The sequence below is a fragment of the Perca fluviatilis genome, chromosome 13 (assembly GCF_010015445.1).
Source record: "Perca fluviatilis chromosome 13, GENO_Pfluv_1.0, whole genome shotgun sequence".
NCBI classification, from domain to species: Eukaryota; Metazoa; Chordata; class Actinopteri; order Perciformes; family Percidae; genus Perca; species Perca fluviatilis.
The window spans coordinates 5,320,920-5,591,288 of NC_053124.1; the positions used below are offsets into that span (position 1 = coordinate 5,320,920).

At 41.5% G+C, this 270,369-nt stretch overlaps 11 protein-coding genes, 3 long non-coding RNA genes and 1 other non-coding gene across 29 annotated transcripts in view; 5 read left to right on the top strand and 10 right to left on the bottom strand.

Annotated features, from left to right (window-relative positions):
• Nucleotides 1–12,575, bottom strand: part of sh3bp5lb (SH3-binding domain protein 5-like, b) — a 20,978-nt gene extending 8,403 nt beyond the window's left edge. The window contains exons 1-3 of the mRNA XM_039821064.1: nucleotides 11,953–12,575; nucleotides 11,600–11,662; nucleotides 11,220–11,348 (exon numbers count right to left, since the gene is read on the bottom strand). Of these exons, the coding sequence (XP_039676998.1) occupies nucleotides 11,220–11,348; nucleotides 11,600–11,662; nucleotides 11,953–12,210 (450 nt within the window). The 5' untranslated portion in view covers nucleotides 12,211–12,575. The remainder of the gene's footprint in view (nucleotides 1–11,219; nucleotides 11,349–11,599; nucleotides 11,663–11,952) is intronic.
• A 3,565-nt stretch (nucleotides 12,576–16,140) lies between these two features.
• On the bottom strand, nucleotides 16,141–41,083 carry gtf2h4 (general transcription factor IIH, polypeptide 4). Its single transcript, XM_039820717.1, has 14 exons — nucleotides 40,940–41,083; nucleotides 40,428–40,546; nucleotides 40,209–40,313; nucleotides 33,441–33,572; nucleotides 32,554–32,739; nucleotides 30,322–30,430; nucleotides 27,410–27,478; nucleotides 27,214–27,297; nucleotides 22,886–23,051; nucleotides 21,282–21,412; nucleotides 19,430–19,477; nucleotides 19,250–19,328; nucleotides 16,952–17,013; nucleotides 16,141–16,402 (listed from the first exon to the last, which is right to left on the bottom strand). Exons 2-14 carry the CDS (start codon nucleotides 40,541–40,543, stop codon nucleotides 16,292–16,294), a joined length of 1,398 nt encoding a protein of 465 aa, XP_039676651.1. The 5' UTR covers nucleotides 40,544–40,546; nucleotides 40,940–41,083; the 3' UTR covers nucleotides 16,141–16,291.
• A 976-nt stretch (nucleotides 41,084–42,059) lies between these two features.
• Nucleotides 42,060–48,585, bottom strand: polr1h (RNA polymerase I subunit H). Of its 4 annotated transcripts, XM_039820720.1 has the most exons (6): nucleotides 48,447–48,558; nucleotides 48,259–48,280; nucleotides 47,455–47,580; nucleotides 43,026–43,129; nucleotides 42,351–42,460; nucleotides 42,060–42,272 (listed from the first exon to the last, which is right to left on the bottom strand). In XM_039820720.1, exons 3-6 carry the CDS (start codon nucleotides 47,576–47,578, stop codon nucleotides 42,248–42,250), a joined length of 363 nt encoding a protein of 120 aa, XP_039676654.1. In that variant the 5' UTR covers nucleotides 47,579–47,580; nucleotides 48,259–48,280; nucleotides 48,447–48,558; the 3' UTR covers nucleotides 42,060–42,247. The 4 variants fall into 4 exon arrangements, with proteins under 4 accessions (XP_039676654.1, XP_039676655.1, XP_039676652.1 ...); XM_039820721.1 differs by lacking the exons at nucleotides 48,259–48,280; nucleotides 48,447–48,558 and adding an exon at nucleotides 48,566–48,585; XM_039820718.1 differs by lacking the exon at nucleotides 48,259–48,280 and having other exon boundaries at nucleotides 48,447–48,559.
• Nucleotides 48,586–52,625: 4,040 nt separating this feature from the next.
• Nucleotides 52,626–78,066, bottom strand: mgat1b (alpha-1,3-mannosyl-glycoprotein 2-beta-N-acetylglucosaminyltransferase b). 5 transcript variants are annotated; one of them, XM_039821053.1, is made up of 3 exons: nucleotides 77,649–78,066; nucleotides 65,858–67,134; nucleotides 52,626–56,074 (listed from the first exon to the last, which is right to left on the bottom strand). In XM_039821053.1, exons 2-3 carry the CDS (start codon nucleotides 66,725–66,727, stop codon nucleotides 55,373–55,375), a joined length of 1,572 nt encoding a protein of 523 aa, XP_039676987.1. In that variant the 5' UTR covers nucleotides 66,728–67,134; nucleotides 77,649–78,066; the 3' UTR covers nucleotides 52,626–55,372. The 5 variants fall into 5 exon arrangements, with proteins under 5 accessions (XP_039676987.1, XP_039676989.1, XP_039676990.1 ...); XM_039821055.1 differs by lacking the exon at nucleotides 77,649–78,066 and adding an exon at nucleotides 76,893–77,542; XM_039821056.1 differs by lacking the exon at nucleotides 77,649–78,066 and adding an exon at nucleotides 76,333–76,399.
• An 831-nt stretch (nucleotides 78,067–78,897) lies between these two features.
• LOC120571912 lies at nucleotides 78,898–79,375 on the bottom strand. Its single transcript, XR_005641319.1, has 2 exons — nucleotides 79,326–79,375; nucleotides 78,898–79,282 (listed from the first exon to the last, which is right to left on the bottom strand). It is a non-coding gene; the product is annotated as an uncharacterized LOC120571912 (long non-coding RNA).
• Nucleotides 79,376–79,420: 45 nt separating this feature from the next.
• On the bottom strand, nucleotides 79,421–106,452 carry vars2 (valyl-tRNA synthetase 2, mitochondrial). Of its 2 annotated transcripts, none has more exons than XM_039821060.1 (30): nucleotides 106,298–106,452; nucleotides 104,899–105,086; nucleotides 102,559–102,640; nucleotides 102,355–102,455; nucleotides 99,731–99,852; nucleotides 99,578–99,644; nucleotides 97,940–98,037; nucleotides 97,630–97,711; nucleotides 96,085–96,204; nucleotides 94,621–94,729; nucleotides 94,429–94,517; nucleotides 93,834–93,924; nucleotides 93,571–93,698; nucleotides 93,235–93,338; nucleotides 92,226–92,307; nucleotides 91,962–92,038; nucleotides 91,680–91,767; nucleotides 91,395–91,488; nucleotides 90,591–90,661; nucleotides 90,382–90,507; nucleotides 90,167–90,271; nucleotides 88,446–88,514; nucleotides 88,272–88,350; nucleotides 86,754–86,884; nucleotides 84,918–85,070; nucleotides 84,385–84,642; nucleotides 83,417–83,528; nucleotides 83,046–83,245; nucleotides 81,124–81,273; nucleotides 79,421–79,637 (listed from the first exon to the last, which is right to left on the bottom strand). In XM_039821060.1, exons 2-30 carry the CDS (start codon nucleotides 105,082–105,084, stop codon nucleotides 79,560–79,562), a joined length of 3,252 nt encoding a protein of 1,083 aa, XP_039676994.1. In that variant the 5' UTR covers nucleotides 105,085–105,086; nucleotides 106,298–106,452; the 3' UTR covers nucleotides 79,421–79,559. The 2 variants fall into 2 exon arrangements, with proteins under 2 accessions (XP_039676994.1, XP_039676993.1); XM_039821059.1 differs by lacking the exon at nucleotides 106,298–106,452 and adding an exon at nucleotides 105,275–105,845.
• ppp1r11 (protein phosphatase 1, regulatory (inhibitor) subunit 11) lies at nucleotides 105,858–114,688 on the top strand. The gene is made up of 3 exons (XM_039821061.1): nucleotides 105,858–106,155; nucleotides 107,312–107,420; nucleotides 109,989–114,688. The coding sequence occupies exons 1-3, from the start codon at nucleotides 106,078–106,080 to the stop codon at nucleotides 110,171–110,173; spliced, it is 372 nt and encodes a 123-aa protein (XP_039676995.1). The 5' UTR covers nucleotides 105,858–106,077; the 3' UTR covers nucleotides 110,174–114,688.
• An 884-nt stretch (nucleotides 114,689–115,572) lies between these two features.
• Nucleotides 115,573–122,945, bottom strand: c13h6orf47 (chromosome 13 C6orf47 homolog). The gene is made up of 3 exons (XM_039820696.1): nucleotides 122,691–122,945; nucleotides 120,991–122,396; nucleotides 115,573–119,075 (listed from the first exon to the last, which is right to left on the bottom strand). The coding sequence occupies exon 2, from the start codon at nucleotides 121,883–121,885 to the stop codon at nucleotides 120,998–121,000; it is 888 nt and encodes a 295-aa protein (XP_039676630.1). The 5' UTR covers nucleotides 121,886–122,396; nucleotides 122,691–122,945; the 3' UTR covers nucleotides 115,573–119,075; nucleotides 120,991–120,997.
• A 1,849-nt stretch (nucleotides 122,946–124,794) lies between these two features.
• On the bottom strand, nucleotides 124,795–127,946 carry LOC120571262. Of its 2 annotated transcripts, none has more exons than XR_005641209.1 (6): nucleotides 127,818–127,946; nucleotides 127,562–127,628; nucleotides 126,269–126,370; nucleotides 126,048–126,077; nucleotides 125,296–125,371; nucleotides 124,795–125,051 (listed from the first exon to the last, which is right to left on the bottom strand). It is a non-coding gene; the product is annotated as an uncharacterized LOC120571262 (long non-coding RNA). The 2 variants fall into 2 exon arrangements; XR_005641208.1 differs by having other exon boundaries at nucleotides 125,291–125,371.
• On the bottom strand, nucleotides 125,930–125,997 carry LOC120572118. The gene has a single exon (XR_005641373.1). It is a non-coding gene; the product is annotated as a small nucleolar RNA SNORD52 (small nucleolar RNA).
• A 580-nt stretch (nucleotides 127,947–128,526) lies between the features above and the next one.
• Nucleotides 128,527–152,962, top strand: sacm1la (SAC1 like phosphatidylinositide phosphatase a). The gene is made up of 20 exons (XM_039820119.1): nucleotides 128,527–128,555; nucleotides 133,424–133,521; nucleotides 135,139–135,213; nucleotides 135,289–135,416; nucleotides 139,493–139,642; nucleotides 141,529–141,588; nucleotides 141,684–141,717; nucleotides 141,813–141,914; nucleotides 142,120–142,205; nucleotides 142,840–142,926; nucleotides 143,015–143,083; nucleotides 143,163–143,242; nucleotides 144,568–144,666; nucleotides 144,749–144,887; nucleotides 146,331–146,400; nucleotides 146,508–146,580; nucleotides 146,679–146,772; nucleotides 147,279–147,371; nucleotides 147,456–147,513; nucleotides 151,266–152,962. The coding sequence occupies exons 1-20, from the start codon at nucleotides 128,527–128,529 to the stop codon at nucleotides 151,400–151,402; spliced, it is 1,761 nt and encodes a 586-aa protein (XP_039676053.1). The 3' UTR covers nucleotides 151,403–152,962.
• A 7,062-nt stretch (nucleotides 152,963–160,024) lies between these two features.
• On the top strand, nucleotides 160,025–166,567 carry LOC120571943 (tRNA selenocysteine 1-associated protein 1-like). 4 transcript variants are annotated; one of them, XM_039821101.1, is made up of 9 exons: nucleotides 160,025–160,189; nucleotides 162,218–162,315; nucleotides 162,378–162,492; nucleotides 162,596–162,645; nucleotides 162,764–162,895; nucleotides 164,795–164,911; nucleotides 165,026–165,230; nucleotides 165,321–165,357; nucleotides 166,096–166,567. In XM_039821101.1, the coding sequence occupies exons 1-9, from the start codon at nucleotides 160,166–160,168 to the stop codon at nucleotides 166,254–166,256; spliced, it is 939 nt and encodes a 312-aa protein (XP_039677035.1). In that variant the 5' UTR covers nucleotides 160,025–160,165; the 3' UTR covers nucleotides 166,257–166,567. The 4 variants fall into 4 exon arrangements, with proteins under 4 accessions (XP_039677035.1, XP_039677038.1, XP_039677034.1 ...); XM_039821104.1 differs by having other exon boundaries at nucleotides 162,393–162,492; XM_039821100.1 differs by having other exon boundaries at nucleotides 160,026–160,189; nucleotides 165,020–165,230.
• Nucleotides 166,568–180,305: 13,738 nt separating this feature from the next.
• Nucleotides 180,306–191,203, top strand: tmem200b (transmembrane protein 200B). 2 transcript variants are annotated; one of them, XM_039820788.1, is made up of 2 exons: nucleotides 180,306–180,604; nucleotides 187,817–191,203. In XM_039820788.1, the coding sequence occupies exon 2, from the start codon at nucleotides 187,866–187,868 to the stop codon at nucleotides 189,072–189,074; it is 1,209 nt and encodes a 402-aa protein (XP_039676722.1). In that variant the 5' UTR covers nucleotides 180,306–180,604; nucleotides 187,817–187,865; the 3' UTR covers nucleotides 189,075–191,203. The 2 variants fall into 2 exon arrangements, with proteins under 2 accessions (XP_039676722.1, XP_039676723.1); XM_039820789.1 differs by lacking the exon at nucleotides 180,306–180,604 and adding an exon at nucleotides 180,824–180,949.
• A 35,577-nt stretch (nucleotides 191,204–226,780) lies between these two features.
• On the bottom strand, nucleotides 226,781–264,667 carry LOC120572024 (putative nuclease HARBI1). 2 transcript variants are annotated; one of them, XM_039821209.1, is made up of 5 exons: nucleotides 264,470–264,667; nucleotides 231,319–231,364; nucleotides 227,585–228,789; nucleotides 227,314–227,504; nucleotides 226,781–227,189 (listed from the first exon to the last, which is right to left on the bottom strand). In XM_039821209.1, the coding sequence occupies exons 3-5, from the start codon at nucleotides 227,625–227,627 to the stop codon at nucleotides 227,004–227,006; spliced, it is 420 nt and encodes a 139-aa protein (XP_039677143.1). In that variant the 5' UTR covers nucleotides 227,628–228,789; nucleotides 231,319–231,364; nucleotides 264,470–264,667; the 3' UTR covers nucleotides 226,781–227,003. The 2 variants fall into 2 exon arrangements, with proteins under 2 accessions (XP_039677143.1, XP_039677142.1); XM_039821208.1 differs by lacking the exon at nucleotides 231,319–231,364 and having other exon boundaries at nucleotides 227,596–228,789.
• LOC120572025 lies at nucleotides 256,593–259,576 on the top strand. Its single transcript, XR_005641343.1, has 3 exons — nucleotides 256,593–256,940; nucleotides 258,793–258,863; nucleotides 259,466–259,576. It is a non-coding gene; the product is annotated as an uncharacterized LOC120572025 (long non-coding RNA).
• Nucleotides 264,668–270,369: the final 5,702 nt, after the last annotated feature.

Below are 270,369 nucleotides of genomic sequence, written 5' to 3' on the forward strand. Positions count from 1 at the left end.
AATTGAAAGGATCATTTTTGAACAGATTGATAATTACTTAAAATCACATAACCTACTTTATGAGTTCCAGTCTGGCCTTTCGTAGTATCCACACTCTTAACGTTCCTGTTTATTGTTTCTAACTGACTATATAAAAAAGGAGGTAGATAATGGAAACTTCTGTGGCATGGTAATGTTAGACTTACAAAAAGCCTTTGATACAGTCAACCATTGTGTTTTAAAGTATAAATTGAAAGCCATGGGTTTTAGTGAATCAGCGCTAAAATGGGTGGGCTCTTATCTGGAGAATAGAAAGCAAGTAGTGGCCATTGGGGGGGAAATGTCTCAACCAAAAGGCATGGACTGTGGGGTACCTCAAGGGAGTGTTTTGGGTCCACTTTTCTTTCTGCTATATATACAGTGCCTTGCGAAAGTATTCGGCCCCCTTGAACTTTTCGACCTTTTGCCACATTTCAGGCCTCAAACATAAAGATATAAAACTGTAATTTTTTGTGAAGAATCAACAACAAGTGGGACACAATCATGAAGTGGAACGAAATTTATTGGATATTTCAAACCTTTTAAACAAATAAAAAACTGAAATATTGGGCGGCAAAATTATTCAGCCCCGTTAAGTTAATACTTTGGCGCACCCCTTTGCTGCGATTACAGCTGTAAGTCGCTTGGGGTATGTCTCTATCAGTTTTGCACATCGAGAGACTGACATTTTTGCCCATTCCTCCTTGCAAAACAGCTCGAGCTCAGTGAGGTTGGATGGAGAGCGTTTGTGAACAGCAGTTTTCAGTTCTTTCCACAGATTCTCGATTGGATTCAGGTCTGGACTTTGACTTGGCCATTCTAACACCTGGATATGTTTATTTGTGAACCATTCCATTGTAGATTTTGGCTTTATGTTTTGGATCATTGTCTTGTTGGAAGACAAATCTCCGTCCCAGTCTCAGGTCTTTTGCAGACTCCATCAGGTTTTCTTCCAGAATGGTCCTGTATTTGGCTCCATCCATCTTCCCATCAATTTTAACCATCTTCCCTGTCCCTGCTGAAGAAAAGCAGGCCCAAACCATGATGCTGCCACCACCATGTTTGACAGTGGGGATGGTGTGTTCAGGGTGATGAGCTGTGTTGTTTTTACGCCAAACATAACGTTTTGCATTGTTGCCAAAAGTTCGATTTTGGTTTCATCTAACCACAGCACCTTCTTCCACATGTTTGGTGTGTCTCCCAGGTGGCTTTTGGCAAACTTTAAACAACACTTTTTATGGATATCTTTAAGAAATGGCTTTCTTCTTGCCACTCTTCCATAAAGGCCAGATTTGTGCAGTATACGACTGATTGTTGTCCTATGGACAGAGTCTCCCACCTCAGCTGTAGATCTCTGCAGTTCATCCAGAGTGATCATGGGCCTCTTGGCTGCATCTCTGATCAGTCTTCTCATTGTATGAGCTGAAAGTTTAGAGGGACGGCCGGGTCTTCGTAGATTTGTAGTGGTCTGATACTCCTTCCATTTCAATATTATCGCTTGCACAGTGCTCCTTGGGAAAATTGGGAAATCTTTTTGTACCCAAATCCGGCTTTAAACTTCTCCACAACAGTATCTCGGACCTGCCTGGTGTGTTCCTTGTTCTTCATGATGCTCTCTGCGCTTTACACGGACCTCTGAGACTATCACAGAGCAGGTGCATTTATAACACGGAACTTGATTACACACAGCTGGATTCTATTTATCATCATTAGTCATTTAGGTCAACATTGGATCATTCAGAGATCCTCACTGAACTTCTTCGGAGAGAGTTTGCTGCACTGAAAGTAAAGGGGCTGAATAATTTTGCACGCCCACTTTTTCAGTTTTTTATTTGTTAAAAAAGTTTGAAATAGTCAATGAATTTCGTTCCACTTCATAATTGGGACCCACTTGTTGTTGATTCTTCACAAAAAATTACAGTTTTATATCTTTATGTTTGAGGCCTGAAATGTGGCAAAAGGTCGAAACGTTCAAGGGGGCCGAATACTTTCGCAAGGCACTGTAAATGACTTAAAGTCTGCTTGTTCATGCAGTCTTTTTTTATATGCAGATGATTCTGCGCTGGTTGTTTCTCACAAGGATAAAAATGTGATTGAAAGTACACTTAGCGCAGAACTTGTAAATGTTAGCATGTGGATGGCTGATAACAGATTTTCACTTCATTTAGGGAAAACTGAATCTATATTGTTTGGAACAAAGATAAAGGTTTTAAGATCCTAGATGGAGATACTGTAATTACTGCCAAGGAATCAATCAGTTACCTTGGATGTATGTTAGATTGCAATTTATCTGGAGTAGGTCAGGCCCAAAAGGTAATCACCAAAGTAAATCAGAGAGTCCGCTTTTTGGCCAGAATATCAAAGTATTTGGATGAAAAAACAAATATAACTCTGGCAGGGGCTTTAATTCAGCCATATTTTGATTATGCGTGTGGCTCATGGTACAATGGTGTTACAGGGAACCTGAAACATAGGCTTCAGACGTCTCAAAACAAATTAATAAGGATTATTTTAGACCTTCCCATAAGAACTCATCTGGAATCTTCCCACTTTGAAAGGGTGGGATGGTTGAAAGTTGAGGATCGAGTGTCTCAGTTGCAGCTGGGTATGGTACATAAAATTGTTCATGGAGATGTTCCCAAATATTTTAAAAATTATTTTAAGAGAGTAAATGAAGTTCATAGGTATTCCACTAGGGGTAGCTCAACAGATTTTGTACCTCCAAGAGCTAAGACTAACCTGGGCAAACAGTCTTTTCTTTATGTTGGAACTACCCTTTGGAACCGGTTACCTGGTACACTCAAGACAGTCAGAAGCATTGGCAGTTTTAAACAGGGTTTGAAAGTATGGCTTAGGTGCCAATTGTAGTCATTATCATATCATAGTTTATTTTTATTGTTAAATTGTCTGTATACTATGGATGAAATTGATTAATGTATTTTTAATGATTGATGTGTGACCTGCTGTTACTTGTCCTCTCCCCCTGCCCTTATAGGGACCACAATGGAAATAAGTCTTTGGGCTTTATTGTGTCATCCCTGACTATTTATGTATTTTTAGTGTATGACGCAGAGTGCTGTTTCATATATGTTTTTTATATTTAAGTGGTCAAATAAAATCAATCAATCAATCAATCAATCAATCAATCAATCAATCAAAGGAAAGCACAGTGCTCTCGCCAGATGACCGACAACTTGTCCGCCTTATTACATCTAACCAGTGTCGGGTGGAATTAGCAAGCTAACTTCGTTAGCGTTATCTAACTAATGTTAATGTTAGCCAGCGGCCGCAGCGCAGGCTGCTTGGTCCCTTCACAGTTTTGCCGAGACACGGTGTTGACAGCCCCGGAGATGGACAATCTGTCTAACCATTTGCCGATGTCCACTGCTGCCTCGGCAGGGAGTAAAACAGACGGGCCGCAGGCTCTTTGCTGTCGATGACCCGCTGATTCGGGCACCGCTGTTTTGTTGTATGGTACCATAGCAACGACTACAACACACAGCTAGGGATGTAACGGTATGAAAATTTTACGTCACGGTTATAGTTAACAAAATTATCACGGTTTTCGGTATTATCGCTGTATTTTTAAAAGTGTGTTCAATATGTTCAGAAAGCACTGATAGGCCTACACAAGCTAAATTGTTTGTAAAAGTTTAACAGTGTTCATTACATTACAAAAATATAGGCAAAACCTTATCAAAAGTGCAACTTTTAACATAAAAGGAACAAGGGTTCAGCAGTAAACAACTTATTTAGCAACTTCAGGAGCCTCGGATGAAGCTGGGAAGGATTAAACGCACGGTTTCCACACCGCTGTGATAATAATTATATATTAAATGAAAACAGTAATTGTTATCAACATTTTTGTAATCGTTACATCCCTACTCACAGCGCTGACGGATTATTTCCGGTTAAAAACCACTCCAGGGAGTGGGGAGGGGCAGTTGGAGCAGACGCTTAACCTGATCTTACCCCAGTTAAGGGCTATACATGGAGAAATACCCCGGTTACTGAAGGAGTTCTCTAGGTCTGTTAACCGGGTTATGAGAACTGTTTTGAGAAATCAGGGACATTTCAACGAGGGGGATTCAAACCACATCCATTCAGATAGATGGTTTGTAAAGTAAAACTTTTCAATGCTGTAAATTCAGGGGTATTTAATTAACACATAAAGTATTGAGTAGTGGTTCATTTTCACAGTTTAGTATTCAATTGCTTGTATTTATCAGCATAACCTCTGAGTGTATTGAATTGAGATACATTTTATTGCCAATGAATTCAACTTTTTTTATTTGTAAGACAAAGTTGTGTTATTTCTTCTTTCAAAAGTTACCTAATCTCACTGAAAAAGGTTGTTAGTTATCTTATTTGTATGTACTTTAGGCCGTATTTTAAAATAATAATGTCACTGGGGTTCATCCTGAATAAATCATTCCAGACATGCAGCTCAGTGAGCTCTGTCAAAGCCTGGAGGGAGGGGCATCTGTGTTAGTTTGGGGACATCAAATTGTTAAAGTCAAGGTTGTTTTTAATCACATGGGAAGGTCTGGTCGACATCTCTGCATGAGAACGCAGCAGGAAGGCCCGCCGGGAGAAAAAAGGTTTCAAAGAATGTACGGTAGCTGCTGAGAGATGAATGACTGCGTCACTGTTGGTGATGATGTTTTTTATCGTATGGAGTCTTTGCATGAACGGCCTGTCAAACATGTTGTGGTTTAACCATCAGAGAACGGAGTTCCCGACGGCGGCGGCGGGACATTACATCATCCTGTTTAATCCATTTAAAATAAAAACCACAACAGCCAGAACATTCATTCTTTTTGCAGCAGAAAGCTAAGGTTTCCGTCTTTCGTGTCATCACGTCATACGCTCGTGATGATGCTGACACTTTCCGTGACCAAACCGTGTGACCTCAGTCTACTGTAGGGCTGTTGGAACGAATTCCGAAAGTCAAATATAATTTGAATAGTAAAAAATCAATACTATTCGAATGTGATTATTTTTATAAATAGGTTGGCTAACGTTAGCCAATCTCCCTCTTCTCATGTCTGATGAACAATAAGTTACGGGAGTGAGAAACACAAGGCATTGTGAGCTAACGTTACGTACCGAGTAACTTTAATACAGGGGGAGTGACAGGCTGGAAATCGGAAGGATAGGAAATAGTTTTAACATGACTTTAAAATCGACATCCACTGAGCCAAAGTGCTTATGTTATCATTAGTTAGCTAGCTCGTTCTGCGAGTTATAGGCGCTTAGCTGGGAGCTTCATGGAGACAGCTAAAGTTAATGTTAGCTGCCCTACAGCTGTCAGAGTTAGCATCGACTTCATATATTACCTCCTAACAGCTGTATTCTCAGTAACGTGACAATCTGAAAGAAACAGGTTGCTTATAAATCACTAAAATAGTGGCAGCACCATTTGGCTTAGTTATCAATGCCGTTAGCATCGTGGCTAACACTATTGTTACTTTACTTTATGACAAATCGTTTCGGCTGTGCTTTCTAACAGGATGTCATTGTGCTAACCGAGGACCGTCAATACACTTGTTAGATCATGTTTCATTACAGAGTTCTCTGTTTTGTGTTTGTCGCTGTGTACTCGTGGTAGACTATAATGTAAACAGAGAGTGCCATGCCAGAAATACAATGCGCCATGACGTAGATCCCCTTCAAGGCAAGGCTGATGTTGGAAGTCCCCCTAGTGGACAGAATGTGTAACAACAACCACATGCATATAGTGGCATTAACAATGCATAAGCCTGAGTAGTGTAGTACATATTAATAACAGGCTGCATTTGAGCATTCAATATTCAAATATTTGAATATTTTTTTAAATAACATGAAATTTGAATGGTATTATAGAGGAAGACTGACAGCTTTAGTCTATTGCAGATAAAACAAAACGCCTTCACACTCAAAAAACATGTTCAGAAATATTCTGTTCATGTTTCTACATTTAGAAATCTTTTGGATCAATATGTTATGTGTGTTTATTTAGTAAAATCTGATAAAAACTTTTTTTAGTTTTTTTTATTTATTACACAATTTCAATACTTTTATTATATTATAGTTTATTGACTTACATAAGCTTTTAGCTAAGGTACTGATTTTAGGAATATGAAGCATTTGAAGATACCCCAAGAAATGACATCACCATAAGCAAAAATAGCAATGTAGGGACTGTCGGACCATTGTATTGCACAGATCATAGGGTTAATTAAAATCTGAATATGAACACCACTGATATGATATCGCATTTATATAAAATTCAAAATGACAGTGAAAATAAGATTCAGATTAATAATCGATTATTTGCTTTATTGCTTCCAATTAGACCTCTGCCCTTTGTCTGCGCAATTTTCATTAGTTCAATTCCAGTTTGGAATGAGTGCTCAGCATGTTGAACAGACTGCCACACAGGCCCCACTCTCAAGCGTTAAACCTCTTCCCTAATCAATTAGGTCTCATTACGGCCAAATCATTCAATATAAGTATCATCATTTAGGTCCCCCCACCACCCCCCCTGGCTGTGTTTCATTACTAGTTCCACTTCCCCTCAGCCCTTAATATTACTTATTCCATGGTCTGGGTGAATACTTGATTCTGATTGGCTGCAGGGTGTCCATAAAAAAGTGTTACAGACCTTTTTAATAGAATTCTTTTGCAAGGCAATAGCCTGGCCCCTTGTTAACAGTTGATGTCATTCACATACAATGCAACAGGAAATCAACTTGGAGCCATTTAGAATGTTTATGATTACATCTGTGAAAAGGACACCTACTACAGGAGTTTTCGGTGAAACAGACTGTTTACCTCTCTAAATTAATGTGCAACAGAAAAAGAAAATGTGAATGTGTTATTTCCAACACTGTGTTGTGTTCACTGCCTCGTCCTCTGAACACCACAGGATGGTGCTAACAAACAAGGTGCAGGTAGCAAGTTACACCGCCCCTTTGAACTGACTCTGTTTCAGCGAATAACGTTATCTCGCATCCCGTTCACTGTTCAGGTCTCTACTTCAGGCTGCGGCCGACAGTACACATCGCGTATAATTTGTTTGTGAAAATCTTTCATCATTGTTTTGGTAGCTAGCTAGCTTGTCTTGATGTTAAACATACTGTCAAATTATATTTACTGATTGACAACTGTACACAATGTCAAAGAATTTCTAATAAGGGAAGAAGTTCCACTCTGAGTCATTTCCTTTTTTGTCTCGAGGCATCGACAACACAGCTGACAAGTTAGGCTCTCCCTGTCAATACACGTGCTAGAAGGAAGTTTGGTTTGCTAATGTTTTAAAGACCACGCCGAAATATTAACTCTGACATTCTGGTTCTGCTTCGGATGCCGTAAAGCAGGATATCTGGTTGTAGTCAGTCCTTCACTGACCAATCAGCATTCATTAGCAGAATGCTAGCGTGTTATGGGCAACGATGACTCAACCTGTAAAAAATCAAAAGGACATAAGTACTCGTTCATTCAACTTTCGACCTATAACCCATGTTGAACTTGCGGACTATAAATATCTCCCGTTGCCAACTTAAACTTTCAGAAGTCGTATGTAAGGTCCGTTCTATTGCATAAGAACCTTATGGGATGGGAATGATTTTTCCAGGTATAGATAAAAGTTGCGATTTCTTTTGTATGTTTGGTGCAATGAATTTGGAAGAGACAGTGAAAATTCCAAAAAAAAAAGTTGTGTTTTTTTTTTATAGTTCTTTAAAAATAAAAAGGATGGGCTGAGTTTTCCTAGTAACTTTACCATAAAGGCTCAGGATGCTGCAAATGTTGATATAATATGAAAATGGCTGGTGGATTTAAGACAAAAAATAATAATTTATTGAATGAATCTAATTTGAACATATGTGTCAGTGGCTTTAGCCTACATTTTTAGTTAATTTCCTGACTAATCACTGCGTCATCATTGCTAGCGACAGACAGGGGTGTCCTGAACAAACCCGCCATTTTTAAATAGTTTAGTTTCGTTTATTTGCTGCCTCCAGCTTCTTTTGAAAATAAATTTGTTATTTCATTCAAATTCCTGGGCATCCATATCACGGACTGTGATGGTCAACTAACACCACAACAGTTGTCAAAAAGCACAGCAGCGCCTTCCCTCCCTGAGGATACTCAGGAAAAACAACATGAATGCGAAGCTGCTGGTGTCCTTTTACAGATCCACCATTGAGAGCATCCTTTCATACTGCATCTCTGTGTGGTTTGCTGCGTGTTCCGCTGCAGACAAAAAGGCTCTGCAGAGAATTATCAAGATTGGAGAAAAAAAATCATTAGTTGCCCCCTCTCCTCCCTGTCAAATATTGCACTCAGCCGCACTCTCTCAAGAGCCAAGAACATCATCAAGGACAATACTCATCCTGGCCACCACCGGTTTCAATTGTTACCCCTCATAGCAACACGGGGGTCCCACAAGGTTCTGTGGTATCGCCCATACTTTTTGAGTATATGTATACTAGACCAGGGGTGTCAAACTCATTTTCCCAGAGGGCCACACTGGAAAAAGAGCATCACATCGAGGGCCACACATGGAGAGTTTATTGACGTGCTTTTGCTACTGCATGTCACTTTTTTTTTTTACATTTTGGTAGCTTATTTCCTCATTTTTGTTCCGACATTTTTGTGGCTTTCTCAGACATTTGTCACCTTTTTGTAAATTTGTTGCTTTTTCCGACATTTTTGTACGCTTTTTGTCACATTTTTGTTGACATGAAGAAGTCTCAGTCAGCAAATCTGCCAAATTCTGCTTTGAATGTCAGGTAATTGTAGTTTAAAAAACACGTTCCTGTGTTTTTGGTTTGGCGCACAACTAGGAGGGGCAAAATGTATTGTGAACCCAAATTGATATACGGGCCAGATCTAAATCTGCAACGGGCCGGATCTGGCCCGCGGGACTTGAGTTTGACACATGTGATATAGACAATCTTCTCTGCTGGAAAACACACATTGACCACCTGTGCAATAGACTGCAGCAGAGATTATACTTTTTAAGGCGACTGAGACCGTATGGAGTAAGCAGCCAGATCATGCTCATGTTCTACCGGGCAATTCTGGAGAGCATTACCAGATATGGAATCACAGCATGGATTGGCAACTTAACAGTGCAGCTAAAAAGCAGGCTGGTCAGCACACACAAGACAGCTATGAGGATAATAGGGAGGAAAGAGTACAAGCCCATACAGAGCCTGTACGAGCAAGCAGTCAGAAAACAAGCTGAAAGAATCACTGCAGACTCTCTACACCCTCTCTTCCCTGAATATGAACTTCTGCCATCAGGGAGGAGATTCTGTGTGCCAAGATGTAAAACAAACAGACTAAAGTTATTGTTTATTCCAACTTCCATGAAGTTGCTGAACTCCAATAGTAAATCCTAGCCCAGCAGAGCAGGGGTGCAGTAAATACACTAGCGCTCTTCGCACTTTAATTATTACAGTTAATTCTTAGGATGTTGTGTTGGCTGTGCAGTTATGTGTGTCCTTCTTTTGTGTCTTAGGACGCTGTGCTGATCTCACTTTCCTGTTGATTTTATCTTATTGTATTATTGTATATGTTTTTATGTTACATGTTGTTTATGTTGTGAAGCAACAGATTGTAGCACTATGTCCAAGACAAATTTCCCCTCGGGGACAATAAAGTGTATTCTTTTCTATTCTATTCTCTGGTAGGCGTTATAGGTCTATACAATCCAGAACCACCAGATTTAAAAATAGCTTCTTTCCAAATGCAATAGTTTCCCTAAACAAATGTAATTAGACAAACCCAGTCACTCACTGTCACCTCCTGCACTTCGAAACTTGCACTTATCTGATCATTGCTCTTTTACTGTTTTTATTCTGTTTTATATGTCCTGTAAGGATTATTTATTGTATTTATTGTATGCACCCATTGAAGTGGCGCTCCTAATTTCGCTGTATAGATGGATAGATAGACATGTATTGATCTTTTCGGAAATTCATCTTGCAGCTCATCAAATAGACAGACAACAGACCATAGACAACGGACAACAACAAGACCACTAAACCCTCCCTTCCCCCCGCACAACCACAATACACAATCCCGAATATCTCCACATCATAAAAAAATAGCAAAGTGCAGTGTCGTTAGCACCAGTGGGCTATCAGTAGTAAGGTGCAACATCATCAGTGGCATTTTAATATTATACCAACATGCAGTATTAGCACACAACAAGGATCAAGTTATTTTCCCTAATTTATTTAGTAGTGTGACGCTGGTAGGAATGATGATTTGCAAGCCCAGTTGGTTTGTAAGGACAGCACCCTATATCTTCTGCCTGATGGCAGCACCTCATACACCTGAAATAGGGATAGCCCATCACCGCAAATTGCTTGTCCTTTCCTCACTACCCTGGATTCGCAGACCGTGGTCAGAGAAATGAACTGATATCCAGTAATCTTGCTGGCCCATGTTAACTATCCTGTGTAATTTATTTTTGCTTGTCACTGACAAAGACAAATACCAGGCAATGGAGCAGAAAGTTAAAATACTCTCAACAAAAGAGCTATAGAAAAGGACCATCATGTCTTTTTCTACTCTGAACTGTCTCAGCTTCCACATAAAATGCAGACCCTTTTATAGATGGCATCAGCGTTGGTGTTCCATGATAGCTTTGCATCTATTATTCTTCCCAAGTATTTATACTCCTCTACCACTTCAATCCCTTGCGCCTCTATAGTCATCTGCTGGTGGGTCGAGCCCCCACTTCTAAAGTCAAATATAATTTCTTTAGTTTTCTTTGTGTTTAGCAGAAGACAACTGGACCTGCACCATTCTATAAACTGATCTACCCAAGCCCGGTAGATGGTTTCATCATTATCCCAGATCAAACCTACAATCGCTAATACATTTGATTGTAACATGTTCCTGTGTGTTGCTCCTGCATTCATTTGTGTACAGGGTAAATAAGACTGGGGAGATTGTACTTCCTTGTGGAGACCCCGTGTTTGTAATAATATGAGAAGACACTGCTCCATTTACCCTGACACACTGCACTCGGTCAGTCAGAAAGGACTCGACCTGTCTGATGACGTCACTATGCACTCCCAACTGCAATAGCCTCTCCATCATAATGTGAAGCCTAATTTACAATATTATTGTAAAGTACAATGACAACAAAGGCATTCAAATTCAAATTTATTGCACTCATGTGCAGCTACAAAACGCACCTCTTTGGCAAGTCTACGTGCTTCATAGTAGGGCCTTGCTTTCTCAATGCAGGTGCCAAGCTGGGAGCCCTGAGCGTTGAGCTTCCTGGCAGAATCAGTAAGGATCCTCCTGTAGCTGGACCGGGCATCCTGCACAAACACGCACGCGCACGCACGCACACACACACACACACACACACACACACACACACACACACACACACACACACACACACACACACACACACACACACACACACACACAACAGAACATCCAGTTAGCCTTGCTCTGACACTGTGGAAGCTGAGGCTGTGATAGCATAACTCCAGGTGAACAGGCAGCCAGAGGCTGGCACACACACACACACACACACACACACACACACACAAAATGCTCTCACATCCAGCTGCAGCTCCAGCTGGTTGATCTCATCACTGGCCTGGTTCAGCTGCTCCAGCTCCTCCTGCAAACACACGACAAACATGGTCTACATTAAAAGCACAATACGGACAGAAAGGCTGGAAAAATGCTGGAAATAAAGCAATGTTTTGAGTGGGGTGGACATTAGCAGCCCAGAGATGCAGCCTTGAGGCTGCCCATCCCAGGTACCAGTCTGTGATAGGAGCACAGCGTAATATGCTCATGCATAGGCTTCGCTTAGTAAATATGCCCCATGTACAAATGTAGCCTACTAATGATTACTGGATGAGTTTTTATTTGACTACGTCGGTAATAATGATAATTATAACATTCCTGAATCCTTGGGTCCAATTCCTCCTCGTATTTGCCGGCTTCTTCTTCCCCTCCGGTTTGAATCCGTTTCCCCGGTTCATGCTCCTCACATTGCGCTGTAAGCTCCTCCGTGGTGTCTGCGTCCGCTCCTCTTCGCCTCGACATCACGGTGCTCGCTTCTCCGCCTTTCGCCTCTTCCCCCGGGGTCTCCTCCCGAAGACCGCTCGGTCTAGGCAACCCCGCGCCGTTGGTAATTTCACTCGATGTTCCTGGCTCCATTTGCGGCCTGTCGTTTGGCTGTCGTGTTGCAGCCACACGTCTCCCGGCAAAATACGGCGTCACCGTCACCGCCGCTAAAACTTCCTATTGGAACACTAATATTACTTAAAACTGTTAAAATGTCCCGCTGTGCCTGCAATACAAACACTGTGTGGCTAATGCTAGCCACTCTACGTAGCCTGGCTGCTTTAGTCATTTAAGATGCACATGACACTAAGTTAGTGGCACTGCAATACTCTTCCCTACTCTTGTTCAGTTATCCTCTTACAAATTTTGTAATTCATCTATTTCGTTATGTCCTGGTATTTTTATGCAGGTTACGTTATTTCTAAGATATCCATAATAAATGCAGTGTGTGGCCAGGGCTGCTCCAAGGCTTTTGGGGGTCACTAGTATTTATTTACAGCCCCCCTCTCTCTCACACACACACACAGCGTTGTGACAACATTATCACAGTATTTAAATTATATTTTTAATGATAAAGTTGTAATATATTACACCTTTATTGTGAACAACTGTTTCCAACAGATATTTGCTGACATGACCATATTCTTTGTTATCTAACTTGCAGTTTTTCACATGGGTGATAGGCTATGGCTAGCAGGCCTTATATTATCAGATGATCCCCTCAGAGCAAATCGTCTATATCCACGACGTTCCACTTCTGGGATTGCTCCGCTACCGCCGGAAATTCCGCCAGATGTCCCTCATGTCCGTCACCTTCCTCTTCCTTTCTTCCTTTATTTTATAATGGCATTGGCAAAGATCAGTCGTGTTTTCTGGTTTAATCAAAAGGTATTCAGTGTTGGGATGCATCGATATGACACAGATCCATATCAGTGCCGACAATGAACTTATTACCGTAAGTGGATTAGGTATCGGCCATAACATATTCTATATCCACAACGTTCCACTTCCAGGATTGCTCCGTTGCCGACGGAAATACCGCTGGATTTCACTCATTTCACTCATTTAGGCCAAATGTCCGTTGCTTTGGGCTTACTTTGTGTTGGCGTTCTAAACTGTGGTGGATTTATGAGGACTATGGTTAACTACTCCTCAGATCTCTGCAGGGTAAATCCAGACAGCTAGCTAGACTATCTGTCCAATCTGAGTTTTCTGTTGCACGACTAAAACAACTTTTGAACGTACAAATTCCACCAAAACAAGTTCCTTCCTGAGACTATTTTGCAGAGGCACTGTGGCTCCGTCTGGCGCCTAGCGCCGCCCAAGACGATTGTGATTGGTTTAAAGAAATGCCAATAAACCAGAGCACGTTTTTCTCCCCATCCCGGAATGCTGTGTGGACTAGTCAGACCCTCCTTCACAGTGCTGTGAAGGAAGGTCTGTCAATGCGAGCCTAGAGCAAATCTAACCTCCTTACTGCAAAAACTGCAACAGATCACTTATCCAATGGGTTAGGATGGATAGCGTCTTCTGACAATCAGAGCCAACGGCGCAGTTAATTAAATGGTGGAAGATTAGTTTCTTCAGAAATTACTTCAAATATTGCTGAGTTGAGATGGGTTGAAAGAGCTCTCAGGGTCAGGAAAGGATTTATTGCCAAGTAACACTTACAAGGAATTTGCCCCAGTGGATGGTGCATACATAAACACCTTTGAGAGCGCTTTGAAAATTCCTGTCCAGTACTCAGAGAGAAGAGTGTGTATATCTGTAGTCTCCCATTGCCAGCTCTATCTCCACAGCGCTGTGGAGTAAGGTCTGGCTACACCACAGATGCATTCTGGGACAGGACAAAAACACACTTTTTTGCATTTCTTTAAACAATCATCTTGGGCGGCACTAAGCTCTGGACGCAGCGACAGTGGCTCTGCTAAATAGTCTCAGGAAGGAACTTGTTTTGGTGGAACACTTGCACCCCACAAAAGAAAAGGCCACATACAATATTAAAGAAAGTTAACACAATACAGTAACGTGAGCTATTTAAATTAGCTGATATAGGGTTAAACCTCATTGGCTCTCACCAGCGTGTGTACTTCGTCCACAGCAATCCCACCCAGTTAGAGAGGAAATGCCCTAAACATATTCTTTGTAAATCTTCATAATCATTCCCTGAAAGAACCAATTAGGCCTGCCTTGTTGCACCGTCCAGGTTTTCTTAAAAACTTGACATTTTCAGCGTGTAGCTCAAAGTTGGTTGTTGCTTCTCGTGGCCAAGGGATTCTGACAACACACAGTGAGAGCGAGGTGAGGGGCGAAGCCTGACATCAGGCTTTATCCTGGAAATGTATCTCTGTTGACCCAGACTAGTATAATTCTAACTATTTAATTAAAACTATTTTAATTCTCCATTATATTTTTATGAAAGATTACAGAGGTAGTGTATTTCGAATCAAGACTAAATCCCTTATCAAATAATGCTCCTACTTCTGAAGTATTTCTTTATATTACAACAAGAATATATGGAGTATATATTGATACTCTTATAATATGTTATAGTATAATATTTCCCGGGTAGCTTATTTGGACCCTCCCCCCCCCATGAAATAATGCTCCCAAGCATGTGCAGAACCGCTAAGTAGCACAGCTCATGAACATAGCTTCAGAAGGGCTTAAGGGTCCCTGTAGGGTTTTCTTGTAAAACAAATAAAAGTACTTTTACAGATACATTTACTTTGCTTGTTGCAAACAAACCTGTTGAATATATTTCCTTCCTCATACACCATATGCTAAGCTGATTTTTCAATATTTTAAATCCTACATTGTTTAAATCCATATTTACTAGCTGCCTGTCTTCTTCTTCACTCCCTTTGTTGGTACATTGCTGAGTTTCTTGGTGCGTAACTGCCCCCGACTATTGTTGTCCCCATGCTCACGCACATGCACATGGTCCACGTGCACAATTCTAACAAAACGGGGACCTACTTGTAAAGAACATGGTTCCACAGTGCTGCTAGTAGGGTAACTTTAAATGAGATGGGCAGAATATTAAAATCCACATCCATATTTAGACATTGTTTTATTTACAGTATAGAGCAGTGGTTCTAAAGCTTTTTTCAATAATGTACCCCCTTTGAACAGTTTTTTTAAGCCATGTACCCCCTAACCAGCATGAATAAGTTTTGGTCTATAAAAAAGGCGACAAAAACTTAAAAAAGAAAATAAAAAAAAAATGACAAAACCTTGGAAAAAGACGGCAAAGTAAGGCAAGAATAGGTCGAAAATAGTAATAAAAACTTCGAAAAAAAACAAGGAAGGCAACACTAGGGCGACAAACTTCGAAAGAAGTGACAAAAACTTAGCATAAAGCAGAAAAAAAAAAAAAAAAAAGACAAAAAGAGGGGAAAAAAGTAAGGAAGAAAGGCAAGAATAGGTCAAAACAAGCGACAAAAAAAAGGTGACAAACTTGGAGGAAAAAAAAAAAAAAAAAAGAGTAGCAGTAACTACAGCCTTGTAACTGAAAAACATTTTGCAAAAAATGTCATGTACCCACTAGTCCGGTTATCACCAGACAAAGCTCAATCTTTTAAGATTGAACATTAGTCTGGGGAGTCTGCTCTGTATTTTCTACTGCACAAGATCAACGGGCATAGTTCAAATGACTCTGTACGCAATTGGATAGTCCTTCAACCAATCAGACCAACGATCCGGGTGACATAGCAGCGACAGCGGCATCAACGGGTTGCTGCGCTTCGGTGGCTGCTATGATGCTTGGTCGCTTCTCTATCGTCATTGTGTTAAACCCACCAGGTGGATAAGCCAGCTTGTGATTGGTCCCTGTAAAATTGTAACGGAAGCAGGATAGAATAATGTACAGGTTTCCAGCCTGAGCTGCAGGGCGAAATCAAATCGCCGGCAGATCGGGCTGGGTTTACCCAGTCTAACGTACCCCCTGCAGTCCTCCAAAGTACCCCTAGGGGTACACGTACCCCGAATTTGAGAAACACTGGTATAGAAGACAGGTGTACATTTTCTTCTTATAACCATTTAATCCACAAAACATAGTAGTCAACATTTTATGAAACATACAAAATTAGTATAACATCTCCACTTCCTTACAGCAACTGTGGCTGCAAGAAAATCTGATCCCGAAGGTCTGCAGCTGGTTTCTCTCCTGCACTTACGTACTGGACTTCTGTCGTTTCCAGAACCTCTTGACCTCGCTGTGTCCCTGCGGCGACACCACCATCACCCTGTGAGCCACGTCCTGCCACACCAGACAGCCCAGACCCTGCAGCACAACACGCCATTAAACAGCAGCAGGCCCAACGGTGCTCTAACAGGACCTACTGGGGCTGCAACCAGTTAGTGCAGCAGCAGAAGGGCCAAAGGTTGGTGGATCCTTTTCCGCTAGCATGGGTAGCAAGTGTCTCAGAGACTGATATTAACTTCTAACTAATACTCATAGGATTTTGATTTAATACCGGGGTCTCCAACGTTTTTTTAAGCCAAGGACCCCTTAACTGAGAGAGAGAGAGAGAGAGATGGAGCAGGGACCCTCTATTACATACAGTATTGTATAAAATTAAGTTGCATATTAAACTGGGCCTACAATAACATTGGCGGCCTAAAGCCTTCGTACATACCTTTTAGTGCATAGAATACTAAGCTATTAAAATAATAATTGTTGTTGACATGATTTTATAAATCACATTTTACTGTGATTTATAACAAACAATGTACATCATTTATACATCTAAATGTATTATTAGATACATAAAATATTGATTATAAAAGGTAGTATATTATTTAGTCATGGAAATAGGAAACAAAATCTGACCTGAGCTCTGTCTCGCAGCACCTCGAAGTCAACCTGGGAGAGGAACTGGTTGTAGAGCACTCCTGGGGAGGGGAGGGAGGGAGCGCGAGAGAGAGAGATCAGTCACAACCTTCCATTGGCAGCTTCGCCACACACACTCCCTTAAAGTGCTCATATTATGCTCATTTTCAGGTTAATAATTGTCTTTAGAGGTTGTACCAGAATATGTTTATGTGGTTTAATTTTCAGAAAACACCATATATTTGTAGTACTGCACATTGCTGCAGCTCCTCTTTTCACCCTGTGTGTTGAGCTCTCTGTTTAAGCTACAGAGTGAGGCATTTCACTTCCTTTGGGGTGGACTTTGGGCTTTTTCACTTTGTAAACCTATAACATGTACAAAAAGATATATAACACGGAAAGGGGAAAAGCCAAAAAGCATAAAATGAGCACTTTAACTACGTTTTAGGGAAAACTCTGGCCAGGGTGAAGACTTGTAAAAAATGATGTTTGTGTTGTCATGGAGACAGAGAGAGTTTGGGGCTTGTAACGACAGAGTGTGCAATTTTCGCAGGGCTGTGTGGGAGTGTCACTGAAATGGCCCAATCATTTTTCACAATTATTGTTGTTACATTTCCGAGCGTGGCTTCATTTCCCGAAGAAAGAGAGAAAGAAAAGAGACGGAGCGACTGAGGAAACATTCAGCTGTTCCCCAAACTTCTGGGCACGTTCAGTGCTTGTGTTTGGTGTTTTAAACACTTCTTGTGGCAGAGATGGAGGCAGTGATGTTTCCCGTTTCTTGTACGGGACTCACACCGCCTCAAAACACTCGGACAAGTCTGATCTACGCGCACATGACTGGCCACCGCAGCGGGACACAGGGTAGAGTTTCTACAAAAGTTGAGTCGGTCTAAACTTTTCACCGCAGGCCCACTGAGGGTTTTTTTTCTGCGGCCCCCACCGCCACAGCCTAATCGCATAACCCACATTCAGAATGAATGGGCAGACCTGCGTTTTGCGTCACTGTGAACGCAGCCTTATCTCTTTTGTGAGGTGCCAAAATAGTGCTGCTAGGCTTGCTAGCAGGACTTTGTACATGTCTACACATACATGTACAGTTACTCTTGTGTTGTGTTGGGGAGGAGGCGTCAGAATGCTACGGAGGTTACTGCTAAATAATCCCACAATGCAACGACACAGCGCCCGCCAATGTCGCCTGACTTGGACGAGACTTCTAGTTGGTGGATAGTCTTGCGGTTACAGCTTTTTTTTTTTCATGCTTCTGATTGGCCAACATCTTCTTCTTCTTTGCGCGCCTGGGTTATAGCGCCGCCTGTTGGCCACGCGTGCTCTTTACAGTACTTCAGTCGCGTTTTTGCACTTCCATGTGGATGGAGATTTTTTCTAAACCGTGCATTTTAGCATCACTCGTATCCTACTGTCTACTTTATTCCCTTATAATGCCCATATTTAATGCTGTCTTTTTTAAACTTTATCCTTGCACTGCTATAGTTTTTATATTACTGTGTCTACATTATTCTCTTATATTGTCCATATTTAATGCTGGTCTCTAGACTTTAACCTTGCACTATTGGACTTATTTGCACTACCACCATGACACACACTCTCATAGAGCACCTTACCATACATACTGAATCACAGGGTCAGTCCCTGCCCTGTCACTGCAAGCGTCTCATGCTTATACGTCCCTTAGTACATTCATGTGGATTTTACATTTAGTATCTTTTCTTTTATTGTCCATATTATTCATGTGGATTTGTTATTTTATCATCCTGTATGTGCATGTTGTGTGTGATGTCTTTAAGCTACTGGGACCTTGAATTTCCTCCTTGGGGATCAATAAAGTATCTATCTATCTATCTATCTATCTATCTATCTATCTATCTATCTATCTATCTATCTATCTATCGTTTAAAAAAAATACCCATGTATGTGGGAATTAGGCCTTAGATCATAGGAATAACTAATATGTAACATAATATGTATGAATTTTGAAAATGGCCATGGTCACCTTTAATGTAAAACATGCAATCAAAAAAAGAGCTGAGTGCATTAATTAGTAAACGAAAACAGTGTTTATGTTAGTATGACAGGACTGTGTTGTTGTGCTGAGGAAATGTAGGGTTGAGTTTTCCATTTACAGCTAATTAAAACATGAGCATATCAGAACATAAGAAGACATTTTGCTAAGATATGACAATATATACCTTAAAAAAAAAATAAAGGCCTGTCATCCATAAACATCAAAGACAAACATGCATTGGCCGGGCCTGCACACACGGTGAAAGATAAACTGACCCTCTGAGAAGCGCAGTCGATCTCTCTCTAGCTCCCACAGGCGGATCTGATCTGTGATGGTCGGAGGCAGCACGGGAGTCTGAAGAACACAGAGGGAGGAGGAAGACGCTGTGCAGAGCCGTTACAGTACAATCACGCATGACTATTAGAGGGAAGGAAGCACGGATGGGTTTGATGTACCTGTTTGAGCATGACAGGGTGAGCTCTGGTCCTCAGGAAGTGGATAATCTGGAGGGGAGGAGAAATACTTTTCATATTCAGGTGGATGTTTTTAAGGAAAATCTGATCTACGCACAAATGGCCATTACATATCATACATACACAGTGTTGTAATGTAGCAAAGTACAAATACTTCACTACTGTACTTAAAGGTATTGTGGAGGATTTTCTTTTTCCGGGTGGATCATCAAGACTATTGGTCCTCCTAGTTGTCAATCATTCTGGCGCTATGTTTACGTAAGGCCGTCGTGCGTGCTCGTCCCTAGGGTAGTTTTCGCTTTCTGCGCATGAATACTTTCAGGTGTATATGTGTGGTGAGCTACGAGTGTCTACGAAAGGTATGACAAGAAGAGAAAGGCTTCTGAAGAAAGAAACAAGACCGGAGTGTTTTTAGGAGAATGTTTCACACGCTGGCATGCGCTAAAAGCACAGGTTGGGCTCTCCACTGATGCCTCAGTCGCGAAGTTTCTACTTGACAGGTAAAGTTTGGCATGCTATTTGGAGAAATCCATTTAAAATCACTGCTAGTGAAAGTTGATGTAAGCTATGATTAGCGATGCTAGCCCTGGCACAAGTCACGCACCGCGCAGACACTGTAAACATCTCAATTTGTGAAAAAGTGCAAATCTTCTTTTGGAAAGTAGGCTTGTATGAGCCATGCCGACAGCAACTTGTAAACAGTGCACTCTCGTGCACACGTTTAATAGGCGTTACGTCTCGGGAGCAGGTAGAGTGTTGCGCATGTGCATTTTTTCAAAAAGTGGAGAGGGGGGATCTTTTCTAAAATTCGGGAAAATCCTCCACTATACCTTTAAGTAGAATTTTCACGTATCTGTACTTTACTTCATTATTTCTATTTCCGGAAACTTTTACTTTTACACCACTACATTTCATCAAAGAATCACTCGTTACTACAAAATAAAATCAGAAGAAATGTATTACCCTGAAAAAAAGGAAGTTTAAGAATTATTGCTCCTAAATTGCCAAGATAATGCATGCTCCATTCCAGTTGGTGATGTGATGCCTGTTTGTAGCCAAGCGGCAAAAAAAATAAAACACCATAGGCCAAAACTAAAGAAGAGGAGGAAGCATAATGACTGATAGTGTCATGGAAGCACCTGGTGCAGGCTCTGCCGCCATGGTAACAGATGATGACCACCCCGATGACAGGGGTGATGAAGATGACGTTACACACCTTTGGCCATAAAGTTTTTACTTTTACTTCTAATACTTAAGTATGTTTAATATCACAAAATTGCTATGGATACTAAAATACTGTAAATATCAGATACTTTAAGACTTTTACTCAAGTAATATTCTAAAAAGGAGACTTTAACGTCTACCAAAGTCATTTTCTGGCAAGATACTTGTACTCTTACTCACTTATTGCTTTCAAGTACTTTATACAAGACTGTACAGACATGAAGCCCAATGTGTGCAGTTTCTGTTTAACACATACCTCCCTGGTACCTACATTGGTACTGCCAGTTTAAAAAACTTTGGAGTGCTGAGGTACGTTTTTAACACTTTAGGTTAAATCTTAAGAAAACTCAATGTAAGTAGTGTACATTCAAAATATAAGAAGGAAACTGTATTAACCGAGATATGTTTTGGATGTTTTAGAACACTTGAGAAAATGTTGGTATTTGGGTGCCAACTGGGCACTATTATGGCAGCATATATATTACTCTATGAAAACAAATTCTAATCTCTATGAAAAATGTATGAATATTTCGGTTAATGACAAAAGTTATTAAAAAGGATATTTATAATGCACCCCCCCGTATAGTATGTGTGTGCAGTAGTTGAGTACCTGCTGTGCTGTGATGCCGTTGGCGATGGCCTGCTGCACCGACTCCCTGGTTACCTGGGCAACCACTACGTTGGGGAAGCGGTAAAGCATTTCACTGAAGAGAGCCACCAGAGCGATCTGAAGCTCCGAGTCTGGGAGGGACACACAAATATGTCAGTACAGCTTCTGGACGCCAATTTCTTTTTGCCTCCTTTCTTTTTTTTTGTACGTTTATTTGTATAGGGACAAGTATGTAGCATATTTCATATCAAGTGGGACTTAAAGGAACACGCCGACTTATTGGGACTTTGTCTTATTCACTGTGTCCCCCCAGAGTTAGATAAGTCTCCGTGCGTGTTGTAACTCTGTCTGATGCACCCACCGCTAGCCTAGCTTAGCACAGATCCTGGAGGTAACCGGCTCCATCTAGCCTACTGCTCCCAATAAGTAGCAAAATAACACCAACATTTTCCTATTGACATGTTGTGATTTCTATAGTCACAGCGTGTACAAATAACAAGGTCACATGAGACCACAGACTTAATATTAATGGACAGAGCATGTGTGACATCACCCATTGGTTTGTAGAGATCTGCTAGGAGTCGTCTAGTTTGCCGTTAAGGGCGCAGCATCCTGGTTGTGGATGTGACGAGTTTAGACGAGAGAGAGGAGTGAGGGAGGAGCCATGTTACGTTACACACTTTCACTGGCAATCACATCATAGCCACGCCCTAAAACACCCCCTGCTTTATCGCCGATTTTAAAATCAATAACCATAATTCAAAACATGATCATTCTGTGTTGCAGAAGACTTAAAATTAGCGATAGACTATAAACTCATTATGAAAATGTTTACTGAGGTAATAAATCAAGTGAGAAGTGGGTCACTTTCTCAGACTTCTACAGAAACCGACCTCCTTTTGCAACCGCATGTGTCGCCCCCTACTGGAATTCAGATAGAATGCAGGTTTATGGAACTTCTGCATTTGCAGCACTTCGCCGAACCGGATGCGTTGTCCATTCATATTTACATTAAAAGCATGAGACACAGCCATCTTCTAACCGTATACAAACTGGGAACTATATTCTCAGAAGGCGAAGCATTGCTACTTCTGCTACTTGGGCGGAGTGATTAGCGCAACATCTGAAAAGCACCGTTGTTACTCTCTGCTACTTGGGCGGAGTGATTTGCTCGCAGCACCTGAGAAGCCCCGTGGTGAGGAGCAGTGCAGTGCTTCGCCTTCTGAGAATATAGTTCCCAGTATGTATACAGAGAAGATGGCTGTGTCTCATGTGACCTTGTTATTTGTACACGCTGTGAATATACAAATCACAACATGGAAATAGGAAAATGTTGGTGTTATTTTGTCACTTATTGGGAGCAGTAGGCTAGATGGAGCCGGTTACCTCCAGGATCTGTGCTAAGCTAGGCTAGCGGTGGGTGCGTCAGACAGAGTTACGACACGCACGGAGATGAGAAAGGTATGTATGGACTTATCTAACTCTGGGGGATACGGTGAATAAGACAAAATCCCAATAAGTCGGTGTATTCCTTTAAACACTGGGTCAAATGGATTTATTAGTGTTAACATGCAGCACAAAAAGCTTCTCATGTTCGGACATACCTGTGTAGGCGTAGATCCGATAATTGGTTTCTACCACAATGAAGCCGGTATCTCCAGTACCAGGGGGAGAGGCCAGAGTAGAGGAGGAGGACGAGGACGAGCTGGTAGTGACTCCTGCAGCCAGAGTGATCGCTAGCCTGGTCGGGTAATACCGCCGCGACTTCCTCTGAGGACAACACACACACCGAACATATTCCAACTATATATACACACTTATCATGAATATATGCAGGATATCTAGTTCACTTTCATCTTTTCTTTGTCTCTGCTAATTCTGCCTTCATAAGACACGTTGGTTTTTGGTCATTCATCTGTCACATGATGGTTGCTGCAAAACGTGACACTGACTTGCTGTAAAAATGTAGTTTTGTGTTGTGTTTGGACAGGCTTTTTTTTCTCACTTTTCTGGCCTATTAATGCAGGGCTCTATATCGCAAATGCGACCAAAATTTGTAAAGGTGCAACTAAGATTTTTCCTAGGTCGCACCGGTGCACCTAACGTCCTCGCATCCGCTGCCTCTCCATGAACGAAGCGATGTCGTTTATATCGATATGGTTTAATGTTGCGTTACATGACCCATTCCTTCTGTAAAGCTGTGCCTGTGTTTGGATCTCTCCTCCGCGCAGCCCCCGCCCCCATTCACACACACCCTGCAACATGGAGACACAGCGCCGCCAGTCCAAACTGCTTACATTTGTCTACAGTTTTAATTGTTATTAACACAGCTGTATATTGTTAAATATGAAAGGGAAACCTGTATTAGTACCAGTGTTTCCGCTGGTAACTCTGTTATTGCGGCCGCCACGGCAAAAAACACATTAGAAGTTATTAAATGCAACAACTCTCGTTGAGAGACGGAGCCTGCTGGATCATAGTTCATAAAAATGCAGCGCAGTGACGATACAGACATTTCATAGCCTACACAAGACGGGTGTAAGCCGCTGACCCGCCAAAGCGCATTCGACCCGTGCTGGACCCATTCATAATGAGTCAGCCGGCACTCTCTGAGTAGCATACGCTTCAGTCCATCGCACTCCCCCTCTCTCCCTCTGTCTCCCTATGTCTTTCGGTCTGTTTTTTATTTTTTTTAAGATTTTGGCCTTTATTTTGATAGGAAAGCTGAAGACATGAAAGGGGAGAGAGAGGGGGTAATGACATGTAGGAAAGGGCCGCAGATCGGAGTCAAACCTCTATATTTACCAACTGAGCTATCCTCTTTCTCTTTTAATCAGTCTTTTATTGTTGTTAAAAACAAGTGAAGGAGCTTTCTTAGAGATATATATATATATATATATATATATATATATATAATTATTTTATTTTATATATATCCTAGGCTATTTATTTCAGATAACTTTCATTTACATGTGTTGCAGCTGTATATTATCAAAATGGTAAAGGAAACCCTATCTTTGCATTTTATTTTAATCACAATCTGTTTTAATAAAAGAGCTTGTGAAAAGTGGCTTTGACTTAAAACTGAACTGAGCCCACTTTGTAAAAAAAATACAGAGCTATATATCGTGTATCGCCATTCAGCGCTAATGGCGATGCGAGGAAAAATTTGGGTGCACCTAAATAAAAAAGTTAGGTGCACCAGTGCAACCAAGGCAAAAAGTTAGTCTGGAGCCCTGTAATGCCAAAATCTAAAGACACCAACCAGAGTATTAGCTGCATTTTTAGTGCATACTGCGTGCTGCAAGTTCACCAAATCCCAGCTAAATCCCTAAAATTCCTTCAACTATTTTTACTGGCCAATATACTGTACATTTCTGTAGAAATGTAATCCCATTCCGAACCAGGATTAGTTCTCCAAGTAAAAATAAAATCAAACCCCAAGCACAACTAGAAAACGTCATTACAAACACATCTGCTCCAGCTGTCAACAATCATATCTCTGCTGCTGCTTGTTGAATGTTTGTATTAATCGGTTTCCTGCTAATCTGTCATGGAAAAACAATACTAAACCACTGGAGTACCCCTTTAAAATGTATGTACATGTTTTTTAGTTTTATTTATTATTCATGGTTCTTTTCTTTTGTTATCTATTGCCTCAGTCATTGCTGCTGTGACTGTGATGTGCGAGCTGTTATTGCTATAATCTACATGAATACTAGCTCATCTTTCTGAAGGTCACTTGCATGTAATCATATAAAACCATTTGTCCTCCTTTTATTTCAATTGTCTGTATCTTTTTGGACTCATTTTCTAGTTGAAGTACAGGTGTATACCATGATGATGGAGGATCATTACAGTTTCTCCTCATTCGCTGCCTCTATTTCTGCAGCAAAAAGCTCCTTCTATCAAACCAAAATTGAATCCTCTTACTCAAACCCCAAAAAACTTTTCTCCATCTTCTCTAACCTGCTAGATCCCCCCAGTTCACCTCCTCCCTCCTCCCTTCTACCAATCCACTTTGTCAACTACTTTGTAAAAAAGATAGATGATATACGCTCTTCATTCTCCACCACACCTTCTGAAATCACCTTACCATCCGTCACATCTAGTACTCTTGCCTCACATCTAGTCACATCTAGTACTCTTATCTCCAAATCAAATTCTTACTTTGATTACCTCTGCCCGCCTAACCACCTGCCCCCTGGATCCTATCCCTTCTCACCTTCTCCAGTCCATGGCTCCTGACCTCCTTACTTTCCTCACCCATCTCATTAACATCTCCCTGTCAACTGGCTGTTTCCCCGATGCCCTCAAAGAGGCAAGAGTGACCCCACTACTCAAAAAACCAACACTCGACTCCTCTGATGTAAATAACTATAGACCTGTCTCCCTTTTCTATCTAAAACTCTTGAGCGTGCCATTTATAATCAACTCTCTACTTATCTCAACCAGAACAACCTTCTCGATCCCCACCAGTCTGGCTTCAAGGCTGGCCACTCAACAGAAACCGCCCTCCTTGCTGTCACTGAGCAGCTTCACATTGCTAAAACAACCTCTCTCTCTTCCATCATCATCCTTCTAGACCTTTCAGCTGCCTTTGACACAGTGAACCACCAGATCCTCATTTCAACACTCCAGAATCTGGGTGTCTCAGGCTCTGCGCTCTCTTTGCTGACATCTTACCTGTCAGACCGAACCTACCGGGTAACTTGGAGAGGATCTAGCTCAGAGCCTTGCCCACTCAAAACTGGGGTTCCTCAGGGATCAGTCCTGGGTCCCCTCCACTTCTCTCTCTATACCAACTCCCTTGGGTCTGTATTCAGTCGCACGGCTTTTCTTATCACAGCTGCACGAGCGACACGCAACTAATTCTTTCCTTTCCTGAGTCTGACACTCAAGTAGCAGCACGTATCTCGGCCTGTCTGACAGACATCTCTTCTTGGATGTCCACTAACCATCTGAAACTCAACCTTGACAAGACTGAGCTCCTTTTCCTTCCAGGGAAGGCTCCTACCCAAAACCTGACTATAACAATCGACAACTCTGTGGTAGCCCCCACCCAGACTGCTAGAAACCTGGGTGTGACACTTGACGACCAACTCTCCTTCACTGCCAACATTGCTGCAACCACCCGATCGTGCAGATACATGCTGCATAACATCAGAAGGATACGTCCACTTCTAACGCAGAAGGCGGCTCAGGTTCTGGTTCAGGCTCTAGTCATCTCACGTCTAGACTACTGCAACTCCCTGCTGATTGGCCTGCCTGCATGTGCCATCCGACCCCTGCAGCTCATTCAGAACGCAGCAGCTCGACTTGTCTTCAACCTCCGAAGTTCTCTCACACTACTCCGCTCCGCTCTCTTCACTGGTTACCAGTGGCTGCCCGCATCCGCTTCAAGACACTAGTACTTACATACAGGGCCATGAACGGATCAGCCCCAGCTTACATCCAGGACATGGTCAAACCATATACCCCAACGGCCCGCCCGCTCTGCATCAGCCAAACTGCTGCTGCTGCCCCCACAGCGAAGGAGAACTAATCACTCAACCAAATCCAGACTGTTCACTGTCCTGGCTCCCAAATGGTGGAATGAGCTCCCAATCGACATCAGGATGGCTGAAAGCCTACACATCTTCCACCGAAGGCTAAAAACACATCTCTTCCGACTACACCTCGGTTAAAAAAAAAAAAAAAACTCTTTAACCTGCACTTTTGTTTCTTTGTAGCTTAGCTTATTTAAAGCTAATGTACTTGCACTTACTACTTGTTGTCTAGAGTTTGGACCTTCTCAGTTGAATGCACTTAATTGTAAGTCGCTTTGGATAAAAGCGTCAGCTAAATGACATGTAATGTAATGTAATGTGAAGGAGATGGGAGGAAGAGCTGTTGACAGTATGTTAGGGGTTAATGGACCTCAGAGCCTCACCTTCCTCTGGAACACCAGCCCAAACTCCCGCAGGTGCTGCAGGAAGGTGAGTAATGACTCGCTCATGCCCTCCACCGAGTAATCCTAGGGCACATAGGCAACGCATGATCAGTAACACACACACAGACAGACAGACAGACAGACAGACAGACAGACAGACAGACAGACAGACAGACACAAACTGCTGTGCACTCACTCTGCCAAGAGTGGAGAAGCTGAGTTGGAATAAGAATGACAGGATCTCCACCAGTTCCATCCCTCTGGACTGCAAGACACAGATTATCAACAGTATATAAGTCGACATTCTCAAATAAAGGCAGCTATTCAAATAATAGCCTCCATGAACAAATAAATGTAGGCCTCTAACAAAAAACATTGACGAGGATTGCAATTGCCCATACTCTAATTGCTCACATGGTAAATTATGGAGCCATTATTCTAGCAAAACTATTTGCAATAATTATGTTTGTGGAGAGTTGTGCAACTGTATCTCATTCCATGTGCGCGTAACCAGATTTGTAAATGTGTAAAAGAATCTCCAAATCTATATTCTGGTTCACAAGTGCACGGAGATTTGTAAATGTGTAGACGAATCTGTAAGTGCGTGCATAGATATTACTATTTTGCTCCAAAAGTTGTAAAAACAGACGTCATCAGTTTCACCTCAGCCGGCCTCTCCTTCTTCAGCTTCATCCTCCCACGATTCCTCCTGTTCTCAACAGGTGTTATTACTAGTCTGCACTCTCCTCTCCTCTGTGCAGCTACACACATGCTCTGGCCTGTCTCAGCGGTAACACTAGAGCAACCTGCCTGCTGCGCACTGAGCTTGCGTTTTGTGTCACAGAGCCGGTTGTGTTTAGCAATGATTATAGCCTAACTATGGAGATTCTAATTAACCTGAGACAAACTTTGTTTTGCATTGAAAATAGAAATGACTCATTGAAATCGCCTGAGAAATGTTAACATTATAATGCTTTTTATCCAGAAAGAGCACCGCCTCCCCTGTTGGCTTGTTCCCAGGCCAGTCACTGTGCTGCCGCCTGCTGGTATGCAGCAAGCACAGTGCGAGCAGCGGAGCAGACAAATCTTCACACACATCTGCAGATCTCTGTCACGGCAGAGGTGAAGCAGAGTCCCGTATAAAAAGACAGTTGAGAGGCCTGCTGAGTGGAAACTGATGACAAGTTTGTATTTTCAGCTCCCAGAGCAAAATACTTAGAATAACATCTATGTACGCATTTACAGTTTTGTCATGCATTCATAGATCTATAAACACTGTAGTCTCGCATGTCAAGACCTTCTCCCACAGCGCTGCGAAGGAAGGTCTGGCTAGTCCACAGCAATTCTGGATGGGAGAAGAATGTGCTGTGGTTTATTGGCATTTCTTTAAACCAATCACAATCGTCTTGGGCGGACCATGGGGCCGCTGCAAAATAGCCTCGGGAAGGAACTTGTTTTGGTGGAACATGTGTACGTTCAAAAGTAGTTTGGACAGTCTAGCTAGCTGTCTGGATTTACCCTGCAGAGATCTGAGGAGCAGTTAACCATAGTCCTCAGAAATCCACCGGAGTTTAGAATGCCAACACAAAGAAAGAGGAAGGGGACTGACATCTGGCCGAAAAGCGGGACATCCGGCGGAATTTCCGGTGGCACCGGAGCAATCCCGGGAAATGAAAAGCCGCCGATATAGACTATAAACACATTTACAGAGGTGTCTACACATTTACACATCTTAATACACTGAGACGTCCGACTATAGATTTAGAGATTCTTTACAAAATTTACAAATCTTATTACGCACACACGGATTAAGATACAGCTGCACAACAAACACAAAATACTTTTACTACAGCCCCATAGTTCATTCAGTATAAGTACATTTCCACAATTCAGCTCATGTGACACTCCCCCTGCTGAAAATGATTTCTCCTTTTAACACAAATACAGTTTTCATTTACTGATTATTGTACATTGTTTTTTTCTGTTAAACTACTATCAAATCGGAAATGAAGAGCCTCAAAGGAAGAATAATCTTTTTCTTTTTCATCCTTAACAATTCATATATTCACTCAACTGTTCACTTACATTGTCCACACTGCTAGAAATACAATTGTGATGGGAAAGAAATAAAACCTTTATTTATCAATTCATTAGCCTAAAAGATTCAGATTTGAAACATTGTTCCTGTATAAGGCCAGTTTCCTTTTTCTATTTTACTGGCAAATGACTGATTATTCTGGACGGACCGAACAAACGGGACCGAGTTGAATTATTAATTGAATTAACCTGCTGCTGTATAAAGGTTTCTCAGTCAGAATGACTTTGTCCCTGCACTGCATCCCTTTATGCTGCACTTTCATGGGTGAACTGCCATGACATGGTTAGTTAGGCTTACTTTGTCCTCCTTTATTTTGTTTTCATTCCATTCCCAGCAATGGATGTTCTTTTCCAGCAGGGCATCGATCAGGCTTCTACAGGCCAGAGTCTGGCAGAAACAGTCTGCACCTTTAATTCCAGTCAATCAGTGCAGCAGCTCCAGTCACTGATTACAGCCCTCTCTGCTGAAGATGAGCTAATCAGAGTAATGACTGGCTATAGAGACTCTAGAGCCTTAATGCTACATGGATGACAACCACTGGTCCAACTTCTTTAAAGCTGATCATGTGAGAGCAGCAGATGATTAGGGCTGAGGTGATACGATTCTGTCTCGATTCAGTTCTTTCCTGATACATGGGTGCCAATTGGATTTGTACTGGGATTTTCATTTATTGTGATTCTACAACTATTGCGATTTATTGAGTATTGGAAATTTCCCTTCCTTCTTTAACCAAAACTAAAGTTGAATAATACCCTTCTAGAGACAATATATCATGAGACATTTCTAAAAACTAATTGTTTTCTAAGAAGAATGAACATCACGTCAGTCAGTCATTGACATTGACATTTATTTACTTTGTAAAGAAGAACATAACATGTTTCTGCTTTTTCTGCTTTCGCTCTGTTTCCCTGGAAACGGATATGATGTAGTTAGCAGAACCGTATCGCGGAAAAAAAAAAACATACGATTTCCGATTTTATTCCCCACGCCTACATATGATCCAGCGGTACCTGAGCCGTTTTGAGGTACTGCAGGGTGAAGTACCACAGCTGAGAGGCTGTGTCCAGCAGCAGGAACTGGAAACCAGCCGAGGTGATGTAGGGCGCCTCTCCTGCCTCACTGACAAACAGAGCACAGGACAGGACAACATGGGCTACATGCATTCTGTAGCACTAACACAGGTAGAATTCAAACCTAGAGCTAAACTTCTATGGAGTCAACGTTCTTTACTTTATTCATTCTTTGATGATGGATTCTGCTCACGCACAGACTTCAGACTATCTTGTCGTCTGGGAATCGAGAACCGGTTCCAACTTGGAATCGTTTCAAAAATTACGATTTCCATGCAATGTTTTTTATTGGAATTGTTTGGAAAAGTTTTGTTTCCAATCCGATCATCGGTTCCAAATTTAACACACAGAAGTTTTGGTTTCCGTAGCGGCCGCCGTCCAGGCGCTTGTGTTGCAGCAATGGAGCACAGTAAGCGGCGCTCTAGTGTGGCTTTATTTTACATTGAAAAAAGCCTGGTAAAACTGAAAACCACCACTGAATCAAAATTTGATTTTTTCCTCTGATCTGTGAAACACAGTAAGCATGTGACCCGTTTCAACTCTACCCCTCAAAGAATTGGAATCGAGAATCGATAAGAACCGGAATCGCAAGCAAGGATTGGGAAAAACGATGCCCAACCCTAGTTATGGATCAGCCTGCTTTTTGGGTGGAGTCTGTCATTACATTATGGAAGTCAAGTCAAGTGTGAGTATAGGCATAAAGCTGGCGCTCATCAATGTTTTAACTGGCTTTTTCATGGGACTAAGTAGCACCTTTCCAAAGGCCTGTATAATAATAATAATAATAATAATAATAATAATAATAATAATAATAATATTCACCACATATTCCCTCTGATTTAGGTTTGCATAGAGAGGGGGGTGGGGCATACATGTACCCAACTGTTTAAAGAACTGACCATTCACTAAACCCCTCCCCCAATGTGTGACTGTCCAATCATAGCTTAGCATCAGTTACTAGACGCAGCCGGTCTGTAAACCTTGGACCGGGACTGTCCACATGGCAGAGCGCTGTGCATTGAGCTGTCAAGAAAGAGTTTAGAGCAGGGGTGTCAGACATATGGCCCTCGGGCCAGAACCGGCCCACCAAAGGGTCCAATCAGGCCCACTGGATGACTTTGCAAAGTGTGAAAATTGCAGAGAAGTAATTCATTCCAATTCCAAATTTACCACTTTAATATCAAAGAATTTACGAATTCTTTTTCCTTAAATTTATTACTTTAATCTTAAGTATTCTTGTTTTTTCTCCGAATATTACCCCTCTCTCCTGGGTCCGTAACATTATTAACCAACAATGGCCTTAGAATGCTGTCGTAGCAGAAGCAACTTGCGTTTGCCAACATCAAGCTGACAAGAAACTCTGTGGCAGATAAAGTTTCTGATCTTTCTGAAGAGGTACACTGGTCTGGCCCACTTTATATCAGATGAGGGGGATGTGGCCCATGAACTGAAATTAATTTGACACCCCTTGTTTGCGTCTGTTTTATCCCTTCCCAAAACAAAAGAGCAAGAGTGTTTATCTTCTCAAATCTTAGCTTCTAATGCTAGCAAGCCTCGCTAACTAGCCTATTGCTTCCAAAGCCCAGAGTTAGCATTTCCCTAGTTTCTTTTTGTTTTATTGAAGGGTTCCTGGTTACATTAGAAAACGCCCCTTTCAGGACTAGACTATCCAGTGTGTCCAGTTTAGGGTATCATTAGAAGCTCTGCCCTGCTTTTTATTGGAATTGGCTAAGTTTGTCCTCACCCTGAAAGCATTTTCTCATATAAAAGTGACACATAGTTTGAAAATACTTGCAATAAATCAATCTAACCATGTCTCCTACATGGATCATCACTTTTTGCCTGGGACTTGTTGGCGCTGGCCTCAGTCTTTATTGCATCGTTACACAGCGCTGAGTCAGCATTGTATCAAGTGAGTTGGTCATCAAAAGCATATTCTGTGGGGCTCAGCGAAGGATACATTTTCTGAGGCCAACACTAACATCAAAATTTAAGTTGAAAGAAATCTGATAATTATATATGTTATGGACAATGATATATTTTCAAATAGCATAGACAAACATTTTTGATGATTTAAATTTGGTTCTTCAAGAACTGATCCAGGTATGTACTGAGTGGGAGATTTTACAGCTTAGAAACAAACTTCGGCGGGTTATTACTGCTCCGGCGTACCTTTTCATGAGGCCTGCTTGGACCAGCAGCTGAGCCAGGTCTTGACTGACGGCAGCACAGGGAGAACCCACCATGAAATGCAGGATGACCTCCCAGCGCTCGATGGCGTAGCGGTCCAGGCTCTCGATGTCCCGCGCGTGGCGGTCGGGACCCAGAGAGCTGCCCTCATCCGCCCACGCTTTGCCCCTGTGTGTCCACACAGCAGGGGACAACTGTAGCTACAGTACTGCACTCACAGCTTAAATGTATCAAAACTATTAGAAATCAAACTTGAAAACTTGGTTTATACTGTGGGAGTGAGATATTATGAATAGTTTGGATCGGGGGTCGGCAACCTTTTTAATATGAAGTGCCATTTTGAAATGTTCTTGTTAATCAGATCAGCATTAAGCCTGCCATCATCTGCAGAGCCCGCGCAGGCAGTGTTCTTTTTTCCCTTCGAGCTGCATTCTGTGAAGAAGGCAAAGAGTACTAGCCAATTAGAGGCAGAGTAAGGCGGGTCTTCATTAAATGTGGATGGGGGGAAAGTCAATCAAACTACTGTAAATAATAGGTTGTGCTTATGCCAATGGCTGTGAAAGAAGTTATTTGGCGTGCGGTTAAAAGAGGACACTAACATTTCCAAAAAACTCTCTTGCACACTTGTTGCTAGTGTGCCATTGGTTAAGCTGCTGCTAAGGTTGCTGACCCCTGGTTTGGATCCTTGTCTGTAACTCTAACCAACCACATCCTGGCATGTAGCCGGTGTGTTTTGAACAAACACTTAACACCATTGACACGGAGGTGTGTTCGCAAATAGCTGAATTTTCATCGTGGAGTGATCAGTTTGTAAAAACAGAGTGAGAGAGAGAATGATCAAAGGCTGTGTTGCCAGGGAGCAGACCTACCCGCCGAGCAGAGCTATCCTCAGGTTGTCTTTGAACACTGGATTTAAAATGTAGCCCTGCAGACCGCCCTGTAGCTGCTGACTGTGCCAAAGGCGGAGTCCTGCCAACACCGAGACACACTCCTCATGATCCCTGCAAGCAGACAAAGAAACTCATAATGAACACAACTGGTTTTTATCTGAAATGTGAAGTCACAGTTTCTCTCCAGCTGAATCGGTGATAACAGAGCTGCTAACCCTGAAGTTCCTTTCACCTTAATGATGTTTAAGAGGGGGCTTCACGCAGTAAGACTACAATCCTGGTGGTGACATTATCCCTCAAATGGACAGATCCCATTATACTAGCTGACAGAGAGTCTGCTAATTGCATCCACGTTTCCCTCACTTGTCTTCCCATGCCAGGAGGGAAGAAATAAGCAATGAGACATTCTTTCTGATCACAACAGGGTGTGATCCGTGTGTGTGCGCGCACACACACACGTTCACTGTACTAATACAGGCACACAGTTCTCACTGCCAGGGACACTGGATGTTCAACGCTCAGACTGTTCTCCGAAGTTGACTCTGATTCAACTTTCACAGAGCGTTAGGAGTTGGAAAAATACTGCCTGGGAAAAGTAATTCAGTTCAGTGTGGCCCCTGGCTTGAGAAAATCTCTTTTTTTTTTTTTAAATAAGTCATGAAGCAGACAGCAAAGCCCAACTTTACTGTCAAAGCTATAGTGCGTAGTTTCTGTCACCCCTATGAGGAACTCAACAACACTGTCGGAGGCTCGGAGCATCCACCTGACACAAGCCTTCTGTGATCGCGTACCACTTCTCTATTCATGAGGAGGGAATTATCTTGTAATTTTTGTGTCGTCTTCGTCTCCAAAGCTGAAGGCTGCGGTTTCCTTTCTCAGCGGTGACGTGAAACGCATCACTCAAGCTATTGTGCGCGAAAGTCGCCGGACGACTCCATGTAAACATAGCCATACTGAGAAATACAGAGAGGGATGTGTAGAGCTGATAGGCTTAATTAGCTTTGTATCAACTCATTTGGCGATGGCTTGAATGTAACTGACGTTCATTAATATGAAATAGATGCACACTTTAGCTTTAATGTCAAACAGAGAAATGTTCTCCCTCTTCTTAAGATGGTCATAAATTGATACTAGAGCAGCTACTTCCTTGTTAACCTCTTCAACTGAAATTAATGAAATGCAGAGGAGAAAAGAGCATCCGTCTCCACAAAATCATCTGTTGAGTGTTTGATAGTTATTTGTGCTTTACAACGTAAATCACAGTGAAACAATCAAAAATATTATCTCTATCTCTCTCTTCCCTCGGCCGAGCTGGCACAAGTCTCTGCAGCCTGCATTTCAAACCACAGGCTGCAGAGAGCCTACAGGACAACGAGGAATTCAAGTACAACACACCAGATCTGCTGGTGTACAGCTGGACTGGAGTATGTGATGTTAGCTCTTAGCTAAATGTGTGAGTGTAAACCCCCCCGCCCATTATCAGCAGTGAGGTCATTGGTATGCATGGCTCCAGGTTGATCCAGTTCATGTCATGACCAACGCAGGGTAGAACCGGGGTCAGATAACCCTGGTCTGACCCAGGTTATTGGTGTGAAAGAGGTATCAGATGCAAATGATGTAAGATGAAAATCAGTTTAGAGGAGAACCCATTGAGATCTCTTGGTGCAATTATCACATTTGTTTCACTACAAAGAGTTAAATACCGATAGATGATTAAAAATATAACAACCAATGAAATATGTATTTGTATCATACATATGTAATGTAAATGTAAATATATACATGGACTGAATTCTCAATTCTAATTTACTTTATTGTAATGCAGCCTTTAAAACTAGGAAAAGACCATTTGCCATTATAGGATACAAAACAATATCCAAAATCTAACACCATATCAAGTCTCATATCAAGATATTGATATAATGTTGATATATTGCCCAGCCCCTTCAAGTTAATCTGCGCCATGAGAGAAACAAAGAAACTGTATTTAATGTGGATCGTCATGTTATGGCTAGTTTCACATTGCCAGACCTTCCTCTGCAGCGCTGTGGCTAGTCCACACAGCATTCCTGGATGGGAGAAAAACGTGCTCTGGTTTATTGGAATTTCTTTAAACCAATCACAATCGTCTTGGGCGGCGCTAGGCGCCGGACGGAGCCACGGTGCCTCTGCTAAATAGTCTCAGGAAGGAACTTGTTTTGGTGGAACATGTGCACGTTCAAAAGTAGTTTTAGTTATGCAACAGAAAACTCAGATTGGACAGATAGTCTAGCTAGCTGTCTGGATTTACCCTGCAGAGATCTGAGGAGCAGTTAATCCTAGTAGTCAGAAATCCACCGCAGTTTACAACGGCAACACAAAGAAAGAGGAAGGTAACGGACATCCGGCCCAAATGAGGGACATCTGGTGGAATTTCCGTCGGCAATGGAGCAATCCCGGAAGTGGAACGTCGTGGATACAAAATATGTTTTGGCAGATACCTGATCCACTTAATAAGGTCAGTGTCGGCACTGATATGGATCTGGTGTATCAAATCAATGCATCCCAACACTGAATACCTTTGGATTAAACCAGAAAACACGACTGAGCTTTGCCAATGCCATTATAAAATTATTTTTTACATTCAATCAGTCACAGCAGGCTGCTGACTCAGTTTGTAGTCCCACAGAAAGCCCTGGCCTCATATTACCTTATCAGTGATCAGTCAGTGTGTTGAGGCAGTAGTGTGTGTGTTTGTTTGTGTGTGTGTGTGTGTGTGTGTGTGTGTGGTCATGGAGTATCAGAAGTGTGGAGGGGTTCAGAGCATGCAGAGGTTGTATAAAGTATATTTTGTAACTTAATCACTAGTTATTATATTACACCCATCTTGAATGTCATTGTTTGTTTATAAGTGCATACAAAAATGTATTAATTTAATAAGAATTTTTGTTTATTTCTTATGCTCATTTAACTTTGTATGTTCAAGTTAAAAAATACACATTTAAAAACTTTTGTAGATTATTTTCTGCATTTTCCTTGATAATCAAGTAACCTAATGATACCATTAAATCGCAACATTGTAAATCAGAATATGACTTTTTCTCCAAATTGTGCAGCGCTACCTTACATAAAACAAAGATTTTAAATTTGAGAAAAAGAAAGCACTAATATCGGATCGGTATTTTTATCCGAGGACACCCTGAGTTGAGGTAGCAGATTCTGTATCAGAGAGGAAGAGCTGGATTGGTGCATCCCTAATTCAGGTACTTGTTACCGGGTGAATGGCAGCTTCTGCTGCCCAAACCTTGCAGGAGACTGGCTGGCTGCTTACAACAGCTGACACAGCATTCATCACATCCAAACTTAACAAATCTAATACAAGCGCTCCAACCAAAATTAGACTTCAAAATGATATTATTTCTGATCCTTCTGCAATAGCTTATGCCTTTAATCAGCATTTTTCTGCTATATGTAATTCCCAGTCTCCTAACTCCCTTAACACCACAAATATTGCTCAATTCCCTTGTGCCTCTTCTTTCTCTTTTGTAACCATTTGTCCCATTGATGTTCAGAGAGTTATTTCAGAACTGAAGTCTGGAAGCGGTAGAGACATAGATGGTTTGGAAACTAAGCTGTTAAAGATTGCCTCTAATATACTAAAGCTCACCAATGATCTGTCATCATCCTCGGATAACAATATGTCTACCGGAGCAATTTTTATAGATTTAAAAAGGACACGCACGCATATTGGGACTTATCGCTTATTTACTGTAACCCCAAGAGGTTCAGAGTCGTACATACCCTTCTCATCTCCGTCGTGCTGAAGCGCTGTGTCGATCGCCGCATGTAGTCAGCACAGAACATGCGGTGAATGGTTCCAGTAATCCTACTGCTCTGAATAAGAGTGACAAAACGCCAACATGTTCCTATTTACATGTTGGGATTTGTAGAGTCACAGCGTGTACAAAAAAAACAACGTAACATGAGACACAGCCGTCTTCTAACCGTAAACAAACTGGGAACTATATTCTCAGGCGGAAGAATATAGTACTTGGGCGGAATGATTTGCTTCAAGCAAGCCTGTCTGAGAATATAGTTCCCGGTTTGTTTACGGTTAGAAGATGGCTGTGTCTCATGTTACGCTGTTTTTTGTCACAATTCGGAGCAGTAGGATTACTGGAACCATTCACCTGCATGTTCTGTGCTGGCCTGATGCTGCTGGAGCCGTCAGACAGCCTTACAGCATGCACGGAGATGAGAAGGGTATGTATGGACTTGTCTAACTCTGGGGGTTACAGTGAATAAGCTAAAGTCCCAATAAGTCGGCGTGTTCCTTTAACTAAAGAATTTGACCTTGTTAATCACTATATTCTTTTGGATAAACTTCATGCCATTGGTCTTTCTAAACAAGCTCTTCTCTGGTTCAACTCTTATTTACATTTTCGACATCAGTGTGTCCTTATCCAGGGTAGTTTATCTCGCTTTTCTATTATGGAAAAAGGTGTCCCTCAAGGATCATCGTTGGGGCCTCTCTTATTCTCAATCTTCATCAATGATCTTTCTCAAATTTGCTCTGATTATTATATACATTTATACGCTGATGACACAGTGATATATACTTCTGATACTATGATATCTAAGATACAGAACATTCTTCAATATGACTTTGATACTATTCAAAAATGGCTCCAACAAAATGACCTTCTGTTGAATAAGAAAAAAATCATACTGCATGCTTTTTCCAACAAGATCTGCGGCCTTGAATCAGACTAACCTGTTAATTAACTTCTTAGATGGCACCCATCTTGGGAGAGTAGATGAATATAAATACCTTGGTCTTTGGCTTGACTCTCAACTCTCCTTCAAAGCACACATAAACACTATTTTAAGGAAGCTAAACTGCAATCTAAGGCTGTGGTATCATTCTAACAACTGTTTTACACAGCTGATAAGGTTAAAGTGATGGTTTGAGTGTTTCACTTTTAGAAATGATTTGCAAGCCAAACACACCCAAGCTTTTCACCTGGGTCTAACATTGGGAAGTGTAGTGAAGCGTATAGCCGCTGAATAGCTTAAGCGCGGGGGGCTAATGGATCCGAAGTGTACTCTTAACATTACCCAACTCAATAATGCCGAAATGATACCAAAGGTCTACACTAGTATATATAGGTTATGCACTCATAAAACGATGGATTGTAAAGTTTGTAAGTACACCAGAAGGTTATGTAAATAACACTTGCCTGTTGGCTTCTGCTCTCTGCTGTTGTTGCTGCTGTAAGACGAGTGCTTAGGGACATCTACAAATTACAACACCGAAAAGAGATGCAACAAAAATATTTTTTAATTTAACTTATTTTTTAAAGTAAGTGCTGTAGTATAACTAGCAGGAGACAAGTAATAATTGAGGTAAGTTTGGAGACATTACCTTATTTAATCATTAAATTAATAAATATTTTTGTTGCATCTCTTTTTCGGTGTTGTAATTTGTAGATGTCCCTAAGCACTCCTTACTGCCCGGTAGTAACAGCAGCGCAGCAGCAGCAGCAGAGAGCAGAAGCCAGCAGGCAAGTGTTATTTACATAAACTTCTGGTGTACTTACAAATTTTACAATCCATCGTTTTATGAGTGCATAACCTATTTGTATTACTGTAGACGTTTGGTATCATTTCGGGCATTATTAGTGGGGTAATGTTAAGAGACACTTCGGATCCATTAGCCTCTGCGCTAAGCTATTCAGCTGATAACGCTACGCTACGCTAACGCTCCCAATGTTCGACCCAGGTGAAAAAAGCTTCTGTGGGGGTGTTTGGCTCGAGGTCATGGTGCAAAGGACCCTAGGGTGAAATTACTCCGAACCATCACTTTAAGAATTGTGAAACAATTACTATTTCCAATTATAGACTACGCTGATGCAGTATATCAGAACACTACTGAGACTAATCTCAAACCTTTGACTGTTGTTTTTAATAGTATCTGTAGATTTGTGTTGAGATGCCCTTACAGAACACATCATTGTGTCCTGTATTCTTCACTGAAAATCTTGTCACCCAATGCTAGGAGACAGTTTCACTGGTTCCAGATTATTTTCAAATGTATATATCTTAACTATCCACCTTATTTGAAACAATACTTAACACCTTACCAAGCAATTTATAGTCTAAGACACACTGAATTTTTATCCTTTAATGTGCCTCTCATTTTCAAAGAAAGTGGCAGGTGTTTATTATTTAAAGCTCCCTTCGATTGGAATAGCTTGCCTGGGTCACTAAGATTAATCACATCTTTGAGATCTTTCAAGACATATTTTGTTGTACAGCAATTGTTGTAAATGCTTTCCATAAAACTTGATTGCTTTCTGGTGTAATTGTTTTTTGGTTATCAGATTTTTTGTTTTCTATCTTTTGTTCTTAATTACTATTCATATATTTTGTAATGATCATTCTGGTGATGTCTGGGCAGGGGTGTGGGAGGTTAGTATGTGAGTGAATGTGTATGTTGTACTGTAATGTCTTGTCCTTTGTACTGTCCAGTCCTATCGAGGAACCTCTCAAAAATGAGATGATTCATCTCAAGAGGTATAACTTGTTAAATAAATAAATCAAAGAGGTTTTTAGAAAACCAATGTGGATGTAAATTAAAAATAAATAAATAAAACCCCTCACCAACAGGACGGTGGGAGAAATGTTACAGAGTGGTACAAGAGTGTAATCAATCATGGTTCACCCTACTGACAATGCTGCTACAGGTGTAATGAAGACATGACTTACTTCTGACTGTCTATTTTCACCCACAATGCCAGCGCTGCCTGTGGGAGAGGCTGGTCCAGGAACAGCATACGCATCACATAGTTCTTGGCCAGAGAGGGGAGGTCCCTGTGTAGAAGGTCGAACACAATCTACTGTAATCTGACACACCACAGTACCCGGGAATCAAATGTCACAGCAACACCATGAGCATCAGTACATTATGTATACCAGCCAACAGACCTGTAGACAGCCAGACATGTTGCTGGGTGGTTGTACAGTCGGTCCAAAATCTCAGGACTCAGCTCTCGCAGGTATTCATGTAGATTCTTACACTGCAGATGGACACGTAGCTTCATTATCTACCAAAATAAAGAGGAATGTCAATGAATGCACGATCACTGTAAACACGAACATTCGGTCCAACTGATATGTCGTTCATGCCCACGAGGAGAACGTCGCACCAAATTCCCTTTAAAAATCTAGCACTTTATTGTGGCTTTGGTGGTCCCTAAATGCACATCATGGTCTAATTACATAAGACTGGAGAGCTTTTATCCTTTGCATCAACATACATTCGGTACACGTATACTGTACGTTTAACTTTTATTCAAGCGTGAGAGTATGCTAACAGCTTATTCGAAAATGATGTGTAACGTTAACTCACAACAGTCAGTCCCTCACAACAAACCAACTACAGGGGACAAAGCTCTTGATATTAGTGTATTAGCTTGGATGTAAAAAACATTATTTACCGTGAAGACGGATATAAAATCTCGACGAATTCCTGACAGTAAAGGTATTTTATAGTATAAACTAACTCAATGCATTGTTGTCATTCGGTAGTTCTCTTTCGCTGTGCAGCCATGTTTGCAGGGCACGTGACCTCCACACGAGCGTCCTTATTGGTCATGTTCTTCTTCAGCTATTTTCAATGGCGGTGGTCGACAAGTTGAGGTTGAAAGGCGCCGTACCGCCACATGCTGGACTGAGGATTCTGAATTATAATAACTAAAAACTGTCTCTCTCAGACCATTCATAATTTCAGACTGCATCACGGATTCGACTCCGACCTGCGGCCCTTTGCTGCATGTCTCTCTCTCTCGCCCATTTCATGTCTTCAGCTATCATATATATATATATATATATATATAATTATTTTTTTTTTTCTAATACATAACCCATTGCTATTATTAACCTATGTGTTAATTGTATAGTCCACTAACCATGGTAAATCAAAATTGGAATGTTTCCAAAATTCCCCAGCTAAACTTTCCAGAAATGTACCACCCTAGTGGAGACCAATACAAAGCTGAAAGAGATAACATTATTACAAACAACTTAAGTTGTATGAATGTCATTATCTTGTTCAGCTGTTTAAATTCATTTTTGACCCTGGAAACTGTAGTTTAACAAAAAATAAATAAAAAATCTCAATTTAAGGTCCTCTCACAAGCTTTTTTCTGCAGCTTTCCACTGTTTCACCCAGCATCCGTCAGTAGCCTCATTCCCACAGAGACTCAGCGTGTTGTCCTGAAGAAGATCCGCCATTACGTCCGCTTTGCTTTTTTAACACTGAACCAAACAACGGTGGCATAATGCTTCCCCAGGGTGCGGTTTTAGTTACTACCTGTTTTACTGTTACTACCATGGCTGCCGGCGTAACATCTCTGTCCCCACGTTCTGTGTCCGTGCCTTTTATGCAGAGCGGCGAGAACGGCGCAACATTCCCCCCTTGAACAGGCTGTGGGAAAGGGGCTAATGAGAACTGAGCTACAGTATTTCCATTAAACCTGAGCGCACTTTATCCACTGATGAAGACCGCAAGACGCAACTGAAAGCTCAGGCAGAAAAAGATAGCAAGTTGACCCAAAGTTAAGATTAATTTGTCAAACTTTATTCAAAGTGTGAATGCTAAAAATTCCAGAACAGTAAGATAAACCACCAGTGAAGGGCCCACTGTTATATTTACAATCCATGTGTTGGGAAAGCATCCAACTATCAGACAGCAACATGAGAGCACAAGCATGGAGAGGAATGGAGAAGGTGAGCTGGACTTGTTCTCAGGAGTCCTCCTTCTCTTGATACCTGTAACACCAAAATCAAAAAGATCACACACTGTTTGAATGAAGTTTCCACAACCCACAGCATGTTCAGATGGATTACCTGCAGTGTATACAGGTGAAGAAGACCGTCTGTCCTTCATCTGCCGATCTCATCTGCCGGGTGTGGTAAACCATCCCCTCTTTATTGCATCGAGAGCAGCGCCGGTCAATCTAGAGAGAGCAGGTATAATTGTGCATAGTAGTTGGCACTTAATTGGAACTTAAAACTGTAAAAACAAAAAAAAAAAAAAGGGGGGGAAAAATTCTGTTTGTGTTATTCCATTATCTGGGTCACATAACAGGGATATAACCAAAAGATGTATCCTGGGATTCAATCAAAACTTTAATTTATTTAACCCTTGTGTCTTCCCATCAACCATCCAACTTTTTTTTTTTTCTGGTTCATAAAATTTAAATGAAAACCTTTTTAATCATTTTGGTTATCTTTTCAAAACTTTTGTTGCTTTTCCCAATGTTTTTAAAAAACATCCCGCGTTATTAAAGCTTCTTTTATTTGGTTGATGGAAACCCAAATTTCTTACATACATTTTTTTTTTTTTTTTTTAAATGGGTCAAATTTAAGGGTTAAAAAAGTAATAAATAAATGTGTTTTAAAATTTGACTGAAAGAGACAATGATATTGTTAATCACAATTATTTCTGAGACAATTAATAGTACAGCAAAACTTTGGAATAGTTCCAGCTCTCCACGCAGCAGTCAGAGAGTGTCTTCTTACCACAGCACCCTTCAGCTCAGCGTTGTCCTCGTCCTCCAGAGCCACCGACGACTGCTCCACGGGGTTGAACACGACCGTCGAGCAGATCTTCTGGCCCGCGAACTCTGGGGGAGGCAACATATTAGAAATATGGTATCATATCGGCAGTTTACATATGGGCCATTTTCTTGAAGCTGTTCACAGTGAGGTGTGTGTGGATTACTGAGTGTAGCTGAATCTTGTAGCTTACAGCACAACAAACTAAACATTCACCTCCATCCACTGTTATAGGGTGGAGGAAGAAATCTCAAACCCAGGACATATCAAACCAAAATTATCTGCATTCATACCGAATGAGCCAAATATAAAACGACCTCGATAATAGGACGACCCCCCCTTCTTTCCGTTTCAAAAATGATCTTTTGGAAAAATATTTTATGAGGACCAAATCTTGTTTTAATAAAGAAAAATATTTTTTATTTAAAATGATATTACAATTATGTAACTTTGTAGCCTATAAATCTAGACACACCCTAGTGGCAGCAGATTTAACTTGAAGCCAGGGGGGTCTAGGGACTCTCTGGTGACTTGCGAGCTGGAAAAACCAAACTCTAGTCAGGCCAATCACATCGTGTATAGAGTCGGTGGGCGGGGCTTATGGCTGCTGCTGCTGCTGCTGGGAACAGCGGTCTTCTGGAAGACTTGGAGTTCAGCTTTTCTTTGAGAAAAGAACAAAGAACGGCACTGAAGTCATTCTTAAAAAAGGAAGATGTGTTCAGAGTTTTGCCGACCAGATAGCAAAAGTTTAATCTATCAACTAGCTCCGCTACCTTCTTCGTTGCTCTGGTTGGTTGTAGCGCTATCCTATTGGCTGCAGAGGGAATTTGAAAGACAACTGTTTATCCCGCCCCTCACATAGAGCCCTGTCAATGGTGAGTTCCCAGACCCAACATCTGGATGTGGGTCTGGCTTGTCAGGCTAATAAATTTGGTTTTTCAATCCCATATTGGCACCCTCCGGTCACTCTCAGGGCAGCGGGCGTTTTCCTTGACTCTTGTTTGTTTAACCCTTGTGTTGTCTTTCCCTCGACCATGAAAAAAACACTTTTGTTGTCACTATCTCAATGTTTTGTTGCATATGTCAACAACAAAAAATGTTGTGTTTTCAAAATTTTTATCGTTGTTTTTCCCCCAATGTCTTTGTCCCTTTTGTTGAAGTTTTCACTTTTTCAACGTTTTAGCCGCTTTTTCCAAAGTTTTTCACGCTTACTTCCGGTGTTTTTGAAATTTTTTTTCATAGTTTTTGTCACTTTTTCCAATAGTTTTTACACTTTTTCCTCCCCCAAGGTTTTGTCGCCTTGTTCGACGCTTATTTTTCAACCTCCCATTTTCTGATTTAAAAAAAAAAACTTGGAAACAGGTCAAATTCGACCCTAGGACAACATGAGGGTTAAAGGAGAATTCCGGCCAATTTTTTACGTTAATCTTGATCGCTATAAATATAAGTACAGTCGATAGAAAAAAAAAAAAACGAGCCAAATCGGTGCAGTCAATACGGAGTATTGCAGCCACGTCTACGAGCTTCCACTCAGCTAAAACGGCAGCTGTCGGAGCAAGTTTTAGAGTGCCTTTGTGCCTCTTAACACACACAAAATGCAATTAAAATGTCTGTGCAACATGAACAGGGCTCTTACGTGACATCAAGATGCATTTTCAACTCAGACATTGTTTAAATTCACCTACCCTGTTAAAAAAGCTTAAAATATACCAGCAAGATCTTGCTGGTAGCTAGCTCGCATATTTTAAGGTCTTCTCCCTTTAATCTTACAGTAAAAAAAAAAAGTGCAATTTTAGCAACATATGAAATCAGATTTATCAAATAAATCCAACAATAAAACAAATTAACATTTCAAGTCACTTTCAGGAGAAATACACAAATAAAAAACTTAAATAAAAACAAACTGTAAAAAAAAAGTGCAATTTGTCCCTCTCCTTTCTAAGGGAATTATGAGCCCGATTTAAACACGACAATGTTTTAATACGTGGGCTGTTATAAAGGACTGGAACCATGTGGCCTGGTTGCGCAATTATCGAAGACAGTGCTACAGATGGGGGAGACACGATTTAGCACAGTTTACCTCCCACTCGAGTCAGTGCAGGACATACTGTATACGGGTGAGCTACGGGAGAAGCTTGCGCAGAACTTGCGGTGTTTTGCTGCTGTTATCCTGACTCAGGGATCATTTTACAAAGTCTACAGACTACCACGTTGTTGTTGGCATTAAGAGTAAAACACTCCCACACTTTAGAAGACCGTGTGCGAGCCTTTTTCTCAATGTGTTGTTGAACTTGCGATGAATCCATATTTTTAGATTTCTACGTGTGGCGCATCAACGCAAATTATTTGTGTCGACACATTTACGTAACCGATGACGTCGACTACGTCAACGAATCGTCCCAGCCCTAGTGTACATGCTTAGAAGTTAGGGGTGCATGATATAATCGACCAGTGTTTCCACAATGTTGATTTGACCGTGTCCGGCCCCCCACGGCAACATTTCTGCCCCCCACGGTATCAGAAAAAGGGCTGCATTGTTAACTTATGTTGTCAGTTCATTTAAGCATGGTATTGTATTAGCCTATAGTTCTTGCAAATTTAAATTAAGTTACCTGGTTTTCATTGTTTGTATTCTTCACCTGCTAGCTAAATTGCATGTGGCTGTTGATTCGATAGCGATTGCTGAACACCCTTGCTCACGTGTGTAGGCTATTTCTTCACCATGAATAGGGTAAGACATTTCAGTGTTATGTGAAATGTGAAAGGGTGTTTGGACCTGCCCCCACGGCTAAAAAAAATCCTAAAGGAAACTGTATCGACCCAATATCGTTATCGCAATATCACGCTGTGCAATATTATATCGAAAGTTTTGCGATAAGTATGCAATATTTTGTTGTGTCCTGTTCTCTTATTTATTTTATACTGTACAACCGGTAAAACATGTCCTGTTCTCTTAATTTATATATTTTATACTGTACAACCAGTAAAACATGTCCTGTTCTCTTTATTTATATATTTTATACTGTACAACCGGTAAAACGTGTCCTGTTCTCTTTATTTATATATTTTATACTGTACAACCAGTAAAACATGTCCTGTTCTCTTTATTTATATATTTTATACTGTACAACCGGTAAAACGTGTCCTGTTCTCTTTATTTATATATTTTATACTGTACAACCGGTAAAACATGTCCTGTTCTCTTTATTTATATATTTTATACTGTCCAACCAGTAAAACATGTCCTGTTCTCTTTATTTATATATTTTATACTGTACAACCAGTAAAACATGTCCTGTTCTCTTTATTTATATATTTTACTACTGCAACTGGGTAAAACGTGTCCTGTTCTCTTTATTTATATATTTTATACTGTACAACCCGGTAAAATGCTTGTCCTGTTCTCTTTATTTATATATTTTATACTGTACAACCGGTAAAACGTGTCCTGTTCTCTTTAGTTATATATTTTATACTGTACAACCGGTAAAACGTGTCCTGTTCTCTTTATTTATATATTTTATACTGTACAACCGGTAAAACGTGTCCTGTTCTGTTTATTTATATGTTTTATACTGTACAACCAGTAAAACTTGCCTGTTCTCTTTATTTATATGTTTTATACTATACAACCAGTAAAACGTGTCCTGTTCTCTTTATTTATATATTTTATACTATACAACCAGTAAAACTTGCCTGTTCTCTTTATTTATATGTTTTATACTGTACAACCAGTAAAACGTGTCCTGTTCTCTTTATTTATATATTTTATACTATACAACCAGTAAAACGTGTCCTGTTCTCTTTATTTATATATTTTATACTGTACAACCAGTAAAACTTGCCTGTTCTCTTTATTTATATGTTTTATACTGTACAACCAGTAAAACGTGTCCTGTTCTCTTTATTTATATATTTTATACTGTACAACCGGTAAAACGTGTCCTGTTCTCTTTATTTATATATTTTATACTGTACATCCAGTAAAACATGTCCTGTTCTCTTTATTTATATGTTTTATACTGTACAACCAGTAAAACGTGTCCTGTTCTCTTTATTTATATATTTTATACTGTACAACCAGTAAAACATGTCCTGTTCTCTTTATTTATATATTTTATACTGTACATCCAGTAAAACATGTCCTGTTCTGTAAACATGGTCCTTATTTATTTATTCAAGTTGTTCCAGTCCAATATGTCAGTTTAAATAAACCTTGTGTTGTAAGAAAACTTGTTTAATTTGTTATGAATCTATTTTGATGCGTTTCCCTGTTATTTTTGTAATTTTACACGTTTTAAAATATCGAAATTAATATTGATATCGCAACCCTATTCGAAGTGAGCGGGACATAGAGCGGGACACAGAGCGGGACATGACGGAGAGTCGGTACCTGCTACAGGGATGCAGAAGGAGCAGCGGGGGCAGCGGACTGTGTCCTGTAGGCCTACTCCTGGGAGAGGAAGAACATTCCCACATTCTGGGCAGAAGTTAGGGTCGCCACCAAAACACGACATGTCTGCGGGAAGGAAAGGAGCATCCGTACTGTACTTTAAGGGAAGATAGACTGGTAGAAATCCCACTAACACTATTTACACTAACTGTTGTTCTTTAATCATGCAAATTAGCATGATTGGCATAGGTCACGGTCAATTTATGTATTTATTTACACACACACACACACACACACACACACACACACACACACACACACACACACACACAAAATTGTGTTTGGAGGTTGTGGTGGAGCTAACCAGTGGTGTAGTCTACGTATACGGAGTATACCCACTAAGAAAGCTCCAGGATTTCCATATACCCACTTAAAAATGCCCAATGACCCACAACAACATACTTTACATTATATTTTGATATATTTTGAATTGTCATATGGGTTTTTCTTCTTCACGTAGGCTAAATGAAGGGATTTCCACCGTAAATTGGTGCATAAAAGGGTATCCAATTACAGGAAATGAAGTCCTTGATGCTCAAAACTTCCCTGGGGGAGGACACCCAGACCCCCCACTATGATATGCCCCCCTCCCCCCCAAAAAAAGCAGATTCTGGCCTATAAAGCACAGTATACCCACTACAATACATTAGACTACACCACTGGAGCTAACATTACACTTTTGTTAACATTCAGGAATTGTGTCAGGCTTTTTTTCTTTTAAGTCTTTAAGATTGAAGGACTTACCTTCAAAGAAACAATTAGAACACTACCATGGCGTGTAAGAATTTAAAACACAAAACCAGCACAACATTAGAGGCAGCACGTCACTTTAGCACGTGAGAAGAACTGGACCTAACGTTAATCTGCAACCGTTAGCTAACGTTATATTCAACTTTTTCACAGCAGAATGTACTTAATTTACTTGACGTTACCTGTTTAATGTGTGACTAACGCGTTGCTACCCACAGATAATACGAGGTTATCGGCGAGAAGACCAAAACTTCTGTCTCTAATGTTACCGTAAGTCTAGAATGCGCATGCGCATGGTTACCATACTGCGGGGTCCGGTCCTTCTACTCCTCACCGTCGCACGCTGATACGTCATTGAGTTGCTCTACCATAATACGGTATATATTTTTTTATTCAATGCTTTCAAATACAAAACAGGCACAGTATACCTCTTAACAATTTTACAAATAATTCTAAGCAGCATACAAATAAAATGGAGGAAATAACAAACTAAATAAATAAAACAATAAGAAAACCACATGAAGCAATAAAAACTAAGAATATCTATATATAATATATATAATAGATCAATAAATCAAAATAAGCTTATAAATTAACTCACATTTAATAAAGGGGGGCTTTAATTAATTTATACTTCAAGTAATTCAACAAGTCTCAAGGCACTTATTTTTTCCTCCTTTTTTAAAGACTGAAAAAACATTTTTAATTCATTTTACATAAATATGAAAACATTGTTTCAAAAACATTTGGGGTAACCTTATCAAAAAAAAACTATATATATATAAAATGTATTAATAATATAAATGTTATTGCACAAAAATTTTATTTCTTTGTTTTGAAGAAAAATACCAAACTTTACCATCTGATACTCACATGGGCGTTCAGCACCGACAAAACGTAGCAACACGTTCTTTTAAACTGAAACGGGGGTGCGTTGAACACCATGTTGTGTGCGCTCTGCACCGTTCTGAGACTCACTTTAAAATAATGTATAAGATCTATCCGGTCACTGACTTGAAAAAGATAGAAATTTGAAGTAGACCCTTGTGTAATTAACATGTTCTTTTTTGCCCTGTTAAGATTGATAATATCCCTACTCAACTTACCACACATCCCCTTTTATATGGATAATATAGATTAATCAGTATCTGATTTAGTCAATATGATTATTCTTATGGGTATATATTATGTTCGTTGCAGTAAGTGGAGATGTTCTAAGCCTTCCTTTGTTTGGTTTATAAAGGATTTTAAATTATTTTTTTCCTCACTGGATATCTTAATATTTCCCTGATCAGGTTGTCATAGCCACCAGAATGGCCTTCACAACAACAGAGTATTGTTTATGGGAGCGATCCCTCCATCATCCATTAAATGAACTATGGCCCAAACTCCTTTTTCCATCCAATCTTTATAATAGAGATTTCCTTTTGTGTAGAATGTACCTGTCGTTCCAAATTGTAGCTTTATGTGGACTAAAGTTATGTTTATGAAGCATTCTCCAATAAAGTAAAACCTGCAAATGATCATCCGACATTTTCAAGGGTAATATAAAGGGGTCAAAATCATATCTGCGGAGAAATAAATCAATCTATGTCACGTTACCTACTATAACATCTTCATGAACTGATTTATTTGTTATGCAAATGCAATCCCCCCCCCCCAGCATAATGTATGTTTGTGTTTTGTTTTGATGTTCTGAATATGCTCTTTGAATGTTGTTTAAATAAAGATTTGGTTGCCTGACAGACAAGGAGGGAAAATATTTCATAATAAATCTTGTATTTCTGCTCGCTAAATTTCACATCCCTGAAAGTAAGTCCAGGGGCTCTAAACCTTTCTCTCCTGTGTTTAAGAAAAACTGCAAAGCTCTGAAAATGTTCAGTGCTGCCTCCAATAGTCCTGCGAACATTTTTATGTGCATTGTTTTTGTAAATAGTTTGTGTTCCTTCAAGAATTGTTCTTGTTCAATTAGTAAGTTCCAGTTGTCTTTCTATTCCTACTGAGGTCAGGTTCCACTGGTTTCTGTAATCACTAACCAAGTTTAACAGGAAAGCTAGAGGACAATATGTGACCTCATGGACACTGACTCTTAACCCCCTCCACCCCACCCTTAGTCACTACACGTTGCATTAACCTTCATCCTGGACTCTACACCTGCCCATTGCACATACTCAATTTTTTTTTTGCACATTCTGCACTATATAGCCTCTTTTTTCTTATGTTAAACATCTATTTTGTAAATTGCATTATTTGTTTCGGTATTTGTTTGTTTCATATTTATGTTCAATATGTTTATGTTTATGCATGCACCAACCAGCAAGACAAATCCCTCTTAAGTGTTACTCACTTGGCAATAAATCATGTTCTGATTCTGACACTAGAAGGTACAGTTGCTTGTTCACCTAATACTAGAGTTATCATTTGCTCTCCTGCATACATGTGTTACTGTAAGCATAGTCTGGATCAGCAAAAGTACATTTCCAGGATAATTGCCTGGACATTCGGCGCATGAGTCCCTCCCCTTCCTCTCTCTGTGTGTTGCCGTTGTCTAATTCGGTTTGCTTCAGTAAATGACTAACTTCAAACTAGCAAGCTACACGCTGAAAATGTCAAATTTTGAAGAAAACTTTGGATGGTGCAACAAGGCAGGCCTGCTTGGTTCTTTCAGGGAATGATTGTAAAGATTTACAAAGAACATGTTTACGGCATTTCCTCTCTAACTGGGACGTTTTGGGACCGATTGGTGGGAGTACATACACCGAGATACACTGGTAAGAGCCAATGAGGTTTAAGCATGTATCCGCTAATGTAAATAGCTCACGTTACTGTATTGTATCAACAGTTAACTTCATTTAATATTGTATGTGGCCTTTTCTTTTGCAGTTCCTTCCTGAGACTATTCTGCAGAGCCACTGTCGCTGCATCCGGAGCTTAGCGCCGCCCAAGAAGACGATTTTGATTGGTTTAAAGAAATGCAAAAACCCAGAGTGATTTTTTTCTCCTATCACAGAATGCATCTGTGGAAGGGACCTTACTCTGGAGCACTGCGAAGGAAGCTCTGGTTTATTGGCATTTCTTTAAACCAATCACAATGGTCTTCAGACGCAGCGACGGTGGCTCTGCTAAATAGTCTCAGGAAGGAACTTGTTTTGGTGGAACATGTGTACGTTCAAAAGTTGTGTTAGTCATGTAACAGATGACTAGTCTAGCTAGCTGTCTGGACTTACCCTGCAGAGATCTGAGGAGCAGTTCACCATAGTCCTCAGAAATCCACCGGAGGTTAGAATGCCAACACAAAGAAAGAGGAAGGGGACGGACATCTGGCAGGACCGGAAAAAAATCCCAGAAATGAACGGTTGTCGATATATTAACTACATCAGGGTAAACCACTACAGCAAATATGGAGTCGGTGGTAGAAGTCGTGCCACTGGATCAGGACGAGATTGTTCTCTGAACAACAGGTTGTCAGTCAAGCAAAGAGTCCTTCAGCATGTGGTCACATATCAAAATAGTTGATTTTATTTATACTGTATTAAAGTTATAAACACATCAGGCAGTGGTTTTACACATCACCATAAAAGACATGAATCAGTCAGTCAATCTTGTGGATCATCTCCCAAAGCTAATTACAGTACAATGATTAATCATTTCTCGAGCCACTCCACAGCCTTCATGTTGCAGAAACTAAGAAAAGAAAAAAACTGGCAGACAAACAATCAGTGGTTTTTCAACAAACCTAAGCTGACCAAACCATGGCTTGATGTCATTTAAATACACGTGGCCCTGTGTCAGGGCTTCAGAGTGATCATCAGGGAAATGATAGAATCAATGACTAGACAACTCCTTCGGAGCTTGGCAAACATTGTTAAAACTTCAAGTTCAAGACAGTTAAATAATTTCAAAAAAGCCTTACCATTATTATTTCATCCTTCATATTAACAACTTCCTTCTACAAATTTAGACACCAAGTTAACTCAGCTGGAGAAAGGGATGTAGTTCCCGTCTGAACCCATCACATTGATGGAGTTTAAACTGGGCTACACACAAACATTCAATGCATTACTTTACCAAAAAAAGCTAAAACAAATAGGACTTCTGAGAGCAGCTTGAGCAGGAGATGGAGCACAAAAGGCCTCGGTATGCTTCTACCAGTGCTGTCAGTTTTAGGGCGTGGCATCCTTCAGGAGTGGCCAATCAGAACACGTAGCAACACTAGGCCTTTAAATCTTTAGTGCATAACCTTTTGACATTCAAGCCATTGCCAAATGAGTTGCTACAAAGCTAATTAAGACTATCAGCTCCACAAAACTCTCTCTGTAAATTTCTCAGTATGACTATGTTCAGAAGATTGTGTCGTCCGGCGACTTTCCCGCGCAGAAAACCGAGTGAAGATAATGACCTCTTCTGAAGAGTCCATGTTTTTTTAATCCTCTGTGTCCTCCTTGGCTACTAGTAACTGTGTGGAGGAGTGGTGGGGGTGGTGCACAATCACGCAAGGCTTGTATCACGTGGATGCGCAGACAGTGTTGTTGTCAATACTTAGAATTCCTCATGGGGGGGCCGTAACTACCCACCATAGCTTTAACTGTGCTCTGACCGACTACACTGGAAGCATACAGAGGGTGAAGTGGACACTGGAGACACTAAAAATAAATATTTGAAGCATCGGATACCAGCATGAAATTATTTTTTACATTACGTTTTCTGAAATGTTATGTTGAAATATGCAAATAAGACATCTAGTTAAATATGTGCTAATTTGCATACATTTCCAGAACAGAAATTAAACATAAAGCCAGGTTCAAAATGTTCGTTTCATTTTGTTAACCTATTAGAGTCAAAGGTTTTTACAGAGGGGATTTTGGATATCTTTTTATTACACAAATCACATACTGTCAACAGCCATAAAAAAAAATCTAATTTTTAGGAATAAAATGTTACATAAATCAAGCTATAATTGATATGTGAACAAACCCCTCTGTTAAAACCTTCAGAATACAGACAGGAATACATGTGGAAAACATGTATGGAAGAGCTACTGAAGTGGAGAGTTCTGGATCAGAGTAAAACGGCTTTTAAAAGATATGGATTACCAAATTCCCAAATTCTGAAGACCGTACAGGTGGATACGGTGAAATATTTTATATCCGCATGAAAACTGCCCCAGTTGATTACTTACATTAAAACAGTCATTTTTTTTTATTACAAGTATTCCGAAATGTTATGTATAAATATGCAAATGAGGCATTGTCTAATGCTAACTTTTGGTGAATTTAGGAGAAATCTACAGACCCAAATAGACAAAGTGTGATCAAATAAACACATGAATGCATATATTGGAGGTTTTCCCCCACTAGTCTGACAGAAGACATTTTAGCAAAATAGCCCAAAAACTGAAAAGTGAAGTTTAGCCCATAGTGTCTGACCCCCAAACACTGCGAAATCATGTCTCTGCTTTGATTTAGTGTCATGCACGGTCATCACACCACTTTCAAGGCTAAGTTCATGAACTGATCTAAGGACAGCAGTGCTTAGCGTTAAGGAAAAACTCCATTGTCAGGGGTGTCAGGGGGTTTTAGTGGTTTTACTTTCTGGCTATTATATAGTCCCCAACACAAACGTAGTCCGCTGTGGAAGTCCAGCAGTTCTCCTGTGAGTTCTGATCTAGTGAAGCTGTAGCTGGGATTCAGGACCGTTTGATCACACGTCATGATTCTGCTGTTATCTCCCGGAACATGGACAAGTCAATGAACTTAGTCAATGAGTTTTCACCTGCTTGTATAACAGTTCTGTTTATTTGTGCCTCGCTTTGTTCAGCCTTGTTTCTAACTTTATGTCTAGGTCTAGGTCTAAAACATGGGCAGGCGGGTGTAAAGCAACAAAACACATGATTTACTTTAGCCAAGAAAGGTCTCCTCTACTACAGTCCAAACAGAGCATGGACGAGGCTGGAGACAGGGGGTGGAGGCCTAGACAAGCTACCTCTCTGTCCTCTTCTAAAAACTGAATTCATAAAATAAGAATACATGAATAAAAGCATAAAACAAACGATTTGTACTCATTGTCTTTTATCTAGGTTTCCATTTCATGGCTGCATTGAACATATTCTATTTTGTGTTTATTTTCCGTTAATGTCTGTAAAGCACTTTGTAAACTTGTTTTTGGAAACATACTATGTAAATTAAAATGATTATTTTGCAGCCACCTGGCATCGTTTGTCCCCACCTTATAGGTGTCTTATGATCTGGTATTTTCAACATTCCCAGAACAGATCTGATGAGTCGCCCAGAGCTCCGGGAGATAGCACAGCAGGACAGTGACACAGAGTTAGCTGGCCCTGGATCAGTTCACTGTCTTTTGGGAAGTTGATGTCTCTTCCATCTTTAACGTTAACCACCATGGCTAGGACTCGGTTTACCACCAAAAACATCGTATAAACCAAGCATTTTCCTGCTTCTGATTAGCGTATAGACTTAAACAGTAACATGAGCTGACGAGTTGGATCAATTTCCCAAACTTTGCAACATGTAAAAAAATGACCAAAGATATTATACAGAACGCTGTTTTTCTCCCAAGTTCTAGAGATGACCACTCTGCTTGTGTCTGGCCTCCAGTGTATTATCTCAGACACTGGAACAATCCCTTTCTGTTCACAGTTCAAATGATTTTATGCTACCATACTCCATTTACCGCTGTTGCAAACTTCTGAATGAAATGTTAAGTCTATATTTGGCCACTTATTCAAAAGGAATAAAAAATACACCAAACAAAATGGGCCCAGAAAGCAAGGCACATTGCCAATAGCTGTTTTGAAACTGTGTTTAAGGGTGGAACTTTCTTTTCCTAACAATTTGACACGCTCTGTAAATTCTGTGTGACCTTTGAACTTGATGATCCTGAATGAACACCCTCTTTTAAAAGCTTCCCTAACAAAGCGACCTGGCTCAACACTCCATGCTCCATGGATGTGCAGCTCTATCTGTGCTGCTTTCATTCCTTCATGAACCACTGAGTCTGCTGATATTCTTTGGTCTGAGAGGGTGTCCCTCTTAGTAAGGCTGTGTCCCCTCTCCAACACCATTCCCATAGTACAGTGTGGACCAGTGTCTCAGCTCCAGCTGATGTCATACTGCGTCCAGCCCTCTGGTGGAGCCAGGACCACCCTCCGACCCCGGAACAGGAAACCCACTATGCCCCTGTAACCTGTACGAGGAACTCCAGATTTCAAGTCGTCCATCACCCCCAGATTTCGAGCCAAGACTTTAAAACTGTCCCGGCTTGAGTACTGCACCCGGTACGGTCCAGGGCCTTTTAAGCTGCCCCCTTGTTGCAGGTCCTCAATCTTCACCAGTGGGGCGCTGTACATCTCTTTTATAAACTTTTCATCATAATTCTCTTTTAGCAAATAAGACAAATCATGTTTGGTAAAAGGCACAAATTCAGTGTTTAGCTTAATGTAGCGAAGGTACTGGTCAAAGAATTGACCTAAACTGACGCCTTTGCGGCCAAAGGTGATAGTCCGGGAGATCTCGGGCCGGATGCAGGAGCGCTCCTTACGCTGCTCCGGTTGACGCATCCAGTCGTCCCAGAATGCCGAGGGCCATTTGGGCTCCAGTTCATCCCATAACTCCTTCAGCAGCATCCAGCCTAGACCGGGGAAGAAGTCCGTTCTGTAGAGGACCTGGGCTTTGGAGGGATCCACCAAGGCCTCTCTGCCGTTATCGTTCCAGGCTGAAGCACACCACAGGGTGGGGTCAGCGCGCAGGATGGGGTACAGGGCTCGGAAATACTCAAAGAAGTCTGGGGCCACCTGAGGGGATAGAGATGCACAGAGATACAGTCCCAACTGATCAAAAGAATCATTCAAAATATAATAATAATTAAATATATATATATATATATATATAAAAATGTGTATTTTTTTTTAATATAGCCCTACAAGGTAACACAACACCAAGTTCTGTTCTTACATTTTTTATTTAATATAATAGTTACTTTTTCAAATATGTACCAGTTACCCAGGGGCTCATTGCATGGGTAGAATCTGGTCTCAAATGCAAGTCTCCTTCAAAAACAATTCAAGGGTTTGTGACAAAGTAAACCGAATATTCTCTCGTCTAGCTCAGCCACAATCTGTCAGCACATTACGTTTAAAGACATGCCAATAAACCAGAGCACGTTTTTCTCCATTGCAGGAACGCTGTGTGCACTAGTCAGACCCTCCTCCGCAGCGCTGTGGAGGAGGGTCTGGCAATGCGAGACTAGCATGTTTCTAGCTATTAACTTGGTGAATACAATGTTATTATTAGGCTACTGATAGAAATGATGGATAAAACTTCAGAAACAAAACCCAAGTTGTGTTGAACTGCTAACCTGAATCCTGTTATTCTTACTAGCATCAGCACTCTTGTTTATCTATGGGTTCCAGGATCATCTATTCTGATAAAAATACGAGTCGAGTCAGTTTTATTGTTATAGCCCCAAATCACTAATTTGCTTCCTTTGAAAAAAAAATTCAGATCCTTTACTTAAGTAAAAGTGCCAATAGACCGAATCCCTGATGTGACATCATGCTAACACAATAATCACTTCCTGGTAGACAAATGGCTGCTGATTTAAACTGCGGAGATAAGTGAAATAGGCAAACCTGTTTATTTGTGTTTTTCAACTGTTTAAAAATAGCTTTGCTAGTGTCTTTAATAAACAAAATCTAGCGTTAGGAACAGCAACATGTCACCGCCGGTCGGACTGACTGCTGGTTTGGGTGGTGCGATTTCTTTACTGTGTGGCCCAACAGGTAAATTAGCTCTCCAAGCTAAAGTTAGTCAAAGTGTTGACATATGAAAGCATCAAACATGCATTTTCGATGAAGGAGATGAGAGTATATCCAGTGGTTACTCGTCTCGGTTTGCTCAGTACCCTTAAACTGTATGAGTTTTCTACCCAAAGTTATTGTAAACAAACATGATTGAGTCTATAAAATAATGTAAAAACACTTCATAGCTCTCACTTCAGGCTCTCCCATTTTCAACATCTGTTAAGATTTGAAAATCTTTTAGTGTGGGCCAGCCATAGTGTGTAGGATTTAGTGGCATCTAGCGGCGAGGTTGTAGATTGCAATCAACTGAACTGTCTTCGGTGTGCCAAGGGTGGAGGAGAACTACGGTGGCTGATGCAAAACCGCTCCGAAGAGCCAGTGTTTGGTTTGTCCGTTCTGGGCTAGTGTAGAAACATGGCGGTGCAACATGGCGGACTCCATGGAAGAGAAACCATGTCTGAAGACTTAAACGGCACATTCTAAGGTAACCAAAACATGATTCTTATTTTCAGGTGAATATATACTGATGAAAACATAGTTATTAATATTATATTACTGCCCCAGGAAGAGTAGCTGTGCTTAAGAGCACAGCTAATGGGGATCCTATGAGAAACTAAACTACTGCCAATAGATCGCCCTAAATCCTACACACTACACCTTTAAGTTGAAGTACAGCAGAGTTATCAGCTAAATGTACTAAAAGTATAAGTAAAATGATTCACTCTGCAGAAAGATGTTCCTGTGACTAATATTTTATTATATGTATAACATTATTAGATTAACACTGATTTATTGTTAACACCAACTGTGGAGCTGCTCAAGGTGGAGCTACTTTAGTTTACTCCAGTGGTTTCCAACCTAGGGGCCGGGCCCCTCCAAAAGGTCCGAAGATAAACCTGACTGGTCGTGACATGATTAATGGAGCATGAGAGAAGGTAAAACTAAGTTTTGCTACATACATTTGTATGCATTTTTTGTTTTGTGAAATATAATTGTACTTTCTCAGGGCTTCAAACGGTTATTAAAATGAAACCATGTGAAACCGTAGTTCCCCTTTAAAAGGGGAAATGCCTCTTTAGTGGAGCTGCTAAGAATTCAGAAATGTGACAAATGGCATCAACTAAAAACTAGTTGTGAGGAGTCACACTGCTGCTTTTACCACTCTACTCTCACGCTTGGAAAGGGAGGGCTGAAGTAAAGTATTCTTGTAATATCCTTGACCCCAAATAAAGTGGAACCATTTGGATTTGTCATTAAGATGTCTTAAAAGTTATGAGACCAGTTTGAAGTCAGTGAATGTGGTACCTAGGTGATTTAATGATTTTTTAACAGATAAAGTTAGCTTTAGGCTAACATTTATTGTTGCTAAAACTAGTTTACGGCAGCATACTAAAGTAATCACTAACTGTAGTTAGCTGCCGTTAGCTAGTGAATTGAGTTAGCTGTACAGCTGTTAAATTAGCTGACTCAGCCCAGGGCTGCTAAGAGCCAGACACGGAAAGAAAACCCTCTTGATAGTCTATACTCAGTCGAAAAACTTGTCTCTGCTGTGTTTGGTCCCATCCATCTAGCAGTGGTCACCGACACCAAAAACTCCATTAATGGCTAATGCCGACGAACGCCGTGGTACTAGTAACCAATAACATAGCTCAAGCACAGCGTTCATCGTTTGACTGGTCGTGACCGTTTTCCCAAGATGGCGCTCGCCTGTATATGTGAACGGTACTGTCTTTATAAACTATCTTTTTAATAAACTGTCTGTACACTTACAAAGCTCTCAATGCTTGGGTTTACATGTAGGGACCCTCATTATGCTACCGTGGAAGTGTGGTGCTATTTTGAGCCTTGTTAGTGGTGTAGAAATAGCGATTTCTTTTTACTTTACCCTTGTCCCGACGACTAGCGTTATAAGCTAATTAGCGGTTTGCAATAAAACTGGTCACATTCAATTAGCATGAAAACATATCCCAGAGAACGGTTGACTCGGTACACGTGTTATTATCCCCTAGGTTTATTTTGACGGATTTGTCCTTTAAGTTGGGTTTCCACCAGGCAACTTCAGAGCGATTCAATCGGATTCAATTCATTCGCCATGCTAGCGCTTTAGCTGAGTCGCTGTCGCCAGACCGGGACTAAAAACAGCCCCAGAGACTGACGGAGGAGGCTAGTTTACGACAGGGAATGCACTAACATTACAGAGATGGTTTTCTTTCCGGGTTTAGCTCTTTGCAGCCTAGGGCTGAGTATAACTTACTCAGCCCTAACTTAGCTAACTGCTAATTGGACAGCTGTAACGTTACAGCTAACCGAGCTAACGGCAGTCCAAAACTCAATAAATCACCTCAGTACTGCATTCACTTTCATCAAACTGGTCTTATAACTTTTAAGACAAGTTGTCATAACAGAGAGATTGTGGTCTTCGTTAATGTCAAGTCGTCATGACAAAGACATCTCGGACAATGCTAACTTTGCATAAAAAGTGTCATAATTTACCGAACAATCAAAATGACTCCTTCATGTTCATGACAGGTGTCATGTCATAATAATGACGGTGTCATAGTCTTATGCATACCTCTTCAAATAAAGTGTTACCATACTTTTCTATGGGGCATCCCAGGGGAATAGGGCTTTTAGACATTGACCATGTTATTGCAACATTCCTGGTTCAAATCCATCCAGGGAACATTGTTGCAACGTCATATCCATCTCTCTCTCCACTATTTCCTGTCATCTCTCTACTGTCAGCTATCAAAAAGGCAAACACTAATGAAACACACTAAAAAAAATTACATTTTGTGCATTTGAACAAATCGGCTGCACATAAGTCTGTAGGATGGGTCCACTGGTGGGCCCACCAGGGCTGAAGAGGTTAAATAAACTTTAACTCTGTCAATTTAAAGAGAGATTAGCAAACAGAGAGAGTATGTGCCCGAGTTGTCTAAGTAAACCAAGATTTTCCCTGCTCATTGGCAAAATAATTGCTGATTTACAGTGCAGTTTCTCCGTCGAACTGTGGGTTGAGGTCAAAGTTACTTTGAATTTCCTGTAACTTTTTTCCTGCTGCTGAGGCACTTTTTACCAGCCAAATGTTCACCCAATGTTTTTTATCCACTTCTAGAAGCTGGAAGGAGTTTTACCAATCCAATGTAATCTCTTTAATGAACCTTTTGTACACCAGCACATATAATTTCATATAAATGTGTTAATACAACCTGCTTCCACATATTATATTCTGACAGCACCTATTTACTTTGTTTTGTCATTTTTTGCGGAAAAAAAAAAAAAAAAAAAGGGGGAAGAAAGCAGCAGCCTCATCAGACAGGAGCTCCGCCCCCTCTCTTCACCCTGCCATTTTCCACCATGTGCCTGTGTAATCTGTATGTTGTGTTCCAAGTTATTGTGATTACGGTTAGCCACCTTGAGTAAAAATGGTTGTTTTGAGTTTGTTGAGTTATTATCCTTCCGACATTTTTGTTTTACTTTGGAATACACTTTTCTTTGTCTTATGTTGTTAGTAGCATCCTGGTAGGAGTGAGGAGTCCTGTTTTTTGTTTGTTCCCTTTTTCTCCTGTTTTGTGGTTAGAAACTTAGGTTAGAGCTTTGTCTTTTCTTTACTTTTTGTTTTGGTTTAGGCAAGTTTAGTTTGCCTTTAGAATTGTTTTGTTTTTTGTGTTGGGGCCTCATCTCCAAAATAAATGACAACTGCTACTTTGAACTTTTTTGTCCTGGCCATGTTTGGAAGTGGGAAGAGTGTGGGGGGGGGGCATCTGTTATGTTGCGTCCACATAAACCCTAGGCATCCGATCGTAACACAGAATAACAGATATTCTTTGCTCTCTTTCTCTCCAAATATCAGTTATTGTTTCTGCTGTGATCACACCAAATAATATATGCTGTGCAAAGGCTCTGTCTGGAAACCAGCCTGGACTTTGTGACAACACACTAAAAGGGGTACTAGCAGGGGGCAAATGTATCACAAAGTCTTAATAAGCTGCTGTGGTACATTTTGAACAGACCTTCTTCAGTGATGAACACGTGAGCCAAATGTGGGACCAGCTCCAGCCAGTCATTAACCCACATTTGAATGGAAGCCTCATGTAATTACACTTTTACTATAGAAAGGCTATTTAACCTCTTCAATCCTGCCGGACCTACCAGTGGCATAATTACATAGCATAATTACAAACTCATGCTGGCTCTCCAGGCACTGTTTAACCCTCAGACTTTTACTTTGTTTTAATTATGCTGAAGATCCCAAAGTTACCAAATATACCTGGATTCTGTGCACAAATGAATGCATGTGCAATTAGCACTCTTTCCATCTGATGGAATGGTGCAGTCATAAAAGCAAGGGGTCTTGTTTTAATCTTTCACTCAATGTAAAACATCAAACTGCTGCAATGACCAATGGAATGGAACAAACCAAATTCAATATTATACTGTCAGTGTGTGGATACAGATGTTTCTACTAACTTTTAAAGGCTTTTCAGACCAAACATGAACAATTTGTGCAAATAAATAAATCACAAGTCAATTTAAAAATTCAAACCCATCTAACTAAGAGAGCACAGACCGACAGACTCAACCCATGTCAACCACAGCATTCGAAAGGGTGAATAAATTATCCGCAGACAACTTAGCTTACCGGCTGGCAGCATGAAGCTAAACACACAGGGTAACGTTAGCTTACCGGCTGGCAACATGCAGCTAAAGACACAGGGTAATGTTAGCTTCAAGGCTGGCAGCATGCAGCTAAAGACACAGGGTAATGTTAGCTTACCGGCTGGAAGCATGCAGCTAAAGACATCAGGTAACGTTAGCTTACCAGCTGGCCGCATGCAGCTAAAGACACAGGGTAATGTTAGCTTACCGACTGGTAGCATGCAGATAATAGGACTTCATGGTGCGCAAACTTTATATTTTGTTTATAAATTGGTTTGATTGAATTTCTCCTCATTCAGTTACAGTGCCTTGCGAAAGTATTCGGCCCCCTTGAACGTTTCGACCTTTTGCCACATTTCAGGCCTCAAACATAAAGATATAAAACTGTAATTTTTTGTGAAGAATCAACAACAAGTGGGTCCCAATTATGAAGTGGAACGAAATTCATTGGCTATTTAAAACTTTTTTAACAAATAAAAAACTGAAAAAGTGGGCGTGCAAAATTATTCAGCCCCTTTACTTTCAGTGCAGCAAACTCTCTCCAGAAGTTCAGTGAGGATCTCTGAATGATCCAATGTTGACCTAAATGACTAATGATGATAAATAGAATCCAGCTGTGTGTAATCAAGTCTCCGTATAAATGCACCTGCTCTGTAATAGTCTCAGAGGTCCGTGTAAAGCGCAGAGAGCATCATGAAGAACAAGGAACACACCAGGCAGGTCCGAGATACTGTTGTGGAGAAGTTTAAAGCCGGATTTGGATACAAAAAGATTTCCCAAGCTTTAAACATCCCAAGGAGCACTGTGCAAGCGATAATATTGAAATGGAAGGAGTATCAGACCACTACAAATCTACGAAGACCCGGCCGTCCCTCTAAACTTTCAGCTCATACAATGAGAAGACTGATCAGAGATGCAGCCAAGAGGCCCATGATCACTCTGGATGAACTGCAGAGATCTACAGCTGAGCTGGGAGACTCTGTCCATAGGACAACAATCTGTCGTATACTGCACAAATCTGGCCTTTATGGAAGAGTGGCAAGAAGAAAGCCATTTCTTAAAGATATCCATAAAAAGTATCGTTTAAAGTTTGCCAAAAGCCACCTGGGAGACACACCAAACATGTGGAAGAAGGTGCTGTGGTCAGATGAAACCAAAATCGAACTTTTTGGCAACAATGCAAAACGTTATGTTTGGCGTAAAAGCAACACAGCTCATCACCCTGAACACACCATCCCCACTGTCAAACATGGTGGTGGCAGCATCATGGTTTGGGCCTGCTTTTCTTCAGCAGGGACAGAGAAGATGGTTAAAATTGATGGGAAGATGGATGGAGCCAAATACAGGACCATTCTGGAAGAAAACCTGATGGAGTCTGCAAAAGACCTGAGACTGGGACGGAGATTTGTCTTCCAACAAGACAATGATCCAAATCATAAAGCAAAATCTACAATGGAATGGTTCACAAATAAACATATCCAGGTGTTAGAATGGCCAAGTCAAAGTCCAGACCTGAATCCAATCGAGAATCTGTGGAAAGAACTGAAAACTTCTGTTCACAAACGCTCTCCATCCAACCTCACTGAGCTCGAGCTGTTTTGCAAGGAGGAATGGGCAAAAATGTCAGTCTCTCGATGTGCAAAACTGATAGAGACATACCCCAAGCGACTTACAGCTGTAATCGCAGCAAAAGGTGGCGTTACAAAGTATTAAGTTAAGGGGGCTGAATAATTTTGCACGCCCAATATTTCAGTTTTTTATTTGTTTAAAAGGTTTGAAATATCCAATAAATTTCGTTCCACTTCATAATTGGGACCCACTTGTTGTTGATTCTTCACAAAAAATTACAGTTTTATATCTTTATGTTTGAGGCCTGAAATGTGGCAAAAGGTCGAAAAGTTCAAGGGGGCCGAATACTTTCGCAAGGCACTGTATTGTGATGATTGTTCAATATTTTTTTATAATGAGATTTATTTGTTTACCTGGCGCAAAAGACAACATCGGCCAAATGTAAAATTCTACACATCAGTATGGGATAAGAAATTTGCAATCCCTGCATCCCTAGTGTGTGTCAGTTAGTAGAGTTAGAGAGAGTTTAAAAATAAACTCAGCTGTCAACTCGAGTTGAGTTGAAACAGCTCTGAAACAGGTTGAGTGCTTCTGAACACACCCCCAGGAACAGTGGGCTCTGAAGTAAATTTGACATAGTGGTCAAACCGTGTAATTGACAACTTCCTGGTCCGACAGGGGCCCACAAAGCATTTTTCTAACTGCACACAAGCATGGGGAAAGGAGCAGCTGGAAAACGGAGCATCACAACCTCTTCAAAATGACTCGTTTCACTATCAGAATTTAATCCATTTTGTCCGATAACATTTGAAAAGTCTTAAAGAGCTGCATGATTACATTATTTTTATCCAATTCAAGTTAGAGAAGGGCTAAACTGGAAGATAGCCGGCTCGGTGCGCATGCTCTATGGGTGCTGGGGCCCGCTGGAGGCTTCACCAAGCTTGGGGTGAATGCCTCGAGTCAGTAAATAGAGTCAAACGTCCCATCTCTACTGGCTACACCAGTGTGAGAGCAGTGACATCCGCTCTACAAAGCAGAGACCAGCGGTGTAGGTGTGTGGGGAAAAGAAAACTGAAGGGAAAAGCAGGGTGAGCAGACGAAAGTAGTTTGTAAGTAAACACTAAAATGTGGTGGAGAATTAAGCAGAATTGACAGTTACGCTGTCATTCCGTGGGAAAGAGGTCTGAGAGGACACTGGAGCCTCAGAAAAAAAATATTGTTATAATTTAGGGCAGTGGTTTCAAATGCTTTATCAGCTCTTCTAGATATTAATATCACCATGAGGGAGACACTCAACGTACCATCTAACAATCTCTTTAAGCTAAGATGAATGGGAGGTGTGGATGTGAGTGTCAGCTTGCAACAATATCTTCAACATTGTCCCCAGCTCTCTGCCCAAGACTCCAACATTAAAGGCCTGATGCCTGGGATGTGATAAGGTGAGTGATACTCTCCTGTAGCCAGAAGTGCCCATTCATTATAGTCCTTGCCCAATTTACTTCTGAAATCAATACCCTCCTTATTTTGGGAAATGATACAAGCTGTGCACCAACAAAAATGTATCTAAATGTAGGTTTAGCAAGCTAATATTTATTTATTTATTTATTTATGATGTGGAAACTACAGCAGTCTTACCACCAGGGTCCAAAAGTAGTACCCCCCCACTAGCCAAATGCAAGTAAAATCTATGTTAGCGAATAAAATACATAATGTCAGCCGCCATTGGTTTGCTGAAATAGACCTACTTCACTACAAACTCTCATCACTACATGAAACATGCTATTTGAAATTAAAGAAATATGGCTGGATTTTTATCAAAAGACAAAAGTGCCACTGTGACACTAAAAAAAATAAAGAAAACTAATTAAGTGCAAATATAACCAAAAGCCACACTGTACACTGATATTCTATTTTCATGTTCCTCTTCAAGAAAAACCCATTCTGGAATTTACTGTGTTGCTGAAATGTCGGTGAGAAGGGATATTATAGTGCAGCTCAGGTTATGTTACTTTGATCATATGCTGAAAACCTGCTCCTATGACTGCATATCTTACAACATAAACCCGCCAAAGCTTTAGTTCTGAATCTGCTTGGAGAGGCTGTTAATATTGGCCCACCTGGCGGCATCTAACATCGATATTAACATTTATGACTAATCAGGGTTTTACTTTGGTCAGCGAGGGAGAGATCACTAAGCTTGTCACTAAAGTGAGAATAGCTGGTCCACCTTAAAGCCAGCCCACCTTAAGTTAGTGAGCTGGTGCTGAAGTTGTCACTAGCTCTGTAGCTAACCCCTTCACTTGATCCAGCAGCTAACAGCGAAACGAAAGTTGGCTTGGGTCTGAGGAGTAGCAGCATTTATTCAACGACCGATAAACTGTACAAAGACTGCACTGCTACATTCACAGCTATAGCCGATGCCTGGATCAACCACTGGACACACTATACAGACCTCTCCTGTGTCTTTACCCTCAAACGACCCAATAAAAGCAAAATGCCACAAAGACAATGCCTACTGTAATGCATGGTTAGGAGAGCACTCACCTCCAGGTCATCTTCCACTATGACCACAGTAGACTGGGAGAACTTGTAGAACACTTGGTTGAGTGCCCAGTGGTAATGTCGGGCAATTTTGTAGTAGCCCTGGAACTTCCTGTGCTCTGGCCGAACTCTGATGTCCGACAGGTCCGGTTGTCTTATATGCCTCACTTGATCACCATAAGAGCTGATCACACGAGCCGTCTCGGCATGGCCGCAGTCTTGGCTGACAATGATCGGATATTGTTCTGGAGAAGGGCGGTATTGTATCAGTCTGTCGAGGCTCCGTTTTACTGTCACTCTGTCGCAAGCAATAACTAGGATGGGTATGACAACATCTGGGCCGGCAACCGAAGTCGCCAGTTCATTGTTCACACCAATCTCTTCCTTTTTTTTTATGTTCTGGAGCTGCTCTAACTTGGAGTCTGGAGCTACTGTATGAACAGGCTTCTGTGTAGGCTTTATTTGAGTTTGGTCCTGATCATCCACACTCTCTTTTGGAGGAAGCGAAGGCTTCTGTGGCTGGTGGACAACCACTTGTTTGACATCTTTTTTATCCTCCGTTTCTCTTTTCCCGACTTCTTTCTGCCGAGCCCACACTGCCCTGTGACTTTCAATCTGCTTCAGTAGCTTTTTCTGGGTCTCAAGCTGAACTTCGACCTCCTCTGCCAGTCGGATCACCTCCCCAGCCAGGTTGACCTGGCCTCCTTTCCCTCTGCCCACGCCCCACTCCTCCTGTCCTCCTGGTTCCGCTCCACCACCTTCTCCGAGGCGGCCAATGGGAGGACGACCCCAAAGATAAAGTAGAAGCAAAGCATTCCAGGCGACAAACAGGAAAGCACCGCATAGTATAAGAGAACCTTTCTTGCGAACCATGGCCCAATGACACTAGAAAAGGGATGGGGTCGTGGAAAAGGCTGCAGGTAGGGAACAAGCGTTGGAACCAGAGGGAGAATCCTACAGACTGAGGTGGCAATCTCAGATGGGCAGGAAGTCAATATCCGATCACATTGTAATTTCTTCAAATTTGACTCATCCTATCTTTTAGTCAGGAGGGTGTCAGGAGGAGGATTGTCCAATTTAAAATGAATTCACATAATCCTACTGTGGAATGCATGCATTCCATGAAATCCCATACAGAAAGGACCTAAGACAGGTCACACAAAGTCAAGCAAGGGGAAGTTGCAAAAGTGCAGATGGTAGTAAAAAAAAAAAAAAAGGGAGGGGGGTCACTTTGGGTTGAGGGAATGTGACTCCTTGGATATTACCCTTCAGCAAACATCCTGAAAACAGAGCAGGAGAACAAATTGTCAGCAGAATGAATGCAGCTCATTTGAACTTTAAATAAGCAAAAACAGAAGCCCCATTCAGACATGCTGTAAAAAGATTCTGTAAAATTGAAGGAAAAAAACAAAAAACAGTCACACTGTCCGCAAAAGCACCCACAAGATCATTACGTTCTTATGTATGACATGTGTGACATAAACTGGGACTGCTTGTCAGTCAACGGTTAATGATCAGCGAACAAGGGTCGGCTGGTTATTGGTCAGAAATCTAAATTAGCACCCCTAGACTGAAGCAGGGGTTCCCAACCTCTTTTTATGTGCCAGGGACCAGTATATTTCTAAAGGAAATTCCACATTTTAAAACATAGGCTGTTACTGTTTTTCATAGTGGTTTTATTTGCATATTATGAACTAGGTGGCAACAAAGGCTCATTGTATGACTATACCAATCTATTTTTACTTTCAGACCAGTTCACAAAATGTTTCCCTTTTCTCCCATACAATTAGGTCCATTTCAAAAGCAACTCACACAGCACTCACTCACTAGCACTTGGCAGCAATGGCAAATTGTATGAAAATACCAGGCCATTTCACCGGTCACATCTCTCCAGAACCACTAAAGACAATCACTTCAACAGCAATTCAGTGTTTTCACATAACAGACAATTTCAACAGACGGTTTCAGATATACAATAGCATCTCACAGTGATTTCAGCCAATCATTTCGAAAAGTCTAAAATTAGAGAGTGAGGTTCAACCACAACAAAAAAATACCAGACCAACAAGAACAAAACTATTTTAATGTGAGCAAGAACTGTTTTTGATTTGACTGTATTTTTAGCTGTGCACAAGACACGGTGTTCTTACTGGGCTTTAATAAAAAATTCAAAAAAAAAACATCCAAAACAATGCACACAAATTCCAGAATATGATAAAACGAATAAAAAAAAATAAATAAAAAAAATGGACCCGTCACAAATGAATGTCCGTTACACTACTACTGTATATTCAACATCACTGACAATTGATTAATAGAAAATGTATTTCAAAATGGAAAATACAGTTTATAACGTTTTGTATACCTAACACGGATTAGGTTTACAAAGTGAAAAAGCCCAAAGTCCACCCCAAAGCAACTTACCATCTCCAACAGAAAACACTGTTCACAAACAGTGCTCCAAACAGAGACAAACGTGGTCACTTTGAAACACAAGTTAAAATGCTCGCCTAGGTGCTAGCGTGGCACGCCCTCATACTCCGCTTCTGACTGGCTAGTAGTCCTTACCTAGCTACTGCACATGTGCGACTTCCAAAGATGGAGTAGAAGTGAGATGTCTCACTCTGTAGCTGAAACAGAGAGCTCAACACACAGGGTGAAAAGAGGAGCTGCAGCAACGTGCAGTACAACAAATATGGTGTTTTTGAAAATTAAACCATGTAAGCCTATTCTGGTACAACCTCTAAATACAATTCTGAACCTGAAAATGAGCAGAATATAAGCACTTTAATATTTAAGTTACTCTCAGCACATTGCACTAGTTTGCCACTTGCTCACTGTGATCGGACTGATCTTAATGAGAACAACAAGCAGTGATGTCTTCCAACATCTCAACACTTACTGTCCCAGAGTGGAACACTCAGTCCAATCTGTTGACACACCCAATTCATATTTGTCATCCGCTCAACAATTGCAATGCGTATTCACACCTTAAGTCAAACTATTAGAAAAGCTTGTAATGCGTGTCTCATTAACAACCACTGTACAAAAGATCAATTCTACAAGTCAAACAATCAAACTACATAATGTTCAACATATCAGCAGTGAGTGGCCTTGGCTGGACCAGTTGATATCAATGTAAAAAAAAATACTATTAGGATGTAATGCTCTATATAAATCCTAGTCTTGCATTGCCAGACAGTGCTGTGGAATGTGGTCTGGATACACCACAAATGCATTCTGGGATAGGAGATAAAAACTCTTAGGTTTGCTTGCATTTCTTTAAACCAACCACAATCGTCTTGGGTGGCGCTAAGCTCCGGACACAGCGACGGTGGCTCTGCTAAATAAACGCCCCATACAATATTAAATTAACGGTTGACACAATACAGTAATGTGAGCTATTTAAATTAGCTGGATACATGGTTAAACCTCATTGGCTCTTACCAGTGTATCTCCGTCCACAGCAATCAGTCCCAAAACGTCCCAGTTAGAGAGGAAATGCCCTAACCATTTTCTTTGTAAATCTTTACAATCATTCCCCAAAATAGCCAAGCAGACCGGTCTTGTTGCACCATCCACATTTTCTTCTAAACTTGACATTTTCAGCGTGTAGCTCGCTAGCTCAAAGTTGGTTGTTGTTTCCCAAAGAGAACGGAGTTTGAAAACAGAAACAAGCAGAGAGAGGGAGGGGAGGGACATTCGGTGCAGATGTTCTGTTGATCCAGACTATATAAATCCCAACATAATGATTAAACACTGAAAGCTACCTACAGAATCTACGCCCCATATCCCCTCCATATCTAACTCCAACTGCTTACCTTCTGTTTTTTTTCTTCCAATACTGTAGAGTAACAGAATAACGCCTTTATATTAAGCCGAAAGACGTTTGCAGCACAAGGTTTCCATTTCAGCTCAGCGTGAGTCTACTGCGTTTTGCTGTCATTTATGGTCGCACTACTTTGTCTCCTCTCCTTTGATCTACTGCACAGACGGATCAGAAAGCTTTATTGTCAATAAAGATTTTTTTTTTTTTTTTTAAATGCTTCACAGAGGGCAGGATTTACACACACAGAAAACTGTGTTTCCTAGGATGGCCAAGGCATGACCAGCCCCACTCTGCCTCTGATTGGCTGGTACTTGTTGCCTTTGTTCATTGCATTAGTTAGGTTTAGGCTGAAAGGGTGAAATACTTATTTTCGTAACAATCAAGTATCAAAAACTGAGGAGGACACGCTGTTGGATGCTGTCCTCCTTTCCTACTCTTTCTTCAATGCCTAACAGATCTCTCGCTTTCTCTCCCAGTGACCCTGTCTTTCTGCCTAAGCAGCACTGATTGAAGCCTGAAAATATTGTAAACAAATTAATAACATAACTAATTACGCTGGTCAGACTGTTCAGCTCTGTTTCAGACTGATACCTCCAGTTCAGGCTGATCCTGATCACATGCCTTTTTCAGTCGCGGAAAATACTTTTCAATACACTAATCTGGATTGAAGCAGCAAACATTCAGTGTAAGAGTAAAAAAATGACATAACATTATTTATAATAAGTTTATTTGATTCACAGCTTCTACCAAGTGTTTTGACCTCGACAACCCAACTGCATTTTACCGCAAACTTGCGACTAGTTAACTTTCTAAAGCAGGTGCAATCGCTTGTTTCCCAAGGGTCGGGTCTCCAACATTAACACACTGACAACATTGTATTCAGAACATTAAATATTTTTATAAGACTTTTTAATGTGCAATTGTGTAAAGGTGTTCACAAGATACCAACCTTTCGTGAACTAGTGAATTTCGCCAGCCGTCTTCTCTCCTTTATGGAGACAGACGCAGTGTGCACGGGGGGGTGGTAGGGGCTGTGTGTGTATCACAGACTGTTAATATTAATGGACAGAGCATGTGTGACATCACCCATTGGTTTGTGGAGATCTGCTAGGAGTCGTTGAGTTTGCCATTTCGGGCGCAGCCATCCTGGTTGTGGATGTGCCAATTTTAGACGAGAGAGAGGAGTGAGGGAGGAACCACATTACGTTACACACTTTCACTGGCAATCACATCATAGCCACGCCCTAAAACACCCCCTGCTTTATCACCAATTTTAAAATCAACAAGACCATAATTCAAAACATGAACATCATTCTGTGTTGCAGAAGACTAAAAACTAGCGATTGAGACCATAAACTCATTATGAAAATGTTTACTGAGGTAATAAATCAAGTGAGAAGTGGGTCACTTTCTCATAAACCGACCTCCTTTTGCAACCACATGTGTCGCCCCCTGCTGGAATTCAGACAGAATGCAGGTTTAAAGCACTTCCGCATTTGCAGCACTTCGCCGAACTGGATGCATTGTCCATTAATATTTACAGTCAAAAATTAGTCTATGCGTGGGAAACTATGGAGCCCGTAAGGGGACATGAGCAACAACAACAACAAAAAAAATCTAAACTTTCATGTGCACACATGAAAGTTTCACGTGAGCACATGAAAGTTTCACGTGAGTACGCAAAACTAGTGTGGGCACATGAAAGCCGTAGCCTGGGCCATACTGGAGACAGCTAGAGAATGACCACTGTACAGTTAATTAGCTGCACTAGATTTTAATCTAGGTCTTCATTATGAGGACATTGCTGCTTTGCTTGCAAGTCGTCACCATTATATTGTTTTGATACGACATTTAAAAACGGATTTTAAAGTCTTGTAATCTGTTCCGGCGCAAGGGATACAGCGATTTGGATCGGGCAATTACTGTCATTTATGAACAGTTACAAACATCTGGCCAACTCACGGACATAGGTGGATGTACACAAAATGCAAGGAGAATGGATTAACCAAAGGAAAGAGAATGTTCGATAAATTATACGAGAACTGAACGGGATCATTCTACAACGCTTAACGTGAAATAGCTTAACGTGGTTTAATGTACCTAAACAACGATCAATGATCCCCAAATTTCTCTTATGTTGCTCCTCATAACCACTGAAAACTGTCCAAAAAATCTAACCCAAAGTTCTATTATTATGGACTTTATCTGACATTAAGCGTTTCTGCTTCATTGAGGCTATTGTCGGATAAAGCTTAACGTGGTTTAATGTACCTAACCAACGATCAGTGATCACCAAATTTCTGGTTAGATTTTTGAGAGTTTTCAGTGGTTATGAGGAGCAATATGAGAGAGAAATTTGGTGATCATTGATCGTTGTTTAGGTAGCATTAAACCACGTTAAGCTTTTTCACGTTATCATTTTAGAATGTCCCTGTTGAAGTCAGAATGAAGAGACGGCTCCGTCGCCGAAACTACTTTAAGGCCTAATTATCTTTGGCACTTAGACTCTTATGACAAATTGAAGCCTTTTTAGCATCTATATAAACTCATGTTTAGCTGCCATCCTTTCAAGTTCTTTGCTGTAGTGCTGCTGACTGTGGCACTGGCACTGTTCATAACAGCGCAAAATGGGTTTCAAAACGGTGCACATGAAAACAAATCTAAGGTTTAGTTTCACGTGCTCACACGAAACTTTCATGTGCTCACACGAAACATGAAAGTTTCGTGCGAGCACACGAAACTAAACTTAAGGTTTTGCGTGCGCACATTAAGGTTTCACGTGAGCACATGAAAGTTGTGTGAGCACATGAAACTAAACTTTAGATTTTTTTTTGCTCAAACACTGTGAAGAAAAAAAAATCTTTGTTTTGTACAGATCCTTGAGAAAAAAAGAAGAAAAAAGAATTTCACATTTTAATCATTTACATTTTATTTTTATTTTAAAAAAGGTCCCATGACATGGTGCTCTTTGGATGCTTTTATATAGACCTTAGTGGTCCCCTAATACTGTATCTGAAGTCTCTTTCCCAAAATTCAGCTTTGGTGCAGAACTACAGCCACTAGAGCCAGTCCTACAATGAGCTTTCCTTAGGACGTGCCATTTCTGTGTCTGAAGCTATTGAGGAGGAGAGTGGGAGTGGCAAGGTGGAGGGTGGGGGTGTGGCCTTGACCAACTGCCACTTTTCTCGTTTGAAAGCCATGATGTCTCTCTCTCCCTCATAACAAGCAGATTCCAAAACGGCTCATCTGAGATTTCATTTTCTCAAAAGGCAGAGCAGGATACCCAGGGCTCGGTTTACACCTATCACCATTTATAGCCACTGGGGGACCATAGACAGGCTGGGGGAACTCATATTAATGTTAAAAAACCTCATGAAGTGAAATTTTCATGCCATGGGACCTTTAAATATTTTTCTAGGAAAATAAGAATAATCATACAAAAATAAAATTCCCCTCCAATATCATGGATCATAATGCAGTCATTATAAATCGGTCAAAATAATCGCAATTAGATATTTTCCTCACATCGTGCAGCCCTATTTAGTGTTTAATATTTTAGAAGGCGGCGAACAATGAGCAGCTGACAGACAGCGAGTGAAGGAGAAAGAAAGAAAGAAAGAAAGAAAGAGAGAGAGATTGATGATGTCACAGACAACCAGCCATGTGTGCTCACAATAACTTATGGATCTGAAATGTATCATCCCTTAAATCATACTGAAGTCGTTAAATTGTGTGCAAGGTTGAAACTTTAGGCTACAAAATGCTCCGTTTTTGGGTTACTTCCTGTATTTGGGTTGAATCACATTCTCACCTAAAGTTAACCGAACTATAAAGCACTTGGAAGCGACCAGAGTTCAGTTGTTTGGAGTTCAAATGAGCTTTCACCCCACCCCAAACCAAGCGGACTATCCGACCAGACGCTCAAGGGTTCGGTTAAAACGGACCAAACTGCTCAGGTGTGACAGAAACCTAAATCCGCCCCCAAAAGAACTAGGACTGCACTATACACATACAAAAATTCAAAGCGTAATCATTGCACTAGGGAAGAGACAAACATCTCAGAAATGTATATCTAAAATCTGAGTTGCCTGAAAGAGTAGATGCCAAAACCTTGGTTTGCAATTTGGCTGAACTGACCCTTTAAATTGGCTCCCTATTTACTGCCTGACTAGTATATATCCAGGACATTGCACTTCCGGGATTGCTCCGTTGCAGTCAGAAATTCTGCCGGATTCCACTCTTTTCGGCCGGATGTCCGTCCCCTTCCTCTTTCTTTGTGCTGGCGTTCTAACCTCCGGTGGATTTATGAGGACTATGGTTAACTGCTCCTCAGATCTCTGCAGGATAAATCCAGACAGCTAGCTAGACTATCTGTCCAATCTGAGTTTTCTGTTGCACGACTAAAACAGCTTTTGAACCGAGGCTATTTTGCAGCGGCACCATGGCGTTTCCCAGTGCTTAGAAATGCCAATAAACCAGAGCATGCTTTCTACCGTCCCGGAATGCTGTATGGACTAGCCAGACCTTCTTCCTCCGCAGCGCGGTGGAGGAAGGTCTGGCAAAGCAAGACTGGTGCCTGACCATACCTGAGGTTTTGCTGTCCGAAGGTCCAACTTCCCCCTAACAAACAGGCTCTAGTACAAATGGTAAAATGCTTCCACAGAGCTCTCCAGTCAAAGAAAAATACAACAACGCGAGTGTCACCAGTATACGTGACAGTAAGGGTTTTCTTTGAGCGAGTGAGTGAAGGATGAAGGTCACACCGACTCCTCCACAGGAGCTCCTCTGCATTAGAAAAGCCTAAACCAATTACTGCTGATAAATATAGGCCTGCAATAATCTTGTTAGGATGGATGTTTGACTATAAGGAGCAAACGCTCTGATTAGTAACAGATCTTTGGCTGTGCCTCCCTGTTCAACAAGCTACTGACATGTCAGATCTGTTTATCTCCATATTACTATGATCTTATGGGTGGGGCAAAATTTCCAGGGAAAACCCACAGGAAAAAAGTGACCGGTCAGCTGTTAGTCAGTTTTAGGATTTTTGTTGAGCTCTACTTTGTTTAGGGATGCACCGAATATGTTGTGATGACGCAAACAGAAACCGCGACCTGCACGTGTGTCAGTACCCGATCCACCTGCAAAGTGTCTCCTAAGCAAAGAGGTTGAGACGGACCACGGAGTGAAAACAATGAAAGTACGCTCTTAGAGTCTGTCAGCACACGTTTCAGTGAGATCTATTCGGATCCTCTGCACTTCATCACAACTGTACTTGATCCGCGTTATAAAGACCATTACTTGGATGCGGAAATAAAGCAGGGCGCACAAGAAATGATCCAGGACGCGATGGATGCGGAGAACCCGCGTGGAGACGGAGCGTGTACGGAGCAGCGGCCAGCGCAGGAGGAGATCAGAGCGCAGAAAAAAAAGACTCATCTCTCTGCACCAGATGAGGGGCATGCTTGTCTGATATGTTCAGGGAAATCCTGCAAGAAAGTGCCTCAAATAATAATAACAACAACAACAATAATAGGTAAGCTATTCTGTTCTTAGGCTACTGTATACTGTATGTGACTATCAGATTGTAGCCATATTTCTGCTAGATATTTTTTTAATTAAACTTTAATATTAATTTATACAATTGCAATGCCATGTTTTAGTAAAGTTAGTACACAATAATAGCCATAAATGCAATGGTACTAATAATGGGCATAATTTCTTTCGGTTTTGGTTTTCAGTCTTGGTTTCCTCTTTTTTCGGTTTTCGGTTTCAGCCAAGAATTTTCATTTCGGTGCATCACTAACTTTGTTGTTTTTTTATTTATTTTATTTATTTAAAGCTATAGTGCGTTGTTTCTGTCATCCCCATGAAGAATTCTAAGTAATGACAACAAAACTGTTGGCATGTCCACATGACACAAGCCTTCCATGATCTTGCACCACCCCCACCCCTTCTCCACACAGTTGCTAGTAGCCAAGGAGGACCCGGAGGATTAAAAAAACATGATGGACTCTTCAGAAGAGGTAATTATCTTCACTCGATTTTCTGCGCAGGAAAGTCACCTGACGCCACAATCTTCTGAACATAGCCATTCTGAGAAATACAGAGAGAGTTGTGTGGAGCTGATAGTCTTAATTAGCTTTGTAGCAACTCATTTGGCAATGGCTTGAATGTAACGGACTTTCAATGTCAAAAAGTTACACACTAAAGCTTTAATTACTTCCCCCAAGGAGGTAATGATTTTGCCCATTTAAAAATAAAAAGGAACACTCTTTACATTACGTTTATAGTAATTTATATCAGCTACAAATCCACCTTTTCATTACATGTAAGCAGCAGCAGAGTAGTCTGGCTTGCCGGATGCATGGTGCTGGGATAAAATCCTGACAACCAGCACCCCAGCTGGTAGTAGTACAAAGAAAAGCACTTTCACTCAGTAGACTTTTCATGAGAAACCTATTTTTACACCAAGCTAAATAATTATTTGAATTGTTTGTTTCGGTTTAGGCAACAGAACCCGGTTCATACAGCATTATTGACTACTGACACATGGGTGCCAAGAGTTGGGTTGATTTCCAGTTTCACCCATATGGTCTGGTGTACCAGGCTAAACCGATTTGATACACAAGATACATTTTCTCGAGCTGACCTGCTGTGACCATGCACACACTAATCTCCTGTGGGTTTTCCCAGGAAATTTGTGACAGATTGCCACTGTGGTGCCGCACAGCTCTGCTGATCCTCCGTAGGTGCTGAACGAGGGCCACCCGCTTGCCACTGTCCTGAAACCTGTATAACGCCTGCCACATGCTTGCCAATGAGTTGCCAGTGCCACGCAGAGGATCTCAGCCTTGCTGGAAAATGACCACATATTTTACTACTGTGCTTTGAAAGAGCTGATAGACTTAAATGGTCATCTTGATAAAGAAAGTAGCAACATGAAGACTTTGAACCCCCACTGCCAATCTAAGGTACAGTTGTAATCTGGAAAACAAAAAGCAGTACATGCAGTAACGTTAGGTAACAGGGGTTCAATTAAAGTAGAAACGTAAAAATATAAGGGAAAAGAAAAGCGTCAGACACAGTCAGGGTACTCTAAAGAAGTGTCAGGGACATATGAAAACCAAACGTCTGTAAATATTATGAGCCAAACAAGAAGTAAACCCCAGAAATAAGGAATATAAAGTGTCAAAATAACCGTAACGTTACCTGGACTCGGAGCAGCCTATACAGATATGTCATGCCTCCCTTTCGACTGTAGTAAGTTAAGCTTTGCTGACTGAACAGAGAGGGAGGATGGGCAGAGGGAGGGAACTGTTGCTCTTCTCACAAATGTTACCAGCTGAAACTCTATTCTTCCTTAACCGCCTCCTCGTTCCGTCAGACAACGTGGAACTGACTGGTAGGATGATGCAGAGGAGCCTGCAGTAGGCACCTACCGAGGCATCAGGCAGCGTAACGTTACTATCCGGCTAATGCTTCACATGACTACACTGTAGAAAGGCAATGAGGACTGGCCGGCGAGGCCTATTACATTGCTAACACTACATACTATTAACTTTCAGCTGATGCAAGTGTGCACATTGCAAACAGCAGGTCACGAGCGGTGCAGCTGTCTTGTCTGTTGAGATGAAACCGAGCTGTTACGCTATAGCTAGCTACATTCTTCTTTGAAGCTAGCTGACACCAAACTATCGGCTATACGTTAGCTAAATTAAAACGGAGAGCACAGTGGACGTTAAATGGAGCAGGGGCATAGCCGGTGTTTATCCTCTCTACATTGATTTCTGAGCATCAGGGCACGAAGAGTGTCTTTTATAGCAAGATAAACCGTTATGCCGACATGCGGTTAGCGAACTAGCTGGCTAACGCCGAGCAGCAGCGGTGACGTTTTTTTTCTCATTCATGAGCAGTCCTGGCCGGAGCCATTGGCATACGTTAGCAGCTGCGTCCAGTCTCACTCACCTCTCGCATGCCGTTCTCAACGAGTCGGTAGGGCTCGCACCGTGAAAGGAAATAAAGCTCACATCAAGCTGCAGCATTGGCCGGCTAGTTAACGTTTGCTATTCGAGCCACCCTTGTATTTCCCTCGGTGTTACATTCACAGCACATCTCTGTGTGAGCTACACAGCGGCTCCAGTGTTGCCTGCACCTCCACCTCTGGTTCCCATTATTCCCCGACTCTGCTCTTGTATGCAACACCAGTCGCTGCTAATGTTAGCAGGCTACAGTGTCTGCTGTGCTACCAACGTTAGTTACACAGCCACCGGCTTGTGTGTCCACAGTGACATTTTGCAGCGAGAAGTCATGTCCTCTGCCCGGGTTCAGTTTCTCTATACTCCAGCTGGGTCTCCCATAGGCTGTCTCTTCTCATGTATGATGACGGCATTTTTCATTTGACTACACAAAACTACATTTCCGGATTATTGACCTGTTTCGGATCGAGTTGACCTGACCCGAGCAGGGTCCTATCCCGAACAATTTCAAATTTCTATCTATAAACCTGCCAACACAAATCTGCCACCGAATAACTATATATCATTTTTAAAATTTCCGTTATATACAATGTCTGTCTACATTGGCACTACCAATGTACGTTGAATTACTGGGCACTGTATACATGTTAAATGCAGTCTATTTTTTTCTTAATGTTAAACAGTTATATTGTACATATTTGTTTCAGTATTGTTTGTTTGCTTCATAGTCATGTTTAATATGTACGCACCAACAACCAAGGCAAATTCCTTGTGTTACTTACTTGGCAATACATTTTCTATAAATAACTTTTCTGATGGTGATTGGCTCCTACTTTTCCTCTCTATTCTCTTAGCTATGATTTTATATATTTATATTTTATATTTGATTTATTATTGTAGTTTGGTTTTCATACCAACCTCATTTGTTTTGTGACTGATGTGACTTGGCTGCAGTTTCCTTTTGAATGAATAAATCGTCCCTCTTTTCTCTCTCCCTCTTTATTCATTTGTATATGACAGGCAAATCTCTTTTCTACTATCTTAGATCACCAACATTGATGGATTTGGTGCCATGTTGAGTCCAGTCCACAACATAGCTTGTAATCCCCACCAGATTGATGTGAAGTTTTCCATATAACTAGACTTGTATTTACAGCAATTTTAACCCAATCTGCTGGACTAATTCCTCCAGGTATCACAATTCTGACAATCCCAACAAGGAAACACATTAGGTCAAGTTTAGGAAAAGATACATTCATTTAGAAAACAATGATCAATATGAAGGATTGTTGATAGAAAAGCCATTTTGTGACACAAATACTTGCTGAATAGCAGCAACCGATTAATAAATAAACTGCTTCTAACTTCCATCATGTGTGCATTAACAAAACAGAAGCGTTCCATGGATACTTGCAGCCTGCCACAACTCCATCTGCAGGTAAGAGTTGTTAGTTATGCAGTACAGTACTGCAGTATCACAGTTTGACCATGAGATACTGCATTATGTGAACAACATAATAATGATACTATGCTGTGAAGTGTCCTTCATTAAAGCAGTGTAGAGATCACCAGCTCAGACAACATTATGAATAATTCATCAAGTTTAGTCTCGCATAGCCAGACCTTCCTCCGCAGCACTGTGGAGGAAGGTCTGGCTAGTCCACACAGCATTCTGGGATGGGAGAAAAACGTGCTCTGGTTTATTGGCATTTCTTTAAACCAATCACAATCGTCATGGGTGGTGCTGAGCGCTGAGCAGAGCAACGGTGCCTCTGCTAAATAACCTCCGGAAGGAACTTGTTTTGGTGGAACGTGTGTACGTTCAACAGTTGTTTTAGTCGTGCAACAGCAAACTAATTGGACAGATAGTCTAGCGAGTGATGTCCAGCAGTGGCTGGAGTTATGGTGATGTTTGAGTCTCCTGCAGGACCTTCAGCTGCTCCTCCACGCTCTGCAGCTCCTGCTGCAGGGCCGACATCTGAACACAGGGGACAATAGTCTCAGTTTCACACATGATTGATTGTATAATTGTTTGCTAACTAGAATACAATTAGACGAGCATGGACTATGGAACTAGTATACTGGATAGTATTTAATACATAATGAAGACATAAATAATGATACAATAATAATTAGAATTATAATATACAAATAATTAAATAAAGTAAAACCAGGGAATAAATCAATACATTATTATAATTTCAGAAAAGAAAAAAAGTTGTTATGCTCAAATGTTATCGTTCTTAATTTCATAGTAACAGACATATTGGAATTCATGTTATGGACTTTTGGAAAAGGACATTTTGAAGTAAAAATTAATTCCATTAAAAAACTTACAATATGTAATTTTCTGCCACTAGGGGGTCTCTCAATCAAAACAGACTTTTTGATGAGGTTGTGAAGTTGCGTGGGATTGTTTTCTTTGTTAAACAACCATCATTACTGAGGAAAATGTATCTGTTTGGCGACCAGTTAATGTATTACTGTGTTGCATGTAGTGGCATGTAAGTCATGAAAACATGATGCTGTGTGGCAGAAAATATAAAAGTATAATTCTGTGACATTATATGATTTACATTACTCTCTATGTATCATCTCCGTGTTTTGATGGAAGTTAGAGCAACTAGAGGGGTCAAAGGTTATATAGTCTCACACTGCCAGACCTTCCTTCACTGTGCTGAGGAGGAGGGTCTGGCTAGTCCACATAGCATTCGGGAATGGGAGAAAAACATGCTCTGGTTTATTGGCATTTCTTTAAACCAATCACAATTGTCTTGGGCGGCGCTAAGCACCGGACGGAGCCATGGTGCCTCTGCAAAATAGTCTCAGAAAGGAACTCGTTTTGGTCGAACGTGTACGTTCAAAAGTAGTTTTAGTTGTGAAACAGAAAACTGAGATTGGACAGAGAGTCTAGCTAGCTGTCTGGATTTACCCTGCAGAGATCTGAGGAGCAGTTAACCATAGTCCTCAGAAATCCACCGGAGGTTAGAACGCCAACACAAAGGAAGAGGAAGGTAACGACATCTGGCCAAATGAAGGACATCTGGTGGAATTTTCGGAGGCAACGGAGCAATCTCGGAAGTGGAACGTCGTGGATATAGACTAAAGGTTATTATGACGCCACTGACAGGCGACCAAACGACACGGTCCGTGTCATTGATTACAATGACAGATTTCTCTGGGTTTGAAAATTTAAGTACACAACTAAAAATAGAATATTAGTAAAATGTTAATGAACTAAAATGTAAAAATGTAGCAAATCTACTGAAGTGGCATACTACAAATCTAAACTGTAAATCAGTGTGGATCAAGGTGCAGGTTGTTGCAGGCTCGACAGTCTTTGGTTTTCTTGTGGTAGTAGTAGTAGTGTGAAGAAAAAAAAAGTAATACAAAATATAGACCAATAATAACCAATTATAAATAACCCGTAGCAGGCCTGCAACTTGCGGCCCAGTGCTGCTCACCTTAGTGTCCATCTGCTGCCTGACATGAGCAGGAACCTTGGTCAGGTAGTCTGGGGACTGCACTCTACACAGGATCTTCTCCAGCTTTGGAACCAGCTTGTCTCTGCGCTGGGAGAGCTGCACCATCTGGTTTTCAATGTTCATTCCACTCTGAGAGAGTAAATCATGCTGTATGTTAGACATCACCACCATGGAAACTAAAACAGTGGAACACACCAGCATAATGATGTGCACACATGTGGTTGTGGATGATGAGGCTACATCCCATGTCATTCCAGTTTGCATTTTGAAGTTTAGGTAGCACGTTGCAAAGTCAATGCAGAGTCAATTTCACAATTAATCTCTGTTGAGGGTAGATGCGGTGAGTAGTCTTGAGCAGGTATTAACACTCAGGGTGAGTCAAAGGTGATGTGAAAATGATGGGCTTTTATTATGGTTAACCCAATTAAGGCCCACAGGCAAAAATGATAATATAAAAATTAACAAAATTAAGAAAAGTAACTAGACAGCACTTTCAAGGAAATAAATTAACATTGACTTGAGAGTCAAAACCATCGAAAGTATAAATACACAACTATTCACTAATAGACCTTAAATCAGGTTTAACGTGGCAATCATCCAGCAGACTTACGTCTTACTACCTCCACGTACACTCCAGCTCTCTCCCCTGAGCGAATACTACAGCGACTCTATATAGGCTGACGCCGCCCCTCAAATTGGAACATACCAACATGTAAAACTCAGGGGTGGCTCAGGTAAGTAGGCCGTAATGGCTTCCTACAGCAAACATAAATATACAACAATCTAGTTAGATACAACATATAATTTATACCATTGGTATTACCATTAACCACAGCCACAAGGTATCTTGTTGGCTGTAAAATATAATACACCCCAAGTCATGTTTGTGACAATCTATAGCTTTTAAACAATAAATAATAGATGCATATATGAATATACCTAGGCATATAACAAATCTCCGCAGTGTTAGATGTTAAAAATGTGCACACAAAACTACGGGATTAATCTAGGGAATTTGATGAATGACAGACGATATAAAACCAGTATAAATAACCGTACATATAGACAGTCAAACAAACATACAAGCAACTTCTTCACTCAGTCTTTCGTATTAAAACAGGTAGCGTATCGCTACCGTGACGGCAGCCATGCGCCCCGTCACAATCTCAAATGATTATGGCAATCTAATCGTTACTTGGGAGTAGGGTTGGACATCATTTGGATTTTAACAATTCTGATTCCAACGAGCACTTGAAATCTTGGTTCAGGCCAAAAGACAGAGAAATGATTGGGGCTGCAACTATCATATTTATGTATTGTAGAATAATGTGTCAGTTATTTTTTTTTATTTATTGTTAAGTCTATAAAATGTTTTCCAATGACATGCAGCAAAGGGCCACAGGTCGGAATCTAACTCTAGTCCACTGCGGTAAGGACTGAGCCTTTTTTACATGGGGCACGGTCAACTAGGTGAGCTACCAGGTTGCCCCATGTCTTCCATTGTTTCTCAGAGTCGGAGTCTTCAAATAACTTGTTTTGTACTGACTGACAAAGTTTAGTTTAGAGCGTATAGTCAGTCTAGGACCAAAAAATATTTCATAATCTTCCATTTCATAAACAAAAGCAGCAAATCCTCACATTCAGGAAGCCGGAACCAGAAATTGTTTTGACGTTTTTGCTGAATGACTATCTGAAAAGTTTAATTGATTATTAAAATTGTAGGCGATTCATTTTTTTTGTCATCCGCTAATCAATTAGTTGGGGGGAGTGATTTACAATTAGCCCTGCAAATCCAACTCCATTTGCGGGGGTTGACTGTAATATTGGCAGCTGTGAACTTCCATATGTTTGTTCTTATGAGACTTGCTTAAGGGCTGAAGCAGAAGGAAGTTGATCCATACCTGAATGTGAAGGTGTAGCTGACATGTGTGGTCCACCACACCGATGAGGCTTCCTTCGGGTGGAGGAGTGGAGTGGACAGAGAAGAGGTCTGCTCTCTGAGGACAGTGGATATGGAGGCTGGAGATCCGGCTTATAGTCCTAACAGCTGAGTCAAAGTGCAGCAGAATCTGGGCCTGGCCGGGTGAACACACTGCCCACACTGAAACACACAACATGGAAATAAACCACTTTTACTAAATGTTAAGTAATCCATGCATTTATTAATTTATCAATAAAGCTCATACATTTTTTTTGTATGAAACCATTTTCATCTAGCAGTCTTTGAGCGTTCATCAGTGAAGTGTTGTTTTTGAACTGTTAAATGACTTACTGGCAGGTTTTTCTTTGGTCATGCGACACTGGGATCGTAGTGAGCGGGCCACTCGGATCACTTCCTGCACCAACAGGAAATCTCTTTCCTCTTCAGGGAAATGCCAGTGTGCCTGGCAGGATGGAGAGGTTACAGAAAAAGAACGCATCAGCTAAAACACATGGAAAGTTGACAATCCAGCCAAAAATAACAGAACACATTTAGGAGTAAAGTATGAGCAAAGATGTACTGTATATATAAGAGAAAACTTAAAGGTCCAATATGTAAAATATTTACTGTATTAAATCAAAAAATGACCACAATTTATCATCAGATATTAAGGAAATATGCTAAGTTGAAATACTATCTTCTCTGACAACAATGCTAAAGCCAGTATTTTCTTCGTTGAAATTTGAAATGGGCTCATGAAACGTCTTGCAATAAAAAAAAGGAAAATATAACTTGGTTAGAGAGCTAAGGTGCCATGACGAGAGGTTCTAATCATATTTTAGGTTGGACAAGATTCAGTTTGATGTCCTGCTATCTCAATGGTTGAGCTTTGAAAGATCAGATTTTGGTCACCTAAAAATGTCTTGTTCAGCGTTCTGCCAACGAATCTAGCAAGCTACCGCTAGCTTTAGCTGGTTACTTAAGGGAAAGTTTGCTGATTTTCTGTTCTGCCGTAGATGCAGATGAAGGTCTCCAGTACCCGGAGGTCTGTGTTTACCCACTGGTAGAGCGTTTAGCTTAGCACAGCACCATAGCAACCATAAATAACACTGACTTGGCTGTGTCATCCTCCCCAGCTCCCCCCTCTATCAAAAATCGTCACATCCGTTTTCAAAAAGACCATGATGGCCGCGGCCCTATCGCCAAACTCCCGGCTTCCAAGCGGCAGTCCACAAACCAATGGGTGAAATCACGGATGCTACGTCCATTATTGTCAGTCTGTGTGTGGTTGTGGGGAGGTTTGACGGTTGTAGACCTACCAGCTGAGAGGAGCAGGGGTACGGCTGTAAACACAGAGCGCTCCGTGGGGCATCGGCTCCAGGTCCGCGTGGCTGGAGTCTCTGCCACAGCTCCTCAGTGATGAAGGGCATGAAGGGGGAGAGCAGGGCCAGAGACATGGACACACAGTGGTAGAGGACACTACTGGCCACCTGCCTGGCTTGGACACTGGGCTCTGTCTCCGTCTGGACCACGGCCCCCCCATCCTGCCGCTGGACCAGGACCGGCTTCACACACTCCTACAGGACACGCACGCACAGACACACACACACACAGACACACGTTACATTTCCACCTCGAGGTAACTACTATAAGATCAACTCAAACGCTCTGGTTTTATTCAGGTTCTGATCAGTTTACATCCCTTTCTGACACCCTGAGACTAATTCAGGGACACATATCAGCCTTGCTTTTTAGATTACTGCTATTACAAGGGAGACATTTTATAATCTGTCTTTTTTTTTTATGACATCAAAGTGTACCCATAATGCAATGTGAGAGTTCTGCTCCTCACCATGTAGACGTCACACAGGCTGTGGACCCAGAAAGAGTAGAGCGCAGATGTGACCGTGTGCAGCTCGTAGGCCTCGAATGCCTGCTCACACTGAACCACAGTGCTGTAGAGTCTGGAGCAGATCCAGCGCTCCATGCTGCTCACTGCACACGTCTGGAAATGGGAAAGAAACACTTAAATAGTATAATCAATATATCTTTTACATTTGGATATCCTTTACAACTAATATTCCAAATCCTGGGTTTGGACAGGATGTCTGTTAAATACACAGATTTTTCTTTTACTAGTTCAGTTAGATTTTCATATAACTCAAAATACAGACCACTCAAAGAGTCATGTAATTTCCTATCAGTTACTGACTGTGATGAATTATGGAAAAATACAATATGAAATTCAAGGACTTATTGCTATAATTCAAAGTCACTAAAAAGTGGTCACCTGTATTTCTGCTGCTTGATTTGCTATAGTAACTCATGCGCAATACCAGGCAAATTACAGCACGTGCTCTCGGCCTATCTCTATAATCGTTCTTAAAGGAAGAGTTCAACATTTACGGGAAATACAGTAATTTGCTTGAGTGCGAGATGTTCAGATAATCACATGTCTCTGTAAAGTAAAGTAAGACGCCTAGCTTGGCATCAAGACAGGAATCAGAGGGAAACAGCTAGCCAGGCTCTGTCTAAAGGTCCCGACATGATGTATGCAAAACATCCATGGCTGTTATGTCTCTTTTAATCTATACACACACAGACGCTTTGTGGTTTTAGGGCAAGTTACGTACTGAAACTATTTCTTCATTACCCAGGGTCTCAGACTGTTGCGCTGGCAAACTCACTGTATGGACAAGACTCCAGGAAGCCGTGCACAGTCACTGCATCCAACCTCTGTTGCTTTATGTCAATCAGTGAGCTGTAGAGGTGCTTGTAGGACAGGGCCAGGCTATCTGTTTCCCCCTGCTTTCAGTCTTAATGCTAAGCTAGGCTAACAGCAACCTGACTCCAGCTCTGTACTTCCGCTGCATTCCAGTCACATGAGATTGTGAGGATTAATGTTGCCGGACAACTCAAGATGGTTGTATAATCCTTAAAATATGGGAGTTGACAACAGATCACTTGAACTATCACATCTGGGCTAAATGACCTGAAACAACCAACTTTGTCTGACATGAGATGCTCAGATGTTTTCCTATTAATTAGCACCAATGTATTCCTTTAAACATCAATGTGTGATGAGTCAAATGAACGGTTATATGGTGCTATAGTTACCACAGACAAACAGGACTGTGGACAAATCACTGGCAGCCTTAATTTTGATTTTGTGTCAAATCCAAATGTGTGCCTTGCCTTGCCTGCCCATGTTAGTGTGTCCTTTAGTAAACTGTGTGCTCATACCAATGCTGATTAGGGATCCTTCATTATATACTATTTGGCTGTGTGGTGTGTATGGTTACAGGCAGTCTTTTTTCACAAACTGATTCTTACATTTAAGCCAATCCTTCCCTGCAACATCTAGTGTAGGAAGATAAAAGCTGTTGCTTTGTGCAAGATTAACAGCTTTGGCTTCCTGTTTTGCAGCCCAAAGTGATGTGCGGTGTGGTGATGTTCGGTCCAATCTGCCTCAGTGGCACACAAACATTTAGTGCTGAGGCTGGCAGGGACTGGTAGGCCGGCTCAGGAAGGGCTTTTGTTTGTGGAAATCATACACATTTCTGAACAGTTGTTCTTCAAATGTTTTTTTAAGACAAGGTTGGCCTTTTACTCGACAACAGCACAACTACATACATGAACAGAACATCAGAATAAAAATGCAGTCCCCCTGCTGGTTTCTTGGCTGTACCTCTTCCAGTGTTGCCACTGGGGTTGTGTTAGCACCCAGTACTCCCAGTGTGAATCTCAGTGCTTGCCACATCTTGTTACAGAAGTGTCTGCAGCTCAGGACCTGAGAGATGGACAGACTGATGTCTTCTCCTGATAACAAAAAGAGCATGAAGGTAAATAGACTTTGAAGGTGAACCGTTTTGCTCCACTAGTGGCAGCTACAGTCACTTCGCTGGTCGGTCTGTATGTTGGTCCACAGTAGGAATGTGGACCAAATCCAGTTTGAGGAATAAAGCAAATAATTATGTGCTTTTTACATTTTATTTACAAAACCCTTTTTTAATTTAACAATAGGCAGCCAAGTTCACAAATGTTAATGTTTATGTTGTGAATGTTCAAATACCAGAAGCTGTACGAGCTATTTCTAATTTCCACTGATTACCCGTCATCGTCGCAATAAGATAAAGTAGTTGCAACCGTGTTAGTCTCGCATTGCCAGACCTTCTTCTTCCTGCGTAGGAGGGTCTGGCTAGTCAACACAGCATTCTGGGATGGGAGAAATTGGCGTTTCTTTAAACCAATCACAATCATCTTGGGCGGTGCTAAGCGCCAGACGGAGCCCCGGTGCCTCTGCAAAATAGCCTCTGGAAGGAACTTGTTTTGGTGGAACATGTGTACGTTCAAAAGTTGTTTTAGTCGTGCAACAGAAAACTCAGATTGGACAGATAGTCTAGCTAGCTGTCTGGATTTACCCTGCAGAGATCTGAGGAGCAGTTAACCATAGTCCTCAGAAATCCACCAGAGTTTAGAACGCCAACATTAAGGAAGAGGAAGGGGACGGACATTCGGCTGAAATGAGGGACATCCGGCGGAATTTCCGGCGGCACCGGAGCAATCCCGGTAGTGAAACATTGTGGCTGTATACTACCAACATGATAACTTTTCAGAGATGTAAAATCCTGTCTCTTAGTATTATAAACCATTGTGCAGTGTTTTGATAAGCCTTTACGTGTAATAATCGGTTACTCCAACTGACAAATGGAATACAGTTGTCCTTTAAGAACTTCAGAGTTTTCGATACTCTGTGCTACAGATACATTTCAGTTGGTTCCAAGAATGTAGTGAGGTTGAATACCCAGCCTTAGTCTACAATTACATCAAATGTGCTGAACATATTCATTATCCCACCGCAGTAAATCCTTCCACACATAGGAAAGTGGACTAACCAGAGAGACATGCCACTTAGGAGAAACACTTTAGAACTCGTGGAAGAATGAGAACATTTCTCTGTTGCAGAGTGCAAAATGAAAGAGCACATCAGCTGCCAAACTGGAACGGGCAAAAGATCTTGACAACCCATGTCTAGTCCTGTCACTGCAGTCCCTCACAACTCCTCTCGCTCTCTCCATTTAGTTCAAGTTGCACATCATCTTCTTTTCCAACACTGTGTTCACGTTCACACAGCTCCACACATTCACTCACTCTGACAAATGGTCTTCCTGGTTAGATAGAGTGAGCAGAGAGGATAGTCACTCACCCTGCATCTTGTGAGAGCAAAGGGCAAATCTCAGAGCATCAGTCCCACACTGAGGGATCCCTGTGGGGAAGTCCTTCCTCTGTGGGGAAGCACATGGAACTGACAGATAAGAGAGGAAGCAATGATTGTGCTCAGTCAGCCACAAAGAAACAGATAGGAGCGAGGGCAGCTGACCTGCGCTTCCATGGCAACCAGCTGCTCCCTGGGGTCCAGGTTCCCCTCCTTCACTTTCTCTTGGAGTCTCTAGGATGAAACAAACAACTGAATGTCTTTAGAGGGAATTGGAACAGACGGATGTTTCCTACTGACAGTACATCAGCTGTGCTGTCACATATCACAACAGAAAAAAACTCTCACAGTATCATTCTTCTCACATCCCAGAGGAGATATGCGGCCACTTCGCATGAACTCCTATCTGTCCTGGTTCCAGCAGACATTACAGTACAATTCCACAAGTAATCCCAGCTCCCCCCTACCCTTACCTCCCTAGGTACAAGTACATAAAGAAAGAAAGAAGGAAGAAGCAAATAAATTGGATTACTCTCATTCTCTCCAACTGGTTTTACTCAGTGAACACTGTCAGCCTGGTCAGAATGGCACACCTGGCCAACAGAGCAGTAAATGTGATGACATGCTGTGTGGTGGGAGGAGGAGGCTCAGCAGGGCTGTTACAAGCCTGGGGTCAATAGGTGGGTTAATGGCCCGGCCTAATGTTTTGAAATATAATGGACCAAAGGTTTGTCAGCCCAGAGCATGTCCAGAACATTTTCTATCAGAAGATATTTAGCATTGGTGAAATGTGCTTTGTGGAGCCCCTTGATTGCAGTAGTCGGTGCGTGGAACATATGGATGAGGAATGCACCAGGTGCTGCGTGCTACTCCACTGGTCATTTGAGATGGCAACTCTGAGGGTCATGTAGTTAGGGACAGATGTACAGAGTCCATTATGATGCAAATTATCAATGTGATGTGCTTTGATCGAAATCAAGGGTAAGGAATTGGTCACTTTCCGCTTCAGTGGGGTGGTGGGGTAAATGGGACAGTTGCGTTTCTACAAAGTGCCTGATTTGAAAGAAGAGAAAGAGATGGCTATTGGGCAAATTATATTAAGCTGAAAGGGATGACAAGGGGGAAAAAACATATTCATGTAAATTATTATGAGTTGCAGGGCCATTGACCGTTCGGTTGTGAACAGAAGGGGAGAACAGGTAACTGTTTAGGACTGGTGAGAGGACTGGAGCGCTGTGCAAACCATAGTACTTGCTAAACTGAAGCTAAATCTTGATAGTGTTAGTGACGCCTGGGGCTAGAGATTTTGAAGGTCATTATAAGGAGCTGGGAGCAAATGGCAGAATGCAGTGAGCTCTGCGAGGACAACACCTCAGTGTGAGCCCCAGGTGGCAGTGGACCTGAGAGAGGCGTCTGTTGGTGTTACAGGCCTAAACCGCCTTCAGACTTTGGGAGCTGGAAGACTAATCTTTTCCAAAGGAACGGATTAAACGGCTTATCAAGACTGACAAAAAAAAAAAGATGTATTAATACAGTTGTGCAGATGTGGACACCAAGGGACTTGAAGCCAGTGGGTCAGGTCCACTACTTCTTTCTTTTCTACACCGCCTAAGACTGGAATTGTAGTCTATATGATTTTATGTGACAAATACAAATATTTGACACAGACACAGACACACACACACACACACACACACACACACACACACACACACACAGACACACACATACACACACACACACACAGACAGACAGACAGACAGACACACAGACACACACACACACACACACACACACACACACACACACACACACACACACACACACACACACAGTCTGTCATTAACAGTATTAATCCTGGTGGACCATGCGCGTGTGCTACCCACCTCCAGAGAGACTCCATGTATAACATCTAATGGGTCGATGACATTCCCCAGAGATTTACTCATTTTCCTGCCATGTTTATCTCTCACCAGAGAGTGAAGGAGGACCTGAAAGGCATGATGGGAACAGGAAAGGGAGAGAGAGAATCAGCATGGTGGGCTGACATGCTAATGAATCAATAGTGTTTGTGTAAAAGCTGTGTGCTTTTGGGTAGTACCTGTTTAAAGGGCAGTTGTCCAGTCAGCTCCGTGCCCAGCATCACCATCCTCGCCACCCAGAAGAAGATGAGGTCACTGCCCGTCTCCAGAATGGAATTGGGGTAGAAGCGCTGAAGGTCAGTGGTCTGCGGGAAGTCAAGCTGTGGTCAGGATACAAACGGACAGGGCTGCTTATGGAGGACCGTGTTCTGCTGGAGAAGTGCCCTACCTGCTCCGGCCAGCCCAGCATGGCGAAGGGAAACAGCCCAGAGGAGAACCACGTATCCAGCACATCGGGGTCTGATGTGAGCAATAAAGAAACACAGGAATATATTTCCACAAATGTCAATTCCACAAGGCATTATTACTGTAGTGGGAGGCTTTAAAGTTGTTTTGGTGGTCAAGTGGTTTAGCCTTCATTGATTCTAAAATGGCTTATTACCTGATTTTCTGTGCATTATCTACTGTAGGTGGAAACATAGCAGTTGGAATTCTAGCAGCAGCAGGGGTACAAGTAGCCTGACTGATATTTGACAATGGTATTGATATTTTAGAATGAACAAATTCTGATAACAATATATCTGTAAGAGCAGCGAGGTGAGAGTGCGAGGCAGCAGAAAGTCCAGGCAGACAGGAAGAGTTCAGGGACTCATTGGTTCCAGATCTCAGGGTTCAGAGGGAAGGACCAAAGAGAGGGCTGGCCTGGACAACGGAGGCAACACGGCAGCAGAGATGGCGTCGGCAGAGACGGTGACTGAAAATCTTATCGGCCGACACATATGTTATCCTGATCTTTATCTGTATAAAGCTAAAATGGCCACTATAAAATTGGCCAACGCTTTGTTTAGCTACTGGTAGAGACAGTCGTAGGAGAAGTAGAATAGGTCACAGCAGTGGTAAAAGCAATAATAACATTAGCAGCAATTGCAACATTGGTGATCTGTGGCTAAATGAGCTCTTCACTTTGTGAGTGCGATGGCTAATGTAGAGTAGTGTTATACAGCGGATACAGAGGCAGGTTAAGGGGAGTCACCCTGGGTCAAAGTGATGTCTTCTGGCTTCACTCCATATCTGACAGCAGCTCTTTGTCGGGCCTCGTCCTCGCTTTGTCCCCATACCCAGTGCTCCTACCGCACACACACACACACACACACACACACACACACACACACACACACACAAAGAGAGAGAGAGAAACTTACACCACAGTCTGGGACATTGAGTTAGTAGTTAACCCATTGATCCACCCTCCTATTAATTTCTACATACGTTTTATTTTAATATTCTGGTTGCATTAGATGACATTTTATAATACTACCTCTTGTTTGTCAGCAGAATTAGGAAGCTCCACTCGGTACGCAGGGATCTGATGACCCCACCAAAGTTGCCTGGAAATGCACCAATCACTGTGAAGCAAACAGAGGAACACTGTTGACAAGCCGTACATTCAAAGAAGAGCTCATTCATCACCAGAGTGGTGTCATTTCACGCACAAGTCACACCAGTAACGACCACACAAAGCGCCGTTGTTCCCGCTCACACCACTGTTCAAATACAAGAGTTTGATCCAGGTCAAAGGTCAAAGGTCAGGACAGCCTACCTGATGTTGGACAGCCAGTTCTTCCACGTCTTGGTGTAGTAGTGAGGGATGATTTCCAGCTGTCCGTCCTCCACAGCCTGACAGGGGAAGAAATAATCACATTTGAGTGTTTCAGAGAGGTTTTGAAAGAGTTCACGGATGAGATGACAGCCCTTGACTTCTCTATTCTTACTAAGTCTACATGATGGAGCGTGACGTGGTTACTTGAACACGTGATGCAACTTCAAACTTTGGATACATAAAGTTTGACCTCCATTAACTAACCTGTATAGCTTTTTTAGCCATTTCATCACAGCGAAGGAACCACTGCTTCTTCAGAAGGGGCTCAATGATGTCTCCTGAGCGGCTGGGACAGAGAGGGGGGAGGGAAGAGGGACACCACAACACACTTGTTTCAGGAAGATGAAGGACAGCAGAAGGACGCTTATTGTGAGACTGCTGGAGATGTAACTCCACCTGTACATACAAAGTTTGTGTACAAAGCCACATTCAAGACGTCGGTCCTAGTTTGTGTGGTGTATCCCACACCGTCGCCAAGCGTCGGCCTTCAGCGGCCTTTTTCCGGCGTGGTCGGTGGAATCGGCCGAAAAAAGGCAGACGCTTGGCGACGGTGTGGGATACACCACACAAACTAGGCCGACGGTCAGCTTAGTGTGTCAGGGCCTTAAGTTTGAAATATACCCTAAGCAGACAGACGTGTGGTTCTTAACCTCTGCTGTAAAAGAATGGAAGAACTAAGGGAATAGAGGACTTTTCCCCTAAACATTTTGTACTTGTTTAGGGGAGGGGGACAAAAAAAATGTCTGATCAGGTTCAGGCTGCATGAAGGTGCGCTCCATCGGAACAGCTGTGGAACGCCACGCAGCCCATTGAAAGGACAGGATGCAGTACAGCCATAGTGTATTTTCCAGTCGGCTGTCTCACACATGCATGAGAGAAAAGGTGTGCATCAATCCATTACATATGCACCTATAGGACAAAAGGCTGCAGACTTACAGACTGGATGGGCCGTGTTGTGAACAGTTAATAGCAATCACACTTTTCTGTGTATCAAAGCCCTTCTTTCTTTCGTTTCATAACCCTGTGCTGTCTTTTGTGAAGAAGCTTTTTGTGCTATAAGATGAAAAACAGCTTTTAAAAAACTTTGTATTAACAGCAGCGGAGGCATATATGCACACACGGAAAGTCGGAATAAGTCTAGTGATGGGGGTGCGTGTGTGCGTGTGTGCGTGTGTGCGTGCATGCGTGTGCGTGTGTGTGTGTGTTCCTCTACCTGCAGACAGGTAAAGTCATGGCGTGATCCTTCTTTCCTCTGAACAGCTTCTTCTCAACCAGAGCATCCACAACGAGCTGTCTGGCATCAAAACGCTTCACTCCCTTAAAAGGAGACAAAAGACTCACACAATGATACCAGCCGGGATGAAGATACATCAAACCTGCTTCCTCTATCACTGAGCTTAGGCCCAACAGGGTTTTACAAGGCCCTGGATGTTGTCGACCACAACCTGACATATCCAGCATACCAGCTGACATATCCAGATGGATCATATCTCCACAACATCTCACATAGTAATGCAGTTTCCAGATAATAACAGAGGCGTTCACGCACCTGCAGCCACTGTCCACAGGAGGGTGTCATGGTCCCATCTCCTCCAATCACAGTAAGGCGTGGCAGTGAGTGTCTCTGTGACAGCAGGAAGTCAGTGTGGTCATGAGCAGGGGTCACCTTCACTGCACCTACAGAACACACAGCCAGGGCCCGGATCAACACCAGCAGCTCACACAATGTGACAGCAGTGTGTCCACAGGGGACAACATGAAGGCAACACATTCTCTCTGCAATAAGCAAGCTGAAAGGCTTTGGGTGTTCACCAGTTCCTAGCTCCATGTCCACCATGGAGTCAGCGATGATGGGCAGGAGTCTGTCGGTGAAGGGATGTCTGCACTGCTTCCCATGAACAGCCTGAAACAAAGGGGACAGAGTGGAAAGATATGAGCACAGCTCTCTTAACAAATGCCATGTGGTATATATATATTTTTTAATCTTTATTGAGGCCAACAGGTTTTACATATTTTCTCTTTTGTTATACGATTTACAGGTTCCTGGTACAAAAAATGATAGAAAAGAAAACCACAAGGATCTCCCATCAGTGTCCATAGTTATCCCCCTATCAATATCAGTTTTTTGTTGCCTCTATGGTCTAGCATGTTCTGAGATCTCATAGTACATTTTCCAGATAACACACAATGCCCATTTATATAACCCATTTGGACTGATTACGTTGAGTAGGCCTCAACTGTGCTGTTTTTGTTTAGTTTTTTGTTGTTGTCTTAGTTGTTTTTAAGGGGTTGTGGGTGGGCTAAAAGGAGGGCTTTATTCTTTACTCTGTGGTTGTCTTACTTTATGTTGTATGTGCCCCTTGGAAATTCAATAAAGATGTGTTTTAAAAAAAATAAAAGTACTAGCCTGATAGCGAGGGTCGTCAGGGTGGACAGCTACAGCCACATCTCCCAGCATAGTCTCAGGACGGGTGGTGGACACTGCCACCTCGCCATCTAAAAGACAGGGACAAGGGTAAAAAGAAAAATCATAATATATTACAAAACAGAACAAGCACAACAACGTGTATCATATTTGCAGCCAGTCACAAACACTCACCGTGGCCTTCTATAGGGTATGCAAAGGTAAGCATGGTTCCAAACTCCACCTTGTTTTCATAACCAGGAACAGACAACATGGTCTGCCCAGACAGCTCCTTTGAGTCAACCTGACAGCAAATCCACAAGTTGACGCACATATATGATTCTCTACAATAGCACATTTTCGGTCATTACAGTAACGACATACAGAACAAAACGAATGATGATTCTGTCTAAAAGACATACAATAGGTGGACAAAATAAGAGAAATGTTGAGAGCTTCGACAGTGTGATTATTAGATTTGTTCTATGAAGGGCGCTAGGACACAGTCAACCTCATCAGAGGTTGAAACCAGTCATGGCTGGTCATTAAAACAAATCATGTTTTTGGGCGCCCAGATAGCTCAGTTGGTAGAGCAGGCGCCCATATATAGAGGTTTACTCCTCGACGCAGCGGGCCCGGGTTCGACTCTGACCTGCGACCCTTTGCTGCATGTCATTCCACCTCTCTCTCCTCTTTCATGTCTTCAGCTGCCCTATCAAAATAAAGGTTGAAAATGTCATGTTTTCAAAGTATCGTTGTTTCGGTCATTAGACATTCAGCAACACACATTATGGGTTGAAGCTTTTTCCTCCAATTACTTCATGTCCTACGGTCCTGTGATAAGGTCCAGGGATTTTGGACAGGCATACATGATAACCTATGCCAGATTGCAGGAACCCAGGTTCCATTCGGCCCAATATTATTTGTTCTGGGAGATGGGTCAATCCTAAACGGGATGGCAAAAAAAGCACATAAGAAGCTGGGTCCAGACTAGTTTAATGATAGCCACACAGATTTTTTTTAAGAGGATGGAAGAATGAAGGGGTGCTGTCAATCCAAGAGTGGGCTCGTAAGATGGCTAGGGTGGCAGAGTTTGAAAAAATGTCATACAAATTGTTTGCCAGATTAGATTGATATACTAGAAAATGGGGAAAGTACCTGAACTTTCTGAAGGGCTCCTAAGAAGCTTTGTGCTGGGGAGATGTGCTTATGGTGTTATCACATATACATATTATTTATATTGTTTATTTGGTTTACCGTTTATTTGGCTATTTGCTTATTATTTTTATTATATTGTCTTGAATGTTATGGTTATTATGCCATCTTTTCTTAATTTATTAAGGTGAGTGGTGATGACGAGTTGGGGGGGGTTCAGGCTGGGAGGGGATATGTTCATGTTGTAAAGTGTATGTTTTGTATGTTGTTTTAAAAAATAAATAAGAATTGCTAATCACAAAAAACAGTATTAGAGCAGGTCCTGATCATTGGATAGAGAGCATACAGTAGCTTTTGGCTGCTGAGTGAAGAGGAGACACCACTGGTCCTGGACAAAGGAAGAGCCTTACTTATTTCAAAGTTTTACATCCCACATATGTGGGTGGTATCCATTATTTAGTCCACCTGTTGTATTTGCTGTATCTGCATGAGAAGCCGTTTCACCTCGATGTCAGAGATGGCAGATTCCAGAGCACAGCTCCAGTTGACCAACGCCTCCGAGCGATAAATCAGACCCGAGTCACACAGCCTCACAAAGGCCTCCGTCACCGCCCTGCTGAAGCCCTGACAAGGCATTCACACAAACAAACTACTTTCACATTTCTTTAAACATATTCCAAAAGCCTCCTCAGCAAGGTTATACTTATATACAGAAGCATGCAACAACAAGTGTGTATTATACTGTATATTCCCATACCACTGTAGTATGTACTGTATGTTGGCAATAGCACACAGTGGGTTATTAAAGGTGTTGTAGGTAGGATTGTGAAGATCCAGGACTTCGCCAAAGAATTTGAACATCAACAACTTCTCAGTCCCTCCCCCCTTTCTGCTAAAACCCAAACGGTCTCCTAAGCCCCTCCCCCTATAAGGGAGAATGAATGAGTGTGCTTGACACGAGGTTAGACACCCCCCACTGGCCCTGATTGGTGCATCTGAACAGGGAGCTGTGGATTTTTGCAAATCGCACTACAGGCTGTAGGTGGTGCCAGAGGAGCTGGATTTTTACCTAGCTGAAATGACCTCTTTCATGTAGTTCTACTCAAACATAGGGTCAGTTTCAGCAAATATGACAGAATGTTCTTACCTACTGCATCTTTATATAAATACAATGTATTAATAATATATCGAATAAATAATTGTTGAAAATGTCTGACTGACATTCACATACTGTCATATGTTGAAAACTATTTTTAAGTGGAGACACAGACTGCGAAACCGAGTGAAGCGAGTAATAAAGTAAGTTCAGTTTTAGATGGTTAGACTGTAGGCGTTCAGAATTAAAGAGGGAAATTATCATTCTTTAAAAACAAAACAAAACGTAATGTAATGTAATACAGCACATCGTCAATCTAAATGAAAACACAGACTAATAATAGCAGTCAGTACTTGAATATCCCATGGCCAATATACAATTCTTCATCTTAAAACACCTCTCCTGGCCTCCACTTCATCCGCACATATAAATACATGCATTCATAATCATACAGGACTCTTACAGGGTCTCATTTATATAATTAGTATTACAGCTGGGACAATATTCTTTTGTCCTGATTTGATTCTTTCCCGATACATGGCTGCTGATTGGATTTGTATTGGGATTTTCATTTATTTCTAGAAGTATTGTGATTTGATAGTATTGAGTACTAGGATTTTCTTTTTCTTCTTTAACAAAAACTAAAGTTGAATAATACACTTCTAGAGACAATATATCATGAGACATTTCTAAAAACTGATTTTTCATTTATTTACTTTGGAAAGAAGTACTTAACTATATAAATATTTTCTGCTTTTGGTCAGAAAACGGATATGATGCCATCAGTACCGTCGCAATCATCGCAAAAAAATCCAGATACATAACATTTTACATTTTTTTCCCACCCCTACTTAGACTTATACTTACACTCAGTGACTCTGTTAGTTAATCCATTATCCCCCTACAGTCCTACACATTTCCAGGTGGTATAATATGTATGAGTGTAATCTCACTGGATCCATGGTGAAACAGGCTCGACTCCAGTCCAGAGAGGCGCCCAGCGCCCTCAGCTGCTGGTAGATCTCCTCCCCTCTCCTGGGACGGACACACACACACACACACACACACACACACACACACACACACACACACACACACACACACACACACACACACACACACACACACACACACACACACACACACACACACACACACACACACACACACACACACACACACACACACACACACACACCCCTCAGTGAGGCAAACATGGGGGTGGGGTGGGGTGGTTGTCATGGTGTGAATGTGAATACTCACTCATTCTTCCATTTCCACACCTCACGTAGAAACTCCTGCCTGGTGAAGTCCTGTCTGTGCTTCCCTCCTTCTTTCAACAGCCTCCGCTCCACCACCGTCTGAGAGAGACACACACACACACACACACACACACACAAAGTGTTTTTAAGGGTTTCTCAAAAATCTGGTATCGATAGAATTTAAAGAACTTTTAATTCCAGACAAAAATGAACCTAATTTACCACCTAATAATCAAACGACTTCTATGCTTCTTGTAAAAAATGACAGAACTTTTCTTATACATGGCTTTCAGAGATGACTTTTATATGAAGGTGCTGTTTTTTGTCATAAAGGGGCACTGCACATCAAGTACAAATCAAGTTCAGTTTACTCGCTATAAGGAGCACTACTTGGCATGTGAAAAAATGGATTTCTGGAGTTCCAATGTAAGTGACATAGACACAAAAATAATGGACTGAGCTTCCGAGCCTGAAAAGTGAAGCTAATGTTGAAGCTCCTTAAAGCTGCATTCTCTCTAACCTCCACCGGCTCCAAAAAGAAGTCTGTTTCTATAGAAGTCTATGAGAAAATGAGCCTACTTCTCTCTTAAATGTATTACCTCAGTAAACATTTTCATAATGGGTTTATGGTCTCAATCTCTAGTTTCAAGTCTTCTTCAATACAGCAAACAGGTGATTTTCTGTACAGGCGTACATGAATGTCTCCAGTAGGGCTGCTCGATTATGGAAAAAAATATAATCACGATTATTTCGGTCAATATTGAAATTGCGATAATTTAACACAATTACTCGTTGGCTTCTGGAATGATCTTGCAATTATTGAACTTAAAAAAAAAGTGGAAAAAGTTAAATAAATCAACAGAAAAAAAATACATACAACTGTGAAATTTGCCTTAATACTTAATAAAAAAATTATTTTTTCATTCAGAACGAGAACCATTGAGAATGGGAAAAATGTGAGCCAATTATTTAAATCCAAAACTAGAGCTGCAAAGATGAATGGATTAGTTGCCAACTATTAACCCTTTTGTTGTCTTCCCGTCGACCGTGCAACTTTTTATTTTTCTGGGTCAAAATATACTTTTTTTCCCCCCCCAACGTTCTGGTCGTCTTTTTCGACACTTCTGACACGTTCCTAAAGTTTTTTTTTGTCACTTCTTACCGATGTTTTTGTTGTTTTTTCCCCCACGTTTTTGAAGCTATTTCCGACATTTTTGTCACTCTTTTCAACGTTCTTTTATCTTCTTTTTTTTCTCCAAATGCTATAAAATTGAATAAATGAAAGTACGGAGCTGAACTTTTATTTTACTTGTGAAGAGTAATGGTTGTGTGGAGCCATCCATGTTATTTTTTGGACAATTTGGTTGAAAGAAACCCAAATTTCTGATATAGAAACGTTTTGAGTAGGAGTCAAATTTGACCCGAGGACAACAGGAGGCTTAAATTAATCTTTTTACATTTGAGGCTGTCATCTTGGGCTTCGGGAAACACTGATCCATATTTTTCAAATTGTTTTCATTTTACAACTAATCCATTCATCCAGAAGATAATCCACATATTAATCAATGAAAGTAATAGTTAGTTGCAGCCTTTCCCAAACTGCCATGGAATAGGAAGAAGAGAAGAGTCGTTGTCGTACCTGTGTTGCAATCCCTGCATGGTCACATCCAGGCAGCCACAGCACTCGGTAGCCCTGCATCCTTCTCCTGATGGATACAAAGCCACGTTTTACTGCTCCGACAACACGTAAGCCTTCTTAAACAATCCGACTGCATATGTTGTTGGCAGTTACCTCCGAACCAGCACGTCTTCCACGGCCACAGTGAGAGCGTGGCCCAGGTGCAGAGTGCCCGTCACGTTGGGCGGAGGGATACACAGGGAGAAGGTCTGGTCCACAGAGTGAGATAATCTCTCCTGATGGACAGGACAATATGACATTTAAAGTCTGAAAGCAGAGGAGAAAGAGACGGAGCTGCCATGTGTGCAGCACAGTGTTCTTTTTGTCCTCAAAGTCCAAACGAGTCATCCCTTCTTAGACTCCAAACTCATGTCAAAAGGGTTTTTAAAAATGTTTGGTAATATTTCTTAATCATTAAGTAATAATAACTTCTCATAACTTGGTTGCAAAGGGCTTTAACAAAGCAGATACTGACATGTCTCTGACTGACAAATGACATGGTCAAAAGTGAAAAATTGTAATAAAGATAAATGACATAAAATAATAAATCAAAGGACTGGACGCGCTCCACTCACATAGATACTTGGGTGCTGGATCCTAAAAGTGAATAATCATAAATAAAGCCGGAAACGTCCGTTGTGTGGCAAGAAAATCTATCTAAATTGGAGTACTATCCCAGTAGCTTTATTTATAAAATAATAAATAAAATAAAAGAATAATACAACTCTTTCCATGAGATATGAAACTATATATAAAGTCAGTTAAAAGTATGTTTTAAGACTTGTGTTTTTTGCTATTTTTAAAAGCAAATTTAGGGTGCCTGGACAGCTCCGTTGGTAGAGCGGGCGCCCATACATAGAGGTTCACTCCTCGATGTAGCCGGGGTACTCGGGGTTTGACTCCGACCTGCGGCCCTTTGCTGCATGTCATTCCCCCCTCTCTCTCCCTTTCATTTCTTCAGCTGTCCTGTCAAAAATAAAGGCTGAAAATGCCCAAAAAATAAATAAAAGCAAATCCACAAGTAGCTGTACAGATGGTGAACACTAATTAATTCCACAGTTGAGGTGCCATGACAGCAAATGCACAGTCACGCCTGGTTGCAACGACCCGTTACGCCCCGCATCGCCCTGAACTGCTAAAACTATTATTTCTAGTCATAGTTCCACTATCTTTATTGTTACTATAACTATATATTAGTTTTTCCTCACAACTGTTGCACCAACTGCTTCTTCCTGGGCAATTGTTGGGTCTTTGTAAATTACAGAGTGTGGTCTAGACTTACTCTGTCCGTAGTGTCCTGAGATAACGTGTTATGATTTGATACTATAAATAAAATTGAATTGAATTGATCAGAAATGCTCCTGTAGCCTTCCAGCCTCTGTGGCTGTGCCAGCGTACGTGTTTGATGACTACCTGCTACACTGCATTGCAATAACTGCTGGAATGGAGCCATTGTTAATGTTATTAGTTCCACCTGTGCTTTTGCTGCTAAGACATGTCAAATGTTTGCTGTGAAAAGTGTATCTGTGAAGACCGGCAGGGGAGGGTGTCTACCTGCAGACACGGCACCCCTTTTCTTCTCTGCTTCTCTTCATAGTCGTCAGATTCATCTACCAACCCTTATAGAGCTGGCTCAGGTCTGCCTTGGACCAGCTCTTAGTTATGCAGTTATAGTTTTAGACTGCCGGGGGACTTCCTTTGACACACTGAGCTCCTCTCTCCTTACATCTGTGTGCATCCATGTCCCAGAAATGTTTGTTACTAACCTAGCTCTGGGGAGCTTATTCCCCCAGAGTCCTTATGTTTTCTGGCCCCGCAGTTTTCCTTTGATAAGGGTGGCACATAAATCATGGTTGTAGCTGTCACCTTGGTCCTGCTCCGCGCCCTGCTACACCCTGCAGTGCCCTGCTACGTCCTGCTACACCCTGTAACGCTATAAACTACTACATCTACTATTTCTAGTCATAGTTCCATTATCTTTATTGTGACTATTATTGCCACTGTTCATCACACCCCCAACCGGCACCGTCAGACACCGCCTACCAAGAGCCTGGGTCGGTCCCAGGTTTCTCCCTAAAAGAGAGTTTTTCCTCGCCACTGTCGCACTAAATGCTTGCTCTTGGGGGAATTACAGAAATTGTTGGGTCTTTGTCAATTATAGAGTGTGGTCTAGACCTACTCTATCTGTAAAGTGTCTTGAGAGAACTCTTGTCATGATTTGATACTATAAATAAAATTTAATTGAACTGAATCTGATACTTTGAGAACAATGAGGAAATAAGAGTGCAGTTTCAGCAAAGTTTAACTCAATTTCATTTTCAGAAAAGAAAATGTGAGAAAAATGTTCTTGAACCACTAAGGCCTATATAAAAGAGACTTCAGATGCAGTATTAGGGGACCACTAAGGTCTATATAAAAGAGACTTCAGATGCAGTATTAGGGGACCACTAAGGTCTATATAAAAGAGACTTCAGATACAGTATTAGGGGACCACTAAGGTCTATATAAAAGAGACTTCAGATACAGTATTAGGGGACCACTAAGGCCTATATAAAAGCATCCAAAGAGCACCATGTCATGGGACCTTTAAGAATATTCTTGTAACAAAGAAACCAGCTATTTTGTATAATAATTTATCTTTTAGTTTAGATAGACATGACTATGTAACTAGACAAGCCACAAGAGGTAACTTTACTAAAAGCAAAGACAAATACTATTAAAAGTTCTAAAAGCCTCACATGTTGCTCTGGACGGAAGAATCCCTCTTTCTCCCACCACTGATACCAGCTGGACTCCACATACTCTGGACTATATGAGGAAGGGAACAGCGAACTGGTGTCTGCAAAATAGAAAGAGCATTTTAAACTCTGCAGAGAGACACAGCAGGTAGACAAGCTGGTGCTGGAAAAGTCCAACACCAGTGATGGGGGGGGATCAATCACCTTTCTTTGTCCCAGCAGGGGTTGGAGTAGTGTACACAATCTTCTGCTTCTCACTCCATTTCAAAGCTTTATCTTCAGAAGTCTGGAAACACAAAAATCACAGTTCAGCTAGGGCTGGGTCTCGCATAGCCATACCTTCCTCCACAGCGCTGCGGAGGAGGGATATTTTCCTCATATTGTGAAGCCCTAATCACAATCCTCTTGGGCGGTGCTAATCACCCAGACGGAGCAACGGTCCATCCATCCATCCATCCATCCATCTTCGTCCGCTTATCCGGTGTCTGGTCGCGGGGGGAGCAGCTCCAGCAGGGGACTCCAAACTTCCCTTTCCCGAGCCACATTAACCAGCTCCGACTGGGGGATCCCGAGCCGTTCCCAGGCCAGGTTGGAGATAAAATCCCTCCACCTAGTCCTGGGTCTTCCCCGAGGCCTCCTCCCAGCTGGACGTGCCAGGAACACCTCCCTAGGGAGGCGCCCAGGGGGCATCCTTACCAGATGCCCGAACCACCTCAACTGGCTCCTTTCGACGCGAAGGAGCAGCGGCTCTACTCCGAGCTCCTCACGGATGACTGAGCTTCTCACCCTATCTCTAAGGGAGACGCCAGCCACCCTCCTGGGGAAACCCATTTCGGCCTCTTGTACCCTGGATCTCGTTCTTTCGGTCATGACCCAGCCTTCATGACCATAGGTGAGGGTAGGAACGAAAACTGACCGATAGATCGAGAGCTTTGCCTTCTGGCTCAGCTCTCTTTTCGTCACAAAGGAGCAACGGTGCCGCTGCAAAATAGCCTCGGGAAGCAACTTGTTTTGGTAATACACTAAAAAGTTGTTTTCAGGGTATATACAGAAGTCCTGGAGATAAATTCAATACCTTTTAATTCCATTTTTAATACCTTCTCAATATTTTTTAAAACCAACACGCCATTAAGTTGCAGGTTTATACGGCAACACGTTTTCTAACCATTAAAGATTTATAGAAATACACCCTCTTATTGTTCATATTTTGGCACAATGTTTCTGACTGAAAGTGTGATGTGAGATGCTAAAAAGAATCTACACGCTGTTTCCAGGTAACAGTTAGCTAACAGTTCAACAGTCCCACCCCCGCTGCTGAAAACAATTCTAGAGGAAACACTGTCAACCATCACAGCATCTACATCGAGAGCTAGGACTACATAGTATATTTTTTCAGAACTTGTTCAAATAAATTATTTACGTAAAAGCAATAACACTTCCACACTGTTAAGAGAATGCACAAAACCACCTTGCACACTGAGACCGCTAACACATGTCATTAATCAATCTGAATAACCTATCCACTTCTACTGTCCCTATACAATATTTTCTTACCAGCTGAGATGCCACCTGCCACCTGCTAGCCCTGGAGGAATGTTTGCACTATACTCTTCATCTGTGTGATGCACTGCTCAGGATCTCTGTTCATCTTTGTGGGATACAAACAACTTGAAAACAAAGAAGAGCTGCTGCCGCCTAACAGCGGTCTTTGGCTTCGGCTTTGGCTGCGACTCTGGACCCATGAGTTTGGATTTACGTTTGTTCCACTTTGTTTAAACGGCGAAGTGGAGGAAGCCTAGTGACGAGTCCATAGCAACCAGTTTGTGTGTCGAATTTGTTACCCAGAGTGCTTTGCTGAATGGTGTCAATGTTTTATTGTTTTATTTCATGTGAATACTAGTTTACTAGATGATTAACTTAGTATTTGAAGTAATGCAGTAATGCAGGAAGTGTGCATTTAGTTTCCATGCTTATTGTGTTTCCACAACAATGTTAGTCAAAAACATGTACTAGGTTCTCCAGTCAGTGCCCTTGATCAAGGCACTGGCTCAGATCTGGAGTTGGTCCCCGGGCGCTGTGATTGGCTGCCCACTGCTCCCTTGAGGGATGGGTTAAATGCAGAGAATGAATTTCGCTACATGTATGTGACAATAAAGTTCCTTTACCTTACCTTAGTGAGTAAATCTACTGAAATGGCCACCACACCATAACAGAGGAGTGTGATGCGTCAGATGAGAAAACAGAGGTTTAGTCACGTATGTCATGGCTGTAAAAAAAAAACAATGGTGATCTGTTCATCTCTGCCAAGCGTAAACCAGTACAGAAGGTATCGATAAATTGTTGGGGAGGGTCATAGAAAAAGTATTACTGGCGAGGGGAGGGCCATGTCTATTTTGACTAAAGGTCCCAAAACTCCTCCGGTGGCCCCTGAAATAAATAACGAAGAGACCCTTAGGAAGCGTTTTTGCTGTCATTCAGCATTTTAGACTTTGGATGGAGGGGTTTACAGCGACTGTCTTTACCTGATGCTTCCTTCCTACTTACACTGTGTTGACTTGACAGTATGGCCTCCTCCCGCTCTCGTCTACGCCTCCGTTTCTCTGCTTTGGGCCGGGGAGAGGAGTTGGACTGGGAGGAGGAGGAGGAAGGTTTGGGTGGGAAGCCGAAACAAAGTCTAGCTGCTCCTTCTCCTGGCAGCCTCCAACTCAGGACACGACCTGCCCTCCACATCCCTAAACGCACACGCGCGCGCGCGCGCGCACACACACACAACACACACACACACACACACACACACACACACACACACACACACGTCACGTCACGTAAAAGTCGGCTGTTGATTCAGAGAAGCTTGCTAATAAATTAGCTAAACATGAAATAAGCGTATCTGCGATGACAGTTCAACTGCTTTACTTACTGTGCCTTCAATGCAGTGCTCAGAATGCTAGCCACGACCTTTTAACTTAGCCACTTCGTCATTTTAAGTCCGAGCGACAAAGTACATTCAACAATGTTTGTCATTGTATGTAAACACTAACGTTACATCATTGTAATCTCTCAGAATAATTGTCATTTCATATTACTCTGTTATAATAGTTGTCCTTGTTTTATTCTCGGCATGTGGATGCTGTTTGTTGACGGACTCTTACAACTTCACGGACAAGCGGAAATAACCGCTGTCCGTCTGGAAATATCTTCCCCACAACACTAAGCTGGCTGCTAAACTGTCTCGGCAAAGCAAAAAAAAAAGAAACGAAGCATCCTGCCTACATTTAAAAATAAGACAACATATGGAAATAATATAACCAAAAATGCAATATGAATGTCCTAAATGCTGTTTCGCTGCATACATAATGTTATAAAACAACACAAAACAGTGGTTTGGCTGTATTTTTGTTTGTGCGACATGATTTAGCTACATAACGTTAGCTGAAAAAATCTTTCTGCCATAAAAACGTTTCACTTCCGTTTTGAGTGTGACCAACTTTTCAGCTTGACTTTGAGTTAGCCACATCTCCCCGTAGTGTTCAACGCCTCGACATTTTCAGGTCAACAACCTTCAGTCTGAATACGGAGTGTGATTTAAAGAACCAGGGTCGCCGTTGTAGCGATCATATCGTTATATTATACACACACTAGCTCTCAACTGACGGTGGACTCCGGTTCTTTATATCCTAAAGCTAGCTAGCTAACGGTCGCGTTAGCAAAACAGCTCCAGGGATGGCGGAGGTTCCCGGGACTTCAAGTGAGACGATAACGGAGACTGTTCAGACTAGCACACCGCCACCGCCCCAGCAGGTAAGCATGCTGGCCGTGAACACGGTTTGCTAGCAACCGTTACTGCAGAGTCACGTTACAAACCGCTCGGTGGTTTCCAGCAGGATGGAGCTCGCTCTGCCTGTGTACCGCGTTCACAAGTCAGCCTGAAACCATAGCTTACCCCGGCTCTCAGCCCAGCCTTGTGAAGCTACACGACGAGGCCTAACGGGTTACGTTAATTGCGTTAATCTCCTCTAAAATGGCAATACAAGTAGGCTACTTTTGGCATTACAGCAACCGTATGTCTTGGTTATGTGCTAAATGCTGTCTTGTAACGTCATGCATTGACAGTGACGTTAGCTCCTCTGGCTGGAACGCCAGGCTGCGGTTCTCTGGAGCAGGTTCAGGTCTAATGTTTCAGGTAACTACCATTCTGGACCTATGGGCACACACCACACCTGGTATTGAACTCAGGTCTTCTTGTCGGTACTAAAGTGTCAAAATGTCAAGTCAAATCATATCCAGACATGCACTCCATTGAGCCTTGAGGGCACTGAAAAGGCAATGATTACAGTAAAAACACCCCCAGAGGACCCCCCAGACCCCCAACATAATAAGTCAGTACACAAATCTGGAAACAACACCTTGGCCTTTGGGTTGCCAGGCCAGTTATGATTAGGCCAAATGTTGGTGCCATCTAACTTACATCTACAAACTGGGCAGCTAAAATGGACATATACGGTAATCGCCGTTTTGCATTGCTTTCGGTTTATTTAAATGGATCCCTGCTAAGCCCCCAACCTCTTAAAGTCCTAGAAATGCCCCTGTTGGACAGGGAATCACATGTTCAACTATAACATGTGGCTGGGATGTTCAGGTGTCCACATACTTTGGGCCATGCAGTAGTTAATTTGCCATGCATCTTTTCAATCCCACTGAAGGAAATGACATCACTTTACTGTAATGCAGCCTTTAAAACCAGGAAAAGGCAACACTTGTGTCACATCACGATATCCAAAATCTAAGACAATTTCTAGTCTCATATCCTGCTATTGATATAATATGGCTATATTGCCCAGCGGCCCTATCTAGACTGCAGGGGCTTTGTGCTGTGTGATGATGACAGCGTTAAACACTGTCTGCGCCTAGTTCCCATTGGATGGCCAGTATCTAACCGAGCTGTCTCATGTTACAGGAGGGACGCAGCCTGACCATCAAGCTGAGGAAGAGGAAGACGGAGAAGAAGGTGGAGTGGTCCAGTGACACCGTCGATAACGAGCACCTAGGAAGAAGGTCTTCAAAATGTGAGTCCATGTTCCATATCAAGGCCCATATAACACTGTATGACTTTGTGCTGCCTGTGTCAGACCAAAATTAACAATCTTTAGGTTGTCCGTCTTAAACAGTGGTCCTATATGTCACAGTGAGCCACGACCAGCAACAGTTTTAGAGCTTTGGAGGCTAGATCCAAATTCAGTGTCAAAATCTAGGAGCTAATTCTCCCGATATGGCAGCTGCTACAACCCACCAATGAACCAATCACAGTATATAGAACTATTTCTTGCTTTCCCTTTTTCTATTTGCTTTGTAGTGCTGCATATCCTGAAATGACTTACTATGATAGTGGATGTCCACTGCAGATAAATGGTTATAAATCAGCTTACCAAACATAGAATAAGAGACAGTCCTTACAGTAACTTAAGATCCCGCTTCACAATCATCACGTTGAGATGTTTTCTTTAGTATCAGATGAATCCCGGGATGTTTAGCTGTACATCCATGGTTAGAGGGCATTTTATGGTTGGAGCCCACAGATAACTCATTGACTCCATGGCAATATTATAGTCCAGTTTGCATCACCCAAAGAATGATGGGAACTGAGGTTCAAAAGCTCAGAAGGGTTTGATCTCAAATAGAAAAAAAGTCAAACCGAACAAACAGGGTCCAAAATGAACTTTTTCGTCCGCCAGTCAAATGGCTAGTGAATGTTCGAATCTTACCAGCCACTCAATAGATTACCATTGTTTTTTTTGGCTGGTGAGTGAAGCAAATCTACCAGTCACTTTTCAATTTTACCAGTATTTGGCTGGTAGATAGTGCTAATTTTGAACTCTGCAAACACGTGCGTTCGTTAATTTTGCACCTTCAATATATACATTAAAAATAGCATAAAATCATAAAAACTTCCCCAAGACATGCATAGCACTATTGACATGAATGATGAGTTACTTAACTCATCCTGGCAATACCAATATGTGTCATGCATAAAGTAGCTAAGACATCAGAATCACTTTATTCTCCAAATGTACAATATTTGTTAAAGGCTAAATCTGGGTCAAACCAATCTGATTGAAGTATTGTGGTGCTGCAGAGACCCGGCCCGGCCTACAAGTCCTTTCCTACAGACTAAAGAAAAAATCTATGTTTGGTACAGACCCTCACAAAAATCACACTATAATCAGTTACATTTTTATTTTAACATTTTGAATTGAAAATGAGAACGAGAATAAAAATGATCATTCCCTCCAATGTTGTGAACCATATTGCAATCCCAATATCAGTCAAAATAATATATATTTTCCTCATATCGTGCAGCCCTATTTATAACCGTCTGCTTCCTGCAGCACTTCTGGATTCATCAGATCAAACAGCTGGAAAGCTATTTTTACCCCACGCTCCCTTTTTAGTTACTATTTCTGAACAGAAATGTTTGAACGGTGTCATGTTGTAGTTCTGATTTTCAACCTGAGAGCTCTGAGCTTACAGTGAGTCAGTGAAGGCACCAGATGTAGATGTGATCACCTGGATCAGTTCTGACCTGGTGCTGATCAGTCCTAGTCTCGCATCGGCAGCTCTATCTCCACAGCGCTGCAGAGGAAGGTCTGGCAACAGGAGCATACACTCCTGGATAGGAGAAGAAACAGTCAGGGGTTGTTTGCATTTCTTTAAACCAGTCACAATCATCTTGGGCGGTGCTAAGCTCCGGAAGCAGCGGCAGTGGCTCTGCTAAATAGTCTCAGGAAGGAACACTGGCACTCCATTAAATATTGTATGTGGAGTTTTATTTTGTGAAGTTAACTGTTGACACAATACAGTAACGTGAGCTATTTAAATTATCTGATACATGGTTAAACCTCATTGGCTCTTACCAGTGGATCTCTGTGTGTACTTGGTCCACAGCAATCCCGCCAATCGGTCCCAAAACGTCCCAGTTAGAGAGGAAATGCCCTAAACATATTCTTTGTAAATCTTTACAATCATTCCCTGAAATGAAACCAAGCAGGCCTGCCTTGTTGCACCGTCCAAAGTTTCTTCAAAACTTGACGTTCATAGCGTGTAACGTTGCTCAGAGGTTAATGTTGCTCCATGCGAGTGGACTTTAAAGGGATACGCCACCGTTTGTCGAAATAGGGCTTATCACGGTCTCCCCTAGCTGTAGATAGGTGGGCCAACGCTTTTTTTGTGCACGCATTGTATTAGTCCGGTGCAACACCGGCAGCGCCGCCGCTAGTTAGCTTAGCGTAGTGAATAGAATCCTATGTTGCCGGTTAGCATGTTGTGAGTATAAGTGAGCCAACAAAAGACAAAAAAACAACCTAATTACTTGCACGGAGACAAAAAATGCGTTGGCCCACCTATCTACAGCCAGGGGAGACCGTGATAAGCCCTATTTCAACAAACGGTGGCGTATTCCTTTAAAGTCAACTCAAAGAAAGCGGAAAGTGAGGGACATGCGGCAGAAACTTCCGGCGGCTACGGAATTATCCCGTTAATTAACGGTGGTCGATATAGACTAGATCAGTTCTGACCCAGTGCTGTTAGTTGTGTTTCTGATCCGCTGTGACCCGGTGCTGTGTGTCGTGTCCCTGCAGGCTGCTGTATCTACGAGAAGCCACGGCAGTTTGGAGAGTCGTCCTCTGAAAGCGACGGAGACGATGACGACGAAGGCTGCGGCAGCGCTCACTGCATCCTGGGCCACGGCAGGAGGGGTCCTGGACAGGGGGGCGGCGGGGGAACCACGAGGCCCCCAAACTCTGGAGGGCCACACACACACTAGCGTGGCTCAGCACGACAGTGACACATTACAGCGCTGCACTCTTGTTTAGCTTAGCTCCATCACTGAAGCCCAGGTAGGCCTGATGCTGCCAGACACTCTGCTGGAGCCGGGGCTGCTGCTCTGGAAACACAGAGCAACAGGGATTACTGAATTAGCCACATTGAAAATCCTGCTCTCCTTTCAACAGCTAAACGCATGCTCAGTATTGTGCCAACTGACATACATAACTTGGAATGAAAGCTACAAGTTGACATTTTCAAATTTCTTTTAAAGAAGTAGTGCTTTTAAAGCACCAAAAGGAGACCTGCTGTAATAATAGAATGTTGGAGGCCATAGCGGTCTTTTTTTTGTGTGTTCCAGCTCTTTTAGAACAGACCACACACAGCACGCATTGCATCACTGCTGAGCATTTCCAAAGCATGGAGCAGAATGGTGGGATTAAAACGCTTTGCTACTTGTCAGGCAGCCGTTGGTTTCCGTTTATTTCACTATGCTGTTCAATAAACTCTGAGGTTTGAGATCCCTCACAGTGAACTTTGACTTTTGTCAGAGTTGTTATGCAGAGATGCAATTAAGGTCACAACAGACGATTAGTTTCGTCATCCCTTAATCTGCTGAATATTTTCTCAGTCAATGGAGTAGTCGATGTCAGCAGACAGAACCGTGTCCGCGCCACTATCCAGGACCAGCGGAAGTATCCGATCCTCACACCGCAGAGGCTAGAACCAGCGAGCGTTTGGCACTCTTACTTCAGAACGACAAAAGATTAGCAGTACTCAATTATCATAGTTGCAGATTACTGACACGTTGACAGATCTGTTCTGATCTATAATTGATTTGTTTTCAATTCATTTGTCAATCGTTTTAATCTTCAGAATGTCAAAAAAAAAGAAGAAAAAAGAACACAAGCTATGAGGCGACATCTGAAAATGGCTTGTTCTGTCCAGAAACCCAAAGATATTCACGGTAGTGAAAATATGTTGGCAAATTTGACTGATTTAAAAGGTATTGATTTTTTTTTTACACAAAATGCGTCATCAGCTTGCTTGAGCAGCCAATGGTAACTAAACTTTTACAACAATGAAAAACAGAAATGATGCTGTATGACTTCACTGTGCTTTGGGAAACGGTCAGCAGCAGTAATGTAAACTATCGGGCTGTAATAAATGAGCTAACGCACGTAAAAACACTAGTTACATACTTCTATTGTAGTGATGTCACCATGTCGGAAGACAACACGGATTATGAATGAGCCTTATTGAAAAAGCTGGTCTCCTTTCAGCCGCTAAAACATGACCTTTTAACACACAGACGCGCAGGGCTGATGCGTTGGACTATGGCGATGTTTGTGCATGTTTTGGCCCTTTTACTTGACAGTGCAGACCCCGTGATACTGTAGTAAGATGAGCGGAAACTAATGGCTGCTGATGAAGCCGAGCAAAAGCACTTTGGAGTGCATCAGCAGTAATGCAAAGTGTTTGTGCCATGAATGCGCTGAAAGGTATAAAAGCACTGGATCTAATGTAACCATAATGAATGACATCAGTGCAGTCTGGCTGTGTGCCCCCGGCAGCATGCAGTGTGTCTCTCTCTCTCTCTCTCTCTCTCACACACACACACACACACACACACACACACACACACACACACACACACACACACACAGTGCGTCTCACTATCTTTGTGGGGACCCGTCATTGACATAATGCATTCCCTAGCCCCTTACCCTCTCCCTAACTATAACCTAATTCTAACCCTAATCCTAAAACCAAGTCTTAACCCTCAAACTGCCCTTTAATGTTGTGGGGTCCATCATTTTGGCCCCACAAAGCTGCCCGGACCCCACAAGTATACTGTATTCCCAGTTTTTGGACCCCACAAATGTAGTTAAACAAGAACACACACACACACACACACACACAGGCTACCTGCCTCTGGGTTTCCTTTTGACAGAGTTAATTGTATATAATACTGCACATTGTTTAGTATTCTATGTTTGATTTGCTGCTCTTTCATTCATAAACTTGCTAACCCTGGACATGCAGTGGAGCCCAGTCTGTGTAGTAACCGTGCCATTACAAACCACTAGGGCTAGGTTCAAATAATCCATCCTCCAGTTAAAATCCAATCTTTGTTTGAGTGATCTGATATTGATTAATAAAATCCAGAAATTAATCTTTTAATATCTGCCTTTTCACCATGGATGTGGTTTCTTAATGTTAAACATGAACCTGGTGCATTATAAAATAAAATATATATCTGAGGGTTGCTTCTTGCTTGTACAGTTTACAGCAGAAGTTCTCTGAGAACCTCTTTTATATCCGAGATAATGTGGTGTTGTATGTGAAAATCCTCTAACCTAACTGATATGGAATGGATGATGTAATGGATTTGGGAAATCCTTGCGATGCCCGGCCCTGCAAAAGCAGTATGTGAGACGTAGAATAGAGTGGACACGACAAAAGATCTCACTTTATATTAGGCTGAGCCAGTATTGCTGTCTGTGATTTTTCAGAGCAGTTTTAAAGTTCTTGCCCAGTGACAGAACATATACACTGTCGTCACATTATTACCCCTCAGCACCACCAGTATCACCCGTTAGCCCTACAGAACCAGCTCTGGGCCCGGCTTTGCATGTGCGGAGAACTTCATTCACATGATTTAACACTGGATCTTTCACTTCTTCCAACCTGTTCTGTTTCTCTGAAGCTGCGTGTCATAGCAAAAACTAATAATACTAACTTTATTTATATGTCACCCATCCAAAACACAAGATATAATATAATTGCAACAAACATCAGTTCAGAAAAAAAGCCATATGAGAAACGTGAGTTTTAGAATGAGATTTGAAAGAGGATTCTGAGTTTGGCGTGTACAGCAAAGGCCCGGTCACCTGAAGGGACGGCACCAGGGTTAGGATCCATGAGGAGGGCAGCCATCAGGTCACAGATAGATTTAATTTCATGTTCATTTGAATAGGGACAGATGCTAAGACATAGACATTTGTGTAACAAATCTCCAATGTACAGCATCCCAGCAGTTATAGCTATTGCTAATTTCCATTGCCCGCCCCTAGAAGTCCTTTTATAGAGGCCGATAGGAGCCTGAGCATTTGAAAACCAAGCTATAAAATTGCTTGTAAAACGCATAGGTAACCAGTAGAAGGGCAGCAAGGGTGGCTGGGATGTGGAGTTAAAAACCTGGCTGTATGCGCTGCAGTCTTTGGATGTTTGGCCTGCTGATACCAGATTAAAGTGCGTGGCAGTAGTCTGGAGGAGATAAAGCATGGAGGAGCTTTTCTACATCTGCAGAGGGAAGAAATGAGCCAGTCTTGGTTAGCTGTCTCAGTTGGACAAAGTAGGACTGCACTACTTCAGTCCTCTGAGCTTCAAAAGACAGCGCTGGGTCCAAAAGTACACCTCGGGGTCGGGCTTATTAAGCTCTCAATCAGATTAGTGAAGTTACAGATTGTTCTTTATTACAGGCTCTGGCAGTCCTCAGGGTTAACTTTCATTTCACAGTTAGATTGAGAGACTTATCTATCAGCCAGGCGGATATTTCAGCCGATACTAGCCGCTATACTGGCTGATGTCATTTAAAACATGTTTAAACTCTCTAATATCAATACCACTATTGGCCTCGAGAATCCATTACGTTTCTGACTATGGTCAGTATGGTCTGTGTGAAGGTGAGGGACATTACTCAACCTGTCACCACGCCAGCTGTTAATATCTGCTTTGAACTTTGAAGAATATATCCATCACCTGTGTTGGAAGAACTGAATGTCTGGCTGACATCTTGTGACCCTGGATTGGTTCAGCTCCACGTGAAGAACGGGGCCTGGCTAGTCCTGTCAAAGTTTAGCTCTCGCCTCCTCACCAAAGCTTTGATTCTTTCTGCACACCTGTAACGCTCCGTCTGCTGTAATCACTCTGTGTTTATTTCATTTTCTGACAGCGTTAGAAGAGTGTAGGTATTTTAAATGTGTTAAAATCCTCTGCTGGTTTTCATTTGCGTGATTGATTTCAGGTGAATCTGTTGAATCCACGGGACAATCGTAGAAATGATGACATTTTGGCATCTGAAGAATTGTTTTGGAGTTATGTCTTTGCACAGGATGTTTAATGAGTGGCATTTAAGACAGGTTCATTTCACTTAACACCCATAGGTTCCCGTTAAATTCAGCTTCATGTCGGGCGTAAAAAATAAAATCTACAATATGACTATGAACTCGGTTTAAAGACTGTGGCTGTTTGTGCTTTTCCTGCTGCGCTGTGCACGACCACTTGGCTGAGGACGCAGCGCTCTGTGATTGGACGTCCTTTCCCGACCAGGCTGTACGTATGGAACTGGATCACAGCTCACCGTGGTTACCCCCCCCACTGTCTGTTCTGTCTATACACACCGGCATTGTTACATATGGACATTGTTCTTGTCCTGGTATTGCACCTTTCTGTATATATTATTAGGCATTATGAGAGCAGATGTAATGTGAATTAAAGTTTTCAACTGGGATCAAACTGTGTGTGTTATATATTACGCAGGAGTATGACACCACTTAGCTGTGCACACTTTTGCAGTCCCCGCTGTGGTCTAAAGGCAACATTTTGCTTTTCTTCGTACCTAAAATTATTTAAAAAGATGTAGTATAGCATAAATGCTAAAAAATGACCTCGGTCCGATCCAATGCTGGATCACCGCCACATCAGGGTTCCCCCAGTGTATTGTAAGCCTGGTAAGTCTCTGGGAATTATTTTTCAGACATTTTTTGAACTACAATACAATTGGTTGGAAACTTACACATTTCAAATTTCATTTTTTTCACATTTTTCTCCCATCCCAGAATGCTGTGTGGACTAGTCAGACTCTCCTCCATAGCACTGTGAAGGAAGGTCTGGCAAAGCGAGACTACCACAACCCTAACCCTCGTCAAAAAAAGACACTTGCCACCGGGCTAAACAACTTTTCTCAGGGAAACTCTTTAAAACATCCCGAAACATTAGTGATGTTTTGAATATGCAGAAAGTTTTAAACAATACAGGAGAATATTGTATAAACATTTCTATTACACAAAGACATTTGCACCATAGACTGATGCAGAAAAGGCACACATTGTTGCATAAATGTTCACCAGAATTCAGGAAATTAAGTGTTTGATGCCCCCGGTTATTGAAATGTTGAAACCTAACCTACGCCCTTGCTTTGAACAGTAGCTGGCTGCAGTTTGCAGTGGTGTGGTGCTGTTAGGACTCTTCTTTGGCTGGGAACATCTGATGCTCTTCTATGGTTGCTTCTACTAAAAAGATCATCCCAGCTTAACCAATACGCCATCATTGCATTTGTTTCATTTAATGTAGGATTTCAAAGATGTGTAGGAAATCAAAAGCAGGCAGACAATCTAATAAAAGAGACTCTTTATTTCCCCCTCAGTGTAGTGTTGGCTTCAGGTGTACAGTCACAGTTCACAGCAGAGTTCAAATGACACCATGTGAGCTTCGTCCTGCTTATTTAGGGAAGCAGGACGGCGTCTCTGCACAGCTACAGTGATCCAGCACTTGTTAGGTGTGTGGGCAGGCTGCTCATATAAAAATAGCTCTCCTTACAAGCGTTAATATCACTGCAATAAAACTCTCACATAAGCAAACAATGAATAAAAGGCAACAACGAGTTGGAGACACTGCGTCGCCTTCTTGGAACACAAATTGTTGAAAGACGTTTGGTCAAATTTCATTTTCCATTTGTGTACACCAAAACATTTAAATTCAAATTTCTTAATCCGATTGTAATGTTTGGAAATACTGCCAAAATTAAAACTACAGTTCCAATCATTTGCAGTACATTCCTTAGCATAACATGGCCCCAACAATGATGAAATGCACCTTTTCTTTTTTACAAATTGGCAGACAATGTAAAATAAAACTTGAAAATCTGACTTTTTTTATGACCTGATTTTAAAGTCTTATTAAATTAACCACAAAATTTTTATTTAGTAACAATATCAGTCAAAATATAGTTCAAATTAATAAAGGGCTGCAGCTAACAATTATTTGTATTATTGTTTTGTCTATAAAAGGATCAAAATACAGGGGAATGGCCATCACAATTTCCTAAAGGTCCATCTTCAAATGACTTCTCTTGCCGTAATAATAATAATAATAATAATAATAATAATAATAATAATGCAGCTGAGAAGCTGGAACTAGGAAAGGTTTTGCCTGGGAAAAAAAAATGACTTAAACAAGCCATCGATTATCTAAATAGCTGCAGATACATTTTCTGGCGACTGACAAATCAATTGTTTCAGCCCAAAATTCTAAAGTCTGCAATTCCATTTTCACGTTTACATTATCGCACATTATCTGCCAATTTGAAAATTAAAATGAGAAGACCATGTAACATTCCATTCCATGTCACTCTGGCAGTGTGTGCTCAGGAGTATACTCAAGGTTTTTTGGCAGTAGTTGCCAGTTGCGTTTTCATGAGAAAATTTTTATTCTAATTTTGTCATACATCATGTACACACACACTTTCATTTCAACAAGATTAAATGATTTCATCTCAATATTGTCAGCCGCCAGCATCCACATCTCACAGGCTGATACAAGTAAGCAAACATATGCATGTGTGTGGAATAAATGGATGAGCAGCACATGCTATAGAGAATGTCTAATGCAAGTCAAATGTGCTTCAATGCAACGGGAGTGCAAAACATGCTTTTGTGCACAAAAACCAAATTCTATGTTTGGTCTTTTCATTGTTGTACCTTTAAATCTAAAGCATGACAAGGAAGTAAGAGCCCATAAAAACACATAGTTGTGGAGAAAAGAGACGTTTGAACTGAGCAATATGATGGGCAAGAAACTAGTGTGTACAAAGGACACATTCACATGTGCTGCTGGTATTATGGGTCACTGAAAACCCCTACACAGATACAAGACAAGAAACAGTAACAGTGCCTTGTTCTGTATTTTGGGAGGTTTCAGGAAAGGCCTTTTTCACTTAAATATGTGAACATACATAAAGTACAAAACAGATTCACCAGCAGAAATAACGATTGTTCTATTTCTTAGTCTAGAACAAGCAGCAACCATCACAGCTGAGCACTGAAACCTCTTAACGGCCTTTAGATGCTGTTCCAAAAAAAGAAAACCCCATAGAACAGAGCTCTTCAACAAGTTACTGCACATATTAGCAAATATAAATCAGCCTACTAAAACACTGACTACTGCACCTATGGGCTTACTGGCCTATAGGTAAGGCAGCCATCCACAGATACAGTTAAGTGTGCCACATATATGTTAACATTAAAACATGATTTATAAAATCATGCCAACAATTATTTTAATAGCGGAGTATTCGAAGCACTAAAAAGGTATGTATACTTATGCTGTCCCACGTTATTGTAGGCCTATATGCAACTTAATTTTATACAATATATGTAGTAGGGGGTCCCTGATCTGTTTAAGTCCAGTTAAGGGGTCCTCGGCTTATAAAACGTTGAAGACCCCTGCCATAGACTTAACCATTGCATTCCATTCAACTAGTCTTCGGTCTCAAAATACACATTTTATTTTGAAGAAACAAAGTTGGAGGTCAATGCTGAGTTAGGGAGATAGTATGGCTTTAATGCACTATATTCTGTAGTGTGCGTGTGTGTGCTTATTGACAGGTTAGTACTAACAACCTCTCAGGCTTCCCACCATTGACCACAGTGGGATTTGCTCCATTTAAAAAGGTCCGTTCACATCAGCCTTCTGTTCTGCACTCTGCTCTGGAAAGGGATGCGACGGCACAGGTGGGATGAGAGTATACAAAAATATTAAGCAGCTCGATTACAGACTGTAAACAAAGCAATATTGCAGTTTATTATTGTACTGCACTAGGTGACGACACAGCGCTTCTCCGTTTCCAAATACAGAGCGAGTGTATTGGAGACAGCGAGAGATGGCACTGAAACAGGAAACGCACAGGCCTGAATGTGCCTGCGTTTCCAGCTTCAGCTGAATTAAATTAAAGATGGGATGAATATTTGATGGGAGAGCGTGAAATATGACGGTGCCTTAAGGGACAAAGATGGTGGCCACAGACAGACACAGTCAGTGATTAAAACTGAACCCCAATCAACTGGAACCATATGATTCCAAATTCCCCTGATGTGGCCTTCAGAACGAAATGAGTGACCACAGTCTGAACAGACCGAACAGCAGCAGCCGCCCGTCTGTGTGGGAGCAGTTTCCTGTTGTACAGTCAGTGACCTGACCTTCAGGGGCACTGGGATATTTCTGGCGCACTGTGGTTTCTCTTCTCAGCATCTGTGCCTTTGCTAAATACTCCCATGTGAAGACTCCCCTGTGCTGAAACTCTGCTTCTCTCGGCCCCCCCTACAATGTTTCACTCAACCAGTTCTTGGTAATGCAGTGGTTTCTATCCCTTTGCATTCCTTACCTTCTCACGGTGATGCCTAAAGTTTCTGATCATTTAGGCGGTGTATTTGGTTGTTCATTTCTTCTTGCCCAGAATGCACCCAAGGCAGTCACCTGGTCCCAAACCGGGTGACTGCCTTTTGGTGAATCATGAGAAAAATAGTCCCACGGGACAAGAAATGAAACGTTAACACAACAGATTATTCATCGATGGCCTCTAACATTACTGACCACCATTAGAGTAGTAGTGTACTTTGTGATACTAAACTTTATACTGCTATTAGTCAACATTCTGGTGACAACTTTAAGGCCAAGGGAAGACAGACGTCTATAAATGCAGATCAATAGTGTTGAACATAAAGTGACAGGAGTTTTGTAAGGACTGTGCAGAACACGGAGGTTGCAGTCCCGCTGGAGGAGGTCTGACACAGCTGGACTGATGTTGGACGACTCCTGGATGGGCAGCAACTTCTCACCGTCTGTGGAAACAACACAGCTCTCTTAAAGATCAGCTGATCTGGAAAACACAGTACAGCAACATATAACCAATTACCGACCATATTTCTCCAAACACAGAGGTCAGCTGATAATATTAGTCCAGTGTGAATCTGCATCTTTGGCAATTATAAATAATTTTGACAGAGCCTGGACATCATATGTGGGGGTCAATGTCAGTAAATATAAGGTTTTAATCAAACCTAACTGGAAGAGAAAACAAAAAGGTGACGGGGCCATTGTTAGCCAAACTGTGTGTTGTAAGCACTTCCTGCTTCCACTTTGACTGACTGGACTCCAGCTGTGTGCAGTGGTCCTGTTGAGGGACCCGTATTGGCCACATGCAGCTGCGCTCACTCAGATGACAGAAATAAACAGTTGGTTTGTTTCCAACCGGTCTGATCCTCAGACTGACTTTTTACGACCTGCCAGATTACATCAGTAGCGAGTCAGAGTTCGCTGATCTCAGAAATTCACGGTGAGAACAATCTTATCATGACTGACAGAAATGATAACTAAGACAATGAGACCCAGTTATAATAACTGAAGCAGAACTTTACTTCAGTAAGAGTCAAAATGTAATGGAAGGAACTGTACTGTGGGTACACAGGATATAACAGGATGTTATCGTACTCATTTCAACTACATGTATTCCATCATCTCTGACGTCTGGCTGATGCTTGTTTTGACATAATAAACACTAACATTTCTCTGTAAACAGATAACTATGAAAAATGAAGCAGTGGGAGATCTGAGGCCTCTGGCAGATAAACTGAATTATCTGTGTCTGGTTTCACACCACTCTGAATCTCACACTTCTTTTTCTATGGTGTGTGTGTCATCAGTTAACCCCAGCCTTTAATGAATGTGCTAAATGCAATTTAAACATACAACATTAAGGAGCAGCCTCACCTAGTCACCTTCCACACAAAAAAAGAATCTCCATGTAACAGTCTGCTATCATCCTGACCTTACCACAATGGCAACTCTCCCTTCAGACCAACGTTGACTACAAGACACACATTCCATTGGGAATGCCTTCACTAACAAGGTTCCACATGAAGTTGACAAGCTCTTCAACAAAAGAGGAAAATACAGAAGAATAATCGGACTAAAGAGCTGGCAGTATGTGCTATAAGTAAGCTGAGGACAAATACCTAGCATATCAAATCATCATCAGAACACAACTTGTGGCCAAAATGAGCCATATCAAAACACAGCTAACCACTCAGTTCACATCTACACCTCCCCTCAATATACTTCTAAAAAGAAAAAAAGAAAAAAAATAGCAATACCACGATATAAAAAAACACTAGCAAAGGTCCAGTACAGTTATTTTCAGAAGTTGGTACTTGTTCTGCCCCAGTTTGGGAACCAATGTATTATAGAATAGGGTTTTTACTGAACTCAGTGTATGTGGAAGTAGTATTTTGTGCTGTAGTTAGTCAAGGTGGAGCAATTTTTTATTTTATTATGAAGTGCAACAAGTGTAACTAGTTAGTGTTAAAGCCCAAAATAATACTGCATTTTTGAGGTAGATTCTGATGTTATTTGGGTTTTTAAAAATTTGATTAAAAAAAAAAAAAAAAAAAAAGTATATCCCCCGATAAAAAACAGGTCTTAACTATTGACTGACCTAGCTAAACTACCTGCAGTGACAGTGCTGTAGCTTCAGCTGTCTGTGTTTTCACCTGTACGGTTGTTTAGTACCGTTTTATTGTGATCAAAATGCTTTTAGGTTTTTAGTTTGGGAGTTTCTCAATGTAACTTATGCAGTCATGAGACCAAAAACACCAAGACAAATTGCCAGAGAGAGGGAAAAAAATAAAATAAAATAAAACTTTGAGCAGGTGGTAAAATGTAACCTAAACATCCCATCAGACCAATGAAGGGGCTTACCTTAAACTTAACTCGTCTTCACCTTGTCCTTAACAGACACAAGCTTTTCTTTGGGTTCCTCGGTCTCCACGCCCTCGTCATCCTTCTCGTCTTTTTCTACCTCTACGCCGAGCATCACACTCTGGCGAACGCTGACCGAGATCACCAGTGCCTGGACAATGCCATAGATCAACGCAAACTGAGGGAGATACTCCTGGATCAGCCACAGTAATCCTGCCATCCCAACTGTGGAGACAAAGAACATGGCCATACCATGGAGCCACAGCCTCAGCGCTCCCTGGACCCCCAACACCTCCAGGATCAGCTTGGCAGGGGGGGACACAGTCCACAGGAAGCCCACCACAAACAGATCAAACAAGTGGCGGAGGAAGTTGAAAGAGATCTCGTAGTGCTCCGGCACTATTTCCACCTTCAAACTGTGCGCAAAGAATCGAAAAGGGGATGTCAGCTGAAAGGAAGGAGGTGTAGGAGACGGAGGAGGCGTCCCGTAGTCAGAAAAGTCCCCATCAACATCACAGTCCCACGGATCTACATTCTGACCATCCCGTTTCCTGCGTCTCAGTCCGCTTGCTTCCGTTTTCCTAGGCCACGGAAGGTAAGAAGTGTGGAGATATTTGTTCCACCACCTAGTAACTTGCTGTGAATTTGCCCCCGTCTCCTGGACATTCATTTCCATGGGCTGAAGCTTCTCCTGCGCCTCCCAGTACTCCTCCACTGGACTGCTTTGGTCACTTTGTCTCAACCCTCCCCAGATCCAAGAGGTCCACCCCCTGGGGCCCTGCTTGCTGAAGTCATGTATCTGGCCCTTGGCTGTCACGATGGTGGTATTCTTTGACACATCAGTGCCACCCCATGAGCGCAGCCACCCCCATGCTTTGCCTACCACAGCTGTCATGCTTTCTCTGTTGGAGTGGAATTCAAATCGCAGACAATCAGTTCCTCTCGCTAAAGTTGGCCAGGAAGCTCTGTGAACTTACTGGAGAAGCATGCATGTGCTGCCAGCTCAGCTGGGAAGTTGTAATACTTGTTGACAAGGATTCAGGCCTCGGAAGAATGTCGTCCTCAGGCCATAGACACACCTGCGGGTGTGTTTCAGCAGTTGGGCTCACCCCTCCTTAAATTACTTACAATGCTCTTAATGCAATGACAGCATTTACAAGTCAGGCTTCTCGTCTACATGTCTTTGGTTTAACCTGGCACCCTTTGGAGCTGCCAAGGTTGCTTTCGGTAACTCAGCGTTACCTTCAAATATGCTCAATAAGCAAGTTGGCACCGGCTAACGTTAGTTACAAGTGAATAGGTTGAGTGGACCCAGGTTTCAGCTGTAGGACAATCAACGTAACGTCATTACTTGACAAACTTGTTTAACTTTTTCAGTCTCCCGAAACACATTGCGTTGGCTACACCTGCAAATAAAAGAAAATACATTTACAGTTAGTTAAACACTAGCTAAATCTTCCTTCAACGTCCACGTCAACATAAATGCAAGTTAAGGTTAGCTAGCTAATGTTACACTGGTCTGACACTTGACTTAGCTAGCTAATGTTAACTTTAAGGTTTGTACTGGAAAGTGAGATTGGTTAGCACTCAACGTCAAACGTTACTGACGAATTTTAGGAAAATATTTTCGGGTTGTCGGTGTCTCTTAGCTAAGTACGGCAAGTTAGCATTAGACAATGTTATAACAGATAAATGCTCACCTTCACCGACGTTAGCTTGAGTTTGTCTGTCAGACCGTAAGCTAGCCCGCCTTGTTAGCATCAAATAAGTCGACACACAGACCAAGTTCCTCAACTTCTGGAAACAGAGTTGAAAACACACAAACGTGTTATCTTTTGCGGTTGGATAAATCAGCTTCCAACCAAGCTAAATGACGACGGGTACCATTAACGGCACAGCTAACCAGCAAAAGCGGAGGGAAGGTCCGCCCACCAGGTCGAAGGAACGTTTTTACCTAGCTAATTATTATGAGAACAAAGAAGACAGACTACCGGTCCGGTTTCAACTTTCAAAATAAAACAATGGTTGGCTATGTGCAGTTCATGCTAATGCTCTTGGAAGTTGGAAGACCGTATTGTACTAGGATTTGTCCTGTCCACACAAAAGATGTTACACACAAAGTGAATACCCCAAAGTGTAATATGGTTTAGAATCAGAATCCCCTTTAATGGCCAAGTAGGTGTGAACCATAGACTGCATATTAACAGTCTAAGGTGTGAACACAAACAGGGAATTTGACTCGGGCTTTTTGTTGCTCTCTCATACGGCTAAAAACAAGGACAACAAAGCTGAACAAGGTAAAACAAACATTGTGATACTATGTACAGATATGTTTGTCCTAGATGGAGGGCAGGTTGGCACCAATGATTTTCTTGGTCGTCCTGTCCGTTGCAGTCTGTTCCTGTCTGGCTCCATGTTGCTCTGACCACAGCAGAGGGCCAGCTGTTCGACCTCCTGTCTGTATGCAGACATGTCTCCGTAGCCTTTGAGGCCGGTGACTGGTGTGTCGTCTGCAAATTTCAGGCGTTTACCAGCCGGGTCTCCTGAGGTGCAGATGGTAGAGGGAGAAGCGCAGTGGGGAGGGCACACATCCCTGGGGGACACCAGTACTAATGTTTTAAGTACTGGATGAGATTTCCCCAAGCATCACAGGGCAGTAAGCTGGCTGAGTTTGGAGGGGGGGATTTCTGGGAAGATGGCGTTTTTAAGAATCTTTTATCTTAGGCCTTTATTTGACAGGACAGTTTTAGGCATGAAAAGCGGAACACCTTGCAGCAAAGGGACCCAAGGCTGCTGCAGCGAGGACTGAGCCTCTGTATATGGGGCACACACTCTACCAGGTGACCCTGATGATGGTGTTGAACACAGAACTGAAATCCACAAACAGGATCCTTGCATAGGTCCCTGTGGAGTCAAGGTGTTGCAGGATGTAGCAGTGTCATGTTGACTGTACCATCCACTGACCTGGAAGGAGTTCATGACCACAGAAGTCATTGAAACATGTGATTAATGTTTTGGGGACTGGGATGATGGTGGAGCACTTGCAGCAGGAGGGGACTTGACACAGCTCCAGTGATCTGTGAGGCCAGCTGGCAGCATTTAGAAAACATGCAGGTGGCTATGTTACAGCCATATATTGCTACCATTAGCATATGTAACACATGCACGCACTGCTTTATCAAAATACTCTCATCAGTAAAAAGTACTTTCACAAGGCAAAATCTCTCATTATGTATAAAGGTCTTTTATGTACAGATTGTTTGATGGCCAAGCAGCATCAACAGGACCAGGTTGCAATGATTTCCTCTACAGCAATTTATATTTGATCACATTTTGCACTTTTGACATAGCATATTGTATGGCCCACAGCCATTGTGGTTCACTTTATGGTCATCAACCTACCACAGGGTTTCACCAAGTAAAATGTAAGACTTCAGGACCATTACAAGACTTTTTATTTTTCTTTTTTTCCTACTTTTTTTTTTTTTTAATTTTTTTTTTTTTTTTTTTTTTAAAAAAAATTTTTTTAAAATTATTTTTTTTTTTTAATTATTTTTTTTTTTTTTTTTAAAAATAAATTTTTTTTTTTTTTTAAGTTGGTCTCATTTAATACAGCAAATTATAGTTGGACTGTGAAAGAACACATTGAATCAAATTCTAAGGCTCCACAGGAGCATTTGAGCAAGAGTTACATTGACCTAGGAAAATAAGGCTTGTTTCAAATTATAATAAGTCATATTTAAGACCACAGAAACCCTGCACCATTTATACATTTATAAAAAAAAAAAAAGACTGGAGTCATTGTGTTGTCAACCATTTATTTGAAATTTCTCTAAAGGCCTCAGTTGAGTAAAGCCTTGTACAAAACTATAGGAATGAAACTTCTCTAGATGGCTTAATTGTTTTGTCAAGAAAAGCACGTGTATCAGTTTCTTTAAAGAAAACTTTAATCTTTAGCCTGTGAGTCTGCTGAAAAATCTGTAGGTTTGAACAAAGGGGTATCCAGGTTATTCCGGACCTAGGAGTAGGGTTACCCATCCAGCTTGGGCTGCAAGTCATACCTGAGAAAATAGAAACAGCCATCATCACCAGTGTTTGGCTTCCAGAAATTCTTAAACAGAAGCTTGATCAGTCTGAGAGTCTCAGTGCGCTGCGAGTAGACTTCACTTAAGATCAGTAGAACCAAATAACTGAATCATCATCGACCAAACTCAGACACAAAAGCTACAGGATGAAGAATCTATGCTCCATGTGAATAGTCTTGATTAAGAGTCCATTCATAGGCTGCATTATGACCCACCTCACCATGAAAACTGAATCCATCCCTTCCAGGAAGTTGTACAGCTGTGAAACGGTCACGCCAACTCGTCAGTGTGAAGACCTACCAGAGAAATTTACATCAATACCACCACACAGCAACACAAACATAAGTTCAGGAACCACACCGGTTTGGATGTTTAGCCCCTTTACTGCAATCACTTCAACCTTTCTTAGTTTACCAGCTGGCTTTCAAAGAAACAGTCCCTATGAATGTTCAGTATGGTCATACATAATACAGAGAGCTTAACACTGGGTGAAAAGAGGAGATGCAGCAATGTGCAGTACAACAAAAAGGGTGATTTTGAAAACTAAACCATGTAAACCTATTGATCCAACTTCTAAATACAATTATGAACCTGAAAATGAGCATAATATTAGCAATTTAAAACTTAATGTCAGTCAAAAGTCAACTGTGGTGATAAAGCACATCTTCACATTTGTGCAGCTTATACAAGCGCACAATGATTAAAGCAAGTTTCTGGTGTGCGCTAATTGATTTAAATGTGAAATAAAATTGACACTAGATAGGAAAAGCTATGAGGCATGCCAGCTGTAATACAAGGTCAACATGATTGACAGTAAATGGGTTAACACAAACGTACCACTGGTGTGAGTTATGTGGTCAGTGCACTGTGAAACCTCTTCATGCTTTTGTCAGAGACTCTAGTCTAAGAAATCATCATTCCACAAAAAAAAAAAATAAAAAAAAAATTAAAAACTTCAGATGCCAGACTTACCCAGAGAGCAGTCTCCATAGTCCAGCTGGTCTAAAGTAGGAGAGAAACCCGTATTAGAACCAGTTCTAATGTTTGCAGTTTGTATTAAATTGACAGGATACATGCTCAGTGCACTGTGAAAGAGCTTCATGGTTTAATCAGAGACTCTAGTCTAATGAATCATCATAGTAGCATGTTAGTTTTCATAGCATATCATTCTGTGGCATCCCATTGACACTCACCATCACACAGTAGGACTACTGTAGTATCCAAAGGATGGAAACCATGTTCCATCAGTGCTCTGAGGAGCCCGATGAGGCAGCTGCAACATTCAGTCGGTGATCCTGAAATAGCAGTAGGTCACTTCCATTACACAGTCAAGGGTTTGCATTTGCCATTTGTGACACTTTTCAATGTACATCTGCATCACTTTAAAAAAAATAAAAAAAAACTAAAAATAACATTTTAGGGAAGAACGCATTACTGTAAACACTTTATTGCACACAGCCTTCGTTACCTGGTAACCTAGTTATTGGTTGGGATGGATCGCAAGACCTGGTTCTATAGAAGCACCCCAATTCCAAATTTCTCAAAACCCAAAAATCAAAAGGGCAAAGCTTATTGATATCGTGACTAGTGATCATACGTTATGTCTAAAAATAGATACGTGCTCAAAAGCACATCATTCAAATCATGTTAAAAATAAAATACAAAAAAGACACATCCTAGCACTGACTATGGTCACTGCTGTTGTCTTAAAAAAAATTATAAAATAAAACAGATGTGACTAGATGTTGTATTAACTTAACTGTAAACCTTGTGGTGCATTCAAAGTTATTGTAAAATACCGCGTTTGTTATAGTTCAATTTAATACATTTTAAATCTCCACCCCCTTTTGTGCTGATCCGAAAATAGAAGCGACTCATGACTCAAAACCGTGAGTTTCATGATGCGTTGCACCCCTAGTTCTATCTAGACTTTCTAAATAGAAAAAAGGTATTGATAAAGACTCGGGTTAAGCAGTCTTAAAAATGAAATAAAAACGATCCCCAGTCCCAGGTTATTGGGAGAGTTTAAATAAAAACGAGACATTTAAAATTCTACTATGTCACATGCATTTTACTATTTTACCTGCATGTATGCAGTCATGTAGTCCTGAGATAAGTTAAGTCACATTTTATGTTAAGATTGCACTGGGGCATTTGTAGTCAACGCCTACAAATGCTGAAGCCCTGCAGAGGGTGCTGCAACGCTAGCCAACACCAGAGTGTCTACATGCCACGAGGAAATCCGCTCAAGTGGCCTAATTATGCACAACGACGTTTTTAACCATATACAGTATATTAGGTTTTAACTCGTGCTAAGGTCAAATACTTTTGATTAAAAAGTTGCATTTTCAGATTGGTCATGCATGTAGTCTTAGAATACAAGCCACATTTTCTTTAATTCTGATAAATGTACTGTGTCCTATAACTAACGTTACCGTAGTAGTAATTAAGTAATGTGCATCCAGCTAACGTTAATAACCACTCACTTTATTCACCCATCTTCGAACTTGGTCTTTGCAGTAGTTAACTCGACGAGGAGCCTCATTATTTGACCTATTGAGGAAACACAGATCAAAAGTAACGTTAGAAGCCAGGTTTTTTTTCCCCCTCCATTATGCCTCTGTGCCATGTGCTCAGCATGGAAGAATTCGGGGCTGCTGTTCGTAACCATTTCACCTAAAGTGCCTTCAATAACTTAACACAAAGCACTCCAGTAAGCTACTCATAATGCACCACATTTACCTTCTCCTCGAGGTATAGTAAATCGTGAGTAATCCCGACGCCGCATTGGCTTCCAGCTGCGTAGAGAGCTGGGAACGAGAGACTGGACAAACGTCCGGCCATGGTTTATATACGCTGGGGAGGTCCTTCACAGCACCCGCGTGCTTTGGTGTCCTGAATAATGCCTGTTGTGATGTTCACCAACAGATGATACAAATGCCATGAATTAAATGTGCATTTCATGAAAGAGAGAGTACAAGAACATCTTCAATACATTTTTACTTTAAGGACACTTTGATTCCTTTGTAGAAATTATAAAGTAAACAATGTGTGTGTTAATTATATTAAAATGATGACTATTACAGTTGATATTTAGAAGAAGAAAAAACAGCAAGTGTCATTTTTTTTATTTATTATACCACATGCAGGTACCTCTTAGTTGCAGTGGTTGAACCATAGACAGTATATAAGAGGTTGAACTTATATACTGTCTATGGTTGAACAATGGGTTGAACCCATTGACATATATAAAACCCGGTTGAATCATGTATGGGGTTGAACTACAAGTACCACCCACCGTCTCGCTTTACATGGATGCCAGGTTCTCGTGGGTTAAACGGGAAAGCCGTATTTTAAGCACTACGCCCTCTACGGTTCTACAACTTGTATCTGGCAACCCACACAGAACCCTTACTGCTGTCGTCACTGAGGTCAGGTAGACGGAGCGAAGATGGCGACTGCCTACGAGAGATACAATTTGTAAGTATATATACTATAGTTAATCGTTTTTAAAAACCCACCGCGTTGTTTCCAAGTCAAATAAAACACAAACAAGAGGCAAAGCTCATGATGCCTGAGGTAAAGCAGGAGCTGGAGTTCAGAAGTAGCGTCAGGTTCGATGACACAGCGGCTGAAGTTCGCTGACAGGCACGGCTGGTAACGTTAACGTTAGACAAGGAACCAGAACCAGTCAAGTTTCACTCCACAATCATTCATTATGAAGAAATAACTTGGCGTCATTATGTATGCTTGGAAGGAGGTGTATACGGCTGTCAAATGCCTTTAATCGTCAAACACACCGAGGAAGGGGGTTTGTTTAGTCCGAACAGGGCGGCAGAAAGTTAGTTAACCTAACGTTAATGTTAGCTAGCAGCAAATGGTTGTTTAACGTTATAGGTGGTGGGTCGTGAATTTGAAATCAGAATATAGCGTCAGTTCCATTCAGGGGTGACAATGTGATAGTTGTTTTGTGACACACATTTCTTTAAAACCTACGTTAAGTTGTTTATTCAATTCCGTGACTTACTCAGTCAGCTGTCTGTGAAGCGAACATTGATGGTGAAATTTAACGTTAGCCATCTTTAACTTTCATGAAAGTTGACAGAGCTCTGCAGTTATGTCAGACACACCCTTGTTCAAACACGTCAGCTCATTCAAAAGGCGAGTCCTACCAGTCTTTCTTCCAGGTGTACACCTCGACAGTTTGAGCTGGTTATGATGGAGCCACCCTGCACGTTTGAACGGAGGATTTAAAGGATCCTACCACTGCTCTGTCTTATATTGCCTTATATCCCTCCCTGTCACAGTTAAATACACATTGTGAGTTTGTAGGCTCATTCCCAAGCCCCAATAAATGTTAAAATAAAGGGGGTTTGTATTAATCCATCTGATACAACCTGGCATTGTTGAGAAGGCTTTGGAACAGTATTCAGACCATTGCGCGGGGAGAAAACATTTACAGAAAATAGAATTAAATCTATGGAAGAAAAACTATGGACTCAGAATTGAGCTTGATCTTGGCACTCCTGTCGACCATTTTCAGGGGAGGTAAGAAAGGCAAAGTACAAGAATGTGTAAACACTTCAGCTTCATTTGGAAATAGGTGACTGCAGCAGTAAGGAAAGGTCCACATGTTTGTACAGTAGTAAATGTGCTAAACAGTTTAGCATGGACCTTAACAGTTAGGGTCTAAGTAATACTACCAGTGTTTCCCCCCCAGTTTGTGGAAGACTTAGGTGCATACTTTGACGGGGTGTGAAAATGAAATTTCACATCATTTTAGACAATTATTATGACCATATCTGTGTCTAAAAGCTAGAGCAGATAATAAATAAATAGATAACACTCAACAAGCTTAAATACCAAACTTGCTAAAGAAGTCCACTGGGGACCGACTACAATCATTAGATCTGATGAAAGTCTTTTAGTTAGTTTTGATGCTTGCTCACATTGATTTTACATTCATTCAGCTTAGGTGGTGCCCATAAGCCTTATAATAGTAGGGAAAACCCTGACCACTTTGTTATCTAACAATAGGGTGGTTGTGTTCTTACAGCACTACAGGTCACATTCTTCTGCTGCAGGATTCCGAGCTGTGTGTTACTCAAGCTGCTGCTACGTCTGTGATCTCTGGTCCATTTAACATATTGAATCGAGTGGCTTTATAGGAAAGCTGCACCATGCAGAAGTTTGATAATCAGCAGTTTCTTTCAATTGACTTTGTGTTTTCCTCATTTCTGGCCTTTTGCTTTTATTTAATAGTTTCACAGTAGAGACAGACAGGCGATGTGAGCAGAGAGTAAGAGGATAACATGAAATAAGGCCCCCCTACTGGGACTCTACATGGTATGCTCCTCAGACCACTTGGCAACAGGGATGCCCTAGTTCACTGTTTGCTTGAGTTAAAATGTGTTTCATAGGCTGAAATGATCATGTGTTTACTGTAATATAGTCTATATCCTTGACGTTCCACTTCCGGGATTGCTCCGTTGCTGACGGAAATTCTGCTGGATGTCCCTCTTTTCGGCCGGATGTCCGTTCCCTTCCTCTTCCTTTGTGTTGCCGTTCTAAACTCTGGTGGATTTATGAGGACTAGGGTTAACTGCTCCTCAGATCTCTGCAGACTAGGGCTGGGCGATATGGAGAAAATAAAATATCACAATATTTTTGACCAAATACCTCAATATAGATACCGCAAAGATATTGTAGTGTTGACTATTGGTGCTTTCACAAAATATTTACACTATGAGATTTTTGATAAATAATCATCAGTAATGTGGATATAATGACTATGAGGGTAAAGGCAAATAATAGAACAATTCCAACAGTCTCCAAAGTTCAGAAAATGACATCACTTTACTGTAATGCAGCCTTTAAAACCAGGAAAAGACAACACTTATGCCATATTACAATATTACGATATCCAAAATCTAAGACGATGTATAGGCTCATATCACAATATTTCCCAGCTCTAATCCAGACAGCTAGCTAGACTATCTGTCCAATCTGAGTTTTGGACAGATCAAAACTACTTTTGAACGTACACACGTTCCCTCAAAACGAGTTCCTTCCCGAGGCTATTTTGCCGCGTCACCGCGGCTTTTCCCGGTGCCAGCCCAAGGCGATTGTGATTGGTTTAAAGAAATGCCAATAAACCAGAGCAGGTTTTTCTCCCATCCCAGAATGCTGTGTGGACTAGCCAGACCCTGCTCCGCAGTGCCGCAGTGGAGGAGGGTCTGGCAAAGCAAGTCTAACTTTAATATGGAAGACAGGGAGGTCAGAGGTCACTATCAACTACAAAGGTATACATCCTGAGCCAGCAGGATTCAGGCTGCATATTCCACAAAAAACACTCACTCCTTTACATTGCCACCACCAAAAACATGTCTGTTAGGTTAGTGGAGCTGGTCTGGGGCGCTGCGCTTCCCACTGCTCCAAGTGTACAGTATAGGATGGCTTACAGTAAATGCAGAGGACGAATTTCAAGTAGTGCCTGGATCGAAAAGTGTCTAGTGCTACATCAGCTTATTATTACAACAACAACAACAACAACAACAACAACAACAATAATACATTTTATTTATATAGTGCTTTACATGGTACTCAAAGACACTTTACAGTAAAATCAGCACATATAGCACATTAAAAACAGATTAGCAATAAAACCAACACATAAAACAAGCGTATTAAAAACAATAAAACCAGTAACTATCAAGTGAGAAATGTAAGACTATTGTATGTGAAAAGCTAATCTGGCTTATGTCCCTTACTACAGCGGCATGTGCCGGGCATCAGAGTGGCACATACCATTTCCTCACTGCAGGTGGAAGTGGTAGGCAACGCTCAGTAAGGCCGGCTACACACTGCCTGCGTGGCGTGAGCGTGGGGTTTCTGTTGCGTGTCAGCTGGGTGGATTTTTCTGTCTTTACACCCCAGAAATGTTTCTGACGCGGCGCTGCTGCTGCTAGCCTTGTCTGTACACATGTATGTTTCCCATTGATAAAATGAAATACCATGTTAAACATAAATATATTCTGATTTGATTACAGCAAAGACAACCTCGGCAGTATTGACTGCAAAATAGGCTAGAGAATATTTCGTTCTGTATTGACAGGTGCAATATTAGAAAATTAGTTTTTTTTTATAATTACATTTATGTCTGCATTTATATCAAAACCTAGAGACTTTCAAACATCAACATGTCATTTATTAATATGTATTCATGTCAAAATGACATATAAACATCTTTTCCGATTCTATTTTGCCTGGAAACGCTTCCAACACGTTTGCGTGTCGCGTCGGTCCTATTTCTAGCATGCACGCGTTTTCGGCGCGGCTCGAGCCGCGCCTGAGACGTGCGTGTCACGCAGGCAGTGTTAGCAAGCTCTAACCTGTTAACATGGGAGCCGAAATATAAACGGACACGCCATGCAGCTGACACGCTCACGCCACACAGCCAGTGTGTAGCCGGCCTAACAGCCATTTTCCACGGGCGCGTCTGTGCTGCGTTCCGGCTGCGTTCTGATTTTGTTCTGTCCTCTGCCACGCACCATACCACACCGGGAGCATCTCAGAAGCTGAGCGTCTTGCTGCCCTACTCCCAGATTATATTGTCTCTATCAGTCCTTTACAGAACAATCCCGTGTTTTTTAAACTAGGATCTACCTTCCACTCCCAGCACTCCTTCAGTTAAACTCCATGCCTTCTCTTTTCTGGTGTAGTCCTGATAAAAACAATCTGTGATGTCTGTTATGTTTTTCCACCTCCAAGATGAATCTCTCGTCGTCCGTTGTGTTGCAGAGGAGACATATACCATATTGGGGGGGGGGGTGTCTTTTGGTAAATTGACTGAATGCTCTCGCTGTTCCACTTCCTGCCCGGCTGTCTGAACGCCCCGCGGCTCGCGTGAAAATAGACCTGGTGCATATCTTTAGCAGAGCGGAGCCAAGAGCCGCTTCATGCACATTTCTGGGACGCACCGTGGCGCAGCTGGTGGAATATCAAGCATTGACTTGAATGGTCGTGATTGCTTGGTGGAAAATTATTACCTGTAACAGTAAAGTCATTTCATGTCTAAATGAAGAAAATGGGGGAATGTCTAACTATGAGGAAACAGTAGAAATAAAGGCTGGGTTCTCTCTGCATTCGAGGTGAATAAGCTTGTAAGTGGTAAAATGTAATGCTCCTTTGCTGCTGCTACACCAGCAGGACACCTTTTTATTTTGGAGCCGGAGAACATTAGCATCTGTTGCACATTGTGATGCTTGGTGAACCTGACTGTACTTGCAAGCTGTAATTTTACCCTGGAGGACAACTTCAACTTCAGCATCTCCCTTGTTCTCTCCCAGGCACACAACCCCAGAGAAGTTCTTCATCGAGGCCTGCGATGAGGGGGCTGATGCTGTGCTGGCCATCGACAGGGTCTCAAATGAGATGACCCTCACAGGTAGGTAGACTTTGACAGTTTAATGGCTGCACATCTGACACTACAGAGACAAAACAGGTTAAGCATAGACGTATGTCTCAGCACCTTTGAACCCTGAGCTGTTAAACCTTGTCTTCACTCTCCACGTGTATTAGCTAGGAATGCCATAGATTTTTATTCTCAGAATACATCAGAAACATTAAAACAATAAACTTTACAGCTAGCCATGAATTGCCATGTAAGTGGTACAACACATGTTCCAGGACAGCTCCGTGAACACAATTTTAAGAGTTTTTTTACCTGCATGTCGACAGGTTTTCAACATACAGTAAATATCTGATTAAATGGACACATGAGAGTGTCCAGGGATATAAGAACCATATTGACAGGACAATCTGAATCTTGGTTCTGTCAAGAAGTGTACTGATGATGTCAAAACCAAACAAAGCTCATTTTCGTAGATTGGTCATCAACAGCATTAGACTCTGCAAAGAGTAAGTGTAAAACGTCTACACATCCACACTCACCTACACTGGGACTGCCTAAGCTTTGCCCATGTGCTTAGAGGAGATGTCCACTCTAAACTCACACCCTGTCATCATACAGTCCTATGCTTCCGCCTTAAGGCCCTGACACAGCCGGTAGACGGCCAAGAACTTAGTGGTGATGAAGGCTGACTCTGGCATCGCCTGTGTCTTGGCCAAAAAGTTGCACCCGAACAAACAAGCAAAGACTTAAGCCGACGGCCAAATATCACATCATAATACTGTATCTGAAGTCTCTTTCCCTTTCAGCCTTGGTGCAGAATTACAGCCACTAGAGCCAGTCCCACAATGAGCTTTCCTTAGGATGTGCCATTTCTGTGTCTGTAGCTGTTGAGGAGGAGAGAGGGGGGGGCAAGGTGGAGGGTGGGGGTGTGGCCTTGACCAACTGCCACTTTGCTCGTTTGAAAGCCATGATGTCTCTCTCTCATGGGTGGGCCAAATTCTCTGGGCGGGCAAAGCGGAGAAAAGGGAGGTAACCTTGCTCCTTATGACTTCATAAGGAGAAGATTCCAGATCGGCCCATCTGAGCTTTCATTTTCTCAAAGGCAGAGCAGGATACCCAGGTTTAAACCTATCACAATTTCTAGCCACTGGGGGACCGTAGGCAGGCTGGGGGAACTCATATTAATGTTAAAAAACCTCATAAAGGGACATTTTCATGCCATGGGACCTTTTTAAACTGTTTCAAACTGTATATGGTTCAAGGTTCATGTATTGTCATTGTTCAACACAGGGTTGCTCAATAAAATGCAGTTATAGTCCCTTTATGCTACACAAGAAAATCAAAACAAAAGCAGTAGTGATTTCCTGTAGTGCATGTTCTGTGCATAAGGACGAGAAAAACACTCCGATAGATAATATGGCCGGCATCTTAATACACACACACAATTCTACATCAGGTGAAGGTCATGGAAGCGACAGGCCGCTGCATCTGCAAAAAATGGCAAGGGTGAAAAAACCCTTACGGTTATTCACACACGTGCTCCTAAATACATTTTACAGTTCAAGCACTTCTATTTTTGTTGCAAATGCGAGTAAAACGCTCACACTGTCGAGCCCTGTCTGTTTTTTAAGCATTGTGCTGCTTTGACAGGTAAAAAAGATGTCCCTCCCTCTGCGGTCACCAGGCCCATATGTGGCATCATGGGAACCATTCGCCTGGTAGCAGGTAGGCGCCGTGCTGACTCAGCATTGTTTTGTCTGTGAAGCATGTACAGCTGTGACTTACCCTTACTCCTCACAGGCATGTACCTGATCGTCATCACCAGGAAGAGGAACGTGGGCAGCCTGCTGGGCCACGCTGTGTGGAAGGCTGTGGATTTTGACGTGATCTCTTATAAGAAGACAGTGCTGCATCTCTCAGAGATCCAGGTCAGCAAGACTATTCACCCCAAATCTGCAACAGACAATGATTCTTTAGAAAATCTACTTGTTAAGAGCAGATTAAATATTGGCGGTGGTGTTCACTGATAGTTTCCATACAGGAACTGTTCAATTACTCTTCAATCTGAAGCCATTGTTATTTCCCAGCCCTGTCCGAAGAGAAACAAACCATATCTTTGAGTAATTCCAAAGCTGTCTTAGTCCTGCTTGCCTGCTGAGCAGTTCTCCTGCTGCATCCGATCTAAACTCTTCCAGGACCAGTCTCTGTACTGGACACAATCACATGACACTGATGCCAATTTTCTTCAGACTCTGGGTTAGACCAGAGTATTTCCAGAAATGTTGGGTTTTTTTTTTAAACCTTAAGGGCGCTGACACACCAAGCCGATAATCGGCCGTTGGACAGTCTGGCGAGGTCGGTGACTCGAGTCTGTTCGGTGTGTTCTGTGCCGTCGTCCGTCTGGGGGGCTGTCGGCGTTCATTTTGGCCGACCTGACATGTTCAGTCGGCGGCAGGGCAGTCAGGACTCACCCGGAAATGGTGAGCGGAATGAGCGTGACTAGAGTCTCTCAAAATATGACGAAAATCTTTTAAACTGACCTTTGTTGATCTGAAATGAAGACGGATTCAGCAACGGTACAGCCTATTTCTCGCTTAAAATGTTTTTAGAAACATGTTTCAGTGAACTATTTTATTTAACTATTTTTTTCATTTCTTGGGCAACGATACAGAGTAGCGCCGCCTGCTGCTATGGAGGTGTATTACGTTTTGCGTACGCTCAAGTCGGTGTCGCCTCAGTGTGTTCTGAGGCAGTTTTTTGGACCTCGGGGACCCAACTGATCAGTCCGACTGGCTTTTCTGCCGACGGACGGCCGTCTGGTTGGTGTGTAACTGCTTTAAGGCCCTTGGGTATTTTAGTTTTTTTCAACTTTGACCCTATTTTCCCATGCATTGGTGTCTTAAGTAGTCTACATCCTTGACGTTCCACTTCCAGGATTGCTCTGGTGCCACAGGAAATTCCGCCCGGATGCATATTTTCTCACCGATCTGGACCCATCGGAATGTTCTATTTCGAAATCTATTTCCCTTTTTACAACAATCCAATGTTATTTTAACATTTGTGGGTTAAGTATGCTCAACAAAAAAAACTTTATATCCGTGACCACCGGGACATTCCCCTGTTTTTAGTTAATCATAGCCAATTGTGTCTGGTCAGATGTAATCAATACAATCAGGGACACATTTTGGTCCTCTGACACTTTTTTTAAAGATTTATATAGTTTACATCAATATATTGATGTGTCCACCAGTAGTCACAATGGAACTTTATAATATTATTATAATAATATTATTAAATTATTTTCTCTATTTTTTTTTTTTTTTTTTTTTTTTTTTTTTTTTTTTTTTTTTTTTTTTTGGAAAAAAAAAAATTTTTTTTTTTTTTTTTTCATTTTTTTTTTTTTTTTTTTTTTTTTTTTTTTTTTTTTTTTATTATTACTCAAATTATGTCCTCAAAAAATTTCCTCAAAAAATTTTGTTTTGGGGGCCCCGGGGGGGGGGTGGTGGGGGAAAGAAAAAAAAATTTGTGGGTTGTTTTTTGTTGTGGAGCCCCAGGGGGGGCGCCCGGCCGGCCGTGTTTTTTTTTTCTTTTTTTTTTTTTTTTTTTTTTTTTTTTTTTTTTTTTTTTTTTTTTTTTTTTTTTTTTTTTTTTTTTTTTTTTTTTTTTTTTTTTTTTTTATGCTAATTGAAAGAGCAGGCTTAGCTGAAAACTGTGTGATGCATGGTAAAACACTGCAGTGTAGAACTAATAATGTGAAACAGTGGGCAGTTGGTTGTAGTAGATTAGAGTAGCAAGTACTAGTGTGTAAGTAAAATTATTGGAAAACCAGGAATGTAAAAGCAGATGGAGTGAATGAAGAGTGGAACACCAGGCTTCACTCTCTGTGCTAACTGGCTTAGCAGCCAGATCCTATTAGCCCAGCAGAGATACACAAGCTCAAAAGGCATGAAACTCAGCCCTGCTGGTTTCTCTTCAAAAGACTGAATGCAATGGTGGAAGCAGCACGACCTATCAACAGTTTAAAATCTGAAAGAGACCTATATTGACTCTTGACTACGCCCCTTAGTTACTATTGCTAGCTTTCCTCTCGAGCACGGCACATATGCAGTTCACAGTGATACTGATTGGTTTGAGACCGAGGTAAACAAAAGCAGCTTTGCGTTTCTAGTTGCCAACCGTCAACTTTGTCAGTTGGTCAACTCAAACCGTGTCTGGCAGATTTAGTCAGTTGTAGCTAGCTAATTATGAGAGATAGATGAAAATACAGTCTCTGAACTACTTTTTAATGTATCCAGCTGACTCCTTTTGAGACTAGAATTCTGTAATACAACATTCTTAAATATGCACATGATGGCTACATACATGACTTAATGTTAAAAGTCAGCATCCTCACCAGATGTTGATTAATGTTGAAGACATGGAAATACAGGAGCAGCATTGTTGTGGTATTTGCGTAGAGTTAGTTAGTCATGGTATATAAACAGTAACACATTTGACCCTTCCTCACATACAATGCCAGTCACTCATGCTCAACATCTCATCGCCTCACCACGATTGCCTGGAGTGTAGCGACTTCACTGCTGAAGAACTCATGCTGTGTTAAGTTGAGACCGTGGTACCCAGGTCTCATTCAGGTCAGTGTCCAACATACTGTAATAGCAGTAGGTCATAACCTGTCTCAGGCAGAGAACTACTCTATGACTCCGTAGATGACGTAACCGCTGCATGACAAGACAGTGCTGCCTCGAGCGCAACCCACCCCACCAAGGTTAACGCATAACCTTGACACATAGAAACACTGCATAAGACCCAGACATTCACAGATAGATGTGCTGCATGTCATCTGTGGTACCTACAATGTGACTTGTTAAGGAGGGAAGAATAGTTGTTGTAAATGCATGATTAGTGGAGAAGGACCTTATTTGGTAATCACTTAATCTTGTTTGTCCAGTCTGAGTTTAAATCCTCCTTCAGGAAAACAGGAACTTGATAGTTGTTATATCGCTACACAGCAACATATTGTGGTCGAACTGTACTGCTTAATCCTAATTCTCCTCTATCGACATTTCCTTAAATGCTTCTGGTGTAATCACGTATCCAGAGGCAAGCTGCTCCTGAGTTTTCCATAACAACTAACCCCATGTTTGCTGAGATCACTCATGCTCTCCAGGCCTTAAACCATTTAGATTTTACCACCTCATGACTTTTCTTCTAACAGCACCCTCGGAACACTTGATATTTTAAGCCCTGGTGGTGGTAAGGCTTTAACAGTAGCTACTTAACCAGTCCATCTATACAGATTGGAATGTGGCTAAAAGAGACAGCTGGTATCAGAACAATACTCAATATTGGCACATACTAGATAGAGTTGATGTATCAGGAGAGAAAATGTGGGCTCTGTGCATCCCTGACACCGTCGTTTTCTCACAGGCAGCTCTGTTAACGGCAGAGCAGAGCGGTGCAATTCTTTCCATATAAGAACAGCAGTATGTGTGGCCCGGTTGGATCAGTGGGTAGTGCAGGCGCACATTTACTGAGAGGTTTATGCTTCGACGCAGATCCAGGGTTCAAATCCGACCTGTGACGATTTTCTGTATGTCTTCCCCTCTCTCTCCCCCCTTTCTCACCTAGCTGTCCTATAAAAATTTAAAAAAGGTGGAAAAGCCTGTTCTCCAAAGTTGACTCCGAGTCGCACTAAATGCTTTCTCTTTGGGGAATTACTGGAATTGTTGGGTCTTTGTAAATTATAGAGTGTGGTCTAGACCTACTCTATCTGTAAAGTGTCCTGAGATAACTCTTGTTATGATTTGATACTATAACTAAAATTGAATTGAATTGAGTCAGCTTTTGCAGCGGCGTTTTAGTTGAAAAAAGCTGCCTGTGAAAACCCAGCGTAACACATACAGTAGCATTAATACATGCGAATGCAGTTCCCTGCACTCTGCAAAATGCCTCGTCATGAGTTTTCCTGGAAACTTAAAGTCTGTTTTCTTTTCTACTCCAGTCTCAGGAGAATAAGACTTTCCTGTCCATGATTAACAACGTGCTGACTACTGACGGCTTCTACTTCTGCACTGACTACGACCTGACACACACTCTGCAGCGGCTGGCAAACACCAGCCCTGACTTCCAAGAGATGAGTCTGCTGGAGAGGGTGAGACATCCAATACATTACCTTACAGAAGTTAAACAGAAGTGGTTCTAGGGTTGGGCATCATTTGGATTTTAACAATTCTGATTCCAATTCCAATTCTTCCTTTCAATTCCGGTTCTTATTGATTCTCGATTCCGATTCTTTGAGGGGTGGAGTTGAAACGGGTCACATGCCTATGATTCAATGGTGGTTTGCAGTTTTACAGGGTTTTTTCAATGTAAAATAAAGCCACACTAGAGCGCTGCTTACTGTGCTCCAAGGCTGCAACACAACAAGCGCCTGGTCGCTTCGGAAACCAAAACTGGCACATATTAAATTGGGAAGCGATGATCGCATTTGAAACCAAATCCTCCAAACGATTCCAATAAAGAAACGATTCTACTGGAATCGTAATTTTTTAAACTATTACAAGTAGGAATCGGTTCTCGATGCCCAATCCTAAGTGGTTCTATGGTTGTGCTCAGTCATCTGTATCACATCTGTGTTTGTGGCATGTATGCGTGTCCTTTTAGTCCACTGTGGTACAGCAGGACATATCTACAATACAGCGATCCACATGTAACTTTTTGCTCTACAGGGCTAATAACGCTCAAGAGCTCTAGGTTATCAGGGGTTCTATTGTTTTTATTGTCAGCAAATCCCAACCAACAAAGATTTGATCCCAGTAGAGAGTGTGTGTGTGTGTGTGTGTGTGTGTGTGTGTGTGTGTGTGTGTGTGTGTGTGTGTGTGTGTGTGTGTGTGTGTGTGTGTGTGTGTGTGTGTGTGTGTGTGTGTGTGTGTGTGTGTGTGTGTGTGTGTGTGTGTGTGTGTGTGTGTGTGTGTGTGTGTCAAAGCTTGATATATCTTCTTCCTCTGTGACATAGAGCTCCACTGTTAAAACCATAGACTGTAAAACTAATGGACGGTGCTTCCGGCCTTGAAAAGTGAAGCTAATGCTGAAGCTCCTTAAAGCTGCATTGTCTCTAACTTCCAGCAGGGGGCGACTCCTCTGGCTCCATAAAGAAGTATATGAGAAGTTTATTGTTAAAACACTGTTGCACTGGGTGACATGTTCTTAATTACCATGAACACACACACACTAGTTTATTTTGACTCAATCCCACACACACACACACCCTCCTGCTGCCACAAACACGCACTAGAACACCAAATGTTGATTCATCCGCCTAACAAATTTCCTTCTGTTTGAGTAATGTTTGATAAAATCAAAAGTGACCAGCTGTTTGGGGAAATTACTGACCCTTTCAAAATAAACTGTATGTGTACACTCAGTTTATTAGGTACACCGAGCTAAAACTAATGCAGTCTAATACAACAGTCCTGCAATAAATCCTCCTCATGAAGGTTAGAATTTTGTTGAAACTGTAGAGAGGTGTTGTTTCAACCGCATGATCACTTTAGCTAGGTGTACCTAATACACTGGCAGCTGAGTGTATTTGTGAGTTGTTTTGAAAAATGTGCGTCTTCAGTAGAAACCAATGGGATGAGAGCCACACAGTAGGGAAGTCCAAAAGTAATGAGAGACTTACGAACACATTAGTGGTTTTGGTCTTTTTCTTTTTGGTCTTTCATTTGTTTCCCATTAAACTGATAATTATCGGGGTGACCTCTAGCTCACCCAGTAAGAGTGTGCGCCCCATGTAGGCTGAGTCCTTTGCAGCGGCCCGTGTTTGAATCCGACCTGCGGCCCTTTGCTGAGTGCAATCCCCTCTCTTTCTCTCCCCCTTTCCAGTCTATCCACTGTCACTGTCGATTTAAAGAGAAAAGCCCCAAAAGATAATCTTAAAAAATTAAAAAGAGGCAATCTTAAAAAATTAGAGAGGCATGCGCTTGCTTCTGTGACTGATGAATAATGTCTTGATGTCGTGTTGCTCGTGGTTTTCAGGCAGATCAGCGGTTTGTGTGGAATGGGAACCTCCTGAGAGAACTGGCTGCACAGCCAGAGGTAACGTATACTGTATGACTCGTGACCTGTGGCCCATTGTTTTGTTTTTTTACTGAATGGTTTTGGAATTTAGTTCTGTCACTATTTCCCCACAGCTTCATAAGTTTGCACTTCCTGTTGTCCATGGATGTATCCTTTTCACTGACTGTCTAATATTTTCTAACGGAGCATGGCGCATCTTATCAATTCCTGAGCAAAGCCTTTCCTTGACCCTCCTGGTCCAGTCATCGTCATGAAGCCATGTCGTATAAACGGAAAGATCTTTGAGTGGATCCTCATATCCAGGAGAAGCTGCTTCCGGGCTGGCGTCAGATATTACCTTCGAGGTAAAAACTCCTGAACCGATGTCTGTGTTGAACTGCACCAAGCATTGGTTGTGGAAGTTGCATGTGGCCTAGCGGAGAGCAAAGTGGCTGATAAGCCAACACATTTTCATAAACAGTATGATGGTAGAACAGAAGGTAGTGTTGTCTACCTCTCTACTGACACCGCTGACTGCTCATGGATGTTTCTGTCCTGCTCTCTCCTCAGGCATCGACTCTGAAGGCCATGCTGCTAACTTTGTGGAGACTGAGCAGATAGTTTTGTATGAGGGAGCAAAGGCTTCATTTATACAGGCAAGTATAAAGGGCCAGTCATACTGTTAAAGACTACTTGAATTGGAGCTCATATGTACCTGGCTTTTTCTACATCATTCTGTGCAGCCTTTTTTTTCCCTGATGTTAAATTGTTTAAAGTAACTACAAGAAGTTTTTAACTGGTTATGAAACGATCTCAATGTAATACTGATGCCTCTATATGGGCAAAGCAAACCGGACCATCAACAAGAAGATTGGCTATTTCTGTAGTTATTCTTAATGCTTGCCATCGCGGCAAAATCAAACAAAAAGGAGTTACGGCAAGCAGGTTTGCCACAAACCCCTTCAGCTCAGACTCCAGCCTCTGGCAGCGCAGCCTCTGGCAGCGCAGCCCGCTGCCGACAGACCAGATCCCGCTTTGCTGTCGCCTTCGACCTGCAGTCGTAGCTCACTGTCAGTAAAATGAGAGGTTTGGAGAGTCTGGCAGCTGCAAGTCTTTGCGACCCCGAGGCGGTGCCATTCACAGAAACACTGCTGCTTTTGTCCACAGAGCCCCCAAAAATCAACGCACAATGAAAGTTCCCTGTAGTTACTTTAATAGTAACGTTTGATAGAATTCTGTGCAGGATTTCAGAAATGACTTTTCAAGACAAACCTTTTTTCTCGTCCCCAGACCCGAGGCTCCATGCCCTTTTACTGGAGTCAGAGGCCCAACCTCAAATACAAACCTAAACCCATAATCAGCAAAACCACCAATCACGTAAGAGCCGGTCTTTTCATCTTTCTGCGTGCTTTTTAAATGGTGAGGTGTGAAAATCCGATGCTTACCACTGGAAACCTTTGTACAGATGGATGGTTTCCAGAGGCATTTCGACTCTCAGCTCCTCATCTATGGGAAGCAAACTATTCTGAACCTGGTAAGCTCTTCTTATTGTTTGTTTAAAAGGAATTATAAGCAAATGTGTCTTTGGCCAATTTATGTTATTGTTTGTCCAGGTGAACCAGAAAGGCTCAGAGAAGCCTCTAGAACAGGCTTTTGCCAAGATGGTGTCTGGCATGAACAACGGTATGCTCAAGTAAGTATCACTCAATGGCTCCTACAATTTTGTTGGTTTGCTTTCCTTTTTTTGAGTGTGTGTGTGTGTGTGTGTGTGTGTGTGTGTGTGTGTGTGTGTGTGTGTGTGTGGACTTCCAGGGTAATAGAGAAATTCAGGGAGCGTGAAAGAGAGATGGAGCAATGTGTGTGTGAGATCTCATGAACCGTTTATCCAATCTACTTCACTTGGTTTCCTGGGTACCCAATGGGGTTTGGACAGCATTGGATATTTAATAAAACTAAACGGCCGAACAGTAAAGGTTGACGAAAAAATTGACTTCCCTGGAGCACGAGCAGGAATACGCAACTGTTGTGTTGAAAAAGGCGATATCAACACGCAATATCGTTGACAACACTAAAATATAGTTGAACAAAACTTTTTTGCATTGCTTTCCTATCTCTCTCTCTCTCTCTCTCTCTCTCTCTCTCTCTCTCTCTCTCTCTCTCTCTCTCTCTCTCTCTCTCTCTCTCTCCCTCCCTCTCCCTCCCTCCCTATATACACACACACTCACACCCTCATTCTGGTGCTCTCTGTGAGGGTGGTTGATTAACGCAGCTTTTTGCTGATTGGCTCTTAGAACGGGCCCGACTCCACATTTTAATTGTGATATTTTGTGATTAAATTCTGAATCTGCAACGTTCTCTGTCAGGTAAATGTAGTAGTACAATTTCTTCCCTGATGTAGAAGTACACTGTAAGTCAGTAGTAGGGTATACAGTGGAGTTGCATATTAAGTGGTTTGGGGTCCTTCTGTAAGTAATTTTGGGGTACAATTTGGTTCTGGAGAATTCTACAAGTAGCAATACCACAGGCCAAGCAATCGGCCCGTTCCTAACAGGCACATTTTGAACGTGCACTGTACTAATTATTTTAAATATGAGAATGCATTGCTCAGTGTAATTATGTCTCTTTTCATCCACCTGCTCCACTGTTCCGCTCCCTGCAGTCTTTTGTCACGCACATGCTTGCTCACTTGTAAAAAGCCGATTAGAACACACACAGCAGCAGAGAAATCTGCTTTCTCCAGGAGAAATCTACCTGGGGAAATCACCTAGCCCGATTACAGAAACCAGGTTTAAGAAGTCAGCTTACTGGAGAAAGCCAGATGTAACTTGTTTCTTTGGTTTAGTTTGGTAGACATTTTAAAATTTTCCGTGATTGACAACCGTGATGACTGTGATCTATTTCTGCCACCTCTGTAACAATGAATGTTCTGATTTAAAAAAACAAAACAAAAAATAATTAATGAAGTCATGTCCTTCCAATGTGACTTTGACACTGAGACACTGTCTTCTCTGCCCTCAGTTACATAGCCTTCGACTTCCACAAAGAGTGCAGCGCCATGAGATGGGACCGCCTCCAGATCTTAGTGGATGATGTCGCTGAGACACAAGAGGAATACAGGTAACCCAACCAGCAGCTCTTAGGGGCTAATATCTGTTGTTGTGTACTGTGTGGGAATATTCCGACATTTCTCTGTGTGTAGTTACTTCATGGTGAACTCGGAGGGGAAGACGGTGGCCCAGCAGAGAGGAGTCTTCCGCAGTAACTGCATGGACTGCCTGGACAGGACCAACGTCATCCAGAGCCTGCTGGCCCGGCGCTCCTTACAATCTCAGCTTCAGGTATTTCCAAGCCCACTGCTGCTATGCCTCTTAGAATAGCAACATAATAATATAATACTTTCACAATGTAGGGTTTAATGTTAGTGTTGGGACTAGAGATGCACCGATTACAACTTTCTAGGCCGATTCCGATTTTCATTGAGTTAGGACAGCCGATACCGATTTTAGCCGATTGCGATTTCATTTTTTCGAACCACTTTACAGCACACGCAAATATTTATTTTCTGTCTTTTCTTTAATAGAACATTTTGCACAGACCATAGAACATTTTTTGAACAGATAATGGATCACTATAAAATAGAACTATATAAATTACTCCTGGTGTGGGAAATTCACACACATCTAAAGTGCAATGTTAGAACCATTTCAAAAACAATGTTTTTAGGTTGTTGAAACATCTGCACGTTATCGCTATGTGAACTAAATGGTCCAAAGTGTACTCTACCTGGTAGCGTGTGTCCATCAAAGCTTTTTTCCCTGAGGCCACTAAACGTTTTTAGTGCTTGCAGTGGGAGTGCCGCATTATCACACGCTGCTACAGACGGCAGCGCTGAGCGTCGATTCTGCACCGAGCACTGCAGGTTTGGAGTTGGTTTCTGCTCACAGACGGTTAAAAAAACGTTCTACTTTGTGTAAAAAGCTGCGCTCGTCACTGTCCCTTTTTTACCCAGCTGTCCAATCGCAGTGAAGGAGGGGCGGGACAAATACCACAAACACCAACCCTCACATCCGACATGTACAAGTGCTGAACCACAACAGAGGACAAAAAGGAATACTGCTGGGCCATATACAGTATCTGTCCTCCTACTACTCTAGGCTCTGCCGACCATAGATAAGAATAAGTAGATAATAAGAACGATGCCGACGCAGCCTTTTTTACTTACTGTGGATATTCCGTATCATAGCAACCAGACTCAACAAAGGCGTCTCCGCTGAAAGAAACCCGCTACGCCTCCAAAGCGCTCTAGCACTCCCAGCTGGGTGTTTTCAGAAGGCTGCCTGGCATTTGCAGCAGGGAAAAAATGTTCGGTGGACACACGGCCTCATAAAAGTAACTCCAGCGTCTGTTCGACCAATTAGAGTTTTTGGTACAAGAGCCTATCGACCAACCTGGAGCCTTACCTAGTTGGGTTGTCATACTACTGTTTCCAATACCAAGAATAAACTTTCTTTAACATTTTGACTATTTTGAAGCAAAAAAAATGATGTTCCAAAGTTACTGAACAAATGGATTTGACCAGATAGATGTTCAGATTTTGGGTGGTAGATCCCTTTTTAAATGCGTGTTTTCAGCCAAGTGGGACATAAATCCCAGTTTTGCCATATATACACATCATCTTTGAAAGATAAAAAAAAAAAAAAAAGGTAAGGGAGTTCATCCTGCTCACAATGAGAGGCCTGAATCTTGACCAGTTTTTGTGTTTTGCCTGTGTGTGTGCACAGAGGATGGGGGTTCTGAATGTGGGTCAGCGGATTGAAGAGCAGGCTGAGTTTGAAAAGATCTACAAGAACGGTAATGTCTTCTGTATGCCTGACTGTGCGCATGTGTTGTGTGATCAGTAGGAAGTGTAGCCTGTGATTGTAGCCTCACTGTTCTCTGTGTGTGTGCTCTTTAACCAGCATGGGCTGACAATGCCAATGCATGCGCTGTACAGTACGCAGGAACCGGAGCCTTGAAAACTGACTTCACAAGGTACAGTGCTGTCACATCCTATGTGCATTGTTTTCTGGAGTCCCCCTGCAGTAGTATCGTCATGGCTGCTGTTTAATCCAACTTAATTTCTCTCTCAGGACGGGGAAGAGGACCAGGTGGGGGTTGCTGATGGATGGCTGGAACTCAATGATCCGCTACTACAAAAATAACTTCTCTGATGGATTCAGACAGGTAGGATGTCTATGACATGATTTGTTGTAGATCCATCATCATTGAAGAAAGTAGTACAAGTACCAGAAAAATCCACAGTTTCAATCTTAATGCCCAATCACAGAATGCTGGGAGAACTTTGCCGTGGGCTAAACTAACTAGAGAATAAGATATCAATAGCTTCAATAGTAATTACACTCACAGTAACTGCACGTTATGATATAAACACCCAATCTATAGCAGAATCTTTTTAACAAGATTGTGGTTAAAATGTTCAAGTTGCATTGTAGTCTCAAGGAAATAAAGAGAGGGCATAGCGTGAGCATCCACATGATACTTGTGTGCATCTCTATTTCCTGCTCGTGCCATGCTACAAGCTCCAACCCACATATAGCAAGCTCTACCTCTCTCACCTTTCATGTTTAACATTTCAATGAAGCTGGTTGTGAAATGAGCCCCAATAAGAAAATAAATATGATTTGGGATACTGTGTAGCCAAGGTGTCAATGGGGTTTTGTTGTTTTCAGGACTCCATTGACCTGTTTCTGGGTAACTTTGCTGTCGATGAGTCTGATGGACCCACTCCTCTTCGTGTGCAGAAGGACTGGAAGTTCCTCACGGTCAGTATATCAGCGTTTTCTCTTTTATCAGCAGCAGGTAATGGGACTGTTCGTCTAATGCTTTAAATCCTACTCTTTTTGCAGTTGCCCATTATTATGCTGGTGGCATTTTCCATGTGCATCGTGTGTCTTCTCATGGCTGGTAAGTTCTATATACCTAAGTTATATACTTATAGTTATAAAACAAAAGTATTCCCAAATGAGAGGACTGAAAGTTGTGGGCGGAGGGTATTTCAGATGCTGTTCCACAATCCAACAAGCATTTTGTCTAAAACATAATGATGCCTTTTATCCCAAACGAGGATGTGTGAGAGTCCAGTTCTGTTTCTAAAAGTCTTTCTGTGTTCAGCTCTTCAGTAGTTTTAGGCTCAAACTGAATCTCTGTGGTTAAGAGTTTAGTTTCACAACTGCGTTCCTGTCTGTACGTTCACAATTCAGCCTTTTTTTATTTATTTTTTTATTTATTGTGTAATGATCATTTTCAGCTGTACAGAGCCGTGTTACTGCTGATGCAAACCAAATGTTGTCTGCTGCTGCTTCACATTAAAATCATTCAACCAGTAAACCACTGTGAGGCTTTTAATGTGAAGAAGCTTCAGAAAATGCGATGTTTGTCAAAAAGTTCTATGAGCTTTGTTAGTGTTCAACCCTGGGGGGAGCCTCAGAGAAGGCTGAGTGGGAAACTATAAATGCAGACCTGACGAGTGTCCTAGAAGGCTTGAGCAGCGATAGGAAGCTTGATAAGATGGAAACATCCTCTGGGGCTACAGAGCAGAACGTTGGAATTAGGGACTGAAAGGAAAAGGCACCAATGTTATAAAGCAGGTTTAGAAGGCAACAGGAGTTTGAGTCCCTGTTCAGGGAGAGAAGGCAGCTTAAGAAGCAGTGGTGGAAGGCTTGTGAAAGCAAGAAGCAGGGAATCAACATACTCCAGGGAAACATCAAACGTGTAGCAGGTGGTGAGCGACTGACAATCCGTCTACCACCCATCACGGCCATGGACAACACGACGACCAGGACAGCAACAGCACCAGGTGCCTACTAGGGAAGCTTTAAAAAAAAAAAATAAACATCAAAGGAATGAAAATCCAGCCATCCAAATCAAGAAGCATTTCGATAGTCAAAGGCAAACTGATGGACCAAAGGTTCTTCATCAACAAAGAACCAACTCCAGTGGGTTCAGAGAAGCCAATCAAAATTCTTAGAAGATGGTATTACTTGAAATTAAAGGGAGAAGGTAGACTGTCAAGAATGTGACAAACGGCAAGCAATATCTGCTCTCCACCACGGTGATGCAGTGGGCCAAGTCCAACAGTAAAGGGGCGACTAGGGGCTTGGTGAAAAATGACCTTTCTGGAGCGAGACATCCTCCCTAGAATGATGAACGCGGCTGTGATTTGAAGTCTGCCGACAACCGATAAGGTGTGCCAAGGCAGTTTCGCAAACTAAACCGGGCCAGTTGATGGGTTGGAAGAGTGTGGAAAAATGGAAGCTCAGTGGCAACGACTTGTGGGAGATGGAGACACAGTCTGGACCACAGGCTCAGCAGATTTTAGTTTCTGCCTGTAGGTCGAGAGAGGATGAGCCAGACAGCGATCAGAGAGTCCTAAAGCTGCACAGGGGACAGAGCGATAGGCGGCATAATGTGGGGTAGCACTGGCTCAGTGTGGTATTGTCCCTGGTGGAACACTTAACCCATGTGTTGTCTTCGGGTCAAATTTGGGTTTCTTTTTAACTACCTAATTTGGATTATGCAAAAAATAACACAGATGATTCCATACAACGCGCTTCGCAAGTACAACAAAAGATCGGGATCTCTACTTTCAATGAATTTTGGGTTTGTAAAAAGTTTTGCATTTGAAAAGAACAAACTGAAATGTTTTGAAACCGTATCCCGACTGAACGTTGACCCTTCTTTGATTATCTTTCCTTTAATATTAGTCTAAGTAATTCATAATTTCTGCTTTTTTAACTCAAGAATTAGGTATAATTTCCTATAAATTAGTAGCCTGGATGCCAGCCGAACTTAGCCCCGCCCACAAAATTCGAGGTCGGGAAGTTCATTCTGACTAGAATCTGAGTAGGACCACGTCAGGCTAATAAATTAGGTTTGTTTATTGACCGTGTAAAACTAGTTGTCAGTTGGTGTTGGTGGTGTTTATACATGGTAGTGAAAAGAAGCGCTAAACGTCAAAAAAGCGCCAAAAAACATTGAATAAAGCGCCAAAAGTGTCAAAGAGACATAAACGTCAGAAAAAGTGTTGATTTTCAGTTTTGACCGGGAGGACGATGCATGGTCAAATGGAAGACAACACAAGGGTTAATGTGCTGTCTGTATTTTGGGAGTTCTTTGCTAACGGTTGCTCTGTTAAAGTCCCCGAGAACAATGAGCAGGGAGTCTGGGTGTTTTCTCTCCACGTCAGTTATCAGCTCAGCCAGGTCTCTGTACCAAGTCACCTGCGCCGCTGCATGTAGAGCGGAGACTTGTGTGCACAGCACCAATTTTTTGTGTACATGTTATTTCAAGCCCTGTGACATGTGAAGAATAATTGTATTAAATTGAAAATCATCTGTGGCCCCTGGGGCATCCCTCTGGCCTAGCAACCTGGACCTGAGAGGCTCCATCTAGTTTGCAGTTCCCCTGGGCTCCTGGAATCCACTACTATCATAATCTTATACAGCTCCCAGACTTGACATTGACAAGGACTTTTTTTTTAAGGTTTCATATCTTTTTTTTTTTTTTTTTTGTCTTCTCTTACGTTTTATTTTTTTTTATCAGTAATTGTGTCTTTGTGTTTTGAAAAAGGTTCATGCTCATTCTTTTGTCAAGTGAAATTGATGGGAGGTCGAGTGCTGGAGGCAAGGTTCAGGGCAATGGTCTATAGGTTGACAGGTTTATCAGAAACCTCTTTATGATGTATTCATCATTAATATTTTTCATCACCATTAATAGGTGTTATTGTTTCTGTATCCACTGTAACTCTTTGAGTTTGTTCTATAAAAACATTTTGCAAGAAAACAACAAAATATGTGACGTATTCGGCACAGTAGAGTCAGTCGTTGAGTAGGGAGGAACAGTGCAAGCAGAAACGGCCGATGAGTTGTTACACTGAGTAACCGTCTCCGTAGTGACCGCAGCATCTTAGCAGCGCAGCAGCTTCAGTCCTCCATCATCCGGGGTCCACACAGCAGCAGCACAGTGCTGCTGTGCAGGCTGTGCTCCAACCCACACACAGAGCCCAACGCACCGTCACTGTTAGAGCCCGACCGATATATCAGCGGGCCCGATATTAGGCATTATTAAGGCATTTTCCAAACTATCGGTGTCAGCATATAATGGCCGATAAATGAATATTAAAAAAATAAAATAAAAACGGACGAAACACCCTTCAACCATGTTCTGAGTGTTGGCGTTGCATAGTTTGTCCACCAGAGGGCGCTCTACAACGTCCCTGTTGGCAAGTTTATTTTTAAACTGCATTATCATATTATTTTGGTGAGGACTCATAATCTGTTTGTTTTGTTACGCGTTTTTATATATCTATCTATCTATCTATCTATCTCTCTCTCTCTCTATCGGATTTTTAAATCGCCAAATATTTGTATCGATAACGGCCTTAGAAATCCTTCATCGGTTGGGCTCTAGTCACTATAGATGCCAAAAGCAAATAGACTTGAAGCCTGAAAAGATGCTTCAGCTCACAGCAACACGTGTATAGGATGAGTGAAATGCGAGCTGTTACGCCGCCTGTGTAGTAGACGGCCGTTGAATCGGTCATACGTATGTGAGATGGACAACTCAAACCGCTCCCTTGTAGATGCACTTTTTGGTGAAGAGCTGCAGGTTACCGGTTCTCGTGGTTTTTGAATAAATGAGTGCGATTTGTCTTGTAGGTGACACCTGGACGGAGACCCTGGCTTACGTGACGTTCTGGGGGGCTGCTAGTGCCATCACAGCCACCATCATCCTGTTTAACGGCCAAGACTTTGTGGACGCCCCCAAACTGGTTCACAAGGAGAAGCTGGACTGAGTGTGTGTGTGTGTGTGTGTGTGTGTGTGTGTGTGTGTGTGTGTGTGTGTGTGTGTGTGTGTGTGTGTGTGTGTGTGTGTGTGTGTGTGTGTGTGTGTGTGTGTGTGTGTGTGTGTGTGTGTGTGTGTGTGTGTGTGTGTGTGTGTGTGTGTGTAAAGCGTGTGAGTTAGTGAGAGACGAGTATCTGGGCCCGGCAGGTTCATATACCTGGTGATCTTCAGCGTCTTCTTCCGCCCGGTCTGGACTCCGACTGATCTGCTGCCTCCACACTGCCCTGCAGACTTTCTCACCCAAAACCATTTTTTCTGCCATTTGTCTGCAACATATTCTACATGGTTTACATTTAATTCCCTACATTCCTCATACTGTCTCTTTAGGTCGGTTTGTTGGTGTTAGGTAGTCAGTTCTACAGAGGGTCTGTGATGGCACTTTAGTTCACTGTTTCAGTGTTCTACAAAAAACACTATGGCTCATTTTCTCATTCATTTACCATTCTTACATTTTAAATCTGTAAACATATTACAACAAGCTTTTTTCTTTTTAGCTTCTTGGCACACTTTATAGTTAAAGCCCCCCCCCGATTCCTCTGGCTGATTAGACCTCCGGCAGGTTCAGGTTTGGTGGAGCAATGCTGTAAATGACCCAATGTCACAAAAACAAAAGAAGAGTGAAGGAGATATCATGTACACAGTCCTGAGAAGAGCTCTTTTTTTTACCACTTGTGTCCAGCACAACAAGCTGAAAACACAGTAAAGTTGATACGTTGACAAACAGTCATTAACTTGTTGATTTGGTGTTGGGCAGGTAGTGAGTCTGATTTAAAGATATTTAACATAATTATATTCATCCCAAACAGATTATTCATTAATGTCAATTAACCCGAACCAGTCCCCCAAACATGTGGCTCTTCAACATTGTATGTATGTATGTATGTATGTGTGTATGTATGTATGTATGTATGTATGTATGTATGTATGTATGTATGTGTGTATGTGTGTATGTGTGTATGTATGTAATGCATAGAGCACGGTTTATCGTATGTACATGTTGCGTTTTCGAATGTAACAAGCCTTACACATATGAAATATGAATATTTGGCTAACCAGTATGTACCTGGAGTGAACACAAAGGTGTGTGTGTTGTGTTTGTGTGTTGTGTGTGTGTGTTTTGTGTGTGTGTGTATGTGTGTTGCTCATTTAAGATTTTCCTTTTTTTTTTTTTTTTTTACCGAATTGACCAATTCAGAGCTTTCCATGCAGGATTAACAATGAGGGTGTTGTCTTCCTACATCTCTAGTTAGCTACCTACCTAAATCCATGAAACATGTCGACAAGTGTGGCTGAGCTGGACACAGCTGTACAGGTTGTTGTAAACCGCCTTACAGACGGTATGGTGGGCAAAGTGCTTCCATAGTTTACCGTGCACTTCATTTTGTTTCAGTCTAGTCAGTCCCTCCAGAAAAATGCGATTATGCAATCGCATAATCAGCCAAAGTCTGCATATTTATGTGGGGGCCGCATTTTTTAAAATACGCCGCAGTTTCGCTGCATAAATTGCCAATTTTCACGCAAAATATGCAGGGCTTGCATGATTTCATAATCCCCGCATTTTCGTTGCAAAAAAGTCCCAAAAATGTTGCGTTTACTTCCTTCACACAAGAGCAGCCATTTTCCCCTGTTGCCATGGGAACGTTATGAAGTGACGTTATGAAGTGACGTGAACATCATCGAAAAGCAGGGTGTTGGGGAATCACTTTTTTTTTCTCTTCTTCATCAAACCGCAATTTTTGCAAAAATTGCATAAATATCCCGCATATTCCATCGCATTTTTTAAGAAAACGTTGCCGCATAATCAAGGATTTTTGCCCGCAACAATCACAAAAAAACAAATTTTTCTGGAAGGACTGTCTAGTTCACTTTCCTGTTTCCTTACTGAGGTTTAGGGTCTACAGGAGAATAGTCCAGATGCAGCCTCCCATACCTGCCCCCCACTGCAGAGCACACACTCGTTTGAACCCTTCATCTTCTATTCAAAGACATGATTGGGCTTTGAAACCTTCCACTGATGTTGATTTGAAATGTACTATAGATTTAGGCAGGCATTTGGTTACCATGCATTGTTCTGTATATGATTTAACATGCAATCTGTGTGGTGTTTTGATCACGTGTTTAAGATCCTTCCTGCAAACATTATCTCATGTATCGGATGAGTCATTTATTGATTTTTAAACTATTGTTAATTCAGAAAATGTTGACCCAACTGCTCTGATCATGTTAGCTTTTCAAAGATGTCGTCTAATCGTGATCTGAACTGTGTGACTTTGTGTCAGCTCCACTTACTTATGGAGTACCAAAGTCCGAAAAATATATAAAAAAAAAAAAAATCTTTAACAAGAAAATAACTTGTGTGAATAAGATGTTAACTTGTGCAAACAGGGTATCTTGTGTGAACAAAAAGATATCTTTTGTGAACTTACTGTTCCAAGATAACTTTGGCGTACAAGATGACCCCTTATTGAGAAGAGCTAATAATCACTTGTGTTAACAGGACAACGTGTGGGAATTAGATAAAACATGCACATAATACATATATATTGAGCTCTTATTTACACAAGATAACGTGTGCGATTAAAACAAAATCTTTCGTGACTTCAGGTACTTCCTGTAATTTCTGCTGTATTTGATGGTCTTCATCAGCAAATGGAGCTGTGGGCTCAGTTGTTGTGGAGTTGCTAGTAAGCTACAGTAGTGAGTGGAATGGCTTTTTTTGTCTACTACTTTTCACCCTAATGCGTGCAGTGTAGGTGAAATCTGTCTCGGACATATCCTTGTAATGTCTGTACATTTTTAAAACGAGTTGATTTGCATTTCCAGATGTAATGCAGAATAATGTGTGGGTGGAAAGGATGGTTTTATCTGACAGGCAGTCAGCACCTTGTTTGATTTATGTTTTGGACATTGTACCCATAATATCCTGATGGTAAGAAAACCGAAAAAGATGCGAGTGTTTGTGTCCATGTGCTGCTTGCGGGGTAAAGCAGCCCGAAGGTTCCACGGTGTAGTGTAGTGTTTTTTGGATGTGATCATTATATCTCTACTGTGGTTTTTGTACATGTTTTTGCTTGTAAACATAATAATGGGGCCAATGACATGTTACTGTGACATAAAAACCTTCTCAACTGGTGTATGATGGGATGTGCGTGGTATACCGTGACTTACTAACTTTACCGTACGACAACACGTACATTTGGTTCCAGGGCCTTAGCTTCCTGTCAGTTCATTCTTCGTTCAAGGAAACAATATAAAATAAATATTTACGCTTATGAAATGAAACGCTTTCAACATCTTTTTGCAAATTGTACTTGGGATCATTAAGAAATTGGGTCAAAGTGCACACACAGATATTTAGTTTTCCAGGTTTACGGTTTGCGTTACAAATGACGGCGCAGCTGATGTTGGTGTTTTTATGTCTGAAGGTTGCCCTTTAGTGTCATGTATCAGGAACACTGGGATTGTATAGCGATAAATGTGTCATTTTAAAGCTATAAGCTACAATCAACAAGTCTTATGTGAGGAAGCCAGAAGCATTATGTTAGAACATGTGAGTGGTCTTGTGTCTTCAGTGCTCTCCTTTAACAGCCAGATGTCATCCAGTGGTTTCTGTAACTGTCAATAAACTCCAGTGAACGCACACACATCACCAGTATGGCACCGTTGCTCTTTAGTACTCTTTAGGTGGACACCCTCATACTGTCGATTATACAGTACATGGGCGGGACAAAACCTGAACATATAACGGTCATGTCTGCAGGCCTTTAGGCTGCGTTAGTTTTAGCAAAGTGTAAATGGACTGTTTTTATATAGCGCTTTTCTAGTCTTAACGACTACTCAAAGTGCTTTAACATAGTACCTAATAAAGTGGCACTTGAGCGAGGATCCATCACAAGGATATAATATATGATAAATATAGCACGGAGGTGTTGTGAGATAGCATTTAGGGAGGACATTTACACAAAATATGATTTCATTCTTGACTGAATAAATAAAATATGACAAATCCACAACATTTTAACATGTAAGAGACCATTTGATTGTGCTGAAAACATAAAGCAAATGATACAATGATTCAAACTAAATTAAGAGACGGCTACACACGCACGCACACAGGAAAGCAATTCATTCTGCACAAAGATCTTTTTTTATCAAGTTGTAGACACTAGATCATGTTGTCATAGTTACAAGATCTCTCTGGCCAAAGTAGTGCAACATTTAACAACAAAAGAAGCAGCACATATCAAAAAATATTTATTTATTTATATATATATATATATATATATATATATATATACACATATGTGGTACAGTATACCCACTACAATACATTAGACTACGCCACTACTGTTAATATAACTACTGCTATTATTATTGTTTCCAGTACCGACGGAGCCCTTTAACTACTAAAACCTTCGTATGTGAGTCTGTCTTAGTTTCTTCCTGCTCTCCTCTGGCATCATCTCCATGTCCCGCCTTTGTCTCAGTTTCCTTCTGTCGGTTTGTCCGTCTCTTTTACATTCTGTACATTTCGGTCTATCTCACTTTCCCAACAGCTTTCCCTGTTTTTTCCTCCTTTCTATCTCAGCTTTACTTTATTCCTGTGTTTCTGACTCTCATATGTGCATAGCTTCCTGTCCCTATTTGTTTACTTTGACTTTTAATTTCTTAATTCCTTTCCCCCAGTTACTGTATTTGTGCTTTTCCCATTAACTTGTCATTTTCTATTGTTTCTTCCTGCCTTCCCTTCTCTCTATCTGTTCCTTCCTCTCTTTTCCTCTTCCCCTCCTTTCCATACCCTCTACCCATCTACCTGTTTGTCATGTTATATGCCTCTGCTCCCTATAGCAAACACACAGACCATACAGATCTAGAACATGTGTATGCCCTATACCAGGCAGGTACCAGCCTGGCCAGTTACGGGACAGTTGGTCTAATTCCTGGAATGGTTACGTTGTTCCAGAGGATACAGTCTTCTTTTGTACTTATAAGTAGTGGTATGAAATTCAGAACCACGTTGGTGTAAATATTGATACCAAGATATGTAATTTAAGCCTGTTGGTATTGCTCATGCAGAATGTTTTCTTTCTCTCTGTGATGATGTAGTCCTCATCTGACAGGTATAGTGCTTTTTGATCTGAACCTGGTCCATTGTGGTCTATAAACACATCAGTGAAATCTCCCTTTGTTGCATTCTGACTAGTCATAATTGTAATCCAAAAGGAAATGCCATTCCAGATATCCATACTGTGATTTTAAATGATCTCAAATACATTTTCACTAGTACAAAATTACAGATATCTACGATTAGAATTATCACTAGAAACAATGCAGTTGCAGATATCCACAAATATTTTCAATTCAATTTTATTTATAGTGACAAATCACAACAAGAGTTATCTCAGGACACTTTACAGATAGAGTAGGTCTAGACCACACTCTATCATTTACAAAAAAAAAAAAAACCCCAAAAAAAAAAAAATTGGTGTGACAAAAGCCCCCCCCCCCCCCTCCCCCCCCCCCCCCCGCTGGCTCCCCCCCCTCCCCCCCCCTGGTTTTTTTTTTTCCTTCTTCTTCCCGTGTTTTGGTTTCTTTCCCCCTTTTTTCTTTGTGTGTTTTTTTTTTTTCTTCTCCCTCCCCCCCCCCCCCCCCCCTTCCTCTTTTTCCCCCCCCCCTAAATGCACTGCAATGCCCTGCTACGCCACAAACTACTACATCTACTATTTCTAGTCATAGTTCCATTATCTTTATTGTGACTATTATTGCCACTGTTCATCACACCCCCAACCGGCACCGTCAGACACCGCCTACCAAGAGCCTGGGTCTGTCCCAGGTTTCTCCCTAAAAGAGAGTTTTTCCTCGCCACTGTCACACTAAATGCTTGCTCTTGGGGGAATTACTGGAATTGTTGGGTCTTTGTAAATTATAGCATGTGGTCTAGACCTACTCTATCTGTAAAGTGTCTTAAGATAACTCTTGTTATGATTTGATACAATTGAATTGAAAACTTCCTTTTTACAGGCAGAAACCTCAGACAGATCCAGGCTCTTGGTGGGCCACCATCTACCGCTGCCGGTTGGGACACAGATATACAGAAATATGATTCATAATAATTATAGCAGTTGGCATGATGCGCCGTGGCACTTATAGTAACAATAAAGATAATAGAACTATGACTAGAAATAATAATAGTGGTAGCAGTGCAGGGCGTCGAGCAGGACCACAGCAGCAGCTGACCTAAACGGCCCACCTCAATCACCAAATCTGCGAGGCGAGAAAGCATGAGGAATAAAGGGGAATAAGCTCCCCGGAGTTGGTTAGTAACATGCATTAAAGGGACATGAATGCACACAGATGGAGGGAGAGAGGAGTGTCAGAGGAAGTCCCCTGGCAGTCTAAAACTAATAGCAGCATAACTAAGAGCTGGTCCAAGGCAGACCTGAGCCAGCTCTAACTATAAATTATATCAAAGAGGAGACTTTTAATGTTATTCCTATATGTGGGAACGGTGTCTACCTCCCGAACCCAGACTAATTTTGTGGATATTTTTTTTTTGGTTTCTGGAATTAAAAAGATGACTAGTAACAACTAGATTGTATCTGAACTTAGAGTTCTTCAATTCAATCCTTGTGGATATCTAGACATGTTCTTTTTTGACTCTGAAGAATTGATTTAAAGATATATGCAATAGTTTTCCTCGAGACCGCAGAGGGTGGGGGGTGGCAGAGGGTTTTTGTTCTTGTTCAATTGTATTTGTCTGTTCTGTATGTTCAAAAATATAAAAATAATAAAAAGTTGGTATCTGCAATAAATATCCAGTCTAATGTAATGTAATACTACCAAAAATAAATAGCACTCCCTAAGAAAAGGAGATGTGGCCACATGACAGATGGAAAACAGACGGAGGTTTACATGTGATTATGAAGCAATGAACACAATGATTAAACTCTACAATGGTTACATACAACAATTTCTAAAAATCACAGGCGCTCTCAGGTTTAATTTTCCATCAAAAAAAATCTGAGAAATGTGGAGTTATGAATTTTCTATTAAGGTGTGATTTTTATTTCTACAGCATTAAATTGCCTAAATGTCATCAGCAGGTCGTCTTATATTGGTCATAATTTCCCTCCACACAATCCTCCAATCTAAAATAATGGTTAGATTTGGTTTAAAAGAAACTCTTAATGTTATTGTGACTGGGTTGAGAGAGGTATTTGGAGATTTAACATTTGCTGGATTCAGAATGTCATTTTCTAGAATATAATGTTTTTACTGATAGATTTAATGTGAAATGTTCGGAAAAACATGAATCTGTGGTTATAAAGGCAATCCCACATGGTAAATATGGTAAAGGACATGCTGCCTTATAATATGTTAGTCCTGCAGTAGTCTTGCATGTCCAGACCTTCCTCCAAAGAGCTGCGGAGGAGGGTCTGGCTGGTCCACACAGCATTCTGGGATGGGAGAAAAACGTGCTCTCGTTTATTGGCATTTCTTTAAACCAATCACAATCGTCTTGGGCAGCGCTAATCGCTGGATGGAGCAATGGTGGCTCTGCTAAATAGCCTTGGGAATGAACTTGTTTTGGTGGAACGTGTACGTCAAAGGTTGTTTTAGTCGTGCAACAGAAAACTCAGATTGGACAGATAGTCTAGCTAGCTGTCTGGATTTACCCTGCAGAGATCTGAGGAGCAGTGAACCATAGTCCTCAGAAATCCACCGGAGGTTAGAACGCCAACACAAAGGAAGAGGAAGGGGACGGACATCCGGCCGAAATGAGAGACTTCTGACGGCATTTTCGGTGGCAAAGGAGCAATCTCGGAAGTGGAATGTCAAGGATATAAACTAGTCCTGCAGTTACCCTCACTTTATATTGGTCAATTAGAGTTGAAGGTGAACAAATGCACAAACTAAATCCTGACAGGTATAGGCTACCCTCGTTACCTGTAATATTTGTCCTTTAAAGAAAATGTTCAAAGATGATCCTGAAGAGATCTAAATACCTCACTCTTCTTAGACACTCACTGTCAGATTATAAATGATATTTGTCCCTGTCACCAAATATTTGATGAACACTGATCAAAATATTTGTGCGTTTTGTGAGTCAGACATTGAAACTTTGGAGCATTTTTTTTTTAAATTTTTTTATTCTAGAACTTTTTGGGCACTTTCAAAATTGAATTTAACTGAAAAAGCTAAAAAAATATATTATTTATAACTTTCAAAAATGAACTGTTTAATTTTAAGAAAAACTGTAAAATCCAAACAAGCCTTGAATGTTTATGAAAATTTGCACATTTTGATTCCTGACTACACCTCTTTTTTGTTAAAGCTGTTTTTTTGTTTTGTTTTTACTTTCTTATGGTGTATAAGGTCTTTAATTTAAGTGTTTAATTATTATTGTGTGTATATGTGTGCTTGTTAATTGTTCTAGTTCCTATATTTGCCATAGACAGTATAAGAATATTTGCTCAGTCGTTTTGTAAAAACTAAAAGATAAAAGAAAAGAAAAAACTGCCGAATCAGAAGCTGCGTCGCAAAAACGTAACGATCTCTGTTGTGTGACGTCACGACGTAATGTTGGTATACTACTTTCCTCGTTTACTGCTCTGCTAGCTAGTTGGCATGTGCAGCCTTGAATGTAAAGCTTAATTCACAGTTTACATTCTCAGTAAATTCACATTGTAATATTGACATCGACGGCAGCAGCATGAGCACGTTATGGATGGGAAACGTGAGTTGTTTACAATTTATACTGCGAAAGCTACATTATTTAACCGTGTTAGCTAACGTTATCTTAACATTAGCCCTAAGTTCTAGCTAGCTACGTTGTTTGAATGCAAAATAACTGAAAACTCCCTTTGGAAAACCAGCACTTTAACATTGTCGGATACATGTAACGTTATGTATCGAGTAGCTGAAAGACTAGTGTTTAATTTAGGTTATTCGGCGCAGCAGAAATGCAACACGTAGTTTCCAGTCATGTGAAGGCGAACAGTGTCCTCTCCGCTGCCGTTGAGATGTTAGGCCCGGATGGGGGAATGTTTCAGTCCAGCCGCCTTTTACCACAGAGAACTACCATGACCTGGAAGACTGAGAACCTCCACAGACAACCGGGACTAGCTAATGCTACCTTAATGGACTAGCTAGCTACTACTGCTATCAGCTACACAAGGATGTATTCGGGTTGAAGGGAATGTTAAGGGAAGCGTGTGGAACTGTTTATTCAATTTGTGTAAAGAACTGTAATTTCAGTGTTTTTCTCTCTCCATTAATGTAGATTTTACCAGATCTACATTAAAACCCACTGTGTTTATATTTGTCAAACCTGGACTAGATTAACATATGGACTGTAAAGACACCCCTAATTTCTTCAGAGTTTTAAGTTTCTATATCTTTTGTTTGTGAAAACAGTTAAATGTTTTTGCACGTTTTCCAATCCGGACCCTCAGTCCAGGCCAGCTGTTAATGAACCTCCATTGTACTTTGATTTGTCTAACCTGGACCAGATTAGCATGGGGACTGTATGAAACCCCTTTTTAAGATTGAAAACTGTTTTTTTTATGTAGACTGGCCCGATATTCTCTGGATGGAGACAAGACAATGAAACTGACCTTTTTCTGTTTTTACACACAGAATAAAGGTTTTACAAAATTGAAAAAATGGGCTTTGGCAGCGTTAGGCTTGTTCCTATGAAGTCTAGAACCTGTTTCACAACTTTAAAGTAATGGTTCGGAGTAATTCACCCTAGGGTCCTTTGCACCATGACCTCGACAGCAACACTTTTCACGAAAGCTTAATTAACATTGGGAGTTAGCTAGAGTAGCGTTATCAGCTGAATAGCTTAGCGAGGCTAATGGACCCACATTTGTCTCTTAAGTTACCCCATTTCTGACCATGCGCCTGAAATGATACCAAACGTCTATGTAGTACAAATAGGTTATGCGCTCAAAACGATGGATTGGAAAGTTTATGCGTACACCAGAAGTTTTATGTAAATAACACTTGCCTGCTGGCTTCTGCTTTCTGCTGTTGTTGCTGCTGTGAGACGAGTGCTAAGGGCCGTCTACAAATTACAACAACCAAAAGAGATGCAACAAAATATTTTTTTAATTTAACTTTTTTTTTTTTTAAGTAAGCGCTTTAGTATAACTAGCAGGAGACAAGTAATAATTGAGTTAAGTTTGGAGGTATTACCTTATTTAATCATTAAATTAATAAATATTTTTGTTGTAACTCTTTGTCGTAGTAATTTGTAGACGGCCCTAAGCACTCGTCTAACTGCAGGTAGCAGCAGTAGCAACAGAGAGCAGAAGAGAGCAGGCAAGTGTTCATAAACCTCTGGTGTACTTACAAACTTTCCAATCCATCGTTTTATGAGAGCATAACCTATTTGTACTACTTGTAGACATTTGGTATCATTTCGGGCATTATTAGTGGGGTAACTTACGAGATACAAACGTGGGTCCATTAGCCCCTGCGCTAAGCTATTCAGCTGATAACGCTACTCTAGCTAACTCTCCCAATTTTCGACCCAGGTGAAAAAAGCTTCCGGGAGGGTGTTTGGCACGAGGTCATGGTGCAAAGGACCCTAGGGTGAATTACTCCGAACCATCACTTTAAGTGATGTAATGATGGAGAATCAGCTGAAATTGCAAATCAGAACTTGTGAAGGGGAAGCCACTCCAGCCCTAAACACCGCCGTAACTGAATGATTCCTGAGCAGTTTTTTTTCCCTCTCTGTTTTTCTGCTGCTCTGTAGCTGGAGGCCTACATGGATGAGAAGTTTATCACCAGATCCTTTTCCACCATGGGGGAGACGGTGGTCAACGTGCGGATCATACGCAACAAGATGACAGGGTGAGTACTAAATCCACAGGCCGTTGTCCGTTTTTGGAGTTGTGCTACTCTGAGTTAAACAGTGTGTCGTCCCCCAGGGGGGCTCTGGGCTACTGCTTCGTGGAGATGAGCGACGAGGCCACAGCGGAGAGGTGTCTCCGCAAAATCAACGGGAAAGCCTTACCGGGAGCCAATCCGGTAAGAGGATTGCTCGTACAGTAGCCATGTTTGTTTTTCTTGTCTCCGTTAAATGAAACTCCTGAGAAATGGCATGCTGGACATTAATGTTTCTTTCTCCCAGCCAACCAGATTCAAGTTAAACCGAGCCACCTTTGGGAAACAAGACAGTGGGTGAGTCCAAATGGAGAAGCCAGATATCCAACATGACTTTGACAAATAGATGAATGATTCCTCCTTTCATTGAGCCATCGTGTGTCTTTGTGGCTTTGTTTTCTTCCTCTTGTTGTAGTCAGATGTATTCTCTGTTTGTGGGCGATCTAACTCCAGAGGTGGATGATGGGATGCTTTACGAGTTCTTTTACAACCGCTACCCTTCCTGTCGGGGGGGAAAAGTGGTGCTGGACAGCATGGGCAACTCAAAGTGAGTATTTACACGTCTCCATGCAACATGGAGGAGATATGTAACACATGAACGTATGTATTTTATGGACTGCTTTTGTGTAGACATGTATTCCCGCCTTCCTTAAAACGTCATTAGGTCTTAACTTCCATACTTCTCTTCACTTTGAGCCATCTGTTGTGCTCGCTGAGCCTTTCAACAGTATTTATCGGACTGAAGAGTCTGTGAGGTGAGATTCCTTCTACAAAGTAGGTTCAGCTAATAATAAGAAAACACTCGGCGTGATCTGATGCAGAAGAACCGGAGATATTGTCTTTTTTTATTTTTATTCCTTGTTAAAATCCACAGCTCTGTGGAGTAAGATCTGGCCACACCACAGATGCATTCTGGAATAGGAGAAAAATCACTCAGGGTTATTTGCATTTCTTTTAATTTTTTTTGGGATCAACTTTTTTTATTGGCACCTTCAGACGTACAAAACAAATTCCACACCGTGTCACAGGTAATAGCTGATGGTGCACAGAACAGATCAACACAAATTGAACAAGAACAAAAACCCTCTCCCACCCTCTGCGGTCTCGAGGAAAACAAACAAATAAACAGAAACCACACCTTGCCTAATCACTCTCCTCTAATTCTTGTGGGACTGAGGTCATTAAGTCTGATATTTGTGCTGCTGTGCTTTCCCATGGGCTGATAGTTGATGATTTGGCTTTGTTAATCTTTGCCGTAGAGAGCTCAAGCATAACTATGTCTAGAAAATACGCCAACCACTGTTTGATACAAAGCGAGTGAGAGGGCAGCCAGCGTTGAGCTATCATTTTCTTGGTTGCAGTTGAGCCGGCTAGCCAACTTTTCCTCTGTCTCCCAAGCAGGTTTAATTTAGAGTTGTCATTAAGTAACAAAACAATCGGGTCAGTAGGAACTCAACATCCTATCACATCAGATATTATTGATGATGTTTTATTCCAGAACTCCAGAAATGCACCTGTTCACACTCCCAGGCCATATGCAGGAAAGTTCCAGTTTTTTCAGGTTGTTTGCATTTCTTTAAACCAATCCCAGTGTTCTTGGGCGGCGCTAAGCTCCGGAAGCAGCAACGGTGGCTCTGCTAAATAGTCTCAGGAAGGAACTTGTTTTGGTGGAACATTTACACCCTGCAAAAGAAAACCCCACATACAATATTAAATGAAGTTATCTGATGACACAATACAGTAACGTGAGCTATTTAAATTAGCTGATACATGGTTAAACCTCATTGGTAAGAACCAGTATATCTCCATGTGTACTTGGTCCACAGCAATCCCACCAATCGGTCCCAAAACGTCCCAGTTAGAGAGGAAATGCCCTAAACATGTTCTTTGTAAATCTTTACAATCATTCCCTGAAAGAACCAAGCAGGCCTGCCTTGTTGCACCGTCCACATTTTCTTCAAAACTTGACATTTTCAGCGTGTAGCTTGACAACACCGAGAGGAAGGAGAGGGACAAAGCCTGACTTCAGGTTTTCTGCGTATCGGCCGATACCGAGTACTGATCTGATACCAGTGTGTTAAAAAAAAATACATATATTTGACTTTGTCTTAACAGCTGTATACTACTATCCCTGTATGGCTGTGTTATGCTTTCTATCTTTGTGAAACATGAACAAACACAAACGATGAACTCCACAGAACTTTCTTTTATTATCCAGTTGGAAAAAAAGTAAAAGTAAATTTTTCAGGGCTAACTTACATTGTATGGGATCGGTGCATATACTCCAGTACTTTCTGATACCGATACCAGCATTTTAGGCTTTTCCAATACTGGTATCAGTATCGGAACATCTCTAGTTCAGACTAGCTTTACTCATCAAACACCGTATAAAGATCCGGTCAGCTGTTTTTTCAGGGCTCTCTCTTTAAACACTGTCTGGCTGTAGGGGCTGTGGCTTTGTTCAGTTCCCAGATGAGCGGCTGCAGAAGCGGGCTTTAGAGGAGTGTCAGGGCGCGGTGGGACTGGGTGGCAAACCTCTGAGACTGAGCCTGGCTGCTAACAAGTGAGTTCTCCTCAGTCTTCTCTCCTTTCCAGCAACTGGATTTCTTAGTGCCAGGAGCACAAGCCAAGTGATTGGAGTTTAACGGTGTTTCTCTTCCCTCCTCTTGAGTCTAAGGAACAGGCAGCAGCAGCAGCAGCCGTCGGAGCACAAATCCTGGCAGTCCAACTCAGGGTACAGACCCAGCTATGATCAGTACAGCCAGTACCAGCAGCAGGCCTACCCGGGCTACTACCCCTCCTGGGGCTACGACCAGACCGGAGGAGGCTACGGCTACAACTACCAGCCGCAGTATGATTACACCCAGTATCCCCCAGCACAGGTCAGCTGTCTTTGCTACACACACAGCCACTGGCCACACCTGGCACTCTTCATCACAGCAGGCATTCTAACGTGTTTCTGTTCTTTTTAGGAAAGTGAAGCTGTTCAGGAGGATGATGGACTTGAAGGTTGGTATTGGGATTAGGGATGGTAAATGACTGTTCTTTTCATTATTGACATATTTATCAGTTAGGATAGTTTAGTATGTTTAGTCCCAAGGTGATGTCATGAAAGGATAAAATAAGCATATTTGAAGCGGCATATTTGGGTTTAGTTCTTCTTTGCTACAATTTTGTATTAGGCAATAAGAGCAATTATATTTGAATAACTGATATCATTTGAAGCCAACACAGCAATCCACTCTGAATGAAGGGTTTCTACTCTTAGGATAAATGCATAAAGGAATAGTTCAATGTTTGGGGCAATACACTTCAGAGTGAGACTTCAGATGGACCTCAAGCTCATGTCTGTCTTAAATACGGAGCTGAAGTCAGGCCGTGGTTATCCTAGCTTAGCAGAAAGACTGGAAGCAGGGGGAAACGGCTATCCTGACCTACCAACAGCTCTAAAGCTCACTCATTAACAGGATGTATCTCATTTAGTTTAATGTAAAAATTATGACGTGTGACATTTTAAAATGTGTCACGCAAAATAAATAGTTTAATGCTGACATTTTTAATAGTATTTATTTTTGACAAATTATCACATTGGGTCCATTTACCAGCTTTTCCCATTTTTATTTAATAATTGTTGCTTTATTTATTTTTATTTCATCCTAATTAGTTAGTTATTTTTCTGAATGCCATGTATGTATTTGGTGTGCTGGTGGAAGTTAATGTGGTGCGGTGTGTGCGTGTGTGTTGCAGACCCCAGCCCCGAGCTGGATGTGGTGGAGGCCAACAGGAAGTTCATGGAGCTCAGTGAGGAACTGTACGACGCTCTGATCGAGTGTCACTGGCAGCCAGCAGACTTCTCCACACAACAGGACTGTATGACATCCAGCCTGCCGGAGCCCATTTACTGCTGAAACTCTGGACTTTTCTGTACCTCGCTGGGACGTTTTCTTTACCTTTTGACAGTATGGACATAAAGGAAATAAGTCATGGTAATGGATCTGCAACAAAAACGTATTTTTGATTTATGTAAGATCCACAAAACACACTGAATCCAAAGGATAACATGTTTGTGTGGAGTGTTATTTTCAACATTGTCCCAAAATGTTAGGATTGACACAAAACGTGTAAAGTAAAATTAAACAATCAAATTGTAAAAACTGCAATGACATCAATATAAACCAAACCAAAAAAAGAGACATTAATTGTCACTTTGATAACACTACACCGGTTTGTGTCAGCGTTTCTCGGCTATAGATGCAACACACTAAGTCAACAGCTCCACGTATACGTTGGACCAGAGGCCCGTACTAGGAAACAAGATTTGGTCGGGAGCATGTCATGTTGGAGATTAGAGATCAACGGTGTTAAAGCTCCGTCTACTGACCAATCAATACTCGATTGATAATGGCGTCACCGTTCTTAGAAGATGAGAGAGAGAGAGAGAGAGAGAGAGAGAGAGAGAGAGAGAGAGAGAGAGAGAGAGAGAGAGAGAGAGAGAGAGAAAAGAGAGAGAGAGAGAGAGAGAGAGAGAGAGAGAGAGAGAAGAGAGAGAGAGAGAGAGAGAGAGAGAGAGAGAGAGAGAGAGAGAGAGAGAGAGAGAGAGAGAGAGAGAGAGAGAGAGAGAGAGAGAGATCATGAAAGCTCCAACATTTAGAGAGCAATAACCCTGTTAACATTCCCTGATGGATATTTTTATGAAAGATAGATTTTCAGAGGAGGGAATTACGTAAAGGCTATTTGTCGGCTTCTTGAGCCGTGTGTTGCCAATGCATGCAATGGTTTGAATTATGTTTTTATATTTTTTATTTCCCACTGCCAGGGTTGCAACTGAAATAAAGGCTAAAGTAACAGTTTATGGAAAGGACCAGTGTAATTATGGTCAGATCTTGTGCCTGACTCATATTGATAAGCGTTGTGATTAACGCATAACAGCGTCGTTTTTTTGCCAGCTGTCCTTCCTGTTTTAGGAAGCAGCGACTGTATTGCATTTTTGCTTGTAAAACCGTGTCTGTGCTCTTCATATTTATGTAGAATTATAGTGTGCTCTTCTTGTGTAACATATTACACTACCACTCTGGTAGATGTTTGCGATTGGTCATGCTGTGCAAACACCGCTTCTTTTATGTGAACGTCCGCGCCGCTGGATTGGGAAACCCTGGGTTGATTGAACTAGTTGTTAACCAAGGGGGTAAGCCTCTCCCGGAACGCGTAGCTCCTATGGCGCCATTTTGATGCTACCAAGCCATCACCTCCCGTTAGCATTCCATTGACTCCCGTTCATTCTGGCGCCACTTTGACAGTGAATAACTTGACATCTGAAGCGTTAAAGACTCTATTTGTCCATTGTTTATTTCTAAAGAAACACGACAATGTATAAAAGGCTCCATTACCTTGTATCTCACGTTATGGCTCCGTAGCAGACGTTTTTGTAAAAATAGGCTAACGATTGTGTCATAACCACGCAACTTACTGTCGCACAGTAGAGAAATTACCATATAGTACAGGAGAAGCTTGCAGGCAGTTTCAACTCACATTAGCTGTTTAAGTTTAATAACTAATGTTAACTAGCATTTTAGTTAGCAATAATTAGCCTGTGCCCATCTTTTTTTTTTATTTTATTTTTATCTATCCCACCCATTCCAGAGACCCTTACATCTTAAAATCAATAAATGAACAAATATATAAAACAAATAAAGTAAATAATAATAAAAATAAATAAGAGGATGTAACCTAGGTTGTCTGCTGCCCGTGGAGGTCATATCTAAGGGGGAGGAGGGAGTCGGTGGACCAGGCAAGGTGTGGGCTTAGAATCGGGGACGTTTCAGTAGCGGGGAGTTTGTCAACATAATCAAGTAGTGGTTTCCAACTTCTCGGGACGGCCTCTGAAGCTGAATTCGATTTTCTCCAGTTTTAGTAGGAATAGCATATCGTGTAGCCAGGCTTTAAAGGAAGGTGGCTGGGAGGATTTCCATAAGAGGAGAATTTTCCAACTGATATACCTAGGATGTAAGAAATAGATCTAAAAAAGGATTGCCAATAGTTAATAATTTAGAGCATGTCCAGAACATGTGTGTCAGATTGCACGGCGTCAGAGAGCATCTGTCACAAGCTTCAGTAGTCCTATCTGGATAAAGTTTGAAGAGTTTGTTTTTGCTATTATGCAGTCTAAAGAGTACTTTAAATTGGATAATAGAGAGTCTGGCACAGCTAGAGGAGGAGTTAACAGCTTCCAACGCTCTTTTTCCATAGAGCATCTGAAATGCTTATCTGGAGTTCGGTTTCCCAGTCAGCTCTGCTCTTATTTGCAGGTAAATCACTTATTGGTGATAAGAGATTATAGAGAAATGATACATGGACCATAGGCAAAGATTTAGCCTGAAGTACTAAGTCTATACTGCTGAGGGGTGGGGCTTGGGGGGAACTGAGGAGAGTAGGTTCGTGCAAAGTCGCGAAGTTGGAAGAAGCAAAAAAAGTCAGTATTACCTAGTCCAAAGGTCGAGCGTAGTTGGTTGAAACTGGCGAATAGTCCGTCTATGTATAAGTCTCCAAAGCATCTCAGGCCTTTCTTTTCCAGAGCTACAAAGCGTGAGTCAATCCTGGCTGGCACAAATAAGTGATTGTTACAAAGAGGTGTAGTTAGGGGAATGGAGAGCCATCCAAACCGTTTCCTGATTTGAGCCCAAATTTTTAATGTATTAGTTACAATGGGGTTGGATGTGAAATGTGCAAGAGAAAGGGGGAGGGTGCCACATACTAGCGCCTGGAGGGACGTGGAGCATGAGTTCGCCTCTAAATGGCACCAACTATGTTGAGGAGAGGTGAACCAAAGCAGAATCTTTTGTGCGTTAGCTGCCCAATAGTAGCCAAGGAGGTTGGGTAATCCCAGACCACCCAAAGATCTGCTTCTCTGGAGCAAGGACTTATTTGCTCTGTCCCGTTTAACCGCCCAAATGAACATGGATAGGATACTGTTAACAAGATTGAAAAATAATCGAGGGAGGTAGATTGGTAAGCATTGAAAAAGGTAAAGGTACCGTGGTAAGACATTAATTTTTACTGTTTGCACTCTGCCCGCTAGAGACAGTAGCAAACGGTTCAATTTTTGAAGATCTTGATTGACTGCTGCCGTCAGTACAAAGAAGTTCTGTTCTTTCAGTGTGCGCATAGATCGAGTGACCATTATTCCTAGGTATTTTATGCCCACCACAGCGGTCTTGAATGGTATAAGGTGAGTTGGAATCTCTGTAGCCAATTGGTTTATTGGGAAACACTCACTTTTGGAAATGTTCAACTTATACCCGGAGAACACGCTGAAAGAGTCCAGGATTGAGAGAATGGGTGGAAGGCTTGACAAGGGATCACTTACAAACGGGAGTAAGTCATCAGCATACAACGAGACCTTATGCTCCTCTCCATGTCTCCTTATTCCTTTGAATCCTCCTGATTTCAATGCTATGGACAGCGGCTCAATTGCGAGCGCGAACAACAGTGGGGAGAGGGGGCACCCTTGGCATGTGCTGCGATAGAGGGGGAAAGGATCAGAGCGCTGTGTGTTTGTGCATACTGACGCCTGGGGAGAAGAGTACAATAATTTAATCCACGAAATAAAACCAGTACTAAATCCAAATTGCTGCAGGGAAGAGATGAGGTAGGGCCATTCCAACCTATCGAAGGCCTTCTCGACGTCAAGTGATATGACCACCTCCGGATCTGTAGGAGAGGATGGAGTATGAATGATGCCGAGAAGTCTTCTGACATTGGAAAAGGAGTGCCTCCCACCAATGAACCCCGTTTGGTCCTCCGAGATGATTAAAGGCATAATGGGCCCCAAGCGACGAGCTAACATTTTTGCTAGTATTTTCACATCCACAGGTAGGAGGGAAATCGGCCTGTATGACGCGCAGTTTATAGGGTCCTTATCTTTTTTAAGGGAAATGGAGGCTTGCACTAAGGAAGGTGGTAGAGAGCCGTGACTGTATAAATAACTAAACATCTCCAAAAGTAGAGGGGCCAACTGGTTAGAAAATCGCTTATCAAACTCAACGGGGTACCCGTCAGGGCCCGGAGATTTGCCACTATTCATTGAGCTTATTGCGTATTTTATCTCAGAAAGTGTTAAAGGAGCCTCCAGCATCTGATTGTCATTAGGTGAAACTCTTGGTAAGTCTAGTTTTTGAAAGAAGGCGTCCATTTGAGTTTCATCGCCGGGGGATTCAGATTTATATAATTGACGGTAAAATAAATTGAATGAGGCATTCATTTTAATTGGGTCGGTCACTACTGTGCCTGACTCATCTCTAATCTGGACAATCTGGTTGGATGCTTGTCTAGCTTTTAGCTGGTGAGTGAGGAGGCGCCCAGCCTTATCACCGTGTTCATATAGTGATCCATAGGAATGAAGAAGTAGTCGTTCAGCTTCTGTTGAAAGGAGTAAGTCAAGTTCTGTCTTAAAGTGATGGTTCGGAGTAATTCACCCTAGGGTCCTTTGCACCATGACCTCGAGCCAAACACCCACCCAGAAGCTTTTTTCACCTGGGTCTAACATTGGGAGAGTTAGCGTAGAGTAGCGTTATCAGCTGAATTGCTTAGCGCAGGGGCTAATGGACCCACGTTTGTATCTCGTATAATAATGCCCGAAATGATACCAAACGTCTACAATTAGTACAAATAGGTTATGCACTCATAAAAAGATGGATTGGAAAGTTTGTAAGTACACCAGAAGTTTATCTAAATAACACTTGCCTGCTGGCTTCTGCTCTCTGCTGTTGTTGCTGCTGCAGTAAGACGAGTGCTTAGGGCCGTCTACAAATTACAACACCGAAAAGAGATGCAACAAAAATATTTATTAATTTAACTTTTTTTTTTTTAAAGTAAGTGCTGTATTATAACTAGCAGGAGACAAGTAATAATTGAGGTAAGTTTGGAGACATTACCTTATTTAATCATTGAATTAATAAATATTTTTTTACTTACAAACTTTCCAATCCATCGTTTTATGAGTGCATAACCTATTTGTACTACTTGTAGACGTTTGGTATCATTTCAGGCATTATTAGTGGGGTAACTTACAAGATACAAACGTGGGTCCATTAGCCCCTGCGCTAAGCTATTCAGCTGATAACGCTACTCTAGCTAACTCTCCCAATGTTAGACCCAGGTGAAAAAAGCTTCTGGGGGGGCGTTTGGCTCGATGTCATGGTGCAAAGGACCCTAGGGTGAATTACTCCGAACCATCACTTTAAGTCTAAGTCTCTCTCTACACAAGTCCGGAGCACTTGTTACTGCTAACGATCTGTCCAGATCTGCGATTAATCTTTCCAGTTCTTCCTTATGCATTCTGCGTTGTTTATTGGCATAGCATGTATATGAAATTATCTTTTCTCTGAGAAAAGCTTTCAGGGTATCCCACAGCAATGATGGGGAGGTCTCTTTATTTTTATTGGTGTCGCAAAAGACTGTGATTGAGTCAGAAATATAATCACAGAATCTTTCTTCTTTAAGTAGGAGGGGGTCAAGGCGCCAAAACCTAAAATATTTGGGTTTTAGGTCAAAATGAAGATCCAGTACTACGGCTGAGTGATCTGAAACTGTTATAGGTAAATGTTGTACAGAGATAACTGAAGAGATAAGATTTTTATCCACTAGGAAGTAATCAATACGAGAAAAAGAACGATGGGCATGCGAGAAAAAGGAATATTGACGAGAACGTGGGGACATGAATCTCCAGGGATCAATGTAGCCAAACTGGTCCATGAGGGTGGACAAAGCTTGTGACATCTTTGAGGGCGGGATACGTCGGGAGCTCGACCTGTCAAGAACTGGGTCAATGACACAATTCAAATCCCCACCCAGAATCAAAGTGTTGGAGTCCAGATTGGGAATTAAAGACCATACCGAATTAAAGAAGCTGTGATCGTCCCAATTAGGGGCGTAGATTGATGCTTAAACTACAGGCTTCTGGTATAGTATACCAGAGATAATTGTATAACGTCCTTCTGGATCTGTGATAATATTACTGGAGGTAAACTGGACGTTTTTCCTAATTAAAATAGCTGTACCTCTTGTTTTACAATTAAATTGGGAGTGAAAGATTTGTCCTATCCAGGGTCGGCTCAACTTTCCATGCTCAGACTTTAGCAGGTGTGTCTCCTGAAGAAGTATTACATCTGCGTCCAAATTTTTTATGTAAGTCATAATCTTTGTACGTTTTAATGCAGCATTCAAGCCCCCAGTGTTTAAAGAGGTGAACCTTACCATCTGCCCACCGGTGGTCCCTCCATCCATTGAGCCAGTCATGTTACAGCTAATGGTAGAGAGGGTATCAGGTCGATTCTAAGGCGCAGGCAGCAGAACATAAGTGAAATCATAACAAATGATACCAAAAACTTAACAAACCATAAAACAGTACAAGATGTCAGTACTAAACAAACAAAAAAGGTCTCTTTGCCAGCCCATTCCCTAGAGCCTCCACTTGTGAGGAGACCTGGTCTCCTGCCCTTGTCCCCTCCCATAATACCCCCTAGCCCCTAGAAATGTCATCAACTACTGAACAAACTTGCTCATACTTCCCTTTCTGAAGCATCTTACCTCAAAGAGTCGTCTCAGAACCCACAACTCAACAAGTGTCCTAATATGTTTTACATAACCCTTTGAGCCTTTAACAAAATACTTCAATGTACCCTTCCAACACAAAGTAGAGAATATATAAAAATAGAATATTCTGTATATGTGGAATATTACATAGTAAACTATGACCCAAGTAATGTGTCAAATATACTTATTTACCATCACTGTATTAAGTAGACCATCAGAACAGAATAAAACAAACCAAGACCTTTCGCTTGTTTGAGACAGCCTAGCCCTTTGGTGCCCAAGGCAAAGGGACAGCTAGTGCGGTAGCCACTGGCTAACGCAATGCGCAGCTGCCAGAAGTCCAAACCAAAGAGTTTTCAGTCACATATAGTCATGCCTTGGTTATCAGAACTATACCTGGTGACCTTACGTTCCACCGGAGCTGCCTTAGTGTTGTGTATGCCCAACCTAGCTGGCTAAGCTAGTCCGGCTTCGGGCTCTGTTTGCTTGAAGCGAGCGCCGCGGCCTCTTCTGGGAAGGAGAACCTCTTCTTAGCCCCGCCGTTGAGTGTTACCTGAAGGCGAGCCGGGAAGAGTAATGCGGGCCTAAGAGAGAGGTTGTACAGCTCTGCCATCACCGTCCGGTATTTTGCGCGTTCTTCCACCACCTCCGGAGCGTAGTCTTCGAATATCTGGACGGGGACTCCTTGATATTGTAGTTTCCCTCTTTTTTTGCGGGCCTCTCGTATGATTAGGTCCTTAACCTGAAAGCGGTGCAGGCGGACAATCACAGGCCGCGGCCTCGATCCTGGTTGTGGCTTGGCGGTTAGCGCCCTGTGCGCTCGGTCAAGCTCGGGAGGGGATTCCAGGATCTCCTCTCCGAGTAGGTCAACTAACAGCTTCGAGAAGAACATGGTGGGTGTGGGCCCCTCAATCCATTCTGGGAGGCCAATGATGCGGATATTATTCCTGCGGCTCCGGCTTTCGAGGTCCGACGTCTTCGCTGGTAGCTTGTTGTTGCTATCCGCTAAAGCTACCAACCTCGCCTCCAGAGTACGAATATGCTGGTCATCTGATTCAGCACTGGTTTCCATCGAGATGATATGTTGTCCATGATCTAACACCGTGGTCTGTATTTTTTCCAGCCTTGTCTCCAGAATGAAGCACTCCGAGCTTCATTCTTACTCTTCTTCAACAGTTTTGCCGTTTTTGACATTATTCCTGGTGACACGATGTTATACTGATTTTGTGAGGTGTCAGGTCTTACTTGGGTCGTCAAGGGTATAAGAAAAATACGGGTTTTTGCAAAGTTGAGTTACGGGAGACTGAGACCACGTCGCTCTCACATGCTCACCAAACCGGAAGTCCAGCCTGTGCCCATATTATCTCCTTACATATACCTACGCTCTCCGTCTCTGTAAGATTGGGAATGATTGAGATTTCTCTTGGCACAGCTACCAGAAGACTTCCAACTTTCAGACAGGTTGCTCACGTCACATCTACGTTGTCTCTCTCAGTTGGAGGCTGCTCAGTAACGCTCAGCCCTCACCGGAAAAGTGCTTCTAATATCCTTCACTGGTTGGTCCAGTTTATATATGTCTATGTTGTTAACCACCATCGTGACACAGCTTATGCGGGACCGCGGTTGTTAGGTTTAGTGGAGCCGGGAATGGAGTCACTTTTTATAAGCTGTACATGCTACATGCTCCAATTTCCATGAGTATTACATTGTGGAACAAAAGTGTTTATCCATTTGGAATTTGTATAGTCTACGTCGAGTAAATCAACATTTTGAGATCCTAGGTCAAATGTATGACTTGTCATCACAAGATAGTAATAGTAAAACATAAGAGAAAGTATTCTCATTTTACCAGGAGGATTTTCATCCTGTTTGTCAGTTTCCAGCAGGTGGTGCTGCTACAGCCATCACAGCTACTATCAACTCGACACTGTCAAACTGCCAGCTGGTGTATGAAGAGATCCAAATGTTCCATGTGATGGTGGAACTGTCTGACGCAGGTGAAAAAGAACTTTGTGCAAGACTTGATTTACACTGTGTGACATCACTTGGCACCCACTAGGTGGAGACGAATAGCCGTGTCTGTTTCTCTTGGGATTCTTGGGATTGGTTGTATCCATGGAGTTATATCCTATAGAAACAACACACTGAGCTAACTGATAACACACTGAGCTTTCCCAGTTGGGATCAAGGAAGTCTGTCTGTCTATCTAATTAAATTTAATTCAATCACATCATGAATGAAGGGTATAGTGTCTGTGTGGATAGAAAGGGTCAGATTTTTCACACATATTGGTCAATGTCGTTATGCAAGGAATACAAAGAGGAAGACTGAAAATAATACAACATGAGATTTGGATGAATTTGGATTGAAATGTGTGTGTGTGTGAGAGAGAGAATGTGTGTGGTTTTAGCAACCTGGGGAGACCCTCACACATGGTTGGTATTTGATTATACCCGGGTAATGTATAAGCCAGCATGTGAAAATGTTCATAAAATAATAAGATGGTTAAAAAAAACATTTTAACAACTTTGTAGCGTACGAGTGGATTCAGCTACACATCTTTTCTGAGAGTCTAAATAACTTCACTTTAAAAGTAATTAAGAAAGCTATATCAAGTAAGATTTCTATTACTGAAAAATTAGTTGACCTACTGATTGATCATCAACAGACGGTCCAAACTATCAGTGTATGTGAGTGAATATTATTTAGACCTAATATTTTTATTTGATGTTATTGTAAATCATTCTGTACAGTTATATTTAAGTCAATTAACTAACGTTTTAACAACTTATAGGCCTACCAGTAACTTTAGATGTCAGATAAATAAAAGAGTAAAAAGTACAATATTTCCCTCTGAAATGTAAGTAGAGTATAAAGTAAGTTTAATATTAGCAAAGTGCAACTCCAAGGCTCGGTCATATCCTTTATGTTCTTTCTGGGAATTTGTGGGTCTTGGCATCCTGGGAAAAGCTTATACAAACTAAATTACCCAAAAATCTATCCCTGCTGAAATTCTTCCCCTGTGAATCCTTCCCCTTCTCTTTTTTTCTAATCTTGATTAGTCATTTTGGTGTGACTTAACTGTCGTCGCCACAGGACGGTCACCTTTTGTCGTCTAAACTTAAAAGAACACGCCGACTTATTGGGACTTTAGCTTATTCACCGTATCCCCCAGAGTTAGATAAGTCCATACATACCCTTCTCATCATACATACTGGGAACTATTCTCAGAAGGCAAAGCACTGCTACATGGGCGGAGTGATTATTACTCCAACTCTGAGCAAACTCTCTGTTCCTCACCACGGCGAGGTGCTGCGAGCAAATCACTCCGCCCAAGTAACAGAAGTAGCAGTCCTTCGCCTTCTGAGAATATAGTTCCCAGTATGTATACAGTTAGAAGATGGCTGTGTCTCATGTGACCTTGTTATTTGTACACGCTGTGAATATACAAATCACAACATGGAAATAGGAAAATGTTGGCGTTATTACTTATTGGGAGCAGTAGGCTAGATGGAGCCGGTTACCTCCAGGATCTGTGCTAAGCTAGGCTAGCGGAGGGTGCGTCAGATAGTTAGGACACGCACGGAGATGAGAAGGGTATGTATGGAGTTATCTAACTCTGGGCGATACGGTGAATAAGACAAAATCCGCCAAAGTGAGAGTGTTCCTTTAACTGTAACGGCCTCTGAAAAGACCGTGACCTTACGGTGCTCTGTACCCGGCTCATCTTTTCTTGCCTAAATTTAACTATAAACTTTACGGGCGCTCTCCGACCAGATAGTGTGTGTGTGTGTGTGTGTGTGTGGACCCGGATTCCCTTGTTATTGTCCTCGTGACTTTAACATATGTAAACTCAGCCATGAGCTCCCCAAATACAGACCGTTTATTAAATGTCCAACCAGAGAGGAGAATATTTTGGATCACTGGATATCACACAATCCCCTGCGCTGCACTGGGAAACTCAGACCCCGCCATGGTCCACCTGATTCCATCATACAGGCAGAAACTAAAACTTCTTAAACCTGTTGTGAGGACATTTAAGAAGTGGACCAGTGAAGCTGTGGCAGATCTTCAGGCATGTTTGGACTGCACAGACTGGGATGTTTATAGGACTGCTACCAACACTCTGGACCAGTACAAAGAGGCTGTGACGTCAGCTTCTGTGAGGTACTACAGGTACAGGTACAACAACGACAAGCCAAACTCAGACAGCTAAGGTTGGTGAAGGAAGAGGTGTTTAGGAGCGGGGACAGGGACCAGTTTAAAGAGTCAAACTACAGGTTTAGCAAGGCAGGAAGAGATGAGAGGATGCAACAACAGTTTTCAGCGTATCATTTTCTGTCTGAAGGGGTCTTTGAAAGACAATGCTGTCCAGCAGACACAGAGCTTAAACTACTTAAACAGCTAATTTGTATATATTTGTTTCTGTTTCTGTATTTATTGTTCATTCTTATAAATGTTTAATAGGTTTGTTTGTGTATGTATGCACCAATCACCAAGGCCACTACAACAACTCTCCAGTCAGGAAAGACAAGTCAACAGACAAAAAACAAAACCCCCACAAAGCAGCCGGGCCAGACTCTGTCTCTCCCTCCACCCTGAAGCTGTCTCTGGTGTTCACAGACATTTTTAACACCTCACTGGAGACATGCCACCAGAGCTTAATTTGAGCCGGAACACACCAAAACATGTTCCAGCACCTCCGACGTTGGATCCGGAACCTCCTGTGTCACTATGAAAAATTACTGACTGTGTAGTGTTCAATGTTGTTATCTGTATTGTTAGTCCCCATCGAAGTTCCACAAAAAGCTTGTGTTGGCCTTTTTCGATGCGTTTTGAGGTGAATTTTCAGGGTAAGAAAGAGGGGGGAAAGGGAGGGGAGGCACTTCAAGTGAAACATGCGCTTGTGCTGGTTGAGATTGCCGTTAGCCTCGTTTCACTCTGGGGAAAAATGTCAAAAAGACAACAAAGTTTGCCTAACTTTTTCAAATATGCTGGCCAGTCGCATCCCAAACAAGCAAAAATCGTTTCCGCCGATCAAGAATGTGGAGACTTTACATTTCGTACCCATGCAGTGCATGTTCTGATATTAAAATGAACAATGCCCTGATGTACACACAGCGTTGTTCAGGCTTTTTTAGTCAGAGAAGCTACGTAGGCAGTGTAATTTTTCTTTTTTTTGTTCCGTTACCTCCAACCCCCGTTTTGAGTCGCCGGATCCACCCCCGCTCTGCGCTCTGGCACCTCCCACTTTACAAGTTAAGCACTGCATGCCACCATCATCCCTGTCCCCAAGAAAACAAGGATCACAGGACTGAATAACTAGTTAGTTAGTTAATCCTTTATTTGATAGGGACAATGCACATTAATGAACATCTGCATTGAAACAACAAAAACAGACGTAAACACGCCGGATTATAGCCACAGGGCTAATTTACATCCGTAGTCCCCAGACAAATTACAGAAATACAGAAATTACAACATACAAATCTAAAAGAAAAAGAAAAACAATACAAAAATGAATAAATACAGGCAAAAGTGAAATAGTCACTTAATGGTTACAAGACTGGTTTGCTTTAAGCCACACTTTAAGTTTGGTTTTAAAAATTATTAATGTCGGACATTCCCTAACACTGATGGGGATACTGTTCCAGAACTTACCAGCCTTCACAGACAAAGCATTTTGCCCAAAGGCTGTTCTTCTAAAAGGCACCTCACAGTCACCTCTAGAGGAGTCCCTAGTCCTGGCCCCACTGTGAGTCTTTGTTTTGAAGAAGTCCGACATCGGAGGAGGGGCTAATCCATTTAACACTTTGTACACAAAGCATATTTGAAATGTTTAAAATTTTCCATACTTAATAGGTTATGTTTTTGTAAAATATTACAAATATGAAAGGACATTGGCTTTTTTATCAAAGACTTTTAAGGCATTTTAATAGAGCGATTCTATTAATTTAAGAGTCTTCATACCAGACAATGTCCAACTTATACAACAGTATTCAATATGTGATAAAATCATACAATGTAAAAACAGTTTGTCAGCCCCAAATGGTATAAAAGGACGTAAATTAAATTTCACTGTACTCGATATTCTTTTTACGTGTTTGTTAAAACTTAATGTGGAATCAAGAGTCACACCAAGGTGCTTAAATTCTGAAACAACTTCTAATTCTACTCCTCTTAAAAATACACCAGATTGTTTTATGTCTCAGGACTGTTTCGTGAACATCATGCAAACAGTTTTTTTGGTATTAAGTAGCAGACAGGATTTAAAAAGCCATTCATTTACAGGGACCAGGGCGGAGGTCAGGATAACAGAAGCCTCTTGAATACTTTTTGCACTTGTGTAGATGACAGCGTCATCAGCATACATTTGAAAATCAACATCAACACAAGTATTTGGAAGGTCATTTATATATAAAGAAAATAATAAGGGACCAAGTATTGACCCTTGAGGCACACCAATGGGGACATCCAAGAAAGACGATTTGACAACGTTAATGTTAACACACTGTTTTCTTAAGTCCAGATAAGATTTAATCCATTGAACGGTATTTGAAGAAAAGTTAAAATATGTCAGTTTAGACAATAAAATGTCATGATTAACAGTGTCAAATGCTCTTTTTAAATCTAAGAATACAGCACCGACACATGTACTTCCTGCTGCAGCTGAAGAAGTTCAACCTGTCAAATACTATGGTGGTTCACTTCTACACTGCCATCATTGAGTCCAGCCTCACCTGCTCCATCACCATCTGGTACGCTGCTGCCACTGCAAAGGACAAGGGCAGACTGCAGCGTATCATCCGCTCTGCTGAGAAGGTGATTGGCTGATGCTGAGGCAGGCAGGAAAGATTGTAGCGGATCCCTCTCACCCTGGACACAAACTGTTTGAACCCCTCCCCTCTGGTAGGAGGCTGCAGTCATCAGGACCAAAACCTCAGGGCATGAAAACAGTTTCTTCCCCTCTGCAGTCAGCCTCATTAACAAGGCCTCGGACCCCCACTGACATTGACTTTTAAGGCGGATTTATGCTTCTGCGGGTCTCTACGCAGAGCTTTTGCCATAGCCTATCTAAGTGGCCTAAAGCTTATACTTTGGTGTCTGCCTTGAATAGCAACATGTTTGTATGCTGCTGGGGAGTGTGTGGTAGAGCGAGTGAGAGAGTGACGTGATTCCCTTCAGAGCCGTACCAACTCGGGAGGTATAGTGAGAGAAACAAAGTGTCTTCCCTGTGCTTTCTGACCACGGTGGGGAAATCTGTAGCAGGACAAGTTAACCCTCTCCTTGATTTTAGCACAATACTGGTCATACTTTTATTTTGAAAAACACAGTGCATTCTAGAGCGGATCGGTATTAGTTGCTGCGCGCTTGACTGCTGGTCCATTTGAAGCTGGCGGCCGCAGCGCAGACGGACTACAGAGCGGGGCCATGGAGCCATGCGTGCGGGGCTGGCCGCTGCGTAATTTTAACTGTCCTCGGGAAGAAAGGAGCTTTCTGTCGCACAGTCCGGAGAAGTTGGTGAAGACAGCGTAGCCTACGATAGCGTTTGAACAGAGTTAACATCTGGGTCGTGCACAGCATGGAGAATATTCATCCCAAAATTATTGGGACGTTGTGTGTTCTCCAACTATGAACAAGCCGCAACAGGATCCGAGAAATACAGGCAAGTTTCCGAAAGTCACGGCTGCTGGTTGTTTGGTTAGAATCACAGAGAACTTCAACATTCAGCTGCAGTCACGCTGCTGAATGACATCAACTCGGTTATTACTGGGACTTTCAGTTTAATGAATGACAGTGTGTGTGTGTGTGTGTGTGTGCGTGCGTGCGTGCGTGCGTGCGTGCGTGTGTGTGTGTGTGTGTGTGTTGTGTGTTATTGTTGTAGAGGAATGCAGCGGCACGTCAGTCAGACACATTCCTGTCTGTGTGTAGCCTCCATACAGCAGACACAGTTTTAGGAGGTAGTCCGGCACGGCACGGCTCGGCACGGCGCGGCAGTTTCATCGTTAAGGTAAAGATAAAACGCCTTATTCCTGTCGAGTGAATAAGCTATAGCCTGTATTCAGATTTTTCACAACTGAAGCCTTGAGTGAAGATGATTTCAGGGGTCTGCCCGCCTCTGTTAGGCTTCATAAAAAAAGAACCGCAGCTTGCTTGAAGAAAAAGAGACATGTTTGTATGGTTCCACCCTTCCACAGCCTGCTGTAAGGTTATCATAACGCATTATTTCCATATACTTGATTTATTCCCATCGTGAAGCACAACTTGTGGCTTCCCAGGAGTGAACTGGCTCCAGTCCAGCTTCCTCTGCTGCTGGGAAACAGATGGACGGCGTGATGATGGGTCAATGCAGTGGTGTTTTTAGGTGGGAAAATGGCGGGGCAAATATTACTTTGGACACATGCAAAACACAAAACAATGACACAATTTTGATATCATTTCACATTTCCCACACAGTTTAACACAGGTGATAGCCTAATCTCACTGGGCTCATGCTTGTTCTACTACATTTGCCGTTTGTATGCGCTGTCAGTTTGGGTAGGTTTGCTCCATTTTAACTTGTTGTCCTGCTGCTTTCATTTTTGGTAATCCTCTCAGAAAGATGCCAAAGATCCTGAAAGGCCCTTCTTGACCACAGACTGTTTCTAAAGATGGCCGACGCGTCTCCACTTCCTCCCGCTGTAGAAAGTGAAGCCAAAATCTCCCGGATACGGGCGCCGCCATCTTGTAATTTTGGAGCCATAAGCTGTGTTCGAAACCGTTCTCTCATTCCCTCCCTCACTATTCCCTATATAGTGTTTATTAAATAGTGAAGTACATAGGGAACAACCAAACCAGATTTCGGACATCGTTGCATCAGTAGATGGCCCGGTTATTTGTGTGACGGAGGCATCATGTGAACAAACCGAAACTAAAATACTTCTAATAACAAAATACGCGTCCCTGAAACAAACTCAGGAGGAAAGTAAAAGGTTGTATATATACAGTACGTTGCATGTTACATTTCCACTGTTTAGAAAGGAAAGTCCGCTCCATTTTTCCCATAGACAGTATATAAACTGGACCAACAGATCCCGTTGCTCTGGACGGAGACCAGCGAAGGATATTAAAAGTCACTTTTCCGGTGATCTCTTGCTTTACTGAATAGCCTCCAACTGAGAGAGACGACGTAGATGTGACGTGAGCAACGTGTCTGAAAGTTGGAAGTCTTCTGGTAGCTGTGCCAAGAGAAATCTCAATCATTCCCAATCTTACAGAGACAGAGAGCGTAGGTATATGTAAGGAGATAACATGGGCACAGGCTAATTATTGCTAACTAAAATGCTAGTTAACATTAAACAGCTCATGTAAGTTGAAACTGCCTGCGAGCTTCTCCTGTAATTCCGGTAATTCCTCTACTATGCGTAGTCGTGTAGTTATTACACAATCTATTTTTATAAAAAAAGGTCTGCTACGGAGCCATAACGTGAGGTACAAGGTAATGGAGCCTTTTATACATTGTCGTGTTTCTTTAGAAATTAACAATGGCCAAATAAAGTCTTTAAACGCTACAGATGTAAAGTTATTCGCTGTCAAAGTGACGTCAAAATGAATGGCAGTCAATGTGATGCTAACGGCAGGTGAGCGTTTGGTAGCATCAAAATGGCGCCATAGGAGGTTCGAGTTCTGAAGAGAGGCTTACCCCCCTTGCTAGCGATAGACGGGGGTGTCCTGAACAAACCCGCCATTTTTAAATAGCTTAGCCAGTGGTGTTTTTTTTTGCAGCTTCTTCTTTTTTTTTTTTAGATCATTTTATTAATAATTTTTTAGCACCATTTATCATTCAGACATACAGAACAAATTCCACAATATGTGCCAGGTAATGTCAGATGGTGCATAGAACAGATAAACAAATTCAACAAGAACAAAAACCCTCTCCCACCCACCCCCCACCCTCTCGGGGGAAAGAAGCCTCCAGCTTCTTTTGAAACTAAATTAGTCTTCTGGTTGTGGCAACATTCACGTGCCGAAACAACAGACCTTCGACGTTCTGTGTGTGTGTCGCGTTAGGTCAAGGTAGTTTCCTGCGGCGTCGCTATGACGACCAGCCACGCTCGCCTCACGCATGAGGTGGTTGTCGGTACACGATCCGTGCTGCCTGCACGATCCGTTCTGCGCATGTGCAAGACGTTAAGCACATGCGCAAGACGTTAAGCGCATGCGCAGATGAAAATCCTGTTTTACGAGGATTTACGAAGTTGCACTAAACGGTTAGCCGAATTAGCTGTTAGCTATATAAACTAACGTTAGCTTCCCAGTGGAGGCTAACGGCAGACCGCTACAACTACGACCGGAAGTGTGGAACAGATTGTGCAGTGTCCACTATCATCCTCGGTAAAACCATGTGTAAAACAGGATTACACTGCACGATCTGTTCCACGCTTCCGGTCGTTGGTTTAAACATTAGTTTAGCTAGCTAGCCAACAGCTAATTCAGCTAACCGCTAGCTGAGACAGCATGTAATAATTTTAAAAGACCCTCAAAATAAAACCTGAAAATAACAATTAAAATATATAACAGCTGTAACGTCAGTTCTACTTTACTTGTGCTCATTCATTTAAAATACAATCAAATCAATACTTGTCTTTATTATTATTACTGTAAAGTCTTAATTTAGCTGTTGCCTGCTTTTCCCAGTGTTAAGCTTGAGTTAACGTTATTTCAGACTGAATCGAGCTGTCAGCTATCTAGCAGTTAGCCGAATTAGCTGTTAGTTTAGTTACGTTTAGCTTCCCGGTGGAGGCTAGCATGGAACAGATCACGCAGTGTAATCCTGTTTTACCGAGGATACTCAAGAGGATACTGGACACTGCACGATTTGTTCCACGCTTCCGGACGTAGTTGTAGAGGCCAGCCGTTAGCCTCCATTGGGAAGCTAACGTTAGTTTATATAGCTAACAGCTAATGTCTAATGTCGTAAATCCTCGTAAAACTGGATTTTCATCTGTGCATGCGCTTAACGTCTTGCACATGCCAGAACGGATCATGCAGGCAGCACGGATCGTGTACCGACAACGGTACTAAATCTGCGATGGAAAATGGAGGACAGGGCCCCGCGGCCGAGTCGAGTCGTGCCGAGCCGAGTAGAGATGGTAATAGCAGTGGGTAAGCGCCATAAGATAATCCAGATGGTTCATGGTGACCACAGTTACTATCTTCTCTAGTAAAAACAGTATTTGGCAAATTAGCCAATCAAATTGCAGTGGGGCAACAGGCAATCAGCCCCATTATGTTTCCTTTTCTTTTCAAACGAGACATGAACCCAGGTCTCCTGGGTGAAAGTCCTGAGTTTCTTTGACCCATCCACCTCCCCAACCTACCTCCTTACAGGACATTTGGCGCTCTTCTACTTCCTCACCTCACTTCCTGCTTTGCTCCTGTCAGAACTACTACGGCCACTAGAGGGCGCCGCCACTAGAAACCTAAATACGGGTCAGAATCATGCTGGAACAAACCACTTATGTGTGCATTTTTCAGGGAGGACAGTCTCATTTTTTCTAGGTTTGGAGGCATGCATTTTTTCGGCTTCTAACGGGGGAATAACAGAAAACGTCTGAGGACCACAGATCTAACTTAAAAAAAATAAACCTATCTAAAAAGCTTTGATTAAAGCTGCTGAGGCCCAGCCTCATCTGGACCAAGGTTACATAACGAAAACGAACAAAATAACGAAAACTAGGTGGGAAAAAACATAGTCGCAAACTGAAATAAAAATAAAAAGGAGGCATTACAAAAAAAAGATAACTAACTAAAACTGTGTGTTTGCAAAACTAACTAAAATAAAATAAAATGATCGAGCAAATGTCCTTAGTTTTCGTCATTGTCAACCTCTTTCACAGAGCAAATAACGTTATATCTATATATATATAGACCAGTTTTATTCAGTCTATGCCATAGACACATATAGTTTCCCACTGGGAACCCAGAAATTCCGACATTCCATGTCAAATTGAACACAACATAGTCCATGCCCCTCGCCTGGCCTCATGGCGGCACCGAAAGTCGTAAGAAAGTGGCAGAGTCCTATTTGATTATGACTGTGTCAGATAAAAGCAAGTGCCTCGCAGTGGAAGGTGGTAAAATATCTGGACAATCTATTAAAGGGAAAAATCCCACAAATTTGAAAGTAGATTTGAGAAGCGCGCACAAAGAGGCTAACCTAGCTTACCTTGAAAAGGTAAAGGAGAAGGTATAGACAACCATAGGACAGAGAACACTACAGGAGGGCTTTCGACCCGATAGCTGCTGGTTAGTACATACTTAGAACACCAAAAGCGGGAGGAAGCGTGGGTTAATATGTGTGTTGATACTGGGATGTCTACACAACTGTGTGAGTCGATTGACTTCAAAAAGTTCATCACTTTACTCAACCAAAGTTTAAAACACCTGTTCACGTCTGTCTTCTTTAGTCTGTTGGCTATTTAGGGTTTTTCCTGGAACACGTCACTTACACATTTTGCACTTACTGCGGCATCTTGTGTACTGTTTACATATTTGTCCTCATCATATGTACATGTACTGGTGTTATTGTTGAATACATATTTCTAAAATTGTATGATGTTTTTGTTGAGTTATTATTGCGCAATACTTTTTCTGACCTTTTTGAATCTTGCCTCTGACAAATAACCCATATTACAAAAAAAGACTAATACAAACTAAACTAAAACTAAGCATTTTCCAAAAATAAAAACTAAACTAGCAAACCCGCTTTAAAAACTAATTAAAACTAAACTGAATTAGAAAACCAAAAGTCAAAACCAAATAAAAATAAAAACTAATGAAAAATGCAAAACCATAATAACCTTGACCTGGACAGGAATATTTCCACAAGGAAGAAGGAGAAATGAGCGAGCTGTAAGACTTCTCACAGTTTACACTTAGTGTAACATGCACGGGACCTCACACAAACGCACAAATGTTTATGACCATGTGGGATCTCCAGAAGAACAGCGCACGTGTTTCTTTACTTTAGTTTGTACCTAATTTCATTTCCAAGCTCCCCACAGACATCGAAGGTTTGGAACAGTTCGAGGAGTAGTCAACAACATTGAAAACGAACTTGTGCGAGGTAAACAGCCACTCACTAATGGGTGACCAAAGTGAGTTAAGACAGGGCTAAATACGCCTGGATTCCAGGCATCCACGTCTGGTGTGCCATGATGACAGATAAAATGCATTACAGAAGGAAAGTATTTGGTTGTATCAGCAGACTCCTTTTCTAAAGCCAGATGTTTGCTTCTAGTTGAGTGGTGCAGAGGCTTTGCTCCGAAGCTCCGTCAGGGAACTCGCCAGGGTGAATTTAGCTGCAGATCACGACTGCGATACAACATGGAGAGCACAAGAACTGGCTGGTAGAGAATGTTATTGAAGGCAACATCAAGCAGTCTGAAAAACACGTATCTGCTGCTTTCAGTAACACACAAAAGAAATCTATCTCCAGTACAAACATCTCCTCATTGTAATTGTCTCTCTTTATCACTAAGTTAGGGAAAAACTCCAACGTGATTACTTTGGATAACAAATGAATATATTGATGTATAGGGTTGGAACGGTTCACAAAATTCACGGTTCGGTTCATGTCACGGTTTTTGTTTTAGTTTGGTACATTGCCAATTTCAACATGCTTTTAATTTATTTTACTGTTTGCCTTAACACAATTCTGGCTAAAATCTTAAGAAACATATCTTTATTGTCAAATCTTTATTAAAAGAATAGGCTTTCTAATTAGTTATTTTCATATGCAAATGGCCACATTATAGACTGAAACAGTAGCCTATAACATGTCAGTAATTAATGGAATTGTTAGTTTTTCCAATTAAAGTTAAAGTGCAGTTTTTTAAATACAATGAAAGGAATATGATGGGATTTTTTTTTTTTATCAAAAGGAAATGCCACAGTGAAGAATAGAAAAATAAAAACATCAAGTGTAAGATAACTTAAACGCACACGCTGTACACTGTCACTCTACTTTAATGTTCCGCTGCAAGAAGTACAGTTCGGGATTTACTGTTTCTGAAATGTCGGCCTGAAGGGCTATTATAACGCGGCTCATGTGATGTTACTTTAATCATATCAACAGCTGTCTGCTCAGATCCACCATCTCTCTCTCTCTCTCTCTCTCTCTGGACCACACACTGTTACAACAGGGTGGATTATACTGAAAGCATTTCCACAGCACTGCGAGCTTTAAAGTTTGCCCGTGGCGTCTTACAAGTAGTTTTCTTCTTCTGCTCTCAGTGGCATATGTCACGTGCGGCGTAGGGCAGCGTAGGGCACCTAAAGCCCACGGGGCCACGAGTTTTGCAGCATTTAAATAAATTGCCACTTTTGAGATTGAAAATTGTGTTCTATTACATCGCCATAACGATTTGAATTCCATTAATCGTTCAGCCCTACCCTTACCAATATTTTCTGTGGTTTGACAGATACTGATAAACGATCTTGCGAAAGATTTCAGAACATCTTTATATTTGCATTTTTTCTTTTCTTTCCTTTCTTTACAGCGGATGGATCCTTGAAAGATTGCCTTTGATTGGCTGATTGAGTCATTCCATTCAAAAACCAATCCAAGGGACAACATTCAAAGGCTAAACATTTATTACCAACATAGAAGATGCAGACTGTTCTACTGCCTTATCACAATCATTTGTAGAAATACACATTTAGATATTAAAGCCTGTATAGATCTACAGTTTCTATAGAAGATAAAAACGTTAGGCTTTGACTGATGTATTGTGCACCGTTAGATAAAGACTCATATGTATTTGAGTTAATCGAGGCAACATGTAGATACACTGGTATAGCTGAATTAACTGTTAATATTCCCCCCCTCCCATAGTCCTCTGACAGGGTGTGCCAGGAGCAGCAGCTCTGGACTGACTGCTGCCATGACGACCCAGAAGGCCCGAGGTGTTGCCCCAGCTTCCCCTCCCTTCCCGCGGAGGTCTCGCTTCGCCTTACGAGGCCGAAAGAAGAAGGACGGGGTAATCCAAGGCAAGCTTCGCATGCGCTCCATCCCCGGAGCCTTCCTGGTGCTGGGTGTCCTGGTGGTGGTTGTTGGCACGGCTCTGGCCGTGGCAGGATACTGGCCCTACCGGATATCCAGGTCCTCCATCCTGGGAGCTGCAGAGGGGGAGAGTATCTCCGAGTCGCAGACTTCTGGCTGGACTCTAGGAGCTAAGGGCCTCCTGTCCTCAGCCAGCCTGGTCCACAGTGAGCGGATGAAGCTGCTAGGACCGGTCATCATGGGGGTGGGGCTCTTCATCCTCATATGCGCCAACACGGTCCTGTACGAGAACCGGGACAGAGAGACTCAAATGCTGCTGGCTCAGATGCGCAGTGTCCTCTGCTCTGTGTCAGCGGCTGTTCCCTCAGCCGACTTTAAAGAGCTAGCAGCAGCCAACTACATGGCCAACCACTACCAGTGGGTCAACAGTTTACCAGCTGCCCATCTCAACATCCTGTGTGTGCAGCAGCTGGCCAGCTCGGAGCCTCTGCTCCGGACCACACAGCCCAGAGAGCAGGAGGACAGGGCGGAGGACAGTGTCTACCAGCAGGCTGTCCTCCAGACAGAGGCCCTCCACCACCAGGAGTCAGAGCCCCCGCCTTCCCTCCACTCCTCCCGCTCCAACTCATGTAACTCCAGTCAGACAGACTGCGACACAAAGTGTGGTGCCAAGCACGGGGGTCAGCAGCCCGCCAACAGCTGCCTGCTGTCTGCCAGCTCCATGTCCACCCTGGACCAGGGGGATGTCCCAGCGGTCCAGCCGAGGCGCTGCCACAGTCTGAGCCACAGGACTAAGCCTTATATAGCTTGGACTGATGGACTCCACACACGCGGAGAGGAAGGAGACATAAATCAGCTGGCAGTCACACGGAGAGAAGCTGCTTCACAGGTTTATGTCGACATGCCTTGGCAGGCCGCGGATGCTGCAGAGGAGCAAACGCGCCGGAGCTGGCCTCGGCTGGACCTGGGCAGCGGGAGACGATACCTGAAACTAGAGAACAAAGAGGACTCAGTGGACAGACTGCTGGACCAGTTAGAGCAGCAGTGCTATCAGTGGGATAAGAGTTTTGGCTCCGGGCCTTTCCAGTGATTGCCTGCTTTTCACAGTCCTGAGGGATACAAACACCATGACAACCAAGGATCGTAACGATATTTTCCCCTGGATTCTAAAACTGCACTGCCTTTGTGTTTTTCCTGCGTGGGGCAGAGAGAAAAACCAAGACCTGGAGCATTTGGAGTACAGTATTTCTCACAAAGATCTTCCAAAACTCATTCTCAATCTTCAGTGGAATATTGATACACAGACGGTCCTTGCTTGTCTTCCGGTTGGTTTTGGCAGATGTTTTTATATAAATGAAGGAACAATATGCTAGACCCTACACTGTCACAGATGAGCAAAGCAATTTGACGGACTGTTTAATTCCACAGCTTGGGTTGGCAGCAGTGCGAGAAATCAACTTGTATCTCAATGCCAAAATACCATTGCCTGTTTCCAGGACACAGTGTGAACAGCCTAGTGAAGGACGGATAGAAGAGGGATTGTTTTCACTGTGCAATCAATCCTGAGCCAAACTACCTGGACCCCCGAGTCCATAAAGTGCTGACAGCTCTCCACTAATGCAACTACTATATAATAATGGGATTTCTTTCCTCAGCTGAGGTCACATACACCAAATGCAATGCATGGCACTGATGTACAGTATGTGACATCTTAATACTTATGCAGAGTTATGTCATTGTGGTTTTATGTGTATAATAATGATAGTTAAGGGATAATTCGGTTAATTACTACTTGGGTCTTATTATGTTGGTTTGGCCATTATTTCTACACACATCAGTCAGACCATCCAATCGTGGTTACTCGAGGGTCGCCGATAGGCCATCTGATCTTCAGTCTGACAGGCTTCAACACCAAATTGGGCGTAAGATATTATGGCTATACGGAGCGTCTTTCTCTTTCATCAATGAAACTACGCTGGCTCTGCTGTCCTGCCTCCTGATTGGCTGACGTGTTGACATGCTTCTGTGTTGATGGCATCTCGCTTCGGTAGCTCGACGCAGTTATTTCTGTTATATTCTCTCACATATCTCATTCGCTCAAGCACTCATAGCGACCACCTTTTAGTGACTTTCTTGTCACTAAAACAGTTGTTCCCCAGCTCTGTTAGCTACTTTAGTTTAGCAGTTAGGCTTCTCTCTCTCTCTCACTCTCCGTCTCTGTTGATCAGCGGGTTAAATGTTTAGCTATTCCTCTGCCTCCTAATGTGATAATTGTTGTAATAACTGTAGTTTATTTGTCGTGTTGGAGGCGAAGCTCCGCACCAGGGAAACTCAATCGGTAACGATGACATTACCGCAACCAAAGACATTCTGGGTAATGATGATTATTTTGTGTGTCCTAGCCACTGTGTTTGCACTTAGGGCCCTCGGTAACACAGGCACACACAGCTGTGTGTGAGCAGCCCCAGCACACACTTTAGTGCACAACAGCACATGGCCAGGGAACCTTCACACACGTGTTGCACTTCTGTTTATATGATGTCAACCACAGTTAAATTCTGTTTGTCTCTGTGTACAACCATCAAACTTTATCTTTAAAGTCTGTGTTTCCAGACCTCAGCTAGTCACTTGAATATTACAATGTTGTTATTGATCATAAGAAGGATGGCCAAAACTGTGAAAATAAGACCCAAGTTGTAAAAAAAGATTGATGCTCAATAATGAAGGCGATTCTCTTTGTTGTCCTTCTGGTTGACACACTATTAACTGTAATGGAAGCAGGCGACCCACACACACACACACACACACACACACATACACACACACATTGAACGGAGGGATCAGATGGATTGTGCAGCGTGCAGCTCCAGTTCGATTGTGAGTTGACCGGTGTTGCTGCATACAGCTGGGTGTGTGTCATAGAGGGACGAGAATATGAATCACAGTCTCCTGGGGCCCCTGCTTCCTTGTCCTTCCCCCCTCTCCGTTAACACGGCGTGCAGATGTGCAGAGGCGACCCCTCCCTGTTCCTCTGGTTCTCTCTGTGTCTGTGCTGCCTGTTCTGTATGCCATGTGTGACACTTTGTGTTCTAAATGTATAACGAGCAATATGAGCGGTCTGCCCGAACAATCGCTGGCTGTGTCTTGCCCTGTGTCCACCACAGAAATTAAACTACATTGCCATGCCTGTGTTGCATAGTATAAGGCAAAGCAAGAGCAGCTCCTGTTTGCTGTTGTCTCATTTATTCAGGCTGTCAAGGTAACGGCACCTTGGTTGTATATGTATGCAGCATATAATCATCTCTCCAGGCCAGCGGCAGACAACCCCATTCCTCATTCCATCCATATTTCTCAGACTGAAAACATCCAGCTGGGAGCTGGACCAGTGAGGCCCACGTTCACTTTATCACCCGCTGAATGAAAATGTGAGAAATTGAATTTCTTGCCTTTCCTGCTCCACAGTACCAGCTTGATATTTAGAAGTGGTCCTGGGGGGGTTAGGAATGGAGTAGCATGGCAGAGGGAATTCCCCAGCTGCAATTATCCTCAGCAGAGCCTCCTATGCTCTAAACTTTCCCTTCTTATTAGATTTTATGGTTCCTTCTGGGCAGTTATGCAGTCCCTGCTGATCTGTGTTCATTTAATTGGGCCTTTACAAGATGGCGTCTGGGTCTCTAACAGCTCATAAAGCCAGCTAGCAGGGCCTCCTGCCCTGTGCGGCGAAAGATCAGGGCGGTAGAAGATTACATGGCTGCAGGAGGGTCAGATCATCTTACAGCCGATTGTTCAAGCTTCCCCACACTGCCAGCCAACACAACACAGTTCAGAAACAGGTTTCTGTAATGAGTTCAAGATGATGCCAGTGCCAGCATCATTTGGACGGCACGTCATTGTTTCTGTCCATTACAGCGCCTCAGCAGTACTGAGTACCAGCTCTTCTGATTTTGGTCCGCAGGAGTACCCTTACTTGTAATTGTTATTAGAAGTATTTGCAGTATTATGAATGGGTTGAAATTTACACTCAAAAAGGCTACATATCATGATTTATTGGGAAAAAACAAACAAGCATTTCTATGTAAAGTCCACATAACCACATTTTCAGACACAAATCTTGCGAGAAAGTCGCCAAGTTGGCAACACTGTCCACAACGTTGCTGTTGCAGCTTTCCTGCGTTCCCAAAATATGGAGCGTTATCACAGGGGTCATCACTTGACAAATTCTGGTGTTGAATGGAATTTGCGTTAACTATCGAGTTCATTTTAGTTTTTGGGCATTTCTACCTTTATTGGATAGGAAATTGAGAGATATGAAAGGGGAGAGAGAGGGGGGGAAGACATGCAGGAAAACCGTCACAGGTCGGACTCTACTCTGAACTCTGGACCTTCTGCATCGAGGAATAAACCTCTGCACATGTGCACCCGCTCTACCAACTGAGCTAACCGGCCACAACTATTGAGTTAATTTTAACATCCCTAGTGTGAATATAAATATATCCAAGACACATGCAACTGCTGAATTAGGGTCCTGGCACCTTTCTTCGACAAATTCAGGCACCGGTCCATTAGCTAATCAACCCAAAGCATTAGCATTGGTCAGGGGTTAGTAAACATTTTCAGAATGAGCTAAGAGCAGGATCATTGTTACCACATCGCTGCTACCATCAGATATCCAAATCAATTTCAACTCATTTTAAGGATTGTGTCATTATTTTAGCTTATCTCTTACAAATCATGAATACATTACTGCTGACACATTTCAATTCAATTCAATTTATAGTATCAAATCATAACAGGAGTTATCTCAAGACACTTTACAGATAGAGTAGGTCTAGACCACATTCTATAATTTACAAAGACCCAACAATTCCAGTAATTCCCCCAAGAGCAAGCATTTAGTGCAACAGTGGTGAGGAAAAACTTCCTTTTAGGCAGAAACCTGGGACAGATCCAGGCTCTTGGTGGGCGGGTGTCCGACGGTGATTTCAAAAGCTTAGGTGGGTGTTCACATTTCATGTTGTGTTTTTCTGATCTTTAGGCATTTGTTCTTATGTGTTTCACATATGGAAATCAACTTTTGCTATACAAACTTTGCAACTATCAATCTGAATTTACAACTGCACCACCGCGAGAACAACAAATGCCGCCATGATGTTCACCGTGAAGGATTACCTGCTGGAACTGGAGCAAATGTCAAGCCTCAAACACATGAGGTAGCCAGGTAATAGTGCTGAGCGAATAGGGCTTAGGTTAGATATAACCTGTTTCAACGTGTTTAAACTGACTATAATTCAATGCAAAGCAGGTATTTTTTTTTTTTTATTCCAATTGTTTATTGAATTTTTCACAGGCTTGGTACATGGCACACATGGTGTGTTTCAGGATACAGTAGCATATAGCATACTCTTGTAATAGAGGCAGACTCCAACTTTGTAGTCCAGTGAACATAAACCTAGAGTTCAATAAATAAGGTAAAGATGGAAGTGAATGTACAATAATATAAACATGTTACAGAAGTATTTCCAGGATCCCACCTATATGTAATCCCATAACCTGTCCCAATCTGCTCATCATACATTCATTAAATGTACTTTTAGTCATTGCACTGACCCATTCTTTCACCTGTGGGGCTTCTAATGTCTTCCCGACAGTGTCTTAGAATAATTCGATAGGCCTTTACTGTACCAAGGAAATTACAGAGAACTTTGATACTTGGATATTTGAGAATAATCCCAGAGTAAACATAGCTCCAGAGGTAGAGGGGACTTTTTCTTTACCTTTATTTATTCAGAGAAGGTTTACTGTTTTTGGTTAAGGGTCTTTGCTCAAGGGCACCTCAGTGGTGGTAATGAGGGAGGGACTTTCACTTTCTCTTTCCCCACCCAGTTTTATCCTCGGTCTGGGGATTGAATCAACAACCTCGAGGTCACAGGCTTGCTTCTCTAACCTTTAGGCCACCACTGCCATTATTGCGACAATCGGCCACAGTTTTTGTCCATGTATCACGTTCAGTCTCCCCAAAAAAGGAAAGAGGCAGGACTGGCTCGCCGCAGCTACAGCATATGACACACGATGTCAAGGCTCTGTCGAAACTTTCATTTATAATTGCCAACGGCAAATTCGCTCCACTAGGTCCGTCGCTTCGTCCATGTCTTGACAAAGAAATATGTCCAGTTTCAGTGGACTCAGGAATGCCAGGCAGCATTCAATAAACTCAAGAGCTGGCTAACCACAGCACCAGTAGTGGGGTACCCACTCGACCCAGGCAGCAGGATATTGGACACTGACGTCGGCATCAGTGCTGTTCTGTGCTGTTCAGCAGGGTGTGGAACGTGTGCTTGCCTATGGAAGCTGTCAAAAACTGAACAGAATTACTGTACCACACAGCAAGAACTGCTAGCGGTGGTGGTTGTAACATGGAGTTTGAAAAGTGCTCTAAATAAAAATGTATATTATTATTATTATTATTATTATAACTACATGATGGCCAGGAAGCCATTGGACCTTGTATCCTGCCTGCCAACGGATCCTGAAACAGCTCCCTCAGCCCCTGAGTACAGCAGCTCTGAGAACAACTGCAGCTGGCACACCAAATCGCCAGAGATGCTCTCGGGGAGTCTGCGCAACATGCCAAAAGAAAATATGACGAGAACTGTTGCCGCACACAGTAAAAAGTTGGTGATGCTGTGTGGTACCTCCTAAAAAGGAAAGTCAAAAACAAAGTGAGGAAGTTCCTCCAATCTTATAAAGTCCGTGCTAGGACAGTTGGATGACCGGGTTTATCGAATCCAGAAAGGGCCAAAGACTAAAGTAAAGGTGGTTCACAATAATCAGCTAAAGCCTTACTGCTGCTGCGACCCACTTGGGCCCTGTAACAAGTGCAGAGCTGGACACCTATGGAGGTGTCACCCCCAGCTCTTCTCCAACGCCCTGAAGACAACTCCAGCTTCTCCTCGTCAGATCCAGCCGTAGCAATCCTGTAGCTGCTCCTTTTTTACCACTAGGGGTGCAACGGGTCACAAAACTCATGGTTCGGATCAAATCACGGGTTTGGGATACATTTTCAGAAAAAAGGGGGGACAATTTTTTGTTTTGAAATGCTTTCCATTTAGTACTTAAAGAACTGTAAAGCAAAGAACTTTCAAACACAGTTCAAAACAACATTCAAGAAGTCCAATTTTTATATCTTAAAATAAAATATGCATTCCTCAGAGGTTAAATTAAAGTGCAATATAAGGCAAAATAGCAAAGCAGAGCTTATAATAAGGTGAGCTTACAACTTCAAATTCTTTTTCAGAAAGATGAGGATGCCTTCGTTGTCTGGGTATACCTTGTTGCAGTCACTATGTCCCCTGCTGTGGAGAACACTCTTTCACTTGGAACTAAAGTGGCAGGCACAGCGATGTAGCGCCTTGCTTTCGTAGCAATGTGATGGTATTTGCACTCATTACTATTCCACCATGCCAGTGGATCACCATCCTCTGGAATGCTGCTTGCTGTCTTGTAGGATGCCACCTCCTCTTTGATGGTGTTGGCAAACATCTTGCTGCCTGTGTCCTTGCTCACAAAGGTCTCCCCAAAAAGCTTCTCCATGGCTTACTTCTTTTGTGGAGCAGATGTCTCTGAGGCTGCTCCCCTTGGTGTCGGCCCTTGAGTTTACCCTGCATAAAAAATGATTGATCTATTAAACTAACTATTTAATTGTATATTTTTATTGAAATATATTTGTGGCAATAACATTTGATTAATATTAAAATAGATAACGGATGATTATATTACCAATAGCATAGACTAAAACTCTTATTATTTAAGTAATTCACTCTTATACATTTATTTGACCTCTTCAGTGGCTATAATCTCAGTGGTGAGATTACTGTATGTCCTCTGGCGTAGGGCAGGGTCTAGAAGAGACAGGAACTTGAACCTTGGGTCCACACTGTAAATTCTAATTTAAAAAACAAACATGCAAACCGATTGCCATGAAAACACTAAAGGTACTTGTTTGACAAGTAAAGTGGAATAGGTATTGTATGTTGTAATAACAAATGTTTATCTAGTGTAGTACACTTACACTTGAGTTGAAGTAACTTAAAAATAAACTAAATCATTTAAAGTAAAATGTACTGTGTCTTCCAAGCAACTCATTTATTTAAGTGAGGCTAACTAATGTGAAAGTTCCTGCAATTTAGATTTTCTCAGTTGTATGTACTTAATGTGATTTAATTGTTAAAACCATGCTTTTTTTTCATTCAACCTTTATTTAACCAGGAAAAGTCCCATTGAGTTACAGAAACTCTTCTCCCAGGGAGTCCTGGCCAACACTGGACAAAATACAGGATAAAGGTTACATACTAGACGACAAATCTCTATACATACACTATACATACTACAACACAAACAAGACACACTTAACTTAAGCTAATACAGACATACAACGTAAAGGGCACCTAGGTAAAAGCAATTATACTGTTCAGTCAAAGTTGACTTTAAAGCGCTCATATTATGCTCATTTTCAGGTTCATAATTGTATTTTGAGGTTGTACCAGAATAGGTTTACATGGTTTAATTTCAAAAAACACCATATTTTTGTTGTACTGTATATTGCTGCAGCTCCTCTTTTCACCCCGTGTTCAGGTCTCTGTTTTAGCTACAGAGTGAGACATCTCACTATTGTAACATCTTTGTTGGCAGTTGCACATGCACAGTAGCTAGGTAAGGATCATATCAGCTAGCTAGCTGTTTAAACAACTTCGATCAGTACAAGCTGGATTAGCCGGGAGACTTCTTCTAAACTCGGGCACACTTCCAACTTTGCATGGAATACCTGCAGAACATGGACATGTAAGTAGTTCTTTTGTAGATTATGGTGAGCTAGTGTGTGTTGTAGCAGTGTTTTGCCATTGAGAACGAACTAGCATGCTAGCGCTAGCATGCTACGGTTAGCCCCTTCGTTTCGGCTAGCGACATAGAAAGCCGTGCAGATTTTGAACAGCTCACCCGGAGACTGAAGGCAGGACACATTCAGAAACCATATCTCACTCAGAACAGCATGGATGGATTTTTTTCCAAGTTTGTATGCGTGTGGAAGCACCAGAGACACAAAATAACACCCCAAATCATTTTTTTTTTTTATAAAATGGCCACTTTAAAGGTTTTTAAAAGTATTAAAAGGTGGAAGTAATTCTAGATTTAAGGTGTTTTGGAGTTCATTCCAGACATTTGGTGCATATAATGTGAAAGCTGTTTTAACCGATAAAAAAAACAAAAAAACTTTGCTTTACTCGTGCTTTACGTGTTAACTTAAGTGCTTCAAACCATTATACATTAATGAAAAACAAGGTGCATTGTCCAAAAATAAGACTATTTAAAATTACACTTAATAAATCAAGGTAGTGACAGGTTAAAGTTCAATTACGTGTATTTCCTTTATTTTTCTAATAGTAACAAAGTTTGCAGAAAAGGCACAAAAGATCAAGTTGGCATGGGTTATTACATCTCAAAAAGTCACAAAGCCCACTTCAATTTGAAGTCTGTCAAGACTGCTACTGACTACTGTGAACTCTTTTTTGACGCTCTGCCTCCATATACCCTAGTACCAAATTGTTGATGGTATAATAATAATTTGTCGCTAATACTTGCCAGCCTATGTAGTTAGACTTTAAATAAAAGTATGACTCTGGAAACAAAAGTCAAACCCTGACCTTTAATTTACCATATAATATGTAAGCAATAGCTTTAATTCTGTAATAACAACAGTTTAAATACTAAATTTGGTAAGGAACTAAAAGGCTTCATGCAATAAGCCCAACAATATAGAAGAGTAAAGACTGTGGCAATGGAACTCACACATGTATGACCATACGCAATCAGCCTCTAGACCTACTGTCAAGTGAAAAAATTAGGGCACCCATGCTAAAGTTGACTAAAAAGAGGAATAAAAAAATCATCTTTTCAAATTGATCTTAATGCCTTAATTTAAAAAATGAGGAAAAATCCAATCTTTAAGAACACCAATTTTCTTTGTGAATGAATAATGTATCGTAAATAAACAAATGTTCTTCCTTAAAATACAGGGGGCATAAGTAAGTACACCCCTATGCAGGCAGATTTTTATTTTTAAAGGCCAGTTATTTCATGGATTCAGGATTCTATGCATCCTGATAAAGTTCCCTTGGCCTTTGGAATTAAAATAGCCCCCCACATCATCACATACCCTTCACCATACCTAGAGACTGGCATGGTTTTATTTCAGTTAGCCTAATAGCTGGTTTGATTTGCATTGAGAGATGATTTTATGGAAAATACCCCATGCCAATCTCTAGGTAAAAATGTATAATTATTTTCATTTTAATATGGTTAAACTTTGCAATTAATCTGCGGTTAACATGCATTCCGAATCATGAGTGTTGATCCGTACAGACCATGGATCAACTATCAACTATCTGTTCCACCACTATCCTCGTAAGTATGGTGAGTGGGTGGCTCACAAGAGTTTAAGGGACAATGTTTAATGTTTGTATTGTTCTTGGTAAAGCAAAGAAGGATGCGTGCATAGTTTGGGCAACAGAAACAACTTTGCACACAAAATAATTACTTAGCCACAATCATATAATCTTATAAACACAATATCCGTCACTAACGGACCTTTTAGTCTATCAGCATGACTCAGAAGTTCCATCTCCCCGCTGGCTGTGTGCTGTCTGTCGCCATGGAGCGGCTCAGATATACTGTAATTATATACTGCTGGGTAGTTTAATCTACAATAATACATAATCAAAGATTAGCTGATTATATTTTGTTTTAATAATCTGATTCTGTAAAGTAGCCAAAGATGTCAGATAAATATAATCAGACATGTATAAAGTACTGGAGACCTGTACTGAAGTACAAATGCTCTATCAAAAAAGTGACTTGAGTAGAAGTAGAAGTGCTCTTTAAGCACCACACTTAAGTGGAAGTACTAAAGTATTCAACATTTTTTGTACTGAAGTATTGCAAGTAGTTTATTTTAAAATGTACTACTCAAGTACTGAAAGTAAAAGTACAAGTATTGTGTTATGTAGTAATTAAAGAAAGCAGTCAGAAGTTTGAATATCATATTGTTTATATAATTTCAAATGTTTAGCCTAAAGTAGGCCTGCATGATATTGGAAAAAACTTACATTGCTATATATTTTTTTCCTGCGATATATATTGCGATATCAAAAAAGATGACTAATAAAAAAAAAAAAAATCATTCTCGACTACTGGGGTGATTTTGTAAGGGAGTGCATCTACATAGAAAATAAAAATGAAAAAGGAACTTTTCTAATGGGAACCATTCTTTGATGAACTTTAATGCTTTACAAACACCAAAGCAAGTAAGCGCTGTGACTACCCTTCTGAAGTGATTTTGGTGAGGGGCATTAGGTAGTTAAATACACTGGTTGACTGACATGACACCATTGTAGCCTATTCATATAATACTATCAATCCAGGCTAAAGTGAATGATATTAATAATGCATGCATATTGCTTCCTCTAAATGTTAGGTTGTGGTCGACTAGCGGGGCCTGCTTTGGTTGTTTGATAAATTGATCAACATAGATTGTGATTGGTGGTTGGCTGTGCATGCAGACCTGCGTGTCACGCACTAGCAACAAACTGTGTATCCAAGAACACTTCAGTCAATGTAAATTACGTTATTTCAGACACAGACTGCTGTTGTAGATTGATGTTACGTTTCCAGCGTCGCGGCTCCGAAACCGTAACGTTAGTTTGGACTTTTTTTTAGGCTACCTACAGAATATTAGCTTTAGCCTGGCTGGTAGCAGCTTTCTGCCGTGAAAATTTTTCAAGTTCAAGTCCCCCAATTGGGCAATTTGTTTTGCAGCAGATAGTATAGTGCAAATCACACACAACCATACACACAATACAGAAATTTCCTACCTTGCAGGCATAGTTAAAAACAATAGAAAATCTATTAAATCTATCTATCTATAAAATCTATCTAATTAATCTGGAGTAGTAAACAGTTATTCCAGGTATATACTTTTAAATGTTTTTATGACTAAGGCACGTAATTGTACTGAATGTAAATAAGGTGACAGCATGCATAAAGAAAGAGCTTGTTTCTAAGAATATTTTCCCAGAACGCTCGGTTTGTGATGCCTCTGTGGTGCACAGATTCTGTTTGGAAAGGTTAATGTTATCTCTGTCCAGCAGCTGCAGTCAGGCTTTTCAGATCTGTGAAATCTATTGAAGTGACTCTGGACTGCTTAAGGTTCTGCATAGCCCGCTTTTTGCAGATTAATCAAATGTGTATTAATACGCTGCTGAAAATAGTCACCAACGAATGCCCATGGACAGGCCCCCCGAGCAGTTCACGCAGTGGCCAGGAGGTGGACACCTCTACAGCCAGCCATGGACGGGGAGATTTACCGGTTTGTGTTGGCTGCATGGGATGCACACCAGGCAAAAGCTTTTATTTATTTTGAAATCTGCCAGAGAGAAGAGAGATCATATGATTGACCCACTTGAGTGTCTTTCATCTGAACACTGGACAGAGTGCATTTAAGTCCCGCCCCCACCAGCGGGAAAAACAACTCCACTAAGTGCCCGTAGCTAGCTAAAAACATGAGATTTGAGCATGTCAAAGGATTATTTTAACACCTTTTGTCTACCAGAGAGGACAAGTTAGCTGCTTGTTATATAATTTTAGTTATGTATTATTAGCAAGCTAAGGCACTTGCAAACATAGTACTATAGCTTTCTGATTTATCCACATTCCACTATAACACAAGCTGCATACTGTGTACAAAATGCAGCTTTAGACTATATAGACTTGATTTAGCCACTTGTTTACTATCAGACATCTTGATGACATCCATGCTCTACCCTCAACCTTTAACCATCAAGCCATCTAAAGCCAAGCAGCCTTTTTGACTCTGTGAGTACACTATCATACTATCTTACTTAGCACTCGGCTAAGTGGCAGTATTTGGGGCTGGAATGTGTTGAAGGGGAGTGCAAGGACGGGGGGTGTCCGGCTGATTGTGGTGGGCTGGTCTGGGCCTGTCTCCAGCTGCCAGTCCACACTCGAAGAAGCAGAGGTCAGAAAATTAATTTCTATTATGACTTAATAGAAGAGTTTTCCAAAAGATAACACATTTTATCTTCTTGTTGTTGTTCCACTGACGGTTCTGAAAGCTCTTTTCATCTCTTTTATTACGAGTGAATGCGAGGACGTCACCCTTGGGGTCTGAACATCACATGAACAGCATCCCTGAACTCCTTCTTCTGTAACAAAGCTGCTCTAAACTCCCGCCTGCACACTGCTGCCCTCTGTTCTCCCACTTGAATAATCAAGTTAACTTGATTTGATTACTGAGGATTTGACAGGTCGTCAAAACTGGCTCCACATGTATCTACCGTAGCAGTCCTTCAGATTCAACCTGCACAAGGTCAGGCTAATTGAAAATATGTTGGATCTCATTCAAGCCTTTTAAAGTTTACTGCATCTCTGAACTAATTTCCATAAAAGACTGACTGCTCCTGCTCCCTTCCTCTGAAGCAACAACAGAGCCATGTGGTTGTGTGTTTTGGATTTCTAACGAGAACATGTAGGTTGATTATAAATTACATTTCTCAAAGTTTCTGTTATTGGAGCTATGGAACCAGAAACTGTCACTATCTTAGAATAAGGTAAATGAGATTTGTCATTCAGTCACCAATATACTTAATGAAATGTGCATCATAGGTACATTTTATAAACAGGTGCATATATTAAATAAACTTTAGGCAACATCTTATGAATAAAACGTGCATGAGCTTGCTGCAGAAAATGTCCGACCGAGTCAGCAGTTTTAAAAAAAATTGCGATAGCCTTAACTATGTGGTTATTACTGCAACTATAATGATGGAGGTACCTTAACTTTCACAAAGTAGTCATTATAACCAAACCACAATATTTCCCTAAACTTAACCCAGATTTGTTAGTTAGCTCTTGCTGGATTGTTGTTTGGAAGAATAAGGTAACGTGACGCTGTAATAGGCCAACCATGGATGTAATATATTAGAGGCCAATTCAGCTTCCACTTGCTGCCATAGTGACGGTAGTGGATGTTTAATCTGTGCGACAGCAGTGATGTAACTATTGGTGCCGAGGAAATGACCTAGTAGTGTCCAATAGTGTTTTTTCATTTTGCCGATGAGCTCCATACAGTATAGTCTTCTACAGAGAAGTCCCTGATATAGTGAGGAGGGAGGCGGGAAGGAGGGAAGGACTTTGGACACAGCTTATCTCTGCGGCTTCTCATGACTACGAGTCACTCATCAGGACAGGGAACCCCAGAGGAAAAGGTGAAGAGGGCTATTTGAACTGAACTGAATGTGTGACTGTTGGAATAGCAACAGACTGAACGTGCTATAGTCTGAATCTGAGCTGAATGTTTAACGGTGATGTGTTACATACATACTGAGGTGCATTTGAACAGTGATGGAAAAATATAATTCAAGTGATAGGAATCAGCATAGGGATTAGGATTGTGACTTCCACCTCTATTTTTTGGATGATTTCAGCAGCTATGGTGCCATGTTTTAGTTCTAAGCGGCAAAGAAGTGTTTTGAATGTTACTTTTTGTCCTATTCGCACGTCTGACTGACTTCTTCTGCACAGCAATGGCAGCTAAAGCTCATGGGTATTATATTTTGAGCTGTCTGACAAACTCAGAAATGATGTTGAAATAATGAAAAATGGTGGCCAAAGCATAAACCTATAGGATGGTTACAATATCCGGGAAGATATTGTTTACAGACCAAAATAAAATGGGAATACCTAATGGGGAAGAACATTTCCAGAACCAGCCACCCCTCCCACCTCGCAACTCGAGGTTGTTTTGTCAATGTTGGATTCTAAAACTGTTCACAAACACTTCCCAAATTCCTGGGGGGTCTTATCAGCAACACAGCGCAGATATCAGTGGCTGCTACCATCCCCCTATGACTTATACGGCTGATACAGCAACTGATTACTGAACTCTTACAGAGTCACACAGTGTCCTCGTTTCCACATTGTCTGGAACCACATTGCTTCTATCTTCCTCGTGGATGGCTTCTGTCATAAAGGTTTTAATCTTCCACATCAATCATGTGGGAAGCTCTCCAAGGAGCACTTAGTTTCTGCTCAGTGAGATGACACTGTTGTTTTTTACAACAACAATTTTAATGACCTCTCTCAGAGGAATGGGACTGGCAGAGATCCTTCAGATTCCATTGGTAAAAGTTTATTTTACATTATCATCATGCAGCGGTGTGTGTGTGTGTGTGTGTGTGTGTTTTAAGAGAGCAGTGAGTCAGTTATTTTCCCACTCAGAAATGCAACACCCCAAACCATGGGAATACTATCAGAAGGTAATGACTCTAGTGGAGGACATACTAAAGGCTGTCTCTTCTACTTCCTCTATTTCCACCCAGCTAATCTGTAAAACTACACAAGTCATACTTGGCAGGCAGAGATGTTGAGCCTCTTGTTTGAATTTTGAAAGGTTGCTTAACACAAGTGAAAAATAAAAAACATATTTTCTTTCTTACCTGTAGTACTTTATAGCTATGTTGATAGTTTTGGTTTTATTTGCACAGATTTTGTCAATCTGAGATTTGTTGTGGTCAGTGTTCTAAAATGACATTTAAAAAAATTCAACAGGTACAATTACAATGAAATCTGCCAGACACTCCTACATCCCTCAATTAATGAACAACAATACTGTCTCATTCTATTCTTTTCAATTGACAAACAGATTAACCTACCAAAATCTATCCCTCATGAGTTCCTTTCAACAGCTAAATGTGATGAATTCTCTGTCTTTTTCCAAGAAAAAGTCTCTCATATTAGAGCTAACATAACTATTAATTACAGCAATAAATCTAGCCCTGCTCCACCCGCACACCAATTTACTGTCATCAGCTCAATCTTTCAACCAGTCAACTCCAAAGATCTAGAGGAAGTAATCCAGCACCCAACGTCTAGCACTTGTTCTCCTGATTCCATCCCTACCAAACTGTTCAAATCGGTCTTTCATTGCTTAATAAATTCCATAGAAAATATTATTATTAGCTCTCTGAGAAAGTGGTGCATGCATTCATCTCAAACAGGTTTGACTACTTTAACTAATTTTCAATTCAATTTTATTTAAAGTATCAAATCATAACTAAAGTTATCTCAAGACACTTTACAGATAGAGTAGGTCTAGCCCACACTATAATTTACAAAGACCCAACAATTCCAGTAATTCCCCCAAGAGCAAGCATTTAGTGCGACAGTGGCGAGGAAAAACCTTGAGTGGTGAGGAAAACTTCCTTTTAGGCAGAAACCTCGGACAGACCCAGGCTCTTGGTAGGCGGTGTCTGACGGTGCCGGTTGGGGGTGTGATGAACAGTGGCAATAATAGTCACAATAAAGATAATGGAACTATGACTAGAAATAGCAGTTGTAGTAGTTTGTTGAGTAGCAGGGCATCACAGGGCGTTACATGGTGGAGCAGGGCGTAGCAGGGCACTGCAGTGCGTAGCAGGGAACTGCAAGGGCGTAGCAGGGCACTGCAGGGCATAGCAGGACGTAGCAGGGCACTGCAGGGCGTAGCAGGGCATAGCAAGGCGTAGTAGGGCACTGAGGGGCATAGCAGGACGTAGCAGGGCATAGCAGTACGTAGCAGGGCATAGCAGGGCACTGCAGGACCAAGGTGTGTCAAAGGAAGTCCCCCTGCAGTCTAAAACTATAACAGCATAACTAAGAGTTGGTCCAAGGCAAACCTGAGCTAGCTCTATAAGGGTTGGTAGATGAATCGGATGACTATGAAGAGAAGCAGAGAAGGGAAGGCTTTCTGAAGCTATACAACCTCCCCCGCTGGTCTAGGTAAACGCTGCAACAATGGGGGGTGTTAATCACTGTTAGTGATCACAACTTTTAAGCCTCTGACAACACATACAATGTTCATTTTTGGGCTTGTCTGAACATAGCGCAAAAACCATGCAACCGGCGCTGTCAGAGTGGTAACCTGCTGGACTTTGACAGCAGCCCGAACTCTGCTTGGGTTTAGATGAATGTGTCCAATCAAAATGCACAAGCACAATACGTAATACAATTTTGATATCAAAACACATTCAAACATCATGGCGGAAAAAGAAGAAGGCAACAGTATAGTGTTGAGCTAGACATGGCTTTTCCCCCCGATCATCCAGCTCCTGTTGTGCCTGCTTTGCCAGCAGGTTTTCTCTAACGAGGCAATGAAACCGTCCCGTCTAAAGGAGCACCTAACTAAAATTCACCCCGATAAGGCATCCAAGGATGCTGCATATTTCCAGGACCAACTTTCAAAACGGTCCATCTCCAAGATGTTCGCTAGGAAGGTAAACCACACAGATCTCCTGATAGCGAAGTCCGGATTGACATTTACAGTGGGGGAGAAGCTGGTTATCCCAGCGATTAAAGAGGCCATCTCCACTGTCATGGAGAGAGACCTATCGCCACTGATGCAGGCCATCCCGCTCAGCCACGACAGCGTGGCTCGGAGAATCAAGGAGATGGCGCTGGATACTGAGCAGCAGTTTTGTGCCACACTGCGTGAAAATCCATTCAGTATCCAGCTGGATGAAACCACGACAATGGACAATAATGTTCTGTTGATGGCAGATGTGTGTTGTGTGTCTGAGAGAGATGTGGCTGAGGACGTTTTGTTTCCCAAATATCCAACCCTTTTAACGTCAAATAAGAACGAGAAAGGCTCCTGACCGAACGTCCTTATTTTACGAGTTGGGTGTGAGAATGTGTTAAAATATCTCTCCACTGACACATGGGGGGAGACATCTTCAGGGCCCTGAGTGAGTACCTGCTGGAGAACTGTATTCCGATCGCCAACATCCTCGCCTGTGTCACAGATGGAGCTCCCGCTGTAGTTGGCAGGTACCGTGGCTTCGCAACTTTGTTGTTTTTAGTATTATTATTAAGTATATTTTAATTTACAAAGGCAGCCTAAAAATAATCACAATAACGTTACCTGCCTTTCTGTACTTACATTCAGGTGGTTGATGAGCTGACCGATAACCACCTGCTGCGTTACCCCGATCTCTTGAGGGCAGTGAAGGCGGACATGGAGATCCGTTTCAGGGACCTCGACCAATTAGATGTCCCTGAGTGGGTGATGGAGCCATTTCAAGTGGATGTGTCCAGGAGTGAGGCCGAAATTCAAGAAACTCTCATCGACCTCCAAAATGATGAGGAGGCCAGGGCAACCTTTTGGACCTGTGGCTGGTGTGTAATGTGGGCCACGCAAGGTCAGCGTTTCCCTCTTTTGTTGCAGAGGATTCGTCTTCTGCTCCTTGCTTTTCCAACGTCATACTTTGTTGAGCAGGGGTTCAGTCAAGCTTTGCACATGCAGACGAAGTATCAATTTGGTTACCTCAGGCGCACTCCGGCTCAAGCTGACATCCGTGTGTCCTGATGTTGTTGGCTGCCAGTCACCAAGCTCAGGGCTCACACTAATGAAATAATAATTAATTACGGTGGCAGGATACTCTGCTTTTTGACGCCTTTGTCATTTTTTCTTCGGTTCAGTTCAGGTGGCCGAGCTGTTGTCTTCTTTGTTTGTTAAAAATCAAATGACCGTTCAAATTTGAAGCCTAGTATATAGCCTAATTGAGTGTGCGAACGACCGCTGCTTTTTCATTGGCCATTTAGGTTATTTTATTGTTCACGTGATAGGTTAATCTTAAAAAAAATGTGTGTGTGAGCCTGAATTTCTTTGAATTTCTAAATATATACATTTATATATATTATATAACAATCCATGTGTTTTTGCTTTTTTCCCAAACACAATATTTCTCAACTTGAGGCTTTTAAATGTAGGTTAAATAAAATAACAGAGGGCAAGTAGACTATTCACTATTGGATCATGGCATGCTAAGAGGATCATGAAATGGTCAGGGGGCATTTGTTCAAAAAAGATTGAGAACCACTGTTTTAGAGACTCTAGGAACCACAAGTAACTCTGCATTCTGGGGACAGTAAGGTACTATGAGCTCTTTCAGATATGATGGTGCCTGACCATTTAGAGCTTAGTAGGTCAGGAGAAGGATTTTAAATTCAAACCAATGCAGAGAAGCTAATACAGGAGACATTTTTTTCTTAGTTCTTGTCAGCACACGCGCTGCAGCATTCTGGATCAGCTGGAGAGTCTTAAGGGACTTATTTGAGCAACCTGATAGTAAAGAATTACAATTGTCCAGCCTTGAAATAACAAATGCATGGACTAGTTTTTCAGCATTGTTTTGAGACAAGATGTGCCTAATTTTGGCAATGTTACGCAGGTGAAAAAAGGCTGTTCTTTAGATTGGTTTTAAGTGGGCGTTAAAGGATATATCCTGATCAGAAATAACTCCAAGATTTCTGACAGTAGTGCTAAAGGCTCAGCATTGCTTTTGCAGTGCGCTGGGGGGAGTGTTTCTGGCAATAAATCCAGAACTGAATGAGAGGCCTTGACTCATACACATTCTTGTGTGAACTGTCTGTGGACCGCTCTATCATTGAACTATCTATCATTGAGCTATCTCTCTGAATCTGAATGGAAACTGTATCCATGTCTTGTCCCTTCTCCAGGACTCAGCCTCCGAAAAGTACTTCTCAAATTGGCTTTCGAGTGCCTCCAAGTGTCCATTAATTAAAATAAGCCAACTCCTCCACTGATGAAAGCATAGAAAAGTTACCTTCCCTGATTCGCGCTCTCCATCTGGTTGTTTTTTTGAGAAAGCTTTCCATCTTGTCATACAGCTGAATTGCATGTGTTTTACGGCCCTGCATGGAACTGTTCAGTTTGTTCAACTCTGAGGAAATATCCACAAGATATGCAAAGGAATCTAAATATAAACCAAATGTTATATGGAACTACATAAATAAAAGGACAAAAATAAAAAGGTGATTTTTATTGCCATCAGAATAATACAAATTCTATAAAAACAGATAAAGATATAGAAAAGGCAGATATATTGTCAGAATACTTCTGCAGTGTATTTGTTGAAGAGCCTGACGGGCAGATACCCGACGTACCATTTAACAAATCATTAGAGGATTTAGTTTTACCAAATGAATGAAAAGAGGCTCAAATTAGTGCAATTTAAAAAAAATGAAATAAATCTTTAGCTGGAAATTATCAACAAATTGGTTTGGCGTTTTTTTTTAACAAAAAAAAAAAAAAAAAAAAAAAAAATTTTTAATAAAAAAAAAAAAAAAAAAAAAAAATTTTTTATAAAAAAAAAAAAAAATATTTTTTTTCGGGGTTATTTTTTTTTTTTTTTTTATTTTTTTTTAATAAATAAAAACCCTCCTTAAAAAAAAAAAAAAAAATTTTTTTTTTTTTTTTTTTTTTTTAATTTTCTTTTTTTTTTTTTTATAAAAAAAAAAAAAAAAAAAAAATATAAATTTTTTTTATAACAGAGTTATAAAAAATAATAAAATGGGCAGGAGTATGGCTGTAGTTCGCCATTGTAGGAAATGCATACCGATTCGCATACGGAAAAATTAGGGACATGCACAATCAGTTATCATGGCTTCATGTAAGAAGCAGAATTAATTATTCTCTTATTAAATTCTTAAAAAATATAATTATTACAAACGCACCAGAAATTATTTATAAAAGATTGTCTTTCTTCAGTGACGTTTATACTCCACTCGCCAATCAAGTGAAGGGCGTTTCTTGTTACCTGTCTGTCGAACAAATCAACTGCAAAGATCATCGTGTTATAGAGCAATGGTGGCATGGAACTTGCTCCCGTTATTTTTGGTTTCAGAGAGGCACAATGTAAGTTTTTCTAAAAGACTGAGACTGTATTTATTTACTTTGGAGTAACTGTAATTATGTTATTAATAATGACTGTATAATGAGCTACGGCAATTGAAATGTGATTTTTATTTTATATTATACCCTGTGAGTGGTAATATTTTGTACATGGAAGAGCTTATATTGTTATATGGTTATGTTGTTATGTTTAGTGTATATGTGTTATGTTGTGTTGTGTGTATGTTTGTTAGTTAGTTGATGTACTTCTGTATTTGTCTTCATTGTTGTACAGCTTTGATGTTAGTATTTTGGTAAAAATTGTTAAGACCCCAGGAAGAATAGCTTCTGCTTAAAAGTGTAGCTAATGGGGATTTAAATAATAAACAATAAACAAACAATAAAGAAACTATTTATTGGATACAGGATTTTTTGCACAATAGAAAACAGGTGGTAGTGAATGGTGCTGCCTCAGATTGGAAGCCGGTCACATCTGGGGTCCCACAGGGATCAGTCTTGGGCCCTGTTCTCTTTGTAATATATATAAACGATCTGCCAGATAGGATACTGTCTGATGTTTACCTTTTTGCGGATGATACTAAAATTTACAGAATAATAACAAGTGACACGGACCGAGCCCATCTTCAAGAAGATCTATGTAGCATGAGCAAATGGTGTGACCAGTGGCTATTAAAGATGAATCCCGAAAAATGGGAAACATTTACATATTGGGAAAAAAAATTACACTGTAGCCAATTATGTAGTTGGGGATATAGTGGTTAATCCTGTACATGAGGAGAGGGACGTAGTTGTTGTGGTAGATGGTTCACTTGAATTCCACGCACATATTTCTGAAAAAGTTAAAAAAGCAACATCTATGATTGCAATAATAAGAAGAACTTTTCAAAATTTATGTAAGGATATATTTTTACCATTTTACAAATCCCTGGTAAGATCCCATCTTGAATATGCAAGCTCAGTCTGGTGTCCATATAAATTAAAATATGTAGAAAAAATGAAAAGGGTCCAGAGAAGAGCTACTAAATTAATTCCAGGAATGAAAAATATGTCGTATGAAGATAGATTGAGGAAATTAAGTTTACCAACTCTCAAATTTAGGAGATACAGAGGGGATATGATTCAGGTATATAAGCTTGTACAGGGAATATACGAACCTAGCTTTCAGTTTTGGAACAATAGGTACGAGACACAAGGGAATTCTTTAAAACTCTACCCTCGAACATGCTTGTCTGAAAAGAGAAAGAACTTTTTTTACACTCCGTGCGGTAAAATCATGGAATGAGCTTCCAGAAGAAGTTGTGTGTTCCCCTTCTATTAATTCCTTTAAGAATAGGTTGGATGCATTTTGCCTGTCAAAAGGTGTTATGTGTAATTATAAAGCTTGTCAGTAACTTATGTAATTCATTTATGTAATTTATTTATAACTTGTAGAAAACTTCAATTATGAAATTAATGTGTTTTATAAATGTTAAAATGTGAATTTATATGTATATATATATATATATATATATATATATATATATATATATATATATATATATATATATATATATATATATATTTGTTTGTGTTTTTTAGAGTCTGGAACAGGGGATTGTATATCCTGTACCAGAAATCTTTTCAATAAATATGCCAGTTTAGTGAGCCAGACATTGTCATTAAAATGTGCAGCCAGCACCATGCGGTTTTGACCAGCTAGAAACTCATGGATAGCTGTGTGTAACTCAAACACACGTGCCAATATTGATCCACGAGAACGCCATCTGACGTAGCGTTGCAGAGCGCAGCAAAGAGGCACGTTTGCAAGGCACTCTTTTTAATCAAATTGACCGTCTTCACAACAGTGTCCATAACGTCAGCAAAGTCTGCACTCATTTCTCTGGCAGCGAGAGATTCTCTGTGTAACATGCAGTGAATCCACGTAACTTTTGGGGCGACTTTTTTGATAAACGCCATCAGTCCACTTTTCTGACCAGTCATAGCGCGCGCACCATCAGTACACACGCAACACACCTTTCCCAGCTTATCTCATTTGCTCTGAAAAAGTCATGAATCACTTTGAAAATTTCAGAGCTTGTTGTGCGTTCAGGAAGCTTCTTACAAAACGAAAACTCCTCATACATTTCGTTTTGATCAACAAAACGCACAAATCCCAAGAGCTGTTCACAGACTCATCTAACTGTAATGAAAAGGCTTCCGCCAATATCAGCTTCTTAATTAACTGCTACCTCACATCAGATGCCATTTCGGAAACTTGCAATCGTTGTGTCTGAGGGATAGTCATCAGTCTTTTGCATATTCATCATTCTCAAACATGGTCTTGCACATATCAGTGGCCGCGGGCAATATCAAATCTTCCGCAATTGTATATGTTATTTTACATTTAGCGATGCGAAGTGCAACTTGATAGGAGGCTTTCAAAGCAAGCTCTCCAACTTTCGCTGAATTCCTCATCATTGTCTGTTGGCCTTGGAGAGACTGCAAATGAGCCTGAAAGTATTCCAGCGGTTTATCTTTCAGGTGGCCATGATTAGTCTCCAAGTGTCGTTGCAGCTTTGATGGCTTCATGCCTTAATTTGAGAGTGTTGCTGCACAAATAACACACATCGGCATTTCAACCCCTGGTTGAAGATCACTGGATTAGCGACTACCTTCTCAAGGATCTTGGAGAGAAAGGGGAGATTAGCTATAGGTCCATAGTTGGCTAAGACCTCAGGATCGAGGGTGGGTTTTTTAAGAAGAGGTTTTATCACAGCTACTTTAAATGACTGCGGTACATAACCTGTTAATAGAGAGGTATTGATCATATCTAGTAACAAAGTGTTAATCAAAGGTAAAGCTTCTTTAAGTAGCCTAGTTGGGATGGGGTCTAAGCGATCTTTTGCGTTGATTTGTGAAGTAGGGGGGTAGGGCAGGGGGTGATGAATTTTATCTCTATTTGTTGTAATTATATCATTAAAGAAGCTCATGAAGTCGTCACTACTCAGAGCTATAGGAATAGATGGCTCAATAGAGCTGTGACTTTCTGTCAGCCTGGCTACAGTGCTGAAAAGAAACCTGGGGTTGTTCTTATTTTCTTCTATTAATGATGAGTAAAAAGCTGCTCTGGCATTTCTGGGGGCCTTTTTTATGTTTTCAGACTATAGCCAGTCCAAATGAGATTCTTCCAGATTGGTGGAACGCCATTTACTTTCAAGTTTTCGTGAGGTTTGTTTTAATTTGCAGGTTTGAGAGTTGTAACAAGGTGCTAAATTCTTCTTTTTGAGACGAGCAACAGAGTCTAAAGTCGTCCATAGCGAGGCCGCAGCACCGTCTACAGAATGATCAATTTCGGAGGGACTGAAGTTAACATAAGAGTCCTCTTTTATATTAAGGCATGGCATTGATTAAATACCGTTGGAATTACTTCCATAAATGTAGCTATAGCACTATCAGATAGACATCTAGTGTAGAAACTTTTATCTAATTTGTATCTAATTTCGTGTAAGAATTTGAAAGTAATAAAAGAATGGTCTGATAATATAGGATTCTGTAGAAATACTATTAAATCTTCAATTTCGATGCCATATGCCAGCTCAAGGTCGAGGGTGTGGTTAAAACAGTCAGTGGCCTTATGCACACTGACTGAAACCGATTGAATCTAGTAGTGAGATGAACACAATAAACAATATCTGTCGTTATCAATGTCCACACGTAAATTTAAATAACCTACAATAATACTTACTGATTTAAGGACTAGACTTGATAAAAACTCAGAGAATTCAGAGCGGTAAACCGTTGGCTTTAATGTTTTCCAAGTTGGATGTGAAAGATTAAGAACAAGGTTTTCAAACGAGTTATAATTTAGTTTAGGTTTAGGATTAATTAACAGGCTTGAGTCAAAGATGGCTGCAACTCCCCCTCCTCGGCCAGAGCCTCGAGGAATATGAGTATTAATATAACTGGGAGGAGTGGATTCATTTAAACTAACATATTCTTCATGTTTCGGTAAGACAGAATAGATCATTTTGATTATCTAATATAATATTGTTTACAGGGACTGCTTTAGAAGACCTGAGATCTGATATTTAATAGTCCACATTTAGTTATACTATTATGCCCCACTATTGCAGCGGTGGTTTTAATTTCCACCAGGTTTCTGGACACAGCTCCTCTTTTGTCTAACCTTGATCTAACAGACTTGAGTCGGGGGACAGACACCGTGGCTATGGAACTATGAGTGGGTAACTGCTCCAAAGGTTTAGGACTGGTAATAGACTCGGTCAGATTCCTGGATATGAGAGTGGCTCCATCCAAAGTGGGATGAATGCCGTGTCTCCTAATCAGACCAGGTTTTCTCCTGAACCCCTGCCAGTTATCTACGTAGCCCACATCATTAGCTGGGCACCACCCAGACAACCAGCGGTCGAAGGATGACATGCGGCTGTACATGTCATCGCTGATCAAGTTTAGCAGGGGTCCAGAGAAAACTACTGAGTCCGAAATTCTCTTTGCAATGCACATACAGACTCAACATTAATTTTAGTGATCTTCGATTTGAGTAATCGGGTATCATTACCACCTACGTGAATAATAACCGTACTGTATTTACGATTATCTTTAGCCAGCAGTTTTAAATAGGATTCCACATCGCCCTCTCTGGCCCCAGGGATGCACACGACCGCGGCCGCCAGAGCCGCTAACTTCACGTTTTTCAGTATGGCGCTCCCAATAATCAGAGTTGTCTTCTCAGCGGGTGTGTCACTGAGTGGGGAGAAACTGTTAGAAACATGAAGGGGTTTGTGGTTAACCATGGGCTCCGGTTTAGAGCAACCGCCACCATATGCACTCCCTGGTTTAGAGCTACGCTTCCTTCGGACAGTCACCCACTCGCCCGGCTGCTCAGGGGCTGCTGGGAGACTGCTAACAGAAGCTACAGTATGTCGGCCCACACCAGCTATGGATAGGGTGACCAGATTTCCGGGAGCTGAAACCGGGACACTTTGCACGTGACCGTAGTGCGTGAACGTAGTGCTTGTGCACGCGCACACGCTTTTTGACGTGAACATGTGCCAGCCCGGGTCAGACATAGACACAGACAGTAACTTCATTATTTTGATCGTAGGCTCCTCATCTAATAATAAGTGTTTTTTCTGGTAAAATGAACAAAATTGCAGCAACAGTCTTTTTCAGTTCAGTGTGAGATTTATGTTGAGATTTTTCTAAATAACACCAAAAGAATTAAAAATATTTATTAAAAATTTTGAGCATTAAACACTTCATTTCCTGCATTCTGGTGAATTTGTATGCACCTATTTCTACCTTTTTCTGACTCAATGTATGCTGCAAATATCTTTATGTGAAGAGAAATATAGATTACAATCCAAATATAAAAACATAATGGAATATATTGAAGTAAGGCTCTCAGGCATTCTGTATTGCTTTCAACTATTTATTCTCCTGTAGATCGACTTTTCTAATTATATCTGAGTCAGCACACATTTAGCCTAGCATAATTTACTCCTCCCTCCTATTTTGCGTCTTTTGTTGTTAATGTATTAACAAACCCCTGGACTGTAATATTTCAGATGTGTTTGAGCAATGTACAAAACTTTGTGCACATTCAAAATACAGTATATCTGTGTTCTCTGTGATTTGGAGGAGTCGTGATATTTTGAGAAAAATAAAGTTATAATAGGCTATTACAAGAATAAAGTCACTATATTTCAGAAAATAATCTACCTGCACCATAGTCTGCTGTGCAATATGTGGTTGCTCTGCTGATACGGTAGATCTCAGACCTTCTGACTGACACAGAGCCCCGTTTGGGTGTCTGAATGAGACAAATAGTTTAGCTAGAGAAGTTGCTGTACGCTGCTCTACATCAGAGGTGGAAACCCGAAACTACAGCAGAAATACATGGAGCACAAACGCAACACATCTACCACAGCATGTCAACAGCTGAGTGCATCCATAAACCTGAAGCTGTGCTGCATTTTACAGCGACAGTGGACACTAAGCGACACGAAGTCTGCTTCAGAGCTCCGTGTGTCTGAGTCCGAACCATAGACTGGAAACATCAAGTCACAGGAACTTCAAACTAAATCATTAGTATTGCCCTCCTAAACTTTGTGTGTTCAATGTATTACACTGATTTGGCTATGATTCCTCCGAAAACTTCCCCCGGCTTTCACAGCTTTCCTCACGTAGAGACGGTTGCTAGGTGATAGCAACAAATACAGCATGGTCGGTCCCCACGCACGTAGCTGCCCGTTCTATTCGCCTCAGAAGAATAAACTGGACAAAGTTACATTCGGGGCTACACTCAAAACATTCGGGGCTGAAGCCCCGGCAAAATCGGCTCTCGCCACTCCTGGTGTAAACCGGGACATTTTGGCGTCCCGACAGGCTTTTGTCGGGACTCGGGACAAGCAATTCAAAATTGGGACTGTCCCGGTCAAAAGGGACGTCTGGTCACCCTAGCTATGGAGCGCTGGCTAGCTATGGAAGCATAACATTTGAGAGTCGTGCCTCAAACTCACTAAGCCTTGCCTCCAGAGCAGAGATTACACTACATTTATTACATGTATCATTATCACTAGAGGAGGCAGAGGAATTGCTAAACATTTGACACACCGAGCAAGAAAGAGCAGGAGAGGGATTAGCCATTGCTAATGACTAAGCTAAAGTAACTAACAACTGTGAGATCAGCAAGGCAGTCGCTGTAAGAGAAGAGAACTATAAGTGCATGAGTATAACTAGTGTAGTTTAAATGTAATCCAGGCAATTAGTCACTAAATTAAACAATAAAACAGAGTTGAATAAGTTTAGCTGGGGCAGCAAACAAGCATCTGTGACAATACGCTAACCGTAAACGTCACTACTGTAACGTTTTATTTGCAGGATTACCCAAACAATCAGCATGATGACTCCAACTCATTCAAAATACAGCAGCAGAATCTGAACACGTACATTTATACTCGGGTACTCAAATCACTTAATTGGCTCCCTGTACACCTGCTGTTAGTCTATAAAGCACTGGGTCGGAGTTTTCATTTTTAGGCTTTTAATGACAGGACAGCTGAAGAAATGAAAGGGGAGAGAGGGGGGGGGGATGACAAGCAGCAAAGGGCTGCAGGTCGGAGTCAAACCTGGGCCCGCTGCGTCGAGGAGTAAACCTCTATATATGGGCATCCACTCTACCAACTGAGCTATGCGGATGCCCCGCATGTCGTACTTTAATGAATTCCTCTTAGAGATTTCATCCGATCAACTTCAAATTTGGTCTGTGCCATCTTAAGACGTTAAAGATGAAAATGTATTAAAAGAAAACCTTTCCGTCCAGCGGTGTGGGCGTGGCGTGGTGGCCATTTTGAGTGTTTAGCAATGAACGACAAAGTGGCTGTAACTACAGTGTACATTGTCATATCTGCTTGAAATTTCCAACAATCAACAAGAGTCCAGGCCTGAGGACATATAAAGGCCAATATTGACTTTTGATCATAGCGCCCCCCTCTGGCAACAGTAAATCAGCCTTATATGACAAACATACACAAAACTTAGAATGTGTGGTCTACCTGTGATACTGAGCTGGCCCCTATACTTTAACCACGCCCATGTACTCAGGCCACGCTCCCTTTTATGGCTTTTGAACCGTTTAAGGTAGAGTCTTGTGTGAGGTATCATTGAACTCAGCATAGAGTTCCCTTTTCATTGGTCATGGTTTGGCCTGCCCCCTATGCTTAACCCACGCCCCCTTTCACAGCTAATGAACTGTATGACGTGGAGTCTTGTGTGAGGTATCATTGAGTTCCCTTTTCATTGGTGATGATTTGCAGTGTCTCAGTACCGCGCAAATGCACGGTCACAAGGAGCAGCATCTGCCAGTAACCCCAACGCGCATAGAGGAGCGAGGGCCAGTCCAATTCTTTATTTTGTTCTTTTCCTTTTTTTTCCTTTTGTATTCTGTATTTATTAACAGGTATCATAATTATTACATGTTATTTAAAAACAAATGAAGGCCAAGTTTGAATATGGGAGTGGTCCGAGCAAGAAGAAGTGGGGAAGGAGCCATAATTTGGGTGAACTGACCCTTTAACATTCTGTGCTGGAAGCAGCTCTGTGCTGGAGTTGTAATTGGCTGCATTCCTGTGTGCGTGACTTGGCTTTAAACATGGAGTCAGCATGCCGGGTCAGTGTTAGCCTCAGGAAGACTTCCTCCTGAGCATGTCCTTCATTCATATATTCATACACCAGCTTCTATATCCTAGCCTCTTGCAGACCAGTTCAGAGACAGTGGGTCTCTCACTGTGCTCTCATAAACATGTTGAAGTTGTATTAATTGGAAGATTATGTGCTGATCTGTGTTTATGTTTGCAACTGTGGAGCTGGAGTTGCATATGAACATATCTGCCCATTTATAGGTTTTACTTTGTGTGTGTGTGGCCAGTGTGAAGAGGCTGTGAGGAGTTGTTTACCAGTCATCTCAGGGTTGCAGTCATGAAACTGCTTCAGAGCTGCCAAGGCAGGGGGGGGAGGGGGGGGAGAGAGAGAGAGGAGTATTTCTGCTATTCAAACGGAATAATCAAGCTGGATGCCTCACCAGTTTGCCTTCCAAGCCACACTTTATCTCTGCGCCATGCAGTCTCTCCCTCAGCCACTGCTATCAAGTTTGGATGGATTATATAAAGTTAGCACCAATCAAGCAGATATCAAAGCATCTCGGAATCACTCCTCGGAATTGAGCTAACAGTCAACCTAGGACTAAAAATACTCCTACCTAAGAGAGTTATTTATTAAGCTAATGAAGATAAAGCTAAAGCAGCATTAATTCAGACTACAGGAATTCTAACCAATGTTAAAATTGGGTTGCAACACCCACATAAGGACATGCACACACTACACGATTTGAAAGTAAGGTTGTTGTTAATATGTTACATTCCATTCTGGAAAAAAACTGAACAAAGTCTCACTCATCTTTTGTAATATGTATAATACATTTTTTTTTATCATAAATCGTGTTTTCCTTCTTGAAGATTTATCTACATGAACCTACCTTGAACCAATCCTCCTTTCCTCTATGTATGTGTCCTTGCGTGTCTCATTAAACCTTTAGAACATTGTGAACTGAACCCTGCTTCCTGTCACTTTGTTCCCTGAGATCTTGTAACTGCTTTCAGAATTAATTTACAGAAGTCAAGCCAGTAGATGATGGGATAGCATGTTATTGAGATTATCGTGCCAGAAAGAGCAATGCCCCACCTGACACCACTCTCTCACGTGAGCTCAAATTCATTCAATTTTATTTATAGTGTCCTATCATAACAGGAGTTATCGAAGGACACTTTACAGATCAAGTAGGTCTAGACCACACTCATATCATTTATACAACAATTCCCCCCTCAAGAGCAAGAATTTGCTGCGACAGTGGCGAGGAAAAACGTACTTTTTACAGGCAGAAACCTCGGACAGATCCAGACGGCTATCTGATGCTGCCGGTTGGGACACAGAGACACTGATACAGATATAGAGAAATATGATTCATAATAATTATTGCAGTTGGTATGATGAACAGTGGCAATTATAGTAACGAGTAAAAATAATAGAACTATGACTAGAAATAATAGAAGTAGCAGTACAGGAGAGTCCACGATCCAAGGAAATCTGCGAGGCGAGAAACCTCACGGGGAAACAGATGTAAACGGAATGGAAACTGACGAAGGGCGTCAGCTTGCTGTAGCGTTAACAATGCTTTTCAGTGACAAAAAAGAAACGCAGAGTGGCCGGGTTAGCTCAGTTGGTGGAGCAGGCGCACATATGTAGAGGTGTATACCTCAACGCAGAAGGTCCAGGGTTCGAGTCTGACCTGAGACCATTTCCTGCATGTCATCCCCCTCTCTCTCCCCTTTCATATCTATTCTTTCCACTAAAGGCTGAAATGCCCCAAAAAAATCTTAAAAATAGAAAAGAAACGCAGAGGATTCACCAGTGGATTCAAAAAGTAGTTGGGGAGATATAGGTCAACACTGGTTGTCCGTTCTTGGTTCGAGAATTTAACAGTTTGCGTCTCCTGTTTGCCGTTGCTTTGCAACATGCTGCTGCAGACACTTTGGCTATTGTAAAAGTACTAACGTTATCACATAATCGTAACGGCAACACACGGGAGAACGGGAGGGAAATGTACTTCCAAGGTCAAAATCTCACCTGAATACAGATGAACAGTTGAATAAGAACACATATTTCAGTCGGTTGTACTGTGAATTATTTGCAGAGTTGGAAGGATCATAGATCCCCTTACATTAACAGATTCAAAGTATCTTTCCCCCTAGCTTCTGCATGCTGAGCAAACTGCAGAAAGAGCTAAAAATACAAATAAACCTGCTGAACAGGAAGAAATATCAGCTCAACCCCTTCACTTACACTGGTAAATTAAGGAGCAAAGATATTGAGCTTAGAGTCGAGGAAGATTTAGTGCCAAGTTACTTTAATACTCGTGTATCACAGTATTTGATGTTTGCTCAGCAGAAGTATAATCTCCTTCCTACAACACCACATTGCTATGTAAAAACAGCAACAACTCTTCAGCAATAAATCTATTTGTCTAACCTTTGACACACATAATCTCTTCCACTTTTCTTCTGATGTTCTCTTCATCATGGTGTGAGCCACCTATATATAGTCCTAAGAGAGGAAAACAGATGGCTGTGAGTGTCCTCCCTTGCCTGGCTTCACCTTTAAACTCACTGCTAGAAAAGGCCCCTAGAGGGGAGCTAAATCCTACAAATAGTCTTTATAGTCCACATTATCCAAGTGGTTGACTTCATTTTTCTGTTCCTAGAGCCTGTTAACACAAAGGGACTTTTTATCAACCTATGATCTCTGATGCACACTGGAACTGTTTGCAGGTGGTCTGGGCAAGCTGCCAATTATATGTGCACTGAGTGGACTTTAAATCTTTGCCAAATTTAAACTTGATTCTTATGGTTCTAATGTGCGATAATTAAAGGGTCTGTACTCGCCACCCAGAACATTAATATAGCAGTAAAGTCTGTTCTTGGTTGGGATAGCCAGTCCGGTCATGCATACATGTAATTGAATGTGGCAGTGATAAAACAGGTATTTCACGTTTTTGGGAACAGTCTGTGAGAGCCATCTGGAGTCAATCTTAGCCCACTTTCTCAATGAGTTTACAATGGCTGCTATGAGGAAACAGAATCTGCTGTTGTTCTTCTGTGATATGGCAAAGTGATGGTAAGCATTTGCTTTTTTTTCTCATTTTAGTTAAAACTTCATCTGAGTGGTACCACTGGTCTTCATTGGTACTTCCTAACTTAGGTAAGTCCAAGTAGTCAAGGTTGGTATCACCCCTTTCCATGGAGGTGAAAACAAAGCACAGAGCATTGTCTACGCCTGGAGCAAGAACCTCCCTGTCCAGCTCTGACTGATTTGGGACGATCTTTCCCTCCATGTTATCCACACAGGATCTGATGACTTTGATTTGTCTCTCTTTATGATACAGCCACTTGTTTAGATTTTCATGACTGAATGGGGACTTGTCTCTAGCTAAGTTTCCATCCACTTGTCAATCGAATTATCTGAAGTTCGGTAAAAAAATCTCATGCGAATAAAGCTGGTTAAAGTGTGTTTCCATCCAACGGCTTTAAAGCGAAAATAAATAAAAACCTGTGCGTAATGACGTCACATGCTGTTTTGCGATTAAATTGGTATATCAAATTGATTTAAGACATTTTAAAGTGTTTCCATTCATTTTCGCACTGAATCGCACAACATTCAAGCAAACATTTGCAGACAAAGTTTTGCTAGACAAAAGTAGTTGTTGTTAATATTAGAAGCCGAGGATGCTCCGATGGGCCTTTTCCCGAGGATCTGATCCAGCTCATCAAAAAGGTGGAACTTGCCTTTTATTTTCCCTCTGGCACCGCTGCGAGACAACTCTCTTTTTGAGACAACTCTCTTTTTTGAGACATGTATCCAGAGGTGTCAAGTAACGAAGTACAAATACTTCGTTACCTTACTTAAATAGAAATTTTGGGTATCTATACTTTACTGGATTAATTATTTTACAGGAGACTTTTACTTCTACTCCTTACATTTTCACGCAAAAAAACAACCTATCCAGATAAATCACGCCATCCGGATAGAGTGAATCTGATTGTGGTTGGATGAGAAGTATAAACATATATCATTCTGACACCCTATTGGTTTGTGCACCTGCACAGACCCGGTGCTAATACGGCACTGGTGCCTTAACGACCGTTATCTATCAGACCGAATAGCAACGCGGATTTCGGTGCCTTATTTAGGTGCCACTTAAAATGCCTGTGCTTCTCTCTGATGCTCCGAAAATGGACGTTAGAGGGAACTGAAACATCGGCGCACGGGACGCTAGTTAACGCTACACTTGGCAGCAGGTAACGTTAGCCTACCGTTAGCTAGCAGCTGGAGTAAACACGGTTAAAATGCTGACAGCTAAACGGTGTAAAAGTGTGTCTGTATTTCACTGGAGAGGATTGTAACACCAGACTGTAGCTGCCATTGTCTGAAAAACAACACACACTCAGCCTGAAATAAGTTATTGTTAAAAGTTATTGTTATTACATTTTTAATAAATCATTTAAATTTGACCCTGTGGCCACATTCATTCCATTTACTCCGGAGGATTTCACACGGCTTGTAACCTTTGTTGGCCATTTCCTTCGCGAGTTCCCGATAAATTATGGGATTTCTTAGATCTAAAATAGCCGTTATATTTTGCTCGTAAATTAAATTGAAAAAGTCTCTCATCTCCTCGTTTGTCCACTTACATCTGTCTTTGTTGACATCTGTCATGTGTGCAAACTGGGCACACTGGGTGGAAATGAACTAAAACTTCTTCTTCGTTTTGTGGTGGGTTGCAACCATAAAATGACCTAAAACTTAATCGCAATTCATTATTTGGCAAATAACGGTTCCATCAGCGTTTATTGCATAAGCCGTATATCGATCAAGATAAAATCCGATGAGACCGAACGTATTTCCTTTGAGTCGATATTCATGAAATTCAATCGAATTTTATTGTTTCCATATGGCATTTTTCATTTGATATCACTTAATTTGGATAAAAACGTGTGGATGGAAACATAGCTTCTGTCTTTAAAAAGTTGGTCTAGAGCTCTCATATTCTTTCACGGATGGAGGGAAGTTACTCTGCCATAATCTGCTGCAGGTTAGATTCACAATAATCAAACTCTTTAATTCTTCTTGAATCTGGGGAAGGTTCTTGACCACTGTGTCTTCCAGAGAATCGTTGCATCTCATTTCTACTTCCCTTAAATCTTCAAAAGTATCCTGCGCCTGACTTACTAGTCCAATGCTCTCTCACTAGTCTCTCTCTCTCTCTTCAGCTCAGCAGTTTTGGAGTCGAAATTCTTCAGTGGCATCAGCCAGACCTTCATTGGAACAGCATTTTCTCCATTTTTTCCTAGTAGCTCTGGAATTTGTATGTAGATCTTCACTGCATCTTCAAATCTTGCACGGTTGCTTTGTAGAATGAAGTCTCTGTAGAATTTGCAGGAGAATTTCTCAGTCAGAGCTTTTTCTTCATCAGTCAGCTTGAGCTGAACTTCACCCTCAATATTAAATGAAGGGATATTCTTTATCACAGCGTGCATGGTACCCTGGATGTCCTGAACGCTGCTGGCCTCTAACTTCTCACTGTCAAACACAAAAAAAGCATTTGCCCCATAAAGAATGCCTTCAACATGTGTTGAAAGCCCTTCTCAATGACGTCCATCTGGGTGTCGATTGAGACTAACAAAACACATGATCAGTTTTTTAGTTTTTGTTTTATTTCTGGGGTTTGAGTAGAAAGAGTTTCGGTTCTAAATCATCCTCTGTCCCCCTGTGAAGGCACCAGCAGCGTGGTAATGGAAGTTGTTGTACAGTGCTGGACACCAGCGATGATTCAGTATGTGGATTCTACAGTGACACAGATAAACCAGTTAGCTTACCTTAAGCTTTGGTAACACTGCCTTAATTTTAACAAAAATGTCCTATAGTTTACTAGCCTGGATGCCAGCTGAACTTAGCTTAGAAGTTCGGTCTGGACTTGATCCGTTGTGGAGCAACTATGCTCGAACCAGAGCTGTGTGGACCAATCAAATTGTCAGGGCGGGCTTTATACGATGATGGACAGATGATCAACAGTAATGTGTTTGCTGTATTGTCAAATTCTAATCCTAAACAGAGAACTTGTTCGTATATGCATTCACCTTTACTATTTCTCTCAAAAATGATGATTGTGTTGGTAAGTACTCCGTGTATCCTTAAAGGACAATTCGCGCTAAAAATGAACCTAGGGGTTAATAACATATGTGTACTGAGTCAAACATTCTCTGGGATCTGTTTTCATGCTAATCGAATGTGTCTGTAGCTTGAAACTAGCTACCGCAAACCGGTCTTTAGCTGGTAACAATGGCTTTCGGGGAAACAGGGTAAATCACTATTTCTACACCACTAACAAGGCTCAAAATAGCACCACACTTCCACGGTAGCATAATGAGGGTCCCTACATGCGAACCAAAGCATTGAGAACTTTGTAAGTGTACAGACAGTTTATTACAAAGATAGATTATAAAGACAGTAGCGTTAATGTTTACATGCGGCCTCCATCTTGGATAACAGTCATGACCAGTCGAATCACGAACGCTGTGTTTGAGCTATGTTACTTGTTACTGGTTGTACTGCGTTCGTTCCTCAACGCAGCGGGCCGGGTTCGACTCCGACCTGCGGCCCCTTGCTGCATGTCATTCCCCCTCTCTCTCCCCTTTCATTTCTTCAGCTGTTCTGTCAATAAAAGCCTAAAAATGCCCCAAAAATTATCTTAAAAAAAAAGAACAATAACAACTATGTGCACCTTTCCTTTCACCCTTATACTTCCAATAAAATGTTATTATTTTGCATAAAATTAAGTATACATTGTACATTATGTAATCATTTTGTAGGAGCCAATGGGGCCACATGTACCCCTTCTCAGAAAGAAGAAGCTAGTTTTTTTTCTGGCCAGGTACATTTTTGGAAGCAGTTTGGAATAGGTGTGTGATGTTTTTGTGTTTTTCATATTGCAACAAAAAAGAGGCAAAAATGTACAGCTTCCAAGTGTGAAGTTGGTTCACATACAGTGGTGAAAAAAAAACGTTTTCCTGTTGTTGGGTCTTCACACACTCAGATGATGGGAGTATGGAAAGCCTTTTCTGTTGGTTCTTGTAGCCAACAACAGACTATTTTGCATGCTTTGCATCTACCTTTCACATTTTGGTGTTACTGGGGTCGACGACAGCAAGGTAAATTCACTAGGGCGGGGATGGTCACCCAGCAACAAACCCCATATGACTTCACATGCAAGTGTGATTGGCATTTTGGAACACGTTTTATGATAGATGAAGCAAGATGACTTAGGGGTGAATAAAATATCCCGAGTTTTAGTCAACTTTTATTTTAAGACTAAATCCTAAAATTGACTAGAAAATTACCACTAGTACTGAGTGAAAGCATTACTTAATTGTCATCACACATGCTACCTGTGCTGGTGTAATATGACTTTGTTCCATGCAGTGTCTCTGAAAATAGCTTGGAGCTGGTGATCGTGAAGTCAGAATTTGATTTTGTCGTCTCCTCTGAGTCATCTCCTCGGCGCTGTTCCTCAGCCTCGCAGGGTGTTAGCGAGGAAACGAGATGCACTGCATGACAGGCTGCTTGGCACACCCAGTGCTCACCTCCTCGTAAAGACCATTAGCTCAACATTGCTCTGACACTGGGATTACACTGGTGTAGAATTTTTGACAGCAGCGATATCAACGTGCAATGAAACATTATCAGCAGTCAGTCAGAGTATACTGCAGCAGGTTTACTGTCAGAGAGCCCGGAGCTACTGCTGCAGTATAATAATGAAAATATTTCACAGCATGTACAATCGTGGAAAGAATTTCCCCCAAAATCCTGGCTGCAGTTTGGACTTTCATTTTGTCTTAGATTAATAGTATGACCTTGCAATTTGCAGAGGCTGAGCTGCTTACTCACACTGTCTCCTATGTATCACACTATTGTAACACTATGTATTGCAGCGACACAGTGGTGATACTGAAGTGTTGCTGTGGTTTGACTGGCATTGGGAGGTGAGAAGTGTGTGCAGCAGTTGGACTTTTCAACAATAACCAGAGCTTCCTCCGATCTCTCCCCACAGGGAAGCTGCTCTGCTCGTGAGGTGTATTGTCATCCTATTTTATCTGATTATTCTATAATTTGTATTTAAGCCATATCTGAACTAACTATATGTAGCTAGGAGTGATGAACTTTACTCTACTTTTGGGGGATACTTCTATAGGAAAAGGGCCACAGGACACATCTGGCATGCATTATCAATGGGCCCCCAGGATGTTGAGATAGAGCCAGTTGGCATGAAGCAATTGGTCAGTTATCGAACCCACCCTAAGTTATGAAGAATAGATATACCATGTGTTAACAGCAGAACCTCAGAGTGACTTTAGAGAATCTGAGAAGCTGTCCTCTCCGAGCTCTGCAGGGCTTGTAATTTGATGCTGAATTCTTGAATGTGAATAAACCTTTATAATCAAGAAACAGTGTCGGCAGATTCCTCTCTACACAGCAACACATCATCGATACTAATTAAACAACACTCGCAGCATTACAAAGTAAATCATTTACTCTGATCAGGTCCGGTGGCTCGAGCCCCAGCCCAACAGCAGCGTTGCAGCATTCAATTACAATCATACAGTGAAACAATGCTATTTGGATTGATTCTATTGTGCTGCTCAAAAAGTGAGCAGCACAAAAGTGAAAAGTCAATTTTCATTTCAGTGAGCACACTACTATTTCTCCAAACTTTAAATCCTTCATTTGAATCTGGTCTTGATCAATAATAGGCTTTGTTAACATTTTCAGGCGGTCGAGTGAGCGCACCTGTGTTCACTCAGCTCTCTGGATAAAAGGAGGGAGGAGACAGCGCCACTTCCCTCTCTGTTCTCCATTACCTTTGTTGTTCTGGCTGGCAGCACATTGGGCCTCATTCACCGATATCTTCCTACGTTTTTTCTTAAATATGTTCTTAAGAAAGTCCCTAAGAAAAGTCTACGTCAGATTCATGACCAAAGACCAAAGAACCAAAGAATTGTTCGCACCTGTGTTCTTAGGATTGATGAATCCCACGTCTTCTTAATTGAAATTGCGTGTCAGTTGTTCCTAATTAGCATAAGAAAACGCCCCGCAAATACCCATATTTTTGTGACCGTGTGCAGGAAAAGTTGGTGAACGCCCAAAAGCTCAGATCCACCAATCACCAAACAAAAAAAAAGAATTACAATAATGCTGAAATAGAAATTCTACTGCAACAGGTAAATGCCAAACGAGGCATATTATTTAGTAGTGTTTCCAGTGGTTTTAAAGCCACCAACAAAACGGAGGCATGGAAGGAGATCACGGATTCAGTAAATGCTGTTTCTGGACAACATCGCTCAAATGTAGATATAAAAAAATGGTTTGACTTAAAATCAGAGACCAAAAAAAACATAGCCAAACATAAGAGACATATGTTCACCACTGGAGGGGGGCATGCAGGCCCTGAGTTATCTGAGATTGACCAGCGCATCGGGGCCATTATTGGTGTGCCATCGGCGGAGCAACTGGACACCGACCAGGGCCCTATATCAACAGCTTCATATCCTCCAAGGCCATCTCCCACCAGTGAATCAGACGAAAAGCAAGTCTTTCTGAATTTTTACAATGTTATGCCTGAAGGAAAAAATGACAGATTCTGCTCTGGCTCAAATAATTAATTAAATAATTAATTTATAATAAATATAATAATGAAATTAATTAAAGCCATAATTTAACTGAAAGTAACGGTGAAACCATTGGAAAGGAATTATACACCAGTTTGTCAAACCAAATGTGGGCCTATGTGACTGTGAATGAGTCCTCACCTGAATTCTTAGTTTATTCACTTTGAAATCCTATTGCTTTTGCAGTAGGCCTATATAGAACAAAATGAAACATTTAAAACAATTTAAAATGAGTTATAGTTTTTTTTTTTTTCAGATCACCAATCCACACAACCCCTCTGTGAAGAGGACCCCGACACCATTCAGCCTTCCAGCAGTAGGCCTGCCTCTGTACGTGCCCCCAGGTCCCGTCCAACTGCACGTGTTATCTCTGATGCGGTCTTGGATAACCAGGAGCGGATTGTGTTTGTTGTCTGACTTCCACGCCAAGTCGGTGGTCTGGTCCCAGCAATGGGTCAGGACGCACATCCTGGTGTGGTGGCTGAAGTGGAACACCACGCTTCATAGCGATGTTGTGTGACACACAACAGGCCATGATTATTCTGCAAACCTAAAAATGGTGAAAAGATGATCAAAAGCTAGAAATACTAAATAAAATAAATTCTTGGATTTAGATTATTCTATAACATGTTCTCCATTTTTCAAACCTGAATAAAACAAGTAGTCCTACTCACCTTCTCAGGCTTGTAAAGCAGTTTACCACCTGCTGTGTCCAAACACATCCAGCGTCCCTTCAGAATACCGATGGTTCGCTCAATGGTGGAGCAGGTGAGTGCATACCTCTGGTTATAAGAGGCCTCTTGGTGCGTCTGAGGGTTTGTTAGTGGCGTCATTAGCCAGGGGGCAAGGGCATACCCCCGATCTCCTAATGAAACAAGTCAATAATGAAGAAACTCACTTTCTGAAACCAAAAATTGGAATTTGAAATTACTCAGCGATGTTTACCAATGACCCACTCGTCTCCAGCATCTCCTTGTTCCAGGCACATTCCCACAGAACTGTTCTGCAAAATATAAGAGTCATGTGCACCTCCTGGGAAGCGGGAGACCACGTTCAAGAGGTGGTTGTCGGAGTCACAGATGACTTGTACATTGATTGAGTGATGTTGCTTGCGGTTGAGGTATGGGAATGGGTCTGGTGAGGGTGCCTTAATGCGCACATGAGTACAGTCTATTGCCCCATTTACGTTGTGCAGACCTGCAATAGAGTAGAACCCTATCTTGACCGGCAGCTGTTGTTGCGCTGTGTAGGGGAAGATAATATATTGTGTGGCCAGTTGATTTATTCCATCCACAACTCGTGGGAGAGCGCGACTGATGGATGGCTGTGATATGCCCACCCGGTCTCCTAACTTCCGTAAAAAGTGCGTAAGCGGGGTTTAAGAACACATTTCTTCGTAAGAACGGTTGGTGAGTGAGGCCCATTGTGCTTACCACAACATGTGTTGGTAGGTTTTACTCATTTATCCTGAAAAGGAGAGTGTTTATCTTGTGCTTGGGTTTTGTTTGTAATTTAGTCTTTGCTTTGTCATTTATTAACACTGATGTTCTTGTCTCATTGTAGATCGGCCTCTGCCTGACCGTGGCAAGCTCGCCTTTGTTTCCGTTTTCAATGGCTGTAGAGTATTGCTGCACATTTTCTGTTTGTATTATTAATAAATAATAAAGGCGATATAATATGGCATTAAACCTGTCTAATTACAGCACCATTTTGGTTAATGGCGCCTGGGTTATAATGGTGTTCATTTAATTTCTATTAAGGAGCCCATTGTTTCTAGTTTGGTCTAATTTGATACAAAGTACGGCTTATTTCTTATTTGGAAATTGTGCGGTTTCTAATTACAGCATAATTTAGATAGCTGTGTCTAAGTAGGCTATAAGTGTCCGTTTACGTTGTAATAAGGACCAAATTGTTTTTAGTTTTGGTCTAATTTGATACAAAGTATATGGCTTATTGGGGTCTAATACGTTATGTGCGGTTTCTAATTCAGGTCCGAGGGAGAGCAGGGTAATGCAGAGGGGCAGATGAGGGGCTTGTGGCAGTGAACCAGTGAAAGTGATTTCCAGTCCAGTTAAATCCAGTTATTTGAGGTCCTTGGTCCGTGTTTGGCAGGTGTGGAGTGGAGGCATGAGTCAGGTCCAGGTGGCAAACTGCAGGCACAAGAGACGGGGTTAGTGAACAGCTGATCAGCCAGAACATTAGTCTGGCTATCACCAGACCAAGCTCAATCTTTTAAGATTAAACATTAGTCCACACAGAGTGCTGGGATATTGCACTCACAAGAATGGGACAGAATGACCAACGGATTTTATTTATATTTTTTATATTTTTTGATCCGGTTTGAATTGAACCATGGATTACAAATATGATGTTTGTCAATTTAAAACATTATTTTTCAACCGAAGAAAGTCTCAGTTTGTTGTTAAACTGTTATAAGTATAAGTATAAGACTGAAAATACGTAATTAGAAAGACTCCACAGTTCAAAGTGGCATGGATGACGTCTCGCTGAAGCTACGATGTCTGTGTGTATCGTACCGGGGATGTAACGTTACTCTAATGAGCAGAGGATCTCGCTTGTTCTTTTGCTTATCTGCTGAAAAAGCTTCACTGGAAAAAAAAAAAAAAAAAAAAAAAAAAAAAAAAATATTTAAAAAAAAAAAAAAAAAACCCCCCCCCCAAAAAAAAAAACACCCAAACAAAAGGGAGGAAAAAGGGAAAAAAAGAAGAAAATGTAGTTCACTGAGCGGTTTCAGACAAAACTAAGTGGTCATATGACAAACCTACGGCTAACTAAGACTTTCTTTGGTTGAAAAATTATCTCTTAAATTGACGAACATCATATTCATCCATGGCTCAATTCAAACGGGATCAAAAAATAATTTGCCTCTCCCCGTTCACTACCCAGCAGTCAGCTCCACCTTGCTGTCCATAAGGTGCCTCTGCACCCCTTTCGTTTCAGACCCTCCCACCAGCCTTTAGGCCATGCCTCCTCATTTACATTGACATCTGTCAAGTCCAAATCGAAAAGCCAAATGTTAAATTGAAATGGAAAAGTTGAATCTTAAAATGTCAAAGGGCAATTGCCAAATGTAAAATTAAAAAGATAACTCATGGTGTACTTACAAACTTTCCAATCCATTGAGGTCGTGGTGCAAAGGACCCTAGGGTGAAATTACTCCAAACCATCACTTTAACTGCTTCTCAGATCTCTGCATGGTAAAATCAAATCTAAGTTTTCTCTTGCACGACAATTTTACAGCTACTCCTTGTGGAGCTTAGCGCCACCCATGACGATTGTGATTGATTTAAAGAAATGCCAATAAACCAGAACACGTTCTTCTCCCATCCCGGAATGCTATGTGGACTAGCCAGACCTCCCTCCGGTCCTCAGCATGTGGATGGTCTGGCAAAGCGAGACCAGCCTCCACACGGCCCTCAAAGACCACTTCCCAACTTGCCAAATAACGACAAAAACAAAGAACAAGAAGCTCAGATTCCAACTCTCACAGAGGGAGTGTGACTTCATTCTCTGCTCCACTATATCTTCACATAGTTGCTATATTAATGTTCTGAATATTGAGTACAGCTCCTTTAACTCTTACTGAAAACATTTACAAATCCTAGTTTTTGATAAAAGCTGCTCTATGTAGCCCTGCAAAACCAAACAATGAGGGAAGCAGGGAAAAAGGCACAGGCCCGGTGTCGGGGTGGTAACAAAATGTTTTCCATTTGGTTAATTTACTATGAAGAAACAGCAACTTGGATTAGTGTGTGTGTAGGCTGTTGACTGTGTGTATGTGAATGTGTGTGTGGGTGCCTGCAGATAATGCTTCTGACATTTTGCCACTCTAATGAAGCTGATGTTGCTTCTTCCCTCTCAGTGTTTGCAATGTTTGGACTCCGGTTACATAACCCTCAGCCTGCTTAACACCCCTACTATGTTTCTACACTTTATACCCAAACAAAATAATTTCATCATGGGGAATTCTTAATCAATGCTGTCACTTTTCAGTTTTTGTCCAAGGTGGATACAGACACTATAGCCCTTTGCCATTTCCCAGTTTGTGCATCCCCCGATTCCTCTCCTCAATTCCTCTCTTGGCATCCTAGTCCCGCCCACAGGAAAGAGGAGTTGAGGCAACAGAACAAGCCTTTAACAAACCTCAAACATCTTTGCAAATTAAGTATGATGTGCGGCATCAGCTGTTCATTGTTTTAACATACGCTGTAATAATTTACATATATATAGCATATGTATGTATACCCTATATACTGTATATAGCCCTTATAGGCTATTTTAGTGTAAAACTGTTTGTATGAAAATATAAAATTTACACAGTAGCTATATTATATACACACAAACTCACTGTATTATTTGACGGTGGCCCTGAAGTGCAGCAAATCACCACAACACGACGGCAAATCACCACAACACGACAGCAAATCGCACAACACGATGGCAAATCAACACAACACGACACAACAATCAGGACGAGGATCAGTGTCCAATATGTACCTGCCCTTTTCGTTACAGTCTCACCAATGCTGTCCTGTGGTAGTGATTTGCTGTTGTGTTGTGGGATTTTCCATCGTGATGTGGCGAATTGCTCGCCATCTTGAGCCAGGGTGGAAGTTCCAAGTGTGTACCCTCAGAAATTGAACCCTTATACCCCTTACCCTATTGGATCTGGAATTGTCCCCATGGCGTCTTCTTCTACATCTCCTGTGTGAAAAAATATTGAATGCGTAAAAGGTACATAAACCTTATCACTGAGTAGGAAGGTTTGTATGTACAGAACTTACAGGAGTATGCCTAAAAGTGTGTGCTGCACATCCTTGGTTAAAATGTGTAGTATTTTTCAATGAAAGGACTACATCCATAGCAGTTAAATTTGATTTGAAAGACATATAGTATTCCTGCAGTATTGGAAAGGTTTTCCTGTTTTCAAGCAACAAAACAGCGGGATTGTTTTCTGCTCTGATCAGCTGCATGTAAACACAGGAGAAGCAGCAGATGTTAAAAAGAAAATGACTACAGTTAAGGTGTTTAAAATGAGGCAAACTCAAACTGATAAAAAGGAATAACAATGTGTATTCTTAAAAACAGGATAAATAAAAAAATAAAAATAAAAACACTAAATTATATTTATAATATCCAGTTGCAGACATACGAATGCAGGTAGCTACAACAAATCTATGATGATAAAAAGAAATGGTGCAGAAACCAGTGGGAGAATGTCAAAGCTAGTACAAAAGTTTGTGAGTCTGTTAGCTTTCTCTGATGTAAGCTGTCTGTAAGCTCTCTTCTTCTCCGGGTCCGCCTGTAGAAAAGAGATAACTCAGGCCAGTCAAACATCCCTTTCTAACACCAACAGGCGCGGCATCAGACGATTTTGCCGGGGCTTCAGCCCCAAATGTTTTGAGTGTAGTCCCGAATGTATAATTATGTTCTTACATTCTTTTTGTAGAACTCCTGGTAGAACTGTAACTTTGTCCAGTTTATTTTTCCGAGGCGAATAGAACGGGCAGCTACATGCAGGGTCTGACCATGCTGTATTTGTTGATATCACAACCGTCTCTACTTGAGGAAAGCTGTGAAAGGTGTAATTTTCGGAGGAATCATAGCCAAATCAGGCTAATACATTGATGCCATTATCACAAAGTTTAGGAGCGCAATACTATGATTTAGTTTGAAGTTCCTGTGAGGTGACGTTTCCAGTCTAGGCCTATGGTTCAGACTCAAACTCACGGAGCTCTGAAGCAGACCTGTGCGTTGCTTAGTGTCCACTCTCGCTGTAAAAAGCTGTGCAGCTTCAGGTTTATAAAGGATGCGCTCTGCTGTCGACATGCTGCGGAAGATGTGTCGCGTTTGTGCTCTGTGTATTTTTGCTGTAGTTTCGGTTTTCCACCTCCGATGTTTAGCAGCGTACAGCCACTTCCATAAACTTTGTCTCATTCAGAGACCAGAGACCCAAACGGGGCTCTGTGTCTGTCAGAAGGTCTGAGATCTACCGTATCAGCAGAGCAACCACATATTGCACAGCAGACTATGGTGCAGGTGGATTATTTTCTGAAATATAGTGACTTTATTCTTGTAATAGCCTATTATAACTTTATTTTTTCAAAATATCACAACTCCTCCGAATCTCAGAGAACACAGAGATGGGATGAGTTATTTTTTGAATGCACAGTTTTGGACATCTTGGACAATCTTGCTAAATATCTGAAATATTACAGTCCAGGGGTTTATTAATACATTTAAATTAATAATGTATCATTGAGGGGAATAATTGTCATATGCACATTTAAGGAGGGTAGTTCCCCAACAAAAGAGGCAAAAGAGGAGGGAAGAGTAAGTCATGCCTAGGCTACATGTGTGCTGACTCAGATATAATTAGAAAAGTCGATCCAAACGAGAATAAATAGATGAAAGCAATACAGAATGCCTGAGAGCCTTACTGCAATATGTTCAATTTTTTTTTATATTTGGATTGTAATCTATGTTTCCCTTTACATAAAGATATTTCCAGCATATTGATTCAGAAAAAGGTAGAAATAAGTGCATAGAATGCAGGAAATTAAGTGTTTAATGCTAAAAATTGGCCTTTGGGTTGCCAGGTCAGTTATGATTAGGCCAAATGTTGGTGCCATCGAACTAACATCTACAAACTGAAAGCTAAAATGAACATACACCGGCTATTAACAAGCTGGGCAATCCATTCGCTGTTTTCCATTGCATTCAGCTTATTAAAATTTTTTAAAGATAATTTTTTTTGGGCTTTTCCCTTTACTACACAGTGACAGTGGATAGACACGAAAGGGGGAGAGAGATGGGGGACGACACGCAGCAAAGGGCAGCAGGTTGGAACCGAACCTGCGCCGCTGCAGGACTCAGCCAACATGGGGCGAACGCTCCCACTGGGTGAGCCAGAAGCCGCCCCCTGGCAATTACTTCTACAGTGATTGCTGCAATGTCTGCAGTGAGTCCACTAAAAATTGGGTTATGAATATTTTTTCCTGACCTCAAGTAAAGTGAAACTATTTGGACTTGTCATGAAGTTTGATTTCACCATCAAATCCTTTTATAACGGTGTCATGAATAATCCTCTTGACCTTAAGGTAAGTGGAACCATTTGGACTTGTCATTAGGATAATAAAGGTTATAAGACCATTGTGAATGCAGTACCGAGGTGATTTAATGAGATTTGGACGGATTATATTAGCTATACTCGTAACCGCTAACTGTAGGTAGCTGCCGTTACTTAGTTAGCTCGGTTACCTGTACAGCTGTTCAATTAGCCAACTCTGGCTGCGCCGAACCCAAAAGGAAAACCATCTCGGTTGTGTATTCCCTGTCGTAAAACTGAAAGAATAGCTTTTGAGTGTAAAAATAAAAATGTTAACAGTGAACAGTAACTGAAACTTAAGTTTCAACAAATTCTGCTGGTTGGAGTCAAGGGTGGAAACAAAACAAAACAAACAGTAAAAGGTGCAATTAAATTGTATTTCCAGAATGATAATGTGCAATGCTTTACACAGGCAGTGTTAACAACACAACAAGGAAAAACAGTGTCTCAAGTTTATTATGAGAAACTGATGAACTGAAGGTACCGGGAAAGGGCCACTCAACAAAGTCTTTATAGTATTTATAGTTTGTGCAAAGAAGGTTCAGTTCATCAGGAGAGTCTGAGAGAATGACCAAAGAGTTTTGGGGGAGCAGCATCCTTATCTAGTTTCTACAAGGTTGTATGGGGGGAGGAAGTCAAGCCTGAACCAGTTCTGACTATCAGGGAATAGCAACTTATGGAATTCCAAGGTCAAGGAGCACTTACACATCATCTACTTTGAAACATTTGTGCTGAAGGCAGAAACTGTGAAATATTAAGCAATAGAACAACAAACCTGTAATTTACCATTAATAAATCTAAAATGTAAATTACTATTACAGTACCTACTGAAACTTTAAGGAAGGAATAAAAACACATTGACAAATCTTTAAACACTGTGGAATGCTCTGGAAAGTGGTTATCAGTAATGTAAGTCCAGGATAATAATTTGTTGCATGAAGACTAAAACATGCTAAATGCATGGTCGTATAAGAACCAGAATCTATGCATTTCATTTTAAGCTGTTTAAATACATATTTGGGCAATTAGTGTTAAAAGAGAGAAATGGCTGGTGGATTTACTTCTTACAGTATCTCTCCCCGTCTTTTAAATGCTGTTAGAAACACTGCTTCAGATGCTGTGATATCATTTCTCATACATTTTTCAGTAGGATACTATTAGGTTATTAAAACTGCCTTTTTGCACAGCCAATACAAGTGTTTACACATCAATGGGAATTTGTGATAAGATGAAATAGGTCACTGCCAGCAGTGATTAGCGGTTGAATGTGTCTAATCCTCTGCAACTATGTAATGCTAGAAAATACTCCAGAACAGGATGACAGAAATCTTTCTCAGTAGAAAATTAGCTTCCAGTTTCCCTAATCTCAGCTGTACACTGCATCTCTATAATTAATAGAGTTAATAATCATTTCCAGCCATAACTCCTACAGTGATGCTGTGAGACTGCAGAAAGAATTTGGCAGTGCAAACAGCCTGAAGACACACACACACACACACACACACACACACACACACACACACACACACACACACACACACACACACACACACACACACACACACACACACGTACGTGGTGTTTGAGACTGGACGTACTGGTAACTCAGTTCACATCAACAGTACATGAAGATAACTTTAGTCTTGTGGAATCAATTAATTGGAATCAAAGTAGAAATATATTTGAATTTATTTTTTAGTCGCCAGGAGGATCTGAAAAGTCGCTAAATCTAGCAAGAAAGTCGGCAAGTTGGCAACACTGTCCACAACGTTACTGCTGCAGCTTCCTGAGTTCCCAAACTACGGAGCGTGATCACAGAACGCGCGTGCGCTAATCACGTTAAAAGGAATTTGCGTTAACTCGTTATTATTACGTTCATTTTGACAGCCCTGAAACATGTATTATCTCCCTCTTTTTCTGGCACTATGCAGGACAAGCCTGATGATCGAGGATCCTGGAGTTGAGGAGGTACAAATTGGGGAATTAGGAATTGCCCCAAGATTTATATACACAGGAAAGGACGGTGGTAACGAGGAACAGGCGAAGGTCCTGTGTGTTTTCCGGACGTAAGGACGTAAAACTAGACATGACACATTAGCAGAACCTACAAAATAAACAGGGAAATAAAACTAAAACCCATCATGATACTGATAAGAAAGGCTGATTAACAACAACGTGAGGCTACTGTTTAAAAATAAAAATAAAAGAATACCGTAATATAGTCGTTTCCCTTCTGTCCGTGGATTACTACAATGGGGGAAAAAGGGAATTATGTATTTACAACAACGGAAAGCAAGCAGGGAACCAAGTGACATATTCTTCCTGTCTGTCTATCTCCTCCAGCAGCACTATTCATTGTTCTGAAACAACAGCTGAGCACATGTATCTCATGCATTGTTGTTTTTGATATTTTTCCATGACGCTTAAACAAGCAAAAACAAAAATGCAACTGAGGGGGGTAAGCTCCATTAAGACCCCCTCCTGGCACTGGTCTCGGCTATTAGGGGTCCTTGTCAGGGGAAACATACTGTAGTCTTGCATAGCCAGCTCTATCCTCACAGCTCTGTGGAGTAAGGTCTGGCTACACCAAAGATGCATTATGGGATAAGAGAAAAAATAACGCTCTGGGTTGTTTGCATTTCTTTAATCCAATCCCAACGGTCTTGGTTGGCGCTAAGCTCCGGACACAGCAACGGTGGCTCTGCTAAATAGTCTCAGGAAGGAACTTGTTTTGGTGGAACATTTGCACCCCGCCAAAGAAAACGCCACATACAATATTAAATGAAGTTAAATGTTGACACAATACAGTAACGTGAGCTATTAGTGTGCTGGTAAAGGCGCTACAGCACGCAGAACGGTCGAAGAAACCGCCAGTAATAAAACAACATGCTGGAGAGCCTGGGCGTAGAGTTTAGATTTTCTGCTGATATTTTCCGCCGCTATCCTCGGGCCGGGCCCTTGATCAAGCATTTGTGTTTTTTAAATCATTACTTTAGTAGGTGGGGAGCAATTTATATGGCTCTCCAGCTTCTCCCATAGTTCTGGGTGTAGCTTATGTCCTGCACTGACGTGAGTGTGAGGTAAACTGCTACATTGTGTCTCCCCCATCTGCAGCACTGTTGTGCGTCAGCATGCAGACCGTGGTGAAGGACAGTATTAATTAGGCGATCGAGACAAGAAAGTCTCCTATATGGTTCCAGGGCTTTGATTATGTTGCTGCCTTGATCTGTTCCCCACACTATTCGGATCTATTTGCGATCCATTCTATTCTGAATAAACAAACACGCAGTTATGCTTAGTCCTTGTTGCATTACCGGTATTTATAACGGCCCACGTATTAAAAAATTGTTGGGTTTAAATCGGGCTCGGGCTCATAATTACAGGTAATGTGTCGGGCCGGGCCGGGCTCGGACACAACGTGCTCGGGTAGGATCAACAAAAATGTCAACAAACAGCTGATGATGTCTTTTTTCATAGAAGGATGTTGTTTTGGAGCCCAGCTTGAATGTGCACACACTTTGAGTCAAACACATGTAGTCAGACATTTTCTGGGAGAAGAGGGAAGGATCAGCAGTCAGTCCACTTAGTGAGCAGGGACCCAGCTGAAACCCTGATCTCACTCCAGCAGACCGTCAGAGGAAACACACTCACTAAGCTCCTTACAAAGCAGCTCAATAATTCTGTACAGAAGTCCGACACATCCTCTCTTATGGACTGTATCCCCAGCCCTCAACTCTTCTGGTAGACAGAATAACGAAGGAACAGCTCAATAATAGAAGAGTGGAGGATTACGCTATGCCTTAGGTTCCTCCAACATCCCCTTATAGATGCACTCAATTTAAATGATTCCTCTGTGCAGCTGTTTCCTGACAATAAGACTACTCTTACATAAGCAAAATAGCAGATTGCAGAAGTTATGAACTCTTATTGGCCAAAGGAACATTAATGTGTGGCTCAGTGGTAGAGCAGTTTCCTGCCAATCGGAAGGTTGGTGGTTCGATCCCTGGCCCTGCAGTCCCATGTCAAAGTGTCCTTGGACAAGACACTGAACCCTGAGTTGCCTAGCCTACCCTAACCCCCGATGCTGCACCATCGGAGTGTAAATGTGTGTGAGTGTTTATCTGATAAGCAGGTGGCACCTTGTACGGCATCCTCGGCCACAGTGTATGAATGTGTGTGAATGGTGAATGGTTCCTGTACTATGTAAAAGTACTTTGAGTAGTCGTTAAGACTAGAAAAGTGCTACTTAAATACAGTCCATTTAATGCTGTCTCAAAAACTGTTGTGTGCTATTTAGTAATTAGTTTTGCTGACATCTAACATAGTGCTAAATGAGCAGATTCTGATGTCAGTGTGTCTGTGCTACATGACTGATCCTGACACTGACAGAGCTCACTAACAGCTGGAGGAAACAGAGGTGAGCCTCATGTCTCAGTCATGGTGGACATTAAACTACTTCAACTTACTTTGTCCACTTGAATGCATGTTCCACAGAACCCTTATCTTAAAAAGCACATACTGGAATCTAGAGCTACAAAGGGAAACTGATCCACATTTTTCACAATTTTCTGACATTTTAGAGACCAAACAACTAATCCATTCATCCAGAAAATAATCCACAAAATAATTGTTAACTGCATCCCCACTGGAATCACTTCCTCACATCATACAAGATATTTTGTTTCATAAATTGCTTTACTGTTTACCTTGCTGAAGAATAATTAGTGTGAGCCAATCTAGTACCACTTATTCTTTCTCTTTTGGTTCCTCTCCTGTTGACTGGAGCCATTGTTTTCCTCGCCACTATTGCAACGGCCACTGCTAATGCTTGCTCTCGAGGGAATTACTGTAATTGTTGGGGTTTTGGAATTTATAGAGTGTGGTCTAGACCTACTCTATCTGTAAAGTGTCTCGAGATAACTCTGTTATGATTTGATACTATAAATAACATTGAATTGAATTGAATTGTTAGGATGTGTTTCATTAAACCTCCAGAACATTGTGAACTGAACCCTGCTTTGTGTCACTTTGTTCTCCGAGCTCTTGTAACAAGTCAAAATCACAGAGGTCAAGCCAGTAGATGATGGTGTGGTGAGATGGAAGTGGTGGGCTCTGAAAGACCCTTAAACATAAAGAAAATACCAACAGCACCAGCCTAGGAATTTCACCCAGGGAATAGAACTATATGTTATACCACAACAAAGACTCCAGTCTGCAGTGTAGTTCATAGATTTCACTGATATACCTGAGAAATACACAGTCGCATTATGATTCATGATCAAAGAAAGTTTTTTTGTGTGTTATACTTCTTGTTAGGTTTTGTATGATGTGGACCCAGGTGAGCCAAGATGAATTTTTATTCACAAACAAAGACTGTTGAAGGCAAGGCCGGGCAGGTTAGCCGTGAGCAGGGGTCAGGCAGGTTAGAGCAGACTTGACTTTGAGCACAAAAGACTCGACCAGGCCATTTTGATGCAGACGCTAAAAGCGATGGGTAGTGAAAATACAAGCTTATACACAAAACACTAGAAGCTAATCACTAGAGGTGGCCTGAAGTACTCAACCATGTTAGGTGAGGAAGAATGTGCCGGCGAAGCCTGGAGTCTTTAAACCATAGGGGAGCAGAGCAGACTGCCAAAACTCCTGATCTGCTCCTGATCTCAACATTGCACTCTGCATCTTTATAATTGTCTTCCTGGCAAAGCTGCTCTCTGGCTAAGACATTCTGTCTGTGGCCACAGTGATGCTATAAGACTGCAAACAGCCTGAAGGCAAGACAACATGACACACACACACACACACACACACACACACACACACACACACACACACACACACACACACACACACACACACACACACACACACACACACACAGGCTGTGACTGTAGTTTTCTGCTCCAGGTCCACCCTCCACTCGTTACCTCTCATTTGCATACAGATTACATAGAGAAGCCAAATGCAAAAAAAGGAGAAAAACTAACTTTTGCATTTAATTTATTTTTTTATTTGAGCATTCATATTTATTTCTATTTTCCATTTCCGGATTTTAAATTTCTCTTTTCATATTTCCATTTTACCAATTACCAATTTCTCATTTCAATATAATATTTTATTTTCTTTTTTCTTTTTAAGTATTAATTATAGTCTTGAGAACTAAAATATAATACTAGTTTATTTGTCATTTTCATTTTTGACTTTCTATTTTCCTTTTAACTTGGGGTAAAATGACCCTTCATCTATCATACTGAATGTGACAGAAGTTAAAGGAGGGTGGTTATTGATGAAACCGTAAGTACTGTGTGTAGAGTGGGTGTTTCTGGATACTGAGCAGACGTCAGCCATGATTGTTGATGAGAGATTAATGTGATAGTATTATTTTTTGACTTCGTCATAATATCATAATATAAATTCTATATTTTCAGAATTCCTAACTCTTTATGTTTTTAGTCATATTTCAGTCAAACTACAAAATCCACTAAAATCTCTCTTATTTTCCAGTTCTTCTGAAATCAATTTTGCATTTGGATCTGGATTTGGATGAAACTTTAATAGTGACAAAAAAATCAGCATTAGCCTACCTTTAAAGTATGTCCTACTTTGTATGGCAATAGGTTTATTTAAAGTGTCAGACTGTGACTTTGACCTTTAATTGCCAATTTTTCTGAACACAAACAGTGGTAATAAATCAAGGTTGCAGGTTCCTGGGAGTTGACCTGCTGGGCTCAGGGTTGAGTGTGTGTCAGGATGTGTTAACAGACAGGCTGGCTGGACTGGAGCTCCGGGTCAGATGACTGCAGACTGGCTAAGAGAAGAAGGCCAGCACTGTGACAGTGACTGACAGGGACAGAACACACTGAGTCATCATTCCGCCTCAGGAAAAACCAACCCAACTAAACATTCTATTGTCAGTTTCAGTAATCAGCTGCTCATCCTACCACAGACAGAACCACTGCTTCCTGAACAGCCGGAGACAGCTATGAGGAGCAACAGTCGGGACATTCAGTAACGGGTTACAAAGAAACAGAGTGTATTCCCATGTTCATTACGACCTAAGTGAAATAGTCACAACAGTTACTTAGTGTTTCATTATCTTACAGGATATAAGCAGTAAGGATATCCATATTTTGATGTATTCTGGGAACCACGCTTGCTCATATTTTTCGTTAAACCAATCATAATTGTCCAGGGAAGTAGTTCTTGAACTCCAGTAAGTAGGCTGGCAAAGCTATTTTATTCCCTTTAAACATCAGATGAAGTGATTCTTTTCTCTAATACGGATGATGCTGAGTCATATATAAATTACTCATGACAAAAAATGATGATAAACAATGTATTTATCACGATTCCACTATGTTAGCGATTATAACATTACTTAGCTTGTTTGGTAGCTTGATTAACGCTAAAGTGCACAACTATTTTATAATATTGAACGTCCGTTACATTCAAGCCATTGCCAAATGAGTTGATACCAATGACTAATTAAGGCTACCAGCTCAACAAAACTCTCTCTGTATTTCTCAGTATGGCTATGTATGTATATGGTGTCGTCTGGCAACATTCACGCGCAGAAACTCGAGCGATGCATTTTACGTCAACGCTGAGAAAGGACAGCAGCGTTCAGCTTTGGGTACAAGAGGACATAAAAATTACAAGATAATTACCCCTTCTGAAGAGTCCATCATCCATCCATCCATCCATCCATCCATCTTCATCCGCTTATCCGAGGTCGGGTTGCAAGGGCAGCAGTTCCAGCAGGGGACACCAAACCTTTTCCCGAGCCACATTAACCAGCTCCGACTGGGGGATCCCGAGGCGTTCCCAGGCCAAGTTGGAGATATAATCCCTCCACCTAGTCCTGGGTCTTCCCCGAGGCCTCCTCCCTGCTGGACGTGCCTGGAACACCTCCCTAGGGAGGCGCCCAGGGGGCATCCTTACCAGATGCCCGAACCACCTCAACTGGGTCCTTTCGACACAAAGGAGCAGTGGCTCTACTCCGAGCTCCTCACGGATGACTGAGCTTCTCACCCTATCTCTAAGGGAGACGCCAGCTAGCCTCCTGAGGAAACCCATTTCGGCTGCTTGTACCCTGGATGTCGTTCTTTCGGTCATGACCCAGCCTTCATGACCAGAGGTGAGTGTTGGAACGAAAACTGACCAAGAGCTTTGCCTTCTGGCTCTTTTCATCACAATGGTGCGATAAATTGAATATAATACTGCCCCCGCTGTGCCGATTCTCTGACCAATCTCCTGCTCCATTGTCTCTCGTGACCCCAAGGTATTTGAACTCCTTCACTTGGGGTAGGGACTCATTCCCTATCTGGAGTAGGCACTCCATCGGTTTCCTGCTGAGAACTATGGAGGTGCTGATCCTCATGCTGGCATGAGGATCAGCACCTCTAAATGTGTGAAGCGGCTGGGCAACCACAACTCAAGCACAACTCCCTGCCGCAGCTTTAGCAATGGAAACTTTGAACATTGTCCACTCGGGTTCAATGCCCCCAGCCTCCACAGGGATGCACGAAAAGCTCTGCTGAAGGTGTGAGTTGAAAGTCTGTCGGACAGGGGCCTCCTCCAGACGTTCCCAATTTACCTGCACTACCCAGTCTGTCCAGAGTCTTCCCCCACACCCTGACCCAACTCACCACCAGATGGTGATCGGTTGACAGCTCCGCCCCTCTCTTCACCAGAGTGTCCAAAACATACGGCCTCAGATCAGATGAAACGATTATAAAATTGATCATTGACTTTTGGCCTAGGGTGCTCTGGTACCAAGTACACTTATGAGCATCCCTACTGTATGTTTGAACATGGTGTTCATTATAGACAATCCATGACTAGCACAGAAATCCAACAATGAACAACCACTGGGGCTTAGATCAGGTAGGCCGTTCCTCCCAATAACGCCTCTTCATGTGTCTCCATCATCTCCCACGTGCGCGTTGAAGTCCCCCAGCAGAACTATGGAGTCCCCCACTGGAGCCCCATGCAGGACTCCATTCAAGGTCTCCAAGAAGGCCGAATACTCCGAGTCCTTGTTTGGTGGATATGCACAAACAACAGTCAGAGTCCCCCCCCCCCACAATCCGCAGGCGTAGGGAGGGGCGACCCTCTCGTCCACTGGGGTAAACTCCAACGTAGTGGCGCTCAGCCAGGGGCTTGTGAGTATCCCCACAACCGCCCGGCGCCTCACACCCTGGGCAAAATCCGGAGAAGAAAAGAGTCCAACCCGTATCTAGGAGTATGGTTCCAGAACCGAGACTGTGCGTAGAGGTAAGCCCCACCAGATCTAATTGGTAGCGCTCCACCTCCCGCACAAGTTCCGGCTCCTTCTCTCACAGAGAGGTGACATTCCAGATCCCCATAGCCAGCCTCTGCTGCCCGGGTCTGGGCCGTCGAGGCCCCTGACCTTCACTGCCATCCATGTGGCAACGCACCCGACCCCAGTGGTTCTTCCCACAAGTAGTGGGCCCATGGGATGGAGAGGGAGGTGCCATGTCGCTTCTTCAGGCTGTGCACAAGGCGCTCGCTGATGAGCCCTCCATCTGGGCCTGGCTCCAGACGGGGGCCCTGGGTTTCCTCCGGGCAGGGTAACTCTACCTCTTCCTCGTTGGCTCATAGGGTTTTTGAACCATTCTTTGTCTGGCCCCTCACCTGAGATCACTTTGCCATGGAAGACCCTACTAGGAGCACCAAGCTCCAGACAACACAGCCCTCAGGTTCATAGGGACACACACAGGGGCGGTTCTACATTGAATGACACTCTGGGCGAGACCCCCTCCGAGACACAATATAGAATAAATATTTGAAATAGCACAAATCCTGTGAAAACACACTAAAGAGAATGTAATTATTACACTATAGCACTAAGAACAGAAAACCCAAACTATAACTAAAATCTGACCTTTCTGAAAAATGGGAAATACCAGTGTTGCAGCAGCACAATATCAGACACATAGCACACACAGAATATAAATGAAATAATAGGATACAATATACATGAAATAATAATAGGATAGAATATAAGAACAAATAATTTAAAATATATAAGTTGGGAATAAAACTGTACAACTGTTAAACTAGTATTGATAAAGCTGTACCCGTCCTTGCGCTCCCCTGAATATGTATACCAACTCCTACTTCTAAAACTACTAACGCCATGTAATGAGTAAGCAAGAATCAGTGAGAGTTGACACATTAAATACTTCAACAAAGTGCCATTTATTAATACACTAAAACTGTATACTCCTAATGAATCATAAAACAAGCTATATATATATATATATATATATATATATATATATATATATATATATATATATATATAATTCCAAGAGGCCCTGTGCTTTAATTTGAAGAGCTCTATCATGAGTTTTAGCAGATAGAAAAGCATCAATTCTCGTTAAGAAAGTTTGCATGATGTGCAACGTTTATATATGCTATAATGCAATCATACAGTAAAGCATGCCTACTTTTTATTGTTGTAGTATTATTATCAACAGTTTGTCCACCACTCAGTTTTATCAAGGGGTTAAGTGTTTTAAGGGGAGTTGTGCTTACCGCAGGTTCTACTCTCACGCCCTCATCTCTGTCCCTCTCCTCCGCCAGCTGGGCTGCGGTTAGCCTACTGTAAAACACGCTTGAGTCTCCTCTCCACTGTGCAGACACCAGCACCACTATCAGCCACGGGAGCTGATGAAGGTCCTGCTACTGCCAAAAACATGTCTTTTCGCTTTTTTCTTTTATTTGAGCCGCTTGGGTAACTTTGTTTCATTTTGCCGTTTAGACCATTGACATAAAAGAAAGTTTTAGACTTATCTTGGTCCGTCTCTGTGTAATTCCCATTTCTCCTGTCACTTTCCCCACTAACACAGAACGTTTAGGGAACGTTGGGGAACGTTAGTTTTTGGTTCTCTAAAGGTTAGTTCGAACCAAACCAAAACGTTTAGGGAACGTTCCCTCATGGTTATAACGTTCCCTAAACGTTAGGGGAACCAACCAACTGAAACGTTCTCCTGTGGTTGCACTGTTACCTCCACACAACGTTCCCGTTTGGTTGTTTTTGGTTGTTCAGAGTGCGGTTTTGAAATGTTTATTTATACCAGCTCCATTTAAGTTTTTGAAGTAGCATATAAAAGGTTTGCAGTCACTTGATTTAGATTCACGCAAAAATGATTGGTCGAAAGATAAACAATTGTTTATCTTTCGCGCTGCGGCACACTGTTACGGACTAGTCCATTTCATTGTGAAAGTAGGGGGTGTTGACCTCTCTCAGCAAGCAGGGCGGCTGCAGCTGCTGGGGGCGCTGATCTGCCAATTCCCCACACAGTGAAATGATCGATAACAGAAAAACGCTTCGCGGCGTAGAGGATTTTTGTTTATTTTTTTAAGTTCTCCTGCCGCCCCCATGTGACATGAAAAAATGCCACCCCGGGCGGCTGCCCAGTTTGCCCGTGCCAAAAACCGCCACTGGACACACAAACCTCTCCACCATGATAAGATGATAATTCCCGAGAGTCTATCACGTTTTTTTAATCCTCCGTGTCCTCCTTGAGCTACTAGCAACTGTGTGGAGGAGGGTTGGGGGTGGTGGTAACCAAAGGTTTGCGTCATGTGGATGTACCATAGTGTTGTTGTCATTACTTAAAATTTCTCATGGGGGCGATAGAAACTATGCACTATAGCTTTAAAAGCTTGTTGGATAGTTAATTACCTATCTTACGGACTTCTTCCCTCCTGTAGCTAATTATTACAACACGGTCTATGCGATGCAAAATCTTGGAGGTGCATTGACTGCAGACTGACTAAGCATATGCGTCATATCGCCGTCGCACCGCGCTGACCGCAAGAAGCATGAAACACGTTATATTTGTCATAGTTCTATTATCTTTGTTACTATAAAAACTGTTCATCATGTCATTCCATTATACCCACCGCTGAGTCATATTTCTGTATCTCTCTCTCTCTCTCTCTCTCTCTCTCTCTCTCTCTCTCTCTCTCTCTCTCAGCCGCCCACCAAGAATCAGGTTCTGTTGAGGTTTCTGCCTGTTTAAAGGAAGATTTTCCTCACAGCACCAAATACTTGCTCTTGGGGGGACTTGTTGGGTCTCTGTAAATTATAGAATGTGGTCTCTTGAGATAACTCCTGTTATTATTTTATAAATTAAATTGTATTGAACCTGTCTCCATAGAGCTAGAGTTAATCCTACACTGGGGAAATAACTGTGCTACGTTACGTTACAATACGTAACCTTTGTAACCACTGAGGTCCAGCTGAACCAATGAAATAGTTCCTGCCTCCAAAGTGACTGAAGTGTGGGCATGTGTGTGTTTAAAATGAAGAGTTCACACACTGCACTCATCGTTAAGCACTCTGACAGCCTGCTGCTTTCATGTGTCAACACAACAGGAAATAAATTACCATGCGTCTTCCCTAAAGCTCTCAGCGGAGCCAGAAGAATGAGTCATTTAAACTTTAAAAACTTCAAAGGCTATGTTTGACAGTGGCTGTCTTGGTGTTTAGTTTTTAAATGGAGCTGGTTCTCAGAGCAACGGATGGAAGCCAGGAGTGACAGGACACACTATAATAAAATAAGACAGACGGGTGATTTATCTTCATTGAGAGCAGAGCTACACTTGAACTGAAATACAGATGTTTACCTCAATAGCCACTGGAGTGTCTTCCAGGAAACATTTGTGCAAGCCTCTCTTGAAATGCACCTGTAAGCTTGAGCTAATCACAAAGCTCAGAAATCATGGTGTCATGATTATGAGGAGTAATCCGGCACAAATGCTGTTGGGGTTGATGAAAGGCTTTGCAGAGCCAATTAAGTACAGGCAGGGAGAGCAGGAGATGTTTGAATCAGCACGTTGCAACAGAAAGTCTTACATAACTCAAGCTGACAAGGAGGGAGATGCAAATTGCTGTAACTACTAAGCTCATTTTGTCCCAGAGCCAGGAGGCCTGAGAGCATATTACAGATTACACAAAGACATATTTTAGTCCACTAAAATATTCCTTCGATTCATTACAGCACAAGTGAATTGCTTGGACTGCAGTTCCCCTGAGTACAACTGTCTACAATGGTCAATGAGGCTTGATATAGAGTCTCTCCAGGCCAGCCTATTGAACTTTTGTCCCTCAGTTTGTTACTCAGTGTAACTAACCAGTGCCTGAGAACAGAGGATTGAGAGGGACAATGATGATGTGGTTCAGTAACACTCTTTGATCTGTAATATTAAGTCACAAGGCAGCAACAAGATGATCAAATCAAAAACATATGGCTGCCAATAGCACCATTATTGGATTATTAATGGAGTCGAAGAGGACCTTGACATTTCGTCTGCTAGAGGAGATAAGATTAGCGAAAAAAGACACCATTGCATCTTTAACCTTCCATTAAAAGATATTTAAGATAAGATACATTTACGTCTAAAACAATGTCCCAAGGAAGTTCAAACGCTGCTGCTTCAGGTCAGTTCCTGTGATAAAGGTCTGAGATGGAGGCTCATTGCATTGCTAAGGCTGGACTAGCGTCTTTATTTTTGTTTCAGAGCTGGAACTCATAATCATAATCAAGTTCACGGTTTGCTATGGTCGAACAGCAACACAAACTGCAGACTCCAAAATGACCACAGTTAAATCAACAACTAAAATAGTTTCAACAAAAAAATGAACCTTCATGAAGGGATGTTTTATTGAAGGGATTTTGTATAAGACAGCATGAGTTTTAGCTTAGTGTAAACTCGCAAGTGAGTGTATAGTCCAACTGGGATTTGTCATTAACCTTTGCACTACAGTAATACCTACACACACAGTATAAAACCGCTGTTTTCTCTCTCCAACAGCTTCTTAGAGTGTTTGAAATCATACGCCTTTTCAAACAGGCACACATATGCCTGGTGCTGAGAAGAATAAGCCCACCTACCTTGGGTAGATTAAGTTTTGGCCCAGTTTTAGACTTTAAAACACTACCTTCTTCCCCAATAGCTGCTATCTCTGTTGATGCCAAAAAGGCGTTTGATATGGTTGAATAGGCCTATCTGTTCAACATTTTGGAAATGTATGGGTTTGGCAGCATTTTCATTTAGTGGATTAAGGTGCTGTATAAGCACCAAGAGGCAAACTAACGCTTAATTTCTGTATATTTTGCTCTTGGAAGGGGAACAAGACAGGGCTCAGCTCTTTCTCCTATGTTGTTTTGTTTAGCCGTAGAGCCTTTGGCTGCAGCCATAAGGGGGGAGACTAACTTCCCAGGTGTTATGGTAGGAGGTGTAGTGCACAAACGTATGCTTTATGCAGATGATATATTACTTTTTGTGTCTGAACCTAGCAGATCAATACCCTGTCTATTCTGGATCATTGACTCCTCCTGAAATTTTCTGGTTACCCTATAACCAGAACATTTCTGAATTGGTCCAAGTCAGAGGCGTTACCTTTAACAGCTCAGTGGCCCATAACAGCCTTCCAACCAGGTGCATTTCAGTGGCCAAAGCAAGGTATCGTTTATCTTGGTATCTTATTCCCTCCCCAGATAAAAGATCTAGTTAAAGTTAATTCCATTATTTAATACAATCTCTTGTGATGTTCATGAAGGGGATCTGTTAATTCAAGAGTGGGCTTGTAAGATGGCTAGAGTGGCAGCCTTTGACAAAAATGTCACATAAGCAGTTTGAAAGATTGAAGATCAACATTAGAAAATGGGTTAAGTACTTAAGCTTTCTGAAGGGCTCCTAAGAAGATATGTGCTCGGAAGAAGCGTATACTATGTGCTTATTATTTTACCACATATACATATGTTTATTTGGTTTACAGTTTGTTAACCATCTATTTTGTAATAATAATAATTTGTTAATATTTTATTGTCTTAATTTTTTTCTAAGGAAGTGTACCTAAGTTGATAATGGAGGCCTACTGCATATGTGGTGATGACGAGTGGGTGGATGTTCAGGATGGCAGGGGATGTGTTCTTGTTGTAAATTGTATGTTTTGTATTTAAAAAAAAAAATGTTAAGCCCAAAAAAAACACTACACGCTGCTTCCTGACCTGTCATGTGGGAGCAAATGAAAACAACACGCAAGAGAATCCTGAACATAGACACATATATTACTGGCATGGCTGAGACAAATGGATGCACATAAAAACTCCAGTCAGATTTAAACAGGTGCAAAAAAAAAACAGAAGTTGCAATTCTGGTTCTGCAGACAACTAATAATAGTCAAATGTTTCTCTGAAGCAGGTTTCGCCTTGGCTATTAACTAACAAACCTCTCAAAATGATTACATCAGAGTTGCTGCGAGGTCATCAAACAGGAAGCCGATTTATTGCATCTTTGAGTGCTTCATTTAATTTCCCAGAGGGCTATGAAAGTGGATTGCTTTTTATTTATTTATGTCATGAGGGGAGCTCAATAATACGAAATATAACAGAATTGCTTTGTCACTAACTGCATGCTCTTTTCAGAAATACCATTTTGAGCCATATGATGCTCTGAATTCCACATTCACACACACTCCCATCCTTAAAGAATGAATGTGACAATACAAAGCCTCCGATATGTGGATTACAAGTGGGAACAGCTGTAGAGAATGACAACTTGATTGAAGGATGCTTGAGTTTCTAAAAATACAATATATTCATCTTGACTAAAAGTTTCACTAGCAACTCTGGAGGCTCAGTCCACAATACCAAAGTGTGCTCTCTGAAAATTCTGCCATCTTAAATCTTTGAAAAAAAGTGCTCTCTCCTCTGTGCAGATTGGGGTTGCACTTTGTACTTAAGGACAAGTAATAAGTAAAAAAAAACAGGAACACATGAATTTATTTTATATCATCTTGTTGCAACAGAATAAAAATCAACATCTAAAATGTGAAGTTGCATTTCAGCTTTATGTGACTTAAGTAAAATTGTTATACTAAATAAGTAAATAAAATGGCCTAATTTGATCCTACAGTGTTGTACTCTGCACTTGCTTTTTACACATTACACATAATAATGAAAAAGATCATCTTAAAATAGACGATACACTGTCTCGTATCACATAAATTATCAACAGGTAAGTAAGTGGTCTTGAAGAGGATTTTTCTTTTTCGGTCTTTCATTTGGACTCGGTTTTGACTTGGACTTGTCAGATTGCTTCTAGTCATGCCTGTGTCATCTGCAGAAGCTGAACAAAGCCTTGGTGCCCTCAGGAGGCTCAAGACGTGGCCTCTTTCCACAATAGGACCGGGTCGACCGAACCATGTAGCTTTATGTCATATTCATAACGCTAAACTTGTGGATCGTAAAGAGATCTGTCAGGAATTCATTGCTTTCAGTGACAGATTCAAAAAGTCTTTGGATCTTTTTAGAGGCCCGGCAACTTCAGTAACTGTCTAACAGTACTTTGCATTTTTACATTGTGTTATATCGATCTTTTTGATCTTTAATTTATTATATTATATTTGTTATATTGGCAATTGGTTTCAAACATTTGCACAGCATATATTGTAGTTAATGTGTGTGCTTACCATATTAACATGAGTAATACAGATCTGAGAATCTACTTTTACCTCTAGTACACTAGAGGATGGATACCCGACCCGAGCCCGACGGGACCGATGGTACCCGATGGACTGGGCCGGGCTCGGACAGATATTTAGAAATTGTGTTCGGGTTCAGGTTGGGCTCGGTCACACCAGCGCGATATGATTGGGCCTCTTGTGCGCGCCTGTGTTAACGTGCTCTTGTTGCCCCGTGTGCGCTGATGTGCTCATCTGTTGACATTTCCGAATGCCTTCCTACAGTTGCTTAATAAAAGCTATCCACACAACCAAACGCACATGTCATTAGTATGAGAAAACGAAATGAGATTTTAACTGTGTCGGGCTCGGACAAAAATATCTTAATGCCTGTCGGGCTTGGGTCGGGCTCGGGTCGGGTTCGGTTACTGCTCTGTCGGACGCGGGGCGTGCTCGGACAGAAAAATGCGGCCCGATCCACACTCTAAAAGTACACAGACACAACAATCTACTTTCAAAAGCCCAGTATGGGACCTGTAGGAGCAGCTTAATCCCTCATGTGAAAATACAGATGGGATTTCTTATGATTTTGACTGACATGTCTTTTATGTCTATTTAAACTTTGAAGCTTATGGCTTTACCAAGGTCTCATTCTCCAATAGATCCCAAAATGTGTGATGTTTTGAATATGCTGAAAGCTTTGAACAAAACAGGAGAATAATTAAAAATAATAATAATGATTAATAATAATACAATATTTCCTTTACATGAATAAAGTGCTCTTCTAATCATTCTGTTATTGTTGAAATTAAGTGAATGAGCTTTCTCAGAGATAGGGCTGTTTTTTAATTAATAAAGGTTATTTATTTTTATTTTGCATTTTATTTTGTTCACAGTCTGTTTTAATAAAAGTGCTTGTTACATCTCATATCTGGCTTTGACTTTCAACTGAACATTTAGCCCACTTTGTAGAAAATACCTAGATATACATTGTGTATCGACATATCTAGCTAGACCACATGGGTGTTTTCTGTGATTCTGAGCATGTTGTTGTTCAAACATGAACTTCCTCCACTGGTGCCGTGTCAGCCTCTGCTTACATCATGAGACTACAGTGCCACACTCTCTTTTGCTAAGTGATAAAAATACATACTGCAAAGGCTGCATTATTGAAGCAGTGATGCAAAGCTGACAATCTGTTCCACTGCCCTGCCAGTGGGCAGAGAGGAAATAAAACACCAGGCGGCGACACACACACACACACACACACACACACACACACACACACACACACACACACACACACACACACACACACACACACACACACACACACACACACACGCACACACAGCATTTTATAGTCTTTCCACCTGTGCAAAGACTCAAAAGGCGTGTGATAATTAAATGAAAGCAGTGAGTTGAGGATAACATGCACAGCATTAAGCCGCTGTACAGTCAGACATTCAGCGTAGTCAGAGAGCGCTGTGCAGAGCGCCAGAGGTGTGTCGCAGCTCCCGCTGTATCTCGTCTGCCAGCTGCTGCTTTATTTGGCAATAAACAGGCTGAGTGTGACCATTCACATCTGGTTGTGCTGAGTGGGACAGGAGTGGAGGGATTTTGGTACTGTGGGACATATGGATGGAAGAAGTGTCAGATGTGTGGAAGACCTCTGATTGAAATGAACATAAACCAATAGAGCTCAACAGTGTGATTCAGGAAGTGAAAAACCCGTTTATTTTCTCCATAAGGTTTTTGATTATCCGCCATAAAGTCTAAACCGTCCAAGGTGGACAGATGACGAGCTGTGAGGTTGTGAAACGAAGGTTTCTGCTACTGTAGAAGACACAAATCCTCATTAAGATTAAGATGTATTAATCCCTTAAGGGGAAATTACATTGTTTCACTCTCTTTTTTGAACACACATTACACACAGGCCCAAAATAAACACACACACGCCATGGACCTATGCGCTAATGGGGAGATGTCAGAGTGAGGGAGCTGCTAATGACAGGCCCTCCGAGCAGTTGGGGGTTCGGTGCCATGCTCTAGGGCACCTAAGCAGTGCCCATTAGGTGACTGGCACCTCTCCAGCTACCAGTCCTTCACTTGGTCTGTACAGGGAGTTGAACCGGCGAACCTCTGAGCTACTGCTGCCCCACATGAAATCAACCTTGTTTTAAGGAAACATGTTTTATTCATGAAGTCATGGAGTAGTACTACACTACTCACAAGCGTAGCAGTGACGTCTCTGATTGGTTGAGCATGCTGTTACCATGGAAATGTTCAGCGAAACCCACGAACAGCTAGCGAGCTGCTACCACTAAGGCCTCACAGTCTTGTAGCTTTGACTTTTTTTTTTCAGTTTTCAAAATGTTCTTTTGACCTGAATCAAATGTTTTATGGTCACAATTAGTCTTGGAGCTGGTTGGCTTGGTTCCAGGCTTAAAACAAGTCTGGCCCACGGCCCTTTGCTGCGTCATTCCCTGTCTCTCTCCCCTTCCAGTCTTCAGCTGTCCTATGAAATAAAGGCCAAAAATGACCAAAAAATTCAAATTCTTTAAATAAGTATTTAATGAAACATCAGTGGAGATATTGAATGGGGAAAATCACTTTCAGGCCCAGAACAGCCCAAAAAGTGGGCACTCGCTGTTGAGCAATATACTGTCCTTAATTTTCTCTGTTGTTTTGGCCACTTTGGCAAAATGGGATTGGGTTGTCTATGGGGAGTGTAAGTCTGTGTTCCGTGTGTTTGTAGGCTGAGAGACAGAGGATAGGAGAAATGGAAACAAATCTAAGCTAACAGCGTGTGCAGACATTTTCTCAGTAATGATCACCACTTTATCTTCAGTCAACAATTCAACTGGCAGTAGCAAGGCTTGGGTGGAAGCCAGCTGGGCGAGAGAGAACAGAGGTGATAATGTGGGGATTAGAGTTTCAGTTCTGCAGTTATTTCTGAGAGATTGAGCTGCTCTGGATGCAGAATGAATCACTTTGGTTCAGCTAAACCTCAGTGGACATAGTCAAAAAGAGAAAAGTATAATACAATTTTCAGAAGGCAGTTAGCTAACTGCAGTGTTGCAGTCAAGACCACCTAAACCGAGACCAAGTCATCACCAAGACCAAGACAGGGCGAGACAGGGTCAAGACCAAGGTCCGACCAAACAACTGAAACTAGACACAACTAGCTAATATGTATAGCCAATATTTGCTAAATCCATGGGCGTCGGAAGCAAAAGAAATGTGGGTGTGTCCTCCCACATATGGATACAGTAGCACCTCGGCTTTCATATCAACACATAGCACAGGGACAACTAGTTTATCTTTAATTGACCAGGATTCAAAGATCTGCTAACACTGGTTGATTGATGTTAACGTTCTTGTTTCTTTACTTATAAGAAACCGTAGGCCGTGAAACCGATCAGCACATAACTTGTTACCTAGCAGCTCCAAAACTTATAAAAAAAATGTTGCTACGTTAAACTCAGCGCAATTAACGATCAAACACATTTTTGTAGCAAGCTACCAAACACAAACTTATATCTCGGCCAAATGAATGGCTATCAGCGCAAAACTTGGTTTTCCTATTGGTCTTGCCACACCGAGGCTCTGTACCAAATTTGGTGTGGTTCTAATATTATCGGTTTTAAAAAGTTGGGGGGTCTTTTCCCACCCACATACAATGGTTCCAACACCCATGGCTAAATCCCTTTGGGTGAGGGGTGAAGAGATTTCTGGAGAGTTTTGTTACAGAGGCAGATTGATAACAAGCTACACGCTGAAAATGTAAAGTTCTGGAGAAAATCTGGATGGTGCAACAAGGCAGGCCTGCTTATGAGGGGCCGTCAGGGACATTATTCAGAATTACCTCTCGCACACACTACTGAAACGCTCTCACACATACAAGTGAAACGCAACGCTCTCACACATACAAGTGAAACGCTCTTATATACACTACTGAAACGCTCTCACATACAAGTGAAACGCAACGCTCTCACACATACAAGTGAAATGCTCTTATATATACTACTGAAACGCTCTCACACATACAAGTGAAACGCAACGCTCTCACACATACAAGTGAAATCTCTTATATATACTAGGGAAACTTTACACATAAGTGAAATGCTCTTATATATACTACTGAAACGCTTCACACATACAAGTGAAATGTCTTATATATACTACTAAACGTCTCACACATACAAGTGAAACCTCTATATATACTACTGAAACCTCTCACACATACAAGTGAAACCTCTTATATACACTACTGAAACGCTCTCACACATACAAAGAAACCTCTTATATATACTACTGAAACTCTCACATACAAATGAACGCTCTTATATATACTACTGAAACGGCTCTCACACATACAATGAAATGCTCTTATATACACTACTGAAACGCTCTCACACATACAAGGTAAACCTCTAACACATACAAGGAACTCTTATATATACTACTGAAACCTCTCACACATAAAGTGAAATGCTCTTATATATACTACTGAAACCTCTCACACATAAGTGAAATGCTCTTATATATACTACTGAAACCTCTCACATACAAGTGAAACGTAACCTCTCACATAAAAGAAACCTCTTATATACACTACTGAAACGGCTCTCACACATACAAGTGAAACGCTTATATATACTACTGAAACCCTCTCCCAATACTAACGCTCTCATAAACGTACTGAAACACTCATAAACACTACTGAAACGCTCTCATAAACACTACTGAAACGCTTACGCACAATACTGAAATGCGCTATAAATGTACTGAAAGTCTCATAAACCTACTAAAACTTCACACATCACAAGTGAAACGCATATATATATTTCATGTTTAATGCTGCTTCACCGACACATGGTGGCTCATCAATAATAGTAATTAATGAATATATATAATATTTATATATAATAACAATGTGCAATAACATTGCAATACCCTAACATATCACTGTCAATATATTGCCTATGTACACGATGCTACTACTTCTTATCTATTGTTTGTGATTCTTACTTTTTTCTCTTGTACATAGTGTTTTTATTTGTTATTTATTATTGTCCTACTCTTACTGTTTTGTTATACTGTTTTTTTCTCTATCCACTTTGCTGCTGTAACACTGGACTTTTCCCATTGTGGGACAAATATAGGAATATCTTATTTTATCTTTTCACCTGATTACATAAAGGTGCATACACATACACATAGTAATAATAAATATACAAGATACAGCTTATGACAACGTGCCCTTCCAATTCAGATTACATCTAATAACATCATACAGAAACTGTTCTTAAATGTTTTTATCTGGAGATACATATAAGTATGAGCATTTTCAAATTTCAGTCCAACAACCGCGTTAGTTAACGTTAGTTCTCTGTCGAGAGAGCTTGATTGACAGGGGGCGTGTTATGGCGAATCAACACATGGCTCATTTGAATATTAAAATTAGCAGGTCACGACAAGAAAATGTAACCAATGAAATTACTTATTTTGACACGGCTTTTTGACACACATTTTAGCCAATAAGTATTAAACTAACAAGTTAATCTGTCAAAAGGTGGACCTTTTGTTATTTTATCAAAAGTGAAGTAAAGTCATTTTATAGCACATTTAAATGAACAACAGTTGACCCAAAGTGCTTTACAGGTAGAGCAGGGAGGGCATAAACAGTATACCTTAAAGATACATTAATCAAGTAAACAAGGTACCATGAATACATTTTGGCAAAAGTAGAATCAAATAAAGTAACATAGAATAAAACAACAATGGAACATTTGAAATCAAAGGATAAGAAAAAGATGAGTTCAGTTCATAGCTCTGAATCTTAAAAACAAAACAAAAAAAAACATTAGGAATCAAAGGAATTTAAACGCAAGAGAGTAGAAATGCATCTTCAGATTTGATTTAAAACTAACAATTGTATTACATAAATTGATCTGGGGTGGGAGGGATTTCCAGAGTTTGGGGGGCTACTACAGAGAAGACTCCGTCCCCCTCTGGTTTTTAGGCATGTCCGGACAAATGAGTGTCAGGCTTAGCTGGACTGTCCAGCCTAAAGCCTGAGGAATCTTTCACCTTATATATATATATATATATATATATATATATATATATATATATATATATATATATATATATATATATATATATATATATATATAATATTTCACTATAATGTGTGAAAGGATTTCACTATAGTGTGTGAGAGGTGTTTCACTTGGTTATATGAGAGCTTTTCACTATAATGTGTGAAAGGATTTCACTATAGTGTGTGAGAGGTGTTTCAGTAAAACCGGAAGGCATTTCAGTCAAAACGGAAGGTGTTTCAGTAAAACCGGAAGGGCTTCCGTTCAACAAAAATGCGCAATTCACAGCGCGATTCACGTGTTGATCGTCAGCCACATTGTTCGCAAACACTAATGTCTGCCCAACAGCCTGCAAGCAGCCTAACCGAGGCAGCAGCGTTACTTCACACTGTACTTGCGTCAGCGGAGACCATCAGAACCGTTGCAACTTCAAGCCGCGACACACTGGACAGTCACATAGCGTCACTTTCCCCCTCCGGACAGCACAGCAGCATGACACTGCCAACTGCAGCTCCAGTGTGAGCAACGCTTCAGCTCTTGGACATCAGCCACGAGGTGGAAAAGGTAATTATAAATAGTTTTTTTTCTAAATTATTGTTTAATCCAACGCAACGCAACAAGGCATGGTAGTGAGCTAAACAGTTAGCTGTTTGTGTCTCCACTACAAACATGCGCTCACTACCGCAGACCGCTCACTACCACCCTAATACCCGAAGGTCCTAAGAGTCTCAGATCTACTGCAAACTTGGCATAGTTCTTGCAGGGGGCCTAGATAGGTACACTGTCGAATTAGGTGCATGTAAGTGCCAGCAGCTAACTTAGTATTGTTTGTAGCGTGGTTGCTATGGTAACATACGGCAATGTGCCTCACGTGGTGGTACGTCAGCAGGTAGTAAAATCAGCTGTTCTTCACCTGGTGTGTATTGACTTGATGTTTTTAGGACTGTAGGAACATTTCACTTCTTGTGTTTTTAGCAGCAATAAATATACACAAACCAGCATTCCTCTACTAAATGTTTCTTCATCATTTCTGCACTGCTGTTACACCAAGCATAATCTAATGTTGTTATTTGGCCATATTGGTTGTTTACTTGAACAGTGCCATATCTTAAACTAATGTTACTGACTGTTGTTACTGTTGTCTGTTGTTACAGACTGTTACAGTCTGTAAATCCTCTGTTATTTTCTGCCCCACACTGAAGCAATAATACATTTACCAGTGATGATCTTCACTGCATATTACTGCTGTGATTAAATACATCCTTCATCAGTATTTGAGTCAAGTACCTTTAGTAAAAAATACTGATTATAAATAAAACTACTTTTATGTAGCCCCTTTTTGTCTTAGCTTATTTCTCATCTACAGTACAGGCAAAGTTTTGACACACCTTCTCATTCAATGCGTTATATTATTTATTTTCATGACTATTTACATCGTAGATTCTCACTGAAGTCATCAAAACTATGAATGAACACATATGTAATTATGTACTTAAAAAAGTGTGGAAATAACTGAAAACATCGTCGTCTTATATTTTAGATTTCTCAAAGTAGCCACACTTTGCTTTTTATTAATAAGGGAAATAATTCCACTAATTAACCCTGAGAAGGCACACCTGTGAAGGTAAAACCATTTCAGGTGACTACCTCTAGAAGCTCATTGAGAGAACACCAAGGGTTTGCAGAGTTATCAAAAAGCAAAGGGTGGCTACTTTGAAGAATCTAAAATATAAGACATGTTTTCAGTTATTTCACACTTTTTGTTAAGTACATAATTCCATATGTGATCATTCATAGTTTTGATGCCTTCAGTGAGAATCTACAATGTAAATAGTCATGAAAATAAAGAAACACATTGAATGAGAAGGTGTGTCCAAACTTTTGGCCTGTACTCAATGTCTCAGCATAAAGAAATGACCTTATTGCATATCCCCTTTCACGTTACATTTATGTCACTCAGAAACACCAGTCCCATTTCAAGGTGGCTGCTGAACTCTGACTTACGCGATTGTCACCTCAGTTGACAAATTATAACCTTCCATGCCCTGTCCACAGCCTACAATATCTAATGAGTCTGTGTTAAAGGGAAGGGCGACATGTGGTTTTTCATGGTAGATTTATGGCTCAGAGAAATAACGCATATAAGAGTGTTCAGGGCTTGAAGTGATAAAATTGGTTACATGAATATATATAAAATCTGAATATTAATGGGTTAAATATAACTGATATTGATAACCACTACCCATTATTTACTGTATATAATATTGATAGCGGGTGGTGGTTAGTATTTTGTATTGTATTTCCTATAGCAGTATGACATTATTGTACTGGCTGTTTTCATGTGTTCTGAGTAGTGTGCAAACAAGGTCCAAAATCATGGTTACACAAACATGGACACATCCTTTCTGATCCTTAGGACTGGGACCACCAGACTGTTTTAGAACGCATCAGGGATGGCTTTGGTGAGCACATTCCAGACGATGTCAGGTAAATGCCTCTTTTTTCCTCTTACTTTCATGATTATTACAAACATTTGCTATATTTGCATATTTTAGTATGAAGCGTTGTTTTAATCTGCCCCTGTTTGCCCTGTTACAGTTACTGCATTATGTGATAAATTCAAAATCAGGTCTTTCTGTATCTGTTTTCAATTAAAATCCCTCTGCAGTTTCATGAAACATTTGCAGCAATGTGTTGTGCAAAACTTTGATTTGCAACATTCCCACATTGCCCTTGAAATTTGGCTACTGTCATCTTGTGAAACATGTATGGTACTATACAATCCAGTTTTCTGAATTTGGATAGTCACACTGAAAAGGAAAAGTCAGTATTTTTCACCCTGGACCAAGCAAAATTATATTGCTTAATTTATTAGATTAAGTTATTGGAAATGTACATCATCCTTGGCATGCATATTATATTGCAGCTCACTTCTCCATTCATGTTTTACACCTAGCTTTTTATTTGTTTGTGTCAACCACGGCCCTGGTCATCATTCGAGACCCGGCCTTTAATTGACAGCCAGTTTTTGTTTGCCGAAATGTGGTATTTATCAATATTGTTTTTCCTTTTATGCCATTGTTTTGCAGCTATAAGAGAGGACTGGTAATACATTGCTGGCAAAGCCATTGCTGTGAGCTTGGTACATGGCGGTCCACCACCAAACTTCCTCTCTCAGACATAGCTGACACAGAACTCTTTGGAAAAAGTCAAAAGGTCAGTTGATAGATTTTGAATGTTATACTGAATTAGTTTACATTAAAAGGTTCTCTTGTTGTTTTCCTTTGAAAAGGAGTATCAGCCCACTTTTTCCATATTATGTTGTAGTTTGAATGCCACCACTATTCAACGGACAAGTGTCGACAGCAAAGCATATTTTCCCTCTTATTTATCGCATTGTAGCAATGTACAACCCTTGAGGACCTTGAAAAGTCAAATGCACCTTTGCTTGACTACTTGGCCAATGCAGGATGTCTGAGGCCTATGCGGTCGATAAGAGACAGGGATCTGCTGAAATTGTCATGTTTCAGGTCATCCACAGAGTTCAAAGTCCATTTCAAAGGTATTCAGTGTTAGTTGTTGTACAGTCAGATCAATCTCAAAAGGAGTCATAATTTTAACCATTGACCAACAAGGTGTAAGACTAGCTTCACAAAATCTATTGTGTTTGTATAAAACCAAGGGACAATTTGACAGTGTACAATTGAATTATGGATTGCACAATTATCCATGTTGTTTGTACAGATTCTGTGAAGGACTGAAAACTCTTTGGGTTCAGGACCAAATCCGACGACATCCAGACAGCTTCGACCCCTGTTCTGCTATGAGCTGTGGATGATCTTTTCAACGTCGTCTCTCAGAAGGGAGCACAAGAGAGCTGCTGACGAGATGGTGTTACTTTCTGGAGGGACTATCTCCAAAATGCAGGGGTAATTAATGGTTTAATGGTCATCTGTTTTTTAGTATCATTCTTTTATTTTATTCTCTTGGTAGTCATAACATTATCACAAACAACCTGCGAATGTTGAAAGATGAAAGACCTGTTATAAATGAATTGCTATAAGAGGCATCAGATTTTTAGACGCTTTGGTTTTGAGAAGTGAAATACTCTTACTGGACAATTTATTCAGTATCAGCTGATGTTAATTGCTTTAGAGATGATTCACATACATATTTAATTGGACCAACTACCACTGATAATGTTTTTCTTTTTATAGAAGAAGGGCCATCCAAACTAGAGAAGATATTGGCCTTCACAACTTGAGCATCTGACCAGTTCATTCACAAAGGAGATGATGGCTTCTCTACATCAATGTTCCCTTTGCCAACACATGTGTTAACTGCATCAACTTGCCACTACATGTGTCTTACCAACTGTTCAAGGAGAAGTTTGACTTTGCATTAGGGAACACATATGGGTTTGCGGGGCATGAACATGTCATGCTCTGAAAACTTTTTCTGTCTGTGTCTCACTTTCTCTGTTTGTCTCTACCTTTCTGCTTGTCTGTCTGTTTTCTGAAAAAAGTTTCAAACAAGAGTTATTATTTTCATTTCTGAATGCCGTATGCAATATAACTTATGTATTTTATATAGTTTCACCACGATTCAGTTGACTCAGTCAAGCCTATGTTTTAAAACATATTTACATTTTAACGGCATGTTTCATATTTTTACCAAACTTTTACCAAATGTTAATTTATTTTTCATAAAATGTGTTTTTTTAACAAAACTTTAATTCACAGAATACACTGCACAAGTGAAGAAAACATTTTAACAAACCTTAACATAACTCCTATGCTATTCACTTAAAGGCACACCGACTTATTGGGAATTTAGCTTATTCACGTAACCCCAGAGTTAGACAAGTCGATACATACCCTTCTCATCTCAGTGCGTGCTGCGGCTCCAGCAGCATCAGGCCAGCACAGAACATCAGGTAACTGGTTCCAGTAATCCTACTGCTCGAATAAATGACAAAATAACACCAACATGTTCCTATTTACATGTTGTGATTTATAGAGTCACTAGCGTGTACAAAAAAAACGTAACATGAAACCAGCCGTCTTCTAACTGTAAACAACCGGGAACTATATTCTCAGGCGGAAGAATATAGTACTTGGAGTGGATATGCTCGCAGCAAGCCTGTCTGAGAATATAGTTCCCGGTTTGTTTACTGTTAGAAAGACGGCTGTCTCTTATGTTATTGTTTGTCCTCTAAATAAACATAACAAACATGTTGATATTCAAAGCAGCAGGCTATTGGAACCAGGTACCTGCAGGATCTGTGTTAAGGCTAAAAGGCTGGAGCCGTCAGACAGCGATACAACGAGGATGAGAAGGGTATGTACTATCTGAATTCTTACTTAATAACAATAACGGCGTGTTCCTTAAAAAAGTGCAGAAGTGAAGAAAAACATCTATTCCATGGTCCCCATCATTTTTCAAGTGGGTTTACTTGTTGAATAATGTTAGTTGTGGTCTCATTAATAGTTACATCTATGTCTGGAATTACAACATTATTATTGGTTTGAAGTTTAGGTAATGGCCCTTCTTCATCAATGCCATAGTAGTTATCAGCATCAAAAATGCTGTTTAGAGCTGGATGGATTCCTGCATTATTAATGACACCTGAATGCCACAGCTGGAGAGGTGTCTGCCCCCCTGGTGTGGAGAGGTCATGGTGGTTCTATTGATTGATTGATGAATTATGTTACTGCTCTTTCAATCCTTGGTCAATAAAAATAATGCAGACAAAATAAATGTAGTTCATTCAATGAATCCAGTACACCCTGTTCCTCCATGAAGTTAAAGATGTTTATAAAGTGTCTAGATACAACACTATTGAATTCTGCCCATATTCTCTCAATCCTTTGGTTGTGTACTGATAAACCTGTAATAACACTGTTCAATCATCTTCTTTCCAACATAAAACAGGCAACATTTATATTTTCCTTACCATGATCACATCTGACCCTTAAGGGCAAGCTATATGAGCACTATTTTACTAGTATTTGGTAAAGCTTTTTTGTAGTTTATGCAAAATGTTGTGCGTGTAAGCAAGTTTTTCAGTAGTGTATATGAGAGCATTTCAGTAGCGTTTATGAGAGTGTTTCAGTAGCGTTTATGAGAGCGTTTCAGTAGCGTTTATGAGAGCGTTTCAGTAGTGTTTATGACAGCGTTTCAGTAGCGTGTATCAGAGCGTTTCAGTAGCGTTTATGAGAGTGTTTCAGTAGCGTGTATGAGAGCGTTTCAGGATTGCGCGTGAGAGCGTTTCAGTAGTGTATATAAGAGCGTTTCACTTGTATGTGTGAGAGCGTTTCAGTAGTATATATAAGAGCATTTCACTTGTATGTGTGAGAGCGTTTCAGTAGTATATATAAGAGCATTTCACTTGTATGTGTGAGAGCGTTGCGTTTCACTTGTATGTGTGAGAGCGTTTCAGTAGTATATATAAGAGCATTTCACTTGTATGTGTGAGAGCGTTTCAGTAGTATATATAAGAGCATTTCACTTGTATGTGTGAGAGCGTTTCAGTAGTATATATAAGAGCATTTCACTTGTATGTGTGAGAGCGTTGCGTTTCACTTGTATGTGTGAGAGCGTTTCAGTAGTGTATATAAGAGCATTTCACTTGTATGTGTGAGAGCGTTGCGTTTCACTTGTATGTGTGAGAGCGTTTCAGTAGTATATATAAGAGCGTTTCACTTGTATGTGTGAGAGCGTTTCAGTAGTATATATAAGAGCATTTCACTTGTATGTGTGAGAGCGTTTCAGTAGTGTGTGCGAGAGGTAATTCTGAATAATGTCCCTGACGGCCCCTCATACCTGCTTGGTTCTTTCGGGAATGAATGTAAAGATTTAGAAAGAATATGTTTAGGGCATTTCCTCTCTTAGCTGGGACGTTTTGGGACCGATTGGTGGGATTGCTGTGGACGAGGTACACATGGAGATATACTGGTAAATGTTCCACCAAAACAAGTTCCTTCCTGAGACTATTTAGCAGAGCCACCGTCGCTGCATCTGAAGCTTAGCAACTCCCAAGACCATTGTAATTGGTTTAAAGAAATACAAAGAACACAGAGAGTTTTTTTCTCCTATCCCAGAATGCATCTGTGGTGTAGCCAGACCTTCCTCCGCATTTCTGGTGGAGTAAGGCAATAAGGGGCTAGGCAACCAGTTCTGTCTGTGAAGCAGCTCTATGCTTGTAAGAGTAAAAAAGATGATGATGATCAGCAAACTTTTAAATTCGCAAAACTTTTCACTTACATTTAATCAATCCTATATATTGAGATAATACTGTTTCAATAAAAACTAAAGCATTTTCACAGAGCCTTACTAAACTGTGTACAGACTGTTGGCAGTCTTACAGGCTGGAACACATTATGGCACGTTCTGTATCCTGTCATGCCTTGCAGTATCTATTTTCAGCACTATCCCACAGTGGCGTTCTTATCACCTAGGGAGCTACTCTGTCCTTCAGTCTGATTACGGAGGAGGGTGAGAAGGGGATGTTAAATGTAAAATGGACTGTACGGATGGTTTTCTGCAAGAACTCCTCTCAGAGTGCAGCTCACAGCCAGAGGTCAGTGTTGCTTCGATGGTGTCACTGAGACCAGGGCTCATGAAAAGTGGTGGTCCTCATTGATTCCAGACCAGTTCTGTGACAACGCCCATGGTAAACCAGATAAAATGCCATACAGCTTCAAGCATGCTTGCTGTGGCACTATGTAGCCAGTAGAGCTGCCCATTCATTCATCCAGTACCACCAATTACAGTTTTTAACAAAACTGAAAATTAGAAGATTAAAAGATAAATCAGGCAAGATCAGGGCTGTAGCTACCATTAAGGAAACTGAGCTCATGTTTTAACATTTCTTACAGTTTGGCGGTTTACATGATAATTTAAAATAGCTGCATATAGAATGCAGCTATTTTAAATTATCATTATCATATAAAACCAATATGTGTAATATATGTAATCATAGAGATTACATATATTACACATATTGGTTTTTAAGGCTAGTTCAGATAGAAATCAATATAAGGCAACTGTTAAACAAATAAAATGTAGCATTTTATCTTCATGGTTCTTACCATAGGCAGGCGATGGGTGGTGCCTCTAAAAGGCCAGTGCTGGCCCTGTACAAAAATGTAAGCAGCTCCATCATGGTGAAAAGGGGAGATTTTCCTCATGGCAGTGATCGGTAAGCTTTACTGGTTCTGCTGACTGGTGGAAGTTGTCAAGTGAGGACAGTAGGGGTGAGTGCAGGAGGGAGCAGCCTCTATGTTCAATCACAGAGACAAACAGCACAGCTCCAGGGAGTACGTCAATCCTAATCACAGCAGGACAGCCGCAGCCAGCGGGAAGGGGAGCCAAAGAACAAGAGAGAATGCCAGTTATCAGCTATCATGATTGGATTGTTTCATAACCGCCACCAGTTGAGTACAGCCTGTGTGCAGGAACATATTTTCAGTAATGGGTACTTCAGGGCAATATGCACATCCACAACAGCATACATGCAGGCACAGGATTAGGCTGTCCCTGAATCCGGATTTCAGAGTTGACTCTGAGTCTGCAAACGACACAAACATTGCTCTGTAGAGTCAAACACTCTGGGAATCTTTAGGGTTAACCCTCAACATTTCTGTTAACATGACGTATCTATTTACAATGAAAGCAGTGCAAACAATTCTGCAATCCTCATGTCCCATTCCAATGCATTGATTTGGGGGATCAACTTTGGTATATTACTCTGCTATATTGTAAGTGAGGTCTCTACCTCAATGTATTTTCCAGTTAAAACAAAGGTTGAATGAGAGTTATTAGTTCATGCTTTTTCTCATCCAAATATATTTTTCATTTTTTGAATTATTCTTCAATAATTTCTGTACTGAAGAATACTTTCTTCAATACACCTTACCTACAAATATTATAAATCATATATTATTCATTTCCCTGTCCAGTTTTTGTTGGTTTACTGCACCTGCAAAGCAACAACCCCACACTCAGCTCCTATATCAGCCTACATGAACCTCATGTTTTACCTATAAGGTAATGTTTTAATGCTTTTGTTTATCATCTGTGATCATCGCATTTCCACACAGAGAAATAAAAAGTGTGCGTTCTGGTCATTATTCGTTATAAAGTTCTGCTCCAGACAGCGCTGTCAGCCAAACACTGTAGAGGAGGTTGTAATAGTGTCTTGTTTAAATGCCGATAGTAATAGTTAGTAGGCTAGTAATATCTATAGTCCGCCATGCTATTATCCTGCGTGGCTCTAATAAAGGATTAAAATGCCCCAAAAGAAATCTTAAAAAGTGTCCGGTTCTGTCCCTGATAGGAGGAAGCTCAGAGTCTAGAGTTCTTGTCCAAACATGTGCAGGCGTGTCTGCTGGTGGACACTATTCAATGATTATTTTACTATCACTGAGTCCAGACCGAATTAAATAACACTTGAGACCTGTATTACGAAGCAGGATTTAGGGTTACCGAGGTAACTTCAGGTTCAACCAAGGGTTTTGTGTATCACGACGGTGGGTCACTTGTTACCGGGTTACATCGCCATGGTGGCCACCTAACCTGCTCGGGATCAGCGATCAACCGGTATGAAAGCACCGCCTACTGACCAATCAATACTCTATGATACGCTCAGAAAAGCTACAACATGTAGAGACCGACAAAACCTGTTGGCATTCCCTGATCGGTATCTTTATGAAAGAAATTGATTTTCAGCGGAGAGAATTACGTTGTCAGCTTCTTGAGTCGTATGTTGCTATTGCTACACATCGAAATTGTGCGCTTACAGTTCCACAGACTGTATGCATAGCATTGCGTTATTTTGCTACGGGTTCTTTCATGTATGATGTGGCTGATGCGGAGAACCTGAGCAAGAACACGGTTTGCCGCGCAATTCGCAAGCTGGTCCTTGCTCTAACTGCACTACTTGATACATTTGTTGTGTTCCCAGGGCACTTGCCCATGCACTCCATTAAAGAGGGCTTTTATGAAATAGCGGGTAAATAATAACTTACAGTGCCTTGTGAAAGTATTCGGCCCCCTTGAACTTTTCGACCTTTTGCCACATTTCAGGCCTCAAACATAAAGATATAAAACTGTAATTTTTTGTGAAGAATCAACAACAAGTGGGACACAATCATGAAGTGGAACGAAATTTATTGGATATTTCAAACCTTTTAAACAAATAAAAAACTGAAATATTGGGCGTGCAAAATTATTCAGCCCCTTAAGTTAATACTTTGAAGCGCCACTTTTGCTGCGATTACAGCTGTAAGTCGCTTGGGGTATGTCTCTATCAGTTTTGCACATCGAGAGACTGACATTTTTGCCCATTCCTCCTTGCAAAACAGCTCGAGCTCAGTGAGGTTGGATGGAGAGCGTTTGTGAACAGCAGTTTTCAGTTCTTTCCACAGATTCTCGATTGGATTCAGGTCTGGACTTTGACTTGGCCATTCTAACACCTGGATATGTTTATTTGTGAACCATTCCATTGTAGATTTTGCTTTATGTTTTGGATCATTGTCTTGTTGGAAGACAAATCTCCGTCCCAGTCTCAGGTCTTTTGCAGACTCCATCAGGTTTTCTTCCAGAATGGTTCTGTATTTGGCTCCATCCATCTTCCCATCAATTTTAACCATCTTCCCTGTCCCTGCTGAAGAAAAACAGACCCAAACCATGATGCTGCCACCACCATGTTTGACAGTGGGGATGGTGTGTTCAGGGTGATGAGCTGTGTTGCTTTTACGCCAAACATAACGTTTTGCATTGTTGCCAAAAAGTTTGATTTTGGTTTCATCTGACCACAGCACCTTCTTCCACCTGTTTGGTGTGTCTCCCAGGTGGCTTTTGGCAAACTTTAAACGACACTTTTTATGGATATCTTTAAGAAATGGCTTTCTTCTTGCCACTCTTCCATAAAGGCCAGATTTGTGCAGTATTACGACCATTTTTTGTCCTATGGACAGAGTCTCCCACCTCAGCTGTAGATCTCTGCAGTTCATCCAGAGTGATCATGGGCCTCTTGGCTGCATCTCTGATCAGTCTTCTCATTGTATGAGCTGAAAGTTTAGAGGGACGGCCGGGTCTTCGTAGATTTGCAGTGGTCTGATACTCCTTCCATTTCAATATTATCGCTTGCACAGTGCTCCTTGGGATGTTTAAAGCTTGGGAAATCTTTTTGTATCCAAATCCGGCTTTAAACTTCTCCCCAACAGTATCTCGGACCTGCCTGGTGTGTTCCTTGTTCTTCATGATGCTCTCTGCGCTTTACACGGACCTCTTAGACTATCACAGAGCAGGTGCATTTATACGGAGACTTGATTACACACAGGTGGATTCTATTTATCATCATTAGTCATTTAGGTCAACATTGGATCATTCAGAGATCCTCACTGAACTTCTGGAGAGAGTTTGCTGCACTGAAAGGGGCTGAATAATTTTGCACCACCCTTTTCAGTTTTTATTTGTTAAAAAAGTTTGAAATAGCCAATGAATTTCGTTCCACTTCATAATTGGGACCCACTTGTTGTTGATTCTTCACAAAAAATTACAGTTTTATATCTTTATGTTTGAGGCCTGAAATGTGGCAAAAGGTCGAAACGTTCAAGGGGGCCGAATACTTTCGCAAGGCACTGTAAATTGACTACTTCATCTATAAATAATCTAGGCCCCATGACGTTCACTGTTGCATATGAAATCCATCATAGTCATATGATAGGGTTCCCGAGAGTGATCGGTGCCATAGATTGCACCCATATTCCCATTACAGCATCGCTGGGTGAGAACGAAGGCGATTTCATTAATCACAACTCATTCCGCAGCATCAACGTTCAGCTAAAGGATAAAGAAGGATACACATGTTTGGTCATACTGGTTTAGGAGTCCTTTAAATGCACATTGATGTTTCCCTCATGTTAATACTGTAACCTTGTGGACTTATGACGAGATGCTTTTGCAGATGACTTGTGACAATCAGTGCTTGGTCACCTGCACTGAGGCAAAGTGGCCTGGGTCAGTCCATGACTCCCGGATCTTTAACTGAGTCTGCACTGTGCCACAGATTTGAGCAAGGTATGGCAACTGTAAGTCACATTTTGTAATACTGATTATGGTAATATTACTTTTCATCTTTAGGGCTTTTCAGTGGATTGCTGGTGGGGAACCGGGGGTACGCCTGCTGGCACTTTTTGATGACCCCCTATCCTGACCGAACGCAGGGCCACAGAATACCTTCAACGTGGCCCTTACCAAAACAAGGGTCAGGAAAGAAATGACTTTTGGCATACTGAAAGCCCACTTCAACTGCCTTGGTGGCCTTCGAGTGGCCCTAGACCGGGCTTGTCAAATAGTGACAGCATGTGTTGAGCTCCACAATGTGGCCTCGATATGAAAGGAAAGAGCCCCTCCTGTCAGCCAACAACCCCCTGATGTTGTGGACCCCATCACCCTTGACTACTAGAGGATGGATACCCGAAGTGCGATAAGGCATTGAACATTTTAAATTAAACAGCGTATTAATGTGCGCTTGTTGCCCCGTGTGCGCTGATGCGCTCATCAAACAAACACACGTCATTAGTATGAGAAAAAAAATTTGATTTTAACTGTGTCGGGCTTGGGTCGGGCTCGGACATACCCTACTGGCAGGGGTGTGAAAGAGGCTATCTCCCAGCATTTCTTTGCTTAAGGGCAAAACCATAATTTTTCAATTTTGAGTTGTTGGGCTCTTTTGCTTCCATAGCATTTGTTAATATCATTCAAAGCCTGATGTAGGTAACATTTTATAACTAAAACCGTGGTGAAAACAGATTTTCTTTTTATGGCTGTTGAACTATATTCTGATTTATGTAGTGATAAAAAAAAGAGATATCCAAAGTGCCGTCTATAAAAACCTTTTACTCTACACTTCTAGACACTTTATCCAATGTTCAGATTTGTGTTCTGGAAATTTATGCAAATTAACACTCCATTAGTTTAACAGATGTATTAATAAATGATGAATAGCAATCTCAGTACATGGTTTATAATTTAATTTAATGAGGATTTCTATTTTGCGGCATTTGATTTAGATTTATTTTCTAAGCTTTTAAATCTGACAGAAATCATACAAGGATAATCATGAGTATTTTGGGAGTCTTTGACTAAAGATGTAAAATTTTTATACTTCTGTGTTTCTTAAATCTTGTCTTTTTTCATTCATGCTTTATGTAAAGCACTTTGACTTGCCTTTGTGTGTGAAATGTGTTGAATGTGTAAACTTGCCTTGCATTTGTTGACCAACCTCCTCCCAAAGAGAACAACGTCCCACTCCCCTAACCTTTTCTCTAGAGCCATGGGCCATGCCAAGCTAAATCTTCTGTGGACATGCTACTATTGGATATTGGGTTCATCCCTATTGGATGAACCCTTTCCATTTTGGACACTAAATGAGCTTTTCCACAGGTGCCAATCTCAGGTAACCCGTCGAGCCAGATGGTTTGTTACACAGAATCATCTGAGCAGCCATCATTGGAAACTTTTTGGGAAAGGGCAGTTCTTCTTCATTATATTCGTTTCAATGTGTCACCATGGGAGCAAGCCTTACTGCGACCCTCAAGCACATGTCATTACGCCAATCCTGATTGGCAAATTCCACGTAGGGTAATTACTTTGGCAATAAACTCCTTTCTGATTCTCCACGCACGTAGCTATCAGGAGCACCATTTAGCTAGAGTCCTTCTATCCAGAGGATGAACCCAATTCATTTTAGAAATCATGTGGTGTTTCTTCTAATGCCACCCTTACACAAACATACTTCATGAGAGCATAAGATGACTGCTCAGCCATGCTCCTCAGGAGAACCACCGAGGTCAAACTGAACCTTTTTAGCCCCATGATGATAACTTGAATAGTAAAACCATCTGTATGTTTGCTCCATTCAACACTAATATATTCTGGTGACTATGCAGAATATATAGCAGGCTTTAAACGTTTTCTGTTG

What these genes read in the sequence shown, in the direction of transcription:
- LOC120572024 (XM_039821208.1), bottom strand. Translation starts at nt 227,662, where the DNA reads ATGACTCTTATATTTTGCAGAACAGTTCTGTGGGAATGTGCCTGGAAC. An exon ending in CAAGGAGATGCTGGAGACGA is followed by an intron (nt 227,505 to 227,595) that starts GTGGGTCATTGG and finishes TTGTTTCATTAG; the next exon opens with GAGATCGGGGGTATGCCCTT. An exon ending in TGCTTTACAAGCCTGAGAAG is followed by an intron (nt 227,190 to 227,313) that starts GTGAGTAGGACT and finishes CACCATTTTTAG; the next exon opens with GTTTGCAGAATAATCATGGC.
- sacm1la (XM_039820119.1), top strand. Translation starts at nt 128,527, where the DNA reads ATGGCGACTGCCTACGAGAGATACAATTT. An exon ending in CGTCAGATATTACCTTCGAG is followed by an intron (nt 141,915 to 142,119) that starts GTAAAAACTCCT and finishes CTCTCTCCTCAG; the next exon opens with GCATCGACTCTGAAGGCCAT. An exon ending in AGCAAACTATTCTGAACCTG is followed by an intron (nt 143,084 to 143,162) that starts GTAAGCTCTTCT and finishes TTGTTTGTCCAG; the next exon opens with GTGAACCAGAAAGGCTCAGA.
- gtf2h4 (XM_039820717.1), bottom strand. Translation starts at nt 40,543, where the DNA reads ATGAAGCTACGTGTCCATCTGCAGTGTAAGAATCTACATGAATACCTG. An exon ending in ACATGTCTGGCTGTCTACAG is followed by an intron (nt 40,314 to 40,427) that starts GTCTGTTGGCTG and finishes CCTTCTACACAG; the next exon opens with GGACCTCCCCTCTCTGGCCA. An exon ending in TGCTGCGAGACAGAGCTCAG is followed by an intron (nt 16,403 to 16,951) that starts GTCAGATTTTGT and finishes GTTGTGCTGCAG; the next exon opens with GGTCTGGGCTGTCTGGTGTG.
- mgat1b (XM_039821053.1), bottom strand. Translation starts at nt 66,727, where the DNA reads ATGGTTCGCAAGAAAGGTTCTCTTATACTATGCGGTGCTTTCCTGTTT. An exon ending in TAGTGGAAGATGACCTGGAG is followed by an intron (nt 56,075 to 65,857) that starts GTGAGTGCTCTC and finishes CTATCCCCTCAG; the next exon opens with GTGGCCCCAGACTTCTTTGA.
- tmem200b (XM_039820788.1), top strand. Translation starts at nt 187,866, where the DNA reads ATGACGACCCAGAAGGCCCGAGGTGTTGCCCCAGCTTCCCCTCCCTTC.
- ppp1r11 (XM_039821061.1), top strand. Translation starts at nt 106,078, where the DNA reads ATGGCGGAGGTTCCCGGGACTTCAAGTGAGACGATAACGGAGACTGTT. An exon ending in CACCGCCACCGCCCCAGCAG is followed by an intron (nt 106,156 to 107,311) that starts GTAAGCATGCTG and finishes CTCATGTTACAG; the next exon opens with GAGGGACGCAGCCTGACCAT. An exon ending in AGGAAGAAGGTCTTCAAAAT is followed by an intron (nt 107,421 to 109,988) that starts GTGAGTCCATGT and finishes GTGTCCCTGCAG; the next exon opens with GCTGCTGTATCTACGAGAAG.
- LOC120571943 (XM_039821100.1), top strand. Translation starts at nt 160,166, where the DNA reads ATGAGCACGTTATGGATGGGAAAC. An exon ending in GCACGTTATGGATGGGAAAC is followed by an intron (nt 160,190 to 162,217) that starts GTGAGTTGTTTA and finishes GCTGCTCTGTAG; the next exon opens with CTGGAGGCCTACATGGATGA. An exon ending in CTGAGCCTGGCTGCTAACAA is followed by an intron (nt 164,912 to 165,019) that starts GTGAGTTCTCCT and finishes CCTCCTCTTGAG; the next exon opens with TCTAAGGAACAGGCAGCAGC.
- vars2 (XM_039821060.1), bottom strand. Translation starts at nt 105,084, where the DNA reads ATGTGGAGGGCAGGTCGTGTCCTGAGTTGGAGGCTGCCAGGAGAAGGA. An exon ending in CCCTGCTGGGACAAAGAAAG is followed by an intron (nt 102,456 to 102,558) that starts GTGATTGATCCC and finishes TCTATTTTGCAG; the next exon opens with ACACCAGTTCGCTGTTCCCT. An exon ending in CTGACGACCCTCGCTATCAG is followed by an intron (nt 93,925 to 94,428) that starts GCTAGTACTTTT and finishes CCTTTGTTTCAG; the next exon opens with GCTGTTCATGGGAAGCAGTG.
- c13h6orf47 (XM_039820696.1), bottom strand. Translation starts at nt 121,885, where the DNA reads ATGACAGCTGTGGTAGGCAAAGCATGGGGGTGGCTGCGCTCATGGGGT.
- polr1h (XM_039820721.1), bottom strand. Translation starts at nt 47,578, where the DNA reads ATGTCGTGTTTTGGTGGCGACCCTAACTTCTGCCCAGAATGTGGGAAT. An exon ending in CTGAGCTGAAGGGTGCTGTG is followed by an intron (nt 42,461 to 43,025) that starts GTAAGAAGACAC and finishes TGCTCTCTCTAG; the next exon opens with ATTGACCGGCGCTGCTCTCG. An exon ending in TTCACCTGTATACACTGCAG is followed by an intron (nt 42,273 to 42,350) that starts GTAATCCATCTG and finishes TTGGTGTTACAG; the next exon opens with GTATCAAGAGAAGGAGGACT.